General features: G+C 39.8%; 3 protein-coding genes across 8 annotated transcripts; 2 read left to right on the top strand and 1 right to left on the bottom strand.

Moving 5' to 3' along the window:
• Positions 1 to 464: 464 nt before the first annotated feature.
• Positions 465 to 140681, bottom strand: unkl (unk like zinc finger). 3 transcript variants are annotated; one of them, XM_073060857.1, is made up of 17 exons: positions 140604 to 140681; positions 140101 to 140310; positions 87052 to 87228; positions 67928 to 68061; positions 57202 to 57337; positions 52444 to 52561; positions 50634 to 50718; positions 46971 to 47152; positions 45493 to 45532; positions 45344 to 45417; positions 40784 to 40849; positions 37848 to 38013; positions 20260 to 20352; positions 17065 to 17283; positions 10463 to 10665; positions 9504 to 9761; positions 465 to 7485 (listed from the first exon to the last, which is right to left on the bottom strand). In XM_073060857.1, exons 1-17 carry the CDS (start codon positions 140666 to 140668, stop codon positions 7330 to 7332), a joined length of 2382 nt encoding a protein of 793 aa, XP_072916958.1. In that variant the 5' UTR covers positions 140669 to 140681; the 3' UTR covers positions 465 to 7329. The 3 variants fall into 3 exon arrangements, with proteins under 3 accessions (XP_072916958.1, XP_072916957.1, XP_072916960.1); XM_073060856.1 differs by having other exon boundaries at positions 45344 to 45532; XM_073060859.1 differs by lacking the exons at positions 37848 to 38013; positions 40784 to 40849; positions 45344 to 45417; ... (7 more) ...; positions 140101 to 140310; positions 140604 to 140681 and adding an exon at positions 24462 to 24597.
• Positions 140682 to 155579: 14898 nt separating this feature from the next.
• On the top strand, positions 155580 to 160509 carry LOC140735614 (histone H3.3A-like). Of its 3 annotated transcripts, none has more exons than XM_073060860.1 (4): positions 155580 to 155668; positions 156130 to 156272; positions 159063 to 159216; positions 160145 to 160509. In XM_073060860.1, the coding sequence occupies exons 2-4, from the start codon at positions 156145 to 156147 to the stop codon at positions 160271 to 160273; spliced, it is 411 nt and encodes a 136-aa protein (XP_072916961.1). In that variant the 5' UTR covers positions 155580 to 155668; positions 156130 to 156144; the 3' UTR covers positions 160274 to 160509. The 3 variants fall into 3 exon arrangements, with proteins under 3 accessions (XP_072916961.1, XP_072916963.1, XP_072916962.1); XM_073060862.1 differs by having other exon boundaries at positions 155612 to 155647; XM_073060861.1 differs by lacking the exon at positions 155580 to 155668 and adding an exon at positions 155748 to 155766.
• Positions 160510 to 173698: 13189 nt separating this feature from the next.
• Positions 173699 to 205502, top strand: top3a (DNA topoisomerase III alpha). 2 transcript variants are annotated; one of them, XM_073060854.1, is made up of 19 exons: positions 173699 to 173918; positions 174769 to 174828; positions 176324 to 176397; positions 177713 to 177788; positions 180865 to 180973; positions 181746 to 181889; positions 182376 to 182546; positions 183047 to 183147; positions 183993 to 184067; positions 185515 to 185597; positions 186422 to 186629; positions 188918 to 189103; positions 190080 to 190209; positions 191732 to 191845; positions 195742 to 195907; positions 198967 to 199110; positions 201008 to 201130; positions 201213 to 201931; positions 204317 to 205502. In XM_073060854.1, exons 1-19 carry the CDS (start codon positions 173781 to 173783, stop codon positions 204439 to 204441), a joined length of 2946 nt encoding a protein of 981 aa, XP_072916955.1. In that variant the 5' UTR covers positions 173699 to 173780; the 3' UTR covers positions 204442 to 205502. The 2 variants fall into 2 exon arrangements, with proteins under 2 accessions (XP_072916955.1, XP_072916956.1); XM_073060855.1 differs by lacking the exons at positions 173699 to 173918; positions 174769 to 174828; positions 176324 to 176397 and having other exon boundaries at positions 177714 to 177788; positions 181742 to 181889.
• Positions 205503 to 211524: the final 6022 nt, after the last annotated feature.

The raw sequence follows: 211524 nt of genomic DNA, 5'->3' as shown, positions 1-211524 counted from the left end.
TCCCAAATAGCATCATCGTGGCCCAGTTTACTCCAAAACTTAACATTTTTTTTCTCCCCATGACTAACTCTATTCCGTTAGAGAAGCAGAGTGAATAGTTTATTGAATACATTGGGGTGACTGAGTATTAAACTAAGTTCAAGGAGCACACTCCATACTTGTAGCCTAATCACAAATTAAGGCACTTGCCACAGGAGAAATTTTCAAGTGTTATTCCCTTTCTGTAATCCCAAATAAACTTAGTTTCACTTGCAACAACCAGATTGCAACAGGTTACTCAATCACCCACTACCGCAAATTTCCAAATTAGATTTGCGAATCACCTGGCTATGAAGTTTCAAGACACAAAGTTAGGTAAGACCAGAGAATTAAGATTAGTCATACTCAATTTATCTCTTCATTTTTAAGTCCTTAAGAATGAAAGTAGTCTGGGAGAAAGAGAGAAGCAATGAATAATAACACACTGAGGATCAAAAATTATTTTAATTCCCATATTGATAATAAAAATAATTCCATGAATTCTGTAAACCACTGCATAAATGCTATAGTGTAAAAATCTTAACAAGTGTTAACAATTTAAACAATGAACTAGAGTAAAATGATTATGCATTTATAAATACCTTCTGTAAGAACATTCCATTCAGATCGCCATTGTTTGTGTACACTCACCTAGACTGCATACAACAGGCTTCCATAAATTAATACACAAAATGAAAAATTCCAATAATATTCAATTAAGGTCTTGTTTTGACCACACAAAATTAATATACCAAGACAATATTTCAGTAATATTTAGACACTAGTTAAGATATGAGCTATTCCACATCAATACATAAATCACAGAGTCAGGGATATGTTACTAATGTAATACATTTTGCCAGTAATGTAATTGAATTCTTGCACCTTATGATTTTGAATGTCAAATTTTCATGAGAACAAGGTGGGTAAATTAGTTTGTTGCAGATCTGAAGCAACTATTTACTGGTTTAGCTGTTTTCTATTCATGCAAAGTTTCAGATTGGTCAGTCCTGTATGCCCTCTGATTTTAAAAAAAATGCAAGCGGCATACATAATTATGATTGGATTAAAGCAAAAAATGATGAAGGGGCCAATTGGGTATTTCATTTGAAGTGAAATGGTGATGTGCACAGAAACTAGCACAAATACATAGCTGCTGGATTTTTCCAACAGCCCATCATGCCTGCTGCCCTTGGTCATAACAATAACCCCATTCAAAGAGCTTTCAAAATAAACAGATCTATAAATGCAGCTTGACTGCTACAGAATGGTTTACAGATTGTTCCTTTAAACCCTGAGAAAATACGAGTTTTTTTCCCTCCCATTTCATTGCTCTTCCCAGGCTGAGGAACTTGCATATAAATATTCTGAAAGTGTGTTCACATAGAAACTAATTCCATTAAAAAATTAGAATTTTACAGCAAAGGAATTATCGTCAGGTAAAAGATGAAGGCTAGTCTCAGTAATTGGCCATGTCAGCACATCTACCACCCGTCAATTATGGGCTGTTATATAATGAATCCAATTTGTTTCCATGAACAATTCTGGCAGTAAAAAGTTACAATAACCAAGATAAACTATTTGTTGTTGCTTAACTTGTTTGTCTTTGATTAATGTTGCCCGTGGTGATTTTCTATAGCATGAACCAATTGTGAAGTGGAGCAAATTATGTTATTAACTTAATTAGTTATAACAATTAATTCTACAAACCCTGCAGAAAATAGGCGTTACTGTAATAGCCACAGAATTATGTTTCATTGACATGGCTGCAAGCTATTTCTATACTGAAGCATGTATTACAATAAATGAGCCTTAAAACCTGCCTACTGATGTGCAACAAAGTTATCACTTGCTGGAGGATACAAGTTTATTCATAGACTGAAATGCTGCACTTCTGCTGAGGGCAATCAGGGAAGACCAAAAGCACAGCTAACTAATTCTCCAAAAGGGGTAATCGGAATATGACAAGGAACTGCACTACTCCCATCTTCATTAATAGGGAAATAATAGCAAAAGGTTCAGCCACAAAGCAACGTACCTATTGAATCAAAGGGCACAGGCACTGGATAGAATTCAGGAATTGTTAACATTATCCTTCCTGTCTCAAAAGAATAAACTCAGACTGCTTAGTATGACTGACAAATCATATCAGTTAGCCCATATCTCACTAAACTATCTGTAATTGGGATTGATACAAATCTTTAAAAATAGCGATGGAGATGGATTCATAAAATAAATGACAAGTTCTGTCAGGCCATTATGTTTGTGGTGGTTGAAAAAGTGCAAACCCACCTAATCCTATTTTCCACGCACTAGGTACTTACACCCTGCATTTCACAATTCTTACAATACGTTAAACTGGCGCAGAATTCGACTCTATTTTGGAACCACTGGGCAATGTGGTTAACCGTTATGTGGGGGAAATAGTTTGTATACCAACACACATTCAGTGACTTCACATACCTGGGAAAGATTTATTTCAACCCTGACAAGCTACTCACTATGGGAATTTCAGCAATTTATTCGTTATCACACTGCATGTAACTGTACCACCTTCCTAGTCCTAAATGACTGAACCCAAAACTCAAAGTCTGTTAATTATAAAACACATTAGATAATGTAAATGTTTATCTTTGATATATTTTTGTAATGTAGTTGGACGATTTTTTTTCTATACAATTGGTTCCTTGAGGATGGGGCATAGTATTCAGCATTTAATGTTTGAGTGGCTCTTAAGGCAGTTTTGGCACTGTAGGTTACTTTTTTTAAATGCTCTTTGTTGACCATTTACACTTTTCTACCAGTTTGGCACCATTAATGCTAACCATTTCTTCCACAGGTTACTTCTGTGCATACTTCATACTTAACATATAGCACAAAGTGTGCAGGTCAAAGAAAACTTCATTTAATATATACATTTTCCCACTATCACTCAGCAAAATGGAAGGAACTACAGAAAAAGAACCAAACATTAATTTACTGCAAATATTTAGGATGTTGTGGGTTCAGGATTTCATGTTTCTTATCAAGTGCTCTGCAACTTCAACTTTGCATTTCAATTTTGTTTTTAAATTGGGAGTTCATTGAGTTCTTTCTTGTACAAAAGTTACAATAATGCTAAGTAGTGGGGCTTCAGAGGATAAATGCTCAGTTGGTGTTGTGAGGCAGTAGCTTACTGTGAGGCCCAGGTCACTCAGCATCTCCAAAGTATTTTATAATTTATAACTGACAGATCAGGGGAAAAAAATGAAAAAAGTTAATCTCGTGCTATCTAGGTTTAAGACAGTGAATGTGTGATTAAATGGTTCATTGCTGCAGTGATGTACAAGCTTTGGTACAGCACTGACGTTGTGCAAAGAACAAAAAAAATAAGGTTAGGACTAACATGATCTAATGGGAATAGTGACAGCTATCTCATGAAATGATAATCCTAGCTCAGGCCGTCTATATAATTTTACAACATATCAATTAAGGAAATTAATTTGATTGGGCTTTCTGAACAAATACTGACCCACAAAGCCCAAGAGGGAGGACACCAATAAAACTACAGGCAATCTGGTATTTCTGTTACCTTTATAAGTCTTTGGCTTGGGCAGGTAATAGGCAAGTACTTGGAGAAAGCAGTTAAGAAATTGCCTTGTCAAATATATTTATTTAGAGATACAGCATAGAATAGGCCATTTGAGATGCACTGCTCAACAACCCCTGATTTAACCCTCACCTAATCACAGGACAATTTACAATGACCAATTAACTTACTAGCCAGTACGTCTTTGGACTGTGGGAGGAAACCAGAGCAACTGGAGAAAACCCATGCATTGGAGAATATACAAACTCCATACAGAGGATACTGGGATTGAACTCCGATACCCCAAGCTGTAATAACATTGTGCTAACCACTGCACTACTCTAAAGTTGACTAATAATCTTGCTTTAATGCAACACAAATTCTTAATACTGATTTGTATCAACTCTTCTTTTTCCTGCCATACTGTTTCCTTCCAATTACTAGATACTGGCCAAATTGCTAGTTTATGAAAAGAGAGTGAATACTTAAATGTATAATGAATACTGCACGTCAGTCAATGGCGCACATTCAGCACACGAAGTGAAAATAAATGGGGCTTGTTTTTCCCAAATCATTGGTTTTCTATCACAATGATGGCAGAGTACAGTACATGCAGTAATGAACGAATTTAGTTACATAGTTCCTCATGAATGCCAACAGTAGTGCACAAGCAATAATATGTAATAGGTTTAACCATTAACATGTTTCAATACAAAAAAAAATCTACAAAATTCTTCTAAGCAGTTTAATTAAGCATTGATGCATATGGCCACTATTTCTTTTGGAAAAAATAACAAATACCAAGCAAAAGTTTTCTTCACAATAATCTTGAATACATGAAAGTAAACCTTGAATTGTTGACTGCTTATGTAAAGTTGCTATTTTCCCCAATACAATTTACTTAATAGCTGCTGAACTCAACACAATCCACATTCTTTTAAAGAAATGTTAGCAATCTGTGATCAAAGAGCATTTCATGTAATGTTTCATTTTTATACAAAAAGTGGAATTTTTTTTCCCTTATTGAGAACATGATACAGAATTAAAATTTCTAATTTTGGTCACTGTTTCAGCAATTCTGCCTATAACAAGCTACCGTTTAGTATATACATGTCTTGTTAAAACTACAGATAATAAATTGCTATACAGAAAAGTTCTTTGGCAAAGACTACATGTGATCCAGAAGTCCATTATAACACTTCACCAAAGTGCAAAGTGCTTGTTTGGTTTGTGCACACAGTTCAGCAATAGTGGAGGATAGGGAGAGATTGAGATTTGGTGGGTGGATGAAATAAATGAATTTCACATGGTAAAATTTGTATTATTCCAGAACAGGGGTTTCCAACCTGAGGTCCACGGACCCCCCTCAGTTAATGGTAGGGGTCCATGACAAAAAAAAGGCTGTGAACCTCTACTCTAGAAGCAAGTTCAACTCAGTTGCAAAATTTATACTGATGTGCATAGAATTTTGATCAGAGGTGGAAATTACCCACCCAATGACATGATGAAAACAGTCTCTAAATCCACAGTGTACCAGGACACAAGTTCCTCAGTTTACTGCATATCTACAAATGCATTTAAAGGTTAGTGGCAGTGTGTTTCATGAAATTGGTCCTTAACCACTGCATTTAGTTTACTGTACTATACAGAGTTATAGTCATTTAGACTTTCAATCAATAATGGACCCATCATCAAAAGAGAAGTATACACATAAATTCAAGGACATTAATTCTGGCTGCTTTTGAGGTTTTGGCTTAGATAAGTTAATACAATATTTAATGTCATTGATACTTGTATAATTTAAAGACCTCAAATTTATTAATTATACATAGAATGGGAATTTCAAAGTTTTCCTGATTACATGTTACTGTAAACAATTAAAATTTAGTTCAGATTTTTTTTAAAAACACGCTGTTTTGATGCAAGTTTAAATAGTAAGGTTGGTTGTAACATCAAATCCATAACTATAATGATTAGTTTCTACCAAACTAGCCACTTCCTCAGTTACTTGTTTCAAGGATGTTCCAATAAGGACTTAGACTCCTCTACTCCTCTACATTTACACATGGGGCTAAACAATATTCAAGTCTTAAAAAGGTCTCAAATTTTAAAATTAATGGTGAACAACATTTTATGATCCATTTACTCAGGATTTAAAATATATGTTACTATAGGTTTCTTTGAGCACTTTGTTGGCAATATTATTAATGGACTTCTAATACAGAATGACAAGAAGTGAAGACAAATAATTTAAATCAACACAGTAATAGGTCAGTTTTTTCCATTCTTAATTACAACTTGTACATACAATGCTGTTGAATCAAGTGACCAATGTAAAAGAGAGGAAAGGTCTTAGCCCTCCAGTAAGTATACTCAGAAATCAGACAGAACAACAAGTGGTGGAAATTTCAACATCCACAATCAGTATGGTTTTATCCTGAATTTTATGCACCTTACTTCTTTTCTATTAAGAGAAAGCTGGTCTGTGGTTTTGCATTAATTATATATTTAAGTATAAATGTGTATATATAATCAGTGCAAAGATTTCACAAAGTACCTTTGCCTGTCTGACAAAAGTTGTCATTGCAATTCAGGTTTAGGCAAGGCAGAAGGCACTTGGTAACAGTGGCCAGAAATTAGATAGTTATTTAAAATACTTAAAAGGCTAGGAGTTGCACCAACAGAGGAGGAAAAAAAAAACAACTCATTAAAAATTTTCGTGATGCTAGCTACAAAATCTCCAACCACAAGCTGGTCAATGCAGCTTACTTTGGAGAAAAAAAACAAAAAAAGACTAGTTCATTTTATTATATAAAATAGCAAACTTGTCTTCAGACTATTTGTTTGCTTAGTTTAGCATATGTGCCTTTATGAAACTGCTGCTGGTTATCCTTTTAAGCATTAAAAGTTTGCATTTAATTTATAAATTGAAAAATGTAAAAATCCTAGCAAGTTGCACAATACTAATATTTATAATTGTACTTAATTAGAATAGGAAATCTAACAATGTTCACTGTACTATAATTTAACAGTAAGAATTCGAATACCAAATATCTATTAATAGGTTTCACAGTACACATACAAAGCTTTATATCATCACATATTCTGAAAAAAACTACAAAGCAGCTTGAAAGCAATTTATTATATCCTCTAAATGAAAAAAAATACCCAGGTTAACAAAGTGCTTTACAGGAAATTAAACCTCTTCACATAACCTAGTCTTTTTTTTCCTTTTTAAATTTTATATGTAAAATACTAGAACATAAAAATGCTAAAGCTGCAGTGCTCTGCATGCAGTATTCATTGGAAATACACAGCAAGTTGATCCTACACTAGAACTTGGTATCTGAAGTGCCTACAGTTTACTTCAATTGCATTTCTGAATGCATGCGGTAGGGTCCAGTTGTAAACTTAGAAGTGATGGAAATGCAGCAACACTGTCTATGAAGCACGGTCAGACTAAAGCAAACTGTATAGCTAAACGTGCTTAAACAAAATACCAAAGGAGTTACTGTGAATAACAGGTTTAACAAGATGCATATAGCAAGCTTTCCTAGTGGAAAGAGCTATATGTATTTTTTTAAAATTAGTCATACAGATTCGAATGCTGTATTTTGTAGGGTAGGATGTACTCACTGCGTAATATAAAATATTTCCAACATGAGGGGGCACTACAGCTTTGATTTGTTAGAATAGTGTAGTCGTTCTTCAAAAGGCTAGTCCCTGTACCTAGAATATATTCATCACCAGTTCATTACTTTAGTTTTACAATAGGGACATTCAATTTTGTTAGGTGCACAGTGCTCACAGAGGACATAATGCTGGCAAGGCTGGAGTAAAATAGAACGGTCACGTTCCTGGCATACAATGCATTTCTTCGACTGCAGCTGATATATTACCTGTATTGAATGAAAAAAATAGTGATCTGAACATAGTAATTTCTTTGCCAAGTTTATAACATTATGTACATTTTCTTTTAATTTGTAGAGGTTACATAAAAACTATAGACCTGTTACCCTGACATCAGTGGTTTGGAAGTTGTTGGAATTGACTGTTAGTGATGAGATTACTGAGAACCGAGGCACATGACAAGACCGGCCAAAGTCAACATGGTTTCCTGAAAGGAAAATCCTGCCTGACTAACCTACTGCAATTGTTTTGAGGAAATTACAAGGAGGCTAGACAAAGGAGATGCAGTAGATGTGGTGTACTTGGATTTTCAGAAGGCCTTTGACAAGGTGTCGCACACGAAGATGAGAGCCCATGGAATTACAGGGAAGTTACTAGTATGGGTGGAACATTGGCTGATCGGCAGAAAACAGAGAGTAGGAATAAAGGGATCCTATTCTGGCTGACTGCCAGTTAGCAGTGGAGTTCCACAGGGGTCGGTGTTGGGGCTGCTGCTTTCTATGATGCATGTCAATAATTTAGTCTATGGGATTAATGGATTTGTGGCTAAATTTGCCGATGATACACAGATAGATGGAGGGGTAGTATTGAGGAAAAAGAGAGCCTGCAGAGAGACTTAGATAGTTTAGGGGAATAGGCAAAGAAGTGGCAAATGAAATACAGTGTTGGAAAGTGTATGGTCATGCACACTGGTGGAAGAAATAAACGGGCAGACTATTATTTAGATGGGGAGAGAATTCAGAATGCAGAGATGCAAAGGAACTTGGGAGTCTTTGAGCAGGATACCCTCAAGATTAACCTCCAGGTTGAGTCAGTGGTGAAGGCAAATGCAATGTTGGCATTCATTTCTGGAGGTATAGAATACAAAAGCAGGGATGTGATGTTGAAGTTCTATAAGGCACTCATGAGACCACACTTGGAGCACTGTTTGAAGTTTTGGGCTCCTTATTTTAGAAAGGATATACCAACACTGGAGAGGGTTCAAAGAAGTTTCACGAGAATGATTCCAGGAATGAAAGGGTTACTGTATGAGGAATGTCTGACAGCTCTTGGGCTGTATTCTCTGGAGTTCAGGAGAATGAAGGGGATCTTACAGAAACACTCCGAATTGTAAAAGGCCTAAACAGATTAGATATGGCAAAGTTATTTCCCATGGTAGGGCATTCTAGGACAAGAGGGCATGACTTCAGGATTGAAGGACATCCTTTTAGAACAGAGATGTGGAGAAATTACTTTAGTCAGAGGGTGGTAAATCTGTGGAATTTGTTGCCATGATTGGCTGTGGAGGCCAAGTCATTGGGTGCATTTAGGGTAGAGATAGATGAAGAATTGGATCAGCCCATGACTGAATGGCAGGGTAGTCTCGATGGGCCAAGTGGCCTATCTTATGCTCCTATATCTTATGGTCTTTTGTAACATGCATTTATGACCACTGTTGGGCAAGAAATATTCTAGTTTAGTACAAGCTCTGTATCTGTTAGTCCCTTTCCCCCACCTTCAAGCAAAATATCACAGCCCTATTAATGGAACCTTATGGCCTGAAGGACTTGCCAAATAACAGATAGTTTCCAGTTCATGATACTCAAAATAAAATGATTTTATTCCTCAGGCTCCACTCTCTGAGGGTGCCAACACTCAATATAGTCAGCCATCATTCAGTTCTTCACTGCCAAGGTTACCTTACTTGTGCAAATGTAATTCAATCTGTAGGTAAAATTTCACACACACACACACAAAAACAACATCAGCAACTGGAAAGCAGAAAGGAGAGCTGTATCCTAGAAGTGACATGGTGAATTGAAATCAGTCAATTGAACCAGATAATCAATGAAAGCAATTGCTTCCTATTATGTAGAGGTTAAGTCATATAGTAGGTAATGCCTGCTTACTTAGGTAAGTAATGCAATAGAGGTTTTTAAATAGGGTGGAAAGTGGTTAAGAACTGTATAGTATTTTTTCAATATTCACATGCCTCTATTTTCAACACTATAAACAAATTCCAACTCACCCCATCTACAAGGTCCAAATCTGCACGCAATTGGCTTTGTATAGAATGTAACTTTGGTAAAGGAAGCTTGTCTATATCCCCATAGTTTCTAAGGAGGAGAAAGTTTGGAGAACGACATAAAGCATCAAAATCCTCCTGAAGCTTTTTTAGCTGTTTATCCACTTCTTCCTTCTGTTGTATTACTACTTGCCGTTCTGTATCAGCCACTTTTGCCCTTTCTTTGGCCTCCTGAGCTTCCTTTTGCCATGCATCACATGCCTAACAACAGAAACAAATCATAAAACAAGCAGAGGACGAATGACTACTGTTATGGACATTAATTCATTCTTAAAAGTAAACGAGCAACTTATCAGAACTAATTTTTTTTAGATGCTGCATTCAGAACCCAACACCAGTTAATGATCATCCCATTCAATCTGGGATTGAAGGAAGCTATATTGTGCTAATAAAATATTTGAATGAAGCAAAGCAATAAGAATGTAAAGATCTAGCGCAACACTTAGAGCTACACTAAAGTGAAGTCTATTTCTATTTGGATGACACCAGTGAATGTGGTTTAGTTCAGTATAAAGTCATTTGGTTACACAATTTGTTACAACAGATACCAAACATTAGTTCACTAGATGTAGCTCCTTTCATGTAAAAGCAATGGTACACACTGAAAATCAGCAACTTAATAAACAAGAATGAAAAAACACAATTCATATAAAGCCCATGCAAACCTCTCACCACCATCTCACCCTGGCAGGATTTCAACATTCTGACAAACTAACCATCTATTAATAAGTGTAAAACCTTAGATCCTTCGCTTGATTAATACTGCTCCAATTCCTTGCAAATATATCAAATGATTCACACTTTCTAGTAATTTGTAGCATATCTGCACTAACCGGTGGGAGGTGAGCATTAAAAAGTTAAAGTAAAAATTTAAAAGTTACATCCGCCTCCTTCACACCCACCTGTTTCACTTGTTGCCAAGAGTCTTCCCACTGTTTTATCTTCCGCTTTGCCTCCTCAAGTTCTCTTCGTACTCTGGCAAGCTCATTGTTACTAGAGCCAGCAGTGGTCGTTGTGGCACTACTACTGAATACAGGGGATGGACTGGGAGAGAAATTACCACTAACAAAGTGATCCCAGATACTTCCAGAAACACCATTCAAACCTAATGGAAGGAAAACAAATATTAAAGTGCACAGTTCAATGAGCAAGCAGGGGAAACAAAACACACATTCAGATTCTGATACTTGTGGCCCATCATCCACAAAACCTGGCCTTAAAGGCAAAGGAAGCATGGCAGTGCCTCTACTTCCTTAGGAAGATTTGGCATGACATCTAAAACTATGACAAACCTCTACAGATGTGTAGTGGAGAGTATATTGACTAGCTGCATCACAACCTGGTATAGAAACACTAATACCGTTGACTGAAAATCCTACAAAAAGCAGTCCATCACAGGTAAACCCCTCCATTGAGCACATCTACTTGAAGCATTGTTGCAGCAAAGCAGCACCCATCATCAAGCACCTCCACCACCCAGGACCTGCTCTCTTCTCACTGCTGCCATCTGGAAGGCACAGGAGCATCAGTACCCAAACCACCAGGTTAAGGAATAGTTATTACCCCTCAACTATTAGGCTCTTGAACTAAAGGGGATAGCTTCACTCAACTTCATTTGCCCCATCATTGAAATGTTCCCACAATCTATGGATTTGCTTTCAAGGACTCTTCATCTCATGTTCTTGATATTTATTATTTCTTTCTTTTTGTATTTGCAGTTTGTGTTTTTTGCCACCAGGTGAATGCCCAAATCGGTGTGGTCTTTCACTGACTCTATTATGGCTATTATTCTATTACAGATATCTTGAGCATACCCGCAAGAAAATAAATCTTTAGGTTATAAATGGTGACATGCATGTATTTTGTTAATGAATTTACTTTCACTTTGAAATCAACATGGAAGTGGCAGCTTCCAGCATTTAATTTCCTACTCTGCTCTTGATATTTATTTAGATAGTATCACTATTTTCTTTAAATTCAAGGCATTATGCTTGTTTGTACTATTAATGTTCCAACCCAGTGTCATGCCCTCTCTATTCCCTTTCCATCCCCTCACCTAGAACTTCATCCTCAATTTGTGATCCTTCATCTAGTTACAGTTATCCCTAGACCCAATGCTATATGACTGGAATATTCTCTATGGTAGGCAAATTTGAGAGAAAGTTTCCATCAAAAATTGGTAGGAAAACAGGTACCAGTTTGCAGAAGGAACTGAGGAACATGTGGCATAAGGGAGTGGAAGTGGCAGCTGGCACAAGAGTAGGAAGTAGTACCTCAAGTCAGGGTAAACGAAGTGAGGCTAAGAGAATAGACAATAGGTGCAGAAGTAGACCATTCGGCCCTTTGAGCCTGCACAGCCATTTTGAGATCATGGCTGATCAACTACTATCAATACCCGGTTCCTGCCTTGTCCCCATATCCCTTGATTCCCCTATCCATAAGATACCTAACTAGCTCCTTCTCAAAAGCATCCAGAGAATTGGCCTCCACTACCTTCCGAGGCAGTGCATTCCAGACCCCCACAACTCTCTGGGAGAAGAAGTTTTTCCTTAACTCTGTCCTAAATGACCTACCCCTTATTCTCAAACCATGCCCTCTGGTACTGGACTCTCCCAGCATCTGGAACATATTTCCTGCCGATCATGAGTTCAGAAAGCATGTATACTGTAAATACAAAGTATCGCGAAACACGCAGGTGAGCTGCAGGCACAAATAGATGTGAGATATGTGTGATGTTGCAACAATAATTGAACATGTCTGGAAAGAGAAAAGAATTGAATATTTTATAAATCTAGATATGTGACGTGCAGAAAAGCAGGCAGCATTGCAGCAATGACCAAACTGATAATAATGGTATAAGAGAGAAAAGTTGTTCTTGAGGAAATCAAGGACAAATTTAAAAGGACAGCATTATCAAGCAATTGGGATTATTCTGTAAACACCAAAAGGTGAGAGTGGGCTGAAGGAAATCTCCAGAGCAATTAGAGAAGTATGCATGCAAACCTTCAATTACCACATTAGAGTATCAAGGAGAAGAATTTCTGAAACCTGTTCAGACGAACTTCCTTGATCAATACTTTTTTGACCCAATGAGGAAGAATGCATTAATGGATCTACTTCCAGGGAATGAAGTGAGCCAAGAGGATCATGAAACTGTGGAGAATATCAAAGATGTGGATTATTCGCACCCCCTTTCCATTACCAATCTAAATCAGAACTTAATTGGAAGAGGCCTAACAAACAATAGAATGAGGGGGAGTCTTGGCAGAGTGGCCTGACAGCTAAAATTGTAACGGAACAATGAGACCTTTAAAAGAGATGTCTCAAGAAGAGGTTACTTACATTCACACAAAAGTGAAAGACGGGGAACCAAAACCAGAGCTCACATTTTATAGATAATTAAAAACAGAAAAAATGTGTGTGATAGATATCAGATGAAGAATTCAAGTGAGAACTGGGCTGAATACAGCAAGATGAGAGGAGGTACAAGGGAAAATGAGAGCAATTGGAGAACATGGAAAAAAGCCAAAGTGAACATAAAAAGAACTCAGCAAGTCTCCTATAGGTGCATGAATATTATGCAGGTGAGAGACATGGATCAAGAAGTAAATTTATACAGTGATGTAGATGGCAAAGTGGAAGAGAAATCAGTGTCAGAAAATGGAAGCCTTCAGGCAGAACTTCACTGGTTTCACTGCAATTATTTTCCCCACATAAAAAAGGCAGGAGTTCAAAATCTGATTTCCCCACCCCCCCCCCCCACCCCAGATAACAAAGTGCATATAAAACAATCAGTTTCGTAGCATTAGTGAGGTATTTGGCTCCTTGAGTTTGTTCAGCTAATCAACACTACAGTGAATATGATGGTAACCTGAATTCTGCATTCCTGCCAATTGCTAGTAACCTTATCCCTTGTGCGCCTCCAGTTATCAAGAAGCAATCTACTTTTCCCTTTAAAAAAATACTCAAAAGCTTTGCTTCCACTATCATTTCAGTAAAAGACTCAACCCTCAGGAAAAAATGTGCGTTTTTTTGTCTCCAAAGGATGACCTTACTTTTGAATAGAAACTTCCAGTTCTAAATTCTCTCAGAGGAAATATCCTTTTCATATTGACCTCCTCAAGATACTTCATGATGATACATCTTTCCCCAATAGCCAAATCCTCCAAAGATACAGAGACGTGTCAGGGAAATTAAGAAAAATGAAGTGAACATTTTGGCAGAAGGACACAAGAAATAATATAGACTAAAATGTACAGATTTAAAAGGTATTTAGGGACACAGGACCTAAATCTTTGAAGGTGACAGGATACTTGGCAGGTGTTGGTGAAGTATATGGAACCTTTGGGAACAGGAGAGCTCAGAAGCCTCAGAAGACGGGGTTCACTCAGGCTCACCAACTGAGTAGAAAAGGCAGCGACCTCAAGCACTTTTTGAGCTTTGAGTAGCAACCAATCAGAGAGATCGGATGCCTGAGAAGATGTAGTTCACTTAGGTCACTGATTGAGTAGAAAAGGTAGTGAAGGCAGTTTTGGAGCTTTGAGCAGTGGCCAATCCGCATTTGGGATTGATTAGTAAGGTCAAATTAAAGTAAGGCAGAGGCAAGTGGAGCAGCCATCATTGGAGTGCACAGAGTTTTTACTCTTCAGGACTTCCGTGAGAGGATTGAGTGAGAGAAGGCAAAAGAACAGTCCTGCTAAAGGATCTTGGCCTGAAACACCCACTGTACTCTTTTCCATAGATGCTGGCTGGTCTGCTGAGTTCCTCCAGCATTTTGTGTGTGAAAGTGCATCCAGGTGCAGATTTTAACAATTTGCGTTGAGGAGTTGGAGCTGGAACTGGAACTGGATGAACCAAGGATCGTTCAGCAGGCTGAGGGTACGATAGTTAAGACGTACAGACAGGTAGTTACACCCAAAGTGCAAGACACAGGAAACTGAATGATAGTCAGGAAGGGGAAAGGCGTTAAACAGCTAGTGCAGAGTACCCCTGTGGACATCCCCCTAAAAAAAGAGATATATTACTTTGGATACTGTTTGGGGGGGGGGGGGATTGAAATGAACTAGCAGTGTTTGGGGGGGGGGGGGGGGGTTTGAAATGAACTAGCAGAGGAAAGTCACAATAGTCAGGTCTCTAGCACCGAATCTGACTCTGCAAATCAGAAGGGAAGGAGGGAGAAGAGGTAAGCTGTGGTGATGGGGGATTTATTAGTTAGGGGAACAGAAAGTACGTTCTGTGGATGAGAATGAGATTCCCAGATGCTAGGTTGCCTCCTGGGTGCCAGGGTCCAGGATATATTGGTTCGAGTCCTCAGCATCCTGAAGTGGGAGGGTGAACAGCCAGAGCTCGTTGTCCACTAAGTATCAAAGACAAAGGTAGAAAGAGTGACGAGGTTCTGCAAAAGGGTGTTAGTTGCTAAGTTAAGGCAAGGACCTCCAGCGTTGATCATCTCAGGATTGCTACCTGTGCCAGGGATAGTGAGGCCAGAAATATGAAGATTATACAGTCTTAACACTTGGCTAAGGAGTTGGTGTAGGGGGGAGGGGGTAAGATTTTTGGATTATTGGGCTTTCTTCCAGGAAGGTGGGGCCCGTACAGAGGAGATGGTTTGCATCTGAACTGCAAGGGGACCAATATCCTAGTGGGAAAGTTTGCTAGTGCTGCATGGTAGGGTTTAAACTAGAGTTGCAGGGGGATGGGACCCAGAGTGCCAGAGGAGTTAGTGAAGAGATTGTGGAATTAGATGTGGGTAAGACCTCAGACAAAATAAGGAACCTAAAGTCTGAGCATGGTACGACTAGTCCCGAGTTGTGTATATTTCAATACAAGAAGTATCGTAGGAATGGCGGAAGAGCTCAAGGCATGGATCAACACCGGGAATTATGATATTTTGGCCATTAGTGAGACTTGTTTGCAGGAGGGACAGGAATTGCAGCTCAACATTTCTGGGTATGATTGTTTCAACTGCAACAGAGCAGGAGGAATTAAAGGGGGCCAAGCGATATTACTAGTCAGGGAAATTTTCACAGCAGCGTTCAGTCAGGATGGCCTGGAGAACTCGTCCAATGAGGTGCTATGAGTGGAACTGAGAAATAAGGTATAACCACGTTAATTGCTATATTACAGACCATCCAACAATCTGAGAGATTTACAGGAATAAATTTGTAGAGAGGTCGCAGACTGTTGCAAGAAACACAAGGTTGTTATAATAGGTGATTTTAACTTTTCACACATTGACTGCGACTCCCATACTATAAAAGGACTAGATGAGATAGAGCTTGTAAAATGTGCTCAGGAATGTTTCCTTAATCACGACGTAGAAGTCCCAATGAGAGAGTTTGTGGTGCTCTTTCTGCTATTTAGGAATGAGACAGGGCAGGTGACAAAAGTTTGTGTAAGGATCACTTTGCATTTAGTGATAACAATGCCATTAGTTTCAAAGAAAATACACAAAATAATAGTAACACACACAAAATGCTGGAGGAACTTAGCAGGCCAGGCTGCATCCATGAAAAAGAGTACAATCGGCCCTCCTTATCCGCGGGGGATTGGTTCTGAGACCCCCGCAGATACCAAAAAAAACGCGGATGCTCAAGTCCCTTATTTAATGTGTCTCAGTGCGGTGGTCTTCAGGACCCAGCGGAACCCTGGACTTTATATAACATGTATCAGTGCAGTGGTCTTTAGGACCTGGCGGTGCAGCTCTGAATCCATAGTGTTTCTGTTCATGAAAATAATCACGATCACGATTGAAAATAAGGTGGAAATAATAAAGCGACTGGAAAGAGGTGAAACACCATTGGTCATTGGAAAAGCATTAGGCTACAGTCGGTCAACGATTGGAACTATTTTAATGGAGCATGTGAAAGGCCCTGCCCCGATGAAAGCTACAATTATTACTAAGCAATGCAGTGGATTAATTATTGAAATACGTATGTTTCTTAAGTGTCTTATATGCATAGAAAGGTAAAGTATGCACTATATACTAAGAAAAACATTTGACTAACTGATGCTAAATAATACCGGATGTACCTGTTCCGACTTCAAATCCAACTTAAAGACAGACTCAGGAACGGATCTCACATGGGGACTGCCTGCACTTTTAAGTCATCTCTAGGTTACTTATAATACCTAATACAATGTAAATGCTATGCAAATAGTTGTTATACTGTATTGTTTAAGGAGTAATGACAAGAAAAAAAGTCTGTACATGCTCAAACAACAAATGCTGGTGAGAGAACTTCCGGGTTTTCCTGATCCGCGGTTGGTTGAATCCGCGCATGCGGAACCGGCGGATAAGGAGGGCCGACTGTACCATGGTTTCCTCCCTAGAAATGTTCAACACACTACGAGGACACGTTATTTAATAACCTACATGACAATAAAATAACAGATTATTGTAAAGACTTACCATCAAATCACTAGTAGATTTCTAAAAGTTTAATTTAAGATTTCCCAAGTCAAAATGCATAAAAGAAATCTGAGAAAGATTTTAACAACTTACCCAAGGAACTGTGAGAAGAAGCCGAAGTACCTAGGAGAGTATGCTCAGATTTTGATTGTTGCTGAGACTGCTGCTGTGGAGCCATGCTGGATGAAAGGAAAGACTGGGAAAGGGAACCAAGTGGAGAGGCAGATAAGGAGGAAGAAGAATGCAAAGAAGAAGAACGAGCAAGTGATCCCGGGATATTTACAGGAGCCGAACTGCCCAATAGTCTTTGACCTGTGAATGTAAAGTAAATGAGAAATGAATATTTAAAAAAAGTCTGCTGTGCCAGAAGATACAACCCTTATATGTCTACTGGGGCATTTTTAACTTGCACCAAGGCAAAAGCAACTCAGTGTTCAGTTAGAATTCAGCAGCAAAGCAGTAATGCTCATGTGCTCCAAGTTACCGTAAATCTGTCTATGGGTCACATTAATTAAAGGGAAAAGCTCTTTGACATTGCAATTTGTCTGAAGACATAAAGTTCAAGATCCACATCTGAAATGTGAGCACATAATTCAAGGTAAGAGTGCATCACAATACAGCAAAACTTTGATCATCTGGTAGGCTGGGACTTTGGTAGTGTCAGACTTGCACATAAACTAGACTATTGGATATTATTCCAACTAATGCTCCAACATTTCTAATTCACTTTAAGACATCACAAAGTAGAGTAGCATAAAATTTTCCAGCGAACCCAGTTAAGTTTCAAGGGGCTTTAGGAATGAGGGCCTTTGGGTGTCAGAAAGGGGCAAGACCAGAGCTGCAGTGCGTCAAAGGGAGCACAGGAATTGTGATCTGTTCAAAGGGAACACACAGAGTGAATTTTCAATGTGATACCAGAGCCCCAATGTCAGAGGAAGGATGGTGATATTGGTCTCTGATGCTGAGCTTGTAATGTAAATAAGCTTTTCATTGCAACTGTGCATTTAGTGTCTATAAAAAATATTCACCCCCTTGTAAGTTTTCATGTTTTATTGTTTTACAACTCTGAATCACAGTGAATTTAATTTGACTTGTTTTTTTTTTACACACTGATCAACAGAAAAACTATTTTGCGTCAAAGTAAAAACAGATCTCTACAAAGTGATCTAAATTAATTACAAATATAAAACACAAAATAATTGATTGCATAAGTATTCATTCCTTTTTATATGACACACCAAATCATCACTGATGCAGCAGCCAATTGGTTGCGAAGTCACATAATTAGTAAAATGGAGATCTGTTTTTGAAGACCAGTGTGCAGTCAGGGTGTTTCAAATGATTGTAGTAAAAATACACCTGTATCTGGAAGGTCCAACTGCTGGCAAGTCAGCATTCTGGCAGAAACTACACCATGAAGACAAAAGAACACTCCAAACAACTCCACGAAAAGATTATTGAAAAGCACAAGTCAGGAGATGGATACAAGAAAATTTCCAAGTCACTGAATATCCCTTGCAGTACAGTTAAGTTAATTATTAAAAAATGTAAAGAATATGCCACGGCTGTAAATCTGCCTAAAACAGGCTGTACTCAAAAACTGAGTGGCTGTGCAAGAAGGGGATAGTTGAGGGAGGTCACAAGAGACCTATGAGAATTTTGGAGGCGGTTCAGTGGCTGAGATGGGAAGGACTGCAGATACAACTGCTGCCCTGGTGCTTCGCCATTTGCAGATTTATGGGAGAGTGGCAAAGAGAAAGCCATTGTTGAAAATAAACCTCACATGAAATCTCAGCTAGAATTTGCCAGAAGGCAAGTGGGAGAGTCCAAAGTCAGCTGGGAAGAAGGTTCTATGGTCTGATGAAACCAAAATTGAGCTTTTTGGCCATCAGACTAAACTCTATGTTTGGCTTAAGACAAACACTGCTTACTATCTAAAACACACCATCCCTACCGTGAAACGTGGTGGCTGCGTCTTGCTGTGGGGATGTTTCACTGCAGAGGGCCCTGGAAGGCTTGTGAAAGTAGAGGGTAAAATGAATGCAGTAAAATACAGTGTAATTCTGGAGGAAAACCTGATGCAGTCTGCAAGAGAACTGCGACTTAGAAGATTTGTTTTCCAGCAAGACAATGACCCCAAGCATAAGGTCAAAGCCACAAAGCTTAACACAATAAAGTTAATGTCCTGGATTGGCCAAGTCAGAGCCCAGACCTCAATCCAATTGAGAATCAAGCTGGATTTGAAAAGGACTGTTCACTCATGATCCCCATGTGAAGAAGAATGGGGGAAAATTACAGCGTCCACATGTACAAAGCTGATAGAGACCTATCCACATAGACTCGAGGAGTAATTGCTGCCAAAGGTGCATCTACTAAATACTGACTTGGAGGTGAGTAGAATGCAATCAATTATTTTGTGTTTAATAATTGTAATAAATTTAGACCAATTTGTAGAAATTTGTTTTCATTTTCACACAAAAGGGTCTTTTCTGTTGATCAGTGTCAAAAAAGGCAAATTATATCTACTGTGATTCAATAAAACATGAAAGTTTCTGGGGGTGTGGTGAATACTTCCTATAAGTACTATACGTATTTGTGCTTTGACAATAAACTTGAATTTCTGACTTTGGAGTCAGTAACAAGTGCTAAACCACTGGGATTTCTGAATGATTTGTTAATGGATTATCAGAACTTAATTGCACTGCTGAGATTAGTACCATTGCAATTTACAACTGTTCAGATTTTCTTTGTATTTTCTAACAAGAGTGCTCACAATTCAAATTAAATACCAGATAAACTTTTTACAAGAAATTACATATGCAAAGGAGCTTGATAAATAATCTTACTAAAAGCATTTTTAAGAATTGCCTTGCTGAGTCTCCGAGCTTAACAGATCGTGGTCAACTAATCACTACATTCTCAGAAAAGGTTGAAGAAAATCATTGAGTCCAAGTTGTGAAAATAGTTCAAGGCAGAGAATATTTGAATGAAGATCAGAAAGTCACTGATCTATTTACTGTCTTAAGCCATGATGACAATTTTGTAACTTAATATTTGTATTTTTCTGTGGAGACTTCCTTCCATTAAGTGTGCACTAAAGCATCCAAAGTTGTAAAGAAAAATAAAATACGCTTGCTACAAGACCCAGGTATGTGGTGAGATAACATTCTCAGTGCCTCAGTGATCAGTCAAGTAACTTGCAAAGCAACGTTGCCTAAATTCAGCAGAGCTAAGAAAGTAAGAATGAAATTACAATATTCCAGTGATTAAATACTTTCTGCTGATTACCTTTTAATCCTATGTCACCAGTATCTTGATCTTCTAATTCTTTATCAAGAGATGCAACATTTACGTCACCAAAATGAAGATCTAGAGCAGAACCTAAGGTGTGAAAAGAAATTTAATATTTAATCAAATTAGATTCACAGAGAATTTATGGGACACACACAAAATGTTGGAGGAACTCAGCAAATCAGGCATCAATGAAGATGTTTCAGGTCAAGACCCTTCATCAGCATTACCAGACTCAAAACACCAACTATTTATTCCCCTCTGTAGATGCCACCTGACTTGTTGAATTCCTTAACATTTGATGTGTGTTGCTCGAGATTTCTAGCGTCTGCATAATTTCTTGCAACTCAGATAAATTTTGGAATGGTGAGGCCCAAATTTTATATCTTGTCTGATGTAGTCTTGCCACAAGAAAAGCTGTCAATCTCAGAAACAGCAAGTGAAAAGTCCCTGAATAGTTTTAAAGGACACCACTGATTTTAGTGGCCGGCTGGTGGCATAGTGGCATCAGCGCTGGACTTCAGAGCTAAGGCTCCCGAGTTCGAATCCAGCCGGCTTCCTTGCACGCTTTCCATCTGTGCTAGCAACTTGGCCTCGTAAAAACAAGAAAGCCTGCTAAACTCCACTCAGAGTTAAGGGCTTTCTTCTTCTTCTCCTTGCTGATCTTAGCAAGGAATTTGTTGTACAGCAAGCTCTGCTGCCAAAGCATTGTTTGGGAAATTAGGAACTTCAAGTATGTTAAAACCTCAAAATGAAAGTAATGTTTAAGGAAGATTGAGAGTACAGAGCTTTGGAAAATAAGCCAGGTTATCATTATGGCAGCATAAACATTGGATTTTAAAAATGACTGCAAAATTCTAGTTCATAAGAATACAAGAATGTGGGGGAAAAGGAAAAAATGTGCTGCTGTGTTTAGGAGCATATTATAACAAGCAAGTTAGCATAATCAGATATGGAACACTTATTTACACTTACTTAACACTTATTTGGAAATTAAATAATGCAGATGATGGTTTAATATATACTGTAAAAATTATTCATTAGTTTTGCAGGGAATGAAAATTATAACAAATAAAATACAAATTCCCAAAGGATTCTAACTCTAGTGTCATGAGACATATTGACCAGAAATTTCTATTCCTAGTCTGTGCAGACCTCACACAGATGAGGAGAGGCTGGTAGAATTTGCCTCAGCACTGAGCAAGAATAAAAATCAATCCTTGGGGTGGCATAGTAATGAGGCTGTTAGCCTAACACTATTCAAATGCCAGCTGTAAAATCAGAGTTCAATTCTCACCGCTGCCTGTAAGGAGTCTGTATATTCTCATGACTTCAAGGGTTTCCTCCAGAAGCTCCAGTTTCCTCCCACATTCCAAAGACCTACTAATAGATTTAGTAAGTTATGGGCATGCTATGTTCCCACTATAAGCATGGCAACACTTGCAGGACACCCAACACAATCCTTGCTGATTTGATTTAACACGAACGCTGGATTTCACTATGTTTTGATGTACATGAGACAAATAAATTTAATCTTTAAATTTGATCACCAACTAATGACCATTATCGCATAAGTGAATGTTCAGAAAATAATAGTCTGCAGCTCAGGAGAGCAAGGAAGAGAATTAGAGCGTGTCACAGTAGCACAACTAGTAAAGCAGCTGCCTTAATGTTCCAACTGTCCAGATTCAATCCTCTATATAGGTTTCCCATCAGGTCCCAAAATTGTGTGGACTGGTAGGTTAATTAACCATTTTAAATTACTTTTCATGTTTCCGGGGGGGGGGGGGGGATCTGGGGAGAATAAAAAGGGAATTTGAGTGAATGAATGCTTGATGGTCAGTGGGCCTAAGAACCTGTACAATGACTATGATTATGGTACACAAATTGATTTTTCCCCCCCACAACAAATTTCGTAGACTTCTATTTTTTGTTGCCAAGTTCCTCATTCTGCTCCTCTTTAAGATGGCACTGTTACCAGGATACAATTCTGTTAATAGCATGGGAATTTACCCTCATTCATGATATGGCTTATTCTTCATTCAACAGCCTCCAACATCCACTTAAATAGGAAGCAATATACAGCAAATTAGATCTTCCCAACTACATGTATGGGCCAGCTGAACGAGCCTATAATCTTTCTCAGAACAGGTTAAGGAATAAACCATCTTTCATTTTTAAATTTATTTTTGAAATCTAAAAGCCACTGGCAATGCCAATATTTTTTTCCCATTCATAATTCCCCTTGAATGTAAACTGTGATGGCCTTCTTAAATGAGTTGGCTGTAGATCATTCCAGAAAGCACTCAAAACTCAAGCAAGTGAAGTGAACCACAAAAACCAGATGGGTCAGGATGGCTGACTTCTTCCATTGAAGGCAATGAAACAGATTGATTTTCTTTAAAAATGACAATCCTGTAGATTTCATGCTGATCATTACCTAGACTAGAGACAGTATTTCTTTTCCCTGCACAAATTCTGTTTTATTGACTGAATTTAAATTCAAGTGCAATTCCACAAGATCTGAATGCCAGTCTTGGAAATGCTAACCCAGGTCTCTCTCCAGATTTTTAGTCCAGAAATTATAACAATGCACTTATAAAAGTGAACTCCATTCCTAAATTAATTAGTTCAGATTTGACTGAGAGGTAGGCTGAATGAACATCTCAGTAATGAGATGAGACACAGTAATTGCACCAAATTAAAGATAAACCTGTTTAAGGAAGCTCAGAATCAAAGTTAAAGAAATCCTTAATTGCACAAAGAACTTTCACTGATACCAACAAATACAGCTTTCAAAAGCATCAGATTATTTTTTTTTAAAAACTGTACTCCACGCCAACAATACAAAGATACAGCAATAATTATCAAAGGACGAGCTGACCATCACCAGGTTTTTAATAAATGGGCAATACACCAAGTCAATTAGTGCAATATAAATACATGAGTAGAGGTGCAATCCAGGTCCTTCTTCAAAGTTCAAAGTAAATTTATTATCAAAGTACATATATGTCACCATATACATCCTTGAGATTCATTTTCTTGCGGACATACTCAATAAAACCAAGAACCATAATAGAATCAATGAAAGACCCAACCAACAGGTCGGACAAAGAGTGTACAAGAAAAAAAACTACGCAAATACAAAATGAAAGAAAAAAAATAATAATAACAAAAATGAATAAGCAACAAATTTCAAGAAAATGAGATGAAGTGTCCATGAAAGTCAGTCCATAGGTTGTGGAACCTATGATGGGGTGAGTGAAGTCATCCCCTCTAGTTCAAGAGCCAGATAGATGGTTGAGGAGTAATAACTGTTACCGTTACAAGTGTCATTATAATTAATAAAAACAAAATCAAGAACACAGTCCTTAATGCTAAACAAGGACTGTGTATGCATCAACTCTGAGTACTACACTATAGCAAAATAGTTTGGACAAAACCTTTTGTTTAAGTTGGGGGCTGTTCAATGTCAAATTTAAATTACTATTCCCACCTGTTGGCCTGAGGTATCACTGGAGTATATTTGCAGAGATGATACCCAGCCTCCTATTACCACACATATATCCCTATCACTTATTCAGATATCTCAACCGTGAGTGCTGCAGCCCAGCCAATTACTGCAGATCATGCTGTCACTTTCCACACACCTCAAGTGCAGTCTCCTGATATGTACTTGCACTGGGCTTTCCTCTTCCCCAAATTACTAAACACAAAGGCCCAATGTATCAGGCCAAAGAGCACTGACATATTAGATAACTCTTTCAGTCGTCAGTACAAAGGTGCTGATACCATATAAAGCATACTTTTACGATTAATATGAAACTTTACACATTCGAGACCCTGTACATTACTATTTTATTTGACAAACTGAATCAATACTTATGTTTAAGTGTTGTACAAAACTATATGCAGCTTTTTACAGAGTTCAAAACCTAAATTACATATTACAGAACATTCCGTCCTCAATCAGTTCTGATCTGTTGAATGATGCCACTTCCTAACAAAGCAAGACATTCAGACAAGAATTCTTAGCTTCCTTATTGTGAATGTTCCTAAAACATCCGTAAAACTCAAGAGAAAATCTTACATAGCAGCACAATGCACTATAATGGAATATGACAACAACTGAAAGCTTAGCAATAAGAGGACACTACACTGCAGGAACTTATGCATTCTCACAGTAAATGTGTCCTCACCTTGGTGGAGTAAGCTGTTCAAGACTGGTGCTGGCCTTCTGACTGCTGAGTCACTCTGCACCAGCCTCTGTTCCACACCCATTTCCAGTCAAGCACACCCCTCCCTCTTCACAAACTGACTAATCAAAGCAATTTGCATCACGTGTTCTCTGCAGCCTAACAGCATTAAAAGCAATCCCACACCTCTGAGGAAGAAGCAGGCTGTGTTAGTGACAACTTCAATTTTAACACTGTAATTACCAAGCCCGCCTGTGACAGAAATACTGATTGAGCAGCTTGTGAATAGGCAAGTTCAGTGCATTAGCATGAATAGCACTGTACCAATATATAAACCTAACATACACTAATTAATAAATTCTACCAATTTGTTAGAACAGATGGCTGAGTAGATGATGTGTTGCAACTGCAACATGTGGGATTGGTGGATCCCATTGTAGTAAACAGTGATTGCAGCATGTGTTGGCTGCTCAAGGAACATTCAGCTCACAGTAGGTGAGCAGAAGATCAGGTATTGATACTGCAACCCATCAGGGAGGGAAAGAGTACCCTGGACATGGTATTTCAGAAAGCAGCCATGGTATTTCAGAAAGCAGCCACGCCATTTAGATTAACTACCTCAACATTGGTGTATGATCAGGAACAAGATGGTGCAGCTGCAGATGGGCAGGTTGAGGGAGCCCAGCCGTTCCCATTACCTAACATGTTCTTGCTCCCTGTATAGATCCAACGAGAGGACTGCAAGGAGGATACGCAAACAGTCCATAGCAAATGGTGCTAGGAAGGCTAAAATGTAGCAGTCATATAGGACGGCAGTTAGGGGAATAGACACTTCTCTGCAGCAAAATGGTTTCCTGAAAGTTGTGTTGCTTGTCTGGTTCTAGGGTTAACCACATCTTTTCTGGGCTGGAGAATAACTTGGAAAAGTAGACGGTAGAACCAGTCCATGGTCATGGACTATGCAAGTACTAGTGACATAGCTAGGTGAGGAAGTAAGTTCTGTTGCAGTGTGAAGAGTTCAGGCAAAACTGAAAAATAGAACCACTACAGTGATAATATCCACATTATTATCTGAGCCACAACAGATAAATAGGTTTAGAGAAGTAAATGCCAGGGTCTTGATTCACCTGGACAATGCAAATATGAATGTCAGGATGCTGTTTATTGACTACAGCTCAGCATTTAACACCATCATTCCTACAGTCCTGATCAAAAAGCTCCAGAACCAAGGCCTTTGCACCTCCCTCTGCAACTGGATTCTCGACTTCCTAACCGGCAGACCACAATCTGAGCGGATTGGAAATAACATCGCCACCATGCTGACAATCAACACTGGCATACCACTGTGCTTAGCCCACTGTTCTACTCTCTGTACACCCATACCTGTGTGGCTAGGCATAGCTCAAATGCCATCTATAAATTCTGCCAATCATCAGCAAGACGAAAGAACTGAATGTGGACTTCAGAAGGGGTAAGACAAAGGAACACAAATCAATCCTTATAGAAGGATCAGAAATGGAGAGAGTAAGCAATTAAGATCCTGGGTGTCAATATCTCTGAGGACCTAACCTGGATGCAAGATAATAATGCAGCTATAAATGTGGCAAGACAGCAGCTATATTTCATTAGAAGTTTAAGGAGATTTGGTTTGTTAACTAAAACACTTGAAAACTTAAAACAAAAATACCATGCAGAGCATTCTAACTGACTGGCATGGGGGAAGCTACCGCACAAGATTCAAGTGAGCTGCAGAAACTTTTAAGATTAGTCAGCTCCATCATGGATACTAGCCTTCATAGTATCCAAGACAGCTTCAAGGAGTGGTGCCTTAGGAAGGCAGCGTCCATCATTAAGGATCCATACCACCCACAATATACCCTCTTCTCATTGTACCTCCTTCCTGACAGTAACAAAAGCCTGAAGGTACACACTCAGCGATTCAGGAACAGCTTCTTCCCCTTCGATTTCTAAATGGACACTGAACCCATCAATGCTACCTCACTACTTTTATTTGTTTTTTTTTTACACTACTTATTTTGACTCAACTATTTAATAGATAGTGGCTGGGACCAACGTGCTGGTAAATTGCTTATCCAGCATTGTAGATAGGTCTATAAACTTACTAGGAAGGGGTGAGAGCTCCAAGAACATTAGATTTAATAAACTGGAGAAATCAGGAAGAATTGAAAGTACAGGATGGTGACAGGGAAATTGACAGTCATAGTGAAACAGGCTTGGGCAGATGATGTAAATAAGCTGTTAGCTCATGGTTGGTTGCAAGGTGTCCAGGACTAGTTACTCAATATTTCAGGTTCTACACTTTCAAAAGAACAGGCCAAAGGGCAAAGAAACTAAGATTGTTTTGTTAATCAAGGTACCAGAACAATATCAAGTCATGATATAATGGCAGTGCATTGCAGTGTCACTGGTGTGGGTGAAATCATGAACAGCAGGGGAAGGCAGGCATGGGCAGGAGTAATCTACAAACCTGTAAAAAAAAACACCTCTCAGTAAGTCACAGTATTAATTGGGAGATACCAAGGACATGTTTGAAGGGTACTACAATTATCATAAGAGATTTCAGTTTATATATTAATTAGACAAACTAAATTGGCAAGGAATAAATTAGAAGAATTTACAGAATCGCATTAATAGTTGCAATTTAGAGCAGTAGATTACAGAACTTACCCAGGAATTAAATAATTTACATTTGAACTTGCACATGTGTGTTTATTTATTTAGAGATACAGTGCAGAGTAGGCCCTTCCAGCCGTTCATGCCGCACCATCTAACAACACGCAACAACCCCTATTTAACCCTAACCTAATAATAATGGGACAATTTAAAATGACCAATTCACCTAACCAGTACATCTTTGTTCTGTGGGACAGAACTGGAGCACCTGGGGAAAATCAATGCATTCCACAGATAAAGATGATACCGGAATTGAACTCCAAACCCTGACGCTGCAAGCTGTTATGATGTCCTGCTAACTGCTACTCTACCATGGTATGTAATGGGAAAAGATTAATAAGAGATCATGTGGTTAAGGATACTGTAGTGTAGGGGTTCCCAACCTTTTTTATGCCATGAATTCCTAATGTTAATTGAGGGGCCAGGGTCCCCAGGTTGGGAACTCCTACTCTTGTGGGTAGTGACCACAAATACAATAAAATTCCAAATGTAGTTTGAGAATGAAGACTACAGATTTCCGACCAGTGTTATCAATTTAAATAAAGGCCATTATATTGGTATGAGGGAGGAATCAACCAAGGTGGATATATCTTTTGTGTCAGTCTTCCCTGTGGAAGACTCTGCTGCTATTCACGGTAGCATAGTGGTTAGCACAATGCTTTACAGTACAGGCAACCAGGGTTCAATTCCTGCTGCTGCCTGTAAGAAGTTTGTATGTTCTCCCCATGACCATGTGGGTCTCCTCTGGGTACTCCGGCTTCCTCTCGCAGTCCAAAGACATACCAGTTGGTAGGTCAGTTGGCCATTTAAACAGTCCCATGATTAGGCTCAGCTTGAATTGGAGGATTGTTGGGCAGCGTAGCTAGAAAGGCCTGTTGGGTCTACTCCGCACAGTATCTCAACAAATAAACATACAAACAGGTAGATAAATAAATGGAATACCAATTTCAAATAACATGGTAGAACATATAAAGCTCCCCAATTACAACGGATAAATTATTGGAAAAACTCAGAAAACTAAAAGCTGACATTGGGAGGACCCAATGGACTGCACACTAGGCTTTTAAAGGAAGTAGCTGCAGAGGTGGTGAACCCATAGGTTGAAAATTTTCGTAACTTGCTGAACTCCAAGGAACAAGAATATCAGAAGCCAATCTGCCTCCTTTGCTCAAAAGGAGAAAGCAGAAGGCAGGGAACTACTGGCCAATTAGTTTAACAGCTGGAGTCAATAATTAAAGAAGTAATAGTTAATCATTTAGAAAACTGAATATAACTACCGGTATATATTACATGGTAGAGCAGGCAGAAGGGTCTTATAGCTACTGTTCCTATTTTGTGTTCCCATATCAACTTCATTGTAAACAAAAGACAAAAAGAAACTGATCGTGCTACCTAACATATCCAAGATAAGAATTTCACAGAATCATGGTTTTGTTTTCAAAAAGGAGTATGTGGCCATATACCTCATCCCACTTTTTTACTGTTTCAAAGAGATCATTAGATGTTCTTATTTTCTAATTTAACAAATCAAGATGTGGTGGGGCTATGGGGAGATCAGGAAGAACAAAGGAAACCCAACCTGACCAACTGGTTTTCGTGACCAGTGGAACAAAGAAATGATATATAGAAAGGCATATATGGTGATTATTTTCCTAAAGAATGGAAATATACCAACACTATACTTTAAAGCCAAACAATTTTTACCTCTGTGCAATTCTCTTAGCTTAAGTGTTGCCAACATTTCATTGAAGGGTGCCAGAGATTTTCTGGAAAATTTATTTCAAATACTATAAATTCCGGTGTATAAGCCAAGAATTTGGCCCTAAATTTTGGTCCTAAAATTAGGGGGTCAGCTTATACAGAGGGTGCCAACTTTGGAAAAACGAATACACGGAAGACAGGTCGTATTTATTGGCTGTTTTTGAGTCAAATTGGTTCCACTGTCGATGCATGAATTCTTTGGTTTGTTTAAACTCACATCCAGTGGCTGGAGCACGGACATCAAACCACCAGGGATGACTGCAATGCCTGTATTTTCAGCTTTCAATGCTGCTTTTGTCTCACCTGACAAGTGCTCTTTGAACATGTCCCAGACAAGTAGCGACTTTTCCTTCTTGACACTTTCAGGACGTCGACGCCACACCTCTTTAACCCACTTCAAGCAACCTGCTTCGTCCATCCAGCAGCATTCTTGAATGTAAACAACACCCTGCGGGAATTTTCTGAGCAATCTGTTTTTTTGTCTCAACACAAGATCACGTCTATTCATAAATCAGGTGCACCAACTTCACGTAGCTTTGAAATTTTCGCTAACCTCATGGTGTTTTTCATCCCATTTCCAACGCTTGAACACGAATCGTTGAATCATTTCTCTGGTAACAATGTATCCAGACGATCGCTGGTGATTCACCCACTCTAAAACTTTTTCTTCCAGTTCTGGCCACTGGCATGTTTTCCCACGGTTTGCTCATTTCGTCTTTGGTATTTCCCTCAGCGTGTCCTCTACCTTTCTCCACTCTCTCTCGTTTACAGTAAACATCTTAGCAGCTGCAGAATTATTCGTTCCTTTAGCAAAATCAACAACCTTCAGCTTGAAGCCAGCATCATATCACAATTGTTTTAATCTTTTGTACATGGTGGTCACAAACTCAATACTGAGTACACATACTGATCCCGCCACCCCGTGTTATATTTTAATGAGATTACAATGGGCACTAAATGGTTTCACAGGGGTTACATTTCAGAAGATTCTTTTCCATTGGAAATCTAATCCAAAATTTCTCTCCCTGATTTATTTATTAAGAATTTGCTTATAACGCTCTACAATGCGTAAGCCTGTTTTCTTAGCAGGAACTGGTTCACAAAATTTCCAGGGTCCGGATCCAGCAAAGCTGAATACTGGCATGTGAGATCGTGATCTTTTCTGTTTAAATCAAAAACCTCTACAAAAGGGGTCGGCTTATACAAAGGTAACATGAAAAAATCACTCTTTTAACCTTGAAAATAGGGGGTCAGCTTATACTCCAGGTCGGTTTATACTCCGGAATATACAGTAAATTGAATGTTTAATTCCACATTACAAACCTGCTCTTGCAGCTATGGTTGTTACTGCAGATTGCCAGGGAATACAGAAAGTAATGTCAATTGAATGTCAAAGGTAAGCAGTTGCACAATTACTGGAGATGGTCTTTGGCTGGCACTTAAGTGGCATGCAAGTTACATCACTTGACAGCCCATCCTTCCAGGCTGTATATAGAAACAAGCTGCTTCATTTACTGAAGAATTGAAGTGGAACTGATCATTGCACAGTAAGCACCCATCCTCCACCACTTCTGAAATTATGATGGAAGGAAAGTGGCTGAAAGAGCAGCAGAAGATGGCTGGTACCAAGACACTACTTTGAGGAACTCCAAGGATGATATAACCATATTACCATATAACAATCACAGCACGGAAACAGGCCATTCCGGCCCTCCTAGTCCGTGCCGAACTCTTAATCTCACCTAGTCCCACCTACCCGCACTCAGCCCATAACCCTCCACTCCTTTCCTGTCCATATACCTATCCAATTTTACCTTAAATGACACAACTGAACTGGCCTCTACTACTTCTACAGGAAGCTCATTCCACACAGCTATCACTCTCTGAGTAAAGAAATACCCCCTCGTGTTTCCCTTAAACTTTTGCCCCCTAACTCTCAAATCATGTCCTCTCGTTTGAATCTCCCCTACTCTCAATGGAAACAGCCTATTCACGTCAACTCTATCTATCCCTCTCAACATTTTAAATACCTCGATCAAATCCCCCCTCAACCTTCTACGCTCCAATGAATAGAGACCTAACTTGTTCAACCTTTCTCTGTAACTTAAGTGATATCATGGGAGTGAAATGATCGACTGCAATGTTCACATTTTCTTTTGTGCAAAATACAATTCCAGTTAATGGAGAACTTCCTCATTTCTATGATTTTAGTTTTACCATTCTTGGTCACTTACTGCTCTGATGTGAAGATAATCAGTCTCATTTGACAACTGAAATTTTGTGCCTTGGTATAGACCATGGCTGTAATGAGCTCAAGAACAGATCAGTTTTGGAAAAATCTAAACCAAGCATCAGTGGAAAGGTTAATGATGAAAAATGTACTTCTTGCTAGCACTATTGACCACAACTTCATCACCTGACTGATGAATGACATACATGGGGTGGCAGTGGAAGGAATTAGCCAAAATAAATTTTAAATGGGAAATTAACTGGCAAGCTCATTCAGTAGAAGTCAAATCGAATCAGTTTGTCCTGGAGCATGCTTTGCTGTATCTAGTGCTCTTAGCAACTTCCTGAGATAGTATGGAATGAATCAAATCACAGAAATCATCAAATCTCTTAACTACTCTTTGAGCTCCTTAAAAATTCTGTATGCTTCTCCATAAGTTTTTCTGAAATTAAGAGTTTTATAGAAGACCTATCCATTTAACACCTCCTCAAATCAATCTGGTGAATCTTCACTATACTCACTCTATACTTGGTAGAAATACCTGAACTATCAATAAGGTCCAGTTTTACTAATGTTCTCCATAATTGTAGCAGTACCTCAAACATTTACCTTTTTCACTGCTTGTTGAACCTGCACATCTACAACTCAAGCACAGAACCACCCTCTAAACTGAACTTGCTCAACTTTTTTGTCTTGGAGAAATCTTCGAAATAATTTTTAGGTCTTAGGGAATCCCTGCATAAAAATTATTCCTACAGTACATAGTACAGTGATCAGTCAGTTTAATATCCAAAAATAATTGTCAATGCTCTTTTGAGTACAGAATGTATTTTGAGCCAACCTTTCTCGGAAAAAAGGCAGTTAAGCTTAGCTTACCTTTCTTGAAATTAATCTCTTTTGTTCCCTTTCATAAATTTTAAAAACTCATAAGGTAAACATAATTACTTTTAAATAACTGGCTTAAATTAAAATGGGATTTAATGTTTCTAAAGGTAGGCTCATTAAGATTTAATTTAAATAAAGGGTGTAAATTGATTTTAATTACCGTAGATTCCGGATTTTAAGCCGCTACTTTTTTCCCACATTTTGAACAGCTTTGAACTTTGCGGCCAATAATCCGATGCGGCTAATGCAAGGTTTTTTTCATGCCGCCTCGTAAACATTTTGCCTCGTAACAGTAGACCAATAAAATTGATGAGTAGTTCACAGAGGTCCAATGAAATTGTACGATAAATCAAGCGCACTTTCACAATTAAATTATTGTAAATCAGTCATTTGTACTCACCCTCATCAACATGGAAAACACTCGAAGCATTGTGCTACCTACCCTCTTAGTTTAAACTATATTTGTTTTCTGTACTACATCGCGGGATGCTATGACGACACACCCGGTTTCGCGGCGTCTTGTGGGAAAATGCCGTTTGCGATGAAACGGAAAGGAGGGGGTCGAGCGGCGGAGCGGCTTTGGATCTGAGCGAAATCTGCTTTTAAATGCCGTTTGCGATGAAACGGAAAGGAGGGGGGGAGCGGATTACGCGAGCGGCTTTGGATCTGAGCGAAATCTGCTTTTAAATGCCGTTTGCGATGAAACGGAAAGGAGGGGGGGAGCGGCATTACGCGAGCGGCTTTGGATCCGAGCGAACTCTGCTTTTAAGTTAAAGGTATCAATAACTTTTCCTGGTAGGCTGCAGTATATATATTTTTTACCAGTCGTTAGGAGATATTGGAATGTTGTTCAGTAAAGAAGTATACGCAACGTATATTTAAAAGTAGCCGCGTACGGGCACGGTTCGAAAAAAAGCATTTGCAATATGTATTTGTTTTTGTTACCATATGGATTTAATTAAAAGTTAAAAAAATCCTCACGTGTAATATCTTTCTGTGTAAATATCTCATATTACAACGTGGGACACCTGCGGCCGAAAATCCGGTGCGGCCTAAAATCCGGTGCGGCCTTTACATTTAAAAAAATGATTTTATTTCTAAAATTAGTGCCAGCGGCTAAAAATCAGGTGCGCTCTGTAGTCCGGAATCTACGGTAATGCTATTTACAACATGAAAATTTAGTGACATTGTTGAATAGTAAAGTTACTAAAAACCATAAGCCAAAGCAACACAATTGCCAATGCAGTTTCTCCAAGACAAACAATTTGTTCCCAGATATTAAGAAACAACATTAAATAATTCTTGGCCTTTGCTTGTTTCAATGCAGCTCTTTGCTCAGAAGAAGTTTTCTTGATTTTCATCATCATTTACTAATATTAAAAATGCTACAACATGATATTTATTCGTGAAATCCATTGACTCAACAACCTGGATAGAGAAGATGAGTCAATGGATTTTCAGTTTATCAGATAAATGTGACATGTCATCAATATGTCGACTTATAGTGCTGTTTCGAGAGTGAAACTTTTTCTATTTCTCGGTACTGCTTGTTGTCCCAACATTTTACCCTCTATAATTTTACATGCTGGCACTGTTAGGTGCTCGTCAACTGTGTGACTTTTCCTTTTCTGGGTACTAATTTTTGCTACTAAATAGCTTGCTTCCTGAACCCTTTTACTGACTGTGACTTTATTAACAAAAACTTTCTCTATTTTGAGATTCCAATAGCTGTTTAAAATAACTGGTTTTTTAGATGTCATATGGCTGTGATTTGTAGTCAAGTGTCTTTTCAATTTTGCTGGAGCCATTGCTGTATTTCTAAGTTATTTGCTACAGACTAGACACAACGGAGGAAGACAACTTGGATCACTGGTCCACGTAAAACCCATTGACAAGTAGTTTTCCTTGTAAAGACAGACTTTTTTGTGTCTGTTGTTGTACCAGTGCAGTGCAATACTTAGAAGATTGTACCGTCAGACATGTCTGTAAAACACAGGGGTTAATAAAATATATAAAAGAACAGCAAAATAAATAACTAAATGAGAAAACCACGAAAAATACAAAAACTTCACAAGACAATTCACTTCTAACCTACACAATCACCTTTTGCAACATTTACAAAAACAGCCAACTGGCAGGCCAGCAACTGAGTCACAGCGCATAAAAATTCCTTCTTTAGAATGAAAATTTCCCTCCGATTTCTACACCACCAGTAGAGTAAGTCAGATGGTGGCATGCAAGGGAAAGTTGGGAAATGTAATTCGGGAGGGAGAGGCTGTCACAGCCCCAGTTGGGACAGTCCATTAAATGCTCAGAAAGCGCACTTCACACTCCTCATCGGCCTATTCTCCTCCCTTCCGTGCAATGCAGCACTCACCAATTATCAATGGCCTCCCCCACCTTGCGTCAAAAACTGAGAATGGACGCAACCAAATAAACACTGTCCTACTGTGCTGAGAGACTTCTAATGAGATTGCTAACGGGGATGCTTAGTCACTGCCCACTACTGAGTTCTAGCATTGTGTGTCGCGCAAAGATCAAAAAGCTATGTTTATTTTTTTTAAATCACAATCTTTTGCAGAACCCCTAATGACCTCTTGCAGAACCATATGGATCTGCGGTATCCTGATTGAGAAACCCTGCTCTGAACAATACCCTTCTGCCTTTATTTTTTCTAGCAAAACAGACAACCTAGTTTTTTCCCCCCATTTTCACAACTTGCATTTTCTTGCCCAACAATTTATCCTGATTATCTCTCTGCATCCTCTGCTCAGCCAACAATGCCATCTACTTTTGCAAAATTAGTACATTTGGATAAATTACACTTGATCCCCTTATTGAAAGCATTGACAAGAGATTGTGAACAGCTGGGGCTTCACCATCAATCCCTGCAGATCTTCATTGATCACAGCCTCACAAACTAAAAATGACTTTTATTCCTGTTCATTAAAAATTGTTAATCCACACCATTACATTATACCAATATTATATAATTTAGTTTAATAACCCCTTAGTATAGCATCTTTTCCAAGAAATTCTGAATCCAAATCAAACGTTAAGCTCTTAGTTATTATAAATTTCAAAACATATGTTAAATATAATTTTCCTTTCATAAGCCAGTGACTCTAATCCTATTAACGTTTTCCATGCATTGTGCTAACACTGTCTTTATAATGAATTCCAGTACTTTCACTTCTATTCACGGAAGATTAAGTGGCCTATAGTTCCCCATTATTTTCTCTTCCACCTTTCTTAAATAGCAGGGTTACATTTCCTACCTTCCAATTTAGTTCCAAAACCGATAGTTATTTTGGAACTGGTGATAAGTGTATTGGTATTCTCTTGAGTTACCACCTACAAAACCTTGGGATGTTTATCATATTTTTGGGACTTATTACCTTTCAGTCCCACCAACTTTTCAAGGACATTTCTTTTTACTAATAATAATTTGAGATTTCATTTGCTTTAGATTTGTAGTCTTCCACCATTTTTGGAGGATTTCAATCTTCTTCCCAAGGAGATAAAATATTCAATTTCTCTGTCATTCTAGATTCATTTACAGTACTTGGCTAAATACAAACTCCCTTGCTGGTGCTAACAGATTTGAACTCACATCTTTAGAACAATGATTCTGAATCACTAACCTAAAAATACAATGGAGCTACTAGAACATATGCTGCAATAGGGCTTTTGAACACTGATCTCTGTTGTTCAACTGGTAAACCAGACAATGAGAGTGGAAGAAAAACAAAACTTAGTTGTGCTGAACTTACTTGCAATCAGACTGCTAGCTCATTTCCCTTCCCCACCACAAATTAGAGGCTTTAGATAGAGAACCTATATGGCATTTCAGATGGTACCGAAATGGATTTTTTAAATATTAGATAACAGCTGAGTCATTTCCAAACAGAACACTTCTGTCCCAAAACCATCTTCTGCAACATCCGTGTGAAATCCCCATCCGTCATGCATTCAACTCCCTCCAATCTCAAGGTAAATTCAAATTATTCTCTACACAAAAGAAACAATAAAACAATCAAGAAATATTTGGCACACATACCCAGAAGTGAACATTTTTCAGGGCCTTGTAAAACTTCTCATATCGAGACAGCATTGAACAGTTTACAAACTAATCCACAACCACAGTGAAAACTCAGATAACACATGATGAAAGTAACTAAACAAAATGGATTTTTTAAAATGCCAATTAAAGTTCTTGGCATTTTTTTTTTGAATACTGAATTTATCCAAGGATGTATTTCACATCTAAAGCCAGCACTGGCTCAGTTACTTCTGTGCTACTGAGCTTCACTATTAAAAGCCAAAACAGAGTAATTTTCTCATTGCGATTAGAGACTACTTCTCAGGATCTCTTTAGTTCATTTAACTGCTTTATGCCCAAGGCTGGCAGATTTTTCCAATTCTTCTTCAAACAGCTCCAAGAGTGGGTGGGCAGATGTTAACATTTTCAATCATTAATGTTTTAAATTCACAGAACACATCCAAGAAACTAATGAAAGGATGCAAAATGTTCAATACAGATTCGTGAGGTGATGCATTTTGTAAAGTCAAACTAACATAGGAAATACTATGAATGATAGGGCACTAGGAAATATAATGGAACAGAGGGACATAAGAGTATGAATGCATAATTCCAATGAAAGCAGTGTCACCGGTAGACAGTGGTGTAAGAGGTTGTTTAGCACACTGGTCTTCATCAGTTAGGGCACTGAGTAATGGAGTTGGGACACTATGTTGCAGTTGTACAAGTCACTGGGGAGGCTGCATATGAAATACTGCATAGTATCATCACATTACAGGAAAGATGTGCTTAAACTAGCAGGAGTGCAGAAAATATTAAGAGATGTTGCCAAGACTAGAGGGCCTAAGTTATAGGAAGAGGTTGGCCAAGCTGGGTCTTAACATAGGAGCACAGGAGAACAAGGGGCAATCTTGTATAAGTGTTTTAAGTTATGAGAGGCATAGGTTTAACAACCTTTTTCCCCAGGGCAGGAGAGTCCAAAACTAGGGGACATTTAGGGCAAGAGGGACAAGATTTACAAAGGGACCTGAGGGGCAACTTTTTCCACATGGAAGGTACAAGTATATGGAATGAGCTGCAATATTATTTAAGAAACACCAGGATAGGTACATAGAGGTTGCAGTACATGAAACATAAGATGTTATATGCAGGTAGAGCAAGGAATTAGGAAGCCTAATGTAGTTGATTCAACTTTACATAGTCTTGGGGGATTATGTAAAGTTTTGTCTCCATATGTAAAGATGGATGTACATATACCAGAGGCAGTGCAGGGGAGGTTCAGTAGGTTAATTCCTGGGATAGAGGTTTGGCACAACAATAAAGGCTAATTACAATTATTCTATGTTCACTGAAGTATAGAATAATTAGAGGATCTTATTGAAACTACGATTCTGAAAAGATTGACAACAGTGATGCTAAGTTTACGTGTTTCCCCTAGTAGGTATACTTTAGATGAAGATGAGGAAAAAATTCTCTCAAAGCAGCATGAATCTTTGGAATACTCTATGCCCTAGTTCTGATGGGGGAACACAATGAATATATTCAAGGAAGAGATTGGCAGGCATTTGAAGTAAAATATGTCAAAGAGCATGAGAAGAGTTTCTGTAAATGTTAAGGCCAACAATAAATCAATCATGATCATAGTGAATGGCAGAGCAGGTAGGAGGGGTTCACTTGCCTACTTTCACATTTTATAACAGATCTTGACACTTTCAGAGATCTGTAAATAAACATTTACTAATGTTGACTAGGTCACTGAATTATAGTTACCACTTACCGATTACTGATTCCACTGTATTGCTAGCAGGATAAAATGGGACTGCTTTGGCATTCATTGTTGACAAAGTAGAGGGAGATGAAGTATCAGATCCAATACTGGATGCCAAACTGGATGTTATACTGGATGTTAGTGGATTTACCACTGAAAATACATTTAAAAGGTTCTGCAGGGGATATAATGAATTTGATTAGAACATATTTAACAACTTTTCAAAGAAGAGCTTTTATTAAAACTTATTTTATTAAAATTTCAATGTAAAACAAAATGAAATTCATACACATTCAGCTTTCAAGTATTATTCAAACTCACTTCTCTCCATTGAAATATAATTAAAGGAAAGGGACTGGAGGGGCAGAGGGGAGGGGTGAGGGGGAAAATAAATTTACCCCTTAGAGAAATGTTGATGAATTGCTTTTTATCTAATAAGGAATGCCCAGCCAAAATCTTAGAGAACATCATAACTACAAATGGCTAAACAAATACTTCCAAATCACATTGCAATGCTTACAGTGTCTTGTAAAAGTATTCAGACCCCAACACTTTGTTCACATAAAGTGAATGAAACAACCAGCAATTTTGATTAATTTAACCTAGAATTTTCATTTGTGAATCAAATGCTCCTTTAAAAAACAACAAAACACACACAAAAAAAACAGGGAAACTTGTAAATCACGAAAACTAAAACTTCAAAAAGTGAAATGTATGTTTCAAGAGTATATTCCCCTTTGTTCAGTGCTTAGTTGAACCACATCTGGCAGCTATTATAGCCAGAATCTTTTTGAATAAGTCTCTATTAGTGTTGCACAATGTGATGGAGCAAGATTTGCCCATTTCTCCTTGCAAAATTGCTCAAGTTGTGCCAGCTTAGTTTGGGAGCAGCAGTGGACAGCAATCTTGAGATCTTGCCAGAGATGTTTGATCGAGTTAAGGTCAGAATTCTGACCAGGCCACTCAAGACATCAATGCTCTTCATTTGCAGCCATTCCATGGTTGTTCGGGCAGTGTGCTTTGGATTGTTGTCTTGCTGAAAGACTAACTTACTCTGGCAGAGGCTAGCAGGTTTTTATCCAGCATCTCTCTGTACTTAGCAGCATTCTTCTTCCACATCAATCCTGACCAGATTACCAGTCCCTGCTGCTGAAAATCATCCCCATAGAATGATGCTATTCTATTCCATCATACTTTCCAGTAGGGATGGTGTTACCAGGCTGATGCACAGTATTAGATTTACACCACATGAACTATTTAAGTGTTCAAAGTGGTCCACTTTGGTCTCATCTGACCTCAAGGCCTTAGAGATAGCGGAGCTTCTCAGCTCACTCAGTGACTGCTGTGGTCATAGTAGCTTCTCTTACAAGTGCCATTCTTCTCTGACAACTCAGTTTAGAGGGGCGGCCTGACCTAGGCAGTGTGGCTGTGGCTTCATATTTTTTTCCATGATGGACTACACAGAGCTCTACGGTATTTTCAATGCCTTTGAGATGGTCTTGAGCCCTTCCTCAGATTTGTGCTCCTCTATTATCATTTTCCTGACTTGTCTTGAAAGTTCTTTTATCTTCATTTTGGTTTGGTCTGTTGAAAATCTACCACACTGTTGGACTTTACAGCGAGAGCGGGTATTTATTCTTATGAATTCATTAAAAACAGGTGATCGCCCAATGTTCTACATCGGCAAACTGGGTGAGCTGGTAAGGTAAAATACAGTACAACACCTGAGGAAAGTTAGCATAGTAATTACAGCCCCATAATCTTGGTTTTTAATTTTTAGATTGCTTATAAAGTCTTACTTCATTATTTTAAATTCACAAAATGAGACAGTAAAAAGTGAAAATCGTTGTTGGGGCAGAATACTTTTTCAAGACAATGTATACTTGACATTCTTATGAAGACCACTCATTCTTACACCCACACAAAATGCTGGAGGGATTCTGCAAATTAAGCAACGTCAATGGAGAGGAATAACAGGACCCCACTACCAAACACATCTTTACTACCTCCACCCCCACTCACTGCTATCTGCAGGGATCACTTTGTCTGTAATTCCCTTGCCCATTTGTCTTTCTCCACTGATCTGCCTTTTGGCACTTATCCCTGCAAGCTGAAGTAGTACTACATGTGAACATTCACCTCTTCTCTCACCACCATTCAGAACCCCAAACAGTCCTTCCAGGTGAGACAAAACTCCACCTATGAGTCTTATGGAGTCATCTACTGTATCTAGTGTTCCTGGTGCAACCTTCTCTACATCGGATCTCACTGATGGCAGACCGCTTTGTTGAGCACCTTTGCTCTTTCTGCAACAAGCAGTATTTTCTGGTGGCCAACCATTTTAATTTCACTACCTATTCCCATTTTGGCATGTCGGTCCAGTTTCCTCTGCTGCCATGATGAGGCCACTCTCTGTTTAGAGAAGCAACAACCTCATATTCCATCTGGGTAGCCTTTAAATTGGCAGCATGAACATTGATTAGTCTAACTTACAGTAATTTTCCCCTCCCCCTTTCCATTCTCCAATGTGGCTCCCCTCTTACTGCTTCACTTCTCCTCACGTACCTATGACCTCTTGGTGCCCCTCCTCTTCCTTTTATCCCCATGGTCTAACTAACTACCTTGCCCCTCACTTGGCTTTACTTATTACCTTCTAGCTTGTACTCCTTCCCCTCCCCTCACTTTATTCTGATTTCTTCCCCCTGCCCTTGCAGTCCTAATGAAGAGTCTCAGCCCAAAACATCAGCTCTTTATTCCTCTCCATAGATTCTGCCTGACCTGAGCTCCTCCAGTATTTTGTATGTGTTACTCCAGATTTCCAGCATTCGCAGAATTTCTCATTCATTCTTATGCACTTTACATCAAGTCAACCAGAAAACTGTTAGTGAGGGTCAAACAGCCATTGGTAAAATATCCAAGTCAAAAGTTAGCCTTAACTCACTCACCTGTTTACTATCATGTTCATTTAATTTCTGGTTATTTTCTACTGTTTGGTTCTTATGTTGTTTTGCCTGCAAGTAAACAAACTAATTGTAAGCATTCAGTTTTCATGCAAATATCTATAATTCTAATCACCAACATCTACTTTCATTAATACTAACTACTCCCTCCTCACTCAGGGTGGAGAGAAATACAGCAAGATCACCAACTGCACCTGCTCACCATTTCTAGAAAAGGTAGTTGTGCATTAATCATTTCAGTAAATAGATATCCACGCCACCAGTGAACAAATCCCACTATATTCACCAGTGTAATGTCTGCAAAAATTATCATCTCTGTTCAAACCTGGATGTGACTAATTATCCAAGAATGTTCAATTTAATTTATCTGGAAAAAAAATGACTGAGATTCCAAACACTCTTAGCCTTCAAGTTGCCTTTTGATAATCTATAGCTCTTGTTTTTTAGTGCAGGGTGGAAAATCCTAGATTGTAATGCTAGGTTCCTTCAGAGTCTGGAAAGGTACTTCTTTAAATGGTGGTGGTTTCACAAATGGCACAAGTAGAATTTAACAAGTGGGGTTGTGACAAAGGAGGAACAAATCTCACCTGCTATGCAATTTCCAGCAGCTGGTTAAGTCAGCTCTAGGATAAATTGCAGTACAGATCAATCTGCTACTCATTTCAGGAAAATATATTATAAACAACAAAGTTAAAACCAGCAAGTTGCAGGGGAACAACATAACATCATTACTATTCCAGATTATTAAAATCTAAAATTGATTTCCATTATCTTCAAATAATGCTTTTGAAATGTCTTTGGCTATCACAGTTAGAAAGAAACTCACCTGAATTGATCTGGGAAATCGGTTCCATGATATTGCACTTAAGAGGAAGAGACATTACACTTCTGCAAATCCATACATCAGAGACATCAATTATCAAAAACTGACACCTAATATGGTGGCCAAAACAGCTCTAAACTGTTTTCAGATCAGACAAGAGCCAAATTAGGTATATTGGAATTTTTAGTGTACAGAATAGAATGGGCTTAGATCATATATGTCAAACTCAAGGCCCGCGGGCCAAATCCGGCCCACTATGGAATTATCTTTGGCCTGCGAGATAATATCTCATTACTATTAAAGCTGGCCCCAGTAATCGAAGCGCCTATGGTGTATGATATGGCTAATGCTGAGTTTATTCAGGTACCAGGTTTTCAGGGTTTTTAGTGTTTATTCGGCAGTCTTCTTCATAAGAAACGGAATTTGTAAAGTGAAACACTTTGTAGTTATAGCAGAGACTGAGACACATGAGAGCAGGCTGAAAAAACGGAGGCAACGAAAGCTGCGTTCACACGCGTCCGACTGATCCGGCCCGCATGAAGCTGCATTTTGCTCAATCTGGCCCGTGACCTAAAATGAGTTTGACACCCCTGGCTTAGATGATATAACCAAACTTTTCTGCACATCCCTAAGTGGCATGGAGAATATTGGTGAGCCAATGCAGTCCTTATGATAAAGATGGTCTGCTTGATGTATGGGGTGCCAGAGTTTGGTTTCAAACAACAAAAATAAGTGATAGACTTGAAAATTATGATACTCTTCTACTTGGATGAGTATTGAAGTTGGTGTTCCTGTGTACCTTATTTATATGTCCATCCAAGAGTTCTGTCAAAGAATGCCAAATGAATTGTTGGATTCATGCTGCACCTGCACAGGGCAGCCAATCAATGATGTACAGAATTAATGTTTAGAATGTAAGGTAGATACCAATCAGCCTGGATGATACTGACGTTGAGGTGTTATGAAAACTCAATTTACAGCAGTTAGGCAACCAGTCCAGCTAACTTTTCATGTGTGGTCATTCAGGATTGTGATCTAATTCAATAATGGTGAGTTAGTTATGCGCACTCAAGTGTGAACCAGGAAATCACTTGGACAGATTTAGGCCATTCAGCCCACAGAGTCTGCTCTGCCATTTCATCATGGATGATCCCGAAAGCCATTCAACCCCATAAACCTGCCCTCTCAACATATCCCTTGATGCTCTGACCAATCAGAAATCTATCAACTTCTGCTTTGAATGTACCCATGGATGTGGCTTCCACCACAGTCTGTGGTACAGCAGTCCAGAAATTCACTCTCTGGATTTAAAAAAAAAAATCCTCCTTACCTCTGTTCTAAAAGGTTGCCCCTCAAACTTGAGGCTGTGGTCTCTAGTTCTGGATTCCTTCATCATAGGAAACATCCTCTTCACTTCCATCCTATCTAGTCCTTTCAACATTCGGTAGGTTTCAATGAGATCCCCCCCACTGCATTCTTCTAAATTTCAGTGAGTACAGACCCAAAGCTGCCAAACGCTCCTCAAATGTTAACTCTTTCATTCCCAAAATTATTCTTGTGAACTTCCTCTGGACTCTCTCCAATGACAACACATCCATTCTGATATTTGGGGCACAAAACGGTTGACAATACTCCAAGTGCAGCCTAACTAGTGTCTCAAAAAGCTTCAGCATTATCTCCTTGTGTTTATATTCTATTCCCCTTGAAATAAATGCCAACACTGCTTTTGCCTTCTTCACCACAGACTCCACCTGTGAATTAACCTTCTGGGAGTCTTGCACAAGGACTCCCAAGACCCTTTGCACCTCTGATATTTGAACTTTCTCCCCGTTTAGATAATAATCTACACTATTGTTCCTTTTACAAAAATGCATTATCATACATTTTTCAACACTATTCCATCTGCCACTTTTTGGCCCATTGTTCTAATTTATCTAAGTCCTGCTACAATCGTATTGCTTCCTCAGCACTACCTACCCCTCCACCTATCTTCGTATTATCCACAAACTTTGACACAAAGCCATCAATTCCACTATCCAAACACCTCTAATCACTGGCAGCTAACCAGGCCCCCTTTACTCCCACGTGTTACTTAGTTCTCCCAATCTGAATGTTACCCAGCTACAGTTAAAACTTTATGATGATTTATGGATGCACCTATGCTTTCCACTTCGATTAATTAAAGAATGGTCATTGATAAAGCACCTGATTGTTATTTAGCATAGAACACTGATCTTCAATAGACCAGTAGATGAAGTAACAGGCATGCAACAATCACAACCATCACCTTCTGTGCCACATAGTCAAAACAGTGTTCTCTCTTGCTTCCCATTTATTTCAATATTACTTGGGCTCTATGCTGTCACACTTCTTGAATGCTGTCTTAACATCAAGAGCATTTAAATGATTCTCTCCCCACAGAATTCAGTCCTTTTGCCACATTGGTGAAAGAAAGACAGTAAATGTTGTCAACGTGGACTTTAGCAAAGTCTTTGACAAAATTCTACATGGCAGGCTGGTCCAGAAGGTTAAGTTGCTCAGCATTCAGGAAGAAATAGTGAACTGGATCCAACACTGGGTTAGTTGGAGAAGCCAGAGAGTGCTACATGGTTGTATATCCATTGGAGCCCCGTGACTAATAGTGTGTCCCAGGTCTATTGTGGTTTTACATCAATATTAATGATGTAGATAACAATGACCACTAGAATGAGGGAGTAGTGGACAGCAAGGAAGGTTATCAAAGCCAGTAGTAGGATCTGGATAGCTGGAAAATTGAGCGGAACAATGGCCGATAGAATTTAACACAGACAAGTGTGAGATGCTGCGCTTCGGAAAATAAACCAGGTAAAACTTGCACAGTGAATGGTAGGGCACTGAAGTGTATAATAGAATAAAGAGGCCTGAGAATACAGATTCATAATTCCTCAAAAGTGGCATCACCAATAGACAGGGTAGTAAAGAGATTTTTAGTACACTGTTTTTCATAAATAAGGGCACCGAGTCCGGGATTTGGGATGTTATGTTGAAATTGTACAAGATACTGGTGAGGCCAAATTTAGAATACTATATGCAGTTCTGGTCATCTACTTGCAGGAAAGATATTAATAAGCTTGGAAAGTGGAGAGAAAATTTACAAGGATGTTGCTGGGACAGGGGCCTGAGTTATAAGGGAAAGTTAAATCGGTTAGAACATCATTCCCTGGAGCACAGGAGAACGAGGTGAGTTCTTATTGAGGTATACAAAATTATGAGGGTTATAGATAGAGTAAATGAATGCTGATTTTTTCTCCTGGAGGCTGGATGAGACTAGAACTAAAGGTTTAGGGTTAACAGTGAAATATTCAGGAGAATTTAGTGGGGGGGATCTCCTTCACTCAGAGAGTGGTACAACTGTGGAACAAAGTGCCAGCATGGGACCAACTATAACATTTAAGCAAAGTTTAGATAGGTATATGGATGAGGAGTATGGTCTGGGTGGAGCTGGATGGGACTAATCAGAAGATCAGGTTGGCATGGACTGGACAGGCTGATAGGCCTGTTTCTGTGGCATAGTAAGTGCTCTGTGGCTATTATTGGACCAATATTCTAGTGATGCTTGGAAACAAGTTTCTGTTAGACCCCAATTTGAATACCTGCCAACAGATTACTGTAAACACAAAATGGGAAAAAGCATTTCTGGAAAAAGACTAGCACTTAGCCTCAATCAAAATGCAGATATTTACCTGATCTTCGCGTTCAAAGCCCGGTGCTTTTGGATACGTAGATGTGGGTGATGAAACACTGGATGTCGCAGCATCTGAACATAAACTACAGTTAGTAAAATATTTGCACCTACTTATTGGTCCAACAAGATATAATGAACTGTTACTACCTGAACTTGAAGTAACTGTTGGGCTGCTTGATGATGAAACCTGAAATGAAAACAAAAACATTTAATACCAAAAAAGAAAAGCACAATTTATTCTTAATTGTGTCACTAAATAATATATTGACAGACATTTAATTTATACACACTCAGAATTGCATGCTTAATTTATGTGCAACATTTTGATTAAATAGAATTTATTAAAATGAGCAAAATATCAAGCTTAAAGACATAAATGTCAATATTCTTGCTGCTCCACAACAAATTCCATGCAGATCTTGTTATTTCCTCAATGCTGTTGAGGAAAAGTATTTGGATATATTTCAGGTTAAGATGCTTAGAAAGGAATCAAGGGCTAAAAGGGCAAGAAAGTGGATCTGAGAATTAGAAGGCATAGGTTTAAGGTGAGAGGAGATTCCCACACAGAGCTAACATAAGAGGTGGTGGAGGCAGATTCCATTATGTTTAAGAGCTTTTGTGATGTTACTTGCATAGGAATCGAGTTGAGGGATACAGGGTAACAAAGCCAAATGGGATTTGTATAGATGTTCCTCCTTTATTCCACCCCCCCCCCCATATAGTTATATGAATTTTAGTTGTACACTTAACTGGACATAGCTCACAAGAACAATATAGCAGGCATATAATTATGGGTGAACTTATATCAACTTGTATCAGCTCCCTCATCTATCACCTTGTGCTTCTTAATGTGTGCAGCCACAGTAAATTAATCAAATAACAAATGGACAGATCAACTGCATACAATAGGTAGCAGGGAATTCCTCATATCAAAGCTTCCAGTGTGGCTTTGAGAAACAGCAGCGGCAGAACTAATTCAGTTTTTTTCCCCTGAATACATTTATCTTACTACCCATCTTCCTATATATAAACAGAATGTATAGTCTCTTTGGATCCCTTTCATACCTTAAAACCAATATGGCCATACAAAGGCTAAATGTTATTTGAAAATTGGAATTCTCAAACCTATTTTCAGGAAGCTATAACTAGAAAGTAAAAATGATTGACTGAAATTTGGACCACTATAGATGATAGAATGTGCTTGTAGAATCTTCCTATTATTCATAAAGTCATCAACATCTCCGTGAGCAAACACGAGGAAACCTGCAGATGCTGGAAATTCAAACAACACACACAAAATGCTGGTGGAACACAGCAGGCCAGGCAGCATCTATAAAGAGAAGCACTGTCGACAATTCAGGCCGAGACCCTTCATCAGGACTAACTGAAGAGAAAGATACTAAGAGATTTGAAAGCAGTGGAGGGAAGGGGGAAATGCAAAATGATGGGAGAAGACCGAAGGGGGTGGGATAAAATGGGGACATCTCCATGAAATGTTTCAGCAACAATAAATACACACAAGTTGGCCGTGAACGTCCAAGTTGCATTACGCTGACGAAGCTTGTCAGGATACGGACAGTAGAACAGACAGTTTGATAACGTGAGGAAATCAGATATCTACTCACATTTCCTATCTGTCCATTATTGCTGGCTGGATTAATACTTGTGTTCCATTCATTGGTAGATCCAAGACTTTCTGTAGAATAAAGTCGAGGGCCTTGCTTGGGCTGAGCACTTGCCACAGCTCCTGCCTGCATCATTGAGGCTACCTGATTCATGATTTGTACTTCCTCAGTAGAGGGTATTCCTACAAGTAAAAAAAAATCAAAATTTATAATGAAACACATACTTTAATCAATAACATTAACCTAACAAATAATGACCAACTATTTAAGAACTAAGATTTCAAGATTGTAACTTAAAACTTGTAAATGCGGTGAAATTAAAACACTCTATTATTCATAACATCATGAACTGAATTGCACATGTACTAATTAATAAACAGCAGCTGTAATACACTCAAGCTGTAATATTTCTAAAGACTATACTAGTTTCATCCCCTGAAAACATCACATCTTCCAAAACAAAAAAAATCTTAAAGCCTGTAGCCTACAACAATCTCTCTTTTGCTTTCCCCATGCTCTTTTATCGCTATCTATTTAAATATTCCTTTAAAATTTGTGAAGTATTCAAAGTTGCTTATAAGCATCCATATAAACAAATATGCCCCAATTTCCTCTATGATACTTAGTGACTATTTTATATTGATCAGCTTTTACAGACAGTTTCTCAAAAGGTGTCTCTCTAGACAAGGTTTGATCCTTTTATGACTTTCTTTTTAGCTCTTCTTTGCACACTCTGCTTTAGTGGAAATTATTCTAATAAATTCTAATAAAATTCACAACATTGTTTTTCATCCTTGATGTTACTTTGTGGAATCTACAAGATGACAAGTCTGAAACTGCACTATGGCCCTACACACAGACTTGAGGGAAAAAAACTTTGTAAGCCATATCAAGTCAAATTTCATATTTCTAATACTTTTTTTTACTTTCAGGGGTTTAGGCATTTGAAACCAGAGGATTTCTTTCATTAAAAACAATTTTTCAGTATCTTTCCATTTAGTATCAATAAATGGGATCAGTATTCTGATGGAAGTCAGTAAACTGAAACATGAACATTCTTTCTACAAAGACTTTTTGACCTCTGATTATTTCCAGCATTTTGAGTTTTTATTTCATAATTTCAGAATCTGCATTCTTACTTCCATTCTGTTTTACTCATGACAGCACTGCAGATAACCACAACATACTCTGCTAATCTGCTCAGTGTTGTTACTGCTGTATTTTTTATACCTCTGATACTTGCTGAATTCTGCAATCAAGTTTCAACAGAGTTTGTTACTTACAGTGATTCAGTTAAGTACAAAATGGTACTGTAGAGAAAAAGGTCTTCTCATCTTATGACAGCTCTTTGAAACAATTTGACTATTCCACTTCCTTTGTCTTTTCGACAAACACCTGCACATTTTTTTTTCCTTTTCATTGATATCCAAAACAGTGGATTCCAGTTAATCTGGTCACATTGGGACTAGTACATTTTAGCCCAATTAAGTGACTGTCCCAATTATTCAAAGCTTCATAAAAAGTTAGAACAAACTACTGTTAAACTAAAAACAAACTTAACTTATGTATTTAAGTTAAATACAGAATAACTTAGAACACTACCAATGCTACTATAATATTATAAAACTGTGTATTATTTCCTAATAGTTATCAACAGTGGAATTTATCCAGTGTACACTGCCCTGTATGGGGTGTCCAAGGAGGCATTGCACCTCTGGTGAAGGGGCTTGTCATGCTATTTAGGGGCATCCCCACTGAACACTCAACTCTCACATCTGGCTCCAAGTAACTGTTTGCACGTGACAGCGGCCACATCCCAATACACTGCTTCGACAGACAGGCTAAACCAGTTGAGGGTAGCTGATGGGCCTCATACCCAGTGAAACCGGGACATGCCTGTCCTAGCATGTGGTCAGTTCCAGTGGACTGGGCAGATGAGTTCAACAGTGAGTTCCAATGTCCAAGTGGTTCTGTAACACTTCATGGAGAGCGAAAGGGCATGATAAGACAGAAGTAGTCACGTTTAGAGGTCGACGGAGTGGAAGTGTCCTAGTGCAACACCTTTTCCACTTTAAAAACTCTCCTGCACAGGTTTCTGATCATCGTTTGATATGACATACACACCACTAAATGAACAAAATCAGTGCAGACATCTCAGACAGATAATGAACTGACTTCATTAAATGCCTTTGACGATTGTATCCTCCAAATCTTCATTTTTATTGTAAAATTCAAGGAGATTGTCAATACCTTCAAATTCTTTGTAGTTCCTATTTTGCTGAAGGAGTGAAATTGTTCCTTTTTCACATCTAGCTGTTTCTAGCATCTCCAAGCCTAGATGCTTAAAAGCCCGGTCAGCCTGTCTAAATCCTCTTACTGTTCATTTCACACCAACTATCAGTGAAAAAAAGTCATTCTTTTTAAAAAAAAAAACACAGGCATTCGCAACTGATGCTATTTAATAACCATTCGCTCCAAGCATGATTTCATGTCTAACAGCCACACAATTTCATGCAACTGATGCAAGTCTCCTGTCCCATTTAAGCAGCATAGTGTCCCAAATAAATGGAGGAAATCCTGGCTATTTTCTCGATGAGTTTTTTTTAAGAGTTGTCCCATATAACGGCTGCCCCTATTAACTGATGGACCAATTAACCAAAATCCACTGTATATCTGCTTAAATTATGCCACTGAATCATTTTGTGCCAGTATTTTAGGCTTCAAATTTCTGAGCACAAAATTCCATAAACTCTTCCTTCAAACAAAATCTGTGCCTTTTGATTACTGGCCTTTCTGTTATTGGAATAAGCTTCTCACTTAACTTTTCAAACAATTCACAATTTTGAAGACATTTTGTCTTCAACATTTTGCTCAAAGGAAAACTATTGTGTTTTCTCATGCTACCACCAAACTGAACTCATGCCAGTCTAGTAAACTGGAAAAGCACCCTCTCAGAATCCTTCTACAGATCCTTCCTAGAATGTAGTTGCCAGAATTTAACACAATCCAGTTGTGTCTTTATCAGAGCTTTTATAAATACTTGTTTAAACAAAGTTTACAGATAACACTACATTTTTTTATAAATATATTCAACTTGTTCTGTTACTTGCAAGGATCTGTATATTAACTGCCAGGTTTCTATAAAATAGTATTATTTTAATCATCTGCTGCTCCATCTTGTTCTTACAATAAATTCTGTCATTTCATATTTCAATTGAGAATGAGAAGAATCAGCAGGAAGTGATGGTGTAAATGTTGTTAGGTTTCAAGAGATACAGCTGGTGAACCCCAGGACAAGTCACAGACCTGGTTTGTTCTCTCTTCTACAAATACCTCCATCAATCCTTTGGCATATGCAAGTAGGACTTAAAGACTACTGTCTGCACTTCTGCTTTCTTTTATCCAATTTTCTTCATTGTGGTTAAAAATATTAATAATGTTTTGAATATGTAATAGTTGGTTTCAAAAGGTCTCAAAATTAGCATCTTTAGATAAAAAGGCTATTAAAATATTGAACCTTGTGACTCTTTCTTCATGTTAAGAAATCAATTATGCTTCAACTAAGTAATCACATAATATTGCCTAACAACAGGTGAGAGAACTGAAAGAGCTTCAGGAAGATGAATATTCCCAAAATGAAAACAAAACAGATTGCCAACTTACGTTCAACATGTGCAAATGCACAGAAAGGCCCACGTGGGCAATATCCTGTCTGTCGCATATCATTGCATTTTGTGGATTTGTAGATCTAGAGGGTGGTGGGAAAAAAGTTAATACAAATAAGAAACTCTCTAGCTCACTTACTTTCTGAAACTGATTATGCTCACCGACCATCTTTACTGTTCAAATTACCTCTTGCCCAGTCTCAAATACTGAAGCTCTGCAAAGTTAAGCTTTCTTGCTGCAAATGGCAGAGCCCAGGGAATTGTTATTAAACAGAGAAACTGAAGAATACATGTACTTCCTTGTTCCTTGAAAGTGGCAATACAGGTATACATTCACCCAATCCAGTATAAAGAAGGGTAACCGCAGTAAGAAAAACAGAAATATGTAAAGGGAACTACAGGGTCAGCACAAAATGGTATCCATTATATAGAAAAACTTAAATTTATTCAAACCATATGAATGCAGCAAAGAACATAGCATGCATCCAAATAGGGCAATTTTCTGACCAATAGCTGGTATTAGTCAATCACATTATTTCTTATACAAAGATGATACTAAAAGAGAAGCAATGACAGACTATGGTTAAAAATTAACAGTGTCTACCAGAATTTTTCAATAATACAGGTTTATTCCCAATTTGTAAATATGCAGGATAATATTTAGGTTATTATTTTTGTTGCAAATAAAGTTTATATTTATTAAAGGTCTAACTTTAAGATTCACACTAATAATTAAGAACATTCACTGAAGCCACACATGCTTCCATCCTATATCATTACTGATATTGAATTCATTTTACACACTAGGGCTGATGGAAACGGAGGTAGAAGGAGCTAATGGATCAAAAAATCCCACCATACTTTGGTATACAGCAACAAGAATTCAGCTTTAGCCGTATCCACTGCACAGTACCCACTACAGGACAAACACTTTCTAAAATATGCAAGGACACCTTTCAAGAATGTAAAAGAGATGCAGGGAGGAACTCGCCTGCACTGTCCAATTTTATGGGCTGCTAATTTAATAACAGAAAAATCAACGAGCATCTTTCATGGAGATTTCTGTTGGTTCTGTAGGTTAAGTATAGATCTAGTGGTAGGAAGAAATACATGGATTGAAATAGCTACTTTCAAAAGCAAGTTACTTTTGAATTATTGTTGCAGTGTTTTTTAAAAATGTAAAAACAGCAGCAAATTTTTAGGACAAGATGCAAGATAGATAATCTGCTCTTGTGGTGATGATGATTGAGGAATAAAAGTTGGTCACTATACTATTCCTAGATCTTTGTCCACACAAGGGAGGAGATATAATTCTTGATTGTTTGAAAAAGGCATGTATAAACACACCATTCTTTAAGTACTATATTGAGGCAAAGCAAAGCAAACAGCTTCTATATATTTATTATTTGCAAATTACTAGTTAAAAGTTTATGGGGCAGTTATTTAAAACTGAGATACATAGAAACAACTTTTTGTTGTAGGTAATTAATCCCTGGAATTCTCCTGGAGGTTAGATTATAGGAATCATTTTTGAAAAATTATCAGTGAAGGCAAGGTCAGGAGATGAGGGCTGGAGGATTTCAGCCATATTCATATTGAACAACAAAACCAACTTGAGTTGAATGGCTTATTCCTGCTTTTATTATGCTCTTACATGAAGAATGGTCACTGCTACATCTAGATGTAACTCTACCCAAATTTTTCAGAGTGAAGTCCATCTCAAGTTGCAGTCATAACTCCCCCACCCCAATCAGATCACAGAATCCATATTCATTGTTGTTTTGTGTGTTCACACATTTTAGACTTACCTCTGGATGAAACTGCTGCTCGGTGCGAGAGTGACAGTACTGACAATTATCTCCGCTCTCACATTTTGTGGGCTCTCCCCATTCGTCCCCATGTTTAACATTAGGACAAGGCGTTGACCTAAAATGCAAATCAAAATAAGTTTATTCTGCAAGGTATGGGATACATATATTGTAATCTATAGACTTTTCTGTGCATTAATACATCTCCTAATTTATTAGTGATTGACAATAATAGTAAGACAGTTACATAAAATTTACAGTAAAGGAATGACAATACGGCAGATACATCTGTCATTTTAAATGCATAACATAAACAACACATAATATGACATCTTAACTGTTGCACTGGTTTAATGATATTTTAGTAAAGAGATCTCCCCAATTATTGCCCATGCTCAGCAATATCTCATTAAGCATCAATATGGGCTACCATCTTAATTACTTTAGGTAATACAAATTTAATGAAAGACTGAGATGACAGCTGCAAACTTTAATTTCAATGAGAAAGTGAAAGAGAACAATGTCATCTGATGCAAACAAGCTGAAAATATAAGCAGAGACTTACCTTAAAGTCTGACCAGTCTCTTTTCCCAAAGCCCCTGTAGTGCTACTATCAAAATGATAGCAACTCCAACCCTTGTACTTCACTGCAACCTCATCCATTGCTGTAATTCACTCTTCCCCAACCAATATTTCCACTTTTAAAGCTCTTAAAAGCACCTCCTTGATAAAGCTTTTTGATAACTGTTACAAATTTGCTTTAAATAAACTCCCAGCTTCAATCACACCAACAAGTGGCCCAAATCTCTATTTTCACAAGTTTACTCTTGTATTTGTTGGCATGGTAGCAAGTCTCAAGAGTGTCCATGTAGCACCCCCTTGTGATCAGCTTCAGACATTTATGGCTTTTAATGCTGAGAAGTACCTTCAGCAACAGAATCCAGCCATTAAACACAATGGCTGACCTGGATACTTTTAAGCACAAACTCGTGTGCAATAAATGCTAATCTCATGAGTAAACACATATTTACATAGAAAATCCTGAAAATGCTCAGCAGGGCAAGTTATGGAATGAGGAAAAAATGTTAACATTTCCTCAGACCTGCCCATATTTTTAAGCATTTCTATCATTATATAAATTGTTGCTGCAGCATAAATTTGACAAAAGCACAGCCCAAATGCTATACTGAAGACTTATTATGAAATAAGCTTCAAGAAATTCCAACACTAAAATGAGCTACCGCTAAAGTGGGATCAAAAACTGAGACCTTGAAACTTTATTAGCAAAGGGTCTACTTTCATTAGTTTTGATTATCACCATAAGTTCTGAATAGTCAAAAGTAGTGAACTGCTTTTTGAGTCCCACTGCAGCTTTGGGTATTGGTTTATTATTGTCACATGCACCAAGATACAGTGAAAAGCTTGTCTTGCATACTGTTCATACAGATCAAATCATTACACAGTTCATTGAGGTAAAACAAGGCAAAGCAATAACAATGTGGAATAAAGTGTAAAAGCTACAGGGCAAGTAAATATAAGTACAAGATCATAACAAGGTTGATTGTGAAGTCCATTTTATCATACAAGTGGTCCGTCCAAGTGTCTACTAACAGCGGGATAGAAGCTGTCCTCGAATCTGGCGGTACGTACTTTCAGGCTTCTGTATCTTCTGCCCCATGGGAGAGAGAAGTGAGAATATCTGGGGTCTTTGATTATGCTGGCTACTTTACTGAGGCAGCGAGAAGTTTAGACAGAATCCATAGAAGAGAGGCTGATTTCTGTGATGTGCTGAGCTGTGTCCACAACTCTTTGCTTATTTTGCAAAAGCACATCTTGCAGTCACGGGCAGAGCAGTTGCCATACCAAGCCATTATGCATCCAGATAGAATGATTTCTATGGTGAATAGATAAAAATTGGTAAGGGTCGATGTAGGCATGCCAAATTTCTTCAGCCTTTTGAAGCAGAAGTGTTGGTAAACTTTCTTCATCGTGATATCTACATGGTTGAACCAGGAGAGATTACTGGTGATGGTCATTTCTAGGAACTTTAACTTTTCAATCTCAACATTATGGATATAGACAATGAGGAAAAAGTTGTCATGACACCACTTCACTGAGCTGCCTATGTATTAAGGGAAAATTGCCTAATGAGTTGACCCACAGATGAATAAAACTCAATGGGAGCAACATGCAGGGAGGAGAGTGGTGGCTTTAGTTCTGGATTGCTCTAAGAAGCAAATAAGCACGGACACAACTATCTAAATGGCTTTTTTGCCGAGTTGTAAAATATCAGGGTGCTATGAATTCCAAAGATCCATTGCACAAAGTAATGAACAATCCGCATCAAAGTGTTTAATATGGTCCTTTACAAATGTTTAGTGTAGTCTGGCCTCCAATATAGAACATATCTGATTTAATTTTAAAGCTAGCTAGCTGAGAATTTGATACCAAAAGTCTAAGCCATATTCCTCAAAAAGGAAGAACAGAAACAAATCCCAGTACGGCTTTGAATACTTTCCGATAATTCATGTTCCGGAGTAATTTGCAGTGTCTCCTCAGGGTAGGGAGAGATTAGGCATATTCCTATTACCTTATACAAACCCCATTTCCAGAAAAATTGGGATATTTTCCAAAATGCAATAAAAACAAAAATCTGTGATATGTTAATTCACGTGAACCTTTATTTAACTGACAAAAGTACAAAGAAAAGATTCTCAATAGTTTTACTGACCAACTTAATTGTATTTTGTAAATATATACAAATTTAGAATTTGATGGCTGTAACACACTCAAAAAAAGTTGGGACAGAGGCATGTTTACCATTGTGTTACATCACCTTTCCTTTTAATAACACTTTTTAATCATTTTGGAACTGAGGATACTAATTGTAGTAAATTTGCAATTGGAAATTTTGTCCATTCTTACTTGATATAAGACTTCAGCTGCTCAACAGTCCGTGGTCTCCGTTGTCTGATTCTCCTCTTCGTGATGCGCCATACATTTTCAATAGAAGATAGATCTGGACTGGCAGCAGGGCAGTCAAGCACATGCACTCTGTGTCTACAAAGCCACACTGTTGTAGCCCGTGCAGAATGTGGTCTGGCATTGTCCTGCTGAAATAAGCATGGACGTCCCGGGAAGAGACGTCGCCTTGACGGCAACATATGTCTCTCTAATATCCTAATAAACGCCTCAGAGTCAATGGTACCTTCACATACATGCAACTCACCCATGCCGTGGGCACTGATGCAACCCCATACCATCACAGATGCTGGCTTTTGCACCTTTTGTTGATAACAATCAAGATGGTCGTTTTCATCTTTGGCATGGAGAACTCGGTGCCCATTTTTTCCGAAAACCAGCTGAAATGTGGACTCATCTGACCACAGCACACGGTTCCACAGCCTTTCGGTCCATCTGAGATGAGCTCAGGCCCAGAGAACTCGCCGGCGTTTCTGCATAGAGTTGATGTATGGCTTCCTCCTTGCGTAATACAGTTTCAAGTTGCATTTCTGGATGCAGCAACAGACTGTGTTAAGTGACAATGGTTTTCCGAAGTACCCCCGAGCCCAGGTGGCTATAATTGTCACAGTAGCATGACGGTTTCTTAGGCAGTGCCGCCTGAGGGCTCGAAGATCACACGCATTCAACAGTGGTTTCCAACCCTGCCCTTTATGCACTGAGATGTCTCTGAATCTTTTCACAATATTATGTACTGTAGATGTTGAAAGACATAAATTTTCTGCAATCTTGTGTTGGGAAATGTTCCTTTTGAACTGACTAACAACTCTCTCACGAATTTTGGCACAAAGGGGTGAGCCACGACCCATCCTTGCTTGCAAAGACTGAGCCTTTGATGGACGCTACTTTTATACCCAGTCATGATACCTCACCTGCTACCAATTAGCCTGCTTAATGTGGAGTCTTACTTGAATATTCTGTGCACTTTTCAATCTTATTTTAACTCTGTCTCAACTTTTGTTGAGTGTGTTGCAGCCATCAAATTCTAAATTTGTGTATATTTACAAAATACATTTAAGTTGGTCAGTAAAACTATTGAAAATCTTTTCTTTGTACTTTTGACAGTTAAATAAGTGTTCACATGAATTAACATATCACAGATTTTTGTTTTTATTGCATTTTGGAAAATATCCCAACTTTTCTGGAAATGGGGTTTGTAATTTCATTCATTCCCAGCACCTAAAAAATATTTTTCTTTTGAATCTTTTGTTCGCTCTTATCTAAAAATTTTAAATCAACCTGCAAGAACAGTATTATCACCTCTTTCATCATATACTCTGCAAATATGATTTTATACTGGTCCTGTTTTACCTTAAACTTTTTAGCAGACAATATGATCATTAATCAATTATGTCAGATTCAACCAGGAGCTTTCCTATTAATGTTTTAAGCCTGGCAAACTGAGAAGTAATAGCAGCATAACAGGCAATGAATATGGTAAGTTAATTAAAATGGACACAGCTGTACTGTAGAGAAGAACATGATGGTAGACAAAATACATATCCAATCTGCCATTTTATCCTGGTCTATCTCCCTGCCAAGTCATGATTTGTAATTAAACTCTAAATTGCAGCATACATCAAAATAAAATTTAAATTCAAACATAAATAGAGCTCACAAACCATGCTCCAAAAATTACTTGTTGAAATCTAGGAGAGGTAACATTTGTGAATGGTCAGGTGCAAATCAGCATCGCACAAAAGCAAACAACACCCCCAAAATAAACTGATTCTTTACCGATATTTAAATTTTCGTGGATTCCTTCTTCGGTCTCGGCTATTGTGATAATGAGGACAAGCATATCCTTGTCGGCAGAGTCGAGGTGGTTTATTACATTGATCAGTCTTGTAATTTGCTAGCACAAAGTTCGTTTCTGCAAAGTAAGCAAATTTACATCAAGATTACACTACTCAATAGTCCACAACACAAAGTAGAAAATATAATATGGAAAATGAACTTCTGCTAAAAATAATGCACACAGCTCTCTTCCACACCAAACTAACAAAACCTCCGTCCGATACTAAGCCTCCTACAGATTCAGATACATTTATCTATCACATGTACATTGAAGCATACAGTGAAATGTGTCACTTGTGTTAACAACCAACATAACCTGACAAATCTGGTAACTAAGAGTGTTCCACAGGGATTAGTGTTGGGGCCACTTCTTTTCACATTACATGTCATGATTAGGAGCAGAAGGCACAGCCTCAAAATATAAGGACGCCCCTAAAAATTAAGATGAAGATGAAGAGAGGTGGATCTGTAGAATTTATTGCCATGGACAGCTGTGGAGGCCAAGTCATTGAATATATTTAAAGAGGAGCTTGACAGATTCTTGATCAGTAAGGGTGTCAAAGATTACAGGGAAAAGGCAAGTCAGCCATGATGGAATGGTGGAGATGATTTGATGGGCCAAATAGTGTAATTCTGCCCCATGTCTTATGATCTTAACCTATGGATGTGCTGGGGGCAGCCTGTAACTATCAACATGTATTCTGGTGCCAATATACCCTGTCCACCATGCTCTGCAAAACAACACAAATCAACACAACAGCCCCTTACCCACCCTCCCATTGACCCACACACAGAAGCAGGCCTCCAACCCTGGGACAAATTACCTCTGGGCCTCCAAATGCAAGTCCTTGGCCCTGAATTCTCAGAATCACTGACAAGAACAAAAAAAACAGCTTGTCTTCCCACAGAAACCCCCCACTCCATGAACAGGAATGAGATTGTTTAGCCAACAAATCCTGCTGCCTGCCCCCCCAGCCTAACTTCTATCTAGCAAAGATCTGCAGAATTTCCTCTGATCCTCAGAATTTCCCTTGAAGCAGAAAGAGACCCTCCCTGACAAGCAGCCACTACACCATAAACCCTAAAAACTGATTTTCTGTACACTAGTATTGCCAAGACTCCACCTCCATCTTTCACATACTTAAAACCCATCCTTCCCAACTTCAGCATCCAATACAAAGAAACATTATTCTGAAACTCCTCACAAAGCTCTGTTAAATTATAAACAAATATAAAGGTGTCACATACTAATCATAAATTTTAAAATTTTCATTGTTCACAGAAAAGTAGGCTATTCAGTTAAATTCAGTTTCTCAATTATGTTAGAGCATTCAAGTGACAACTGTTGGCAGCAAACATATTAAGAACATCACTCACAATCAGATTATATTCTCCTACTCAAAATTCTTAAACTCACATAGTTTACAATTTTGTGTAAATGCAATAGCCACTATTAGGAAGTTGTATGTAAAATACTCATTTTATTAAGGCATTAATGCTTCACAATTAACTAATATGAATGGGATACAAACCAGATTGAAGTTCAGAGTATGCTTCAATCCCCAATTAATAATATCAATTAGAAAACTGCACTTTAAAAAATGCTTTAGAGGGTTATAAGACCACTGTATATTTGGTATCTGATAATAAGAATTAATTTTACACCCAGACATGTTTAATTTCATACCCTGAAGGTAGAAAGCATCCCCATAATCTTTCAATGATTCTGAATTTTCACAAATGCAGCTCAGAAGATATGTGAGCTCATTGCAAATATTACTGTTGAAATTGGAAAGTACATTAATAGAACTTCTTTCTTCACAGGAGAACACTGACTGTTATACAAACCCAAGCACTATGACTGATTACTTTCGAGAGGAGATCCACAAGCTGGAATTGAATCTGTAATATATCATTGCTGTCAGTTCTTGAGGTCATTAACCAACTGAACTAACAGAACCATAGGCATAAACATGATTTACAACATTTGGACTTAACATATTATGGAACAAGATGGCACCTGTGATTGTCAGCAATGTTGTGGGTTGCAGACAATAATTCTAAATATTCTTTCAAATATACCTTTTTCAAATTACTCACTGCAATCTGCAACATGCAACTTCCCTCTAAGCAATATACTTTTAAATCAACTTAATGAACTACTGATCTCATGATCATCTGAAGGACACAGTGGACCAACTGGGAATTGCACCTTTAAGTGTCGAAGGTTCCACGCCATGACCAGGCAGATGCAGGGGGACTACAAGCCAGGCTGAAGCGCAGACGGCCAAAGCCTCCTCTACCCAGCATCTTGTTGGCAAATGTGCAGACACTTGAGAACAAACTTGAGGACCTAAGGACAAGATTGCTGTATCTGAGAGAAATGAGAACTTGTTGTATTCTATGTCTGACAGAGAATTAGCTTTCACCAAGCATGTCAGGCCCAGCGACTAGAACCAAAGGCTTCTTGATTTACCGAATGGACTGAACTGCTGACTTGGAAAAGGCAAAAGGAGGAGGTGTGTGTTTCGTGATAAACTCTCGGTGGTGCTTGGATGAGGCAGTTTTGTTGAACTCATGTTTCCCTGATTTGTAACACCAAATGGTCAAATGTCAGCCATTCTAATCATCTAGGGAGTTCTCATCCATGATCCTGACCGCAGTTTACATACCACCAGCGGCCAACTATAATCAAGCGTTTGCGATACTGCATAATGCCATCCCAAACAAGGAAAGTCCACCCTGATGCATTTCAAATCATAGACAGACTTCAACCAGGCTTGTTTGAAGAAAACCCTGCCCAATTACTTTCAGCCTTTAATCCGTAGCACCAGAGGTCCCAACACACTAAACCACTGTTAACACTAAGATAACGAATGCCTATCATTCCATGCCCAGACTACATTTCAGTAAACCAGAACACTTGGCCACTTGGCTGTCCTTCTACCTGCATACAGTTAGAGGCTAAACAGCAATGCTCCAGAAATTAGGGCAACAAAGAGGTGGTCATGGGAGGCAAAGAAGCAGCTATAGGATTTGAGTCGGTGGACTGGGCCGTGTTCAAGGACTCATCTGTGGATCTGAACAAATATGCCATGTTTGTAGCAGGCTTTACTAAAACAGCTGTACACGAGTCCCCCACAAAATCATTCAGAGTCTTTCCCAATCAGAAGCCCTTGATGAACCATGAGATCTGAAATCTGCTGACAGCCAGATCAGAGGCACTCAAGTCTGGTGACAAAGTAAGTCCCAGAAAGCCGTCTTACGGGTGAAGTAGCAATTCTGGATGAAAAATGAATCAACAAAGGATGTTCAACAGTTGTGGCAGGGCTTGGATACAATCACCTCTTATAAAGTTAAATCAAGCAACATAGAAGGAGGTAGGGCTTTACTTCTAGATGAGTTTAATGCCTTCTATGCCTGCTTTGACTGTCAAAATCCAGAGAAACCATCATGAACTCACACATCCCCCGATGACCCTGATTTCAGTCTCTGAAGCAGACATATGAGCAGCCTTCAGGAGAGTGAACCCATGAAAAGCATCCGGCCCAAAAACTGTACTTGGCCAAGTACTAAAGACCAGTGTTAATCAACTGGCTGGTGTGATCACGAAGATCTTTAGCCTCTCGCTTAGTCAGTGTGTGATACCCACCTGCTTCCAGTAGGCTTTAATTATACCAGTGCCCAAGAAGAGTGTGGTGACCTGCCTCAATTACCATTGCCCAGTAGCACTTAAATCCACAGCGAAGTGTTTGGTAATGAAACACATCAACTCCTGCCTGAGAAGTGACTTAGAACTGCTCTAATATGCTTACTGGAATGACAGGTCAACAGCAGATGCCATCTCATTAGCTCTTCACTCAATCCTAGAACACCTGAACAGCAAAGATGCATATATTGAATGCTCTTTATTAACTATAGCTTGCAAACTACAGCAAAATAATCATCCCCTCAAAACTAATCAATAAGCTTCAAGAGCTTGGCCTCAATGGCTCCTTGGGCAATTGGATTCTTGATTTCCTTACTTGCAGACCCCAGTCACTTCATTTTGGCAACAACATCTCTTCCACGATCTCCACAGCACAAGTGCACCACAGGTCTGGTGCTTAGTCCCCTACTCTGCTCGCTTTATTCTTATGACTGTGTGGCTAAGCACAGCTCCAATGCCACATTCAAGTTTGCTGATGACCCTGCTGTCGTAGGCCGAATCAAATTGGTAAGGGTGCTTGGAATGTATGCGGGATGGTTTGCTGAACCAACATGTCGAGGAACCAACTAGAGAGCAGGCCATTCTAGATTGGGTACTGAGCAATGAGGAAGGGTTAGTTAGCAATCTTGTCGTGCGAGGCCCCTTGGGTAAGAGTGACCATAATATGGTGGAATTCTTCATTAAGATGGAGAGTGACATAGTTAATTCAGAAACAAAGGTTCTGAACTTAAAGAAGGGTAACTTTGAAGGTATGAGACGTGAATTAGCTAAGATAGACTGGCAAATGATACTTAAAGGGTTGACGGTGGACATGCAATGGCAAGCATTTAAAGATCGCATGGATGAACTACAACAATTGTTCATTCCAGTTTGGCAAAAGAATAAACCAGGGAAGGTAGTGTACCCGTGGCTGACAAGGGAAATTAGGGATAGTATCAAGTCCAAAGAAGAAACATATAAATTAGCAAAAAAAAGTAGCACACCTGAGGACTGGGAGAAATTCAGAGACCAGCAGAGGAGGACAAAGGGCTTAATTAGGAAAGGGAAAAAAGATTATGAGAGAAAGCTGGCAGGGAACATAAAAACTGACTGTAAAAGCTTTTATAGATATGTGAAAAGAAAAAGATTGGTCAAGACAAATGTAGGTCCCTTACAGTCAGAAACAGGTGAATTGATCATAGGGAACAAGAACATGGCAGACCAGTTGAATAACTACTTTGGTTCTGTCTTCACTAAGGAGGACATAAACAATCTTCCGGAAATAGTAGGGGACTGAGGGTCTAGTGAGATGAAGGAACTGAGGGAAATACATGTTAGTAGGGAAGTGGTGTTAGGTAAATTGAAGGGATTAAAGGCAGATAAATCCCCAGGGCCAGATGGTCTGCATCCCACAGTGCTTAAGGAAGTAGCCCAAGAAATAGTGGATGCATTAGTGATAATTTTTCAAAACTCCTTAGATTCTGGATTAGTTCCTGAGGATTGGAGGGTGGCTAATGTAACCCCACTTTTTAAAAAAGGAGGGAGACAGAAACCGGGGAATTATAGACCGGTAAGTCTGATATCGGTGGTGGGGAAAATGCTAGAGTCGGTTATCAAAGATGTGATAACAGTACATTTGGAAAGAGGTGAAATCATCAAAGTCAGCATAGATTTGTGAAAGGAAAATTGTGTCTGACGAATCTTATAGAATTTTTTGAAGATGTAACTAGTAGAGTAGATAGAGGAGAGCCAGTGGATGTGGTATATTTAGATTTTCAAAAGGCTTTTGACAAGGTCCCACACAGGAGATTAGTGTGCAAACTTAAAGCACACGGTATTGGGGGTATGGTATTGATGTGGACAGAGAATTGGTTGGCAGACAGGAAACAAAGAGTGGGAGTAAACGGGACCTTTTCAAAATGGCAGGCAGTGACTAGTGTGGTACCTCAAGGCTCAGTGCTGGGACCCCAGTTGTTTACAATATATATTAATGATTTAGACGAGGGAATTAAATGCAGCATCTCCAAGTCTGCGGATGACACGAAGCTGGGCGGCGGTGTTAGCTGTGAGGAGGATGCTAAGAGGATGCAGGGTGACTTGGATAGGTTAGGTGAGTGGGCAAATTCATGGCAGATGCAATTTAATGTGGATAAATGTGAGGTTATCCACTTTGGTTGCAAGAACAGGAAAACAGATTATCTGAAAGGTGGCCGACTAGGAAAAGGGGAGATGCAACGAGACTTGGGTGTCATTGTACACTAGTCATTGAAGGTGGGTATGCAGGTACAGCAGGCGGTGAAAAAGGCAAATGGTATGTTGGCATTCATAGCAAAAGGATTTGCGTACAGGAGCAGGGAGGTTCTACTGCAGTTGTACAAGGCCTTGGTGAGACCGCACCTAGAGTATTATGTGCAGTTCTGGTCCCCTAATCTGAGGAAAGACATCTGAGGGAGTACAAAGAAGGTTCACCAGATTGATTCCTGGGATGGCAGGACTTTCATATGAAGAAAGACTGGATCGACTCACTGGAATTTAGAAGATTGAGGGGGGATCTTGTTGAAACGTATAAAATTCTAAAGGGATTGGACAGGCTAGATGCAGGAAGATTGTTTCCGATGTTGGGGAAGTCCAGAATGAGGGGTCACAGTTTAAGGATAAAGGGGAAGCCTTTTAGGACCGAGATGAGGAAAAACTTCTTCACACAGAGGGTGGTGAATCTGTGGAATTCTCTGCCACAGGAAACAGTTGAGGCCGGTTCATTGGCTATATTTAAGAGGAAGTTGGATATGGCCCTTGTGGCTAAAGGGATCAGGGGGTATGGAGAGAAAGCAGGTACAGGGTTCTGAGTTGGATGATCAGCCATGATCATACTGAATGGCGGTGCAGGCTCAAAGGGCCGAATGGCCTACTCCTGCACTTATTTTCTATGTTTCTGAAGGTAGTGAAGAATCGGCATATAAGAGGGAGACTGAAAATCTGACTAAGTGATGCCACATCACAACCTCTTACTCAATGTCAACAAGACCAAGCTGATTATAGACTTTAGGAGAAGAAAACCAGAGGTCATGAGCCAGTCCTCATCAAGAGATCAGAGGCTGAGAGGGTTAGCAACTTTAAATTCCCAGGTGGTGTCATTTCAAAGGACCTGTTCTGAGCCCAGCACATAAGTGCATTTACAAAGAAAGCACAGCAGCACCTCTACTTCCTTAAGAGTTTATGGAGATTCGACATGACATCTAAAACTTTGACAAACTTCTATAGATTGTGCAGCGGACAGTGTACTGACTAGCTGCATCACAGCTTGGTGTGGAAGCACCAGGCCCTTGAACTGAAAATCCTATAAAACGTAGTGGATACAGCCCAGTCCATCACAGGTAAAGCTCTCCAGACCACTGAGCACATCTATGTGAAACACTATCGCAGGAAAGCAGCACCCATCATCAGGGACCCCTACCACCCAGGAGATGCTCTTTTCTTGCTGCTTCTATCAGGAAGGCGGTGCAAGAGTCTCCGGACTCACACTACCAGGTTCAGGAACAGTCAGGCTCTTGAATCAAAGGAGATAACTTCACTCGCCGTATCACTGAACTATTTGCACATCCTATGGACTCACTTTCAAGGAATCTTCATCTCATGTTCGTGATACTTATTGCTTTTGTTGTTTTCTGTAATCTGGTTCAACGCCCTAGTTGGGCAGTCTTTCACTGATTCTGTTATAGTATTATTCTATAGATTTATTGAGTATGTCCACAAGAAAATAAATCTCAGGGTTGTATATGGTAATGACGACAATAAAATTTACTTTAAACCTCCTTTAATACAAGAATGGTCAACTATTTCAAATAACTTGCAGCAGCCACAAACAGCAATCAAAACAGCTATTTAATCTTAGCTTTCTTGATGAACCAAACTGTTCAGTAGGCGAGTGTTTATTAGAGGTGCCTACAGATCTCTTTAGTCCCAACAACTTTCAAAAAGACTCGAACAATATTTCACCCTAAAATGCCTGAAACACGAGGAGAATTTAACAATTCCTTGTTGCTTGGTTCCATGAGCAAAGGTTCAATTCTATTTCTGAATCTGAAAATTATTCATCGTAGCAAGGTGTTGTTTCTCAGGCTTGTGTTGGGACTCTGCTATATTATAAGAGATCACACGATTGGTATGGTAAATTAAAAGTGGCAGACAACTGGAAGCTCAAAGTCACTCCTGTGGAATGTTTGGTTACTCTTTTGTAGAAAATGCCACATTGTGAATAGCTAATACAATAGCCTAGATTGTAAGTGCATCACTGCTTCAGCTGGAAAGACTGCTTTGGTTTCTGTAAAGAGATGAAAAGACAGATACTTCATCTTCTGCGTTGGATGGAAAAGTACCTTAAAGACCATTACACTGTTAAAGCATCTCCTCACTCTATGTGACTTCCTGCACTGTTTCAAGGAGGCTCAATGTAAGCCTGATAATTTATCCAAGCAAAGTGGAGCCTTCAGACACAAATGCTCTAACTTCAGGACACATGCTTTCTTGTGAATTGTATCAGAACTAGCCACATTTGATTAAGGATCTTGCCCACAACCTTCACTTCCATATATGGGCTTCTTTAATGGTCCCTAATAACGTCTTATACGTCTATTTTTTTTCTTCTGCTCTTTATGCACTTAGAAAAGATGCTTGAATTTTCTTTGATTTTACTTGCCAGTGTTTTTTTCATATATTCCTTGCATCCCAAAGATTCACTTCTGTATTTTCTATATTCTCACAGGCTTTAAGCTCTCAATATCTGACATGTACAGTATTTGGTTTTGTCTCACTTTATCCTGAAAAATTCCCAGCACTTAAAAGGATTTTCTGGATTAGTCAGGGTTAGGGACTTGAAACTGCAAATGAGATAGATAAAAAATATTTAGAGCACAAGAGTCTTGACCTGTGCCATTATCTCAATCCCTGCAGTTGTCAACCAGATATAATGGCCAACTGACCATAACACTGTGATGTAGGAAGTCATTTAAATGGGTGCAGCCAACACAATTACAATGTTAGCAAAGGTCAGTAAAGCAAGGACATTGACTCCATTTCATCAACAAACAGCAAGACCAGAAAGATATGTTGCTTAGCCAATGTTTGGGTTTACAACCTGCAAGGGGAGGTGGGGGAGGAAGAGGGGAATAGTCATCATTGTACCTTCAACATGCATAAGATGTTATTGTGTTTTGATCAGGGATAAGAAAGTGTGATGCAGACAAGGCAGGAGTAGCAAAAACGTTCTGGAAAGTTGGTATAAGAGGGTCTTAATATTAGTACCGTCCTTTTCCTTTATGGGAAAATATTTACTCCAAAACACTGAATCTTTCTTGAATGCCTCCAGTGCTCTGGCATCAATTCATATTCACAAAGTTATTTCCAGTCCATAAGACACAGGGACAGAATTGGGCCATTTGGCCCATCAAGTCTACTCTGCAAACCCATTTTTGGTAAATCACCTCTAAGTCTCTTTTCTAACTCAGAACCTTTCTTCAAATTTTATCCTTAGTCTATAACATAACAAAACATAATTAAATTATGACCAATACTACGAACACAATCTCCCACCGATACTGCCTATATTTATTCCCGAAATTTAAATGCAGAAATGCCCTCCCATTTGTCGGGACTTTTTGCATTGTTGCTTGAAAATTCTCCTGAATTTAATGCTCTGCCCTGTACCCCCTTACACTGACTGCAGCCGAGTTAATTTTAGAGCAACTGAGATCCCTCACTATTATTGTTTTGGACTGATATAAGCAGAAAGAGCCCAAGGGATATGAGATTGGATCAATACTGGCTTTGTGGTGGAAGTCAGAAGGTGATAGTTAGTGGCTGTTTATGTTTTGGTGATTGGGAGCCTGTGACCAGAGGTGTACTGCAGCCATCAGTACTAGGAACCATTGTTTGTTCCATACATTAATAATGTGAAAATAAATGTATAAATTGTGACTAAATTCAAAGAATACACAAAGATTAATGGTATAACTGAAAGCAAAGAAGATAATCTTCAGCCACAGATGATACTTATCTGTTGTTATGATGAGCTGAAAAATATCATGAATTTCTGTCCTGACAAATATGATATGATTCATTTGGGAGGACAAAATCTCAGGATAGACACAGTGAATGGTTGTATCTCAGACGGTACAGAAACAGATGACCCTTGGTTTCCATGTCCAAGGAACCCATAAGGTAGCAGCATAGGCAGATAAGGTGGTTAAGACTGCACAGAATTAGTCTTCATTAGACAAGGTAAAGAATATAAAAGCAGAGAATTTATAGTACAGTCATACAAAGCATTCATTCAGCCACAACTGATGTAGTGTTGGCAGTCTTGATCACATTAAGGAAGATGTTTACTCTGGATGAGATACAAAGGAGATTCACCAGGACATTGGTCGGAAAGGAACCCATCAGCGATGAGGAGAAACAAGATGGGCGTACAAGGTGAAGGAGGAGATCTGACTGAGGTACACAAAACTATGTGCCACAAATACGAAAGAAATTTATAGGAGATTTAAAAGACTTTTCCCCCACTCAGAGGGTTGCTGAAATCTGGAACGTATGGCTTGAAGGAGTGTGTAGGCAGATACTCACAATATTTTAGTTTCTAGATAAGCACTTGAAGTACCATGGCTCAGAACATGAACCATCTGCTGGAGAACTGATTTAGCATAGATAGTATTACTATCTGCAACACGACAGCCAAAGGGCAAATAGACTGACTTCTGTGCTTATTAACTCTATCACTCTGATTCATTAATACCTTTTTTGATGTGCTTTCTCATATTCTAAAGCATTATATAACTTGGAGCTGTTCTGTTGCTCTTGCACAAGAGGCTGAACACTTAAACAAACCTACTGAAATACTGAAAAGCATCTAAAAAGACATGACACTCATTGATTAAGGAACCAAGTCAATGATATTTCACATATAGTTCACTCTATCCTTACCCTGCCATCTTGGATCTTCAGATAGTGTTTTCTCTATCATGGCTTGACTAGCCAGTACACCTGGTTGGAGATCAGGAAGGCCTTCCCCTGCTCCGAGCTGGCCATTCTGCAATGCTTCTTGTGCTTGGAGTTCCCTATAAAAGAAAAACGCTTATTAAGAAAATGGATTAAGACATACATCAGCTACTGGTCTAAATCTCAATTGTGTCATATGTGAAATTATGCAGACATACATTAATGATAAGCAGGTGATTGTAAGTATAATCCTACTAGTTTGCAGGATATACTAGAAATCTCTCATCTCTTTTCAAAAACCTAAAATTCCACAGTAGCAATCTGCTCTGATGTTTGCTTTCATATTTCCTTTAGCTTTCTGCATAATGCTTCTCAATCAAATGGACAGCTACTTGCACTGCTCAAACTCCGATCAGAAGCTACTCTAGTGGCAGACCAACTTACTTTCCTTTAGTATTTTTTATAACATAACACATTGGCAGCACTGAGAGGAATAAAGATCAAAGTTTTACAGAAAAACTTTATGTAAACTTGAATCCATGTTCTTTCATTCCAAGCGTTTTAACCAAAACATCTACAAAGGCTCTTAAAATAAGATAAAATCACTCACTACCAATATACATCTAACTGGTCAAGATCTCAATCTCAAACAAATTTTATTTTCAACAGAATGTAACAGTATCTCCGACAACCATTTCCATGCAAATATAGTTAGTTTGCAATCATTCAAATGCTGAACTCATTCAGAAATTCAGATGGTATGGGATCCAAGGCAATGTGACTGTCTGGACGCAGAATTGACTTGCCCATAAAAAGCTGAAGCTGGATTACAGATGGAGCTTTTTCTGCTTGGAGGTCAGTGACCAGTGGTGCTCCATAGGGATCTGGGATTCCTGCTCTACGATTGTTCTATATGACTTGGATAAGGAAGTGGAAGGGTGAGTTAGTATGTTTACAGATGACACAAAGGTTGGTAGTGTTGTGGATAACGTAAAATGTCGTTGTATTCACAGGATGCAGAGCTAGGCCAAGAGGTGGCAGATGGCGTTCAACCCAAAAAAGTGTGAAGTGATTCACTTTGGAAGGCAGAATACAGGGTTAATGTCAGGATTCTTAACAGTGTGGAGGAACAGAGGAATTTTGGGTCCACATCCATAGATACCTCAAAAGTTAATAGCATTTGGTGCATTGGCTTTCATTAGTCAGAAGACTGAGTTCAAGAGCTGCATGGTATGATTGCAACTCTGTAAAAACCTTGTTTAACCACACTTGGAAAATTGTGCTCAGTTAAGGTTACCTCATCAAAGGAAGGATAACTTCAGAAATGATGCAGAGTAGATTTAACAGGATGCGGCCTGAATTATGAGGAAAGATCGAGTGAGTTAGGGCTTTTCTCTTTGGAAAGGAAGAAGATATGAGGTGCCTTATTAGAGGTGTACAAGAGGCATAGATTGAGTAGATAGCCAGAGATCTTTACCCAGGGCAGAAATGGCTAATATGAGGGGGCATAATTTTAAGGTGATTGGAGGAAAGTAAAGGGGGATGTCAGAGGCAAGTTTTTTTTAAAAAACACACAGGAAGTGATGAGTGCAAGGAAAGCCTTGCCAATGGTGGCAATAGAGACAGATGCATTAAGGGTATTTAAGAAACTCTTAGAAAGGCACATGGAAGATAAAAAAAAACCTGGAGGGCTATGTAGGAAGGAAGGGTGACATTAATCTCAGAATAGGTTAAAAGATCAGCACAACATGGTAGGCCAAAGGGCCTGCACTGTACTGTAATGTTTTATGTTCTATGTTCTAAATCCTGATCTTAATATTGTTGAACAGGACTGGTGACATTTAGAGACAGAGTTCAATGTAAAAAACAAATCAGAGCCACTACATCTATTTTAGTTAAAAGAGCCACTAAAGTTTATAGACAGATTATTGCACTTTTTCTTGCTGCATTACAAAAGATACATGGAAATTCAAACCTCTAAAAGCTCCAATCAGAAATAAAAACAAAACGAAAAAGTAAAAATCCTCAGCAGCTCAGGCAAATTCTGTGGAAAGAGAAATCAAGGCTACTTTTGAAGTCAAATACTCAGTCAGTTCCAAAGAAATTAACTACATTTATATATTATATCTTTTACAAAGAAGTACTTTGGTTCCAACGAGAAAGATACCATATATTCTGCAGCATTCTCCAAAGCAAAAGCACCTACTCTTGCAACACTACTTACCAAAAAGTGCATATAGTAAAACGTACTGGTTGATTACAACATGACTTGATGACCACAGTACACAGGATATTGATTTTCTTGGCGAAAACCCAATTATTATTGCAGGAATTCAAAGCTTGCTTATATCAGTTAATTAGGAAAATGGGTACAGGAATGACAGATGGAATTTAACTCAGACTTGTGAAGTGATACATTTTAGTTAGTTCAACCAAGGCAGGACCCCCAGGGAGTGTTGAAGAACAGAAAAACCAAGGGATACAGACACAAACTTTCCCAAAAATGGTGATACAGATGGAACAAGTAGCCAAGACATTGTTTGGCAAGCTGCACTTCATCAGACAGGGCAAAGAATACAAAAGATGGGATGTCACATTTTGTATAGGATGTTGGTGAAATTGCAAATTGTGTGCAATTCTGGGTGTATAACATTGGAAGGGTGTGACTAAGCTAGAGAAGGTGCAGAAAAGACTCATAAGAATGTTGCTGGACTACAAGACCCTAGCATATAAGGTGAGACTGGAAAGGCTGGGACTGCTTTCCCTGGAGCAGAGGCAAAGATGCGATCTCAGATTTATAAAATGCTGAGAGACGAGACACCAATAAGGTAGATGGTCACAGTCTTTCTGGCCCAAGGGGTCTAAAAATAGAGGCCTAATCTTAAATCTAGATAAGATTAGAAATCAAGATTAAGATGAGAGGAAGAATTTAAAGGGGACCTGAGGGATAGGTTTTTCCCCACAGAGGGCAATTGGTATGTTGCCATTTGGAACAGTAATTAGTTGGACTACATTTGTCATACTTTCTGTGAAAAGTATCACGTGTAAATTTTCCATATTGTCAGGTGTGACAGCTGTACAATTACAGATTGGCCCAATGTATAGATACTTATAGAGCTCAAATTATCATACATATAGTTGCAAAGTTATATTAATTCATTTGCATTTACTGCATCTACAAAAATATAAACATTAAGAGGAGGTTTCTCAGCCTGTTCGGCCATTCAGTACCATCATTCACTTCAACACAACTTTGCTGCTCAAACCTCAAATTTTTTGATTCTCATCTAACAAATTATCGGCTGCCAAGTTGAAGGTATGTAGCTACTAAATCATTAAAACTCCTTGGAAAGAGAAGTCACGTTTCATTAGTCTCTAATGAATGACCCCCTTATTTGGAGAGTACCATGTCTCATTTTGAGGACACCAACCCTACTTCTATCCTGTCAAATCTAAAAGAGTTCTGCACATTCCAATGAGATCTTCTCTCATTCCTCAAATTTGACAGCTTAAATGCAGTTTGCTTAATTTTTCCTCAAACAAAACCGCTATCCCTGGGACAGTTTCCATTTCATGCATATCAGCTCTTACCCCACCCTATTAGGGATAGGGTTCCTCTTGTCCTCTCCTACCACCAGCCTCCACATCCAGCACACAATTCTCCAGAACTTTCGCCATCTTCAATGGGATCCCACCACCAAGCACATCTATCCCTTGCCCCCCCCCCCCCCCACTTTCTGCTTTCCACTGGAATCGCTCCTATGTGACTCCCTTGTCCATATGTCCCTCCCCACCGATCTCCCACCTGGCACATACCCTTGCAGTGGAACAAGTGCTACAACTGCCCCTACACTTTCTCCCTCACTACCAATCAGGGCCCCAAGCAGTCCTTCCAGGTGAGGCGACACTTCATCTGTGAGTCTGTTGGGTTATATACTGTGTCTGGTCCTCCCAGTGTGGCCTCCTGTATATCAGTGAGACCCGATGTAGATTGGGAGCCTGCTTCACCAAGCACCTACGCTCCATCCACCCGAAGAAGTGGGACCTCCCAGTAGCCACCCATTTTAATTCCACTTCCCATTCCCATATGTCAATCCATAGCCTCTACTACTGTTGCAATGAAGCCACACTCAGGTTGGAGGAACAACACCTTATATTCCTCCTGGGTAGCCTCCAACCTGATGGCATGAACATCGATTTCTCAAACTTCTGGTAATGATTCCCTCCCCCCCCCCCCCAACCATTCCCTGTCCTCTTTTCCCTCTCTCACCTCATCTCCTCCCCCTCTTTTCTTTCTTCCATGGCCTTTTGTCCTCTCCCATCAGACTGCCCCTTCTCCAGCCCTGAATCTCTTTCACCAATCCACTTCCCAGCTCTTTACTTCATCCCTCCCCCTCCTGGTTTTAACTATCACCTTGTGTTTCTCTCTCCCCACCTTTTAAATCTACTCATCAGTTTTTCCCCCAGTCCTGCCTGAAACCAGTTTCAGCCTGAAATGTCAATTGTACTTTTTCCCCCAGTAGATGCTGCCTGGCCTGCTGAGTTCCTCTAGCATTTTGTGTGTGCTGCCCATTATCCCTGGAATCAATCTGGTGAGCCATCTTTTGATTACAATGATATCCTGCCTTGGATAGGGAGACAAGCCTGTATCCCACATATCCTTCTTCTCTTCGGCTGTCCATCGATTTTCGATGATGACTGAGGCCTGGGCAAGGTTGTATGGAAGACCTACAGTTGCCCATGCTGCAAGTCTCCCCTCTCCACACCACCAATATTGTCCAAGGGAAGGGCATTAAGACCCATACAGCTTGGTACCGGTGTTGTCACAGAGCAATGTGTGATTAATTGCCTTGTTCAAGGACACAACACACTGCCTCAATTAAGGCTTGAACTAGCGACCTTCATAGACCGACACCTTAACCACTTGGCCACATATAGTTTCACCAGGACGACGTAATTCAATAGTTCCATTTAATGTAGTGAAATGTATACAATATACGCCCTAATTTTTTTTCTTAGAAATGTGCCCCAAATAATGAGCAACAGTTAAAAAGGTAGAACCCCAAACCCACTCCCCCCCCCCCCAACATTGGAGCAAGACTCCTGTTTTCTTATAATCAAATCTGCTTGACCCTTCACTCCATCACTAGATGGCCATTGGAAGATCCCACTTCCAAAGATGAGAATTTAACATTTGTCATCTTGATTACTTGCTGTAGCTATACATTAATTACAAGTCCCTTCCAAAAGTCTATCAAAAGGGTTTCAGTCTAATTATCAACTCTGTTCTTCTTTCATAGATGTTCCTGACCTGACTATTTCTGGCATTTCCTTTAATTAACAATACCATCTAGCTTTATATAATCGCCAAATTTGGATATGTTGTTCATCAAATTGATACAATTTGTGAAAAACTGACAGTAGCACTGATCTTTGTAGCATCCCATTAGTCAAAGCTTCTCAGCACTATTTCTACTCTGCTTTCCATCCAACATTCGCTCTCATCTTTTTTTTTACAGCTGCGCGGAGTAACCACTGCTCTGAACAGGATTTTTTTCCCCAGATTCTATTTATTTACCTAGCCTTAAACCTGTGTGGCACTTTAAATGTTTTTTGTAATATGTATACTCAGAATATTTAGAACAAAAACTGAAAAAAAAATCACATACTTTTGGTTTTATTTCTTAATTGAATGGAATAACAAAATACAGTACAAAGCAAGCTTTCACATTTCATAAACTTTTTCTTGTATCTTTATTACATATCCATTGCCGAAAAACACTGTCCAGATTAATTTTGCATCCAGATGAAAGATGCATTTTAATCCTCATTAGATCATCCAAATATTCTACTTCCAGGCTGTTACTGGATTTATACTTGATTGAATTCATAAGACTGAATCCACGTTCGCAGACTGCACCAGAAGCTTGAAATGTTCCAACAACATCAACATGAATTGACAGTTCTTCAAAATTCTTTGCTTCTAAGCACATAGTTCAACATATTAGAACATCTTAATTGAACCAGTCTTAACTTTTTCAAAAATTAAAAATTTGAAATCACAGTACTGCTGTGATATTTTTCAGGCAATGCTTTAATTGCAGTTGTATTGTAGTAGCTGAATTCTTTTTTGTCAGTCATTTGGAAATTCAAAATTGGTTGCATTTGCAATAGTAACAGTGTCAAAAGCTTACCATTCTCTTAACCTATTATAAGGAAATCTATTATCCAAGTGATTACACACACGTCGACTGAATCAAATAATAGGTGCAGTATCGACATCAGAACTCATAGATGCAGTTATTTCACTTTATCACTCTAATAAATGGTATTGCCAAGATACTGTGACTGTAACTTGTTAATGATTGCTTTTGCAAACTGGAGTGCTTCAATTGTATTCAAACAGCTTTTCTGAAGGAATTTATAAAGAGATGCCAGATCTTATAAAACATTGTTATGGACAGTTAATTCAGTCAATATTGTGGATTGGTTAAAATTATCAGGCAGTAATTGCTGATCGGATTGATAAATTCATGGACTTGCTCTTTGCAATACTGGATCAAACTGTCGTAATTCCTCATTAAAGCAGTAACAGCAAAATGCCTCGACAGCTACCTTACTTCACTTAGTGGTCTAAATGACATAACATCACATTCAGTTACATTAGCTAATTCTTCTAGCTTTTAAAAAATCAACATAACATTATATACACTGCTGGTAGCAGTGTTTCTATATCTTTTCCCTGCATTGTCTAATCCCAGGTCTTCTCTGTTTGCAACACAGTATTGCTCAGACAGATATTTTATTTCTTGTCAAAGAATTGTTGTTACACTATTATTTTTTCCACCAAGCATAGCATTTGCCCTGTCTGACATAAACACCATCTTTTCAATATCTAGATTTTGTTATTGATATAATATTTTTTATTGCTTCAACAATAGTGATATTGTCACATGCAGTTAGTTTCAAAATACCCACAACAGTTTCATTTGCTGGTCAAAACTTAAAATATAAAGTTAGCATTTTCTCTACAGAAATGTCTGTACTTTCATCAACAATTAATGTACAGAAAGCAGATTTCCGCAGTTCTATTATGTTTCTGAAGCACAGAGCTGATGCACCCAACAAATTCAAACACAGTTCTTGCTGTGCCAACTCTGATATATTTACATAACTGGCCACATATGCATGAATTTCTTGCACAGAATGCATAGTAGCATTAATTTTAATTGCTAAGATAATGCCATCAATTACCACAGAACATATTGGAGTTAGATTTCTTTAAAGCATCTTGTTTCACTCTTGCTGCGTGCTCTTTTGGAGTTTCAATTAACATGCACATAATTTCAGATTTCCAACTGCATGATTTGGTAACCTCAATCTATATGAATTCTCTGGTTAAGATGTTGTTTTATTCTTTCCATTTTTTTCCACTACATAAGTCTCCCCTCACTTTCATTTCCGTACAAACGGTTCGTACAACATTGCCAGTATCTAGATGTGTAAAAGTTTTGCTAATTTTTATCTTTTGTTCAGTATCTATGAGTTGCAAAAGCTACCTTAAGCTTTATACAAGCTTTTATCTTCAAATCATTTGACCCTCTGTTTTTCTTTTTGACAACCTTCAGATATTAACATTAATATTTTTTTAAAATTAAGTGAAATATTTATAATTTTAATAAAATGACCAGTCAAAAATTCTATAGAAATGAATTTTTACCTTGATCTAACAACTCTTTAATTTAAAGATCTTACCTTATGATTTTTTTAAAGATAACTTCCCAAGTCAGAATATAGAATTTTACAGAGCATACAAACAAACCACAACTCACAACACAAGTAAACAATCTCAGGCAATCAAAATAACTGATGGGCAGAATGGAAAAAGTAAAATGTTTTGACTAGACAGTGTCAACATCAGCAGGCTGGTGGTTTATTAACAGTGAGCTACCGGCTTTAATTCTGTGTTTATTGTAATAATTTGTAACAGTGTTGTAACTTGAAACACTGACAATGTAAATATGTTGAAGCTCTAAAATGTTTCAAAGGTTGTGGAACACTTATTATTTATAAAATTTATGGATATATTCATTAACATAATTACATGGCATTTCACAATTATATTAACATGATTTCAAAATTATATTAACAATTTCAAAATATTATAAAAGAAAATTTCAGCCGCATGGCAACAAAAGCTTTGTGCGTGGCAGCATTTCACTTACTGAAATTTTTCTGAATATTCAAGTACTCAATGATTCACATTTACCTATGGCAATTAAAACCTCAGAAGCACAGAATTGTCAAACATTATTTTTCCTTCATTATTGCACATCCTATTCACACTTCTCATTTTAAATGTCCGATTACTACTACTTAAATAAGATTCCAGCATTTCTCCTACTACTGTCAAGCCAAATTGTATCTCCCACTTTTCTTAATAGTGAATAATACATTCTTAAATTATTCTTTCTCGAATGATCCAGTGCTTGAAGCCATTTCTGAACATCAAGATGGTGCGAGTGAACCATGCTGATGTTCTTTGGGCTATGTACAGTAATTCTAAATATACCTCTTTTGAATTACTCTCACTGCAATTTGCAACATGTAATTTCTCTTTAAGTAATGTAAATTAATTACAGATTTCACAATCCTCTGAAGGATGCTGTAGACCAAGCATATAGAACTCCTTTACAGATTCATAACTATGACCGGAAGCGAGGTGGTGGTGGTGAGGGGGGACACTCCAACCCAGGGTGAAGCATAGGGGGATGAGGCCCCCTTCTATCTAGCAATTTGTTAGCAAATGTGCAGTCACTGGCGAACAAAACAAGGACCTGAGGGCAAGATTCCTATATCAGAGGGAAATGAGAGATTGTTGTGTTCTATGTCTGATGAGACACAACTTTCTCCCAGCAGGCCAGATACAGCGATCAGACTCAAAGGCTTCTCGATTTACAGATTGGATTGAAATGCTGATTCGGAAAAGGCAGAAGATGTAGATGTGTGTTTTATAAGACTGACTTCAGCCAGCTTGATTCATTCAATTTGCCATTAAACAATGATAGGAGCTTCAGCTTCCACCACAACTTCCTATTTAACTTCCATGTCTAACTTACAAAACAAAATAATGGAAAATGGCAAGTCTGGCCAAAAAAATGACCACACTGTGTGGTGCTCAAAGAAAAAGGGTAAAATAGAAACATGGATGTTTAAAATAGGATGACTTTTCCTTCAAGTTTTGCTGAGTTTTAATTATTAGCTTCTGATCAAGCTGCTATCAACCTGAAAAATTGCGTTAATTGTTCAAGATGAATAAAAGTGGGGAGGAACTTCAGTCTTCCTTCAATAAATTTCAAAAGTGTATTAATATATCCAGACATTTATACCTGTTACAGCTGTAGATAATTCCAGGTTTTCATTTTCATTCACAGATGTTTGCTGTTGACTTCATACCAGTCGGGAGTTTAAAAAACCCTAGATTTCATGCACATCTTTGCATTTCAAAAATTTTATATTGTAAATAACTATATAGCTGTAAAAAATATTGAACTAGTCAAGGTGTTTTTCGTTCCTATTAGTTAGCTGATCCTCACCCTTTGAAGCAACCTTATTATACATAATAATAAACATGGCAACAGCCAACTTGTGGAAATCTGGCTCAAGTCAAATATATAAATAAAGCAAAATATAAAGTAGCAAACAAGACTGAACTACAGTACAGGCTTAAATCAGAAGCACCATGAAACAACATAGAAAAGAAAGCAAAATATATAAATAGAGGATATTAATAGTAGCATTTGCACCAGATGAACGTTTGTATTATATTCTATTTTCTCATATTTTCCATCCAAAATTCCTCTAGGACCTTCCTCGCCAATTACTTACAATCACCATTTCCTCTAATCTACGTGTATGAGCAGCTACGCAAAAACACACTTCCGCGCACATAACCACAGTTGGAATAGGCCACAGCTAGAAAAACTTTACCAAACATGAAAGGTTTTCTTTGTTGTATTCTTTTTCAGTATACCCTACAATTAATAAATAAAATCAAAAGTATGATGTTGAGCACCTTTTCACTATGTCTTATAACAACAAAAATTCAAGAGTAGATAAATTATAACAGTTTTATTTTACTTGCTGCAAAAGAAGGCTAGCACTGCACGAGAGTCGGTGATAGCTTTGTAAAAAAAACAGACAGCACAATCACCCCTTATCACCACAAGTGTTACTTACCTGCCACAAACAAGAGAAAACCTGCAGATGCTGGAAATCCAAGCAACACACACAAAATGCTGGAGGAACTCAGAAGGCCAGCCAGCATCTATTGAAAAGAGTAGTCGATGTTTTGGGCCGAGACCCTTCAGCAGGGCTGAAGAAAAAAAGCTGAGGAGTAGATTTAAAAAGGTGGGGGAAGGGGAAGGAGAAACACAAGGTGATAGGTGAAAACTGAAGGGGGAGATAAGGTGAGAGAGGGAAAGGAGGATGGGGAATGGTGAATTGGGGGGGGGGGGGGGGCATTGAGAAATTGACACTTATGCCATCAGGCTGGAGGCTACCCAGACAGAATACAAGGTGTAGTTCCTCCAACCGAAGTGTGGCCTTATCACAACAGCGTAGGCCATGGATAGACATATTGGAATGGGAACGGGAAGTGGAATTAAAATGGGTGGCCACTGGGAGATCCCACCTTTTCCTGGCAGAAAAATTGCTCAAAGTTCTCTCCCAATATACAGTGGGTCTCACCGATATACAGGAGGCTAAACCAGGTAATTGACACAGTATTTGTGTCCAATAGACTCACAGGTGAAGTGTCGCCTTACCTAGAAGGACTGTTCGGGGCCCTGAATGGTAGGTAAGGGAGGAGGTGTAGGTGCAGGTGTAGCACTTGTGTCGCTTGCAAGGATAAGTGCCAGGAGGGAGGGACAAATGGACGAGGGAGGATCGGAGGGAGCGATCCTTGCAGAAAGTGGAAGGGGGGTAGAGAAAGGGAAAGATATGCTTGGTGGTGGGATCCTGTTGGAGATGGAGGAGGTTGTGGAGAATTGTGTATACTGGACATGGAGGCTGGTGGGGTGGTAGGGTACAACAACAGGAACCCTTCCCTGGTAGGATGGTGGGAGGAGGGGGTGAGAGCAGACGGGTGTGAAATGGAGGGATGTGGTTGAGGGCAGCATTGATGGTGGAGGAAGGGATGCCCCTTTCTTTGATGGAGGAGGACAACTTCGGCATCTTGGATTGAAAAGCCTCATTCTGAGAGCAGATGCAGTGGAGATGAAGGAATTGAGAGAAGGGGATGTCATTTTTACATGCAACAGGGTGGGAGGAGATATAATCCAGGTAGCTATGAGTGTCTGTGGGTTTGTACACACATCAACAAACAAGCTGCCCCCAGAGAGAGACAGAGAAATCAAGAAAGGGGAGAGAGGTGGTGTTGGAAATGGACCAGGTAAATTTGAGGGCAGAGTGGAAGTTGGAGGCAAAGTGGATGAAGTTGACGCATGGATGCAAGAAGCAGAACCAATGCAGTCATCAATGTGGCATAGGAAAAATGCAGGATGGTCACCAGTATAGGCTTGGAACATAAGACTGTTCCACACAGCTGACAAACAGGCAGGTATAGCTGGGACCCATGCAAGTGACCATGGTGACACATTTTGTTTGAAGGAAATGCGAGGAACCAAAGGAGAAATTATTTAGAGTGAGGATAATTTCCAAAGCGCGGAGGAGTGTGCTCCATTTCATGCACGGGTGCCCTCACCCTATCCTCCCACCACCCTACTAGGCATAGGGTTCCTCTTGTCCTCACCTACTACCCCACCATCTTCCGCTTCCAGCACATAAGTCTCCACAACTTCCGCCTTCTCCAATGGGATCCCATCACCAAGCACTTCTTTCCCTCCCCTCCACTTCCTGCTTTCCACAGGGATCGATCGCTCCCCACTTGACTCCCTTGTCCATTCATCCCTCCTCACTTATCTCCCTCCTGGCACTTACCCTTGCAAATGGAACAAGTGCTACATCTGCACCTATATATCCTCCCTCACTACCATTCAGAGCACCAAATAGTCCTTCCAGGTGAGGCAACACGTCACCTGTGAGTCTGCTGGGGTCATATACTGTGTCTGGTACTCCCGGTGTGGCCTCCTCCTGTATATCAGTGACACCCACATAGATTAGGAGATTCGCTGAGCACCTACGCTCCATCTGCTTGGAAAAACGGGCTTTCCCCAGTGCCACCCATTTTAATTCCACTTCCCATTCTGATATGTTTATCCATGGCCTCCTCCACTGTTGTGATGAGGTCACACTTAAGTTGGAGGAACAACACCTTATATTCTGACTTGGTAGCCTCCAACCAGATGGCATGAACCTCGATTTCTCAAACTCTTCCGGTAATGCCCCCCCCCCCCCCCATTACCATTCCTCATCCCTTTTTCCCCTCTCTCACCTAAACTCCTTGCCCACCTATCGCCTTCCTCTGGTGCTACCCCCCCCCCCCTTTTCTTTCTTTCAGGTCCATCTGTCCTCTCCTATCAGACTCCCTCTTCTCCAGCCCCGAATCTTTTTCAATCAACTTCCCAGCTCTTTACTTCATCCTTCCCTCGCTTGGTTTCATCTATCACCTTGAGTTTCCCCATCACCCCCACCTTTTAAATCTACTCCTCAGCTTTTCTTCTCCAGTCCTGCCGCAGGGTCTCGGCCTGAAACTTCGACTGTACTCTTTTCTATAGATACTGCCTGGCCTGCTGAGCTCCTCCAGCATTTTGTGTGTGTTATTTACCTCTGCCAGTTCAAAGACTGCATGCATTCTGGTAGTCTGCTTAATTAGTTTACTTGCCATTCTTCCAGTAACCAAATCCACTTGTCTTTTTGGAGTTCGACAATGCCATGTTAATCAGTTCTCAGGACAATCTATCCTTTCCCATATCCCAGAAAGGCAAATCTCTCGGCCTCTATTATGGACCTTTGGAGCCACCAGACCAGAGGATGGTGAAATAGTGATGCCAAGTGTCGCAAGCGGTGCACTACGTAGGCAAGATAACAGCAGCCTTTCCAGTGCCACAGGTATCTCCACTTACCCAGTAACATACCCATTAAGTGGCATTTAGCTGAAGGGAAAGGCTGGGTTTTGTCAGTTCAGTACATGTACCTTTACTGCTCCCCAGATTACTGCTCCACCTTTCAGTTGCAGTGGCATGTTACCTGAAAAATACCCTTGGTTCCAAAAGCAACCATTTGAATCATTCAAGAAGCCAGTGTGTACAGCAAATCTTTTGCAGAGCATTAACCAACAGGATGCTGTCTGTCTCCATGCTCTTGAATTAAGACTGCTATCATGTCTTTCTCATTGAGATACAGAGTGAATTGTCCAGCTGCATCAACGATTCTTAATGCAGGCACAGTACATTGTTACCGTTAAACATTAAAATACTTTCAGTTGTTCTTCATTAAGAGCCCCCGGGTTGTCTGAGCATTTCTTGTCCTTCAGCAGATTGTTGAGTGGTTCAGCATTTGTCGATTGATCTGCTACTAGCTTATCAATACATTAATTAGCAATAGTTTCATCTGACATTGCTGTCAATCTATTTGTTTCTTCACTGTCATTCTTACAAGTCACTAGGGGTCACTGCAGAGTCCATGTCATGTCCATTCTGTAATACCTGGGAGTTCTGATGGTGTTGCTGTTCCCGGGGTCCTGTAATTCTGAGTTTGAGTCATAGCACTGTACAGGGAGACTAATTGATGTGAGCAGTAATTCTTTGGGCAGAGCTTCAGAAGTAGGTGTTTCCCAGGGTGGAGCACCAACAGTAGTGTCACAAGCAGGACCGCCCACTTGAAGTTGTTGCAGCGCTTTTCCATTTTGTTTTTAGTTTGGTTTGAAACTTCATACAATCCATATTATGGTGTTTTTTTCACTCATTAACTTAATGCAAAGATTTGTTCTTTAGACTTTTCACTGTCTTCATCATGCTGTCTTTGTAGTTTATCACATATTTGGCATTTCTTTAGATTAATAAAAGATAACTTGCCTCATTAACTTTCAATCACTCACACATTTTACTAAGCTTGTTTTTAATCATTCCATTCATCCTTTCTACTAAGCTTGCTGACTGAGGATGGTAGATACAATGGAAATATTGGTCAATCTATGAAGGCTTACATACTTCTTTTATTACCTTCCCAGTAAAATGGGAACTCTTATTGCTAGACAGTTTCCAAGGGATCCCGAACCTTGGGATGACTTCCTTGAATAAACATTCAGCTACTGTAACTGCATCAGTTTTTCTACAAGGAAATACTTCAACTCACCGTTAAAAAAAACATTAATAATGACCAAATCATATCTATATCATTCACGAAGGTAATACAGTCGGCCCTCCTTATCCGCGAATTCCGCATCCATGAATTCAACCAACCGCAAATTGCAAAAACCAGGAAGTGCTTTTCCAGCACTTGTTGTTCGAGCATGTACAGACTTTTTTTCTTGTCATTATTTCCTAAACAATGCAGTATAACAACTATTTTACATAGCATTTACATTGTATTAGGTATTATAAGTAATCCAGAGATGATTTTAAGTATACGGGAGGATGCGCATGGGTTATCGTGGATCGGGATCGAAAAAAATTGGAAGTTCTCTTACTAAGTAAGTTGGAACAGGTAAATCCAGTATTATTTAGCACCAGTTAGTCAAATGTTTGCATTCGTATAAAGTATATATTTTACCTTTCTATGCATATAAAACACTTAAGAATGTATGTTTCAGCGCCGGGCTCGGGAAGTTCCCGAGTTCAATCTGGTGACAGATTGCTATGGAGTGCGCTCTCCACTGTGCCGGGTTGATGTGGAGGATCAAAAACCCAAAACCCAATAATTAAACCACTGTGTTGCTTAGTAATAATTGTAGCTTTCATTGGGGCACAGCCTTTCTCACTTTATCCTCTAAAATTGTTCTGATTGTTGACCGACATAGCCTAACACTTTTCCAATGACCGATGGCGTTATCACCTCTTTCCGATCGCTTCATTATTTCCACTTTATTTTCAATTGTAATCGTGATTATTTTCGTGAACAGAAACACTGCGGATTCAGATCTCTACCACTGGGTCCTAATGTCCACCGCACTGAGACAGGTTAAATAAGGTCTTGGGTTCCGCTGGGTCCTAAGGTTTACCGCATTGAGACAGGTTGAATAAGGGACTTGAGCATCCACGAATTTTGGTATCAGCGAGGGGGCCTGGAACCAATCCCTCGCGGATAAGGAGGGCCGAGCACTATGAAATCCATCTGTAAATGCATGAACAGTCCATCAGAGGGTGCTGTAGGAGATCCTTCCAACTTCACGAGTTTCCCTGGATTTTGTAAAATATGTATCATATATTGCTCACAAACTTGTGATAAACCAGAGGCATACCATGTTTGATTTATATGATCTATCAATCCCCTTTTCAGGCTCTAGGAAAAGATTTTCAACTGAGTTAGAATAAGCCATGCAGTGAAGATAACAAATGTCACTTACTGAGTGGTTGAGCTGATGGAAATCTAGAAAAATCTGCGTAGGGTGTCAAGGCACTGCCGTAAAAATGTTCCAAACTCCTTGATAAGTGAGTAGTGAGTAACTGCCACTTAAACAAAACAGGATGACTACTACTGAAATAGTTTAATCCACAATAGCTTTCTGCTATACACACATTAAGTCCCTCAGTAGTGTAGGTAATAGCAGCTCGCATTTTACACAATAAAATCTCTTCCACGTACGTTTATAGGAATGTCCAGAGAAAAATAGGAATGCATGATATAAATCCTGGTCTCCTATTCTAACCTCCACCAGTTCTGATTTTGGGACATAATAAGCTGTTCTGTTTGGAAAGGACAGAATGCAATTTGGGCCAAAGACCATTTGCGATAACACTAATTGTAAGTCCTATAGCCTGCTCTTTCGGCAGTTCTCAATATTGTTCCATTTTCTGTACCATCTTCTGTATATATTCTTTTAAATATTCACCTCTACCTTGTGTCTCCATAATCTTAGACCAATTAGCCGTCTTAGGAAAGGCAGCATGTAATGCATCATACATATTTTTATAAAAATCTTCATTTGGCACCATTACAGTGTTCTTGAAAGCCCTGAAATTTAACTTCATAAAATTTGAATTTTGGGGCCAACCATGTCCTTATTAAGGTTTGTGACACTAAACAACAGTTTTAAGTTTTTGAATAGCTATTCCCAAACCTATTATTTACTTTTTGGTGATCACTACTCCGCCGGAGTTTCTCCCAGGAGCAGGCAGTCACCAGAATGCCCCTTGGGCCCTTCCTGCACTGAAATGTGATCACGGTGGAACATCCAAGTTCTGTCAATCACCTTTTCACTACATCTTGCAACAAACAATTAACTCAGTGTGGATCAATCACAAGTACATTTATTTTATTTGCAGCAAGGGAGGGCTAGCACGCACAAGAGCCGGTGACAGCTTTGAAAAAAGTCACTCCTTTATACACCTGTTATCTACCTGTGCCAATTCAAGGAAGGCTATATTCTGTTGGGCTGCTTAACCAGCTTAACTCAGCATTCTTCTAGTAACCAAATCCACTTGTTTTTCTGAAGTTTGTCATATACTTCAGGTCCATCAGCATAACATTGCACAAACACTATTAGCAAAGCACTCTGGTGCAATAAAGGTTCAATTTTGATATACACAAAACAGTCAAATTGTAACTACAAGTGAAATACATTTCCACAGTGTGATTTTTAAATTGACATTCTAAATATTCATAGTATGCATATTACAAAGAAGAAAAATCATTTTAAAGTGCCACATAGTTTTCAGGCCGTGTAAAATTTTCCTGCTCAGACTAATGGTTGGTCCACATAGCTGTAAAAATTAGAGGGAACGTTACTTACAGTGTCCTCTTTCCTCCTAAATATACCTCTTCAAACTCATTTTCAAACAACTCCTTTCCATCACTGACGGCATCCATCTCTTGAGACAAACCTTGTCAAGATCAATCTATGTGTCCTAGCTTTCGGTCATTCCAAAAGACCTCGCGTGATTGCCTGTCTTTTGTGCAACAATGAAGAAATCTATCAAAGTGCTAAATGAATTTAATGTTAGCATTAATCCCATGTTTAAAGAAATAACTCCTTTCCAGGGACAGAGAGGAAGTAAGCTAAGAGAAAGTGCAAGTTAGACTTCAAGATAAATATTTGGACTCAAGTTATACAGCTGACCTCACTTTCATTACGATCAGGCTAGGATCAGGAAACACAAATATAATCCACTGAAAGAAGTTACTTCTCAGAGGGGAACAATATTTTCCTTACTTACCCACAAGGTTGATGAAACAACAAGTGACTCGAAATATAAATTGCAGGGACATTCTACTATCTTCTCCTTGTACCGCCTCAAAAAAAAATTGTCTGTAGGGTTGATTTTCATTGGTTCACAATGCGAGGGAAATTAGCCCACTCTGAAGTTGTTTTAAGTATGCCCAAAATAGAAGGCATTTTCATCTATTTTCAATCATGTCACATTACCACTCAGCTTGGATTAAAAAGTTTAGATACAGTCTTCAACAACTGAAGAAGTCCCCGTACATTCACTGGATATCCCAAGCATTTTCTTAAATAACAAACTCTCCAAAAACTAAGACCGACCTTGTAAGAGACAAGGCATGATATCATTTTCATAGTTAACAGCTATGCCCAGAACTTTCACGTAACTACTGATGTAACTACCCCAATAGGAGAAGGCGAACCAGGCAATTAATATTTCAATGTAAAATAGGTGCAGCTGCTTGAAATTTTTTTTAAAGTACTGGAAATGATGCTCAAAGTGATTCTGATGAACACTTCTGATGAAAATCTAAAATACCAGTTCACTCTCTATCTACACATACTGCCTCACTTATTAAGTTTTTCCAGCATCTTTCATTTTGACTTGATATTTCAACACTCTATAGCACAGCACATCAAATACAATGCACCACATTATAAGCATAATTCACTAACTGCTCACAAGTATAATAACCTTTCCTTTTCTGAAATCAGGGTGTAAATTCTAAAACAAACAGTATTGAGAAAGTACATATGTTAGGAACACTTGGGGGGGGGGGGGGGGAGATAGCGGAGAGGCAAGGCAGAGATTCTTTTCCTCATCAGTCTCCAGGCAATAGATGAATTTTCAACACAATAATATTGAAACCCTAAGTTTGTATCAAGACATATTATCATCTTATTGAGGTAATAATTTCCCCTGTCTTCAAATTAAATCCAAAACAAGGTTCTGCATTTAAAATCATATTAAGTGGGTATTCATTCAACTCCTACAGGGTTTAAATTTGGAGCTAGAATGTCAATTAAAATCAACAAAATTTAGCAATCGACTTTGAATGCAAACAATTAAGCCAGTGCCAGAGATTCATGGAAAGAAGGCACATGTGGGCAGATACTACCAAGTTCCACTCTGAGATCATGGATTAGAGATTATGACTGAGGAGTGCAACTGGCAAATGGAGAGAATATTTTTGACAGGGACAGTATAGTGGAGCCATTCTTCAACTCAAAAGACAAAATTGTTGAAGAATGAACTAGACATGCCTTGATGTGTAAGAACTGTATGAATGGGTGCCTTCAAATGGATTTCTCAAATGCTTAAACCAGAACTTGCGTGATAAATCACCCATCAATTAGCAACAATAGTTATATGCACAATATAAAACCTACAACAAATACTTACTGGTATCTACAAACACAGCATATTTCTGCATTGAAACTATTCCACCTGCTGTGTAGATTATTGTGCAGTATCTATACAACAGTCTAATGAAACAACGTATAACTGAGGCAGTGCATTACCAGGAGTCAGGCAGACAAGGGGAAAAAAATAAGTGGCTTGATATATATGGAAAATACAAAAAGCAATCCAAGCACAATGCATGTCCAGAAAGTTTGAAAATTTCATTAGGAGAATACAGTTAAAGAAATAAATCTTAAATGCCAGAAAAGGTTTGAATTAAAGATAACAGACAACACAAAGAGATAAAAGGCAGACATAAAATTATGTCAAGTATGGTATAATCATCATAAAAAACAAAAATACCTTATATCATATACTGGAGGACGAAGATCATGTGGTCCATGAGCAAATGCACAATGAAGTCCATTCTTCACACAGTGCCCACGAGCATCTGTTTCATGGATGCATGTACCAGTCTTATAATAACGTAGATGATACTTTCTTTCTGTGTCCCCAGTTGTTCGATGGAGATATGGACAGCTTTAAGAGAACAGAAAATAATTTGCATCAGTAGCTGCAGTTTACCCAAATACTTATTAATCAGTACAAACCTAAAAACATGTAACAAAGTTTACTTGACAATGTTTTATGCACATTTTCCCACCATTCTTAGAAAATACTTCTGCTTTAAGATAGCACTGCTGAGGGTGAGCGACAACTTACTGGCAGTTAACAGAACAAGAAATACAACTAAATACCTTATTAATCACACTCTTATGCAAAAAATGATGGTTAACCACCACCACAAAGAGGTGAGCGAAGGAGAGGCTGAATCAAGAGTTGAAGGATGCGGGTGTAAGGCAAAGTTAGGGCAAGGTCGAGGCATAGTTGAGAAATCGGGGCAAGCAGAGCAAAGGAGAGGCAGATTCACAGCTTGTCCACCTAAACCAAGCGTGAGGTTTGATCGATCTAAATGTTGGGCTGATTTGGAAACATTGCTTACAGGTCAAAACATGGCTGCAGAGTATAGGCTCAGAGTGTAACAAGGAATGGGTGATTTAAACACTGGGCCAGATGGATTGAAAAGGCAAGGTTTCTGAACCAGAGGCGAGAGTCGGGCCAGTTCTGTTCACTGCTTCGCAATGTTTACTCTGCTCTTTGCTGAGGTTGTGGACCTGCTCCAAGCTTCATGTCGGAGGCCTCACTTTCATTCTAAATGCAAGTTGCTTACTTTTATTGTTTGCACAATGTTTTATCCCTCTCTCTGCATAAAGGGTGTTTGTCTTTTTTTTTTTAATGGGTTCTGGTTTCTTGTTTTGTGGCTGCCTGTAAAGAGACACATCAAGGTTGTATACATACTTTGATAATAAATACAGTTTGAACTAATAGAAACTCAAATTTCTATGTTAAGACAAATTATTTTGTGCTCATCTGTGAAGATACCACAACTCATGATGTCAACTCAATTGGTGGAAGTTGAAGATCATTAACTTCTCATGATCTTCAAGTGCCCATACTATCAGATGCCATGCATCAAGAGGGTCAGGGTCAGGTCAAGGCAAACTACTATGACTACTTTGGGTAAGTGATTGAAGGGAAAAAAAACACATAACTTGCAGCAATAACTATTATATCTGTTGATGGAACACAAGTTAAAATAATTGCTACTCAAGTTAAAACAATCACTATTATTGATACAAAATGGAGGAATAAGCACAATACACATACTCTTGTGGTAGCTCTTGAGATTTGGATCAGACTGAACTGAAGGTGAACATACAAATTTAGAAATATTGATATCCTTGGAATTAATCAATAAGGTTTGATAAGGATCAACACAAACTACTTTTAGATTGAGTTGACCTTGGAATGACAACATTAAAATACAATAATTTTCATCAATGCACTAGTACATTTCCTTTCAGTTAATCATTTTAACTTATAATATTTTGTTCCGTGTCCTATTCAGGGCCAATATTTTGTGGTACAGACCACAATACAAAATCTCAACAAACCCTTTTGCTCCACAGATGCTGGTTGACTCAGAGCTCCTGTTTTTTTTGGTCTGCATTATGTATTTGTGCCAACAATAAAATTCAACTTTTGCCATTATTATACTACAATATTAATACAAACCTCAAAGAGAACCACAACCTTGTTGTGGCTTGGACGCTTGCATGCCTCAATGACTTGGAGAACTATGCTGGCTGGAGTCAGGACCTTATGTTTTGGCTCTTGGTAGGGTCACCCATGCCAGACAGGTCAAAATAGAGGCCAGACTAAGAGTGGTCCACCAGTCCCCTCGGTTCAGGGCTAACAACCCTGACTAGTCAAACAAAACTGTTACAGAAACAGCAATGACAAACCCTTCTATATCTAGATATCCAAGGACAGACAGATGGAGGATCTTTATCGCTGCCCTAAATGCCAAAAGGTGTAATGGGCAGTAAGTAATTGATACCAACACTGAGATTTCTGTGTGTGCAAATTTTTAATCAGAAATCATAAAATTCTTGTCATGTGTTGCTCTATAACTCTATGATTCAACCCTACTTCGAAGGCTGCACAAGATGTCCACTGCAGTCCAGAGAAATCAATCAGATTGATGAAAAATTCATATATTTACTTTTCAGCCTATTAAACACTCTGAAAAAATGGCATGCTTTGTTTCATGAGGTCTGAGGAAGCTCTTATAAGTGTATACCCAAAGATTAATTACTGATCCAAACATTTATTAAACCTATAATCTGATGTAGGAATTACCTCCTCTTAATTACTTCATTATAAAATTAATCTTCTACAATGTTACCTTTTTTTATTCTTAATTTCCGCTGTGGAACTTAATGTTTATCAACTTTATTATAGCAGTTCCTTTGGATGCCAAGGATTCCTCCGACTAAAAACTAAGAGTCCAAAGGGGATCGTATAGGAGGCAGATTACTTCAATGTCAGCAATGAGAATCACAGCTTTGTACTTGACTGCAAAAACAAGTCCAATGCTCATGGAAAAAAGATAAAATAGATAGCCAATTTCTGATCAAATGATCTATGACATTATGGTCCCAAAGCACTTCAGATTTTCTCCCCTTGAACTATACACAAATTGCTGCAGTACTCCAATAATCCTTAATACATTCCTCCAAGTCTTCCCTTAAAACTTCAATACTTTAGAAAATGAGTGACAAGTTAAATGATGAGATACTATGTACTTTAAACAGCAGAAAAAACAACACTTAAGTTAAAATTTTACTTGGAAGTTCCTGCTCCATATCTCCCTTCCACTTCAACCAAAATAGTATATAGCAAGTTCAAGGAACCAGGTTTCCTACTTTATTACTGATTTTAGTTTATTGCACAAGATTAAGTTTTCCAAATATATTTTTTTAAATGGCACTGTGCACATTTGTTTAAAGTAGTAGATTTCAGGCATCATTGTTTCTAGAATTTCAACCACAATTCCTGAATCAATTAAAACAAGATAGTGGTCAAAAGATCTGGGATTATTTGTCAAAAAAGAAACAAAATTAATGTCACAAGTCAATAACCTTTCAGTAGAGCTTTCATATCAATTGCAAAATTATGTAAGTATATTGCAAAGTGCATGAAAGTGATTCGGGGGAGATGAATAAATTTTAAACTCCCATGCCAACAGAAGCAAATGTTGTATTTGAACACAATATTGAAAAATTCCTTTGATTTTAATGCAAATGCTGAAAATGAAAAAAAAATCACATTCATAATAGTCTATCCATTTTTCTAAGCACCTGGGCCTTGCTCGCTTCTCGCTGTGCCATCAGGAATGTGATACAGGAACCTCAGGACTAACATCACCAGCTTCAGCAACAGTTATTACCGCTCAATCATCAGGCACTTAAACCAAAGAAATAACGTCACTCAATTTAACAATAAATTTACTTTGAATTTTGATGTTTCCTATAGTGGGACTGGGACCAGAGAGCACAGCCTCAAAATAGAGGGAGGTCTCTTTAGAACAGAGATAAGGAGGAATTTCTTTAGCCGGAGGACAGGAGATCTGTGGAATTCACTGCCAGGAGAATGGGGTTAAGAGGTATAATAAATCAGCTACAATGGAATGGCAGAGCAGATTCGAAGGGCCAAATGGCCTAATTCTGCTCATGGTCAAATAAGGCTCTTTGGTATTAATGACAATATTTAAGTCAAAAATATTTTAGACATTGCTTCTAAAATTTCAAAACAACATTTCAAAGTACTTTACAGCAAATGAAACGTGTGATAATGATAAAATATTAACAGAGATATGCCTACATAGGCAACTTTGGTTATAGCTGTAGAACAGTGAACTTCACTTATTCTATTAAGTAACCTCATTTTAGAGCCCAGTTAACTAACCTGAGTGTAAAATATCAAGTCTATTTTTTTTTAAAAAAGGAAAAGACAAATAAGGTGGGATGGATGGAGAGAGGGATCAGTGTGAAGGAGTGGAAGGTTACTGTAGATAAGCAGAAATGACAACTTGAGGTTATAATCAGATCAGTGCTGATCTAATTGAATGAAAAGCAGGAAACAGTTACACAGTAAAGTATTAATTTTGGTCTATTTTACTTTTTTTTGGACAAACGCTTTGGCATTTGTGGATAGGTGTGCTGGTCTTGAAAGCCAGATAGGTCTTTTCATCAAAATTCTATAAAATTTCAATACAAATCCTGGTTTAAAGCAGTTTTATTTTCCTGTTGTAGCAAATACCATATCTATTTCCTCCAGAGTATAGAGAAGTACATCTGACCTAGAGAAGTATTCCATAGATTGCAATGGTGTTCCCTGATCTCCTCCATTCATTATTTCTTGTTCATCAACATTTCTGACATTAAACAAACTTTGGGATTCTAGAAGGCAGGTCACTGATCCATGCCACCACTTTTTGTAATATTTTCATAGAACAATGAGTCTCTACTATAAACCAATAAAAGATTGGAAAAAGCTGCAGAAAGTTATGAATTCCGTCAGTTCCATCATGGCACTAGCGGTCCCAACATCAAGGACACTTTCAAAAGGCAATACCTCAAAAAGGTGGCATCTATCATTAAAAACCCACTTCCCCCGGACATTTCCTCTTCTCACGGCTACCATCAAGGTGGTGGTATAGGAGCCTGAAGACACACGCTCAACTTTTTAAGAAAAGCCACCATCTTCCCCTACGCCATGAGATTTCCAAATGGACAATGAACCCATGTATACTACCTATTTTCCTTCTCTTTTCTCTCTTTTAATCTTTTTATTAGTATTAAAAATATTATGAACAAAATACAATTAAAATATTAATAATGGATTACAAACATATAAACTCCCATTACACATGAAGGAATACATAAACAATGAATACAGTATAAGTAAGCTTTCCCAAACATAAACCATATAGTGTATATATGAACAAGGTAAGTCTAGATATTCCATAATATATAATATTAAAAAAAGAGAAAAAAAATAAATCTATATATGAAAGTCAACTAATCTACTAATCTAATATCTAAGAAAAAAAAACAAAAAAGGAAGAAAAAAACTAAAAAAAAACTAAAAAAAAAGAGAAGAAAAAAAAAGGGCTGTTCATAATATCTCACAAGCATACATAAACATCAATGTCGTCAACTCCGATCCTCTCAACATACATACGATTAAAGCTGAAAAAACCAATAAGCCTGGCACAGGGCCATTACATCATATGAAAATATTGAATAAATGGTCTCCATATCTTTTCAAATTTAATAGAAGTATCAAATACAGCACTTCTAATTTTTTCTAAATTTAGACATAACATAGTTTGAGAAAGCCAATGAAATACCGTGGGAGGATTAATTTCCTTCCAATTCAACAAAATAGATCTTCTAGCCATCAAAGTGAGAAAAGCAATCATTCGACAGGCGGAAGGAGATAAGTGAAGTGAGCCCATCATCGGTAAACCAAAAATTGCGGTAATAGGATGGGGTTGTAAATCAATGTTCAGTACCGCCGAAATAATATCAAAAATATCTTTCCAATATTTTTCCCAAAATCGGACATGACCAAAACATATGAGTTAAAGACGCGATTTCTGATTGACATCTATCACAAATAGGGTTTATATGAGAATAAAAATGAGCTAATTTATCCTTGGACATATGGGCCCTATGCACAACCTTAAATTGTATTAATGAATGTTTGGCACATATAGATGATGTATTAACTAATTGAAGAATTCTATCCCAATTCTCAATAGGAATAATAAGATTAAGCTCTCTTTCCCAATCATTTTTGGTCTTATCAAAGGGCACTGAACGTATCTTCATAATTATATTATAAAGTTTTGATATAAGCCCTTTTTGAAAAGGGTTTAATTCAAACAAACTCTCCAAAATATCTGAAGACACAAAATTTGGGAATGAAGGAAGTACCGTACTTAAAAAATGCCTAACCTGTAAGTATCTAAAAAAAATGAAATCTAGGCAAATTATATTTATTTGCTAATTGCTCAAAAGACATAAAACAATTGTCCAAAAATAAGTCAGAAAATCTTAATAATCCCTTAGTTTTCCAAGTCAAAAAAGCTTGATCTATAATTGAGGGGTGGAAAAAACAATTAGATACAATAGGACTATTTAACACGAATTGAGTCAACCCGAAAAATTTCCGAAATTGAAACCATATACGTAAGGTATATTTAACTATCGGGTTGTCGATTCGATTCGGCAATTTAGAAAGAGCAAAAGGGAGATATGTCCCTAAAATAGAACCCAGAGCATAAGCAGATACCGATTTAGTTTCCAAACTCACCCAATGAGGGCCAAAAAGACCATCCCATTCTTTCAACCAACATATCAAATATCTAATATTAACTGCCCAATAGTAAAATCTGAAATTGGGTAATGCCAACCCACCATCCTTCCTTGTCTTCTGTAAGTATATTTTACCTAACCTGGGATTTTTATTCTGCCATATATATGAGGAAATTTTTGAATCAACATTAGTAAAAAAGGATTTCGGAATAAAAATTGGTACCGCTTGAAAAATATATAAAAATTTAGGTAAAATAACCATCTTAATAGCATTAATCCTACCTATCAGAGACAAAGATAATGGTGACCACTTAGTAAACAAGCCTTTAATCTGATCAATTAAGGGTAGAAAATTAAACCCAAATAATTCTTTATGGTTTTTTGTAATTTTAATCCCTAAGTAAGTAAAAGAGTCTTTAACTAATTTAAACGGTAAAATACCATAGTTTGGGACCTGTCTATTCAAAGGAAACAATTCACTCTTATTAAGATTTAACTTATACCCAGAAAACTCACTAAATTGAGCCAACAATGATAAGACTGCTGGAATAGATTTCTCAGGGTTAGAGATGAATAATAATAAATCATCTGCGTATAAAGATACCTTATGAATATCTGTTCCACGATTAATACCCAAAATATCCTGTGATTCTCTGATGGCAATTGCCAAAGGTTCTAAAGCAATGTTAAATAGTAATGGACTAAGAGGACAACCTTGTCTAGTGCCCCGAAATAAACGAAAAAATGGAGATCTTTGATTATTAGTAAACACCGAGGCTACTGGAGTTTGATATATCAGTTTAATCCAAGAAATAAAGGTCGGACTGAAATTAAACTTCTCCAGCACATAAAATAAGTAAGGCCATTCAACTCTATCAAATGCTTTCTCCGCATCTAATGAAATAACACATTCTGAAGTATTGTGTGAAGGAGTATAAACAATATTCAATAATCTCCTAACATTGAAAAAAGAATAGCGATTTTTAATAAAACCGGTTTGGTCTTCCGAAATAATTTGGGGTAGTACCTTCTCCAGCCTGGAAGCCAGTAACTTGGAAAAAATCTTAGAATCCACATTCAATAAAGATATTGGTCTATAAGATGCACAATCAGTAGGGTCTTTATCTTTCTTCAGTATTAAGGAAATGGAAGCTCTATAAAAAGATTGAGGCAAATTCCCCAATCTACTTGCTTCTTCAAAAACCTTGCATAGCCAAGGAGATAGAGTAGCAGAAAAACATTTAAAAAATTCTACTGTGTACCCATCTGGACCTGGTGCTTTCCCAGAATTCATTGAGGAAATGACCCCTTTAATTTCCGCATCCGTAAACGAAGTATCTATTACTGAAAGATCATCAGATGATAGTTTTGGAAAATTCAATTTCCCAAGAAAATCACACATGGTATTATGATCCTGAGGGAATTCAGATTGATACAGGGAGGTATAAAAGTCTTGAAAAGACTTATTTATCTCATCATGGTTAACTGTCAAATCCCCGTTCTGCTGACGAACCATAGTGATTTGACGTTTAACTGAAACATTCTTCAGCTGACTAGCTAACAGTTTTCCCGATTTATCACTATGTATATAAAAATCAGATCTGGTTTTCATTAATTGATTTTCAATCGGAGATGTAAGTAATAAACTATGTTCCATTTGAAGTTCAACCCTTTGTTTGTAAAGCTCCTTGCTAGGAGTAGTCGAATATTTCTTGTCAATCTCTTTAATTTTATCAACCAATAAAAGAGTTTCCTTCTTAATACGTTTTCTCAGACCAGCAGAATAAGAGATAATCTGTCCACGTATATACGCTTTAAAAGTGTCCCAAAGTATTCCGCAAGAGATATCCTCCATGGAATTAGTTGAAAAGAAGAAATCGATCTGTTCCTTCATAAATTTAATAAAGTCCGGCTCTTGCAATAAGGTAGAGTCAAATCGCCATTGTCTAGCACTTAAAGCTGTATCCATAAAATTAATAGAAAGTTTTAATGGAGCATGGTCGGAAATAGCTATAATATCATAATTACAACCAATTACCGATGGAATAAAACAAGAGTCAATAAAAAAATAATCAATTCTCAAATAGGAATGATAAACATGTGAGAAAAAAGAAAACTCTTTGTCATTAGGATGACGAAATCTCCAAATATCAAAAACTCCATTATCAGTCAAAAAGGAGTTAATACAAGTGGCCGACTTATTGGGTAGAGTCTGAATGGGTGTAGATTTGTCCATCAAAGGAATTAAACAACAATTAAAGTCACCACCCATTATTAACTTATATTCATTTAAATTAGGTAAAGAAGTAAATAAGGACTTAAAGAAATCAGGACAATCCACATTTGGGGCATAAACATTAACCATAGCAACCTTTTTATTACCGAGTAAACACGTAATTAACAAAAATCTACCATTCGGATCCAAAAGGATATCATGTTGAACAAATGCAATAGAGGAGTCAATAAAAATTGAAACTCCCTTAACTTTGGCATTCGAATTCGAATGATACTGTTGACCCCGCCAAGACCTAAAAAAGCGCTATTTGTCCTCCTTCCTCACATGAGTTTCTTGTACAAAAATAATATGAGCATTAAGTCTTTGGAATACTTTGAAAATCTTCTTTCATTTAATCGGATGGTTTAATCCATTAGTATTCCAAGACACAAAGTTAATGGTTTGAGCCATGTTTCTAAAGTCATCCCTTTGGCATATAAAGGGTTAACCATGTTATAAACTCATGCACCCGGAAGAGGAACAAAAATAAAGAGCGGTCCCGGAAGTGACGACATCGTAGACATATTTGTAGTTCAAGAACAGCCCAAGTAAAAAAACTAAAACAAATTGATAAGAGAAAAATTAAAAAGGAAAACAGACCAACCCCCACCCCCACATGAAAAAGAAAAAAAGCCAAAATATGGCTAGAAAAAAGAAAAAATGAGACTAACTCTACCCCCATATCAGCGGCAGACCACTCCGTGTTTAAAGGATATATATATAAAAAAAACCACCCGAACTTTAAGAATTATGATCGCAGTACTAAAAATTACGCTTCTTAATATGCTGAGTTGTAAAGAAAAAGGGAATATAATCACTAAAAGTTTATAAATCGGGTTATAACCCAAACAAATCAAGAAGTATTTAAACTATGATAAGCGATGCATTATAGGAAGACGAAAAAAGAAACAATAACGCCATCTTAAACTAAACCAATACTATGCAAAAAACCATTATCTTGATATTAAACAAAAAATTCACTTTGAAAGGTTAAAAATATACCTTCAAGGGAACAAAAATAATAGACAAAAATATAGTATAGTAGTTAAAGTGTATAAGACAAAGCGATTAATATAACGAAAACACACTTTAACTTAAATATGAAGTACAGGATAAACCTACACCAATAACCAGAGACTAACCCTGGTTTAAGGAATCGAAAACCATCTTTCACGATCAGAATCACTCATTTAATGGAGAGTAGTAACTGTATCAGTAGGGAAGTTCTCCTCCAAATACTTTTTCGCTTCAAAGGTAGACAGAAATACTTTACGCGGAGCATTCGGGGGGGAGATCCTGAGCTTCGCCGGGTATAAGAGCGCAGGTTTTAGATTTTACTCATAACATTCAGACATCAGAGGTTTAAAAAGCAGCCTTTTTTTCATAACTTCTGGGCTAAAATCATCCACCAAACGAAAGCAATAATCACGAAATTTAATCACCCCAGCCCTTCGAGCTTCACGAATGAGTTGTTCTTTGTCGTGTACGTTATGAAATCGGACGATTACCACCGGGGGCTTATCTGAAACCGTCGGTGAACGACTCCAAATTTTATGTGCTCGGTCAAGTAGCGGAGGGTTTTCTGGAAAAACCGACGGAAACGCATCTTTTAGAAATTGAGCAAAGTATTTCGAAGGATCGCCTTTTTCTATGCCGTCTGGGAGACCAAGTATGCGTAGGTTCTGTCTTCTGGACCGATTCTCCAAATCGACACTCTTGGCTTTAAGTGTCTCCACCAGTTTAATGGTCGAAATTAAATCCTGTTGCAATTTTTCAATTGTCAAATCTCGTTTCCGCGCTTCATGTTGCAAAGACGCGATAAGCTCTTGCTGCTGGTTAATTACTGAATCCGTCTTAACCTTATAATCTTGAAAAGCCTTTATATCTCGTTGAAAAGCCTGATGTTGTTCCTCAAATTTTTTATCCAAAAGCTCCATAAGCAGTTCATAAGTTAACTCAGTGCGTTGCGGTTGAGCTGGCTTCTTTCCATTACCGTTCGGGTTTCGCCCCGGTTCTCGTCCTTTGGATCTAAGAGCCATTTCTGTTTGCATATCTTCCAAAATTCACAATAAAATCTTAACGATAAGCCCGAGAAAGTAGCAAAAATCTTTTGGTGTAGGTAACAATAAGTTGAATAAGGGTGATCAAAGGTTAAAAAAAGTAAAGGTTATGGAGCGGATCTGAAACAGTACTCACTCCATGAGCGTCTCCCGCTGACTCTCCTTCTCTTTTCTTGCTCTCTGCACTACTTAATTTATATATATTTCTTATTTTATAGTTTATTAATTATTGTGTATTGCAAAATACTGTAGCTATACAAATTACACAACATAAGCCAGTGATATTAAACTTGATTCTAAAAGAAGAGATGCATTCCTTGCAATAGTTCAGGGCACTGTTTTGTATAAAAAAGTTTTTCTAAATTCAGAATCAGATTTAATCAGAAATAGATGAAATATCACTGGCATATGTCATGAAATTTGTTCAATTCTCAGCTTTGCCTCTATAGAATATGCCATTCAGTGCCAATCATGTAAACTGACTAAAATATTCAATGTAAGTTAAGCCATCTTTAAGTAATATTTCCTGAAGTCAGAGAAAATAAAAAGTCACCAAACACCCCTCTTAGTTCTTAGAAACCTGAAAGTGCAAGTGAAATTATCTAACCAGCGTCTCTGGCTAAGCAGTACTGTACTCTCCTGTGACTGGAAATTTCCCATACCAAGGAACAAATTTTGAATTAAATGAGATCTGGTATATCATGAGTGGAGTACTAGAGTAAAGAGCTGTTGACTGGCTATTGACACAGGGGAGATCATCACTTCAAACACTTGATGGGGTGGGGGGTCATGGTAGCACAACAGTAAGTGCAACACTATTATAACTCGGGGCATCAGAGTTTGGAATTCAATTCCGGCGCCATCTATAAGGAGCTTGTATGTTCTCCTTGTGTCCTTCCCTCCAGGTGCTTTCCTCCCACCATCCAAAGATATACTAGTTAGTAGGTTAATTGGTCACTGTAACTTGTCCTATGAACAGGCTAGAGTCAAATAATTATGCTGCTGGGCCAGAATGGTATGTTCTGTGCTGTACCTCTAAATAAAAAGTCAGCAGATAATGGCTAGAAAGATTCTACAAAACTAATGAATAATGTTAGGCAAGATGATTTTTAACCAGTCATTATTTGTAAACATGAGAAATTCCACAGATGCTGGAAATCTAAAGCAACGCACACACAAAGCGCTGGAGGAACTCAGCAGGTCATACAGCCTGGAAATGAATAAATAGTTGATGTTTTGGGCTGAGACCTCATTGTTTTATAGAACCTTTCCAGCTATATACATTAAAAGGATATTTTAACAAAAATGTAAGAAAAATGGTGAAGTTCTCTGTTCTTTTTTATATGTCATAGAACCATTCTCAAGCCACTTGTAACAAAGAGAGGAAAGATATTAAAGTGCCTTTTCATCTCAGGAGGTTTTTCAACTTAAGTACAATGGAGATAAAATCTAAAACACTAAATAACTAACTTACTTCTGAAAACCTTATTCCAATGAATATTTGGGCTCTCTATAAATTGCTTATTTAAACTAGTTACTCGCTCAGAAATCCAATGCAAAATCAACAGCAACAAGGAGTTTACTTAACAGCAAGATCAGATCAGCCATGATTGCATTTAACAAGATGAGCAGCAGGCTCAATCAAATTTATAGCTAATTCCTGTTTCCTACTTTTTTTTGTTACATCCATAAATTTGTGTCTTCTGGGGGGAAAAAAACTATATTCTGTTACATATCCCCTACGAAAAAACAAAACCAGTACTTTAGAAAAATAGTACAACAGAAATTCTACTGGATAAAATGTTATTTAGAATATATAGCACAGAAACAGACTATTCATTATTTTTCATCCTTCCTTATCCAACTCTCAACATTATCCTTTGCCTTTCTTGTTCACTTCACTTCTTCTTGAATTTATCAATGCTATTTCCCGAACAATATTCACCATTAACTTCCCCTCTTGATAGCTCCCCTCAAATAAAATTAGCAACAAATCTAATCCAATGAAAGCCAATCTGAATCTGATCTGTGCTAGAAGACAATTGTTTTTGATACCTCACCAACAACACCCACAAATTATATCCTGGCCTGGATATGCAGAGCAAGGCACACCTCACTCTCCTATTAACATGTGATAGTGAATGTACAAAGTAAAGTCCTCAGCGGGAGCATATTTATTAGTAGAGAGTTGGCCCACCCCATTCTGACTCAAATCCAAGTGCAATTTTGTTTTGTATATTAGACTACCTGAAACCAATGCACAAAATTTGGTCATAGCAATTTTCCCATTCTCACCACTCTGGAAAAGTTAATTTATCTTCTCTTACCACCCCACCCCCCAAAAAAAATCCTACTTGTTTTTTTTGGTAAATTGTATGGAAGGCTACTTATTCTCCTTTTCCATGAAAATAGGACCTTTCATAACTCAAAGTATTTCTATACAGTCACCTTTTAAACAGAAAAGAGCACTGGTCGGCTCCCCTCTCCAGTGCCTATATAGCCCTTTTACAACCTATTGATCAGAATTTCCATTTTCTCCAACTACAAGTTCTTCATATATGAAAGAGCTCTCATCTTGGCTATTCCTTTTCCCACACTTCTCCTTTCCTGCAGAACAAGGATCAAACCCCTTGTCCTCAACATTATTCCCACCAGCCTCCATTCACATCATTATCAACTTTCAACAATGCTAACACAACAGCAACACAAAACATCTTTTCATCTCTTAACACTCTGAATGGACTGTCCCCTCCAGAATATTCAAACTTTCCAACTTTATCAATGTCACTCCCATTCTTACATCTCTAGCAATGCTTGGCCATCTTCTTACTATCTTCCCACTGACCAGTGCACCAGATGTATGACTAAATTCAGTGAGTTCACCGCACTGTGGTGTTCCACAAGGATTAATGCCGGGACTTCTGTTATTCATAGTATTTATTAATTATTTGGATGAATATACAGGGTATCTGATTAGTAGTTCTGCAGATGACAAAAAAAATCAGTGGAGTTGCAGAAGGCTGTCAAAGAATATAGGAGGATTTAAATCTGTTGAAAATTTGGCAGAGAAATATAGCATGAGGTGATGGTCCAATGCAAAGGAAAAGTATATAAACAGCAGAACCCTAGGAAGCATTGATGTACAGAAAGATCTTGCAGTGTGAATCCATGACTTCCTGAAACTGACAACACAAGTGAATAGAATGGTAAAGGCAGCATAAAGCATACCTGCCTTCATCATCTGGGGTGTCAACTATAAGTAGTAAAATTTCTTACAGCTGTGTAAAACTTTGGTTAGGGCACATGGAGTACTGAGTGCAGTTCTGGTCACCACATCACAGGAAGGAACCAAAGTTTTGGAGCGGACACAGAAGAGGTTCACTAGAATGTCACCTGGATTGCAGTACACAAGTTAAAAGGAGAGTCTGAACGGGCTTACAATGTTTTCACTAGAGTGCTGGAAGCTGAGGAGTGACCCAACAGAAGTACACAAAATTATGAGATAGTGAGAGCCTTTCTCCCCGGGGTAGAAATGTCTAATATTAATGGGTCTATATGCTGCAAGGGAGGTTGCAGAAGCAGGTATGATAACAACATTTAAGAGGCATTTAGACTAACATGATCAGGCAGGAAATAAAGAGATGACAATCATGCCTGGCTAGATGGGATTAGTTAGATTAGTGTCACTGTCAACTCAGAGGGCTGAATGGCCTGTTCCTGGGTAGTACCTTTCTGTGTTTACAATGTTTACAATGGGAAACTAAATAACAATTGGAGAAAAAAGACACACAAACTTTCAAATGGTGTGCCTGGGCTCTCTGTCTTGTCTTCTGACTTAATACTCCTACAATGCTCCAATGAAGCTCAACAGAACAAGAAACATCACATCTTCTGATCTAGACACAATGCAGTCTTCCAAACTAAATGAAAAGTCCAAAATATCAAATAAATCTGTACTTCTGGCATTTTTATTTCAGAATTACTCCATTCTTGGGTCTTAGTCCTCTGATAATTTCAGAGAACTAAACTGTTTCCCCAAACCACAACTCATCCAGAATGACCTTTTATTCCCTTAGTACTTCTACTAAGTCTTCAGTATCCTGCCTCAATGACTACCATCCCGTTGCACTCACATCCATCATCATGAAGTGTTTCGAGAGGCTCGTCATGAGGCACATCAAGACCCTGCTGCCCCCCTCACTGGACGCCCTGTAGTTCGCGTACCGTCCTAACCGTTCAACAGATGACGCCACTGCCATCACCCTCCACCTGGCCCTAACCCACCTGGACAAAAAAAGACACATATGTTCAAATGCTGTTCATAGACTTCAGTTCAGCATTCAACACAATCATCCCTCAGAAACTGATTGGAAAGCTGAGCCTACTGGGCCTGAACACCTCCCTCTGCAACAGGATACTAGACTTCCTGACTGGGAGACCTCAGTCAATCTGGATTGGAGGCAGTATCTCCAACACCATCACACTGAGCACGGGGGGCCCCCAGGGCTGTGCGCTCAGTCCACTGCTGTTCACTCTGCTGACCTATGACTGTGTTGCAACACACAGCTCGAACCACATCTTCAAGTTCGCCGATGACATGACCGTGGTGGGTCTCATCAGTAAGAACGATGAGACAGCATACAAACAGGAGGTGCAGCTGCTAACGGACTGGTGCAGAGCCAACAACCTGTCTCTGAATGTGAACAAAAGAGATGGTTTTTAACTTCAGGAGGGCATGGAGCAACCACTCCCCACTGAACATCGACGGCTCCTCGGTAGAGATTGTTAAGAGCATCAAATTTCTTGGTGTTCACCTGGCGGAGAATCTCACCTGGTCCCTCAACACCAGCTCTGTAGCAAAGAAAGCCCAGCAGCATCTCTACTTTCTGTGAAGGCTGACGAAAGTCCATCTCCCACCCCCCATCCTCCATCACATTCGACAGAGGTCGTATTCAGAGCATCCTGAGCAGCTGCATCACTGCCTGGTTCAGAAATTGCATCACCTCGGATCGCAAGACTCTGCAGTGGATAGTGAGGTCAGCTGAGAAGATCAGAGTCTCTCTTCCCACCATTACAGACATTTACACTACACACTGCATCCGCAAAGTAAACAGCATTATGAAGGACCCCGCGCACCCCTCATACAAACTCTTCTCCTTCCTGCCATCTGGGAAAAGGCACCAAAGCATTCGGGCTCTCACGACCAGACTCTCTAACAGTTTCTTCCCCCCAAGCCATCAGACTCCTCAATACCCAGAGCCTGGACTGACACCAACTTACTGCCCTCTACTGTGCCTATTGTCTTGTTTATTATTTATTGTAATGTCTGCACTGTTTTGTGCACTTTATGCAGATCTGGGTAGGTCTGTAGTCTAGTGTAGTTTTTGACTGTGTTGTTTTTACATAGTTCAGTGTAGTTTTTGTACCGTTTCAGGTAGCACCATGGTCCTGAAAAAAGTTGTCTCGTTTTTACTGTGTACTATACCAGCAGTTATGGTTGAAATGACAATAAAAAGTGACTTGACTAATATTAGCATCCCCAGGATTCTCTCTAACACTAATCAAAATTCCAAGAATTTTGGAATTTGAGTCTGATAGTCAAAAAAGCAGGCAGAAAATTTTTTAATTTCCACATATCGACTAGGACTAGATGAGATAGAATTTGTTAAGTGTGTTCAGGAAAGTTTCCTTAATCAGTACATTAAAGTCCCAATGAGAGAATGTGCAATACTTGATCTCCAATTAGGGAATGAGACAGGGCAGGTGACAGAAGCTTGTGTAGGGGAACACTTTGCATCTAGGTGATTATTATGCCATTAGTTCCAAGGTAAATATGGAAAATATAGTCTGGTTCTCAGGTTGAGATTCTAAATTGGAGAGAGGCCAATTTGGATGGCATCAGAAAGGATCTGGCAAGTGTGGATTTGGACAGGCTACCTTCTGGCAAAGGTGTACTTGGTAAGTGGGAGGCCTTCAAAAGTGAAATATTGAGAGTACAAAGATTGTATGTGCCTGTCAGAATAAAAGTTAAAGATGGCAAGTGTAGAAAACAGAGTCTACAGAAGTGAGGCAAAGCAGCAACAGGGTCATGGACCCTATACAGATTACAGGAGTTGAGGTGGTTGCTGTTTTGAGGAAAATCAGAGTGGACAAATCCCCAAGGGCCAGACAAAGTGTTCCCTCTGACCCTGTGAGAGGCAAGTGCTGAAATTGCAGGGCTTGAGCAGTGATATTTAAATCATCGTTAGCAAAAGGTGAAGTACCGGGGTGGGGGGGGAATTGGAGAATAGCTAATGTTGTTCCACTGTTTAGGAAAGGCTAAGAATAAACCAGGAAAATATAGACTGATAAGCCTAACATCACTAGTGGGAAAGTTACAGGAAGGTATTCTAAGAGACCAGATATTTATTTGGATAGACAGGGACTGGTTAGGGATAATCAGCATGGCTTTGTGCATGGGTGGTTGTGTCTAGCCAATCTTACAGAGTTTTAAGATGTTACCAGGAAAGTTGATGAAGGCAAGGCAGTGGATGTCGCCTACATGGAAGGTTGGTCAAGAAGGTTCGATCACTTGGCATTCAAGATGAGATAGTAAATTAGATCAGACATTGGCTTTGCAGGAGAAGCCAGTGAGTGGTAGTAAATGGCCACTTCTTTGACTAGAGGCCCGTGGTTAGTGGAGTGATGCAGGGATCGGTGCTGTTTGGCATCTATATCAACGATGTAGATGATAATGTGGTCAATTGGATCAGCAAATTTGCGGATGATGCCAAAATTGCGGGTGTAGTGGACAACGAGGAAGACTATCAAAGGCTCTGAACAAGCTAGAAAGATGGGCTGAAAAATGGCAGAAGGAACTTAATGCAGACAAATGCAAGGTGTTGTACTGTGGTAGGACCAATCAGGCTGGGTCTTGCACAACAAGAGGTGGGGGCACTGAGGAGTATGACAGAACAAAGGGATCTGGGAAATCATTCAAAGTGGCATTACAGGTAGATAGGGTCGTGAAGAAAGCTTTTGGCATGCTGGCCTTCATTGTCCGAAGTACTGAACACAGGAGTTGGGATGTTATGTTGAAGTTGCATAAGACTATGGCGAGGCCAAATTTGGAATATTGTGTGCAGTTTTGGTTGTCTACCTACAGGAAAGATAATAAATAAGATAGAATGAGTACAGAGAAAATTTACAAAGATGTTGATGGCATTGGAGGGCCCAAGATACAAGGAAAGATTGAATAAGTTAGAAATTTATTCCCTAGAATGTAGAAGATTGAGGGGAGATTTGATTAGAACTATACAATATTATGAGGGCTAAATACAAGCAGGCTATTCTGCTGAGGTTGGGTGGGACTTCAATTAGAGGTCATGGATGAAGGGTGAAAGGTAAAATGTTTAAGGAGAACACGAGAGGAAACTCCTTCACTTAGATGGTGGTGAGAGTGTGGAACGAGCTGCCAGTGCAAGTAGCGGATGCGATTTTGATTTCAACATCCAAGATAAGCTTGGATAAGTACATGAATGGGAGGGCTTTGGAGGGCTATGGTCTGGGTGCAGGTCAGCTTAAATGATTCAGTACAGACTAGATGGTCTGAAGGACCAGTTTCTGTTCTGTAGTCTTCTATGACTAAAATGAATAGACCAAGAGTGGCTGTTCAATGGGCATGCTACTTACCTTTATGTACACATTTTATCAATATTAAATGATCAAAATTGTTTTAAATGCAAGTCCTATTTTTTCCCCAAAACTGTTTTTATTCCATGGTTTAAGATACATAAGTCACCATATACTACCCTCAGATTCATTTTCTTATGGACATTCACAGCAGATACAAAGAAACAGAACAGAATCAATGGAAAACTACACACAAAGACAAACAGCTAATGTGCAAAAGACATACAGCAAATACCAAAAAAAACCAATGAAAATACAAATTGTAGAGTCCTTGAAAGTGAGTCCTTAGGTTGTGGAATCAGTTCACTGCTGAGGTGAATGAAGGCATCCACACTAGTTCAGGAACCTCATGGTTGAAGGGTAATAACTGCTCCTGAGCCTTATGGTTTGGGACCCAAGGCTCCCATCCCTACTTCCTGATGTACAGGGTTGTCAGAGTTTGGACATGCAACCTCTGCTTCAGTTAATGAACTCAGGATCATGGAGTAGTACCAGCTGAGAATAACAGCTTGTATTTATATGCTATCTTTTATTTGCATGATACCAATAGATTATCAAGTTAAGAGCTGACACAAAGAGCCTAGAAAGAGATACAATTGTGAGAAGAAGTTTGTGAACCCTTTGCAATTATCTGGTTTTCTGTATTAATTACTCATACATGTGGTCTGATCTTCATCCAAGTCCCAAAAATAGACAAACATAATCTGCCTAAACTACTGACACACAATTATACTTCTCGTCAATACTGAGTACACCATTTAAAAAGCACAGTCTAGGTTCAATAAAGTACATGAACCTCTATGGTAATGCCTTCTAATAAAGCTATTTGGAGTCAGGTGTTCCAATCAATGAGATTAGACTGGAGGTGTAGGTTGTAGAGGAGTCCTGTCCTATATAAAAGACATACAAGGTCAGGTTACTAACAGAGCCTGCTCTTCAAGAAAGATCTGTTTATATGCACCATGCCTCAATCAAAACAACTTTCAGAGGACCTTAGAAGTAGAATTAATTGTGGAGATACAAGAAGCTGGAAAAAAACAAAAGCATTTCTAAAGACCCAAGTGTTCATCAGTCCACAGTAAGAGAAAATGCCTACAAATGGAGCAAACTCAGTACTGTTGCTACTCTCCCTAGCAGTGGGCATCCTGCAAAGATCACATTAAGAGCACAATGTACAATGCTGAAGGAGGCTAGAAAGAACTCAAGAGTAACAGCAAAAGACTTATAGGAATCTCTAGAACTTGCTAAAATCTTTGTTCACACGCCCACTACAAGAAAAACACTGAACAAGAATGGTGTTCATGGAAGGACACCATGGAGGAAATCACTGCTCTCCAAAAAACATTACTGTATGTCTCAAGTTTAGAAAAGACCATCTGGATGTTCTGCAGCACTTCTGGGACAATGTTCTGTAGACAGATGAGACAAAAGCTGAATTTTTGGCAGAAATGCACAACGCTATATTTGGAGAAAAAAGGGCACTGCACACCAACACCAAAACCTCATTGTCACATCTGGAATTTCCAGTTGGCAGACGATTTCCCGCCACACCGCTCTGACATATTGGGAAATCATGTATGTGGCAAGTTAAAGCAGTGGTTTGCCTTTGCCTTCTGCCGGGTGAGTTTTTTTTAAAAAAGCGATCACCAGCACGGGTGGAGAGTGTGCAGGGGAGCCAGCCGGATTCAAACTCAGAACCTCTCGCCCCGAAGTCCAGCGCTGATGCCACTACACCACCAGCTGGGCAACCCCATACCAACAGTGAAGCATGGTGGAAGGAGCATTATGGTTTGGGGCTGCTTTGCTGCCTCAGGGCCTGGACAGCTTGCAACTGTTGAAGGGACAATAAATTCTAAATTGTATCAAGGCATTTTACAGGAGGATGTCAAGTTTGGTCCATCACCTGAAGCTTAATAGAAATTGGATGATGCAACAAGACAATGATCTGAAAGACAAGAATAAATCAACAACAGAATGGTTTAAAAAGAAGAAAATTTGTGTTTTGGAATGGCCAGGCCAGAGTCCAGCTCTTAACCTAATTGAGATGCTGTGGCATGGAGCTGAACAGGGTTACTCATATGTATCCCAGAAACAGTGATGAACTGAAACAGTTTTGTAAGGAGGAATGGTCTAAAATTCCTCCTTGCCCTTGCGCAAGTCTGGTCAGCAGCTACAGGAAACATTTGGTGGTGGCTATTGCTGCTAAAGGAGGTTCTACTTGTTATTAAATACAAAGGTTCACATACCTTTTCCAGCCTGGACTGTGAATGATTAAACATTGTATTCAATGAAGACATGAAAAGTACAATTGTTTGTGTGTTATTAATTTAGACAGATTGTGCTGGTCTATTATTGTGACTTAGATGAAGATCAGACAACATTTTATGAGTAATTAATACAGAAAACCAGGTAATTGCAAAGGGTTCACAATTAATCTACAGTTGCAAGAAAAAGTTTAAAAGTTGGCAAATGAAGCATAAAGAGAAAATGTGGAGGGAAGATTTTGCAAGAATGAATGTAAACTGTAAGATTGCAAAATGTTGCTACACAAAGATCTGGGGATCTCAGTAGATTAAACAAAAAAGGTTAGCATACAAATATAGGAGGAATTAGGTAGGTTAATGGAGTATAAAAATAGGCAAATTTTGGATGCTCACAGGATGCTGGTGAGACCACACCTAGAACATTGCATTTAGTTTGATCTACATATTAAAGGAATGACATGCTTTCATTGAAGGCAGTGCAGAGGAGGTTTACTAGATTGCTTCCTGGAACAAAGAGATTGATGTATGGAAAAAAAGATCAGGTAAGCTGAGATATGCTCATTAAGTATTATAGAAGAATGAGAAGTGATTTTATTGAAATTTACAAAGAGTCTATAGAAAATTAACAGAAAGAAAACTACAAGAATGTTTAAGCAGAGGTATCTAGAACTGGATTGCACCATTTCAAAACTAGGAAGAATTTCTTCACCAAGTTTCATGAATCTTCAGAGTTCTCTACACCAGAGCTCTCTAGAGGCCAAGTCATTGATAATATTCAAGAAACCGACAAACATTTAAACTACTCTGGAGTCTATAAGAATGGGAGAGTGCAGAAGCTCAAACCAAGATTAGATCTTGTTATTAATTAGATAAGCAAGTTTTTCCTGAGGGTAAACCAATCTACTATTGCTCCTGTTAAATCTTCTGTTTCCAAGAATTACTAAAGTTCTTTTGCACTTTATTTTGCATTCAGTTATTTGTTTGCCTTGTTCTACATCAATTCGCTATATAATTTGATCTGTATGAACAGTATGCTAAACAAGCTTTTCACTGCATCTCCGTTGATATAACAATAATAATAAACCAATTTCATTTCCAAATAGTTTTATCAATGATTTAAAAAATTTTCATTCAGTACTATCTTGTGACTTCTGAAAACCCAAATTCAATACAGGCAACACCGTCTTACAGCTGTTTGGCTATGGATTCACACTTAAAGCATTCACTAATTAAACATTTTAGATACAAAATAAACTTCATTCCCAGAGAACTTCAGTGAAAAAAAATGTGAACACATTTTTTTCAACTTACTTCTGACCACCCCGGTATTCGCATTGCTATACTGGGTGGTGGGGGCTGAACCCTAAAACAGGTATGGCTGATATGCATCAGACACCCCAAATGCTTGACACTTGGATAGGGATTTGCAATCAGCAAAACAGAGGGCAAATTATTATTTTCAATTGTCTTTAATAGTTTTTAAGCATCCAATGTTTTTAACAAAAACATTTTTGTAATATTTACATCTTTTCTTGTGCCTACAAGTGTCAGTAAATTTCAAACTGCTTCATAGCAAAGCCTCAAGATGATAGTTCAGCAAAGCTTTCTGTGGATATTTTTGGGACAGAGCCCCAGTACTCTGGCTCTTCTGACCTATTCTCTGTATTCCACCTTACAACTCCCAAGAGGAGAAATACAGAGGCCCAGTCTTGCTGGATACAGTTAAGATTAGTACAGTGACCATTGTTAAATATTTCAGGTAAAGATCAACTAAAATCCAACCCAATGACCAGGAAGCACATCCGTTCCCTGGGGTAATACCAGTATCTACCTTCCTCAAACTACTGCCCAACTACCATCTGCATATCACCTGCAGTATTAGAGGACCCAAACACTGCTACACTACCATCATGAATGCATACAGATCGATCCCTCGACCACATTTCCGGAAATCTGACAATCTGGCTGTCTTCTTCTTAAATGCATAGGAGCAGAGATTATAGAGAAAGGCACCAGAGGCAAGGACAACAAGATGGTGGTCATAGGAGGCAGAGTAGCTGCTAGAGAACTGCTCCAAGACAATGCACTGAGTCATCTTCAAGGACTCATCAGTGGACCTGAATGAATACACAACGGTTGTTGCAGATTTTATAAAGACACTTGTGGTTGAATGAGTTCCCACAAGAATATATATCAATAAATAGTGCAAAATGCAAGCAAAATAGTGACATAGTGTTCATGGACTGTTCAGAAACATGATGTGGAGAGGTAGAAGCTGTTCCTAAAACATTGCATGTATGTCTTCATGCTCATGTACCTCTTCCCTGATGGTAGCAATGAGAAGAGGGCATGTCCTAGATACTGAAGGCCCTTACTGATGGATTCCATCTTCTTAAGGTATAGCCTTTTGAAGATTTGTTTGATGGTAGGGAGTCTAACGTCCATGATGGAGCTGGCTGCGTTTACCCTCTGCAGCTTTTCTCAATCCAGATGGCGATGCAACCAGTTAGAATGCTCTCCACAGTACAGAAATTTGCTATTCTTTGGTGATACATCAAATAGCTTTAAACTCCTAATGATACACAGTGGATTCCAGTTCATTGGGCCATTGGTTAATCAGGGTAGCCACTTACTTGGGACAATATGCCGCTTAACATTTTCTAACTAGTGTCAGTCATGCGCACCTCATGTGGCCGTTAGACACTACATCAAGCTTAGATCGAACAGTTGTTAAATAGTGTCAGTTGTGTATTTATTTTCAAAAAGCAGTGATTTTTTTAATATCAATGATAGTTGGCAAGAAATAAGCAGCAAGACAATTCAGAATTATTTTTTACACCGCAGTTTCAAGCATCCAGACTTGGAAATGATAGTAATAGCTAGGAGTGAAAATGAAACAATCACTAATTGAACAAGTTAGGAACTACAAAAAATTTGAGGTATCAACAATCATCTTGAATGTTACCGTTGGTCCTCACTGGACACGCAGCTCTCACCTGTGGCTCCAAGTAGTGTTTGCGTGTGACAGCAGCCACACCCAGTACGCCACTACGACAGGTGGGCTAAACCAGGAGCCGGCTGGTCTTATACCCCAGTGAGATAGAGACATGCCTGTCCTACCATGCAAAGTCAGCACCAGTACATGGCGCAGATGGGATCTACAGTGAGATCCAACAGCCAGAAAGGTGGCTCTGCAAAGCTATATGAAGAGCACAGAGCATGACGAGGCATAGAAGCAGTCACGGCTACCCACTGTTGCAATGTCTACTCATCCCACTGGACCTGGTCTTCCAAGGTCTAAAGAATGGAACTGCCTTAGGTCAATGGCTTTTCCACTTTCAAAATTCTCCCGCACAGGTTTCCTGTCGTCAGTGGATACACCTGCAGTATCAGAGGATCAGCAGTAGTATTAGCAGTGCCCCAATTTGTTATATATTTCATTTAAATACATAATTAGTTACTCAGTTAAAAAGCAATTTGTCTTTTTTAAAATACTTTTTTGACTATTTCTATAAACACCATCTATTTGGGACAACTGATTAATTGGGCTGAAATGTTCTGGTCCTGATATGACCAAATTAACCTGAATCCACTGTATAGTCGCTGATGTGCCTTTTTCGTAATTGTGTCAATATGTTGGGTCCAAGATCAAACTTGAGATGCCAACTCCCTGGAACGTGAAGTTGCTCACTCTTCGATGAGGACTGGTGTGTGTTCTCCCGACTTCCCCTACCTAAAGTCCATAATCAATTCTTTGTCTTACTGATGTTGGGCGCAGGTTGTTGTTGCAACACCACTCACCTAGCCAATCTATCTCACTCTCATACACCTGGTTTGTCACCATCTGAGATTCTGAAAACAACAGTCGTATCATCAAATTTATAGATGGTGTTTGAACTGTGCCTAGCCACAGATCATGGGTGTAGAGAATAAAACAATGAGCTAAGTACACACACACCCTTGAAGTGTGCCTGTGTTGACAATCAGCAAAAAGAGATATTTCTGACCTGCATTGACTGTGGTCTCTCAATAAGTCAAGGATACAGTTGTAGAGAGAAGTAGAAACCCAGATTTTGAAGTTTGTTGAATAGTACTGAGGGGAGGATAGTGTTGAATGCTGAGCTGTAATCAATAAACAACAAACTAACATCAATATTGCTGTTGTTCAGGTAGTCCAAGGCCAAGTAGTGAGCCAGTGAGATTGTATCCACTGTCAACAAGTTGTAGTATTAGGCCAATTGCATTCCACTGCCATCACGCTGCTAACTGCGGAGAGTAATATTTTAAGGAAAAAGAACTCTTCAAAGTGTTGTGACTGACTCTTAATAAATCAAATAAATATTCTTTCTTTTAATTAATTGAGTAACAATTTTCTGGCAAATAATGGTGCCTCAGCATATAAAGAATTATGATTAAAACCCAAAGTATTTAGAAAGGATATCCATTACTTCATTTCTAAGTTAGTAAAATTTGTTGGATATTTTTGTAACATAAGGAAACAAAAAAAATTGGAAAAGACTCCATTAAGAGCAGTCAAAATCAACAAATTAATCCAATTAAATCTGTTTTCCTTCCTACTCTATAAAAATATATAGGGGCATGAAACTTTAAATTTTACATAAATTGACACGATGCAAGTTCAAATACATTTATTTTGAAGCACAGTGATTTGGATCTAAAATGAAAGGATCTGTATTTAAATAGTTTCAATTCTGATGTTGGTGATGTCTTTATATTAAATTCTAAATTTATGTAGTTTACTAGTTTTCATTTGTACATCAGCTTTCAGTACAATGAAGGCCAAATATTTATAGAATTGCAATGGAGCAAAAAATATTTGCAAGTATTAAAAGTATTCCACAAGGCTGCAATCAAAGTGTGTGGCATGGAGGTCAAGAAGCTAGAAGATAGGGTGCGGGCCCACGATCAACTCCATCTCTCGCCAAGTATCAAGGAAGATTGAAATCAAGGTGGCGAGTGTTCAGCACCATCCACCAATCTCTCGCTCTCTGATCCTGAGGGAAGGTCCTTGCGTTCCAGTGCTTTCTCTTCCCCCTCGGTGCTGTTGGTGGATTGCAGATTTGAACTCTAATTTAGGTTTATGTCTGTTCTGGTCACTTTTTTTTAAGTACTAAAAATGGGCAGCTTTTTGAATTAGGACAATGAACACTCTGCTGAGCTGAGCATAAATACGCATTTTGATTTTGTGTTCTATGTTCTGTATCTTTGCTAGTTTTTTTGTTACTGTTTGTGTGATTTTTTTTGCATGTGGGGGGGATGTTGATGTTTCTCTTTGAACAGGTTGGTTCCATGGTTCTTCTTAGTTTCATGACTGTCTGCAGGGAAGACGAATTTCAGAGTTGTACACTGCATACATACTTTGAAAAAGAAAGTACTTTGAATCTTGAAATTGAATACCTTATTTCTTGAGCAAACACGAGGAAATCTGCAGATGCTGGAAATTCAAGCAACACACACAAAATGCTGGTGGAACACAGCAGCTATAGGAGAAGCACTGTCGCCGTTTTGGGCCGAGACTCTTCGTCAGGACTAACTGAAAGGAAAGATACTAAGAGATTTGAAAGTAGGAGGGGGAGGGGGAAATGCAAAATGATAGAAGATCGGAGGGGGTGGGATGAAGCTAAGAGCTGGAAAGGTGATTGGCAAAAGTGATACAGAGCTGGAGAAGGGAAAGGATCATGGGTCGGGAGGCCTAGGGAGAAGAAAGGGGAAGGGGAGCACCAGAGGGAGATGGAGAACAGGCAGAGTGATAGGCAGAGAGAGAGAAAAAAACTACTAAATATGTCAGGGATGGGGTAAGAAGGGGAGGAGGGGCATTAACGGAAGTTAGAGAAGTCAATGTTCATGCCATCAGATTGGAGGCTACCCAGCCGGTATAAAAGACGTTGTTCCTCCAACCTGAATGTGGCTTCATCTTGACAGTAGAGGAGGCCATGGATAGACCTATCAGAATGGGAATGGGACGTGGAATTAAAATGTGTGGCCACTGGGAAATCCTGCTTTCTCTGGCGGACAGAGCGTAGGTGTTCAGTGAAACGGTCTCCCAGTCTGCGTCGGGTCTCCCCAATATATAAAAGGCCACACACCGGGAGCACCGGACGCAGTATACCACACCAGCCAACTCACAGGTGAAGTGTCGCCTCAGCTGGAAGGACTGTCTGGGGCCCTGAATGGTAGTGACAAAGGAGATGTCTTCCTTTTTTAAACAAAGGGGCTTTCCTTCTTCCACCATCAACTCTGCTCTCAAACGCATCTCTCCCATTTCCCGCACATCTGCCCTCACCCCATCCGTCCGCCACCTCACTCGGGATAGGGTTCCCCTTGTCCTCACCTACCACCCCACCAGCCTCCACCAACGTATAATTCTCCGTAACTTCTGCCACCTCCTACGGGATCCCATTACCAAGCACATCTTTCTCTCCCCCCCCCCCCCCCACTTTCTGCTTTCCGCAGGGATCGCACCCTACATGACTCCCATATCCATTCGTACCCCCCCCCCCATCCCTTCCCACCGATCTCTTTCCTGGCACTTAATCTTTGTAAGCAGAACAAGTGCTACACCTGCCCTTACACTTCCTCCCTCACCACCATTCAGGGCCCCAGACAGTCCTTCCAGGTGAAGCTTCACCTGTGAGGCAGCTGGTGTGGTATACAGCTCCTGGTGTGGCCTTTTATATATCGCTGAGGCCCGACGCAGACTGGGAGACCGTTTTGCTGAACACCTACACTCTGTCCGCCAGAGAAAGCAGGATCTCCCAGTGGCCACACATTTTAACTCCATGTCCCATTCTCATTCTGATATGTCTATCCATGGCCTCCTCTTCTGTTAAGATGAAGCCACACTCAGGTTGGAGGAACAACACCTTATATACCGGCTGGGTAGCCTCCAACCTGATGGGATGAACATTGACTTCTAACTTCCATTAATGCCCCTCCTCCCCCCATCCCTGACATATTTAGTTTTTTTTTCCTCTCTCTCTCTCTCTCTGCCCATCACTGCCTGTTCTCCATCTCCCTCTGGTGCTCCCCTCCCCCTTTCTTCTCCCTAGGCCTCCCGTCCCATGATCCTTCCCCTTCTCCAGCTCTGTATCCTTTCGCCAATCATCCAGCTCTTAGCTTCATCCCACCCCTCCGGTCTTCTCCTATCATTTTGCATTTCCCCCTCCCCCTCCTACTTTCAAATCTCTTAGTATCTTTCCTTTCAGTTAGTCCTGATGAAGGGTCTCAGCCTGAAACGTCAAAAGTGCTTCTTCTATAGATGCTGCCTGGCCTGCTGTGTTCCACCAGCATTTTGTGTGTGTTACCTTATTTCTTGATTAGAATTCAACAAAACTAATGGTAGTTTTGATGGGGTTGGAGGGCAGACAGAGAATACATTCTAGCTCCTCACTCCTCTAATATTAAATAACAACTGTCAGCCCGATTAAATAATATGACATCAGATCATAGATCATTTTCATACTGCCAATATGACATCAAGTGTAATTCTTCTCAATAGTCTGGACTCATCTTGGCTGGCTTTATCGACCTGTAATCAGGGCAAAATAATATCTCTTGCTATACTCAGTGTTACTCTTCACTGACCAGTAGTATACAGTTGCAGTTCATCCTGTAATTCTTTGCAGCTATATTTCATGCTTATTTATGTTGATATAGTTATTTCTTTTTTCCTTCTGCAGATACTCCAGCCATTGTTTGAACAGCTTAGACTTAGAAGAGCCCTTTAGAATAATGGCTGTGGTAAATGCAATGCTTATACCAATCAGGCTCAAAACTACACTACCTGATTGCATCTTTCTCTGTATATCTTTCTGTGAATTCTTCTTTTCTTTCTTGTATATTTTGAATTGCTTTCATCACTCCTCACTTCCTTGCTACGTCTCCTTTAATTAAAAGAATGATAACATTAGTTCCTTTTCCAATACAAAACTCTTTCCTCACACCCATGTTCATTTCCCAACCTAATTTTTTCATCACACTTTACCATAAGTTTATCAGATGAATCCATGATGCATATTATGCAACTTCTGCACCTTTTTGGGTTCTGGCATTCAGTTCATCACTTTGGCTTTTATTCTTTAGCAATGGCTCTGGGCTGCACATCATCCCCCAATTTGTAAATATATTAGCATTCCTTCATCATGGCTTAATTAAATGCAGAAATTTACTGCCTAACAGCATTTTACCATCGTAGACATTCAATCTGAATAGAGACCGGTGCAAATCTTACAAATAAAGCCAACAAATAGATTTGAATTCCTACCTTTGATTCTGCAATACTGTATTTTCACACTTCCAAAATAGTCACCACCTTACTACTATTTTAGTCTCCAAAATTCCCACCTGGCACTGAATACCAAAATACTTGGTATTAATACAAAATTATGTCAGTTCACAAAGTTCCAGTATTGAAAAGAGAAAAGTGGTTATTAATAGGATGATTTAAATCTTTAAACATCTTATTAACATTTTTTAAAGATTTAAATTCTTCAATTAATGACCAGCTTTTCTCCCTTTTCAATACTGGAAGTTATGAAATGACATCCCCAACCCCTTCAAAAAGTTGGGGAAAATATGATCTTGCTCTTAGGCATGGGTGCAAGATCTAAAAAATTATAAAACACTAGTAATCAGTCTACTGGCACTAATCTTCCAGAATCAAAAAACAAACAAAGAACAAATACAGTCGGCCCTCCTTATCTGCGAGGGATTGGTTCCGGGAGCCCTCACGGATACCAAAAAATGCAGATGGTCAAGTCCTTTATTCAACCTGTCTCAATACAGTGGACCTTAGGACCCAGCGGAATCTGACCTCGTTTAACCTGTCTCAGTGCAGTTGGCTTTAGGACCTGGTGGCGCAGCTCTGAATCCACAGTGTTCCTGGTCACGAAAATAATCACGATCACGATTGAAAATAAAGTGGAAATAATAAGTGATCAGAAAGAGGTGAAACGCCATTGGTCACTGGAAAAGCGTTAGGCTACAGTCAGTCAACGATCGGAACAATTTTAAAGGATAAAATGAGAAAGGCCTGCCCTGATGAAAGCTAAAATTATTACTAAGCAATGCAGTAGTTTAATTAAAAACACAAAATGCTGGCAGGACTCAGCAGGCCAGACAGCATCTATGGGAGGAGGTAGTGACAACGTTTTGGGCCGAAACCCTTCATCAGGAGTGAAGTAACATGGGATGGTCGAGGGGGGATAAGAAGTGGGGGGAGGGATAAAGTAGAGAGCTAGGAAGTGATAGGCTGGAGGGGAAGGTGGAGAATTATGGGAAATAAAAGAGAAAGAAAGGTAGGGCTGGGGGGAGATTATAGTGAGGGGGGAAAAAAGAGGAAGAGAACCAGACTAAAATAATAGTAGCGATGGGGGTAAGGGGGGGGGCAGGGGTATCAACAGAGGTCTGTGAGTTGGATGTTCATGCCGGCAGGTAGGAGGCTACCTAGGCGGGAGATAAGGTATTGCTCCATCGACCTGCGTGTGGCCTCATCTTGACGGTAGAGGAGGCCATGGACAGACATATCAGAGTGGGAGTGGTCTGTGGAATTGAAGTGTGCGGCCACAGGGAGATCCCGCCACTGCTGGAGCACTGAGCGCCGGTGTTCGGCGAAACGGTCAGCAGTGGCGGGATCTCCCGGACATTGAGTGCAAGGCTGTTGTTGCAACACCACTCAACCAGTTGATCTTTCTCACTTCTGTACGTTTCCTCATCACCATCTGAGATTCTACCGACATCAGCGAATTTATACATTTGTGCATTTGCACTGTGCCACAAAGCAATAAGTGTAGAGAGAGTAGAGCAGCAGGCTACACATGCATACCTAAGGTACACCAGTGTTGACTGCCATCAAGGAGGTGTTATTTCTGATCCTCACTGACTGTGTCTCTGATGAAGAAGTCAATAATAATCCAGTTCCAGAGGGAGGTACAGAGGCCCAGGTTCTGAAGCTTGTTTATTAGTATTGCAGGGATGATGGTGTTGGATGCTGAGCTGTATTCAATATACAGCAGTCTCACCTAGGTACTGCTGTTATGTAAGTGGTCCAAGGCCAAGCGGAGAGCCAGTGAGATTACATCTGCTCCGAACCTATTGTGACTGGAAGCAAATTGCAACGAGTCCGTGTGCATACTTAGACAGGAGTTAATGCTTTCCATAATCAACCTCTCAAAGCACTGCATCACAGTAGATGTGAGTGCAACTAGGTGACAGTCATTGAGACAGCCCCTTCTTGAGTACTAGTGTGATTAATACCCTCTTAAACCAGATGGGAACCTCCAACAGAGAGTGAAGATGACCTTGAATATTATACCCAGTTGGTTAGCACAGGTTTTCAGTACCCTACTAGGTACACCCTCAGGACCCGATACCTTCAGCACGTACACGCTCTTGAAAGATGTTCTGATTTGCCTTGGAGACAGATATCACAAGGTCGCCAGATGCTGCAGGTATTCACAAAGGTGTAGTTTTATTCTTGATTTCAAAGTATGCGGAAAAGGTGTTGAGCTCATCTAGGAGTGAAGCATCACAGTCTAACGTGACATTAGGTTTTACTTTTTAGGAAAGCAATGGCCTACAAACACTGCAAGAATTGATGTGCATCCAATTCTATCTCTAACTTCATTTGTCTTTTTGCTCTTAAAATAGTCTTCAATAGGTTGAACCAAGACTTCTGGATCACCAGTCTTGAATGCCACAGACCTAGCCCCCAGCAGAATGCAAATCTTATGGTTCATCCATGGTTTCTGGTCTGGTTTTGTCCATTATGTTCTAGCAGGATCACGCTCATTCACACAGGTCTTGAAGAAGTCAGTGACAACTATGGTATAGTCATTCAGACTTGAATTTGAATCTCTGAATAATGTCCAGTCCATGGATTCAAAGCAGTCCTGCAAGTGATCACCCACCTCCCATATATTTGAGGTGCTACAGTCCTCAGTCTCTACCTGTATCTTGGTAGTACAGCCAGGCAATCAAACTTGCAAAACTGCAGATGTGGAATGACATATCAAGTGTTCTTGATGGTGCTGTAACAGCGGTCAAGTGCATTGGCTCCTTTGGTTCCACAGGCGACACATTGGTGGTAGTTGGTCAGAGACTTCCTCAAGCTGGTCTGGGTTGAAATCCCTTGCAATGATTGGAAAGACATCAGGGAGCAATGTCTCGGGGCTGTTGATCACTGTCTTCAGATCCTTCAGTGCCTGCCTGATGTTGGCTGAGGGGGCTGGATTATGCTTCCATGAAGCAAAATGCAAAGCAGTCCAGATGTCCCTCTGATACTGCCTCTTGCTCAGAGCTCTTCGATTTTATTTTCCAGATACTACATTAGCCAGCAAGATGGTAAGGAGTGTGGGGGGGAGGGGGAGAGAGAGGAGAGCCCTTAGGGCCTGTGTTTCAATTTCACCTACAGTGACAACTGAACTTCCTTTTTCTTAATGGGAGCTGTGCTCATGACCGGAGTCTGCAGTCTGGACTCTGCTTAAAGGCATTTAAAAAATCTATCTATTCTTCAAGTTGGCAATGTTCAGAGTTGCTTGCAAAGTCTCCAGTTAATGCAACAAGTTAGACTCAATCACAAGCAATATCAAGTATTGTAAATTCCAGTAAAACCTCTCAATGAGACTTTATACATAAGCAAGCTAGCTGCAAGAGATTTTGTCTCCAAATCTGGTGCTTGTTTGACTTCTAGAAGAGTATTCCATGTGTTAAATAAATATTGGCAGTACAAATTAGGTCTTTATACTTTCTCCCTTCCATTTTCACCAACAAAGCTAATCGTATTTAAAAATTATATTGGAAAGAAATTAATCTGAAATTGCAAAAGTATGAAAAACTGCCAGCTGTGATTCATCACATTGCCAAAAAAAGTCTTCAAGACTTTTACAGGATGTTGTACAACTTACTGTCAGCAATTTAATCTCACACAATTGCATTAATAAAATACAAAAATCAGATCAGGTTCATTCAGACATGCTGCAGCTCATTCAGACAGCTGCAGTAAGAATCAAATTTTCCCCCATGCTTCAGTGGCTGGAAATATGCTCAGTGCATAAAGCAGTTTTAAAGAAGACATTATGAATATAAAGTGTGTCTGAATACAGATTGTAGGTCCTCCTAAAACTATATATCTTTATTATCCTGCAGCTCTATTGGATGACAACCAAATAAGAGGAAATAAATCTGCATTTTTTTTAAATCATCACCTTCTACAATTACAACATTGAAAAGCTCATTGTCAGAACAATGTTGCAAGAAGCTTGACATTAATCTCCTTAAGCAGGGCAGGAATAAAAGTACATCTTGATTTGCTCACTAGCAATAAATTCTAAACTTATTTACATAACCAGGATCATTTATTCTGAATCGAGTATTAAAAATATTTAGTTCAAATTTTAAATACTGTTTATTTACATGTGAAAACAAACATTAATTTTTTTAATAGTTATGCATTATTAACAAGCACAGTCAAAATACCTTGTTAGTTAACAGTAAGACTTGCACATTAATTATTTTGTACAGTCAAGGGAATCTTTGTTTTAAGTAGTCAAATATGCTGTCAGTACATAGTTGTTGATAGCCCCTACCAGACACTCAGATCAACTGTCTGCTGCTCAAATACCAAGTTTTGGGATGTCCACAAGCTCCCTAATAATATTTTTTAAAAAACACAACTTGGAGCAGAAAACTATGATATGTTAGTGCTCACAATAAATTCAATTTCAAGAACAAAGCAATAAGCTATTCAACACTTTCAACATAAACTCTCTCCTTTGCCCTGGACTCTTCTTCATCCATTCACGTTTTGTGGATTTAGCAGCTGGTGTCCAAGATAAACTCAAGACAAATAGTTGAGTTACTCCATATGAAACTTGTCTTTAAGCCCAGTAAACACATTCAAGCAGAAGTGTGCTTTGGTGCTGATAATATGCATAAATATGAATCAGAGATTGATAGGTTCTTGATTGGACACAGCATCAAAGGTTACAGGAAGAAGGCCGGGAAATAGGGTTGAGGAGGAGAGAAAAAAGGATCAGCCATGATTGAATGGCGGAGCAGACTCAATGGGCCAAATGGCCTAATTTTGCTCTTTATGTCTTATGGTCTATAACTGCCGTGAATTAAATTATAATCTGGAAAATTAGTTGCACACAATAAAGAGCAGTGGAGAATTCACAATTTACTCTTCCATGGCTAGGGAGTTGCAAAGTTTAACTTTAACTACACAAATGACAACAAATTTAATCCATGCCAGTAATGCTTCCCAGAAAAGTCAGCAATTTGGAAATTAGTATCAGAATGTGAACAGCAACAAAGCTAGACCAAGCAACTTACCAACTCTTGCTCAGAAACAGATTCTTGGACAAGATCTGCAGCTCAAAAACACCCATATTTACCCTGTTAGCTTTTCATAAGAAAAACACTAACAGAATACAGCACTTTTAGAAGTTGTATCATCATACGAGAGTGGCAGCAACTTATAGATTGATATCCAGACTTTGAAGTCAAGATGTGGCAACTGGTATAGCCATGCTTTGAGATGAGAATCTAGCTGCTTTGAAGTTTTGCAGGCTTTATCAACACTGCAAAGCATATTTTTACATATGCTTTCTCATTTACAGAATAAACAACAATTTTCTCCACGATATACATCTTCAAGTTCGCTAAATTGAAAGCAAACTTTCAAATGGTTTTAACACATGACCAGTAGTGAACTCTAATATTCTCCACAACTCAAAATTAAAAGTTTCACACAAAAGCAAATATTGCCACCCATCACGAAAAACAGCATTTTCTAACAGTCGTTTAGAAATACCACTATATGGTTCACTCAAAGAAATAGAACAAACATCTGGAGAAATGCCACACCACATTGAGGCCTGTAAAAGATTATGGTCACAAAAAATGGAAAAAGGGTGGATTTAAACTAAACAGTGGAATATTCATGTTTTTACAGTATTCACTTACTGTTGCAATTAAAACATACTGCTGTTAATACCTTTGGTAAATTTGAGCATTAATTTTTAAGTTGAAGAGTTTTGGGGGAAATTCATATGCTTCCCTTAATTTGGAAGTAAAAACTGCTCTCAAACCAAGTAAAATAAACTTCTGAAATAAGTAATTGACCAAGTTATCGTATACCAGAACATTTTCAAAATATCTCAAATTGACTTCTCTGCCTGTGGCTTTATTAATAATAAAGAAATTGTTGCTCCACATCATTAACTTAATGCACATGAAAATTTCTTCTAATTAATTTTTGAGGCTATAAAGCAAAAAGAAAAAACATGTGCAGTGAAAACGTCTTGCACATCTTTTATACAGCTATTTCAAAGACCAATGGATTTGAAGTATTAAAATGAATTGCTGTAGAAAAGTGAACCAGGGTTTTAAAAAATCAGTATCTATAAGTGCAAATGCAAGCAAGTTCATGTTTAACTGTCATTCAACCATACATGAATACTCATGCATACAGCCAAACAAAATAGCGTTCCATGTGGATCAGGTGCAAATCACAGTACCAACAGTCAATACACAGCACAAGGCACATACACACATAAGACAGCAAATAAACTTACAGTCACACAAAAAATATAACCCAAGTCAGCAAGTGACATGTTCTATAAATTAATGCTGCATGGGTGTTATCAGCAAAACTAAAGGCTGATTTGCGCATACGGGCTACGCTGCAGCCTACGCCATAACCCTGATTTTCACTTCTGCGTCGCTCTATGCCGTAGCAAGCATGCATTGGTGTGCGCCAAAACGCTAGTTGGCGGTGGGGTTTCTATGCCACTGTGTTGAGTTTCTTTGTGAGAGACATGGATAAGGAAATGCATTTCAAACATTTTCACATGTCGGCAGGTAGATTTGACGATTTGGTTCATCTATTTCACATCGGTGCATGCACAGCCTACAAACATGGCGGAGAAGAAGCAACTGGAAGTGCATAGGAGGAAATGCGATGCTACCAAGCGGACCAATCAGTTGTTGCAGTCTGCATCACCGCGGCACGCGAGTAACTTTTCTGGACAGCATAGGGTATGCATTACCTAAGGCGTCGATGCGACGCACAAGTATAAATCAGCCTTAAGCAGTTCTCAGCAGTTCACAGATGAATCCATGCATGCATGCAAGCACCCAATCCAATATGTCATGCCACTGGAGGGCAGCACCCAGACCCCAACCAAGGATGAACACTGCACTACACCATCACTGACGTCTCCTCTTCTGGACTGCTCCAACAATCAAGCCCACGGCTTGACGCCTAATTCTCACTACAAGCTTGTTCAAGCAGCTTCCTCGACATCTGTCTCATCAATAAACAAGGGAAGTGGGCTTACAGCATTTTACATTTATGTCCAACAGGGTCTTATAATTGCAAGAGAAACATCACTGTCAGATGACACACCACCTTTATGCACCAAGTTGATTTAGTCCTGTAGTAGGCAGTAACACAGTCCACACCAAGCTGCTACTTTTGCTCCTCTTTAATTAAGCCTCATACACACTACCGTAGATTCCAGACTACAGAGCGCACCTGATTAAAAGCCGCAGGCTCTAATTTTAGAAATAAAATCAATTTTTTAATTGTAAAGGCCGCACCGGATTTTAGGCCGCACCGCTACTTTTAAATATACATACGTATCGGTAACACAAATTACGTTGCATATACTTTTTTACTGAACAGCACGAACAACATTCCAATATCTCCTAGCGACTGGTAAAAATATATATACTGCAGCTTACCAGGAAAAGTTATTGATCGACTTTAACTTAAAAGCAGCGTTTTCGCTCGGGTCTAATCGGCTCTGACGCGCTTGCGCAATGCGATCGGGTCTAATCGGGTCTAATCGGCTCTGACACGCTTGCGCAATGCGATCGGGTCTAATCGGGTCTAATCGGCTCTGATGCGCTTGCGCAATGCGATCGGGTCTAATCGGCTCTGACGCGCTTGCGCAATGCGATCGGGTCTAATCGGCTCTGACGCGCTTGCGCAATGCGATCGGGTCTGATCAGGTCTAATCGGCTCTGACGCGCTTGCGCAATGCGATCGGGTCTAATCGGCTCTGACGCGCTCGGGTCTTGCTTTTCTTCGAGTATTTTCCATGTTGATGAGGGTGAGTACAAATGACTGATTTACAATAATTTAATTGTGAAAGTGCGCTTGATTTATCGTACAATTTCATTGGACCTCTGTGAACTACTCATCAATTTTATTGGTCTACTGTTACGAGGCAAAATGTTTACGAGGCGGCATGAAAAAAAACCATGTATTAGCCGCTCTGGATTATAGGCCGCAGAGTTCAAAGCTGTTCAAAATGTGGGGAAAAAGTAGCGGCGTATAATCCGGAATCTACGGTAATTCAGAATCTGAAATTTAAAGCATTTTACAAGAATCCCCTTCATTTTAAACAGATGCAAAAATTAAACAGAAAGATTAATGCAATATTGCCCTTTATCTCAAAGGAACTGGCTTTTCAAAAATAAGGAAGTCACTCTTGTGAATTGTGAAAAGGAGGCATTTTAACTTGTTAGTATATAGAGTCCTGCATTCAATTTTGGATGAAGTAGTTCTGGAGTGATGAACTAGCTCTGTAGATTTACCAAGCACCAGGATTTGAATAACTATATCTTTCATCTTAAATCGTTTAGACTTGGTTTGCTTTTACTCCAGTTCAGACATCTGTGAACGATGTGATCAAACTATTAGAGATGCTAGGGCATTAAAGATGGCTACAATGCCCAACCTGTTCCTCAGTGGTCCAAGTAATTTTTTCCCTTCCCTTAAATCAAAGCATTTCTTTTCCTCTTTTTGAACACTTGTCACCAATTCTGATAATGCATCTTTACAGAAATGTAAATACTGACTCTTTTCAAGTTGAAAAGACCACTGCATTGTCAAACAGTTATAAAAATATGGTCAGGGAAGGCATGAATTTCATGCAATCATACTTTTCATTGTCAACGTCCATGATAATATTTTCACCACATCAATCATCTTGCAAAGCTTTTCAAATCAAGAAAATAATGCCTGTTACAAATTGATCAATAGCCTGGAACGAGCTATGTTGGGCTCAATCTGAAATCTACTTGTGACCTTAAAACACAATATTAAAGAATGGTGACTATTTTTTATTCAGGTAAATGATAATGAATAGATGGACATGACTTAAATCTAGTAAACATCTCTTTTCCAACAGACTGCCATAGTATGATAAGGAAAGCCAAGGTGGTCACTTTACATACAATCAGATGGATTGCTACTGTGAACACATGCATCATTAAGTAGCTTCTTTAAGATATGGCAGGTCAAAATTAATTTTCTGCTTATTTCTGTAACCTCAAGCCCTTCATGTGCACTTGACTGAGAAGGTTCAACCTCTAGAACAGATGACAGCAATCAACTACACAAAAAGAATTAAAGGACATATTAGACAATGATTAATTTTTAGGATTAGAATCACATCATTATCAATCATTACGTGCCGTATCATATGATGTGGGCGATCGTGGTCTTTCCATGACCATGGAGAATGATTTTGGAAAATTTTTCCAAAGAAGGTTTGCCATTGCCGTCTTCTGGTTGGTGTCTTTACAAAACGGGTAACCCCCAACCACTATCAATCCTCTCCAGAGATTATCTGCCTGGCATCTGCGATCGCATAATCAGGGCTTGTAATATGACCATCTACCACCTGCTCCTATGGTTTCATGTGACTCTGATTTGTAGTGCTACACCTTGTCCAACAATGACCTGCAGGCTAGCAGAGGGTAGAAGCACCTTATACTTCCTTTGGTATAGGCATATCTCCACCCTGCCACCCATGCATTATGATAAGATAAGGAAAACAGACTTGCCTCTTCAAAGGACACTGGTGAATCATCTGAATGGTTTCAACAATGACATATACTTTATCACATTTTTTAAACTTACACATTTTTTAGCATAAATTTAAATTGTTAAACTGTAATATTAAGATTAAGATATATCCCTAGAATTTGAATAATGTAGCATAAGATTTTTTGAAGGGAGAAAAGCAGCTGAACTCCCAAAATAGCTCAGAATATTTGATTTGATACGTCCATTTGTAACCTGGGAGTATATTCTGTAACTTGTGCATTTAGAAAGTAATATTTGTATAGTTATAAACAATTAACTTACTAGGTAAAGAACTGTTTCTAAAAAAAAAATTAATGACTAAATGCTGGCTGAAAAGCCCAAAATATAACTAAGCTTTCAGAATTAATTATGGCACATTATACTACCAAACACAATAAGACTGGTGATTAAAAACCTTCATTTTAAGCAATTTATTATTAGTTTTATTATTTTGTATTAATCAATATAGAAACTAGACAACTTGGTGTCTTTCTTTGTGATAAAATAAGAATATCATTATGTTTTGCATAAGATTCCCTCAAACAATCCAGACTTTCAACTTCATCCATTTCATAAAAAAGTTGACTTAGATTATGTTAAAAATTAAAATTTACAGGAAAGATGCTCGCATGGATAAAAGATTAGTTGACTGGCAGGAGCAAAAAGTGGACAGAAAGGGAGCCTTTTCTGATTGGCTGCCAGTGACGTGGTATTTCACAGGAGTCAATGTTAGGACCACTTCTTTTCACACTGGATGTTAATGAATTGAATGATGGAAATGATGGCTTTGGGGCCAAAATTGTAAACAACATGAAGATAGGTGGAGGGACAGGTAGTGTTAAGGAAGCAGGGAGTCTAGAGAAGCAGTTAGATTAGGAGAATGGGCAAAAACGTGTTAGGTGGAATAAAGTGCAGGGAAGTATACGTTCATACAATTTGGTAGAAGGAATAAAGGCGTGAACTACTTTCAAAATAGGGAGAAAATTTTTAAAAAATCAGAGATGCAAAAGGATTTGGGAGTCTTTGTGTAGAATTCGCTAAAGGTTAGTTTGCAGGCATGAATAATAGTGAAATAACGGAGGGACAGAATATCACTATATAAGGAGATAGACAGACTGAATGATACAAGTACAACTACTGCTGTTGTCAGCTGAGAAGATGAAGGTGATAGCAGATTATCTGTCTGGAGATGCAAACAAAGAAATAAAGTGTAAGTGAAAGAAAAATGCTGGAACTATAGGATACAAAACTCTGGAGGGGCAAGCCACTGCAGATGCTGGGAATACAAAATGCTTAGCAAGTTTGGCAGCCTCTGTGGAGGGAACAACTGTTAATACATCAGATTGATAGTTTTGTTTAAACACTTATTATCTGAAAGTGCAGAATTCAATGTCAAGTCCTGATACTTTAGGTATTCCAGCATTTTCCTTTCATGGTTATCTTTTATCTTATAGTTCCAAGGTTGTTTTCTTTTATCTCTTCATTTTTCTTTTTGTTCCTGTTTTTATTCAACTCCTTTTTACAACTCTGCTGGACATATCTACAGCTAATAATCAGTCCCCATTCTGTCTCAGCAATCACCAATACTTGTACCATTCAGTCTCTCTTGGTCTCCATGCTATCACAAAACATCCAATGGATTAAGACACAGAAACCCATCTGGATTTTAAAGTGTTGAACATCCTGGAATGAAAATGCAATATTGGAGTTGGAAATTACGAACAGAACTGTCTAGAAACAAAATAGCGGGAAACTTCAATTATACCTTCAAAAGCTTGAAATGAACTGAATGCCAGCACATCCCTTTCTAATATCACCTCAGTGACAATTTTTTTCAGGAAATGTCTGGCAACAAGACAGTATTCATTCAGAGACCAGCACATTTAGCAACTGGAGTCACTAGCAAGAGCACTCTGAATCAAAACAAAAATTTATATTTTCTAATTATGATTATTTCCTTCAGAAGTTCCTTTCACTACAAAAATGCACGTGGAAGTATTGGAAAAACCAACAAGAGCACGTTTTTGGGTGTTGGCATCAACCTGAATGGGGAAAAAAATTCTGATAACTTTTTAACTATACCCTAGCAAACCCAAGTCTTGCCCTGAATACATAACATTTCCCATGGCTCAGCAACGCAATGCTTATTTACCAATTAAGCAAGAGTGGTAGGAAAGGAATTTACCTTACTGGCAATAACAATTGAACTCCAATGATCCACTATCTAACTCTTTGGAAATCCTCTTGTTTGTCACCTGGCTGATGACGTGATGTTTCCCTGCTCCCCATCCACTCAAGCAGGAATTATTTTTTTTTTTAAATCAGTCTATTCATTCATGCTGTATAGCTAAACCTGCTGGTTGGCTAGGATGAACGAGCGGGATTCCTCCCCAAAACATTCCTGTGACTATACATGTACTCTACAAATAATCTTCCCCAATATAAATCAAATTCAGCGCAGAATAACAGCTGCTGTTGCACCACCCATGCAAAATGAAAAAACGCTGCAATATTATTCTACGGAAGAGCATGCTGAAACCTGCAGATTATACCAAATATCATATTTATATTTTCTTTAGACATAAAGGGGTTGAGGTAGGTATGGAGGAGGGGAAAAGAGCCTATTTGGCCCATTGGTCTGTCTAGCTCTCAGAACAATCCGATTAAGTCACTTCCCCCTCTGATCTTCAGTGTCATCCACGGTATTTTTCTCTCATATTTCACGCACAGCAACCTATTAGTATTTATTACATATGCAATCACAAACACTATATTGAAAAAAATGTTGTAATACAAGTAGAACAATGTAAGCTATATACGTCACATATTTACTGTGCCATTCAGTATGATCATCAATGCTATTTTAGTGCATTGTCCCGATTATTTGAATACCTAAATATTCAAATATCTATCAATTGGTCATTAATCAGTAACTAAGCCTTCAAAATCCTCTTACATGAAAAATTCCAAAGATCCACTACTATCTGGATGAAGGAATTTCTTCTCCTCTATGTCCTGAATGACCTTTTGTGACAACCCAGCTTTGAGAACCTATGTCTCTTTATACTATGTTAAGTCGCATTGTGTGGCATCCGTCGGTCTCGAGAGACCATGAATCTGCGCCTGGAGTTTCCAGGGCGCAGGCCTGGGCAGGGTTGTATGGGAGACCGGCAGTTGCCCAAGCTGCAGGCTTTCCCCTCTCCACGCCACCGATGCTGTCCAAGGGAAGGGCACTAGGACCCATGCAGCTTGGCACCGGTGACGTCGCAGAGCAATGTGTTGTTAAGTGCCTTGCTCAAGGACACAAACACGCTGCCTCAGCTGAGGCTCGAACCAGTGACCTTCAGGTTACTAGTCTGATGCCTTGCCCACTAGGCCACGCGCCAAGTCGCATTAGAAATTTATATATTTCAATTTTCATTCTTTTCATTCTTCTAAACTCCAGTGTATCTCACTAGTCATCTTATTAGTCAGCTTATGATTAACCTACCATTTCAGAAATAAACCTTGCTAGCCTTTATTGCCTATACTTGTTTTTAACATGGCAAGTTGTCACAGCGAGTACTGCATTGTCACAAGTTGAACATGCAGGGTTTCCTCTGAATGCTCTAGTTTACTCACAAAGACATATGGCCTGGCCAGTTAATTGTCCACTTCAAGTTGTCCCCAGTAAATAGGCAGTGTTAGAATATCTGGAGAGTTGGTGAGAATGAGAGAAAATATTTTTAAGTGGAATAATATAATGATGATAGAGGTTAATCGTTGCTATAAATTTAGTAGACTGAAAAGTTTATTTCGCTATAGCAATAATGCATTTATTTGCAGGGGAACAAGACAACTGTAATTTCAATGGGGTCTTAAATAGTTGCAGGAAGTTTGTGTTGAATGAGGATTCAACACAATTCATTAACCAAGAGTTCATTAACAAACTCTTCATTAACCAAGAGTTTGTGTTGAATGAGGATTAATGTATTTGAAATTTATGTCTGTCAAGAAAACTGGTTGAAACCTGTGACTTAAGGAGAATTGCTAGTGAGTTGGCGTTGCCAAGGTTACAAACTCAGCAAAAAGTTCGTATCTGGCTACTTTGATGAACAAGGGTTGTCAGAGGTTACAGCGGGGCATCAATAGCAGAACTGGGTTGCGAAGTGGCAGATAGACTTCAACCCAGACAAGTGTGAAGTGGTTCATTTTGGTAGGTCCAATTTGAAGAATATAACATGAATGGTAAGACTCCTGGCAGTGTGGAGGATCTGAGAGATCTTGAGATCCACGTCCATAGGACACTCAAAACTGCTGCGCAGGTTGACAGCGCTGGCATTAATCAACCGTGGGATTGAGTTCAAGATCTGTGAGGTAATGTTACAGCTATACAAGGCCTTGGTCAGACCCCACTTGGAGTACTGTGTTCAGTTATGGTCACCTCACTACAGCAGGGGTCACCAACCTTTTTTGCACCGCGGACTGGTTTAATATTGACAGTATTTTTGCGGACCTGCCAACCCGGGGGGGGGGGGGGGGGGGGGGGGGTGCTAATCACAACTGGAATATAGATAAGTCAACTAGAAGTCACTTATAAGTGGCTAATACACTCAAATTCATTTCTAAAAGGTTTTACCTAACGAATTTAATATTAAACACACAGCGTATATTTTCCTCGTACGAACATATAAAATCATTGCAACACACCAATATCGCTGAATCAGTGGAGCCCTGGGCTTGTTTCCCTGCAACAAGACAGTCCATTCAATGGGAGACAGTGATACTCGAAGGGGGTTCCTTATGTCCAGTCTATTCCGCAATTTAGTTTTTGTAGCTCTCAGCACTTGATTCTGTCCCGCTTGCTCAAGTTTTTTCTCTTAAAAATATTCAATGGGTTTATCTTTAAGTGCAGGGTGCTTGGACTCAAGGTGCCAAAGCAGGTTTGAGGGCTTCTTTGCCCGAACTCCAGCCTCCGCCCGCCCACCACCAGACCCCTTGACCAGGTGCAGCTGGTCACGGGTGGGGTGAGTGGACAAGGTCAGGGCCGGAGGTCCCTGTGCCGGGGCCACAGCGGTCACAGTCCGGAGAGCGAGGAGGAATGCAACAGGGCGCGCATTCAATGTATCTACAATGCTTCCCTTTGAAATACATATAACTGTCACACCTCCTTCGTACCCACACTACAGACACCTAAATGAATTTAAATCAGCATTGTCTAATCTTCCAATTAACTGTGATTCATGGCTCTTAGAAAATTATTGTCCAGAGCTGCAGACTCACCCCCCCCCCCACCCCCGTAGGATCTATTGGTTGACAAAAGTTTGGCTCAAGGGATGACTTCCAGTAGATCGCAGCGAGGTAGCTGCTCTGCTACTTAGGAAACCCTGAGCCCAAATTAGGTTGTCTGCGAATATTTTAGCACTGGGTTCCCCATGAACATTCGGTGTGCTAAACAGGTTTAAAGGCAGCATCCATCTGTCCGCGCTCCAGGCAAGTAGCATAGGCACTTCTCGCCGGCCGTGCAAGGCGGACAGTTACCCAAGGCCAACCAGTGATCCCTGGCGCGAGGGTATCACTGCGTTTAGGCGACTGATGACCTTGCGTGCATTCAAGTTCAACAGTGAGCATGACAGGGAATGAGGAAAGGTGCAGCTGACTCATATCGACAAATCATGTGCTTTGCAGCCCAGTACTGGTCCGTGGCCCGGTAGCTGGGGACCACTGAACAGGAAGGATGTGGATACTATAGAGAGAGTGGAGAGGAGATTTACAAGGATGTTGCCTGGATTGCAGGGCGTACCTTATGAGAACAGGTTGAGTGTACTGGCCTTTTCTCCTTGGAGCGACAGAGGTGACCTGATAGAGGTGTATAAGATGATGATGGGCATTGATTGTGTGGATAGCCAGAGGCTTTTTCCCCAGGGCTGAAATGGCTAACACAAGGGGGCATAGTTTTAAGGTGCTTGGAAATGGGTATCAAGGGGGTGTCAGGGGCAAGTTTTTCCACACACAGAGCCGTGGGTGCGTGGAATGCACTGCCAACGGCAGTGGTGGAAGCAGATACAATAGTGATTTTAAGAGCCTCTTAGACAGGTACAAAGAGCTTAGAAAAATAGAGGTATATGCCGCAGGGAAATTCTAGACAGTCTCCAGAGTAGATTACATGGTTGGCACAACATTGTGGGCTGAAGGGCCTGTAATGTGCTGTAAATTCCTATGCTCTATGTTCTCAGGAGGTTCCGTGCAAATTGATGTTGAAATGTTAATATTCTTAAAAATTGTAAAAAAAAATTAAGGGGCCAAATATTCACATCTTATTTCAGTTTTGTTGCACCGTTACAAGGCAAAAATATGGAGGATAAGTAACATAGCAATTACAAGTTTGGAATGAATGTGAAAGGGTACAAATAACTGTGGTTATGTTTAAAGTTGCTTCTTTAATAGAAAAAAATCATGGCTAGCTCTCTGAAAACTCAATCAGAATGAACAAGAAAAAAGAGCTACAATAGATCCCAACATTTATTTAAGTAAACTCAAATTTGTAACTAGAGGTTCAATACAACAGATGAAAAAAAAGTATTTTTTCTGGCTGCAATGGGACTTCAGCCAAAAGAAATGTACTCACTGTTGTAACATTGGAATCACAACAGTTAACTTCTACACAGCAACTTACATGATAAAACATTTTAACTGGTTTAGTAATGTTGATGGTGGCAACATTTCTTTTGGCTGTAAGCACTTTAAATCACCCCAAAATGAAAATGGATATTATAAGCTATCATGTGAAAATTGTATTTAAATTTTACAAAGTTATATATTGCAACCAGAGATTAGACTGAATAGAGCATTACCATTCTTTCCCAAAAGAATTTCACATGTGTATTTGCTAACAAAATTATTAACAGCTCTTTTGACTTTGGCCATGCTCAAATCTCACTTCTCACTCCCTTTGTCATTCATGTGAAGATTTAGGAATAACTACACACCACAATGAAGTACGATTTATCTATGCAGTGCAGTTAATCAAAAACGTCTTATTAACTAGCCTGATTTTCTTCCCCCTTTTTGAGTCCTCAGGAGTTCTTTATTTTGTAGACTACCATCCTGATTGAATATAAGGACTGGACAACATCCCACAGATGAATCAGTTGCTTTTTGTCCTGCTCACCCACCTCAAAAAATGTTGCTCAGTCTGCTGAGTTCCTCTACAAACCATTTGTTACTCCAGACTCCAGCATCTGCAATTGTCAAAGTAACCATCATCGCTGATAATAAAATAACTAACACAAATAACTAAGCCCAAAAACATACACACTCTCATGACTCAACCATTTTTTTATTTTATTAGTGCACAAGGAGAACAGCATGGGTCTATGTCATACACAGGGTGTTAAAACTACAGAGGCCTCGCTTGGCTTGAGTGCACACTGCTGCAGTCAACTCAGCCATCTCGTCTGTAGTAAGCAGCTGTATCTCTGGCAGTCTCACCTCAACTGCCCAAGGCCATGTTTGCCTTTCCATGACCTCCACACAGCCTCATATCTCCTCTATTTTATAGTTTAAGGAGATCAATTGAGGCCTGATTATAGAAAACTGTATTACATTTCCTTGAACATGGCTCATTGTAAGGTTATTTAACTGTAGTGTTTAAGTTGATTGAAACATTAATAGAATACGCATAGAAAGACTGTTTCAAAGAGGCAACACTGAATGTGAATGATTAGACTAGAGGGCAAAAGACTTTCCAAAGCTGTGTAATTCATTTCAGAATTAACTCAGCAAGAAACTATGAAATCAATAAATTGATTGCATAGATAAATGGAGACAGAGGCTGAAAAGTTATGGGAACAGAGTTGACAAATATATTAACCATTCACCCACAAAAGATTAAATAGACTAGTTGGACTGAATGGTCTGTGGTATTGGGATAGATCTGCTGGAACACAGTCTGCCATCCAGGATCAATACTGATGGTCCTACCCATCTGCAAAAACATTTGTGCATTTATAGAGGCTACTCTGACTATCAAGCAGTGACTTCTAGTCTGCAACTAGGTCCTGGGCAGCTCAATCAAGATAATATCAAATTGCCCAAACAGAAGGCAAAGATGGTGATGGAGCTTTGGCCCTGCCAAAATTTTGAACCTAAGTAAACAGCTCTGACTTCAAGAGCCATTACGAAGACTACTTACATCAATTTTAATAAATATTTAGTTTAACAAGAAAGTTTATTAAGATACTTACAAACATTTAGAAATAAAGGAATTACAAATAATAACTTCCCTCTTCTGCAATCTACACCATCCATACAAATAGGCTCTCCTGTTCTATACCAGGTCTGACCTAACACAGAAGGGAACAGGCAATTTCCCAAAGTAATATTGGGTAACATTACCAAAACAAAGTTCTACCAATAAGCTCCAAATGGTTAAGTGTTAGAGCATAGTGACAGATGCTGCAATGCTTATCCTTTAATGAGTCTAGAACTTCCAATGGGTCCCATTATAAATTTACTTCCAGTGATGGTTGAACTTCAGGAGCTCCCTCCTGAACTGCCAGCCACAGCAAGAAAGACTTGGTTTTAATTATAACTTTAAAATATTTCATTACATCTAGCTAGGAAAGATTTTAATAGTCCATGTCCCTACTCAAACATAAGGTTACAGCTGTGGAATATTAACACCAACACCGTCTTATTTCAAGCACAAATCCCAAAATTTTTAAAAACTGAAGAATTTGAAAAATATTTTGAATCTATTCCTATTTTAGGTATAACAGAGCAGATATACAAAATCAAATACAGTACCCATATACTTTAATGCACTGAAAATCATGCAAGTTAAGCAAAGCTTTGGTAAAGACAAACTGAACAGGATATATAGGTTATGTACAATGTGGAGATTAGGAACAGTGGATGTGGGACATAATATTTTGATGGTAATAAAATGGAGCTGAGCAAAAGGCTGTAAACCATTTGATTTGGCATATATCACGAATATCAAGAGGAGTTCCTTGGATTACAGATGACTTTTAACAACATATGATTATTAATAACATTAATGACTTGAAAAATTGCATTATACTATTTTGTAGTGTTCACTAATGATTAGATACAGTATATATTCCATTAGTTTAATTATAGATAGCGTTAGTGTTCAATTAAACAAAATTATAGCAAGTGTACATAAAGCAATACAATATGGTTTTCTGTAGAAAACGACATTTATGCAGTCCAGTGTAGGTCTGTAGTCTAGTATAGCTTTCTCTGTTTTTTTTTTAATTACACAGTTCAGTCTAGTTTTTTGTACTGTGTCATGTAAACCATGGTCCTGAAAAACATTGTCTCATTTTTACTATGCACTGTACCAGCAGTTATGGTCGAAATGACAATAAAAGTTGACTTGACTTTCTGATCTGCGGAGAAAATCACCTTACAGTTCTCCAGAAAGTAACTTATGTAAACTGAAGACTTTTGCATTTTACAAAGAAAAACGACCCTTGACCCAGTTAGTCCATGACAACATTTTAGCTTCATTAAACCACTATCTTTCCTCACAAAATATATCAACATAATTTCCTATCCCCGTCAACTGCCCCTTATATTTTCCTTTACCACTCCATCTTTCACAAGATCATTCACACCATTCCTTGGGTAGTTCCTTCTGAATTCCGTATTGAATTTCTTGGGGACCATCTTATTTTGATCTTATTTTCACTATTTTATAATCCTTTATTAGATCATATCAATGAAAAATGGAGTTTCACATTTCTGCCATCATACTTGCAAACTCAGATTGCACCCCTTCCATTTTCTCCATGTCCCTTTTAATATTGCAGCACTCCAGAACTGCATGAGTACTTCAGCGTGGACTAAACAAGATTGAATTCACCATCTGCTTTATTTTCAAACAAAGCAGATTCCGGTTAATTTGGCCATCAGTTAATCAGGGTAGCCACTTATTTGGGACAACCCTTAAAGAACAAAAATTAATTAAGAAAATAACCGGGATCCACTTCATTTACTTGAGACACTATGCTGCTTAACTGGGACAAAAGACTGTGGCTAAAGTCTCTAACTAGCATTAGTAGTGTACTTGTGTGGTCATTAGACACTGCACCATGTTTAGGGGAACAGTTTTAAAATATTCGCAGTTGCAGTGTTTGCATTCAAAAGGCAGTGATTTTTGTTACTGATAGTCTGCAAGAAATAAGCAGTAAGGCAATTCAGAACTGTTTTGCACACTGCTGTTTCAAGCATTCAGAGTTGGAGATGCCAGAAATAGCCAGCAGTGAAAATGAAAATTTCACTACTTCAACAAGTTTGGAAGAATTCAAAAGTATCAACAATCATCTTAAATGTTATAATGAAATCGACAGTCCACTGTCTGCATTGATTTTGTTCATTTATAGTCGTTCAAAAGAACATGGTGGCATACCATGTCAACAACTCTGTCAATAACTATTAGGAATTAATATGCTCAGACCCCACATAATGTTACCCAACATAGCACTGATTCATTACCACATGATTATTCAATTTTTTATTTAATTTTTTTAAATGACAAAAATTCATTCTAAATAACCCTTAAAACTTCATTACAGTAAATATTCCATCAAACTATGAGAGCACTTTACTTACACTCTGAACCACTCAGAGCAAATCGCGTATTAGTTCATGCTTTGCCTTCCCCAGATGTGTAAATGCTCTTGCTCCCTTGTCCAACTTATTCACCCATAATGTCTGGAAAATGGCCTGCAACTTCCAGAGAGGGTAATACATCTAAGAGTTTCAAAAACTGGCAGAGCAACACGTCCTGGGTGAATCTGAGGACATGGATGGAGAAGAGGAAACACCAGCAAGAAACCTCACCACAAAATTCCTCAGCACTAGCATCACCACGATCACACAAATCATGGACCAGTTCATCGATAATGACCCTGACTGGGAGCGAAGCAATAAGGCAAAGAGAGGTGTTATCAACATGATTTCTTGCTGTTAAACACTGCTTCGTGAGGAACCACAGCCTGGTTCCTCCTCTAAGATGTAACCACCACGTCCCTCCGCTGCTGCTGCGATGTGCTGCAGCACCACTGATGTACAGGTTAGGCTCATTTGAGTGATTGTTCCTCCATGAATTACTGTGTATACATAAAATAATATTCTCAGGTTTGGTATTTTAAAATCAGACGCACGTCCATTTACATCATGTTATAATGACCCTGCAGAGCGCTGATTTACATAGTACTCCACCTCCGGGGAACAAATCCTCAGCATTAAGTGGGGTCTAAGTGTACATAGTTTCATAGTACTGTAGTAGTACTAGTAATGTTCTAATTTGTTCTGTATTTCATTTAAGTACATAATTTGTCATTCAGTTAAACAGTATTTTGTCTTTTTTATATCTTTTTAACTATTTTTATGTAACTTCAGCTAATTCAGGCAGCTGCTTAATTGGGCCTAAATGTATTGGTCTTGATGTGCCCCAATTAACCAGAATTAATTGTTTTTCCCTCTAGAATTAAGCCCCAGTACCTTGCTTAATGGGAATCAATTTGAAGTATCAAGATAAAATCTTTCAAAACCACTGGAAGTCATTCCATAAAGTAACAAAACTCATAGCTAAAAGAGCTGAACAAGTAACAGGATTAGGGAACAACAGGTGAATTGCAAAATTGTACACAAAATCTATAAAACAACAAGGTATGGGAGAGGGAACTTAATGAGGCAAATTATGAGATGGGAGGTCAAATATTTTGAAGCAACAGCCCATGTCCCTATCAATAGTACACCTAATACACTGTGAAATTCCAGGTAAAATCTATCCAGATAAGTCAGGACATTACAGCATAGAAGGCCATTTAGCCTCTTGTACCAAGTTGTACCAACTTCATGAAGAGCACTGAGCCATTTTCATTTTCCCACTATCATCACAGCCCTGAAAGTATTCACACTATCCTCCCCTTCCCCCTCTCTCCGATTTAGCATCAGAGACAATTTTAGAAATTGTGCTTCTTAAATCACAGTCCAAACCATAAACACAAATTCTGAACAACAGTGATCCCAGCATCGATTCTAATGGTACACTAACTACTTACAGTATTTCCACTGGCCTGAACTCCCACCTGTTTCCTGACTCAAAATAGAAGTAACAATTTTCTGGGGTACCTTTTGAAAATACAGATTAAATACATCTAATGGATTATCACTGTTTCCAACTACATTTTCAGTAATTTAATGTTATGAGCAAAATCTTTTCTTTTGAAGTCAGAATCAACTATTACTATATTTCCACAACTGATTTCTATGAAGATTTATTTCTCGCTCATTCACCAGCCATTTGGTTTATAGAATAACCCCAGTAGCAATTCACACTATTTCTGCTTCTTATTTCTAACAAAATGGGCATTACCTTTCCAAAAATACAACATCTCCCTGTCAGTTTTGTTGTCTAACTTAAATGCTTCATCTTTTCTGAGCACTTTGAATCAAAAAAGTATTACAATCCTCACCATACTTAAGCTACATTTCTGTTACTGCCACCACAATATTCTCACGTGGTTATTTGGACTGATGTTCATCTCTTATTCGCTTTGTTCATTTATGTATATACAATCTAAAAATAAACTTGCCTTTGTATTTCTCATGATATTTCTTGACCACATCTCATTTCTAATGAGGTCCTTTATGCACCTCATGCATTTTCCCTGCTTATATGCTAAAAACTGATCCTCCTGTGAATTTAGTTTAAATCCAAATGTTTCTTTCAACAGAAATTGACAACCTTTAAAAGAATAATAAATTTCACAAAATATATACAACATCCAGAAAACAATGCTCCAGCTGGACTGATATATTTTGCTAACACAAAATACACTGCAGATGCTGGGGTCAATATTTTGTTTACAGGTTAGAACAAAAGTTACCTCACTGCCTACAAATATAGCAAAAAATGAATCACAAGAACAGTACAACTTCAGACCAAAATACAAATGGAATCCACAATAATACTGGCTTCACAACCAAACACTTGTGAATCAAAATTCACAATCAAATTTTGATTACACTTAGATCAATTTTAATTTTCAATTTTGTCCACTGCTCAAATTTAAAAATAAAGATAGCAAGCTACAATTTTTTAAAACTCTCATAAAATATCTTGCAAACAAGCAATTTATTTGTAGTTTGAGAATCCCAGCCATTTAGTTGTAAGCATGCAACTTTGTAAGTTCAACCTTTCATATGATCTTAAAAGCGATGTCTTCCAATATTTACTCTAATTTTACAACTTTACATTAAACTATCATTAAAAATTAACTAATTGTACATATAACCACAAAAATTTCAATTTACACATTTTAAATACAGTGTCTTTTTCTAATTGCAAGTAGATGATGGGAAATAAACCATACAGTAATATAGTAATGTTGTGTAAATATATTTAATTGGCCATGATGTAATTTGGGACAATAAGTCATGAAACTATTTAAATAGCTATCTTCCACTTATTATGTTGCCAGAAAATGCCATCCCAGTAAAACTTTGAAACACAGAGAAATACATTTCATAACAAGAAACATTTTCAATTTGTTTACAGGTTTATGTTTGATAATGTAATGTGCAATAAACTGCAGAGCTGTTCAACGTTATGACGTCAGGAAATGCCACTTCAACTTAATATGAAAAGTTCATATAAAGTTTCAACTTTAAAAATCTACTTCAAAATACAGTTCTTACTCAAAATTGAAAAAATAGGAAACTATACACAATTCAACATTGCAACTGATACAGAATTACTTTTTGACAATGTGCATCTATAGATGTGGATGCGGTATCATGAAAACAAAACAAGCAAAAAAAATGACAAGTATAAATAAAATCACATATATAGTCACAGGAAACGACTGGAAAATCTCCAAGCCCATGTGGTGTAGCTTCATTAATTTTCAAACACTTTCAAGTGCCCTGACTCAAATTAACAAAATGAAGATTAAGCAAATTGGATTGCTAGAATATATTTAAATGATTGCTACAGATCACACCATAAAAGTTTGTTACTTCACCACCTTCTATCCCTAGAAAAAGACCTCTATCAATATACTGAAGTAAATTCGGAGGCAGTACTTTAGTTAATTTAATAAGCGAATAAAATGTTTTCCTTAAAATGAAATAAACCATGCAAACATTATTTCGCTTTTCCAAGTTACGAAATCTTAGGCAACTTCACAATCCCGAGGCAGAGAAACCCAGCCTACCACAGATCAACACGGGAGACAAGGGTCCTCACAATGGAAAACTGCAGACCTGAATCAACAACCCACCATCGGGAAACATTCCATTCACCAACACCGAACCCCAAGTTCGTGGGAACAGTGAAACTCCTGAGGGGGGCGGGCCCTGGCGCGTCCCTCTGGCTATTTCCTCGAACACACCTCCCACGGCCCGAGTACCAAACAGTGTCTTATTCACTCACTCGTCTCCGTCCGGGCAGATCCCTGTCGTCTCATCGTATTTCGTGCAATAGACGTCTGGGCTGTAGTTGAAGGTACCGTCCCTCCTCCTGATGGGCCTCCGCCGTCTCTGGTTCAGGAAATGCCAGTGGAAGCAGGTGAAGGGCCTGTGTTGGGCGCACTTGTGCTGCAAGAAGAGCGGGCATTGCTCCGTGCGGAACTCTTTAAGGTACCTGCAAAATAAAACGCGTAGGTTAGAAACTGACTTGCACAAGAGGGCCCGAGAGATGTATCTAACCGAGGTTGGGGGCGGGGGTAGATGGGGGCAGAGAATGGGCCTGCGGACAGGGGGGCCGAGGCCTGGGCCTGGCGGGCGGGGGAGGGTCGCTACTCCGAGACTAAATTAGCTGGCGTGAAGAGATTTGTTGGATAGCTTTCCTGCCGCTGCGTTTTTCGCTTCTGGCTGGTTGCAGCGTGCCCTATGCGCCCTTGTGGCGCTGCCGCGGCGGGTGGGCTCGGTACCTACGTGTAATGAGACGGTTTCTCGGTCTGAGGAGAAGCGCTCGGCGCAGCTTTCGAAACCGACGGCATTTTTAGTCAAAACAATGAAATGCGCGTGCGCGGCGCAAGGCGCGCCGGGTAATTGGCGGGACGGTTCAAACGCTGGCCGGGGACACGTGGCCAGAGTCCGGGGAGAGCCGGTCGCTGGAGCGCAAGCGGCGGCGGTTCGGGAAGCGACTGGCGTGGGCCTCTGCCTGAAGAAAATCACCTCACTCAGGGGTAAAATACACTCGAGAAAGTCGGCCTCTGGTGACCCTTATGAGAGAGATTTCAAACTTACTGTATATAGAAACCACCTGAAGCCGCTGTCTATCGGTACGTCAAAATATTATATCTCTCATTCCTTTTTTTTAATGCCTGCTATATTGTTTATAATCAAATCGTTGCTGGAAAATGTAAGAATGTTGGTTTCCACTGAGGGAAATAAATGGTCAGTGTCAGGATTTTTTATTCGTCAGCATTTCGCTAAATCTTGGTACAGTAATTGCAAAATTGTCAATGGAGGCGTTGTGATTTTCTCAGATCGCGAAGGGTACTGTAGAAATGTCCAAATAAATGACTATAGTATCCTGTTGATTATACAGCAGTTACTTGCTGAACGGATATGACTGGTGAAAGTGTTTTCTCTAAGTATACACATTTGAATTCTAGTCTACACCTTGGTCTTGTGCAGAGATAATAATTTGAAGGGAAAGTTGGAAATATAATTTAGAACCCCCGTAGATATAAATTACAACCCTGGATAACACGTGGAGCTTCTATTGTGTTTGTGGTGACTCAGGCTGAGTCAGATTGTCAGCGAGTAGCTGAATGTTTGCATCGCGTATATAAAGGACTTGTTTGTCTTTGTCGAGCGGCGCTGAGGTTTTCGCTATTCGTCTGAACGACTAATATTTTAAAACGTGAAGAGGCGATATCCATTAACAGTTCAGTCACTCGGGTCCGAGAACGTCAGCAACAGGGAACCTCCTGTACCTCAACCTCTGATTCAAAATTGAAAGTGTGTAGTCAACATAAAATACGGTCCCGTCTCCACTACCGTGCAGCAGTCAGCGCCACAGCCTCAGTGTTTTGGTCAGTCTGTACTTGGGTCCTAACCTCAGGTCCTCTCTCGATGAAGTTTTCATGTTTTGTCCGGGACCTGTGTGAAGTCCCTTCTTTGCCGTCGCCTTCCGAAAACGGTGGGTCAATATGCAACTATATAAGTCCCTTGGTGTCGGTAACAGTTCCAATCTGTTGAAGGGAATTCGGCAGGTCGAGCAATGCTTGTGGGAGGGAATGAATTAGCGACGTTTCGGGTCGAAACCCTGCGACAGAGGAAGAAAAGGAGTTAGAACGGAGTATATATGCGTGTGCGAGATAATAAGTTGTTGGACTACTGAGAGTTAAAAGAGGAGTATTGGACTCTGGGGAGCCGACGTTGTAGTAATTGGCGAATGACGGTTATGACAGACAAAGGGGGTGTTGTTTTAGTTTAGGCCAGCCGGCAACTCTAATACCTCTTTTTACTTGCCCCTTAAAGAGGACCCCACTCAGTACCAGCGAAAAATTGTCTCGGACACCATCGCCAACCTCACCGACTCTGGAGAACTCCCATCCACAGCCACCAAACTCAAAGAGTTCCCTTACCCCACACTGCTTGTTTCTACCTCCTATCCAAAATCCACAAACCTGTCTGGATAGACCAGTTGTTTCTACCTGCTCCCGCTGAACTCGTATTCATCCGTTGGTTCGCTTCCAAGAAGTTAAAGATGAAGACCCTTTCCACTGCTTCACCGTTTAAGAACAGTGGAGTTTGTTTCTATTTTCTTGATTTCCCGATGTCGATAATCATTTCTTAGATTTTTTCATATTGAGTGGAAGATTATGGTTATTGCACCATTCTGACAGTTTCTGCACCTCCTCTCTATGCTGTTTCCCTGTTATTAGTAATTAATCCGATCACTGTGATGATGGAGTTGGTGGAATGGGGGGGGCACAGTCATAGGTGAAAAGTCAGTAAAGGAGTGGGCTCAGTACACGTCCCTACTGTGCATGGGAGTTCAGGGTCAGGGAGGTTGATGGGTACTTGCCTAGTCTGTCTGACTGTCTGGGTGCAATTGATAAGGTCCAGAATCCTCTTGCAAATTGATGTATTGAGTCCAAGACTGTGTACTTTACTGGCCAACTTGCTGGAGAATATGGTGTCAAAGGTAGAATCGAAGTCGATTTTTTTTAAAAGAAGTATTCTGACATGGGTGTCCTTCTGCTTCTGGTATTCCAGTATGCCGTGGTGAGTGATGGAGATGACATCTTCGGTTGATCTGTTTTGCCTTGTAGGTGAACTGGTGCTGGGGTTAGTAATGACATCCTGTAAAAACCTAGAGCTGCAGAAACACCAACAAAAACTCCAAAAGACCTCATCCCTGGGAGAGGAAGGAGCATTGAAGGAGGGTTACACCTGGTGAGAACTTGAAAGATTGGCCCAAGACTGAGGACTCTGACGAGTTGCTATCAGTGGCCTGTGCCCAAGCGGGGTGATGGGCTTAAGTAAGTAAAGGAAGTACCCATTCCCTACTGTTTGATTTAAAGCCTTGTCTACAGACACTAGACAATAGGTGCAGAAGGAGACCATTCGGCCCTTCGAGCCTGCACCGCCATTTTGAGATCATGGCTGATCATCTACTATCAATACCTGGTTCCTGCCTTGTCCCCATATCCCTTGATTCCCCTATCCATAAGATACCTATCTAGCTCCTTCTTGAAAGCATCCAGAGAATTGGCCTCCACTACCTTCCGAGGCAGTGCATTCCAGACCCCCACAACTCTCTGGGAGAAGAAGCTTTTCCTTAACTCTGTCCTAAATGACCTACCCCTTATTCTGAAAACAAGCCCTCTGGTACTGGACTCTCCCAGCATCTGGAACATATTTCCTGCCTCTATCTTGTCCAATCCCTTAATAATCTTATATGTTTCAATCAGATCCCCTCTCAATCTCCTTAATTCCAGCATGTACAAGCCCAGTCACTCTAACCTCTCTGCGTAAGAGTCCAGACATCCCAGGAATTAACCTCGTGAATCTACGCTGCACTTCCTCTACAGCCAGGATGTCCTTCCTTAATCCTGGAGACCAAAACTGTACACAATACTCCAGGTGTGGTCTCACCAGGGCTCTGTACAAATGCAAGAGGATTTCCTTGCTCTTGTACTCAATTCCCTTTGTAATAAAGGCCAACATTCCATTAGCCTTCTTCACTGCCTGCTGCACTTGCTCATTCACCTTCAGTGACTGATGAACAAGGACTCCTAGATCTCTTTGTATTTCTCCCTTACCTAACTCTACACCATTCAGATAATAATCTGCCTTCCTGTTCTTACTCCCAAAGTGGATAACCTCAGACTTATTCACATTAAACGTCATCTGCCCACTCACCCAGCCTATCCAAGTCACCCTGAATTCTCCTAACATCTTCATCACATGTCACACTGCCATCCAGCTGAGTATCATCAGCAAATTTGCTGATGTTATTCTCAATGCCTTCATCTAAATCGTTGACGTAAATTGTAAACAGCTGTGGTCCCAATACCGAGCGCTGTGGCACCCCACTAGTCACCACCTCCATTCCGAGAAACACCCATTCACCGCTACCCTATGCTTTCTATCTGCCAACCAGTTTTCTATCCATGTCGATGTCTTCCCCCCCAATGCCATGAGCTTTGATTTTACCCACCAATCTCCTATGTGGGACCTTATCAAATGCCTTCTGAAAATCGAGGTACACTACATCCACTGGATCTCCCCCGTCTAACTTCCTGGTTACATCCTCAAAAAACTCCAACAGATTAGTCAAGCATGATTTGCCCTTGGTAAATCCATGCTGGCTCGGCCCAATCCTATCACTGTTATCTAGATATGCCACTATTTCATCCTTAATAATGGACTGTAGCATCTTCCCCACCACCGATGTCAGGCTGACAGGTCGATAGTTCTCTGTTTTCTCCCTCCCTCCTTTCTTAAAAAGTGGGATAACATTAGCCATTCTCCAATCCTCAGGAACTGATCCTGAATCTAAGAAACATTGGAAAATGATTACCAATGCATCCGCAATTTCCAGGGCCACCTCCTTTAGTACCCTAGGATGAAGACCATCTGGACCTGGGGATCTGTCAGCCTTCAGTCCCATCAGTCTACTCATCACTGTTTCCTTCCTAATGTCAATCTGTTTCATTTCCTCTGTTACCCTATGTCCTTGGCCCATCCATACATCAGGGAGATTGCTTGTGTCTTCCTTAGTGAAGACAGATCTAAAGTACTCATTAAATTCTTCTGCCATTTCTCTGTTTCCCATAACAATTTCACCCAATTCATTCTTCAAGGGCCCAACATTGTTCTTAGCTATCTTCTTTCTCTTCACATACCTAAAAAAGCTTTTGCTATCTTCCTTTATATTCCTGGCTAGCTTGCGTTTGTACCTCATTTTTTCTCCCCGTATTGCCTTTTTAGTTAAGTTCTGTTGTTCCTTAAAAACTTCCCAATCATCTGTCCTCCCATTCACCTTAGCTCTGTCATACTTCCTTTTTTTTTTAATGCTATGCAATCTCTGACTTCCTTTGTCAACCACTGTGGCCCCTTTCCCCCCTTTGAATCCTTCCTTCTCCGGGGGATGAACTGATTTTGCACCTTGTGTATTATTCCCAAGAATACCTGCCATTGCTGTTCCACTGTCTTTTCTGCTAGGATATCCGTCCAGTCAACTTTGGCCAGCTCCTCCCTCATGGCTCCATAGTTTCCCCTGTTCAACTGCAACACTGACACCTCCAAGCTGCCCTTATCCTTCTCAAATTGCAGATAAAAACTTATCATATTATGATCACTACCTCCTTTACTGCAAGATCGCTTATCAAATCCTGTTCATTACATAACACTAAATCCAGAATAGTCTTGTCCCTGGTCGGCTCTCGAACAAGCTGTTCCAAGAATGCATCCCGTAGGCACTCTACAAATTCCCTATCCTGGGGTCCAGCACCAACCTGATTCTCCCAGTTCACCTGCATGTTGAAATCCCCCATAACTACTGCAACATTACCTTTGCCACATGCCTATGTGAACTCCCTGTTCAACTTGCACCCAATATCCATGCTACTGTTTGGTGGCCTGTAGACAACACCCATTTGGGTCCTTTTGCCCTTACTGTTCCTCAGTTCTATCCACACAGACTCTACTTCTCCTGATCCTATGTCCCTCCTTGCAAAGGACTGAATCTCATTCCTCACCAACAGGGCCACCCCACCCCCTCTGCCCACATTTCTGTCCCTATGATAGCACGTATACCCTTGTACATTCATTTCCCAGGTCTGATCTCCCTGCAGCCATGTCTCCGTTATCCCAACAACATCATAGTTACCCATTCGCATCTGAGCTTCAAGCTCATCCGCCTTATTTCTGACACTTAGTGCATTCAGATATAGAATTTTTAGCCCATTTCTCCTCTCTCTGTTTGAATCGCTGCCTATTGTGCTTAACCCAGCTCCCCGAACTCCCATCAGGCTATACGCCCCTAGAATTTTGTTGTCCTTCCTAAATTTACTTATTCTTTCAACACATTTAACTCCATGTTCCGTCAGACCATCCCTCTGTACATGTGTCCTCCTCATCACTTGTTCCGCCTCACCTTTCTCTACTACACACTTAATATTCCGGAACCGTGTAGTCCCCACCTGTCCTTTATTCTTCCTCTCGCTATCCTCTCTCACATTCTGGATCCCCGCCCCCTGCAAATTTAGTTTAACCCCCCCCCCCCAAGAAGCACTAGCAAACTTCCCTGCAAGAATGTTAGTACCGCTCCAGTTCAGGTGTAAACCGTCCCTTCGGAACAGATCCCACCTTCCCTGGAACAAAGCCCAATTATCTAAAAACCTGAAGCCCTCCCTCCTGCACCATCCTCTCAGCCACGTATTAATCTGTATAATCTTTCTGTTCCTTGCCTCACTCGCATGTGGCACAGGTAGCAATCCTGAGATTGTTACCCTGGAGGTCCTGCTCTTCAGCTTCGCACCTAACTCCCATTGTTACAGTCCACTCCTACAGCCATTGTTAGTTGATTTGTTTTGATCTAATTCAAGTAAAGCCCATCAAGCCCTCCAAACTTGGCATCAACATTTTTGGCATTAAGCACTCTTGAGCTTAATCTCACCTTTCCTGTAATGAAAGTTTGGTACAACTGTAACATTCAGAAAATAGTTTTATTGCTTCCTGTTACACCTGACTGAGGGTCACATTGTGTTTCTCAATGGTCCTGCTCCCATTCCCTTTTGCCTTAAACTATCAACCCTTTTGATGCTTACTAGTATCTATTCTTCCCATCAACCAAATCACAACCTTCCATTTTGCCATTTCCTCCTTTCCACTCTTGCTCTGAATCTTAACACCTGTTTTTATCTTTGACTTTATCTAATTTGGATTCATTGAGTTAAAGCATTATTTTGCCTACAGTTTGGAAGTGAATATCACATCTGAATTCCCTTCATAGATCTGTGCATTTCTGACTTCTACACTTGCACACTACAAAACAGGTTGGGAGTTCAGATTCTGGGACTTCAGACCTTTCAGTCTGCTATCAATGAATAGAAGATAATCATATTGATCTGAGGCTGTGGCAGTAATGCATTTCCAAGTTGGGATCATGTCTTGCTGGAGAACCTGAAGGTGGTGATGGTCCCAGCACCTACTATTCTTGTCCTTATTGGCTGTTGGGTTTACAGGTGTTGGAGATACTGACGAGTTGCCTTGGAGAGTAACTGCAGAGCATTTTATAGATGGCGCACACCTCAATGCATTATTAGTAATACAAATGTATATTAAAGGTAGAGGGTGATTTGCAGGCAGCTTTATTCTAGATGAATTGAGCTCCCTGAGATTTGTTGGATCTGACCTCATGCAGGCAAGTGTAGAATATTCCATCACACTTTTGATTGGTGCCTTTTAAATTGTGCAAGGACGTTGGATAGTCAGGAAGTGAGTATCCTCTTCAGATCACCTCTTGGTGAATATTACTTGCTACTTAACAATCAAATTAATTTTGCAATGTTTATGTGACTGGCCCTGTTAAGTTCTTGGCCAATGGTGACTCCAGGATATTAATGGTATGGACTTGGAATAAGAATGCAGCCGTATGTAAATGATATGTAGTTCAACTCTCGTGTGCTAGGTAATGAGCATCTCCAGCTTTAGTGATGAAAATACTACATGTAATTGTTCAACTCATGCCTGAAAGTTATTGTGGTCTTGTATATGACTCATTTGTGAGGAGTTGTGAAAGTAAAGGAACATTGTGCATTTCTTGCTGAACATCTTTACTTTTGACAGTGGAAGGAAAATGGCCGAAGATAATTGGGCTTGGGCCATTGCCCTGAGGAATTTCTGCAGTGTTGGCTGGGCTTTGGTCTCCAATAACAACAACCATTTTCCTTTGTGCAAGATTGGTATGGTTTCCTCTTGAGGCCCTTCTCAGTGGCAATTACCAGGGTTCCTTAGTAGCCCAACTAGTCACTTTTAGCTTTTATCTATTGGGCAGTCATTCATGCTTTACTTCTGAAATTCACCAAATACATCTTTACCTCCTTTCATTTTCTTTCCCCCCCCCCCCCCCACTCCATTCTCCACTTTCCACTGGGATCATTCCATCCTGGCACTTATCCCCCCCCCCCCCCCCAAGCGGAAGAAATGCTACACCTGCCAGTCATTTCTGTCCTCGCTGTCCTTCCATGTAAGGCAATCCTTCACCTGCAAATGTTGGGATTGTAGCTGTATATGGTGCTCCTGATGGGGGCCTCTTCTACATTGCAGAGACCTGGCGTTGACTGAGGGACCACTTTGTCGAGCACCTCAGCTCCAGCTGCAAAAAACAGGATTTACTGGTGTCCAGCTATTTTAATTCCAATTCCCATTCCAACGTATTGGTCCATGGCTTCCTCTACTGCCATGAAGAGTCCACACAGGTTTGAGGAGCAACACCTCATATTCTGTCTGGTAACCTCCAACCTGATGTCCCAGTACCGAAGAAACCACAACCAAAGGAGTTGAATGACTTCAGACCTGTTGCCTTGACGTCGCACGTGATGCGGTTGGGAGACTGTAGGTCTGACACGGTGGTCAGCAGCACAGGAGCGCCGCAGGGGACCGTGCTCTCTCCGGTCCTGTTCACCCTGTACACATCAGACTTCCAATATAACTCGGAGTCCTGCCATGTGCAGAAGTTCGCTGACGACACGGCCATAGTGGGGTGCGTCAGGAATGGACAGGAGGAGGAGTATAGGAAACTGATACAGGACTTTGTGATATGGTGCAACTCAAACTACCTGCGTCTCAATATCACCAAGACCAAGGAGATGGTGGTGGACTTTAGGAGATCTAGGCCTCATATGGAGCCAGTGATCATTAATGGAGAATGTGTGGAGCAGGTTAAGACCTACAAGTATCTGGGAGTACAGTTAGACGAGAAGCTAGACTGGACTGCCAACACAGATGCCTTGTGCAGGAAGGCACAGAGTCGACTGTACTTCCTTAGAAGGTTGGCGTCGTTCAATGTCTGTAGTGAGATGCTGAAGATGTTCTATAGGTCAGTTGTGGAGAGTGCCCTCTTCTTTGTGGTGGCGTGTTGGGGAGGCAGCATTAAGAAGAGGGACACCTCACGTCTTAATAAGCTGGTAAGGAAGGCGGGCTCTGTCGTGGGCAAAGTACTGGAGAGTATAACATCGGTAGCTGAGCGAAGGGCGCTGAGTAGGCTACGGTCAATTATGGAAAACTCTGAACATCCTCTACATAGCACCATCCAGAGACAGAGAAGCAGTTTCAGCGACAGGTTGCTATCGATGCAATGCTCCTCAGACAGGATGAAGAGGTCAATACTCCCCAATGCCATTAGGCTTTACAATTCAACCGCCAGGAGTAAGATATGTTAAAGTGCCGGGGTTGATTGTATTTAATGTATTTAAGTAAACTACTTAAGAACTTTTTAAAAGCTATTATTAATGCTTTTTGAGAGAGTGATTTAGAGGCATATCATATTTTTACTGAGTTAAGTATTGTATGTAATTAGTTTTGCTACAACAAGTGTATGGGACATTGGAAAAAATGTTGAATTTCCCCATGGGGATGAATAAAGTATCTATCTATCTATCTATTAAGATCAATTTCTCCAACTTCTGGTAATTTCTGCCCCCCCCCTTTCTATTTTCCTGTCTGGCTCCCTCTTGCCTCTTTACTTCACATGCCTATCACCTCCCCCTGATGCCCCAGTCCTCCATCAGTCCTTTACCTTTTCCACCTATCACCTCCCAGATTCTTACTTCAATTCCCCCACCCCAACCCTCTTGGCTTCACCTATCACCACCTCAGTTAATTCTCCACATTTTTGAATAGATACCAGTGTTGGAACTGCTTGGTTGGAGGTCTGTGCGGTTTTTTGGATAATAGACATAGAAAAATCACTTGGAGTAGGTTAGCTTTTCTAGGCAAGGAGGCTTTGACCAAATGTTCCAGGGCATCATCTTAATAGCAGGAAGATTAAGATTAAGATTAGCAGTTCATCCATAACAAGCCTCAAAATACATTAGCACCAGCAGCACCTCCTGAACATCAGAGCTAAGGTTATCACAAATGAACCTCAAATTAATGTTGACAGGTACCGCCAACTATGCTCTGCCATGAACATCATCACTACAAAATACCGCTGTTCACCTTGGCTCAATAGCCACCGTACCAAACATGCTAGACATCCATATTGGAACATGATCCAAACCCTACAAACCAATGATAGCCCCATCTCTATGGTGCACATGTTGGCTGATGATAAACAGCATCATCACAGCCTGGTTACAAACTAAAGTGATGAAGTGCCTGGCTTTATCCTTTCAAGAAAAGACCAGGGGTGATGGGGGAGAGAGACCTGGTAAGAGTATCAAAACCATATGGAGAATTAGCTTTAAGGTGAAAGGAAAGACCTTTAAAGGGGATCTGAGAGGTAAAGATTTTTTAAACAGTGCTTGATATCTGGAATCTGTCAGAAGTGGAGGTGGAATGACAAAAGACATGTTCCAGCTACCAAGATATGGTGATGACTATGTAATGTGTAGACCATTCAGTAATGGAGCAAGACCCTCAAAGGGATGCCACTACAGCTCGAGGCAACGGAGTTCAATTCTGGTGCTGATTGCAAGGAGTTTGTATGTTCTCCCCATGAGTGCTCCAATTTCCTCCTACAGTCCAAAGGCGTACCAGTATGTAGGTTAATTGGTTATTGTAAATTGTCCTGAGATTGGGCCAATATAAAATGGGTGGGTTGCTGGGTGGTATGGCTCATTGGGCCATAAGGGCCTGTTCCACGTTGTATCTTTAAATGAATAGGTTTGCGGGTATTTTTGACTGCATCTTACTATTTAAAAAGTAATGCTCATTTCTGCACATACCCTAGAGTAGCATATATAATTGAGATATGAGGTGCTTAGTTGCCCAAGGATAGTCATGGTTCTGATAGGTGTGACAAACTGCACTTTAAGATAGCATTGGTAAAAGGGACTGGCTTAAAGTTTTGGTGTTTGCATTTTCCATTTTCTTGTATTTTAGGAAATATCGTTGCTCTAGAGCAGGAAAACGTGCATCAAGCAGACAGGGCTTTCCCTCAAGAATCATTTGCTTTGTCATGAATCTGAGTGAAAAAGGAGAAAGAAACACATTCAGTTGAACCAATGGTACCAGCAGAGACAGAAAGTATTTGGATGGGTTAAAAACCAAACCACATGCCTAGGAAGAGGCATGGCTTATGTGAAAGGTAAGCCATGCACAGATATTATGAGACACATGATAAAAATGATACCGCAGTGCTGGCAAGAGAAATTGTCTAGTTCTTCAGAAGAATTGATGATTACACAGACTACAAAGAGCTAGTTGCAAGAGGTTCAAAGAATTTATCCATATACAACTCTGAAATTTGTCTTCTCCAGATAGCCACGAAACAAAGAACATGAATGCCACTTAAAGTAAGAAATCCCGAGCAACATTAAAATAATCAATAGCATCCAATGTTGGGGAATAGCTGCACCAAAGGTTCAGATATCTGGAAAGGCACTAAGAATCCAGATGGAAAGTTGGGATACCTGTGCTCTTCATTGGTGGTCTTTTTTAATGGTTTCATTGGTGTTTCTTTGTTTTGTGGTTACCTGTGAGGAGACAAATTTCAAGGTTGTATAATGTATACATTGATAATAAATGTACTTCGAACTTAATATCATTGAGGGTAAAGGTTACCATAAGAATATGGAGTCACAATCAGCTTGAGGATGTATTTAACCATTTGCTCATTTCCAGGCCATGCTTGCAGCTTCAGTTGAAGACTGACCGTCCAATAAAAGTTTAAAAGCTGAATTGCAAAAAATTTTACAACTCAGGATTCTATTCAACCTGTTTCTGTATCAATTTAAAAAAAGCTTCCCAGCCTAGTCCCAGTTCCAACAATTGATCTGTTTACTTGTAGTTCTTCAAATAGTCAGTTTTCTTTTAAACAAGGGATTGCAGTGCTTGCTGTTCTTTTCCACAATTTCAGTCAGCAGTCTCAGAGCATTGCCATTCTTTGGGCAAAAGCATTTTTTTCTTGTAGAAGTTTTGGCAAGGCAAAGAAGGTCTTTGAAAAGCCCAGCTTTCCTTTTTACAGCAGCGAACCAGACTTTACTAAGATGAGATAAGAATACAACATATAAATGAAGGAATCAAGGGACGATTTCTTGATTAATTTCAAAGTATCATCAGTTGTTGGCTTATAGTTTCCATTGACTTAACATCTGCATTGTGAATGGTGATTGATTTTTGCAAGTAAGGAATTGAAACATACAATTTATCAGAGGGCAGAGTTAAAAATGGTGCCAAAGAATGACCTCCCAGCTCATCAGCAAAACAGTTAAATTCTTCCTATTCTAATGTCTCTACTATTCTTTTCAGGATGGCTGGAGTCCTATTGGGATCTTTGATCTACAGTGGCACTCAAAAACTGCAGTTTTGCACAATAGTGTATTCCTGTGCTTGGAACTCACCAATCGGCCACATTTCAGTATGTCCAGGTTTGGCCTGAAGTCAGGCATCTTTGGAGCCTGTGGACAAGAATTCTCACAGGTGTGGCATACTAAAGTGTAGTGGGAGCTGGAACATCGAAGAGTGGGAGTGGCTATCAGGGGGCTCTACAATCAAGTCGGGGAACTCTAAATAAAAAAAGCAATGCTTCAGACTGACTGCAACATTGATATAGCAACTGGTGTCTCCCCTGTCGCTGTGGAAGGAGCAATATCTGACTAACAAAGGGAGAGACAGAGAAAGCCTGCGGGATGTTGAAATGTTGCATTGAACCGTTAGTTTTTGTTGGACTGTAGACCATGGTCTCTCTATGGGGGACTTTGCTTTTGCTTGCATGTTGAGTGCTGGGTATGCTGATGTTTTACACTAGAATAATGAGGTGGAGGGATGATGGTTGTGTGTGGGAGGGTGCTTTGGGATTTCTTGTGTCTTTGTTCTGTCATTAATTCTGTAGGTTTTTAATCTTCTGTTTTGAGGATATCTGCGGAGAGTAAGAATTTCAGGTTGCATATTGTATTCATTCTCTGATATTAAATGCAACTATTGGAACTATTGAAATGATGAATATCTGTAACTGCTAGTCAGTTCTTTTTAATAAAGGCATTTTTCTGTTCCAACTTCAGAACAGTGTAGTGACAAGGGCCATGCTGTTTTCCTTGTGCACAAGTGAATAAAAGTATGATTGAATTTTCAAAGTTTAATTAATCGGCATAGAAATCTCTTATAATTTATCAATTTTATTTATTATTATTATTTCTTTTTGTATTTGCACATTTGTCTTTTGTGCTCTGGTTGAACACCCAAGTCGGTGTGGTCTTTCATTGATTCTATTATGGATTTATTGAGTATGCCTGCAAGAAAATGAATCTCAGGGTTGCATATGGTGACATGTATGTACTTTGATAATAAACTTACTTTGAAATTTGAATTTACTTTAGTTACTTTTAAATGTATGCCCCTCTGTACTTGGGTGGAAAAGGTCCTCACTGGGTCTAACATTCACTTCAGTGAAATCTCCACTCAATCTCCCCTGTTGGAGAAAAATGAATCCTGCCTTTTAGCTAAAATTTTCCATTCCTGGTCATTTCCATTTATGCCTCCTTAGCACCCTCTCCAGCTTTGCTTTGACCATGACTGTGTGCAGCACTCAAGCTGTGTCTTAACAACTAATCTATGTAATTTTACTACATCTTTCATGTTCTTATATTCAGTAGCTCATCTAAGAGAGGAAAGCTTTCCGTGTCTCTAACCACGTAATTTGTCCTATTATATTTCAAATCTTAATATTACTGAATGGAACAACCACATATTAACCTCATGAAACCCCATTGGGCCACAGTGTTACAGTCATGGAAGTGTATATCAACCATTGCATTCTTCCTGTCCCTTAGCAAATTTTTATCCAAAATTGGCTTATCTCCCCAGGACCGCTAGGGCCTTGTATATTTGACCGGCCTGCCCACTGGGACCTTGCCTTTAGAAAATCTATATATACTACTTTATTCTTTCCAGAAAATATTGAATAAAGGTTAGCCAGACAGGACCCTTCCTGGAGAAATCCATGTGGAATACTCTTGCTAAATCTTTGTGTTTCAGATATAGCTTTAGAAATCCTCTTAAATTAATTCTAATAATTTATTTGGGACTGTAATTAAAGTAACTACCGGTAGCTTTTTAGTTAAACCAAGCAGTTTATCTCTTTTCTACAACAATTCAAAGTTGATTTTTTTTAATGGAGTTAGGGCGTCCAGAATTTGCTCCTTTGCTTTGCAATGTTTAATTGTCTGGTATATTTCAAGACTGATGATTTAGCCATTTTAAGTGTTTCTAAATGTAATGCTTCCTCTCTTTGCTTCTGCCATCACTATTTCACACTTCCTCTTCAACTACCCGATTAGCATCTTTTGTGTAAACAGTGGCAACATATTCGTTTTACCACATCCTCAGCCTCTGTGCATGGGTTATCTATTTTGGTCCCGTATCGGCCCTATTCCTTTCTTGCACTTTGTGCTTTAAAACACCTTTTGGGAATTTCCTCATTTTGTTTGTCAATTTGTGTTAATGGCCAAATAAGATGAAGTGATACTCAACTCTGAATTATTCAGAAACCGCAATACACTGCGTCACTCATGTTATGCTCATCTCTATCCCCATTAGTTTACAAGGTTATTTCCGCAATGTTGCAACTCTGCAAACTACCGAATTCCGACTTGAATTTCTAATACAAAAATGACAGGAATATATGTTGTGTACAGACTGTTGAGTGGATTAAAGAGAAGTCTTGCTTGAAAGCGGAGGAGAAATATGTAAGGGTATTCCATTGAATCGCAACACTTTTATCGTGGCATATAAACGAAGTGTAAAATGAGATCTGGAAACGGACGTTGATTTTTTAAGAGGGGGCTAGTGAGTGCAGGGCTGATTAAATTACAGGGTGAACAACTCCTGGACTGTACCTCGGCCTGACCTGGGAATTGTCCACAGGGTCAAGGAGAGAATGGGAATGTGACTCATAAAACATGACTACCTCTCCTCTCTTTACGAGAACAGTAGAGAGCAAACGTGGACTGGCCGCCTTTCATCAGCAACGTCCGGTTGGTGGTTACCTCCAAACCATTGGATTTTGACATAATTAATTTGTTCAGTTTCCAGTAACGTTAGGTTCCAAATATCAATCTGAATTCAAAACGGTAAGTGAATAATCTAAATTTTTGTTTTGGAATTTAAAAAATGCTGAAGCGATTCCTTTTTTAAAATCAATGTGTGAATTAAGCACTGATGGGGCGGAGTCAGCGTTATTTACTGTCAGTCCAATCGCTTAAACAGCTTTGGCCAATGGGCTTTAAGGAACGTTGGCCCTGGAATGACGTCAAACGTGACACAAAAGTAGAGTGCGGCAGCTAGAGCGTGTATGAAGATTTGTAAACCTTGTGCGTTAAATTCGGAGTAGAAATTTGTAATAGCAATGTCTCTGATTGGTCTTTTCGTCTTCGTACTAATTTGCGTGAATACTTTTTGCCATTGGATTGTGTGTACTATTCCGTGTAGTTTCAGATTCGGGGCGTGGGTGGGAATAAACAATGATAAACCATTATCTATTCAAAGGTTAATTTTATTGTCAACGTATGCCACCGTGATCCGTACCAGGATATTAAGTACGGTTTGGCTGGGCTCTGAAATGAAAGTTTTGCCATCGGGAGGTTAAGCAGGGTTATGCGACCGCCATTTCATTGCAAGAATCCGAGTCGGAGACCCGCCCCCATACTCCCCTTTGGAGCCACAGCGCCGCCACGAAATGCAGGCAGGCTGGTGTGTGAGTGGAGCGGCCCTGGAGACTGGCGACGTAAAGTTGAACGTAGTGAAATTTTAATCTTTCCGTCCGTGTCTACAGATCCTATGAACGGAGATGGCGCGTACAAAGCAGACCGCCCGTAAATCGACCGGTGGTAAGGCGCCCAGGAAGCAGCTGGCCACCAAGGCGGCTAGGAAAAGCGCTCCGTCCACCGGTGGGGTGAAGAAGCCTCATCGTTATAGGTGAGTGGACTCCGGCTTGTACTGCCTCCCTCCCGTTTCTTAAGGTCATGGAATAATTCCCAATTAATGGATGCCCTTCTTTACGGTCTATAATTACTTGTACCTTATTCCCTGAGTTGTTTTAACTGAGCCTGTGGTTCAAATTGTCTTATAGTTAATGTGTTTCAGTCTGTAAAGTCTCCTGCTGAGAGGGCCAGATTGACAATAGGAGGCACTTATTGACCGCTTCGGGTCAATGTAGAAATCTTCCAGAGCCGTCCCTGTCGGCCGTCACTTCGGTTGTTTTTGATGTTGGGCTCCCCACGGAGTCAAATGGCGACTCCCTGCACTTTCACTGGATGAATTTGCCTGTTGAAATTGTAACGTGAACGCAGTTTATGAAACAAAAACAGTGTGATGATTCGTCGACCGTTTATTAATTTTCATAAAAGCGGCCTGACCTGCTGAGTTCCTTCAGCATTTTGTGAGTGTTGTTTTTTATAATACTCAAGGCAGATAGCATTTGTGGAGAGAGGAACAGTTAACTTTCCAGGTTGCTGCTGACTTATCACCAGAAACGGGGGAGGATTAAAACTGTAGAGAGAAGTCCGATGGTCTGTTATTTGGTGTGCATCAGCGATACAGGTGGCAGTGGGGCAGGCCGAAAATGGGGGAGATAAACTTTGAAATGGCAGTAGAGGAGAAAGGAAGAATTGAAAATGGATCCCGGGGTGGTTGAATGTCTAAAGCTGGTGCATTTGTACTCCAGAGAACTACTTCGAGCAGCTGAGCCGTGTACTTCCCACTCCAGTGATGAGGTCAGTGTGATATCTGCCACAGGTATGAAAGGCTTAACCTCCATGGACAGCTTAGGAAGTGATGTGCGCTTCTCTTCTGATGCAACCATGTTGATTTTTCCCGGGCCCTTTGGCTTCTCCCAATATCCCAAGGATATGTGGATTGTTTGGCTTTATAGGTTGCATGGAAAATTAATGGGGAATAAAATAGTTATTCTTGAGCTAGTATTGGCTGAAATTTCCTCCCTCCTGCCTTAAAATAATGGAGAAATGAAATTGTAAATTCGTCTGAAGGTCTACTCTGACAAATTTAGAATTCCATTAAGGACACAGTCTGCTACTGAAACGCTGGTGTTGAATACTAAAGAATTTGTACATGTTATGATTTATGTTGCAGACTTTGTTCTGTCCATCCACTATTTGTTCTTTAAGTGTAGCACTTTCTGTTTGGCCATTTCAGGTCAAAGTTTCCAATTCAAGAATAGGTTGTGCTTGCAGTTGGTTAGCTCCTTGGTGATGTAATCATTCTCATCAAATGAGCTGTTTCTTGGTAGAAAGGTTAAAAGCAGAACACAAGTATTTTGTCATTGAGATCTCCAACATTGATTTCTTTTGCTGCTGCCTTGAAACTAATATGGTAGACAGAATAATCAGGCTAGGCAATGTTATCAGCACTTGTAATGGCATGTTCATATAAATTACCTTGCTGTTCCTCACTTGGAGGATAATATAATCCAGCAGGTGCCAATGCCTTGTTTGGGATGAGGGGACAGTAGGAAGGGTGTTGAAGAGAGGCCCTTCACTGTGTTTTTCCCAATGAAGTGGGATACTGTTTAAAATGACAGGTAATTGAAATCTTGGTGACAAACACATTCATTTCAATGAAGAAAAATGACAATGAGTAAGTCAAGATTTGTATTGTTTCCATTTTATTAACATTATACATATTTACAATTAATTGAGTCAACTCAATTAAATAGATTTGTTTTCTACTATGGTCCAAGTTTTAATGCATTATTTTTATTCTGAAATTTTGAAGATTTTTTTATTGTTTATGAATATTATTAACTTTGTTTTATTTATTTAGAGATACAGCCCAGTAACAAGCCCACCCAGTCCGACACCATTCAAATACACACGTGATCAATTGACCAACTAACCAATACGCAGTTTTGAGGAGAACATACTTGCTCCTTACTGATGGTGGCAGAACTGAACCCAGGTTGCTGGCACTGTAATGGCATTACGCTAGCTGCTATACAAGTGTGCCACCCTTTTGACAAACAGAAGTATTTCTGTCTTTCAAAAGGACTTGTTATTTTAGGCATGCACATTCAGCTCCTCAGCCAGAAGTTGTCTTCGAGGACATGGCATTTTTATGTTTTTTCTTGCATGAAACTATATCGGTGATATCTTCAAACTGCAGATACATATGCAAGAAGAGGCTAATGCCATTCGATATACAGAAACAATTTACTTTCTGTATACTTGTCACTTGTCAATTAATCTTTAAAATATCGTTGATCTTAGCTGCATCCAAAGACGGCAGTAAAACTATCACCTGGTCTTAAGTATCACTTGCCACCTTATACTCTTTCCCCACCCCAACACCACCTTTTTCTGGCTTCTACCCCCTTCCTTCCCAGTCCTGATGAAGGGTTTCAGCCCGAAATGTCGACTGTTTCTTCCCCTCTGTAGACACTGCCTGACTTGCTGCATTCCAGTATTTTGTGTGGCTGAAAGAACTGTTGTGCAAATGTGGATGCGCTAATTTGCTGCCAGCCACACAACCATCTGGGAATGCCCTTCTTCGGAAAGGATTATGTACCGTAGGTAAGCACAGATATGAGAACAGCAAGTGCAGAGAGATTATGCTATGAGTATTTTGTGGTTACTGTGGTTTCTCTTATGGCACTGGAGAAATGTCAGCTGAAACTACTTTGGCTTAACCTGACTGCTTTGATAAATAGAGTGTATTTGCATTTTTTAGTAATGTTTATCTTAACACAAATAGGCCAGGCACAGTTGCTCTACGAGAAATCCGCCGATACCAGAAGTCCACTGAATTACTTATCCGTAAACTACCCTTCCAACGTCTGGTCAGGGAAATTGCCCAGGACTTCAAAACTGACTTGAGGTTTCAGACCGCTGCAATTGGAGCTTTGCAGGTATGGTATCTAATATTAGAAATTTCAAACTGAGTAATTCTGTTTGTGCCTATAACTGTAGGCTCGAATACCTATATAAAATCAATATCTAATACTTATGACCAAACCCATGCCTTGCATAGGTTGTTGGAGATAGTTAAAGGAAAAACATACTTTGCCATTATCCAGTCACTTACAGTAAATACTTGTCGTCTGCTGATTAGATGTGAAATATATTTAATGTTTGCATGTAGAGTCCTGCATTAGTTTCAAGTACACTTCAATTCTGAACTTGTTTAATTTGTACAGCCCTTATTTACAAAAGATAGGATTAAATATATAGGTGCTCCGAAGATGAAATAATTGGTTACTTGGGGAAAAAAATAAATATATATACTAAAGTTATTACGAGCTCCATGGAGCATGTAGGGATCTTCCAGTATCCAGGCATTCCTTTTTTTTTTCTTTCTTTCTTCTTTTTTTTTCTATAGGGATGTTAGGGGGGAGGGGTTAAGGGGAGGGGGGGATGGGTAACATATTTTCTTTTTCATACACTTTTATTCTGTAACTATTTGAAAACACAATTTTAAAAGTTTTTAAAATAAAGAATATAAAACTTGCCGTCATTGGATACTAGTGCCTGGTATTACACATTCCTTTTGAGGATATAACATCAGTGTTTGAGATTTCTTTGGGACTATGTCTAATTCTGTTCTCTAGCCAGGATGAATACCTTGGCTCAAACTTTCAAGGAAATGAATGGATAATGTGGAAGGAACAAACCATGAGCATGTTACATGGGGGGGGGGGGGGGTGAATCTCAGGCAGTTTATAATATTTTACCATGGGATTTTGACTCATTGTAAGTTAGAATATAAAGGTAAATCTATAAGAAGGTAAATGTTAAGTTATTACAATTTTTTTAATGAAAGATTTAACTTAATTGCAGGAAGCCAGTGAGGCCTATTTGGTTGGCTTATTTGAGGACACCAATTTGTGCGCCATCCATGCTAAAAGAGTAACTATCATGCCCAAAGACATTCAGCTGGCCCGGCGAATCAGAGGAGAACGTGCTTGAAATTATGCACTATGTGAAAAAATTTCTCTGGAAGTTAAATGTATTTTGGAATCGGTATTTGAAAATGATAATTTCTAAAGCATTTTTGGACTACAATCTTGACTTGTTAAGGCTAGGCCATGTTTCATATTTTTGTTAGTATTGACAGCAACTTGCAGCATTGAAGTAGCAGATTATTTTGTAAACATTCCATGACACTTGGCTCAGGTTTCAAAATAAAATATTTTGTATCTTAAGTCTGTAATTTATTTTTATATCGCACATGGGAACTGCAAACTTTGTATTGCTAGTTTTTTTTTTGGGGGGGAGGTTGTTTCCACTGAGGTTCTAAATTAAAGTTCACTACCTCAACTATGTCAAATGGCATTTCTTCAAATTCAAAGTTTTATTTTGAAAGGTGGAAGCTGTTTTGAATACAGTATCTGTATTTATTGCTCATGAAGCTGTTGGTGAGCAAAGTTCTAAACTGCCTTCAGGAAAGCTTTATTTTTAACAAGTCCTGAAGGTTTTTTGACATGAGCCTTTAAATCTATTTCTTTTCCACAGGGGCTGCCTGCCCTGGTATTTTTTCTAGCACTTTGTTTTTATTTTGTATGAAATCCAGGTATCTGGATTTCAACTATCATTGCCCAACACACACCCCGTCATCCTTACTCTATATGTCTATCCTTCCAAAATATGAAGTATTGTACTCTGTAGAACATTTTAGATCCCAGTCTTCACATAATCAAGAATATGCATTTTAAACATGTGGGAAAGTGGAATTGAGAACTTGTATAAAGTTGGAAAAAATGGGGAGGGAAACAATAGGCCAACCAAGATATTACTGTTAAATGAAATACCAGAATTCTACTGGGGTTTTATTTCTGGTTTTGTATTTCCCAGTCCACTATGAACATTGTGAAGGACCTGCTGATGGAGCCATACAAAAAAGTTCACAACAATATTCCAGTTCTTGTTTCAAAATTATAATTACAGAAGTACTTCAGTTTAAAAAAAACTGTTTAGAACAATCACAATGATCAAATGTAAATGATTCCTTTGTATCACATTTCTTACATTTCCACCTGACAGATTGTCTGTACCAATGATTCCTGTGTTAGTTTTACCTGATTAATGTTGCTTTACATATCTAGAAACCTGCTGCATTCCAGCATTTATGATGTAACAAGATGGAGATGAGAAACATTAGCATTAATGTATTTACAGATGGTAAAGCAGGCTTTCGATCAGATGATCCTATCCTAAATGTACAATGACATGCATGTTAAAGGACAATATTCAAAAGACTCACCTGCCTGTCTTCCCCACTTCTAAAACACCACCAACCACCTTTCACTCATTCAGTACAAATCCCTCCTCTACATCTTTTTGGGCTCTGAGTTAAATGGACACATGCTTCAAGTTGAATATAGAGGACACAAGGCTGAGATATATATGGCTTATTGTTACCATCTGCCCACAGATTTACAAGGGAAGTTGCATTACTTCGCCAAAACCTGCCATGCCTCACTTCACTTCCACCATTAACATGTTGTGGTTAAACTGCAATATCAGACTGACATTATCGTCATCAATAATAAGAGAATATGAGAATGTGAAAACCTGAAACTACTCATAGTTTAAATATTTTCTCCCCAGTGATTGCTCTGACAGAAGAACTCAGTTCCTCAGGCAAAGGCCCTCCCCAGATTATTGGAACTTTATAAATAAGGTATTAATAGAAATGCTCAGTCTCAACATTGCAAATTAGGACCAAGGTAAAATAGTGACAATTTTGGACTAGCTTGAAGAGACAAAAATAGCAGCTAAATAATACAAGTTGCAACTGAATAACCACACACACTGATCAAGGTTTGAATGTGAACAACTGGTGTAGAAATAGATTGGAATAGTTGATGCAAACAGAATATAACCTGTACCTTTCAGAGGCAGGTCATTCAATGCTTAGTTCTCAGTTAATACCTCTCAGTAGGAAGAAAACCATGAAGTTTGTATCTCAAATTCTGCTTCTGGAAGAATCTCAAGAACTTGGATGGAATATTCCAACAATAACATTTCAAGCTGTACAGATTTAAACTGAGCTTCAGCCAGTGTGCAGTTAGAGGAAATAAAAGCAGCAAATGCGATAAAGACTACCAAGTTGGGCAACATCTGTAGAGGGAGTAACAGAATTAGTATTTCAGGTCAACGATCCTTCATCAGAATTGGGAATAGTTAGTAATGAAACAAGCCTTTTGCAACGAAAGGAAATGTCTCCATGTTACCTGACTCCTATATTTAGCCTCTTGCACTCCTCCAGTGACGCTTAACATAAGTTAACAGGATCAAAAGATACATTATAGGCTTCAGAACTCAATAATTTTAAGTTAATCAACCAACTCAATGTCGGCATCATATTTTTACTTTCAGCTTTTGTGGTAATTTTGTAATTTGTTTGTTATTTACATCACTTCCAGATATACCTTGCTAATCTTTCTCACTTTCTAAGCTTGCACCACTATTATTGGTATCTTTCACTCTCCCTTGGCTTCAGCCATCTCACAGACATTTTTGTTTGCCCCTTCTTCCCATCTCTTCCACTTAAAATGGTTCATTTTTAACTTTATTCAGTTGTAATGAAAGGTCATCAATTTGAAATGATGTAAGTTCTGTCTCCACAGATGCTGTCTGGCCATTTGAATATTCACAGTACTTTCAGTTTTATTTCATCTATCAAACCTCTGCAGTGATTTGCTTCTGGACAGCAGTTACATCTTGTGTTTTACCATCTGTACAATTCACATTATTGGTCCCTGATTGCAGGAGTTACCATCCTCTGTTTACTAAGTTGATTGTCTGGTTGTTTAGCATCTTCTGGCTCAGCCTTAAACAGTTCGTAGTCAGGTAAATGGTCACTCAGTGTTTGTTCCATGATTTTATCAGTATCAGTTTCTTTCCTGAAGAAGCACCAAGCTAAAAATGCAATCCCAGCAAGGCTGAAGGGAAGTACTTCCCACCAAGATCTCTGATAACTACTGCCCATGGCTTTCTCCACAGAACAAACATGACTGTTTGCCTTACTGGTGCTAAATTTTATGGCTCCAACTTCTTCATTAGCAATGTCTTTTAGTGATGGTTTGTGATTGCCTGGTGGAGCCGTAGAGAAGAAAGCTCTTGCTGAGACGTTCTTTCTGAAGAGAAACAAAACAACAGTTTGTCTGAGTAGGCCATTAAACTATAAATTATGCTGGGGAAAAAAAGACATTGTCTTTCTCCTCTCCTTAAAGGCGACTCCATCTCTAAATCCCCTTCTAGTAATCCAGATAAGAAGCTCTTGCATATGTTTACTGGCTATGAGGATCAGACAGGATTAGAATATGTGCTGTCAAGGGTGGCCACCCCATGAAACATTTGTTGCCCACAATCTGCTTTTTATGTTACATTCAATAGAATTAGCAATTCAAGTTCCTAGCCACCAACACCGTCTCTCTTGGCATTGGTCTAAAACACAACAGGATGTTCACAAAATTTATTTGTCTCCTAGATATCATCATAAATGGCTGTGATGCTTCACTCCCCAAAAGAGCTGAACACGTGCTTTGAAAGGGAGAATAAAATTATACCTCTGTGAATTCCTGCAGTATCTGGTGACCCTGTGACATATGTCTCAAAGGCTGATATCAAAACATCCTTCAAAAGGGTGAACCCTCGCAAGGTGCCAGGCCCTGATGGTGTACCTGGCAGGCCATTGAAAACCTGTTCCAACCAACTGGCTATAGTGTTCCAGGGTCATCTTCAGAGTGTCACTCCTTCAGTTGGAGGCTCCCATCTGTCCAAGAAGAGCAGGGTGAGTTGCCACAACTATCACTCAGTAGCACTCACTTCTACCATGATGAAGTACTTTGAGGGGTTGGTCACAGCTAGAATTAACTCCAACCTAGTCAAATTGCAGCGGGTCCAGATCCTTGCTTATCACCACAATAGGTGTACAGCAAATGCAATCTCCCTGGCTCTCCACTCAGAGATCAGCTAAACCTATAGGCAAACACGAGGAAATCTGCAGATGCTGGAAATTCAAGCAACACACAGAAAATGCTGGTGGAATGCAGCAGGCCAGGCAGCATCTATAGGGAGAAGCACTGTCGACGTTTCGGGCCAAGACCCTTCGTCAGGAGTAACTGACTAGTAAGAGATTTGAAAGTAGGAGGCGGGGGGGGGGGGGGGGGGGAATGTGAAATGATAGGAGCAGACCGGAGGAGGTGAAGCTGAGAGCCAGAAAGGTGATTGGCAAAAGGGATACAGAGCTAGAGAAGGGAAAGGATCATGGGACAGGAGGCCTAGGGAGAAAGAAAGGGGGAGGGGAGCACCAGAGGGAGATGGAAAACAAGCAGAGAGAGAAAGAAAAAAGGAGGGGGAAAAAAAACTAAATATTATCAGGGATGGGGTAAGAAAGGGAGGAAGGGCATTAACGGAAGTTAGAGAAGTCAATGTTCATGCCATCAGGTTGGAGGCTACCCAGCCGGTATATAAGGTGTTGTTCCTCCAACCTGAGTGTGGCTTCATCTTGACAGTAGAGGAGGCCATGGATAGACATATCAGAATGGGAATGGGACGTGGAATTAAAATGTGTGGCCACTGGGAGATCCTGCTTTCTCTGGCAGACAGAGCGTAGGTGTTCAGCGAAACGGTCTCCCAGTCTGCGTCAATATAACCTACATCAGGCTTATCGATTACAGTTAAGCAATTAACACCATCATCCCCTCAGTTTTAATCAATAAGCTTCAAAACCTCGTCAGGGCCTCTACAACTGACTTCCACATTGAGAGACTAGTCAGTCCAAAATGGAAGTAGTATCTCTTCATCAGGGGCAAACCTCAGGAATGTTTGTGTGGCTAGGCACAGCGCAAGCTTCATCTATAAACCTGCTGGTGACACAACAGTTGTCAGCAGAATCTCTGAGGAGGCATACAGGAAATTTATAGGTAGGTCAGCTGATTGAGTGGTGCCACAACAAAAAACTGGCACTCAATGTCGTCAAGGAACTGAACATCTATTCTGGGCCAACATTTTGATGCAAATATGAAGAAGGCATGCCAGCAGCTATATTTCATTATGAGTTTGAGGAGATTTTGGTATGTCACCAAAGACTTGAGCAAATTTCTACAGATGTACTGTGTACAGCATTTAACTGGTTGCCTCACGGTCTGGTATGGAGGGGCCAATGCACAGGATCTGAGAAAGCTGCAGAGGGTTGTAAACTCAGACAGCTCCATCATGGGAACGAGCTACCCTACCATTGAGGACATCTTCAAAGGCAGTGCCTCAAGAGGGTGGCATCCATTCACCTGACCCTCACCATCCAGAGCATGGCTTCTTTTCATTGCTACCGTCAGGAACGAGGTAGAGTGCTTGAATACACATACTTAATGTTTTGGAAACAGCTTCATCTCCTCTGCCGTCAGATTTCTGAGCAAACCATGAACATGACCTCACACTTTGCTCTACTTATTTTTATGTACATTTATTGTAATTTTTCATGTATTGCACTGTCTGCTGATACAAAATGAATTTCACTACATACTACGTCAGTGATAATAAACCTGGTCTGATTTGTTATATACTAAATCAGGCCATCATCAAGATGGAGTTACACTGCCTATCTTTTGCCAAAAAACTTACCTGTATCATGATTAGCTCTTAAACGTGATCATTCTAATGCACTCCTGGCAGCCTGATCATCTGTCTTCTAAATTACACTGCATCTCATTCACCCTATTTTTCTTTCTCAACTACAGTTTTAATTTTAATAGCTACACTGTTGCTAATAACTCCTTCCTTAGCCTTGTCGTTCTCTTCCTGTTACGTCATTCAGGCTTGCAAGATGTCTACTGTACTCTCCTTGAACCCTGTTCATCGTTGAATTTAATGACCACTTCTGCATTCAGCTGTCCACGACCTAAGCTCTGCCATTTCCTCCATTTTCCTCCTTTAAGGTTAGTCAGAGTTTTGAGAAGAACCTTTCGGTCATCAGTCCAAATTGCACAGCTTGATGTGAAATTTTGTTGATAATGCTTTGAAGCAATTTAGGAATGTTTTGCAAGAAGTGTTACAATAGGGCACCGGATGTGGTGAATCATAAACACAAGAGATTCTGCGACCAATACCTCGGCATTCCATTCCTCTCTATGGATGCTGCGTGACCTGCTGAATTCCTGCAGCATTTTGCCTGTGTTACACCGGATGTGGTGGTTTGAATACTTCATCCAGCAGTCTTGATTAACAAACTGAGGATATAAAAGAGTCCAAACTCAGTTATTGGATTACCTGAAATTAGAAATAAACCTGATTCCTGTAATGGTGGCACATTTGGTTCACATTACAGAGACTAGCCTGTATGTAAACATGAGAAATAAGAGGATTAGGCCATTAAGATTCTTTGCATCCGAAGGTTTTTAGCTTTTAAGTTGTGCTAAATCCACATCCATTGACTCGCATAATATCTAAAACTGCTGAGCCCCACAGTCACAGCAACAGTTATACCTGGAAGTCTTATAAAGCATTTCAATCCACTATATTAAAGTAGATTAAAAATTCAACTGGCCATATCACCCACTATTAACTAATATGAACTGATTACCACGAGCCATCCACACTCAGCTAATGAATCAACACTCTTCCATCTGAAACTACTGAAAGAAACAGAATGAGTAACACAGATATTGAATATATACTAGGTGAGACAGTAATGTCCAAAAGCAAGAATAGAATCACTACTGACCAAATTGACTGAGTCCTGGTAACATCAGTGAAGGTGAGGTCAAGCACATTTACTTACGTGCTACCTACTGCACGCCCAGTCTGCCGTGGGCAGTGTTTAGATAACACGAGGGATAAACATGCTTCACCAATATGCACATCACAAACATAACTGCCCATGACAGTGCTTATAAAAGTGACAACTGCACAAAATTCCTAAAAGATTTTTTGCTAAGGATATCTATCATGTTGTGTGGCACAATGATCATCTATCAGATCCATCAAAACAACCCTTGCAATTTAAGTCCTGAAGAAGGGTCTCGGCCTGAAACATCGACTGTTTATTCTTTTCCATGGATCCTGCTTGACCTGCTGAGTTCCTCCGGCGTTCAGTGTGTGTTGATAGCAGTTCAAAACTGGGCATTTCAAAGTAAACTCATTATGAAAGTACATACATGTCACCAAATATAACCCTGAGGGTCATTCTCTTGTGGGAATTCACAGTAAGTACAAAGAGACACAGTGACAGACTGCACACGACAAGACGGCCAAACGACTAATGTCGTCGTATCCACAATCCACAATTTTCCATTACAATCAAGCCAACAGATCAATAATAAGTGTAAAAGTTCAGAAGCTGCACCAGGGAGTCAATGAAAATAAGATGTTACCCTGACGAAACGGCATCAAGCGAACATCATACGCAGCGCGTACTACAGCTCAGAGAACCCTCAACGAGTCAATAAGATCAAAACTCTGCAGTCCAGTCACATCCAATCTTAAATGTTGGCAGGTGATTAGAGAAGGCGTCATCCCCCGACGATGAAGATCAGAACCAAAGACAGGGCTAAAGTATTTGCCACCAGGCATACCAAGATGATTTATCTTGGATTCGTCCATAGATCCTCACCAAAGTACAGAACAAATCCAATCCGTCTTTATATGGCCAAACAGAATCTAGTTCCACACCGTACTGAGGAAACTCGCGGAGGTTCCTCGACATGAGACAACAAACCTTTAGAGTGCCTTCTAATATGCTTGAAGATCCCCGGGAAATAAGACAATCTCCTTTACAACATTGGAGACACAAGATACTACAAATACTGAATTCTGGTGCGGGAAAAAAAAACACAAGTCCCCGTACAAATTCGGTGGGTCGAGCAGCATCAATGGGATGGGGGTGGGGCGGCTCCCATCTGGTCCATCCAGCAGTTTGTTTTCAGTTCATTTACGATATTCCCTGGCGCAAATGTTACAAAATTCAAAATTGATTCACGCTAGCGTTAAATTATAGATCCTTTCAGTATCAATATTTAATTCTGAAAAGAACGACTTTCAAGGTCATGTGCTTTAGAGCCAGCGATGCCTCCCAACCTCAAAAATTCAGTTGCCAAAGTTTCTCAATTGTTCTATAATGCACACACCTGCATCCCGCGAAAGCCTTTCCAATCAGGGGTCCTTCTGAGGATAAAAAGGCTTGTAAATTTCTCATTAATGTCACATATACCACCATGATTCTCCGCACGACAAAAGAACCGGTACACTGGTGCACCAGTCCAACCTTCCCCGGCCCCGTGCTTTGCCCTATCTTTGGTTCCGAATACTTCAGTAGAGAGCTGTCACTGAATACATTCTCCCACCGCCTTATTTTCACCATGGACGTCCATTCCCTATATACCTCCACCCCCCCACCCCCCACCCCCAGACCAGGAAGATCTCAAAGCTCTTCGCTTCTTTTTGGATTCCAGAGCTAACCAATTCCCCTCTACCACCACTCTCCTCCGTCTAGCGGAATTAGCTCTTACTCTCAATAATTTCTCCTTTGGCCCCTCCCACTTTCTCCAAACCAAAGGTGTAGCCAGAGGCACCAGCATGGGTCCCAGTTATGCCTGCCTTTTTGTTGGCTTTGTGGAACAGTCCATGTTCCAAGTCTATACAGGTATCCGTCCCCCTCTTTTCCTTCGCTACATCGACGACTGCATTGGCGCTGCCTCCTGCACGCATGCTGAGCTCGTTGACTTCATTAACTTTGCCTCCAACTTTCACCCTGCCCTCAAATTTACCTGGTCCATTTCTGACACCTCCCTCCCCTTTCTTGATCTTTCTGTCTCCATCTCTGGAGATGGCTTATCTACTGATATCTACTATTATGGAGCGGCTGATAATACAGAATCTGAGGCCACAAACCAGGCACGCCCAGGATCCTCTTCAGTTTGCGTATAAGGAGAAGGTGGGAGTGGAGGATGCTATCATGTATTTGCTGCACAAATCACTCTCTCACCTAGATGGGGCCAGTTGTGCTGTGAGAATTACATTCCTTGACTTCTCTAGTGCCTTTAACACCATCCAGCCCAAGATATTAAGGCACAAACTAACGGAGATGGGAGTAGACTCTCACATGGTGGATTGGATAGTGGACTACTTGACAGATAGACCTCAGTATGTGCGGTTGGGAGACTGTAGGTCTGACACGGTGGTCAGCAGCACAGGAGCGCCGCAGGGAACCGTACTCTCTCCGGTCCTGTTCACCCTGTACACATCAGACTTCCAATATAACTCAGAGTCCTGCCATGTGCAGAAGTTCGCTGATGACACGGCCATAGTGGGGTGTGTCAGGAATGAACAGGAGGAGGAGTATAGGAAACTGATACAGGACTTTGTGATATGGTGCAACTCAAACTACCTGCGTCTCAATATCACCAAGACCAAGGAGATGGTGGTGGACTTTAGGAGATCTAGGCCTCATATAGAGCCAGTGATCATTAATGGAGAATGTGTGGAGCAGGTTAAGACCTACAAGTATCTGGGAGTACAGTTAGATGAGAAGCTAGACTGGACTGCCAACACAGATGCCTTGTGCAGGAAGGCACAGAGTCGACTGTACTTCCTTAGAAGGTTGGCGTCATTCAATGTCCGTAGTGAGATGCTGAAGATGTTCTATAGGTCAGTTGTGGAGAGCGCCCTCTTCTTCGTGGTGGCGTGTTGGGGAGGAAGCATTAAGAAGAGGGACGCCTCACGTCTTAATAAGCTGGTAAGGAAGGCGGGCTCTGTCGTGGGCAAAGTACTGGAGAGTTTAACATCGGTAGCTGAGCGAAGGGCGCTGAGTAGGCTACGGTCAATTATGGAAAACTCTGAACATCCTCTACATAGCACCATCCAGAGACAGAGAAGCAGTTTCAGCGACAGGTTACTATCGATGCAATGCTCCTCAGACAGGATGAAGAGGTCAATACTCCCCAATGCCATTAGGCTTTACAATTCAACCGCCAGGACTTAAGAACTTTTTAAAAGCTATTATTAATGCTTTTTGAGATAGTGATTTAGATGCATATCATATTTTTTTTACTGAGTTAAGTATTGTATGTTATTAGTTTTGCTACAACAAGTGTATGGGACATTGGAAAAAAAGTTGAATTTCCCCATGGGGATGAATAAAGTATCTATCTATCTATCTATCTATCTATAAGCCTACAGACACTCACAGCTACCTGGACTATTCCTCTTCCCACCCTGTCTCTTGCAAAAATGCCATCCCCTTCTCACAATTCCTCCGTCTCCGCCACATCTGCTCTCAGGATGAGGTTTTTCATTCCAGGACGAAGGCAATGTCTTCCTTTTTTAAACAAAAGGGATTCCCTTCTTCCACCATCAACTCTGCTCTCAAACGCATCTCTCCCATTTCCCACACATCTGCCCTCACCCTATCTGCCCACCACCCCACGGGATAGGGTTCCCCTTGTCCTCACCTACCACCCTACCAGCCTCCTGGTCCAACGTATAATTCTCCATAACATCCGCCACCTCCAACGGGATCCCACTACCAAGCACATCTTTCCGCAGGGATTGCTCCCTATGTGACTCTCTTGTCCACTTGTCCCCCCCATCCCTTCCCACTGATCTCCCTCCTGGCACTTATCCTTGTAAACGGAACAAGTGCTACACCTGCCCTTACACTTCCTCCCTCACCACCATTCAGGGACCCAGACAGTCCTTCCAGGTGAGGTGACACTTCACCTGTGAGTCGGCTGGTGTGGTATACTGCTTCCGGTGCTCCCGGTGTGGCCTTTTATATATTGGTGAGACACGACACAGACTGGGAGACCATTTTGCTGAACACCTACGCTCTGTCCGCCAGAGAAAGCAGGATCTCCCAGTGGCCACACATTTTAATTCTACATCCCATTCCCATTCTGATATGTCTATCCATGGCCTCCTCTACTGTCAAGATGAAGCCACACTCAGGTTGGAGGAACAACACCTTATATACCGGCTGGGTAGCCTCCAACCTGATGGCATGAACATTGACTTCTCTAACTTCTGTTAATGCCCCTCCTCCCCTTCTTACCCCATCCTTGACATATTTAGTTGTTCATTTTTTTCTCTCTCTCTGCCCATCACCCTGCCTGTTCTCCATCTTCCTCTGGTGCTCCCCTCCCACTGTCTTTCTCCCTAGGCCTCCTGTCCCATGATCCTTTCCCTTCTCCAGCTCTGTATCACTTTTGCCAATCACCTTTCCAGCTCTTAGCTTCATCCCACCCCCTCCGGTCTTCTCCTATCATTTTGCATTTCCCCCTTCCCCTCCTACTTTCAAATCTCTTAGTATCTTTCCTTTCAGTTAGTCCTGACGAAGGGTCTCGGCCTGAATCGTCGACAGTGCTTCTCCCTATAGATGCTGCCTGGCCTGGTGTGTTCCACCAGCATTTTGTGTGTTTAAAAAATTTGTTTAAAAAATGAACACATTTGACAGGCATTAATAGCAGTAAACCCACAGGCCACGGTTAATTTGATCAGAGGAACAGCATTAACGTCCATCTCAGTATCTCTTAAAATGTTATTGTATCCAAATGGGAAAAAAGTTTTATTATAATTAGAAATGGATCCCTCTGGCCTGACAAGGTATATTTCACAAACAGGTAGGACCAGCAGAAGTGTGTCCTGATTCAACACCCATAATTTGTTATAACATCATTAAAGATTGAGATTTTAATGGGAAGAAATGATATTTTAACCTTTTTTTCTACCATTTTCTATTCTTATACCTGAGCTTGGATACAGATTTTTTTTTATATTTCAGTGTCTCTTTCGTGATGTGTTACTTACGTGAAAGTGTTTTTTATTTACATTGGGTTATATGGGGTTAAAAACCTAGATTTTAAACGCATATCATGTCTGTTAATTGTATTGCTTGTCAGATATCTTGGAGCTCTGCAACTAACTTTGGTTGGGATTCCGAGCTTCTTCTGCGGCAGTCCCATGGGCTGAGGATGACTGTTTCCATTCCTGCATTTCTGGGGTGATTGCTGAGACTAAGGTGGGACCATTGGTGGCACAGAGGGTGCTTGATGAGGCAAGTGCTGAGTGATTAGGGAGTAACTGCATCCGCCCTGCTATTTGCAGGGACAACCCAGACCATCGCGGTTCCCCACCATTGAGCACATCTACACTGAGCGCTGTCACAGGACAACAGCATCCATCATCAAAGACCCCCACCACCCAGGTCATGCTTTCTTCTTGCTCCTGCCATCAGTAAAAAGGTGCTGGGGCCTGAGAGCCCAGATCACCAGGTTCAGGAACAGTTATTACCCCTCTACCATCAGGCTCTTGAACTAGAGGGGAAAACCCATCACTGAACTGCTCCCAAAACCAATGGACTCACTTTTGAGCACACTTCATTTCATGTTCTCGATATTTATTGTTTAATTATTATTGTTTCTCATATTTATTTGCACAGTTTATTGTCTTTTGCACATTGGTTGGTTGTCATCCTATTAGGTGAGGTCTTCATTTGATTCTATTGTCTTTTGGATTTACTGTGTATGCCTGCAAGAAAACGAATCTCAAGGTTGTAATGGTGATATGTATGTACTTTGATAACAAATTTACTTTGAACCTTGATACGTTGGGTAGACATGGATCACACATTTTCATGACTAAACGGGGATATTATTTGATCTGATTCTGATTTGGGGGAGGGGGGTTGTGAACATCCTTGAATCATTTTCATCTTGGCAACTGTTTGCTTTCAGAGGGTAATCAAAACCTCCTCACTGCAGATGTTGGCTTGAGAGGGGACAGTGATGTTGGTTCCCTTGCTTTGCAGAAGTATGTGCAGATATTGTTAGTAATCACCTATATTCTGAAGTCTCTGCAGTGGGTAGCCACTATCTCAGAAGAGTAGGGATTTCTGCTGCCCAAGAGATGACCTAGTTAGACTTTTTAATCATTAAAGGTTACTTTCCTTGGATGGTCAAAGGCTGTGCAAATTGTACTGAACTCAAGGGCGAATGTCACGTTGATATCCACCTTTGCTTGAAACTGGTTTCGAGATGTGGAAAGTAGTTCACGTTTTCAAGGGTCCAGTAGTGGACGTGACTGGGCTGAGTGGCGAGGACCGGGCTGAGCGGCGGGGTCCGAGCTGACCGGCCTGGACCGGGGCTGACCTACCGTGACAGCTGCGGGAGGTGACCAGCGGGGACCGGGCTGACCAGCGGGGTCCGGACTGACCAGCGGGGACCGGGGCTGATCGGCGGGGTCCGGACTGACCGGCCGTGGCAGCTGCGGGAGGGGACCAGCGGGGACCGGGCTGACCAGCGGGGTCCGGACTGACCAGCGGGGACCGGGGCTGATCGGCGGGGTCCGGACTGACCGGCCGTGGCAGCTGCGGGAGGTGAGCGCCAGGGGGCGCACGCGGACAGCGCGACTGTGAGGCGCCAACGCTGATGGCGGGTGAGACGAGCGACGTGAACGCGGGGCCTGGTCTTGTCTCGGCATGATAGCGGTGCTTAGGCGAATGATGAGCAGCGTTGTAGGTCGCCGGTCGCAGGTCCGTCAGGTGCTGTGCGTGGCCGAGAAAAATGACGCGGCTAAGGCCATTGCGGAGATCATGTCGGCTGGACGCTTCCGGAGGGTAAGAACCCGGTGTATTGACATTTAGGACATTGGAGCAACCACTCCCAACTTTATCCCGCCGCTATCCTTCCAGGGGAACCGTTTCCGAGCACCAGACATTACGCCACCATCACCATACCTCCCTGATTAAGTCAACCCTTGGGTACCTCAAATCTCTCAACTAACACAGCCCTCCACGTTCTTGAAGGACCGCCATCTACTCTTCCCCTCACCCCACACCCCCTGTCCTTCAGCCCCAACACCATCCTTCACCTCCCACCCCACCCCATCCTTCTCCTCCCACCCCCTATCCTTCACCCCCACCCCCATCATCCCCACACCCCCACCCCATCCTTAACCTCCCACCCCATATCCTTCACCCCAACACCCCGTCCTTCACCCCAACACCCCGTCCTTCACCCCCACCCCCATCCTTCACCCCCAACCCTCCCCCACACCCACCGCCTCCCATTCACCATCCCCTGCCCCTACCCATTCCCCCTCCCTCTCCCTGCCCCCTCACCCCCTTCCCTCTCACCTGCCCACCCCCCTCACTTGCCCCTCAACCCCCACCCTCCCCTCAAAACCCCTCATCCTTCTCACCCTCCAAAAGGTCTGCCAAATATTGCCACACATCTCCAGGATATTTCCCTACTCTCCCCTCTGGATGCCCTCTCTCCAGCCCCAAGATCACCACCACCACTGTAAATGGTTCTTCTCTTCCCACTCATCACTGACCTGAGTTAACACGTCCTGTATCATTTTCTGCAGGTGCTGCTTGGGCATTTTCGGTTTTTACTTTAGATTTCCACTCATCGTGGTTTGGTTTGGTACAATGTCAATAACATTTACATTTTTGCTTCATTTAGAGAGAAGGGCTTTCAAGATTCAATAAGATCTATGAATATGAGTGTAATCTGTTTGGTCAGGTATGTTTTCGTTTTCCTGCTCCTTTAAATGGAATCTTGCTTGTTTGATGCCATTCCTTCTCACTGCTGTATCTGTGCTGGGGGTGACTGGGAGAAGTGAATTGCTCCAACTTGCCTTCCACCCCATCCTGCATTCCCCCCCCCCCCCCAACTCACACACTTTGCTAACCTTCATAGCTGAACAGGTTTCATGTTGCTGAATGGTGGGACTTTTGGATAATCGAGCACTCATAATGATGTCCTTCTCCTTCCAGAATGGCAATTGTTTTATTCTAGCATCACATGTACAGAGGTGCAGTGAAAGCAGTCACCCACACAGATCATTCCAAAACATAAAGTACATCAAAGTCAAACAAAGAGAATAACAATGCAGAAAATGGTGTTACAGAGAAAGGTCTGGGCAAGGGTCATGATGAGATAGACTGGGATGTCAACAGTTCATCTTTATCATACAAGAGATCTGTTCCATAATCTTACATCAGGGGGATAGAAGCTGTACTTGAGCTGTGCAGTGTGAGTTTTGAAGCTCTTGTATCTTCTACCTGATGGAAAGGGAGAGAAGAGAAAATGTCCAAGGTAGGAGGGGTCTTTGACGATGTTGGTTGCTTTCCTGAGTAGGAAGTTCAGACAGAGTATATGGAGGGGAGGCTGGTTTTTTATGATGAATTGTACTGTGTCCACAACTCTTGATGTTCAGTTTAAAGTAAGAATACTTTTTAATTTAGACTAATCTTCCCAGACTTGTGAAAATTAGAGAAGTGTTCATAGAAGTGGAATGTGGGATGAGAAGTTTAGTGTACCCGAATTTGAGTTCCCCGTAGAAAGATTATTTTAAAACATTAAGTTCAAATGCAGGAAGATGTACATAACTTCCAATCTTTGGTCAGTAAGAAAGTTAGACATCCTATTCTGCGCAAGTATAAAAGATCATAGTCAAAACCTAATGTGCTGGTAGATACCGCCTCTTGAGAACCAAATCCTACTTACAAGGTCATTTTAAATTAATATTAGAATGTGTTAAATGAAAAGTTATTTTGTCAAGTGCAAGGGTGTGAAGGAGAAAAAAAACAAAACCACTACACAAAGTATTGTTAATCTTATTGTTGGTAAAATGCTGCCGCCATCATCAAAGGTTTCCTCCATCCAGACCATTCAAACACCATCCACCAATGGAGTTAGAGAAGCCTGATGACTCTCATTAGCAGGTTCAGACATAGCTGCTTCCCTTCACCCATTTGGATCTTGAACCAACCAGCAAAGCTACAATGTTATCGTCACTTTGAACTTGTTTTTCTAATCGTGTTCTTGTAAAAAATATATATATAATTTGTTGAATTTATGTTTTACTTACGAATGCTTCTTATGTGATGATGGTGCTAGTCAGTTTTCATTTCACTTGGGCATACATGTACGTGTGTGAATGACAATAACCATGGCTGTCAATGACTGAATGTGCTCCTTTTTCTTTTATTCCCTCCTATCTTCAAATCTGCAGAATGTTGCTATTGTGATGACTTCTGTCTCGGGTCACTTACTTGAGATGGAATTTAAAGCACCTTTTCAGAAATGGTAAGTTTTTAATTTAATACAAATTTAATTCCTCAAGCCTAAGTTGGGTTCGGTTTTTTTTTGGGGATAATATGATTTGAATTTAAAACTCCAGAAGACATTAAAACTGCAAGTAGAACTGATAATCAGAAAGCTTGCAGAATTTGCAAATGCTTCAAAGTTTTCCGCAACCTAATTCAGTTGGCTGATGTGATAGTGCAAGAAATTGAAGACTTCAGTTTTCAGAAGGATGATTCAGTTGTTAAGTGCAAAATCAAGGTCTGCATATTCTGCATTATGGAAGCTAACTAACTGGAGTATCTTACTGGACTAGTGAGTCATCTTTGTATCTCCTAAAGTTGTCTTTTACTTGCTGAATTGCTGATACTAATTTGGTATTGTAGTTTATATGCAATGGAAATGTGTAGATTCTACTGAGATGCTACACGTGTTTGGCAATCAGGGCAGACCCATCTCTGCACTGGTAAGTTTAAAACCCATTTTTTGAGCCCTGGGATCTGAACATATCTGCCTCGGTGAGCAGTAAGCTACCAATGTTTAACCATTTCCATACTCACTTAAGCATGTTCAGGATGGGTGATGTTATAATGTGTTTATTGCTGGCTTTCTTAATGGGCAAAAGATAAGCTCGTCCCTCAAATTGGTTTATAATTACTGAGGCTTTGACAGCTGGTTTGGCTGTCAGAACTCTGGCTTTCAGATTCCTTTAAATTTCTGAGTGTTAAAGTATTTAAATCATACTGTTGAAAAAGCTGTAAAAATAATAATTGAAATGCTGGAAACAACAAATACAATTAAATACGTACCATTTAAAGCATTTGTTTACTGTTATTTCAAGAAACTTATGGAGCTGTGACTGTCCATCGAAATAAAAGTTGTCACACATGGTCAGCATCTAGATTTCGTGCAAGAAACTTCATCGTGCTATTGCTTTACTACCGGGTTTTGTGATGGATGGAGTATTGGAAAATGGCCAGAATAATATCACTGAAGACTTCCCTACTTAATTAAACACCCCTCTTAGTATTTTAGATTGTGAATCTATGCCTTGCCACAGAATGGTTCAGCACTGCTGTTGCTGCCCAATAATCAGGCTTCTGTCACTTTATTGTAAACTTATTGATTTAAATTGATCTAACCTTGAAGCTTACATTTAAGTAAAAATCATACTATAATTTTGTCCATCTACTTCTCATATCAGAATTGTCCTGTCCTTCTTTAAAACAAAAAATGATTTTCACCATTTTGCTCTAAAAATGCAACATCAGGCTCTGTGTGGAATTTGCTCTTTGAAGTTTTTGTTTCCAATATCTAGGCACAGCTGTAACCCTGTGACCCTTTTTGAAGCTGAGATCGAGAAGTATTGCCCGGAGAACTATGTGGATATTAAGGTATATTTATTAATATTATCGGAATCATATATTGCATATACTTCATTCTACACCTGTCCATGAGGCTGTCTAAAATGAGTTGTATTTAATTTATGTTATACTTTCTGTAGCAGTTTTAAAAATGTAAGGAATAAGAGCATGAGTAGACTATCTAGCCCTTTGTCTGCTTCACCATTCATTAAGAACATGGCTGATACGTATCCCTATTTTGAATGAATACAACAGTTAAGCCTAGGATATACAATTCCAAAGGTTCACTGAAAAAAAAATTCTCATCGATGCTTCCACGTTATTCTGACAATGTACCCTCTGGTTCTAGGCCCCTCACCCAGGGGAATTGTTCACCCTGCACATGGTCTGTTGAGCCATTAATAATGGTGAATGTTTTGATTATAATTTGACTTGTTTTTAGTCTATGATTGTGAACACCTGTTTCACAAGCACTAATCCCTGTAGTGACCTACCAGCCACAACCTGAAACTTAACAATACATTTATTCCCACTTTTTGCTTTCTGTCTGATAAGCATTTCTCAACCCACATTCATTGTGTTACATCTAATTGCATGAACCCTGACCTTGTTGATCGTCTTTCTGTCTTAGACCTTATTGAATGAGTTTTAAAAATCAAAACCCTTCACATCCACGGTTCCCTCAGCATGTTCCATCAGGTTAGTCAAATGTGATTTTCCTTTCAGAAATCCATGTTGGCTCTGCTCGTAACATTCTTTTCAATCTGTTCTGTTACTACATGCTTCTTAATAGATTCTAGCTGTTCCCTACTACTAACATTAGAGTAACAATTAATAGTTCCTCTTTTCACTCTCCCTTTTTTAATGGTGATCTAATTAAATAATGAACTTTTTTTAAAAAAATGGATGGCTTGTTTATTAGCTATCCTCCATGTGGAATTCCAGAATCAACAGAAACTTGGAAAATGATAACCAAAGGATCCACTAGTTTTAAAGCCACCTCTTTCATAATTCTAGGATGTAAACCATGAGGTCCTTGGGATTTATTAGCCTCCAACTTCTTTTGTACTTGTTTAAAATTTTAACACCTACTTCCTGCATTTCCCTTTAAATCCTTGATTCTGTGATATCTTTTGCAGATTCCATAAAAGCATGTAAGTAATTATTGAGCAACACACAGAAAATACTGGAGGGACTAAGTGAGGCAGGCAGCATCTATCGAGGGGAATAAACAATTGACATTTTGGGCTGAGACCCTTCATCAGGACTGGAAGGGAAGGGGACAGAAGCCAGAATGAGAAGGAACAAAGTGGGTGGTTGGAAAAGGTAAATTGTTGAAGAAGAAGGGATCTAATAGGAAAAGACAGTGGACCATGGAAGAAAGGGAAAGAGGAGAGGACCCAGAGAGAGGTGATGGGAAGGTGAGGAGAAGAGAAGGGGTGGTAGGGTAACCAGAATGAAGAATGGAAAAAGAGAGAAGATGAAGCGGGAGAAATTACTGGAAAAGTGATGTGTTACTCCTTCAATCTGAGTTTGCCTCTTCATGGTAGTGGAGCTTAACCAATTGGCAGTGCATTTCTGGAACTGGTTCTTGCCATTTAATTTTTATTTAGAGATACAGTGTGGAACAAGCCCTTTGAAACCCAACAAGCTGGCTCTACCAGCAACCCACCTATTTAACCCTAACCTAATCACAAGACAATTTACCTTGACCAATTAACCTGCTAACTGGTATGTCTCTGGAATATGGGATGAAACTGGAGCACCTGGAGGAAACCCATGTGTTCATGGGAAGGGTGTGCAAACTTCTTACAGACGGCATTGGAACTGAACTCTAAGCAGTAATAGCATCTCACTAACTGCTGCTCTACTGTGGTGCCTCACTGAGGGAAGTCACTGTACCATACTGGGTCTCACTAATTGTGCTTTTTGGAGCTTGCTCCATTTAAGTGTGAGCCCAGCATTTCCAGAGGTGAGCTGAACTTGGATTTTCCAGTGGGTTGGATAGTGTGTGCCACTGGTGTAGGTGCATACAGATCACCTGAAGACAGCAGGTTAAATAATGAGCTCTTTAAGAAGGCTACCAAGATGCTTAATTTCTATTGGTTGAAACAAAGATTACAAGAGCAGGGTGGTAATGCTGAAACTATGAAAGACTAGTGGGCACAGTTAGAATGCATTGTACAGTTCTGTTTAACACACTCCAGGAAAGATAGGGTAACAAAAGGTTCAGGAAAGCTTTACAAGGATGATGGCAGCTTTGGAGAAGTGCAATTGGCTGGTCTGGGAGTTTTCTTTGAAATGTGAGACTTGAAGGGGATCTTGGGGATACTTTGTCTATAGAGTGGTTGCTACCTGGGATACACTGCCAGAGGAGGTAGTGGAATCATTTACAATTACTACGTGTGAGAGGCAAGTAGACAATCACTTAAAACACGAGAAAACCAACACACACAAAATGCTGGAAGAACTTAGCAGTGCAGGCAGCATCTATGGAAAAGATTAAATGGTCAAAACCCTTCTACAGGATGGGGCAATCACTTAAATAAGTAATGCATAAAAAAGCAGCCTTCTACTAGGATAAATGGGTTTAGTGCAGATAGGTAACAAAGGTTAATATGGACATAATGAGGAGAAAGGCCCATTCTCTGCTGTACGAGAGGAAATGTAATTGTATAAAAGTGAGGCGATAAATGAGTGGATAAACAAGAACTTTTTATTTTCCTCAGAAGAGAGGTTCATGACGGGGAACGTAGATTTAAGATAATTGGAGGAAGGATTAAAATGAATTTGTGGAAGATGTCATGTGTAGGAGGGTACACAGGTAGGAGGTATGCAGTATGAAAGGGTGGTGGAGGCAAAACCTTCAGCGGTTTGGGGAACAAATACCTGGACGTACTCCTGATAGTGATGACATGAGCTTCATGGGCAGAATGGCTTCTGTAAATGCTTATATCTAACTTGTGCTCCACTTGCACAAGTAGTCATTTATGGGATAATGTAAAGGATGGTGACTTTGTATCTGCAGAACTTTATTGTTGATGCTGCCCGACCTGCTGAGTTCATCCAGCTTTTTTGTACGTCTTTAATTTTGTTGACTTTCTAGAGAACCCTGGAACGAGAAGTGAGGAAATGTCAGGCTCTGATCCTTTGGACTGACTGTGATCGTGAAGGGGAGAACATTGGATTTGAAATAGTTCATGTCTGTAAAGCAGGTAAATATGCATATGGTGCTAGGTTCTACTGGTTCAATGTGCCTGTGTGTTTGAGTATTAATTTTTTTAAAATTACGGAAAACGTGCATTGATTTGGAGAGCTGATAGAAAGAGTTAGAATGTTAATCAGAGTCATTGTAGCTTTGCAATGCCTGCATCCAGTTTCTTTCTAATTCCTCCCAATCCTGATTTGAGCTGGCTCTCAGAAGCCATGCAAGATAGCTAATGTAACGTTGGAAAATTGCCAGTGCTGTATCAATGATGTGTATGTACTATAGCTGTGTGGCATTGATGGTGCTGTGCCAGTATTTTGTGTTTATTTCAAAAAATAACTCATGAGGCTGGCATCTGAATTGAGTAAGTAATTCTGTAAAAATACAATGAACAGCAAAACTTGGTCTTTCCTTGTTTAAATCTCAGTCCTGTGTTTTCTTTGGCTGACGGCACTCCCCTCCAACCACCCACTTTGATTAGAACCTCTCAGGTTTTACATTGTTGGTCCTTAGTCACTAGTTGGTAGCTGGCACTATAAATAGTTTAAATAGTTTTAATTGTCCTTGAGAAACAGGGCATTTATCCTTTTCCTGTTTTTGGCCTCTGCTGAGGTATTCTCTTTGTCATGGAGGAGGAATAGGTAAGGCTTTGGCTGTTCCTAGTTGTATTATTTATCCTCAGAACAGCTTTGTTGTATTGATGAAACACTTTCCTATGTGTTTTGTGAAGATTGAATTTGTTAATGGTGTTCACTCTGCGTGCTCTCTCCCTGAGACAGTGAAGCCCAACCTTCAGGTGCTCCGAGCGCGGTTTTCTGAGATTACACCTCACTCCATCAGACGAGCCTGTGAGAATCTTGGGGAACCCGACCAGAAAGTAAGCGATGCTGTTGATGTAAGGCAGGAGTTGGACCTTAGGATAGGTAAGAGGCTTATCCTATATTTAATATGGTTGCTTTGAGCTTTCCATGTGAAACAATGCTATGTAACTTGCAGATTGGTTGACACAGCACACTTGCTCCTGTCATGTTTGTTTCCTTCATCACACCTCCAGCAACTCTATTGTTCAGGTTCAAATTATTCACTCTGTTGTTCAACCCAATATTATGGCCACTTCTCTGATCTGTATTCCTATTGCCAGGATTTATTTTAATCCTCCTCCCCCAGTCTGTTGCCCTTTACCCATCATCTTCTCCCTGATCTGTAATCGCCTCATTCCTGTAATGTTTTTCCTAACCTCAATAACTCCTATGTACTCCTGTAATCAGGCCTTCTCCCATTCCCTGTCTTCCAAGTGAACTTTTGTTTCCATACCAGCACCTCCCCAGTGGTGTCTTTGAGACCTTTTGTTGCTTTGTTTGTGTCCCTCTCCTGCCCTTTTGAAGTGAGCTGCGTGATTTTCTTTATAGGTGCTGCTTTCACCCGGTTTCAGACCTTACGTCTACAGAAGATTTTTCCAAATGTGCTGGCAAATCAGCTCATCAGCTATGGCAGCTGCCAGTTTCCAACACTGGGATTTGTGGTTGAACGTTTCAAAGCGATCCAGGCTTTTATTCAGGAAACATTCTATAAAATCAAAGGTATAGTACAGTTCTCATACCTTTCTGGAAATGTACAAAGTATAAGTTCAAACTGCTGTATTACTCCTTCCTGCCCCCTTGGCTGAATAGTTCATAGGAGCTTATATCTGAAACATGGGTACTTGAAAAGAAAGCACGTGGAAAGTAGGAATGTCTGTGAAATTAAAACCCGAGCATGAATCTGCTTTCAAAGAAAAAGGTGGGCAGAACATTGCTAATTTTCATGAGTGTGTTATGTACTAAAGTGTTGGATATGAATATAGGTACAGTAAAATAAGTCATGGCTAAGATATCCAAGAAATCTAGACACAAATGGTGATAATTGTGTAATGACTACTGGAACTAGATTTTTTTTCAACATAATTCTCGTAATTCAGATCATTTTGTCGCCACATGGCTCTGCTTTTATACATGGTTACACAATATGATGGGTCAGGGTTCTGGGTTTGCTTTTGTAACTAGTCTGCTATATGTCATTGGGGGCTCTTTTTGTCTTTCAGTTACTCACGAGAATGACGATGGTAATGTAGAATTTAACTGGAAGCGACATCGGCTTTTCAACCACACAGCATGCCTTGTACTTTACCAGATTTGCATGGAGGTGTGCATGTGTTTATCTCAATTATTGCTCTGTACCTCTAAAATAATTGGAGGTTGGGGAGGACAGCAAACTGCATTAAAATTGGTTTGAAGAAGCAAATGAATATAGTTAATATTGTTATGGTAATTGGAGATCAGTACTTTGGATACAAGAAGAGATGTGTCAACATATATTAATGGTGCAAAATTAGGCTGCGTAAATTCTTCAAATGACAGGAAATTTGTTACAATAAAATTTCTGTGTTGTGAAGTGATGTAAATAGAGTTGGAACTGGAAAAGCAGAAGGATTTGTAGGATAGGTTAATGTAATTGATGTGCTGGGGGGGCTAATAATTTTGATAATATTTTGTAGTTCAGGCAGCATTTGTGGAAAGAAGAAGTATTTCTCAGGATGATGACCTTTCATGGGCTGGAAGTAGAGGTAGAATTTAGGTTTAGGAAGGTTAAAAAAAGATTTAAACAGAAAACTATGTATGTCAGGCAAGTTTTTATTAAAGTACATAGACAGAATGGAGATGATCACGATTAAGAGCACTAGTAGAGAGCAGGAATATTCAAACATTCATATTATTTTGATTATGTACATGATCATGTTGAGAAAATTGGGAGAGAATTTAGTCAAGTAAATGTTTTTCAATGCCAAAACAAATTACTTTGTGCCTTTGAACACAAGAAATCAACCCTTTAGTGAAAAGATTTCAAAAGTAGCTTTTTTTCTATTGCTTCCATAGGCTGACATTAAAATAAAGCGATTAACAAAGTACCGGTAATACCTGATTTTGTAGAGCCTTTGTTTTTTTTTTTAAATATATACTGTCTTAGTTTTTTTTGTTTGCTGATCACAGGATCCAGTTGCTACTGTACTTGATGTCTTTACTAAACCGAAGAGCAAATGGAGACCTTTACCTCTTGACACTGTGGTGTGTATCTATCTGGATGTAGCACAAATTGCATTATGAAAAGCTACAATGATTTAAGAACAACATAGGCTTGTATAAAATTGTGCTTAGACATGCTGTTATGTTACTTCTAGGTGTGTTAGTTTCAGCATTTAATTCTTTACTGCTGTATGTCTCCATGGTTTCATCCACTTCTATCTATTTCTTTAACCTACATCATCTAGGCCTCTAGACTTCCAACGTATTTGCACTCCCTCAATTCAAGTTCAACGATTTGACTCACAATGCCTTGCACTTCTGCTGTTAGGTTCTACTTGCCTCCCTAAACCCTTTACTCCTTTAAATTTGTTCCTTTAAACCAACCTCTTTGACCAAGCTTTTGACCCTCTTTCCAACTACATCCTCATGAGCTTGGCATTAACATTTTTGCTTCTTATGAAGCACTTTGAAACATATTTACCCTATTAAACATTCAATAGTATTAGTAAATATTCACATTTTGTGTGTCTTCATAAGAATGAAATATTACTACTTTGATCATTACTTTGGGACTACCATTATACAACCCAAGAAGTTTCATGCTTCAATTCTTGGTATATACTTAGTTAACTGACCTTGGTTAAGCTAGTACTGGTCCTTTGAAGCTTGAGAAGGCCCAGCTTTTGCACGGCTTGTACATGCATACAAATGTTTAGGAGATTGGTGGATTTGTCTACCTCTTGAGCTACAAGCTTCTTGTGTCAGGTAGGAACTGGGTTTGTGGCCACATTTCTGACTTGTGAATTGTTCGGGTTCACAACTCCAGAACCCGACTGTAATCTGGGAAGAGCCTGTTTCCCTGGATTGGAAGGAGATATGAGCCTTCCTGATGTTGCTCATGTTGACTATCTAGGAATGGTAGGGAATTGGCTGAGACCTGGAACCCAACTCTTTTGATTGTTTGCTTATTGTTCTTGCGCCTCTCGTACAATATCCACGTACACGGTCATAAAGAAATCGTTTCTAATCAAGTAAGCATCATGCTTTCACCTGAATTTAAGAAATTTTAAGCTTTAAAAACGGTTACTGACATCCTTCCTGTCTGATGGTTCTGTAGCATGCTTTTGCGTTCATAATAAAGCCGATGATGCTCAGCTGATTGGAAAACATACATTTTGTTTAATTTTTGTAAACTCTGAATTTTAGGTGTCCAGAATTAATGATAATCGTGATTACACAAAATGAAATACTGATGTTTAATAGCATTGATCCTTTGCTGCCCTTTAACACCTTCAGAAGCTTCTTTTAAGATACTGTTTACCTGTAGGTTACTTCCATTAAAACCAGCCTTGCTTACTGCTTTGCCTTCATTGAACTTCTTATAACCCTTTACTATATTAAGAGCACTGCTATTAGGAGAGATTTGAATCTTGAACAAGAGCTGAAAATTGAATTGAATTTAAAAATTAACATTTTGTTTACCAAACAGGAATTGGAGAAACTGGCTTCAAAGAAGTTGAAAATCAATGCAAAGGAGGCGATGAGAATAGCAGAGAAATTATACACACAAGGGTGAGGTTCTGTGTGCTGCTGCATATGAGCTGTCTGAGCAACATCAGCACCTTTTTATGCAATGTTTGGAACTTCCTGAGATCCTGTTTTTAAACACCGTCCTTGGGCACATACAATATTGTATTTCCCTGCTTCTCTTAAATCTCTTCAAATGTTCAGTTAGATCATCCTTCCTGACTCTTGTGCTTATGTCTCCACTGCATGTGTACTCTGAGCTATTCAGTATATTAAATATCCTGCCTATGACTTATGTTTATGAATGGTGAGTGTAAACATGAAATCTGTTTGAAGGAATTGATGATAGTTGACGAGATGAATTATTCACCTCTGGGTTGCTGGGTTTGGTTAGTATATGATAACTAGAACAAATTTAAGCACACAGCCGTTGCCCATATGGCTAATTAATCCATAACCACTGCGTCCAGGCAAATTTCTTTCGATTTCCTTAAGATTCATGGTAACGTAGAGGTTAGCACAGTGCTTTACAGTAAAGGTGACGCAGGCTCAATTCCCACTGCCACTGCCCATAAAGAGTTTGTGCATTCTCCCCGTAACCATGTGGGTTTCCTTCAGGTGCTCTGGTTTCCTCCCACAATCCAAAGACGTACAGGTCGGTAGGTTAATCGGTCATTGTAAATTGTCCCGTAATTAGACTGGGGTTAAATCTGGGATCGCTGGGCGGCAGCGCTAGATGGGCCTGTTTTGCTCTGTAACTCAATAAATAAAATGAATAAAAAGATTTGAGTCAGATCAGAATTCCTGCCATGTGAAAGACCTAGCTCATTTTTACAGTGTGTTACTGTTCCTTGTTCCTGTTTGTGCAGATATATCAGCTACCCTCGTACAGAAACCAATATCTTCCCCAAAGACTTCAACCTCACCCTTCTGGTGCAGCAGCAAACCGTGGACCCACTCTGGGGGACATTCGCTCAGGGTATTTTGGACGGAGGTGGGCCAAGACCTCGAAATGGAAATAAGTCTGACCAGGCCCATCCGCCAATACATCCAACTAAATATGCTAACAACCTGCAGGTATTCTCCTGGAATTGATTTTCTTATCCACTTTGCTTGTTTAATTTGAAGACAATGCAGACTCAGGATGAGGTTGCAGGAGGACTATGAGATGATGCATTGCGGTAATTTGTATTTCTTCTGTTGACAGTTCACATTGCCTTTCAGATCCCAGTTCTGAGTAGCATATCTGTTCTGTGATAATCCTGTTGGTGTAATTGTAATGTTCTACAATAAAATGGAATGTGTTCCTGATTTGAAGATGGGGCTTTGTCTCCATAGGGAATATGCTGAGGTTGCTTTTACCAAATATGAACATAGATAGATGCACCTGTCACATGTAAGGATGTGACGGATGTGAAGATCATTTAGGTTATTTCACTTGCAACCTGACACCCTGTCTGGCAGCTGTATCCTTCAGGATCTGATGATGCCACCAATTTATTCTTGCAGATTGATGTTCTTGCCTTTGACATAATCCCAGGAAAAGTAACTTGTTATTTTATGTGTAGCTTGCAATTTTATTCTTTTTCATGTTTATTTCAGCTTGTATAAGATTCAAAGGAGGTATTTTCATGGGGTCTGTGCCCCTTTCAATACTACCTGTTCTAGTGAGTCTGACTTGCCAGTTAGATGTGCTATATCTGGAGATTGTGATAGATGATATGGCACATTGTCTGTAAAATATGATTCTGGGACGATAACTATGCCGGGTTTTATTGCTTGGCCGTGGGACAGATCCAGTGAAGACACAGCTCATGAGGAACCATCTATAGTACATTCTCCCATACAAAAGTGCTGTGTTCCTAGAAAATCCTCTGCATTGTGATTTTCCTTAATGCAAACTTGACAAAATCTGTGTTTTTTCAATTTTGTGTGTGTTGTTAGTTTTCTTCATCATAACTTCCGTAAGTGTGAATTTTTATTCCGTATCTCAAACTTTTGGTAGTGATTTTTGAATCCCATCTGGATGAATTTCCATTAACCAAACTGCTGTAACATAGGGTGCATTGTGGAATGTTGATTGTACTGGAAGCAACCTTACCATAACCCAATTCAGTAAATACGTCAATGTTAGGTGCTTCATTTGGTTATATACACTTCTTTGATGGTGTCATGACACAACTATATGACTTGCCTGGCCTATTTTGACAACCTGGTTGATGGGTCTGGAGTACATATAGGCCAGACTGGTTAATGATTGTTTTTTTCTTCAGCTGAAGACAGAGAGCCAGATAGGATTTTACAGTAATTCAGTAGTTAGCCGGAGTAGGATTTCAATTTGTGTTATTAAATTGTCTTTTCAAATCTGAGTTACAGTTGCATTAATTTAACTGCTTCACTCCCAATATCTTCTGCTGTTAGTGGGACACTCCTCCCTTCTTTACACTGATGCCGCAGCAGTGGAAACTACAAGCAGTTTCAAACTCTTGGGAGTGCACATCACACACAACCCCTCATGGTCCCAGAACACATTATACATTATCAGGAAAGCTCACCAACATCTCTACTTTCTGAGGAGGCAGAACTATGCACATCTATACTCATGTTGTTTTACAGATACACAGTAAAGAGCATCCTATCAAGCTGCATCACTGCATGGTATAGAAACTGCACTGGACAGGATGGCTCTACAACAGGTTGTCAGAACTGCCTAATGTGTAGCCAGCATCAGCTGGATGTATATACAGAAAGGTGCTGGAAAAGGGCCAGTAACATCCACATGTAAGATCCCATCCGCTCTTCTCAGTGACAGTTTGCCCCACTGCCATCAAGGAGGCTACGTAGCATCTGCACCAGGATCACCAGACTCAAAATAAAAGTTACTTTCTGCAAGCAATAACACTGATCAACACCTCCATGCCCCCAACCACCACTACCTTCTCAATCCTATCAGTCACCTGATATACAGACACTCCTGTACCTAGTGTCACTTTATGGACATACAATCAATCCATGTCTATAAGCTATCTTACATATTAATGTTTAAAGTTTTCTTTTATTATTACTGTGTTCTGTTTTGTGCTGCATTGGATCCGGAGTAACAATCATTTTGTACTTTACACTGGTGTGCTGGAAATGACATTAAGCAGTCTTAAATCTTATTGAACAAAGATCAGTTTAGGGGTATCTCAAAGAATGGTTTTGGAGATTGAGGAAGTCTGCAAAATCCTGGGGTAAGGGATAATGGGAAGGACATAACAAGCATGTCCTTAAACTACTTGTGCCTCCTTGAGTTTGAAAAGATTTGACTGCTTTTCTTTAGAATCAATAATTGTAATTGTACTAAACATTTTCTTTCTTTTTAGGGAACTGAGCAGCGTCTTTATGAGTTTATTGTCCGACACTTTCTGGCATGTTGCTCCCAGGATGCACAGGGACAGGAAACAACAGTAGAAATTGACATTGCAGGAGAACGTTTTGTTGCTCATGGACTTATGATCATTGCACGGAATTATCTTGAGGTTTATCCATATGACAAATGGAATGCTAAGGTACTGTGTAAAGAAGAAAATGATGTTAACATTTCCTTGATTCAACAATGCAATACAAATACTTTATTGTCACCAAACAGTTGATACTAGAGCGTACAATCATCACAGTGATATTTGTTTCTGAGATTCGTGCTCCCTGAAGTACAAATCAAAGTAAATATAATAAAAATTTAAATTATAAATAGTAATTAGAAAATAGAAAAGGGGAAGTACGGTAGTGCGAATCAGGTCCAGATATTTGGAAGGTACGGCCCAGATCCGGGTTAGGATCTGTTCAGCAGTCTTATCACAGTTGGAAAGAAGCTGTTCCCAAATCTGGCCGTACATATCTTCATGCTCCTGAACTTTCTCCTGGAGAGAAGTGGGACAAAAAGTGTGTTGGCTGGGTGGGACTAATGCTTGATTATCCTGGCAGCACTGCTCCAACAGCGTGTGGTGTAAAGTGAGTCCAAGGATGGAAGATTGGTTTGTGTGATGTGCTGGACTAGGTTCATGATCTTCTGCAGCTTCTTCTGGTCGTGGACAGGACAACTTCCATACCATTCTAGCATTGTGTGGTTTATTATATTGCAGGATACAATCTGGTTAGGGAAATGACTTTCATTCTTTTTGACAGGGGGGAAGAGTAAAACCAAATGATCAAATTTTGAGACACAATATCATCAAATGTTTTTATTTGTTCTGGATTATGCGCTAGATAGTTACAACATTTCTTGAACAGGCGGTGTGCCTGTTCCAGTCTCTGTGGAATTCCAGTGACATTCAGTTGATGGATCTGTTATGATTAGTGTATGTCAGGATGGGGATGGAAAATGTACTGGGTTTGGGTATAACTGCATTGTCCATACAATCAAAAACAATGCTTGAATCTCTTCTATCTACCTGATTTTCACATAAGGAATTTGTGGTTCAAATGGGAAATAGAAATTGTTTGTTTGAGAGTTCCTGTATTTTTAAAGTAAATGGTCTGTTCTAGATTATACCAGTATATGAGAGAGGGAACAAGTTCCAGCCCACCACTATTGAGATGGTCGATGGAGAGACGAGTCCACCCCAGCTTTTGACTGAGGCGGATCTTATTGCTCTAATGGAGAAGCATGGCATAGGTTAGTCTGAAGCTCAAGATCTCTTTATTATAAGTAATTTTTTCAAGTGGAATACAGCCATAAATTTCATTCTTCCAACGATCTATACTTAGATATGTATCCGATTTCCAAGTCACTGCAATAGCTTTTTTGGCTACTGCCAATGCAATTTTTATAAATTCTTTCTGATATTTATTCAATTTGGATATCGGTTTTATCCCTTCAATATCACCTAGTAAAAGTAATATTGGGTTGTGTGGAAGTTGTATTCCAATAATTTGTTCCAATAAAACTCTTAAATTTGTCCAGAAAGGTTGAATTTTAGAACAAGACCAAGTAGAATGTAAAAAAGTACCAATTTCTTGGTTACATCGGAAACACTGATCAGATAAATTTGGGTTTAATTTATTTATTTTTTGTGGTGTAATATATAGTTGATGTAAAAAATTGTATTGCACTAATCTTAATCGAACGTTTATTGTATTTGTCATACTCTCAAGACATAGTCTTGACCAGTTTTTTTCTTCAATTTTGATATTCAAATCACTTTCCCATTTTTGTCTTGACTTATGGACTCCTTGTTTAATTGCCTGTTGAAACATTTTTGAAAATTTGGCGCCCTTATTTACAAAAGACAGGATTAAATATATAGGTGCTCCGAAGATGAAATAATTGGTTACTTGGGGAAAGAAATAAATATATATACTAAAGTTATTACGAACTCCATGGAGCATGTGGGGATCTTCCAATATCCAGACATTCCTTTTTTTTTCTTTCTTTCTTATTTTTTTAATAGGGATGTTAGGGGGGAGGGGTTAAGGGGAGGGGGGCTGGGTAACATTTTTTTTTCATACACATTTATTCTGTAACTATTTGAAAACAATTAAAAAAAAGTTCAAAAAAAAAGATCTCTTTATTTTGGCACATCTTGTGTTCATAGACTGTATACATTGATTGGTGTGACCCCATATCATGCTGACCTTGGTTTTTGGTTCTATGCTTAGTCTAAGATGAGATGGCTGTACTCTGCAGTGGACAGACACCAAACACTTTCATGTCTATGAAGAAGGCAAGATCACTCTGATTTTGAGTGAAGCCATTTTCACGTTTTGACCATCTGCATGGTGGAGTTTGCACATTCATCCTGTTATTGTGTGAGTTTACACCAGGTCCTCCAGTGTCCACCCATATCCAAAGATATGGGTTAGTAGGTTGATTGGCCATTGTAAATTGCCCTGGTATGCAGATGAGTGATAGAATGTGGGGAGAATTGATGGGGACTTGGAGAGGAAACATGGAAGAATAAAATTGGGATTAAGATGGGAATAGTGTAAATGGGCAGTTAAAGGTTTGCATGACCTCAGTGGGTCAAAAGGCCTGTATCCATGCTATACCCCTCTGTGACAATGAATTGGGTTCATTGACGGGTTTGTGGTAGGTGCAGGCATGCCCTCAATGCCCCAGTACTGGGAGTGAATATGACATGTAAGAAACCTATGCTGTGGAGCTGTGTCGCTAATGTGTATTTGCTTTTTTTTTCCAGGGACTGATGCCACTCATGCAGAGCACATTGAGACGATCAAATCCCGAATGTACGTGGGCTTGACTCCAGATCAACGATTCCTCCCAGGGGAATTGGGAATGGGTCTAGTGGAAGGTAAGTACTTACACCAACAATTTTAAGAATGGAACAATTTCTTATACTGTTTTACTATAAACCCTGCGCACTGGGCCTGTCTGTTTCCTTCCATGATGTTGGCACTAAAAAAAAAGTTTAAAAAATGACATTTGTGACCATGAGTTACTTTGAATGATATTTGAGTATTTTAATGATGTATAGAAATCTCTGCAAATAATGCCATGGTGTGTTTGGTGGGCAATGATTGTTGAGATGGAAGAAGTGACCTCTCAAAGCTTGTTGTAATCCTTAGGCACTGACTATGCAGCTGGCTGGCTGCAGCAAACTTCAATGCTTTGCTAGCCCAAAAATGACAGTTTTCTAGTTATGAGATGTGGATGCAGATGCTTTAAAACATAAAGATAAACTTCACTGTTGTTGAATTATTAAGGAATAGTAACATAGAAATTAAGAGCAAGAGTAGGCCACTTAGTTAGATTGCCACTTCATGAGATCTGATTGTGACATCAGCTCCACATTCCAGTTCTACCCCATTAACATTTCACCACCTGCCTTATAAAAACTCCATCTATCCATGTCTTTAAAAAATATCCATGGACTTTCATTTCACTACCCTTTGAGGGAGAGAATTCCAAAAACTCTCAGTGCTCTGGAAGAAACTTTTTTGCCTAGTTATTATCTTAAATTGGTGGCCTCCTATTGTTTCTTTAGACAGTGACTCCTGGTTGTGGGTTCTCCCAGCAGTGGAAGCATCCTGTCCACGTCCACACTACCAAGACACTTCATGATATAATATGTTTTAATCCAGTCTAGAGTGGATACAAACATAGCCTGTCTAATCTTTCAACATAAGACAATATCCCTGTTCCAGATTTCAGTCTGGTATACCTTTACACTTCTTTCAACACAATTACAACCAACCTTAAATCTGTACAGTTTTGTACGTACAGTCCAGATGTGATGGTATCAATGCCCTAAATAACCAAAGCGCAGACTTCCTATTTTTGTATTCAGTTCTCCTCTGCAATAAGCAAGAACCCTGTTAGCTTTCCTAATTACTTGCTATACATGCATACTATTTTTTTTAATGATGCAAGAGGATGCTTGGATCCCACTGGATCTCAGAGTTCTGCGATCTTTCACCATTTACATATTTAATTTTCCTAGCAAAATGGGCAATTTCACATTTCCCCCACATTTTATACTCTTTTAAGTTACCCAGATGTAAATTATTTATCTTTGTCTCTTAGATACGTTTATCTAAGTGATTTTGCTAAACTGTTAAAAGATGGTGCCTTGCTCGCTGTGGAACACAACTTATGACATCTTATCATTCAAGGAAAACTCATTTATGCCTATTCTATTTCATGTACGCTAACCAATCTTCTATTCCCTTTAATATGTTACCCCCCCCAGTGGTGGCAAACCTTTTCAGGTGTTCGAAGTATGTTTATTACATTCAAATTTGTAGATAAGAATTGAACAATCAGATAACCCCTATTCAATTCATGCGATACCCAAGAAGCTTCCAGAATAATACAAAGAACTGTAACCGCTAGGAGAAACACTGAACAATTGCATATACATACTGTGACCACCAGGGGACATACTGAACAATTGCATGTATATAGGTAAAGTAATCATATAAAATACAAGCAGGCATGAGAAAGTTCAAACTACAAAGAAAATAACAATTAATACCGTCTAAACCAACACATCCAACATTGTGTACTTGCAACTGTCTCTTGGGCTCTAGGCCAACGTGAGACATTTCCTGTGAAAACAACTCTCAGCCCTAGATTTGTAAAAAATTATTTGTTGTTCATTCGACAATAAAGACAATCCATAAGTTCGTAAGACTTACTCAACAACCTCTCTTGGAACATCGGATTCAGACAGTAGCTTACCAGAGTCCTCTGTCGTGGGCCAATCTTTCAAGCTGTCCCAGGTGTAGCCCATCTTCTTGATGTGTCCTTCCTCTCCCAGGATGAGGTGTTTGGAGCTTCTGCTGGCTTTTCTGTAAGTTTTTATGGGATAGAGTTGCTAGTCCTATGCCCAATCCTCCTTTTGCAGCTGAGCTTGGGAGCTTCCAAGACCACGAGACATAGGAGCAGAAGGAGGCCATGCGGTCTGCTCACTATTCGATCATGTCTGACTTAGTTTTCCTCTCAACCCCATTCTCCTGCCTTCTCTTTGTACCATTTGACACACATACTAATCAACAACATTTGCTTTAAATATACCCAGTGACTTGGCCTCCACAGCCATCTCTGGAAATGAATTCTCTGGCTTAAGAAATTCCTCCTCATCTCTGTTCTGAAGGGACATCCTTCTATTCTGAGGCTGTGCCTCTAGTCCTAGACTCTCCCACAATAGGAAACATCCTCTCCACTTCCACTCAACCTAAGCCTTTCAATATTAGTAAGTTTCAATGTGATTCCTCCCTCATTCTTCTAAACTTGCAAGTATCGGCCCAAAGCCATCAAATGTTCCTCATATGTTAACCCTTTTATCCGCAGGGTAATTTTCATGAAACTCCTCAGTACCCTTTCTAATGCCAGCACATCTTTTCTTAGATAGGGTACCCAAAACTGCTCACTATACTCCAAATGTGGTCTGACCAACAAAGTTCAAAGTAAAATTTATTGTCAGAGTATATACATGTCACCACATACAACTCCTTTGTATTCCTTTCCTCAGAGATTCCTTTTCTGCAGGCATACTTAGCAAATCTGTAGAACAGGATCTGTAAACTTTAAACATCAGCAACTGTAAACAAACAGTGCAAGTGCAGATATAAATAAATAGCAATAAATAATGACTATGAAATAACAATATATCCATGTCCTTAAATGAGTGTAGCTATCCCATTGTTCAAGATCCTGATGGTTGAGGGTTAGTAACTGTTCTTGAACTGGTGGTACAAGTCCTGAGGCACTTGTACCTTCTACCTGATGGTGGCAGCGAGATAAAAGCTTGGGCTGGGTGGTGGGAATCTTTGATGATGGATGCTGCTTTTTACAGGAAAGTTTCATGTAGATGTGCTCAATGGTTGGGAGGGTTTTACTGATGATGTACTGGGCCGAATCCACTTCCTTTTGTAGGATTTTCCACTCCAAGGCATTAGTGTTCCCATACCAGACCATAATGCAGCCAATCAGCACATTGTCCACCACACATCTATAGAAGTTTGCCAGTGTTTTTGATGACATGCTGAACCTCTGCAGACTCCTGAGGAAGTAGAGGTGCTGTTTTGCTTTCTTCACAATAATATTTATATAAAGTGTCCAGGACAAGTCCTTTGAGATAGTGACACCCAGGACTTTAAAGTTGCTGACCCTCTCCACCTCTGATCCTCCGATGATTACTGGCTTTTGGACCTCTGGTTTCCCTCTCCTGAAGTCTACAATCAGTTCCTTAGTTTTATTGAAATTGAGTGAGAGGTTGTTGTTATTAGACCACTCAGCCATGTTTACAATCTCCCTCCTGTATGCTGATTCATCATCTCCTTTGATACAGCTCACAATAGTGGGCAACACACTTACTGAAATCTCATCATTACCAACACATTTACTCATCAACAAGCCTCAGTATTACTCCTTTGTTTTTGTATTCTAGTCTCTCAGAATGAACACTAACGTTGCATTTGCCTTCCTTGCTACTCACTCAACATGCAAGTTAACTTTCAGGGAATCCTGCACGAGGTCTCCTAAGTCCCTTTACATTTCTATTTCTGAATTCACTCCCCATTTAGAAAATATTCTACACATTTATTCCTTCTACAAAAGTGCATCACCATACAATGCCTTGCACTGTATTCCATCTGCTACATATTTGCCCATTCTCCTAATCTGTTCAAGTCCTCCTGCAGATTCTGTTTATTACGTTTGTGAACAATTGTGCTCCTACTGCAGGATATGATTCCATGGGATACGAGATGTCCAAGCCAGATCTACGTGCAGAGCTTGAGGCGAATCTGAAACTGGTTTGTGAGGGGCGGAAGGACAAGTTTAGTGTGCTGCAAGAGTATGTTCAGAAATACAAGCAAGTATTCATCGAAGCCGTGACAAAAGCAAAGAAGTGAGTGTGTAATAAATTGAATATTCTCGGTTCACAAGTGTCTTTGACAAAGTGGCCATGTACTGTTCATCTTCTGTTGTCTTGTAAAGTTAGGTAAAACTTTGTTGGATTCCAATATTAAGGATGAGGTTTTGGGATACTTGGAGGCACATGATAAAATAGGCTGAAGTCAGCATGGTTTCCTTAAGGGAAAATCTTGCCTGACAAATCATTTGGAATGATTTAAGGAAATAACAGGCAAGATAGACAAAGGTGAGTCAGACGGCTTTTGACAAGGTGTCGCACATGAGGCTGCTAAACAAAATAGGAGCCTATGGTATTACAGGAAAGAAATTAGCGTTGATAGAAGATTGGCTGACTAGCGGGAGGCAAAGAGTGGGAATAAAGAGCCTTTTCTGGTTAGCTGCTGGTGACTACTGGTGATCCACAGGGGTTGGGACTCTCAGTTATTTAGATGACAGCATTGATGGTTTTCTGGCTGTGTTTGCAGATAAAAGAAGCTGGGTGGAAGTGCAGGTAGCGTTGAAGAAGCAGGGAGTCTGCAGAAGGGCTTAAACAGATTGGGAAAATGTTTAAAGTTCAAATGGGCAAAGGAGAGACAGATGGAATATAGTGTAGGAAAGTGTATGATCATGCACTTTGGTAGAAGGAATAATGTGCAGATTATTTTCTGAATAGGGAGAAAATTCAGAAATCATAGAGGTACAACGGGATTTGCGAGCCCTTGTGCAGGATTCCCTAAGAGTTAACTTGCAGGTTGAGTCGGTAATGGAGGAAGCCAAGTGCGGTGTTAGAATTCATTTTGAGAGGACTAGAATATTAAAGTAAGGTTGTAATGTTGAGACTTTATAAAGCATTGGTCAAACAGCACTTGTATATTGTGAGCAGCTTTGGTCCCCTTTTCTAAGAAAGGGCGTGTTGGCATTGGAGGAGATTCAGGGGAGGTGCATGAAAATGAGCCTAGGAATGAAAATGTTAACATATACGGAGCATTTGATGGCCCTGGGCCTGTACTGGAGTTTAGAAGAATGAGAGGGGATGTAATTGAAACCTATGAATACTGAAAGGCCTAGATAGAATGGAAGTGGAAAGGATGTTTCCTATAGTGGGGGAGTCTAGGACCAGATAGTAGAGGCTCAGAATAGAAGGATGTCCCTTTAGAACATTGATGAAGAAGAATTTCTTTAGCCAGAGAGACATGAATCAGTGGAATTCATTGCCACAGACTGGTTGCAGGCAAGTCACTGGGTATACTTAACGCTGATGTTGACAGGTTCTTGATTAGTAAAGGCATCAAAGGTTACGGGCAGGAGGCAGGAGAATGGGATTGAAAGGGATAATAAATTGGCCATGTTGGAATGGCTGAGCAGATTTGATGCGCTGAATGGCTTAATTCTCCTTCTGTGTTTTATGGTCTTGCAGTCTCAAAGCTGTTTTGCAAGGTCATTTTAGAATTAAAAGTCAGCTATATGTACATGGGCCTGAAGCCAAATGTTAGGACAGCTGATTTTCTTCCAACAAGGACATTACTGGCTCAGTGGGTTTTATTACAATCTCATAAGATTATGGTTAGTTCAGCTGACTCCAGTTTTTCCTTTTTTGTTGTTGTATTTTAGTATTATTTTTAGTATGGGCTTGAAGGTAGTTACCAGATTATTTTATCCTTGATCAAAGCAGACAAGTTGGATATCAAAGAATATGTGGAAAGGAAGTTTAAGAGATGATTGTGAGCCAGGTGATGAGTACCTGCTATGAACTGCCAGAGGAAGTGGTCAAGTCAGCAACAATTGCAGCATTAAAGAGGCATTTTACATTCTTGGAGGGGAAGGGTTCAGAGGGTTATCGGCTGAACATGCAATATGTATCTGGGAACAATAGGGAAGATGACGTGGTCAGCATAGACCACTTAGGCCAAAGGACCTGTTACTTTGCTGTATTACTCGGTGACTAATTTGTCCTGTGGCACTCCGCTCACCCTTGTTGCTACTGCTGCCTTGTTTTCTCTTCCCTCCCCCCTACTTCTTCCTCCTAGCTCTCCTCCTAGTTGGTGGCCACTTCTTTCTCCCTATCATATTGGTGGTCTCCCCAGCCCCGGCTGTCTTACTCCATCCCATGAAGGGTGCAGAGTGCCTCCTTTTTTGTGCAGTCATATTCTTTTTACTGCCCCACCCTTCTCACTCCTCATTTTCCATCATTTACTTGCGGCACCTCCCATTGCTGTCCTTCCATTTCCAGTTTACCATCCCCATTCATCTACTTCGGAGCTACCACTCTAGGTATGGTAATTCTCTACCCTGATTTTCCCTTGGTGGCTTCTATCCCTTTCCCTGCCATGCCATGCCAGGCCCCACTTCCCCACTAATTTTAGAGTCCATCTAAGGAATACCAGAACTACCCCACCCAGCCGTCCATCCTCCCACGTAGCTTAACAGCTCCATTTCTTGCCCCTGACTGCCCTCTCAATTGGTAACACTCCATTCTTCATTCTCCCTGGCATATTCCCAAGAATGTCTTCATCTTGGTGGCCCTGCTGCACTCTAATGGACCCTTCTTTTCTGCTCCATTGTTCCTCTTTCATCTTGAAGACTCACTGTCCTCCTATCTTGGTAGTCCAATTCCTCTACTTCAGTCTTCCCTCACAGCAGACCATCCCAATGCCTACATCGCTGGGCCATGAACCCTCCATCTCCCTGAGGATTCTCCCATTTCTTGCTCCCCCTTGTCACCTTTCAATTCCTCACTGTGAACATGTTTTCCTGATTTTAAGTGCCAACCTATTTTCTCTTTTATTTCATTTGATACATTTTGGTTATTGGGCCTCCTGCTGCTCGAGAACTTTGCCTCTGAAATACCTGACAAGGTTAATACATCAAGAGTACGGAATAAACACAAAATATTCTGGTAAAGCATTGAGTTACGCCATTGGTGCTACTGAAACCAGGAGGTACCAGGGAGGGTCCCCAGGGTATGTGATGTTGGGAAAGAAGTATGCAGACTGTTTTTAGTCCGAACTCTGAAAATGAAGCTCACAGACTAGATGTTTGGTCTTGTTTTGATAGGCTGGATGAGGCTCTTTCACAGTACTTGGGAGAAAGGACAGAATTCACAGAATCTGAAGAGTTCTTGATGGAGATTTCAGAACCCGTTCGAAAATGCCCCCAGTGTGGCAGGGACATGGTTCTCAAACCAAAGAGAGATGGAGGGTAAGTAGCTGCTAACCTGGGACAGGAAGTTGACAGTACTCCTCCTCAGGCGGATTTCACAGGAACAGGAGGTTGGCATATGTACTCCAGTTTATTGGAGTGACAGTGGTAATTTCCTTCTTGGAGCCTGATGGCTATTTGTTTACATTAATGGATGATCTGCTCTTTAATTTCATTTACTGTACTCACCTTTGCTTCAATTGCCTGATGCTCCGAGACCATATAAAAACTATTAATTTCTCTTTGGTTAGCTCATTATTCATTCCCTTGTGATGCAGAGGTCCAGTTTTAATGTACATATTCTATGTGTACCCCTGCCCCCAGCTCCTTACACCCATTCCTTTACAGTCTCCTCTCTAGTTCTCTTTCTGCTTTTTGTTGTGTATGCATTTCTACCAGTGAACTTGCTACTCTTTTCCACGGAGTGAAAGCCCCTCAAGAAACTAGCCTTGTGGTAGCACTGAGCAGATCCATTCTTGAGAGGTTTTCAATCAATTGTGTGTTGTTTACCATAGTTCCTAACTCAACTTCTCGTGTTTCAGACACTGCTATAAATCTGCATAGTTCATACCTTGCCCCTCAGTATGTTTATGGGAAGCTTTAGGTAAGAGGCAAGAATGAGTTCTATGAACACAGTAAGATGGAAGAGGAATTCAATGAACACACAAATGTTGGGGGTTGTGGAGAAGTAATTCTGTGAATTTAGTATGGAGTTGGGTTTTGGCAGTTGGGGGGCATGGAGAGAACATAATAGATAAGAAAATTAAACCTAATAAGAGCTCCACACTCATCATTTTTTGCTTCCCCAAGTTAAATCTGCAACTGTTTCATCTCTTACTGGAGTGAATGAGTTAAGCTTATACAGGTTGAGTATCCCTTATCCGAAATTCCAAATCCACAAACCTCCAAAACCTGATTTTTTTTGAATGTCACAAGTGGGAAACTTCCACAAGACACTGGGGAAGTTCCCTGGCGATGTGCAGGTCTCTGAGCACCACAGACAGTTCTGAGAAGTGACATCGCATATGCGATGAACAGAAGTTAATAGAAGTTGAAAAACACTGCTTAAAGTGAAATCATGTATTATCAGCATCAGAGTGAACATAGGCTGCTTAACAGTGTGCTGATCATGAAACAAGCAAAGATTCTCCACGACGAACTGAAAATTGAAGGCAATTGGGAATATTCAACAGGCTGGTTGCAAAAATTTAAGTAAAAGTAAATTTTTAAACCCTCTGCTGAACACGAAATTCTAGCACCAGAACAAGTCTATGATGCTGATTGTTTTTATACCTTGCATAAAATCTACGAAAAAGTAAAATACAAAAACACGGCATCATAGGTGGAGACTGAAAAGCTACCGTTGTTTGTTGTGGTTCAACGGTTGATTCAGGTATTCTCCCGATGCTGCTGTGCTGCTTTTCTTACCCTACACACATTATATTTTCATTACATTAATGGTATGTAATCATTTCTACTGCTAAGTAGATACGTGTGATGAACAAGTGTAAGATAAAGACTGTTTACCAGTAGCACATAAATTCAGAGTCAGAAATGAGCCACCTCATTATATATTCCAAGATCCAAACTCCAAAACACTTCCAGCCCAAGCATTTCAGATAAGGGGTACTTGGAATTCTGTGTTTGAAATTCTCTCCAGATTTCTCTCTGGCGCTGTAAATCTTCTTTAATTCCATACGAACCCACCTCTGTGACCATGTGCATCACTGTAATGTTGTCTGAAAACAAAGCTGTGAAACACTTCAGTTATTTTACTACTTTAAAGGTGATGTGCAAAGCAGTTATTCTGTTGCCATGATGAGGTGTCACCCTGTGACAGTGTTGGCCAATTGCACTGCTAGTACTATTACTCACTGTGTCTTTGTGTTGACAACAGGTTTTACCTTTCATGTACGGGGTACCCAAGCTGCAGGTCTGCGGTCTGGTTTCCTGATTCTGTCCTTGGGGTCAACAGGGATGAGAGCGTCTGTCCCACTTGTAAACCACACCCAGTTCACAGGTAATGACTAAAGTAGCAGAATCTAAACCTAATAGTTTTATTTTGAGAAAGCATAATCATTTTATTTGTTCTACACTTTCAGGTTAAAGTTTAAGTTCAAACGAGGCAGTGTGCCTCCTTTAGTCCCCTTGGAGTTCGTTGGCTGCATTGGGGGTTGTGATGAGATGTTGAGGGAGATCCTGGACCTGAGGTATTTACATGGAGCATCACATTCAAGCAGTCAAACTGCCAACCAATTGTCACAGAACAGAACAGAGAATCAGCTGCGGGATCGTGTAAATAGTAGGAATAACAATCCAAATCTGCAGCTGCGGGATCGCGTAAATAGTAGGAATAACAATCCAAATCTGCCTGTGCCAACTGTGTCCATGAGCCGAGTATCCAGGACTGTACAATCAGCGATGGCAAGTGATGATAATGTAGTTGTGTGCAACTGTGGCCAAAATGCACTGCTTCTGACTGTCCGCAAGGATGGACCAAACCAGGGACGGAAGTTTTACAAGTGTAGTGTGGGCACATGCGACTTCTTTCTGTGGGCTGACCAGGACGTTGAAGAATCAGGGAGTCGTGGAGGAACTGTCAGCAGAAGGAATGTGACCCCAGATGCAGGCTACTTACGTCGAGCTGAAAGCAGAGGGACATCCGGCAAAGGGGAAGCAGTGTGCATGTGCAACCAGCCAGCTGTCACACGCACAGTACAGAAAGACGGACCCAACAAGGGACGGGCATTCCACACCTGCTCCAAACCCAGAGAACAGCAGTGTGGCTTCTTCGAATGGGCTGATGAGAATGCTTTACGTGGTAAGTTTCACTACTGAGTTACAGCGACATGCTGCAGAGAAACCATGCCAATTATCAAACACCATTTGCACTATTTTTACATTAATTTCAATGTTTTACTTGCCCCAATTCTCAATTACTACCCCCAGCTTCAGAATCAGAATCAGGTTTATTATCACTGGCATGTGACGTGAAATTTGTTAACTTAGCAGCAGCAGTTCAATGCAATACATAATCTAGAAAAAAATAAAATAAATGAACGAGTAAATCAATTATGTATATTGAATAGATTTTAAAAAATGCAAAAACAGAAATATTGTATATTTTAAAAAAGTGAGGTAGTGTCCAAAGCTTCAATGTCCGTTTAGGAATTGGATGGCAGAGGGGAAGAAACTGCTCCTGAATCACTTGAGTGTGTGCCTTCAGGTTTTTGTACCTTCTTCCTGATGATAACAGTGAGAAAAGGGCATGCCCTGGGTGCTGGAGGTCCTTAATAATGGACATTGCCTTTCTGAGACACCACTCCTTGAAGGTGTCCTGGGTACTTTGTAGGCTAGTACCCAAGATGGAGCTGACAACTTCCTGCAGCTTCTTTCGCTCCCTCCATACCAGACAGTGATGCAGCCTGTCAGAATGCTCTCCACGGTACACCTATAGAAGTTTTTGAGTGTATTTGTTGACATGCCAAATCTCTTAAAATTCCTAATGAAGTATAGTCATTGTCTTGCCTTCTTTATAACTGCATCGATATGTTGGGACCAGGTTAGATCCTCAGAGATCTTGACACCCAGGAACTTGAAGCTGCTCACTCTCTCCACTTCTGATCCCTCTATGAGGATTGGTATGTGTTTCCTTCATCTTGCCTTTCTTCAAGTCCACAATCAGCTGTTTCGTCAAACTGACGAGTGCCTGATTGTTGCTGCGGCACCACTTTACTAGTTGGCATATCTCACTCCTGTACGCCCTCTCGTCACTACCTGAGATTCTATAAACAATGGTTGTATTGTCAGCAAATTTATAGATGGGATTTGAGCTATGCCTAGCCACACAATCATATGTATATAGAGAGTAGAGCTGTGGGCTAAACACACATCCCTGAGGTGCACCAGTGTGATTGTCAGTGAGGAGGATATGTTATCACCAATCTGCACAGATTGTGATCTTCCAGTTAGGAAGTCTAGGATCCATTTGCAGAGGGAGGTACAGAGGCCCAGATTCTGCAACTTCTTAATTAGCTATAGTCGATGAACAGCATCCTGACGTAGGTGTTTGTGTTGTCCAGGTGGTCTAAAGCCATGTGGAAAGCCATTGGCTTATTGTGGCAATAGGCAAATTGTAATGGGCAAGGTCCTTGCTGAGGCAAGAGTTCAGTCTAGTCATGACCAACCTCTCAAATCATTTCATCACTGTCAATATGAGTGCTATCGGGCGATAGTCATTAAGGCACTGGTATAATTGTTGCCTTTTTGAAGCAAGTGGGAGCTTCCTCCTATAGCAGTGAGATATTGAAAATGTCCTTGAATGCTCCCACTAGTTGGTTGGCACAAGTTTTCAGAGCCTTACCAGGTACTCCATCGGGACCTTCCGCCTTGCGAGGGTTCACTCACTTTAAAGACAGCCTAACTTCAGCCTCTGAGACAGATCAATGGGTCATCAGGTGCAGCAGGGATCTTCACAGCTCTAGTTGTGTTTTTCCTTTCAAAGTGGGCATAGAAGGCGTTGAGTTTATCTGGTAGTGAAGCATCACTGCTAAACATAATGGCCAATTAAGCTACCAACCTGCACAGATTTGGAGTGCAACTGGAGCACCTGGAGGAACCCACTTTATTCAAGGGTGAATGTGCAAATTCTACAGAAGCATTACCCAGTGTCAGGGTTAAACTTGGATTACTGGCATTGTGAGGCAGTGGCTTCTTTAGCTGCACCATAATGACTGGACAGTATCAGTAATATCCTCATTTAATTACCAATTACCGTGCACAATACTGATTGGGGAAAATTAAGCTTCTAAATTGCCATCTAAAGTCCTGTGATTTATAATGCAAAGCTCTGAGCCAATGTGGCCCAGCTTCGATTAATGTTTTTGAGTGATGTGTACATTTCCCAATATGATTTACTACTTATTGAAACAAAGGTTGCATTTGTAAACCACCTTTGAATATGTTATTAAAGTTCTCTGTGCCAAGGCAGGGCTGCTGTAATGCTCAGGTTAACTGACCTGACTGAGATGTGTTAAGAGTTGTGAGTGGCCTCTGCAGTTAAATATTTAAAAACTAACTATTGAGTGCCATTGAATAGGTGTTTCAGTCTGCACCTAATTTTAGGGTCATTCACAAATGGAAGAGTACTTGGGATGTTCAAAGGTTCTGATCTTCTGATCTAGTTCTGTTATTTTTTACCTTTCAGGTTCAACAAGTAATCGGCGGGATGGAAATTCTTTTCAGAATGGTCCCACAGCAAAGAAGCCACGGACCTGTGGGTTGTGCCATCAGCCGGGACACACCAGGATAAAATGCCCCCAAAACCGCTGACTCTTCTTATCCTCACATCACTGATATTTTATCATAAATTGGAAGGCTGCCTGCAGAGAAATCCAGCAGCTTCATCAAAGTTCTTCTGATCTTTCTCACAAAAACTAACCAAGCCCTTCATAAGGAGTTCTACATTGTGTTATATTGAATGTAGAGTTTTGAGAGCTCTTGTTCAAAGAGGGACAGTGAATTACATGTGCACTGTCATCTCATGTGCTGGATCCAAAGAGATAAAGAATTAAATTCATTACTTAACACTACCTTCAGAAGCAGCTGCCCTGTATCCTCCATTGCTGGATTTTATTCTAGGAATAACAGTGCAACTTCTGTCAAACAAACTTTTCTGGAGATGGTACATCTTAGAATTTGGTAATTGGAGTTGTGGTGGAGCTCTAACAAGCAGTATTTTAAAAGTTAATTGGATGCTCAGGATTTGATTTTTGATTTCAACTTCTTGAATTGAGAAGATAACTTCTGGTCATGTCACAGGGTTATCTGAGAGTTTAAGATCCAGTTCAAATAGTTTGAATTTGACTTTGAGATAAATCATCTGTAATGGTCAACCAGGGAATTAAATTTCTATTTTTGGATGGGGAGGTTATTTACTGTACTGCTCCACTATCTCCTGTGGGTCGTGTTGTATGTTGTGCCATGAGATATAAGGAATACTTCAATGTCTGCATTGTCAGTAGGATTTCAGTAAAGTGCAATAGATGTGTAGACATCTTCTAAACTTCAGCCTTGGCTCATGTTTATACTGGGGTACAGTACTAATTCATTATCTAAATATGGCGGGTACAAAAGTCTATAATATGTATAAGTAAGAATGGATGCCTGGGTTCACTGTATAATTCAAGAATATAACACGATTGGCAGTGATCTGTCATAGTGTGACACTAAGCTGCTCTAACAATGTGAACATCACTGTAACCTACATATTGGGTATGTGCATTGAGCCATGGACAAACGTAATATAGAGAGCAAAGTCCTTTAAGAGATGGAATTGAATGAAATCCAGAATATACTTGGACATTTGAGAATTAAACTGAATTTTATCTTAACACTGGTCTTTTTTAATTTCAAAATTAAAATAATAAATCAATACTTCAGTCATATTTTTATGGTAGATCACTGGAAGTATGATTTCCCTCAATGTACCAATATATTGACTGTCTCTTGCATGTTTGATACAGGAAAACCATCCTGAACTGGAACATTTTGACCAAGGGAATGAAATAGAATTGTAATTTGTATGGTAGAATAAGAGTTCCCAACTTTTCTTTGTAAAGAACCAGGTGGAAGTTATTCAGCACCTCTAGTTTGTATCAACATTGCTTCAATATAATTCAAACAGTAGATTAACAACAATGGTTGCATGTTGTCCTAAAATCCGCTGGATTAAATTACTACATTGCCCTAATGAAATAAAGCGGATTATCTGATAAAATTTGAACACATAATTTACATCATTAAAGACTACAAAGGCAAAGCGTTTTCATTTGGGCATTTCAAAAATATCAATAATCCAAAAAATAAAACAATCTATTTGCTAAAATTCAGTATTGTATTCTCATATTCGTAGTATTAAATTTTATTTTTAAAGCATAATTTCCTTTATTGCCTGACAGCCCTATATTATACTCTTGTGCTTTGTTGTCAGAATGAGCCACTGAATCACCATGAAATTCAGTGCTCTTATTCCACAAAGATTACACAAAGTACCCATGTCCTTTAGTTTTCATTTAGATTAAATTTTGTTGCATTGAAGCAAAAATAAACCCACAGAACAATTAAAACAGTGCTCACTTTGTACATTAGCATTAATTGGACTCAGTAGTGTGCAAGATATAGATTTTTAACATGCTGATTGTAATGTGGAACATTATAGATTCCAAAGCATCTTTTAATCACAAATAAATTTATACCCTGGAACTGCATATGCTCCCAACAGAGAAATTCAGGGTGTATGACTTCTCAAACATTCCCAGAGCACATGAAATGCAGGTTAGATGAGGAGTAAACACTTCCGTATTGTCCCAGCTGATCCCAATAAAGCAATTCAAGTTGCAGAAATGTAATTTCTAATTATGTACTGTAAATCATAGCTAGTTTAAATATGGCAAAGTCTCCATATACTTCAGTGATATTATCCAGAAAGATTTTGTCAAACACAATCAGAATATGTGGATGAGCAGCTACAGTTCAGAGTCATTGATTCAGAGATGTAAGTTTGGAATCCAACCAGATGAACTCAACACCTTCTACGCACGCTTTGAAAGGGAGAACACAACTACAGCTGTGAAAATCCCTGATGGCCCTGTAATCTCTGTCTCAGAGGTCGATTTTAGACTGTCTATAAAGAGAGTGAACCCTTGCAAAGCAGAAGGTCCTGATGGTGTAACTGATAAAGTTCTGAAAAGCTGTGCCAACCAACTAGCGGGAGTATTCAAGGACATTTTCAACCTCTCACTGCTATGGGCAGAAGTTCCCATTTGCTTCAAAAAGGCAACAATTATATCAGTGCCTAAGAAGAATAACGTGGGCTGCCCTAATACTTTGAGAGGTTGATTATGACTAGATTGAACTCCTGCCTCAGCAAGGACCTGGACCTATTGCAATTTGCCCATAGCCACAATAGGTCAACGGCAGACGCAATCTCAATGGCTCTCCACACGGCTTTAGACCACCTAGACAACACAAACACCTACGTCAGCATGCTGTTCATCAACTATAGCTCAGCATTTAATACCACCATTCCCGCAATCCTGATTGAGAAGTTGCAGAACCTGGGTCTCTGTACCTCCCTCTGCAAATGGATCCTCAGCTTTTTAACCGGAAGACCACAGTCTGTCCGGATTGGTGATAACATATCCGCACTGGCACACCTCAGGGGTGTTTGCTTAGCCCACAGCTTGACTCTCTGAATACACATGACCATGTGGCTATGCATAGTTCAAATACCATCTACAAATTTGCTGATGATACAACCATTGTTGGTAGGATCTCAGGTGGTGATGAGAGGGCATACAGGAATGAGATATGCCGACTAGTGGAATGGTGCTGCAGCAACAACCTGGCACTCGATGTCACTAAGACGAAAGAGCTGATTGTAATGCTGAGGTTTCGTAAGGCATTGGTCAGGGCACATTTGGAGTATTGTGAGCAGTTCTGGGCACTATATCTGAAAAAGGATGTGCATGCGTTGGAGAGGATCCAGAGGAGATTTTTCAAGAATGATCCTGGAAATGAAAGAGTTAATATATGAGGAGCATTTGATGCCTCTGTGCCTGTACTCACTGGAGTTTAAAAGAATGGGGGGGGGCATCTCATTGAAAACTAGTAAATATTGAAAGACATAGATGGGGTGGACATATGGAGGATGTTTGCAATGGTGGGAGAGTCTGGGACCAGAGGGCACATCCTTGAGGACAGATATGAAGAGGGTTGTGAATTTGTGGAATTCTTTCCCACAGATGGCTGTGGAGGCCAAGAAAGTGGGTATTTTTAAAGCAGACGTTGATAAGTTCTTGATCAATAAATTAATACCCCTTTTAAACATCATCTCACATTAGAGCTGTTGAAAAGGTTCTGGGAATAGAGTTTTTAACATTTTATTACAAAAATATGGCAAGGTTTGCTTCACTGGGAGGAAGCCTCTTCAATGATGTCAGCAACACCAACTCTTTCCTTTGACTGTTACTGCAATGTAGTGAGTATAGCAGTCCATAACACCCAGCACTAGTTGGGCATTTGCAAGCAATGTCAATGATACTCTCCAGTCCATTGTCCCTCTGGTTCCTTTTTCATATGCACTATACTTGTCAACCATACTGGGACACCACCAAGAATAGCAAGTAGGGGGAAAATGCAGTGAACAATTATTTTGCCAACTGTTCATTAACCCATGTGCAATGGTAGTGATATGTACTGAGATCAGGCTCCTTAAATGCCAGAACTCTTAAGGAGCAAGGCAGGACAGTGAATGCAGATTGCTTTTTTGACTGTGGGAGTTAACACATGAATATCCAATCTTGTCCTATTCCAACTAGTATATGAGAAATACTCATTCCTTCCATTGTTGCATTGGCACTACAACATACACATTTACTTGCACAGGTTACACCAGTAACACCTCACAAACGAATGACTTCTACTAGCAAGAAGGACAATGCTTTCCCAATTATCTGTTGCCATGTCTTGCAGACTTATCCCCAAGTTTGCAGGAAGTTTCTCATTTCAGATTTAAATGGCTGACCTTTATTTCTATGTAGATTAGCAATCCTTGGGAAACATCTGGTCCAATCTAGTTAGAGGTCAGGGGTAGTAAATGAATCATTGGGCAGGAGCCGTGGTGCCCGGGTCAAGTTGACACCGAGCTGCGATATCTGTTAATGTCGTGGCTCTGACCTAGTTGCTTTTTTTTACATTCATGGGGATGGTTTTTGGGACAGAAGGGGAGTTGGGGTTTAGGACAGGGATGAGGGAGAATGAAGAGTTAGGGCAGGAGCATGTGTTTAGAGTCTAGGCTGGAACACTCTGTGGTCAAAGGTCAGCCATCCAGAGGTCAGGTCGGTAGGCACTGAGTAATTGCCAGGTTGCTGATTCCTGGGTGGGAGTTACAAGAGCCAGTGACACCCCCCCCCCCCCCCCCGAGATACTGGGATCAGTGTCTGTAAGAGTCCAGAAATCAAGGACTGAGGCACTCCATGTCGAAGACCAGTGATCCCAGAGGTGAGGTTGTTCGAGGCCTGACAGTCAAGCCCATGACTGGCAAGTCTTGGGTCAAAGCCTGAAGTTCAAACTCATGACCAGCAAGTCCTGGGATCAATATCCAGAGGTCAGTGAAGTTTGGAGGGCAAAGCCAAAGGTTGAAGTCAGAGCCTGGAAGGTCAAAGACTGAAGTCAGCGAGTCCAGAGGCAGAGGATGAATCCGGACCAGAGACTGGAGTTTGGAGACCCGATGTCTGTGAGTTTAAAAGTCCAGGACCAAGGGCTGGAGGCTCAGAGGTGGCCTGTCCTGTGGTTAGAGGTCTGTGTGTGTGTGAGGGGGTGGGAAAGGGGCTTGGTTTGCTGTTGTTGTCTTGTTTTGTTCTGTTACTGTTGTTGCTGCTTGTATCGTTCTGTGTTGTGTTTGTGTTGAACATTGTGGGTATGCTATGTTGGCACTGGAATAGATGGTGGGCACTTGTGGGCTGCCCCCTGCACACCCTTGGGTGTGTTGGTTGTTAATACAAATGACACATCTGATTGAATGTTTCAATGTGCACGTGAATAAATAAGTACAAATCTGAATATACCCTATGCTTAGTCTTCAAAGCTTTATGTTTTTGAGAGATCACCTTGCATTCATCCACAGTTGAAAGTATAAAAAGTTTTGTTGTTAGTTCCTTTGTGGATCAAGCAGGATCCTCTTCACTTTCTTCCTAACAGTGATTTCTTAAGTGTTGCAGGCAGGCAAAATAATATCACACAGTATTCAATTGCCAGGATACAGATATTTGATTACAGAATTAAAGCGATATCAGGAAAAGTAACTGCTTCAGATACTGAGTAACATTGATTGATTGATTTAATTCTTACATCCAAGGGAGTAAAGATCTTTATGTTGCATCTCCGTCACAATGTACAAGCGATAAGAAAGGGAAATGTGGGAGGATATTGCCCAAACACTAAGATTGTATATGTAATTGTATTGTATACATCTATGTACAATCAGATCAATGTGTATTGATAAATCTGATGGCTTGCTGAAAGAAACTGTCCCGGAGCCTGTTGGTCCTGGCCTTAATGCTGTGGTACTGTTTGTCAGGCAGTAGCAGCTGAAACAGACATAATGAGGATATATCTGAAGTGATTTGGATGCAATAGATATCAGGAGCCATTGCTGCCTTGTATTGTAAAAGTGTGTTGGATGGAAGGGGATTAGCCCGCTTGATCTCTCAATCCTGCACCAAAATTTAACAAAATTGCAGCTGATCTGGTTTTAATCTCAAGAAGATGAAAGAGGCTGCAGGTGCTGGAATTTGGAACAAAACGTCTTGATGCAGGGTGCCAAACCAAAACATTAACTTGCACCTTTTGGCTCCACAGATGCTGTTTGACCTGTTGAGTTCTTCCAACTTTATGACTTTAACCTCAACTTTGCATTCTCATGTTAATTCTGTTTCTACTTACCTTGGCTGAAAATAAATCATTTTGGGATTGACTGCAGTAGGCAACATTGTAAATACATAAATGAAAGTGTGTTTTCTTTCTAAGAAAGAACTGTAAGTGCTCTATGGGGAAGGACCACAGTTCAGAGTCCTCCTGCCATTACAAACAAATTAATTAAACCTTTTGAACTATTTAGTTTCAAGCTTACCAGTGGATAATTGATCATAAAGGAAATAATTACATTGTTGACTTTAATTAAAAATTTATTATTTATAAATTTTGGTATTTTTCTATAAAGAAGTATATTTTGAAGTTTAAAATAAAATGTATTTGAAGTAATTCTGAATTTTGGGCAGTGTAATTGTTTTTGTCGAGATGGATGACCAAAGAATCCATTTTATAAATAGTCGTAATTTTTAAACAAAATTTATCCAGTAATTCAGAAGGGAGCACAGCAAATATTTCCTGGTGAGTCAGATGATGCCCCTTCAGTATTTCCAAATGGTTGGACAGTGGATTACTAGAGTTTTGCTGTCATCGTGTTCTTTCCTTTCCAGGAGTTCTGGACCGGAATTGGTAATGATTCTTTCACCACACTTGTTGCTTGACGTGCTGAATATTTCCAGTATTTTCTATTGTGTTTCAGATTTCCAGCACCTGCATATTTTTGATTCCATCTGCAACTACAACAGTTTTAGACATAACCTCCTTTTAATTAGACTTCATACTAATCAATAAAATCCGAAGATTTCAAGTTTAGCGGGGAATTCCACCCAGGTCAGGAATGAAAAGTAACAGCGTCCTAACACTTAAACATAAATAGAAGTCGGACACCCCAACCACCACTATCTTATCATTTCCTGTCAGTCATCTCTGCAGACATTCCGATGCTAGAGTCACTTTAATGGACGCACAATCAATCTATGTATA

The sequence above is a fragment of the Hemitrygon akajei genome, chromosome 11 (assembly GCF_048418815.1).
Source record: "Hemitrygon akajei chromosome 11, sHemAka1.3, whole genome shotgun sequence".
Lineage (NCBI taxonomy): Eukaryota > Metazoa > Chordata > Chondrichthyes > Myliobatiformes > Dasyatidae > Hemitrygon > Hemitrygon akajei.
The sequence above is the reverse complement of the archived record's forward strand: the minus strand, read 5'-3'. Positions and strand labels throughout refer to the sequence as shown.

Coding starts and splice junctions, on each gene's coding strand:
- unkl (XM_073060856.1), bottom strand. CDS start 140,668: ATGCCGTCGGTTTCGAAAGCTGCGCCGAGCGCTTCTCCTCAGACCGAG. Junction 140,311..140,603: donor GAGAAACCGTCTCATTACAC/GTAGGTACCGAG, acceptor TTTATTTTGCAG/GTACCTTAAAGAGTTCCGCA. Junction 9,762..10,462: donor CTTGGCAACAAGTGAAACAG/GTGGGTGTGAAG, acceptor TTCTGTTGTTAG/GCATGTGATGCATGGCAAAA.
- LOC140735614 (XM_073060860.1), top strand. CDS start 156,145: ATGGCGCGTACAAAGCAGACCGCCCGTAAATCGACCGGTGGTAAGGCG. Junction 156,273..159,062: donor AAGAAGCCTCATCGTTATAG/GTGAGTGGACTC, acceptor TAACACAAATAG/GCCAGGCACAGTTGCTCTAC. Junction 159,217..160,144: donor CTGCAATTGGAGCTTTGCAG/GTATGGTATCTA, acceptor ACTTAATTGCAG/GAAGCCAGTGAGGCCTATTT.
- top3a (XM_073060854.1), top strand. CDS start 173,781: ATGATAGCGGTGCTTAGGCGAATGATGAGCAGCGTTGTAGGTCGCCGG. Junction 182,547..183,046: donor AACATTCTATAAAATCAAAG/GTATAGTACAGT, acceptor TTTGTCTTTCAG/TTACTCACGAGAATGACGAT. Junction 183,148..183,992: donor TTTACCAGATTTGCATGGAG/GTGTGCATGTGT, acceptor TGCTGATCACAG/GATCCAGTTGCTACTGTACT.